Source organism: Conger conger, chromosome 7 (assembly GCF_963514075.1).
Source record: "Conger conger chromosome 7, fConCon1.1, whole genome shotgun sequence".
NCBI classification, from domain to species: domain Eukaryota; kingdom Metazoa; phylum Chordata; class Actinopteri; order Anguilliformes; family Congridae; genus Conger; species Conger conger.
Window position 1 is genome coordinate 58,879,502 of NC_083766.1, and position 265,879 is coordinate 59,145,380.

Below are 265,879 nucleotides of genomic sequence, written 5' to 3' on the forward strand. Positions count from 1 at the left end.
CATCCATTTAATTAAATAAACGTTTGCAGGATCCCTAAAAACAATGTAAACACTCTGTCAGTAGCATGTAAACACTCTGTCAGTAGCATGTTAAAGCTTAGTTCTTGATCGTGAGATTTCTGTTGAGGAAGACGAGCTGGTCTACATGCCCAGCTTTCAGGACACTTCTCTGTGCTGTAACAATGTCTCCTGTGGTGGAAAACACCCTCTCAGAGGACACACTTGTACCAGGAATACACAGGAAACGCTTTGCTACTGAGATGGGATAGCGTACCGTGGCTCCAGGGTCATAATCATGTTTCAGAAACCCTCGTTCTCCACAACACTAAGAGGGCGGAGGTCTTTGCAAATAAACTGAATTATAGACAGCATTATTTTGTTCGCACGTGTTGAGGTTGGTGGTAACTTTGCTGCGTAAACTTGACCCAGCGTTCGCTGGGAAGAATCCACTCATTTTGCGTTAGCCGGACACCAGCTGCCTTCTTTCTCCTCGTGGAACCCAAAATGAGTCCACACGTCAGCTTTGAATGCTGCGGGAGCCGGTTTGATTTGCTGAGCTTCAGCCATAGCATAGTTTCAGCAACAAAATGGCGAGACGCATGAGTTTCAAACAGTCACGACGAGGCCTGTGCGCTCACGAGATCTTAAAAAAGCATAGTCTAATGGCTAACCGAAATGCCATCAGTAGCGGCCACATTAAATATTATGAAAAAAAAAAAATATATATATATATATATATATATATATATTTATTATTATTTTTTTTTTAATTAATAAAATATCGATATTGCACTTTAGAGGATCGATTTAAAATCACGGCACGAAGTATCGCGATATTGAGGTGAATCGATTTTTTCTAACACCCCTACTGTATACGGGTGTGGGATAGACGCAGTACCTTCCCTTGATAGAGAAGTAGGTGAATGTTCCCATTTCACTTGCATTTTAGTTATACAAACGTTATACAAAAATGAAAACACGGGGGTAACAACAACTTTCTCTCGGTAACTACACTACACTTCAACCGGAAGTGCAATACCCACCGAGGCCCGAATGCGGAAATACACCGGAAATGCTCCGGAAACTTGTCTATACAGTAGCAGCAAAACGGTCTTTGTAAAAGCAGACTGACAACCTGTGGGGTGGCGCTGGGGTGGCCAATCAGATGTTAGGGGAGCCACCCCGTTATGAAGCAATGAGTGTTACCATTGCATCATGGTTGATATTTTGGTTGTCAGTTTTATTCCCCTCATGAGTTGACACTACACAGCATAAAAACTACAGGATATGAGTCTTTTTCCCAGTACATTCCAAAATCAAGTCAAGAGACATACATCTATTAAGGAAAAATACTGTATGCATTAGTTTCCTAACTATAGAGAAATATTCTTCCAGTTGACTTTTCTAGATACATAAACTGATAACATTTGTGGTCTGGACTGTTCGCCTACAATTATTGGTAAGTATTAGCAACACCTTTATGTATTTCTTTATTCATATAATCTAATTAATCACAAAAAAACGATGTTTTAAGTGAAATGTCTGCATTTGCTGATAGTCTCAAAAGACAAGAAATTGATCGGTCTTAACGCTAACATCAGCCTGCTCTCCATCAAGGTATGCGCACAGATCAAATATTTTGCATTTTTCTAAAGCATGCTTCATTTCAAATGTCCATGTGTCCTATTTCAGACCACATATCACTCTTTCAACATAGCTTGCATTGGTATGTAGCATAGACATTTTTAAACTGGTGTGATTAATTGAGAGATCCTGCTTTAAAGTGTATATTGTATAGAGTGTATATTGCTATGATCTCATTCACATATCCCTACTCTATATCATTCTGGCTAAAAGTGTAGAAAAAAAGGGGTATAGCCTGCACTGTGTACGTATATGGGCCTATAAATAATTGTTCGTATTTGTCCAAAAGTAATTGACCGATTAAACAAAGTGATGGCTAACTACTGCACATTCACGGTCGCTCAATGATAGTGTCACCCACCATAGTAGAGATAAGTTATAATGATGTTTGTTTTACAATCAATTTACTAGCATGTTGTCAAAGATCTGTGCTGATACCTTGATGGAGAGCAGGCTGATGTTAGCAGTAGAGCTAATCAATTTAATTTAATTTCTTGTCTTTCAGCAAATGCACTTAAATGAACATTTCACTTAAAACATTGTTTGTTGTGATTCACTCAGTGATTCTGTGCAACTGGTTTTACACCGGGAGGTTTGATTAATTGTTGATGGGTAAATTGTAAATATGCATAAAAAATAAAACCCTTGACTGTGAACTTAATGACAGTGGGCATTCCAGGAGATTGGATATGTTGTGCCTGCTATTTCAACTGCACATTTAATGACATTCGGACAGTGACATATAGAAGAAATACGCCTAACATTTCCATAATAATGACATTATAAATTCCATAATATTAGTCATTCTAATACAAAATACGAAGGAATCCTGTTTAATCCCTTTAACCAGCCAGAGTCCATTCATTTTAATTCAGTTATTTTTAACAATGAAATTTATAAAACTAACGGTTCTATTTGTATTAATTATTTTACGATACTGCTGTTTTAGCAACAACGGTTCCTTATTTTATGTGTGGTGACAAAACAAGCATGGGGGGACCTGAACTTCTATGCATTTTAGAACTTCACAGACAACATGAATCAGGCTAAAATTGGTATTCTTTTCACTGTGTTACTTTTTCCTGCTTCTGTCACCGACCCGTAGTTGGGAGACACAGCGGAACCAAGCCACTATTTCTTTTCGATTCCAGGGCCGAAGCTGCTATTTATAGCTAGTTAGCTGTAGCTGCACCGTTCACTCGTCAGCAACTTTGGAGTAACACCCAACTTAGCTGGTTTCTGCTGGAAAAATGAGGAGTCCTACGGAATGTAAAACTGAGTTAGATCATTAGTTAGGCTAAGTTAGATCATGAGCATACAACAGAATATGGTGTGTAATAGGGTGTTAGCATGTAAACTGTCTGTATAGTGTATGTAACATTAGAGCTAAGTTAAACATCATACATTTTGATAACTTAGCTAGCGAACTTAGGTAATATAGGTAGAATAGCTGTTATTATATTATTATTATTTTTTAATTCCAGAGAGTCTATGAACTGTATATTGTTGATCATTGTTTTTTGTTTAATCTTTCTGATAGAATACTTTACTGCTGACAAATGCAACTGAAAGACAATTGGTATTTTTTTGTAATATTAAATATTATATACATATTGCTGCGGGAGCTGTATTCATAGGAGACATGAATTAAACTGTAAAAATAGTTCCTGGTTTCATGACATTGAATGAATTGTGCCTTCTTTGAGACATACAAAGTCCACTAATTTAATAATGATTAGTAATTAAGCAATAAATCTGAGCTTGTATCGTATCGTTTCTTTATAGTGTTTTGAGGAATTCATTACCGTGTGTTACTGTAACATATTATTTTATTTTCAGGTTCTAAAGGGCTCTTTTTTTAGAAGGTGAGAAACAGTGAAGAGCAAACAAACCTGAGATGAGCCCCCTGAATTCAGTCTACTTTAGAAACGCCACTATTGTGCATCCCGACTTCTTTTTCATTAGTGGTTTTGCGGGTATTCCTCACACAAAATACTACTATGTCTTCTTGTGCTTTGTTTATGCTCTGACTCTACTGGGGAACACTTTTGTCATGGTTATAATTTACACTGACCACTGTCTTCACAGTCCAAAGTACATTGTAGTTTTTAATTTGGCTGTGTCTGATTTGTGTGTAAGCACGGCACTTGTTCCTCCGTTGATTGACACCTTCCTGTTTAAATCACACTTAATCTCCTTCGAGGCCTGCTTGACAAACATGTTTTTTGTTTTTTTGTTTCTCATTATGCAGTCTTTCACTCTAACTGTCCTTTCCTATGACAGATATGTTGCTATATGCTTTCCACTGAGATACAATGAGATTGTGACGAATAAATCGATGTCGGTGATCACAACAGTAACATGGATTATCGCAGGACTAGCGATGCTGATAGCCCTGATTTTCATGAACAAGCTGTCCTTCTGCAAATCCGCCGTGATAAACAGTTATTTCTGTGATCACGGACCCATGTTCCGTTTGGCGTGCAATGACAACACTCCAAATTATGCGATTAGTCATTCACATCCAGCTCTGATTTCCTGGCTTCCATTACTGTTTATCACAGGCACGTACATTTGTATAGGCAGAGCGTTATTAAAAATTGCAGGTGCCTCAGAGCGCCTCAAAGCCCTGAAAACCTGCACCTCTCATTTGATCTTGGTGTGTGTGTTTTACCTTCCTTTATGTATCACCTTTGCAATGGGTGCCACCATTCACCAGAATGCCAGGATTATTAATACATCTCTGGCGACCGTTTTGCCGTCTATGCTGAATCCAATCATTTACTCCCTGATGACAGAAGAATTCAAAGAATCCATTAAAAAGTTCTACAGAAGAAAGAAGATACACATCACTGGAAGGAATACATGAATACATGTTTTAATAAAAAATTATTGCCTGGCAAGTCTAGCCATGTTCATTTTTCCAAATCCTCCACTTAACTGTCAACTAAGAACAATTAGAAAGTTTGGTCACACCAAATACACTTTAAAGGCACTGGCCAATATTTTCAATGGGTTTGAAGTGTTTTCTGTTGTTTTCCTTTTTCTTTTTTTCCCCTTGTGTTTTTTAACTGATAAATGCGCTTTATCTATATAGCTATACATTTTTTAATAATAATTTGGGTTTGAAGCGTTTTCCGCTGTTTTGGGCACCAGGCGGCTTGTGTTTATCAACCCCGACTTCCTCGATTTTATTTAGGTGCGCACCTAGCTGCAAATCGATCCAGTCGGCAAGAGCTGACATGCCCACAAAAACTGTCTCTCCAGGCTCAATATCATAAAATAACTTTTCCCATTCTCCTAAGCTAAATAAGTCACGCATAACAACATATACGCGTATATACTCCACTGTGTTCAAATTGGATTTAGCAGTTTCCAGTTTGAGTTGTCAACGACTTGACGTCACACCTTCGGCAAGTATTTGGCAATTATGTCTGCTCAAGTGTTACGGGACCGACGTAGTCCGATAAAATAAATGAAATGTGTCGTTATGCGTGATTTATTTAGCTTACGAAAATGGGAAAAGTTATTTTTGTGATATATTGAACTATAACTGATATATCGATATAGCCATATGCTCGTTTTCGGTACGGGTACCCTTTAAATTAGCACAAAATGTAGTCAAATATTAAAATGATTGTGATTAAAATGAGGAAGTATTTCCCTCCTTCGTGATTTCCTCTATTAGTGCACTTTTGTCACACTGAATGGTTTCAGATCTTTAGGCAAAATGTTATATTAGACAAATTACATTAGTAAAAGGGAATCTGGTTAAAATACAAACCAAATTTTTCAATTGACTATTCAATTTATTTAATAAAAAACCTATCAAACACACACATCACCTCTGAGAAAATAGATGGCCCCCTTAATCCTAATAATCTTTAGCAAGTAGTAACTACAATCAAACACTTGAATCAAACCTATAATTTTATATTAATCTTTCACATTGTTGTGGAGGAATTTTAGCCCACTTTTATTTGCAGAACTGCTTTAATTCAGATTCAGGTTGCAAATACAGCATTTCACAGTAAGAACATCGAACCAAAAGTCGAAGGGTCTCATTCATGATACATGAGCAGAACGAATTTGTGTGTAGAATGTGAGTAGAGGGAAATTTACGGGTTTTTGGCATTCATCAATATTTTAGTAGCTCCGATTTTTCGTAGCTACTAACAAAATCACACATTTAGTTAAATTAGTTGGCAATTAGCAGGTTTAAGATCCAGATTAGGTTCATGATTGTGAATTATCTATGTAAATCGACTCAATAGATTACACATTCTTTCTACATGTTGAATGATAATAAAAAAAATATATATATATAAGAATATAGGCCAATAATAGGCTAAAATCACAAAAAGGATGTAAACAATTACCATATCTGGGTCACTCCGGTGGTGTCAATTCTAATTAAACTTCCCACAATATAAAAGGCCTTCAGTCTTAGTTAATGGTAACAATGGCTGACCTTGCGCTCTTGCATGATTTGGCGCAATTAAGATGCTGGAGAGAGAGGTATTTCAGGGATCGGTCAGATATGTTGGATGAGAGTGATGAATGGTTGATTAGTCATTTCCGACTACCAATACCAATTCTGTTGCATTTATGCAACATTTTGGAGCCTAATCTGACAAGGCCAACAAGACGCAGCCATGCCATCCCTGCACATCTACAGGTACTATCTGTGCTTGGTTTTCTAGCCACAGGGACCTTCCAGCGCGAGATAGGTGACAGGTCCGGCATTTCGCAACCAACTATGAGCCACATCCTCCCTGCTGTGCTCAATGGTATTTTAAAACTAGTGCCAGAGTACATCAAATTTCCCTATGACGCACAACGGCAGGTAGAAGTGATGCAGGGATTCAGTGCAATTGCAAACATGCCAGGTGTCATTGGTGCCATAGACTGCACACACGTACGCATCATGGCTCCATCTGGTGATGCATTTGCTTACATAAACCGGAAAAACTTTCATTCCGTTAATGTGCAACTGATCTGTGATGCAAAGTGTGTGCTGTTAAACGTTGTGGCACGGTGGCCTGTGTAATAGCGCAGTTGGCACGTGTTTGGAGGATGGAGCTGTGAGGAACGGCTGGCTCATTGGTAAGAATATAGCCTGCCTATACAATTGCACTCGCCAGCTATAAATATGAGACAACATTTGGTTTTTTTCGTTTTATGTGTGGCTCTTTTTTCATTTGAAAGAAACCTTTAATAAATCTTATTTGAAAAATGTTTAATCTACGTTGGCTGCAGTTGGAGCTGTACAGTATAAAACAGAGCTTTAGGCTATTAAGATTCAAATAATTTGAAGATGATGCATACACAACTGCAGTGGGCTATATGTTATCCATATCCTTTCTTGAAATGAATGTTAAATAGCTCTACATTCCGACACTGATATCGATTACGCACCATTACGCACAATATAACATTACTGGTTTCCCGTTTCCACTTCATTCAATCCGAAGAGAAACCCCCACAAATGTTCTGTTTGTTTGGTGGGACTGTACGACCTAGGTTAAACTATACTAACCACTAAGCTATCACTGATGGTTTTCAGAATGTATTATGATTCAACAATTATCACCTTACCATCTGGGTTTGATGTTGTCTCCAGTGGAGGCATGTCGGTGTCTCCGTCAGGTATAATTCCTGACAGAGAGGTCTCCCCAATAATGCCAGTGATGCGCTCGTCAGCAGGTGATATTTGTGCCTGTGAGCCTCCTCCTCCTGTGGCTGATGCATGTTTTTTGTGTGCGCTTATGCGTTTCTTTGCCTCCAGTTTCATGTCAAACCATTTACGTTTCACCTCAGATATGGTTCTATTGTCTACAGAGGCAACATTAACAGCATCTGTCACATCCTTCCAGGCCTTCGCTTTGCCTGTCCCTGTCACAACACCACTACTGATAGAAGAAAAGAAAATATTTTTTCTTGACTCCACTTCACCCAAAGTGATTTCGATCTCCGCTTCGGAAAAGTTTATTTTCTTTCTCTCTCTTTGTTTGCCCTTGATGACTGACAGGTCAACTGGATGCGTCTACACCTCCTTATATGGTAATCATTGTCTATTCATGGGCGGGGATTTATGCTAATTGCTGATTACCGGGAGCGCGCTTTCACTTTACGATGGATTGGCATTCATGATCATACACACGAGTTTACGATCGGATCTGAGTTTCCCGCGGCGTTCATGAATCCGGAGTAGGTCTTTAGTAGCGTGGACGTTTATGTGCAAATCTGCACATGGATTTATGAACGTTTCATGAATGAGACCCAAAGACTGTGGCGGCGGTGTGATGCTGCTGGGAATGCTTTGCTGCCTTGGGCCCCGAACAGCTTGCCATTATTGAAGGAACGGCGAATTCTGCTCTGCACCGGAAAATTATTTAGGAGAATGTCTGGTCGTCTGTCCATAAGCTGAAGCTGAAGCGTAACTGGATTACGTAGCAAGACAATGATCCACCTGACAAAGGGGCAAGTCCACAACTGACTGACTGTAACTAATCCCAATGATAATTCGTGCAGTCACAGTCATGACATGAATCCACTAGAGATGCTGTCAAAGACCCTGAAAGGAGCAGTCAATGTTCAAATATCTGCGTACTGTCTTTATTAAAGCCAAAGAGCAAAATTCCTCAACAGAGACGCGACTGACTGATATCAAATCATAGGAAGTCTTTGGTTGCAGTTATTGCTGCTGATGGCGATGAAACCAGCTACTATTCTTAAAGGGGGGAAATCCCTTTTTTTGTTTGATAATTTTCTCCATAAAATGAATGAAGTAATAATTTTAAAGAATTGCTGTCCTTACTCAGGTTCCCCCTCTGTCTAATATTACATTTTGTATGCGAGATCTGAAACCATTCAGTGTGACAGAATTTTCCTCAGTTATTGCATATTTGTTTCATTACACTGTACAGTCGAGTTAAGGAACATTCTAATCACATATTTGTGAGTGATCATGCACCTTAAAGGGATAAAACGCTGACAAAAAAAAACAAACATAAAAAAAAAACTATTGTTATGATTGCATCATGGCTCATTAGTTTTAATTGATCTTTCGCCTGTCAGTTCTATTCCCCTGATGAGTTGACACGACACAGTATAAAAATGACAAGATCTTTTTTCCCCAGTACATTCCAAAATCGAGTCAAGAGACATACCTCTACTAATGATAAATACTGTAATGCATTAGTTTCCAAAATACAGAGAAATATTCTTCCATATCACATTTCTAGATACATAAACTGGTAACATTTGTGGTCTGGACTGTCTCCAATTATTGGTAAGTATTATCAACACCTTAATGTATTCCTTTATTCGTGTAATCTAATGAGATGCCATTGAAGAGATGCCACCGCTTAGCTTGAGGTGCAGAGCAATAGAAACACTTCGGAAATTGATTTTAAAAGAGTTATACTCTATATGAAAATGAATAGAGAAATTTTGACATTTAAAAATATATATATATTGCTGATCGTTGCTTTTTTGTTTAATCTTTCTGATCTGAATCTACTGCTGCTGGGTGGAACTGAAAGACAATTGATATTTCATTGTAATATTAAACTTTATATACATATTGCCATGGGAGCTGTATTTATTGGGGACTAGTACCTAGTTCTTGGTATTCAAAGACAAGAGGATGGGTTTGGAATGTACCTTGATTTTTAATATTTTTATGTCACAAATCAAATTAATTATGCCTTGTTTGTGACACACAAGGTCCACTAATTTAATAATGAATCATAACTAAGCAATAAATCTGAGCTTGTATAGTTTCTGTTGCTACATATTTGTTAAGCACATTGTTAATTTTATAGTTTTTTGAGGAAATCATTACTGTAGGTTACTGTAACCTGTTATTTTATTTTCAGGTCTGAGAGGACAGTTTTTTCAGAAGGTGAGGAGCAAACAAACCTGCCATGAGTCCCCTGAATTCAGCCTACTTTATAAACACCAGTATTGTCCAGCCTGACTTCTTTGTCATAAGTGGTTTTGCTGGTATTCCTCATACAAAATACTACTATGTGTTCTTGTGCTTTGTTTACGCTGTGTCTGTACTGGGGAACTCTTTTGTCATGTTCATGATTTACACTGACCACTGTCTCCACAGTCCAAAATACATTGTAGTTTTTAATTTGGCTGTGTCTGACTTGTGTGTAAGTACGGCACTTGTTCCCACAATGATTGACACCTTCCTTTTTAAATCACAGTTAATCTCCTTTGAGGCGTGCTTGACTAATATGTTTTTTGTTTTTTGGTTTCTCATTATGCAGTCTTTCACTCTCACTGTTCTGTCTTATGATCGATGTGTTGCTATATGCTTGCCACTGAGATACAATGAGATTGTGACAAATAAATCCATGTCGGTGATCACAACAATAACATGGATTATTGCAGCACTGGCCATTCTCGTTGCTGTGATTTTCATGAACAGATTGTCATTCTGCAAATCCACTGTGATAAACAGTTATTTCTGTGATCATGGACCCACATTTCGTTTGGCGTGCAATGACAACACTCCAAATTATGTGATTAGTCATTCGCATCCTGTTCTGATTTTCTGGCTTCCACTGCTGTTTATAACAGGCACGTACATTTGTATAGCCAGAGCGTTATTAAAAATTGCAGGAGCCTCAGAGCGCCTCAAAGCCATGAAAACCTGCACCGCTCATTTGATCCTGGTGAGTGTGTTTTATTTTCCTATTTGTATTACTTATGCCATGGGTGCCACCATTCACCAGAATGCCAGGATTATTAATACATCTCTGGCGACCGTTTTGCCCTCCATGCTGAATCCAATCATTTACTCACTGAAGACAGAAGAATTCACAGAATCCATTAAAAAGTTCTACAGAAGAAAGAAGATACACATCACTGGAAGGAATACATGAATACATGTTTTAATAAAAAAATTATTGACTGGCAAGTTTAATAACTTTTCATTTTTCCAAATCCTCAACTTAACTGTCAACTAAGAGCAATTAGGGGTGGATCACACCAAATGCACTTTAAAGGCACTGGCCATTATTTTCAATGGGTTTGAAGTGTTTTCCGCTGTTTTTATTTTTCCCCTTGTGTTTTTTTTTTAGGTGTTATTAATTTCTTTACTGTGCAATCGCATGGAAATAATGGCAGGGTTTTATTTAAAATTTTAGGTTTCATCATGAAAACAAATATGTACGATAAATTGGTTACCACAGTTGACACCGTTTTGGCTCATCCACAAACGATTGTGGATGAGCCAAACTCATTTAGGCTTGTCTCTCACTTATACCCTCTGTTTAAAATAAATAAATAAATAAATAACAACACACCAAACATTCCAGTTGACTAATGCCGTTAAAATCATTATAGCAGGATTGACAGGTCTGGAGCACACGTGCATAGTTGTAGAGTGCGGTTGTCTCAGTTACGCATCCAGCACTTTTTACAGAGTACAAAAAAACCAACTCAAGCTAAGTTTTTGATGCAGCTGGTAATTTAGCGAGCTGGTTGACCAAGTCAGACCAGCTGCCAGTTTGACGTGGTTTAGCTGGTAGACCAGTTCAGACCAACTCTCAGCTTGACGTAGTTTGACCAGCGAGCAGCTCAGACAAGCAGCTCTAGCTGGCTGACCAGCCGGCATAGCTTGATTTTGCAGCAGGGTAGGAATCATAAAATCATGCATGTGACGGGTTTTCAAGCTGTTAACGCGCATGTGGTGTGTATCATTTTAATCAAAACATTTTCAAACGTTAGCTACTGTATTAAAGTTATATCCATGTAAGGGAGACCGGGGCACAAATGAACACGGGGCATGCTGAAACACGGGGATTTTGCATAGTTTTAGCATTTAACAATGTTACCGATGGTCTATAGTTATAGCAAAGACACGAATCTTCTTTCTGGATGAAAAATATTTGCTCAAATTTGTGTGTTTTTTATTTTTTTATTTGGCGAAAATCTGAAAGTGTTTGGTTGTTGCAATTAATATCCCTTTTATGATAAGCCATGCCCACTTCAAATTCATTGCATCATCATTCTATCTTCAGCCATAGCCATGAGAAAATGGATGCCTGCAGTTGAGATGAGCCAAAATTCCAAAATTCCAAATGATAGAAAATCCAATGAATTTGAAGTGGCCATTTGAAGCCATTTCACCTAAAGCACAGGTGTCAAACTCCAGTCCTGGAGGGCCGCAGTGTCTGCCGGTTTTCGGGTTGTTCCCGGCACCTGTAGTTCATTAATTGGCTGAAGAATCCACACACCTTGTTCTCAAGGCCTTAATTGACAGCGGATTGAAAGGCAACCACAAGAACCCGCAGACACTGTGGCCCCCTGGGAATTCAGTTTGACACCCCTGACCTAAAGTAATGCAACTTGATATTTGCATTGCCAGTATAGGATCAGCACTGTATTCTTAAAGGCTAAGCCCAAACCAGCCTGATGGTGGCGCTATAGATATCAAAATATGAAAACATATTAAAAAAAGGATAAAAGGTCACTGCAGCATCAGACAAGTCCAAAAGTTGATGTGATTTGTGTGATGCCATGCCCACTGCAAATTCAATAGACCATCATTTGGACATTTTTCATGTAACCATGTGATAATGAATGCCTATGTAAAGGTACTTCAGATAAGACAACATTCTGAAATTCAAAATGGCAGAATCCAATAGGAATGACAATATGGGTCAATGAGGGAAATTTGTTCCTCATGAGGAAGGGTCACGGTTTTGTGACTCTAGGGCAAACGGGGCACGAGTGCTCGACCCGTGAATTCAGAAGTACTGTCAGGTGCGCCACAGTGTCAGCAGGTGATTGATCTGCACCGTAATCTAAACAGGGGTCAATGATCCAATCGAGCCAACCAGGTTTGGTGATTCTGAAACATAGCACAGTTATTTCACGTGAAAGGGGAAAACATTTTTCTTCAAAGAAAAAAGGCGCAGGGCTTTGAGCCCCTAAATAAATCAATAAAAATCCCAGACGAGGAACAGAAAAACAACCGTTATCATTGCGTCATGTTGCTTTAATTTCACCTGAGCGTTTCTCTGGTGTCCTGTTACCTTGGTGTGCTGTGTCCACACTCTGGGATATAAAAACCACACTGAACACTCTGGCGCACCACAATCTTTTACAACTGACCAATCATCAACTTCAAGGACATACATCTACTAAAAAAGCAGAATTGAAAGACATTGGTTTCCTAACAATAGAAAACAATTTCTTCCACATGGGTCATTTATAACATACTTGTTTTGTGCAAGTTTGCCTATAGTTCTTGGTAAGTATTAGGCACACCTTCATTAATTCCGTCATTTATTTATTTGAAAGTGTTGCAACTGGAAACACATAGTAGTTATTCTAATTGAGAATTAAATCCAAAATTACTGTACCGTTTTAAAAATAAGTAACACAAAATGTATTGCATCGAAAAACTGACCTGGCCTATCCAACCTTTCCCTTTTTAGATTTCTGGGAGAAAATGTGAAATATTTCAGTGTACATATGTTTATTGATAGTGTTCATCATTAAGCTCACTTTGGTTTCATCTCTCTGAGTTTCTGATCTACAAACGGTCAGGTTTATTTAGCAATTAAACAATCAGCCTTCTTTTTAGACTGAAAGGTACAGTGACACAAATGTAATACAAACAGATGGAATGAGTGTGTGACAGGACAGCCATGTGTTCTGCAGGGCCATGCAGAGATTCACAAAATGTTTTTCAGTTACAGATTAATAGGCTGAGGGAAGCCTTGGAATTCTTGATTTAGATTTTTGGTTGAGACACATTAAGATTGAGATCTATTAAGACAAAAATGTACAGTTCAATTTATTTTATAGCTTGTGTTGTTTCTGTTGCTCAATATTTAATAAACCACTTTGTCATGTTGGAGGATATCATTACTGTAGATTAATCAAATTCGTTTTTTTCTGGTCCGAAGGGTCTGTTTTTTCACAAGGTGGGAAACAAACTGGCGATGAGCCCCCTGAATTCAGCTGACTTTACAAACGACAGTATTGTGCATCCTGACTTCTTTTTCATAAGTGGATTTGCTGGTATTCCCCACACAAACTACTACTATGTCTTCATGGGCTTTGTTTATGCTCTGACTGTAGTGGGAAACACCTTTGTCATGTTTATGATTTACACTGACCACTGTCTTCACAGTCCAAAATACATTGTAGTTTTTAATTTGGCTCTGTGTGACTTGGGTGTAAGTACTGCACTCATTCCTCCATTGATTGACACCTTCCTTTTTAAATCACAGTTAATCACCTTCAAGGCCTGCTTGACTAATATGTTTTTTGTTTTTGGGTTTCTAAATATGCAGTCTTTCACTCTAACTTTTCTTTCCTATGATAGATGTGTTGCTATATGCTTTCCACTGCGATACTACGAGATAGTTACAAATAAATCAATGTTGGTCATCACAGCCACATTGTGGATCATTGCAGGACTAGCCATTCTCATAGCTGTGATTTTTATGAGCAGATTGTCATTCTGCAAATCCACTGTGATAAACAGTTATTTCTGTGATCACGGACCCACATTTCGTTTGGCATGCAATGACAACACTCCCAATTATGTGATTAGTCATTCACATCCTGTTCTGATTTTCTGGCTTCCGCTACTGTTCATCACGGTCACCTATATCTGTATAGGCAGAGCGTTATTAAAAATAGCAGCAGCCTCAGAGCGCCTCAAAGCTATGCAAACCTGCACCTCTCATTTGATCTTGGTGAGTGTGTTTTATCTTCCCATTTGTATCACCTTTGCAATGGGTGCCTCCATCCACCAGAACGCCAGGATTATTAACACATCTCTGGGGACTGTTTTGCCACCTATGCTGAATCCAATCATCTACTCACTGAAGACAGAAGAATTCAGAGAATCCATTAAAAAGCTGTACAGAAGAAAGAACATAAGCGTCACTGTATGGAATAAATGAAAATATTTTCACCACAAATTATTTAGTTTAACCATGTTAATTTTTCCAGATCCTCAATTTACAGTAACTGTCAACAGTAAGAGAAATTAGCTAATATAATCCAGTGAATGGGAATACAGTATCATCCAGCTTAGTTTAAGCACTGTAATTGCAGTTGAAATTAGTACAAATAAAAATAATAATTAGTATGAGTAGGCATCTGTATATTTAGAAAGTGGTCCACCTTACCTCTGCTGAAAACACATTTTTTCCTATTTGAAATCGGCTTTTACACATGTATTTTACTGCAAAGAAAACAAATAAAACCCTTTGTTACGTTTGCCTTTTCCACTTTTATAAGTGCCTGTGTATATTCCCCAGCCAGTCTCAAACCTGCAAGCCTTGATATCGATGCAGGAGCGCACAGAGATCCACATTTTCTCCTCTACCCATGTCAACCCACTGCTGACTTCCACGCTGCGGTCCTCAAACTCAGCTCACAGACAGGAGCTGCGGAGACTCATTGTTTGGCTCTTAGGAAGCAGATTGTGAGCACCTGATTGGCCAGCAGGGGTCACTGATGAGCTTTGAGTGAGTGAGTCTTCACTGACACTGTCCGCATATAGTACCAGACTATAGGGCCAATCCACACACCTGAACAGTGCTACCAACCAGCGGGTTAATTGGACGGGGGTGACCAGTAGTACAGTCAGAGACCGTTCCACACTGATGTCAGTGCAGTGATGAACTGTTGCTTCTGCACACAAACAGCAGGTGGAATGTGCGTCCATTCCATCTGGCCTAACTCTTCATTTTGACACGTTTGTCAGTACAGTGTTTCAAGCTCCCAAATACACACGCAAAGCTGAAATGGCAACAGTAATGCCACAACCATGGTTGTGAGAGAGAGGTTCCAACACATAAATATACAAATACAAACACATACAAATAAATATATCTGGTTCATTAATTTGCCCAGATTGTACACTGATGGGGGTTTTGGATCCTCTTGTTAGATACAGTGCAGTATTTGCACAGTGGTAGAATGAATATGAGGTTAAAGTGCAGACTGTCATCTTTAATTTCAGATTTGTGTAGGAATTACATCCCTATTTATACATATTCCTCCAATTTAGGGGACCAAAAGTAATTGGACAGTTTCTCAACAGTTTCTGATTAGTCAGGTGTATTCAATTGCTTCCTTAGTGCATGTATGCAAGTTCCACATCTAATCTTGATTCAGGGCTTTTGATTGCCTTTGGAGTCTGTTATTGTCATTTGTCAACATGAGGACCAGAGTTGGAATGACTATCAAGGAAGCCATTATGAGGTTGAGAAATAAGAATAAAAAACAAATGAAAGTATTCCTACATCGATCACCCAATGTGGATGTAGGAATACTTTCATTTGTTTTGTTTTTTCTTATTTCTCAGCCTAATGGCTTCCTTGAATGTGCTAGAGTACAACGCTTCTGCAACTACAACGATAGGAAGGGATTTGCAATGGTCTTGTAACAATGTTTCAACACAAAAACCTTTAAAGTACCTCAGTTCTCAAGTTAATTGATTGACATCTTGGATTTATACATACAGTAAATCCTCAAATTGTATCCAGGATTCTATTTGAAGCCGGGCCTCGGGTAATAGCCGGGGGCGTGGCCGATTCGGACAAATAAAAGCCGGCCCCCAAATACAAGCCGGGGTAATATTGCCTACCAGTTGGGCTATCAGTCCATGAGCACTAGAAGACATTGTTATGGTTTAACTCAATGAAATAAAAGAGCTCTTCTTAATATTTTATATTGTTGGTTGGTTTAATACTGTTGCCAATGAAAAGTCGTTGTCCTACACCATGGGTCTCCAACACGTTGCTCTCAAGCTACCAGTCGCTTGCCGCCCCCTTCTAAGTAGCTTGCCAAAGGCTGAAGCAGTATACATTAAACACAATTGTTGCCGCGAGGCATTCCAGCCTACGAATTTAATAAAAAGTAAATCAGGCAAAATTAACAATTAACTCAATTTAGGCTACTTGGCTACGCAATAAGGTTTCCATGTATTTACAGCACAGCGCACGTTCAATGAATGAATGAAAGCGGCTGCCTTGGCTCGCAATAAACAGACGGGTGGAAATCCCGACACTCTTTCAACTACATAAAACTTAACAGTGAACCATCAAATACCCCCCAGATTTCAGTGCCCATCAGTCCCAACATTTAGCAATAGAATCAAACAGTCCAAAAGTAAATTAAATCCCAAACCAAAGCGAAAATCTTTTGATAGCCTACCGGTATGCTGCTCCAAACAAAACGCATGTCTCACAATAAAACGCACTTTAGGAAAAAAAGATCCTTAACTTGCTGTTATCTACGCTAATTTGTTATTGTTCATGAAGGCGTGTCTGGCAAGTTGTTATTTTATGGATTCTGGACTTGCATGTGATTTATTGTGTTTGAGAATATTTGCAATAAACTAAGTTTGTTAAGACTGAGACTATGACTTACCAAACGGTGTTTCCTGATTAGCCTACACTAATTGATTTCTGAACAGTTACAGGAAGTGTTGAACAGTGTTGGCCCACTTTAAGTGTAGCCTTTTACTTTATTTCTAAGAATAAAATTCTACAACAGAAGCCTAATAAGAAATAAAGGCCTGCCTCGAATACAAGCCTGCCCCAAATAAAGGCCTGTGCTTTATGCAGCCTAAGTAAATAAAAGACCCCGGACACAATTTGAGGATTTACGGTACACAAAACTGAAATAGTAACAGTCTGAGGTAAGGGTCTAAACACGTTCAGATAAATATAGCTGCAAGCAGGGATTCCCGGAGTCCAAGCAGCATAAGCAATAGTTTGTAAACACAGAGACATAGACGTTACATACATGCATTTACTGTGTGTTCTAATTGAGATTGTGGCCTAGGCCATTAACCATTGGACCTGGCTGCTGCTGCAGTGATCTTTAAATATACAAATATTAGAATTTTTAAATATATATATATATTATATTTTTTATTTAAGAAAATCATTCAAAATCACTGCAGCATCAGCAGGCAGTCCCCCAGCACATCACAGTTTGAGCCCAGCCTGCAGCCAACACATTATATCCACACTGCCATTAAAGTTTTCAATGTCAATTAAAAATAAAATATAAGTGCTTCAACCTACGCCTCACAGCAAGGAGGTCCTGGGTTCGAATCCCCGTCGGCCGGGGCCTCTCTGTGCGGAGTTTGCATGTTCTCCCCGTGTCTGCGTGGGTTTCCTCCGGGTACTCCAGGTACTCCGGTTTCCTCCCACAGTCCAAAGACATGCAGGTTAGGCTGATTGGAGAGTCTAAATTGCCCATAGGTATGAATGTGTGAGTGAATGGTGTGTGTGCCCTGCGATGGACTGGCGACCTGTCCAGGGTGTATTCCTGCCTTTCGCCCAATGTATGCTGGAATAGGCACCAGCCCCCCTGCGACCCGATTCAGGATAAGCGTGTTAAGATAATGGATGGATGGATGGATGCTTCAACCTAGCCACTAATGGAATTGATATTAGCTAACCTATTCACATAGACTACAGTAATAGCCTACTCAGTGCCACCAGATATAGCCCCAATTCTCTTCAAGTAGTCTAAAAAATAAAATAATAGTAATCTGGATCACAATACCATGCACATTTTATAGACGTTATTTAAAAGTGTGTGATGCAGCCTGACAGTAATAAATGAAATACAGTTCAAGGAGGCCAATAAAAGCAATACAATCAATAGAATCACTTGAAGCCTACTGGATACTTCAGTATCTGTGTTAATGGGAAAAAGAGAATTCCCCATTCATGTCACATGAGCATTTATTTTGTGTCCATGGTGTGTTGACACTCCAGGATATAAGGAGGAATGCACATGCTTTGCCTCACCACCTTCTTTCCCAGCTCATCTATCACCAAGTTCAAGGCGATCTACTTCAATCTACCTCAATCTCCTTCTATTTCTTCCTTATGAGAGATCGATACATAAATTGACAACATCTTTGGCCTGTGTAAGTTTGCCAATAGTCATTGGTAAGTATTATGCACACTTAAATTTATTCCTTCATTTATTTATTTCAACAAGCTTAGCTTGAAGTGTTTAGCAATTAATCTAATTGAGAATTCAATCTAAATCTGTGTTTTCAAAAAGTAACAAAATATATTGTACTGAAAAACTGTGACCTGACCTATCAAATAAATCTGAGCTTGTGTAGTTTCTGCTGCTCAATATTTGATGAACTGTCCATTGTTAACTTTGTCATGTTTCAGGAATCGATTACTGAAAGTCAACCAATTTCTTATTTTTCGGTCCTATTTTTTCAGGTTTTTCAAGTTAGAAACGGTGAGGAGCAAACTAACCTGCCATGAGCCCCCTGAACTCAACCTTCTTTAGAAACACCAGTATTGTGCGTCCTGACTTCTTTTTCATTAGTGGCCTTGCGGTTATTCCTCACATAAAATTCTACTATGTCTTCTTATGCTTTGTATATGCTCTGACTCTACTGGGAAACACCTTTGTCATGTTTATGATTTACACTGACCACTGTCTTCACAGTCCAAAGTACATTGCAGTTTTTAATTTGGCTCTGTGTGACTTGTGTGGAAGCACTGCATGCATTCCTCAGATGATTGACACCTTCCTGTTTAAATCACAGTTAATCTCTTTTGAGGCCTGCTTGACTAATCTGTATTTTGTTTTCTTTTTTATCGCTCTACAATCTTTCACTCTCACTGTTTTATCCTATGATAGATGTGTTGCTATATGTGTTCCACTGAGATACAATGACATTGTGACTAGTAGGTCAATATTGGTCATCATAGCCATATTATGGATTTTTGCAGGAGTGATCATTCTCGTAGCTGTGGTATTCATCACCACACTGTCATTCTGCAAATCCACTGTGATAGACAGCTATATCTGTGACCATGGACCCATTTGGCGGTTGGCGTGCAATGACAACACTCCAAGTAGGATGATTAATTGGACACATTCTTTTGTGATTCTGTGGTGTCCAGTGCTTTTTATCACAGGTACATACATTTGTATAGGTGTGGCATTATTAAAAATCGCAGTGGCCTCAGAGCGCCTCAAAGCCATGCAAACCTGCACCTCTCATTTGATCTTGGTGAGTGTGTTTTACCTTCCTATCTGCATCAATGGAGCAATGGGCTCAAGCATGCACCAGCACAAAAGGATCATTAACATGTCACTGACGACTGTCTTGCCGCCTGTGCTGAATCCAATCATTTACACACTGAAGACAGAAGAATTCAGAGAATCCATTAAAAAGCTGTACAGAAGAAACAAGATAAATGTCACTGTAAGAAATAAATGAATAAATGTTTCAATGACGATGAATTGGCTGGCAGGTTTAACCACGTGTATTTTTCCAAGTCCTCCACTTAACTGTCAACTGAAAGAGCAACCGTGAAATGGTAAATATGCGCTGTCTCTACTTTGTGGCACTTTGGGGACAATTGCTTGACGCCTGACGTTGGTAATCGCTATGAGGCTAAGCTTGTAATGGATGAACAATAGACTATCTGGAAGTAGTTAGCTAAGATTGCCCAACACTGTTCCAAAAAAGTGGAACAGCAACATTTGAGGAGCTACAAGTCCGTACCCCTCCAGTGCTGCCATTGTATTGGCTGATGGTGGGATATATAGGGTGGGACCCCGGGTCCAATTGTGGCAGTGAAGGCAGTTGCCCCCTGGTTGGACGGCGTAGTCAGAGATGTCATTAACCAGCCAGATGTGTATTCAATACAGCAAACATTTGTGGTGAACTATGTTTTCAGCAAACAGTTACCAATGAACGATTTTAATTGAGCATTCCATTTAGTTTGACACTAATGCCTTTTTAATACAAATGGATGTGACTTAGGACTAACAATGTCAGCTAGCTGATTCATTACATACCTGTGATTTATTTTTAAAGGTTAGAACTAATATTACATTGATTAAAGTGTATTGTAACAGCCAAATAATTGTCAACTTTTGTTCCTTTTTGTTGTTTATGTTCGCTATGCACTACCTTTTCAAACTCTTCTCTAACATTAGCTAACATTCTTGGTGAACAGAAAAAAGTTGTTCTATTTGCGAATGTCCGTTAATGTTTGCCGCCTTGAACACAAGTCAGGTCTCAGTAAAACTGAGGATACAGGATCCCATTGTGTAGACAGCCTCGCCTTTAGATCATCTATTTTATTGTCCAGCGATTGTACGTTGGCAAGGAGTATGCTAAGCAGTGGTAGTTTGTATCCCCATCGCTGTCATCCAAGTACACCCGCCCAATCTCCTTTCTTTCTTCACTGAATCAAGAAAATAGTTTTGTCATATCTCGGAGTCAACACAGGTAAGTCCAAGTCAAAGGCGGCTGTAACCTACCATCTGATGTCAAAGAGTGTCTGTCTGTTGTAGCCTATTGTCGCAAACCATCGTGGTTGTGTTTGTAGTAAGTAGTAGTAAAAAACATGTAAAATAACGACTAACAAATAAAACAAGTAAAAAAAAGTAACAATATAAGCACACATAAATAGTAAAGTAGGTGCACCTAAATAACAAGCAATAAAATAGTGCATAAAAAGTGTAGTCAAGGAGCTGCTTGCAATATAATTGAGCCATCCTCAATTTTATGATGATCGGATAAAGCATTAACAAGCTATAGCCATATTAGCTGGCGCCCTGCCTCAATTCAAAACCTGGAATTCCAAATCCACCTAATCATCCCCTGATTTATCCCCAGGCCTGTTTTCAGTATTCTTAAATAAAGCTGGGGCACATGTGTACCATCAATACAAAAGTATAAAAACCAAAGAAACACACAAGAAAGTATGTTTGGTACACAAAATCATACATTTACATGTTCTAATATGTATTGCACCAAATCTAAATCTACTATGGACAAAATGATTGTGTACAGTTCCTCCACAACATGTTGTTCTCCACTAGAAAGTAGCAGTGACATTCGGCAAGTGCTTTTCTAAGATGAGGCACAAGTGTCCTTTTGGTGTGCCAAAACCTCTCCAAATGGTAAAACAAGTTTTATTCACTCAAAATGACCAATCTTGAATAGATAACAGAAGAAAATCAATTCTAATATATTTAGTGGGTCTGGCTGAGGTGCGGCACAACCTTGGATGAGAGGCAATCTGCCGGATGTCACGCAAACTGTGACAGACATTTAATTTGGCGCGGCTTGAGTAACAGGATAGTATGGTAAGCAATGTTAATGTTAATTAGCTAAAAAAATCCTGTTTGAAGGAGACATATCTAATGATGAATGATATACGATTTTCCATTAACCATAGCCAGTGATACACTCTTTGTAAATGAGAAATTAATTCAAGCTCAATTTGGTAGGTTTTCTTAAGCTAAATTTTAACCTGTTGGTCAAACGATTGAAGGGATATAAGCATTTAGACATGTTTACTTCTTTAGGGCCACCTAGTACTGGAGTGGTGCCAACATTTGCATAGTGTGCCACATTTGGTCAGGATTGGACAAAGCGTTAATGAGTTACTGCTCTTTTCGGAAAAATCACCACTCCCACAAAATGGCCACGCCTAGCTGCTTCAAAACCATAGCTTGAGCTGTTTTTTTTCTTTCTTTTCTGTAGGGAACCCACTCCTTACTTTCACACTGCAGTTCACAATTTCAGCTCATAAAGAGGAGCGCACCCATGCAGGGTTCACCGGTGAGCTTTGAGGCACAGTTGTCCTGGCTACCGACTCAATCCCTCCCTCCGTGAGGCCTCACCCTGTTGGCCACAGTCTTGACTGACATAGTCTGGGTACAATACCAGACCACGGGGCCAATCCACACACTAGTGATGGGCAGTTCGCGAACGAACAAATCTTTTCGAATGAATCTTTTCGAATGAATCTTTTCGAACGAAGGAATCTTTCAAATGAACGAACTGAGCCAAGGCTTCTTCATGAAAGATTTGTTTGTTTACCTCGCTCCCCAAGCGCTGAGATCTGCCCATGTAATTTTACTATGTCTTAACACCTCCAAAGGAGGAACAGATCAAAGGGCACAAAAGTGGCCCAAAGCTGTTGAAGAGAGAGAGTGGGAAACAGTCAACAACGACCCGACAAAGATCTCGGAGCAACAAGTGGGCACAGCAGAGAAAAAGCTGGAAAGGATGGGAAACATCATCTACCATTACGGAGAAGAGCGCTTTGGAGTGAACATAAGGAGAAGTGACAAAGCAACACCAGCACCAGCCAAATCCAGGAGGCAGCAAGAGATCGAAAGACTGGTCGAGAAGACCAGTCGAGAGAGAAGGCAGCTGAGAAAGCAGTGGAAGAAGGTCTCTGATGCAGAGAGAGATGGTCTCATGCTACTCCAGGGGGACATCAAATGCCGGTTGGCAACCTTGCGAAGAGCAGAGAACTTGAGGAAACTTCGCAAGAGGAAGGAACACACAAGAACATGGTTCTATAAAAACCCCTTCAAGTTCGTCAAAGACCTTTTCACTAAGGAAAAAAGCGGAACCCTGAAAATTCCAAAGCAGGAACTGGAAGAGCATCTGCAAAAGGTGTATTCCTGCCTTTGGCCCAATGTATGCTGGGATAGGCTCCAGCCCCCCTGCGACCCGATTCAGGATAAGTGTGTTAAGATAATGGATGGATGGATGGATGCTTCAACCTAGCCAGTTATGGAATTGATATTTGCTAGCCTATTCACATAGACTACAGTAATAGCCTGCTCAGTGCCACCAGATATAGCCCCAATTCTCTCAAGTAGTCTAAAATATAAAATAATAGTAATCTGGATCACAATACCATGCACATTTTATAGACGTTATTTAAAAGTGTGTGATGCAGCCTGACAGTAATAAATGAAATACAGTTCAAGGAGGCCAATAAAAGCAATGCAATCAATAGAATCACTTATAGCCTACTGGATACTTCAGTATCTGTTTTAATGGGAAAAAGAGAATTCCCCATTCATGTCACATGAGCATTTATTTTGTGTCCATGGTGTGCTGACACTCCAGGATATAAGGAGGAATGCACATGCTTTGCCTCACCACCTTCTTTCCCAACTCATCTATCACCAAGTTCAAGGCGATCTACTTCAATCTACCTCAATCTCCTTCTATTTCTTCCTTATGAGAGATCGATACATACATTGACAACATCTTTGGCCTGTGTAAGTTTGCCAATAGTCATTGGTAAGTATTATGCACACTTAAATTTATTCCTTCATTTATTTATTTCAACGAGCTTAGCTTGAAGTGTATAGCAATTCATCTAATTGAGAATTAAATCTAAATCTGTGTTTTCAAAAAGTAACAAAATATATTGTCCTGAAAAACTGTGACCTGACCTATCAAACTTCTGAGAAAATGTGAAAATTTTCCAGTGTGCATAAAATGAAGTGATAGTGCACATCATTAAGCTACCTGGTTTCATCTTTCATCTTGAGTACATCAACTGTCAGGTTTCTTTTTCAATTAAACGATCAGCCTTGTATTTTGAAACTGAGGTACAGAAATACAAAAATATGAAATATAAGTTCTGCAGGGCCATGCAAAGATTCATGAAATGTTTTTTCAGTCACAGATTAATGGGCTCAGGGAAGCCTTGGAATTCTGGCTTTTGTTTTTTTGTTTGAGAGACAAACGATCTATTAATAGAACAATGTTTTTCACAAAAATTCAATAATACATCTGAGCTTGTGTAGTTTCTGCCGCTCAAGATTTGATGAACTGTCCATTGTTAACTTTGTCATGTTTCAGGAATCGATTACTGAAAGTCAACCAATTTCTTATTTTTCGGTCCTATTTTTTCAGGTTTTTCAAGTTAGAAACGGTGAGGAGCAAACTAACCTGCCATGAGCCCCCTGAACTCACAAAATGTTTTTCAGTTACAGATTAATAGGCTGAGGGAAGCCTTGGAATTCTTGATTTAGATTTTTGGTTGAGACACATTAAGATTGAGATCTATTAAGACAAAAATGTACAGATCAATTTATTTTATAGCTTGTGTTGTTTCTGTTGCTCAATATTTAATAAACCACTTTGTCATGTTGGAGGATATCATTACTGTAGATTAATCCAATTTGTTTTTTTCTGGTCCGAAGGGTCTGTTTTTTCACAAGGTTGGAAACAAACCGGCGATGAGCCCCCTGAATTCAGCTGACTTTACAAACAACAGTATTGTGCGTCCTGACTTCTTTTTCATTAGTGGCCTTGCTGTTATTCCTCACATAAAATTCTACTATTTCTTCTTGTGCTTTGTATATGCTCTGACTCTACTGGGAAACACCTTTGTCATGTTTATGATTTACACTGACCACTGTCTTCACAGTCCAAAGAACATTGCAGTTTTTAATTTGGCTCTGTGTGACTTGTGTGGAAGCACTGCATGCATTCCTCAGATGATTGACACCTTCCTGTTTAAATCACAGTTAATCTCTTTTGAGGCCTGCTTGACTAATCTGTATTTTGTTTTCTTTTTTATCTCTCTACAATCTTTCACTCTCACTGTTTTATCCTATGATAGATGTGTTGCTATATGTGTTCCACTGAGATACAATGACATTGTGACTAGTAGGTCAATATTGGTCATCATAGCCATATTATGGATTTTTGCAGGAGTGATCATTCTCATAGGTGTGGTATTCATCACCACACTGTCATTCTGCAAATCCAATGTGATAGACAGCTATATCTGTGACCATGGACCCATTTGGCGTTTGGCGTGCAATGACAACACTCCAAGTAGGATGATTAGTTGGACACATTCTTTTGTGATTCTGTGGTGTCCAGTACTTTTTATCACAGGTACATACATTTGTATAGGTACGGCATTATTAAAAATCGCAGTGGCCTCAGAGCGCCTCAAAGCCATGCAAACCTGCACCTCTCATTTGATCTTGGTGAGTGTGTTTTACCTTCCTATCTGTATCAATGGAGCAATGGGCTCAAGCATGCACCAGCACAAAAGGATCATTAACATGTCACTGACAACTGTCTTGCCGCCTGTGCTGAATCCAATCATTTACACACTGAAGACAGAAGAATTCAGAGAATCCATTAAAAAGCTGTACAGAAGAAACAAGATAAATGTCACTGTAAGAAATAAATGAATAAATGTTTCAATGACAGTGAATTGGCTGGCAGGTTTAACCATGTGTATTTTTCCAAGTCCTCCACTTAACTGTCACCTGAAAGAGCAACCGTGAAATGGTAAATATGCGCTGTCTCTACTTTGTGGCACTTTGGGGACAATTGCTTGACGCCTGACATTGGTAATCGCTATGAGGCTAAGCTTGTAATGGATGAACAATAGACTATCTGGAAGTAGTTAGCTAAGATTTCCCAACACTGTTCCAAAATTGGAACAGCAACATTTGAGGAGCTACAAGTCCGTACCCCTCCAGTGCTGCCATTGTATTGGCTGATGGTGGGATATATAGGGTGGGACCCCGGGTAAGGAAAAACAAGCAACAGCCATATTAGCTGGCATCTCAATTCAAAACCTGGAATTCCAAATCCACCTAATCATCCCCTGATTTATCCCTGTACCCCCAGGCCTGTTTTCAGTATTCTTAAATGAAGCTGGGGCACATGTGTACCATCAATACAAAAGTATAAAAACCAAAGAAACACACAAGAAAGTATGTTTGGTACACAAAATCGTACATTTACATGTTCTAATATGTATTGCACCAAATCTAAATCTACTATGGACAAAATGATTGTGTACAGTTCCTCCACAACATGTTGTCCTCCACTAGAAAGTAGCAGTGACATTCGGCAAGTGCTTTTCTAAGATGAGGCACAGGTGTCCTTTTGGTGTGCCAAAACCTCTCCAAATGGTAAAACAAGTTTTATTCACTCAAAATGACCAATCTTGAATAGATAACAGAAGAAAATCAATTCTAATATATTTAGTGGGTCTTGCTCAGGTGCGGCACAACCTTGGATGCGCCATCACGCAAGCTATGACAGACATTTAATTTGGCGCGGCTTGGGTAACAGGATAGTATGGTAAGCAATGTTAATGTTAATTAGCTCAAAAAATCCTCTCATATAACTAAAAAACCAGAATCATAATTTATATTTCTGTGACATTGCAGACAAATAAATATTACTATCACCTCTATCATTTCTAGCTAATGTTGAAAATGATGGAAAGTCTAATTGGCTGCCAAGGTTGGTTCTTGAGGCAAAGATGTTTGAAGGAGACAGATCTAATGATGAATGATATACGATTTTCCATTAACCATAGCCAGTGATACACTCTTTGTAAATGAGAAATTAATTCAAGCTCAAATTGGTAGGTTAAGCTAAATTTTAACCTGTTGGTCAAACGATTGAAGGGATATAAGCATTTAGACATGTTTGCTTCTTTAGGGCCACCTAGTACTGGAGTGGTGCCAACATTTGCATAGTGTGCCACATTTGGTCAGGATTGGACAAAGCATTAATGAGTTACAGCTCTTTTAGGAAAAATCACCGCTCCCACAAATGGCCACAATTTCAGCTCATAAAGAGGAGCGCACCCATGCAGGGTTCACCGGTGAGCTTTGAGGCACGGTTGTCCTGGCTACCGACTCAATCCCTCCCTCCGTGAGTAACAAAACCGCCAATAACGCCTCACACTGTTGGCCACAGTCTTGACTGACATAGTCTGGGTACAATACCAGACCACAGGGCCAATCCACACACTAGTGATGGGCAGTTCGCGAACGACAAATCTTTTCGAATGAATCTTTTCGAATGAATCTTTTCGAATGAATCTTTTCGAATGAATCTTTCAAATGAACGAACTGAGCCAAGGCTTCTTCATGAAAGATTTGTTTGTTTACCTCGCTCCCCAAGCGCTGAGATCTGCCCATGTAATTTTAGTATTTCTCAAAGATCAAAGGGCACAGACCGAGTGTGAAGTGGCCCAAAGCTGTTGAAAAGAGAGAGTGGGAAACAGTCAACAACGACCTGACAAAGATCCTGGAGCAACAAGTTGGCACAGCAGAGAAAAAGCTGGAAAGGATGGGCGACATCATCTACCATTACGGAGAAGAGCATTTTGGAGTGAACATAAGGAGAAGTGACAAAGCAACACCAGCACCAGCCAAATCCAGGAGGCAGCAAGAGATCGAAGGACTGGTCGAGAAGACCAGTCGAGAGAGAAGGCAGCTGAGAAAGCAGTGGAAGAAGGTCTCTGATGCAGAGAGAGATGGTCTCATGCTACTCCAGGGGGACATCAAATGCCGGTTGGCAACCTTGTGAAGAGCAGAGAACTTGAGGAAACTCTGCAAGAGGAAGGAACACACAAGAACATGGTTCTATAAAAACCCCTTCAAGTTCGTCATATATTTGGAGGCTCATGAGGATAGTGTGGCAGAAGGGAATAATACCTAAGGCGTGGTGAAGGGCTAGAGGTGTGCTAATTCCCAAGGAGAAGGATGCGACAGACATCAGTCAATTCCGGCCAATCTGCCTTCTCAACGTTGAGGGGAAAATCTTTTTCAGCATGATAGCACAGAGGCTGCCCACCTACCTGGAGAAGAACAAGTACGTCCATACATCCGTACAGAAGGCTGGCATTCCTGGGTTCTCTGGTTGCTTGGAGCATACCAGTATGATCTGGCACCAGATCCAAGCGGCGAAAAAGGACAAAAGAGACCTCCATGTCATCTTCCTTGACCTGGCCAATGCCTTTGGATCAGTTCCCCATAACCTCCTCTGGGAATCCTTCAACTTCTTCCACGTTCCATCATCCGTCACTACTCCCGTAAAAGCCTACTTCGAAGACCTGCAACTGTGCTTTACAACAGCCGACTTTGCAACATCATGGCACTGCGTAGAAGTAGGCATCATGGCAGGCTGTACAATCTCACCCCTGGCCTTCACAATGGCCATGGAGGTCATCATCAGGGCCTCAAGATTGGTGGTGCGTGGTGAGCGAACTAAGAACGGGATCCGCCTTCCACCTATCCGAGCATACATGGATGACATGACCACTCTGACCACTACTGCAGCATGCACCAGGCGGCTACTTGCAAAACTGCAGGAGAACATCAAGTGGGCCCAATACCAAGGTTTGTTCCGAGCAACCTGTCAAAAGCCTGGGCAGATGGTACAACGCAAGCCTCAGGGACAAAGACCAAGTGCAGCAACTAAGGCAGGACAGTCTCAAGCTCAAGCTCTGGTGCCTGCAATTCTCCCTCGGGTAATGTGGCCACTCACTATCTCCAATAACAACTGTGGAGAACATGGAGCGAACCATGACCATGGCTCGGGGTCCCACGCTGTCTGACTAACATCAGCCTCTACGGCAAAGGGGTCCTTGAACTGCCATTCACGAGCCTCACCAAAGAGTACAAGTGCTCTAAAGTAAGACTCCAGATGACTTTGAAGGACTCCAGAGACCAGAACATCAGCAATGCTGCACCACCCCTGTTAACTGGACGGAAATGGACACCATCCGATGCGGTGCAGCATGCTACATTAGCCCTGAGGCACAACAACATCGTGGGGTATGTCCAGCTGGGAAGAGGAGGCTTTGGCTTTGCAGCAAGTAAACCAACTTGGCGTAACGCCTCAACATCAGAGAGGAGGAAAATGGTGGTCGAGGAAGTGCGCCGTCGGGAGGAGGCTGAAAGAAGCGCAAAGGCCGTCTCTCTTGCCAAGCAGGGACAATGGATGAGGTGGGAAGGCCTGGAGAGGGGAAAGTTCAGCTGGAGGGAGCTCTGGGAAATGGAGGCAAGCAACATCAGCTTCATCATCAGAGCTACCTATGATGTGCTCCCATCTCCAAAAAACCTCCACCAGTGGTATGGCGAGGACTCAACCTCTGACTCTCAAACACATCTTGACCGGTTGTAAGACCAGCCTCACACAAGGCCGCTACACCTGGAGGCACAACCAGGTCCTTAAGAGTCTGGCAGCAGCTCTTGACAGCAAGAGGAATACGACCAACTCCTTGCCCCTGAGAGCAACCAATTCCATCACGGCACCATCATTCATCCGAGAGGGACAGAAAAAGCCCAACCATCCCCCTACCAAACCAGAAGCTGGACAGCTAGCCATGGCCCGGGATTGGAAGATGCTAGTCGATATTGGCCAGCAACTGATCTTTCCACCTGAGATTGCAGCCACCACCCTTAGGCCAGACTTGGTACTCTGGTCCCCTTCACTGAAGTCTGTTTACATCACAGAGCTCACAGTCCCATGGGAGAATTCAACCGAAGAGGCCTATGAGTGCAAGAAACTGCGCTACACAGAACTGGCAGCGGACGCTCAACAACGAGGATGGAATGCGAAAGTCTATCCGGTTGAAGTGGGATGCAGAGGTTTTGTGGCTGCTTCCACCATCAGGCTGCTGAAGGACCTTGGAATCCATGGACAGGCTCTGCGACAGACAATTAGATCAGTCTCTGAAGCGGCCGAAAGAAGCAGCCAGTGGATATGGATCAAGCGGAAGGACCCTTGCTGGGCTCAAAGACACCAACAAAAAACACCAACATGATCTGCTCACTAACCCCCCCACCCCACCCCACCCCCCACTTGAGAACCCAGGTCAGAACCCTCCAGGAGGAGGGTGAACAAGGTATGCGGTCAGCTTTAGGCTTGACTCAGGGAAGAGGACGCCCCCTGCCCTGCATAGTCCCGTGGGCTGCGCCATTTAAACAACCAGGCAATTCTCATGATTGGGCATGGGACACAAGCTCAGGCTTGATCATCCTGTAGCTGGCCACCTTTGATGAGGGTGTCTAGTGTTGAAAGGCCGAAACACCCCCTGATTCAAAGGTACACTACTGATGATGTGTCCCAAAATTTACATCCTTCCCATGTCTGAGATACACGCCATCTCAACATCAAGGCAAACCTCATGTGAATACCATCAATTGGCACAACGAACAGTTTACCATCACGTCCCGTGTTTCATGATTCTTTTGACAACAATGTCTCATAGCTTACAATTGCTTAAGAAACCTGAAATTAAGCAGTGGAAGATTATTTTTGAGACGGGTGTGTGGGGGTTGGACCCAAAATGCACAACTCAGAAATAATAGTAAAATAAATGTCAGGGCTTTATTCGGGACGAATCCCAGGAGCGTAGTCACAACAAGCAAAGTCCATACACGTAGATCCAGCCAATAAAACAATAAATAATCAGAAAACACGGTGCCGAGGGAAGAGGCAAACTCGTAGTCGGTAGACGTGCAGGGCGGTCCGGTAGCAGGAGAGCTGTCAGCGGGGCAGAAGCACAGGCGAGCGGCAGGCAGGGTCGTAGTCGAGGGCGATGCGGAAGTCGAAACCATAAAACAAACAGCGAGGCAAAGGTACAAAAAAAGTAGGTGAGGACGTGGTCAAAAACAAGCGATGGTCAATGAAACAGAAATCAATAAACGGTGGTCGATAAACAGGCTTGGATCTTAACATGAAACCAATGGTCATAATGCTCAAGCGTTGCTTTGATGGACAGGAGGCAGACAATTTCGCAACGAACAGAAGTGCTAGTGGGCTATAAATGCAGGTGTAGACAGGTGTAGACAATTAGTTAGAGAGCAGCAAGGGAATGGAAAACAGGTGCGATGGATGACAAGTTTAACAAGGTAATTAGTAATCGTTAGTAATAAACCTATCCTGCCCTAGCATTAGTAAATTAGTAAATGACATGCACGAGAAACGTAAGGTAACATGAACACATGATTAGTCTGTTAGTATTACCCAATCCTGATCTAGCATTAGTATTTTTAGTAAATAGACAAAACAGAAACAATTAGGGTGTGAGTGACAGAAAGGGAGAGAGGGAAAGTAAGCGACCAGTAAGCATAACAATAAACATAAATCAAAACATAACATTAAACAAACTAAGACGATAACAACTCAACATAACAAGGTAAAATAATCGTAACGAAAACATAACTAGGCATGACAAGAAAATTAATCGTAACAAGAAATAAACTAAACAATATGATGAACCTAGACAACATAATACATGATAAGACAATACGTGACTAAGACAAATGATAAAACATAAAACAAGGCATGACAGACCTGAAACGTGACAATTTTATTGATGTTATTCATAACTGATGTATTATTTAGGCTACTAAGCAGATGGCTTTTATGCAGTATCATCCATACTGCAAAGTAAATAAATAATTAAATAAATAAATATGAATCCCAAACAACGAACAAAAAATCAAGCGTTATCATTGCATCATGTTGCATTCATTTCACATGAGCATTTCTGTCATTTTCCCATGGTGGAATGCTCTGTGTCAACAAACCAGGATATAAAAATGACAGTGAACACTTTGATTACCACATTGTCTTACAACTAATCCATCATCAAGTTCAAAGACATACTACTGAAAGAGAAATATTGAAAGACGTTGGTTTCCGAACAATAGAAGACAATTTCCATAGGAGAGATTGATACATATTGACAGCATATCTGGACTGCACACATTTTCCTCAAGTTATTGGTAAGTATGAGGCACACCTGAATTTATTTATTTGAAAGAACTCAAATTCTTTGCTTAGCTTGAAAAGACATCTATAATGAATCTGTGACCAAAAATTCTGTATCTTTCAATCTGTTCCCTTTCTAGATTTGGTAGAGAAAATATAAAATGTGAAATATTATAGGGAACATTTATTGATAGGGTTCATCATCCACTCCCTCTGGTTTCATATTTCTGAGTACATCTACAACTGTCAGGTTGATTTTGCAATTAAACTATCAGCTGTTTCTTTTGAAACTGAAAGATACAATGATACAAAAGTAATACAAACAGATGGACTGAGTGTGTAACTGGACTGCTATGTGTTCTGCAGGGCCATGCAGAGATTCATGAAATGTTTTTCAGTCACAGATTAATAGGCTCAGGGAAGCTTTGGAATTCTGGCTTTTATTTTTTTGTTTGAGACACAAAACATCTATTAATAGAACAATGTAAAAAAAAAAAAAGTATCTGAATGTATGTAGTTTCTGTTGCTCAATATTTGATAAACCGCCCAATTAATTACTGAAGGCTAAACCAACTGTACTGGTTTTACAGGTGGTGAGAAACAGCAAACAAGGAGCAAACAAACCTGCAATGAGCCCCCTGAATTCAATTTTCTTTAGAAATGCCAGTGTTGTGCACCCTGACTACTTTTTCATAAGTGGTTTTGCTGATATTCCCCACGTAAAATACTATTATGTCTTCTCGTGCTTTGTGTATGCTGTGACTCTACTGGGGAACACTTTTGTCATGTTTATGATTTACACTGACCACTGCCTTCACAGTCCAAAGTACATTGCAGTTTTTAATTTGGCTCTGTCCGACTTGTGTGGAAGCACTGCATGCATTCCTCCGATGATTGACACCTTCCTGTTTAAATCACATTTAATCTCTTTTGATGCCTGCTTGGCCAATATGTTTTTTGTTTTTTTCTTTATCTCTCTACAATCCTTCACTCTCGCTGTTTTGTCCTATGACAGATGTGTTGCTATATGTTTTCCTCTGAGATACAATGAGATTGTGACTAGTAAATCAATATTGGTGATCACAAGCATATTATGGATTCTTGCAGGAATGGGCGTTCTCATAGGTGTGCTTTTAATCACCAGACTGTCATTCTGCAAATCCAATGTGATACACAGTCATTTCTGTGATCAAGGACCCTTACACCGTTTGGCATGCAATGATAACACTCCAAGTGTGGTGATTAACTGGGTAAATCCACTTGTGATTCTCTGGTTCCCAGTGCTTTTTATCACAGGTACATACATTTGCATAGCTGGAGCATTATTAAAAATCTCAGAAGTCTCAGAGCGTATCAAAGCCATGAAAACCTGCACCTCTCATTTGATCTTGGTGAGCGTGTTTTATCTTCCTATCCTTATCACTGAAGGAATGGGCCCCGCCATTGACCTGAATGCCAGGATTATTAACATGTCTCTGACGACCATCTTGCCTCCTATGCTGAATCCAATCATTTACACGTTGAAGACAGAAGAATTCAGAGAATCTATTAAGAAGCTGTACAGAAGAAACAAGATACACCTCACTGTTCAGAATAAATGAATACAATGTACAAATAACTGATTGACAAGTTTAAGTATATGACAAACTAATTTGTGAACTGTAAGATACATTTGCATATTTACATTCAGTGACCTCTTTATTTGATATTTATTTGACTTATTGCTCTTCTTCTGCTGCAAGCCATCCACTTCAGAGTTCCACATGTTGTCTGTTCAGAGATGCTGATTGTGGTTATTGGAGTTACTGTGACCTTCGTGTCAGCTTGAACCAGTGTGGCAATTCTCCCCTGACGTCTCTCATTAACAAGGCATTTTAGCCCACAGAAATATAAGAAATGTGTTTGAGGCACTGTTTTTGAAAAGCATTTTGTAAGTTTTAAATAAATCTGTGTGAGAATACTAAGAATACCCCCTTGACTGCATATCACCCTGAGGATGTTAACTCCTCAGGCTACTGATCCTCAGTTCTGTTTCTAGATGTCTGCAGGGTCTGCTGGCTTTCTTTTCCACCTTAAAATCAACAACCAGTTTTCATCTAAGAAACCAAGTGGTGTGATTTACCTGGGCAAGCAACTGCTTCACGTGATCTATTAAGTGAGTGGCAATGAATAGTCATGTTAAGATCCATAGTCATGGCTGTCATGGCCCTGAGGTGGTGCAGGACGTGTTCTGTTTCAAACTCACACATACGCATGCAGAGCTGAAATAATAACAGTCCTAGTCGTGAGAGTGAGGTCACAAACACAAATAAATATAGTTGCAAGAAGTGGTTACCGGGGTCCATCATAAGCAGTAGTTTGCAAACACAGAGACTCTATGTCTGAAAAGGCCCAATGGAGGAAAGGCATAGAGCAAGCCAGAAGGCCAGAAGACTTGTAATATGTGACGCCACATGGTCAAGGGGGTAAAATTGCACAGTTTTCAGTTTCACAGAATACTTATCTAAAAAATTAAGCACATATTTGGGATCTTCAAATACTCGGCTATCATTCAACTATAAATCCACTACGCTTCACAATGAGAAAATATTTAAAAAATGCAAAAATATTACGTCTACTTGAGTCGAACGAGAGATCCACTGAGCCAGTGAACTAGTGAACTAGCCAGTGAACAAGTGAGAAGAAGCCATTTAACGAGTGAGCCAAAGGAGCCATTTAACGAGTGAGCAAAATGAGTCATTTAGCGAGTGAACCAAAGGAGCCATTCAACGAGTGAGCCAAACAAGCCATTTAACGAGTGAGCAAAATGAGTCATTGAACTACTGAACGACCTAGCCATGAGCTGGTGTTGAACTGAAAGTACAGCGCAGTTCAGCCATAAGGCGTAAACCGTAATGCCGTCAGCAGGCAGTGCATGTATATTTCGTGGACCAGCTGAATAGTTAGGATATCACAGATAATATTTAGCTAAATCATGTTGTCTTTTAATTTTAAGAAATGTAGTCAGCTTGGTTATGCAATAAAAGTGATGAATGGTTTTGCAAAGACCAAAACGTACATTGTGTCTTTTTTTTTTTTGAGGTTGTATTTTGAAATGTAGAGGCTGCAATAATATATTTCAGGTATTGTCTTGGTTGCATTAATGTTTAATTTTATATCATGTTACATTATATACAATGTAATTGAAGCCTATATAATTTTACTATGTCTTTGACAACAAAGTCTCACAGCTTACAATTTTTTAAGAATCCCAAACTAGACACACAAAATGAAGTTTTATCATTGCATCATGTTGCATTCATTTCACATGAGCATTTCTGTCATTTTCCCTTGGGGGAATGCTCTGTGTCAATAATCCGGGATATAAAAATGACAGTGAACACTTTGATTACCACAGTTTCTTACAACTAATTCATCATCAAGTTCAAAGACATACTACTGAAAGAGAAATATTGAAAGACGTTGGAAGACAATTTCTTCCATAGGAGAGATAGTTACATACTGACAGCATATCTGGACTGTGCACATTTGCCTAAAGTTATTGGTAAGTATGAGGCACACCTTCATTTATTTTTTAATTTATTTATTTGAAAGAGCTCAAATTTTTTTGCTTAGCTTGAAGTGTATCGGAATGTTTATAATTGAGAATTAAATGTAAAATTACTTTAATGTGTTTGAAAAAAAACTAACAAAATATATTGAATCGAAAATCTGTGAACAAACATACTGTATCTTTCAATCTGTCCCCTTTATAGATTTCGGAGAGAAAATAGAAAATGTGAAATATTATAGGGAACATTTATTGATAGTGTTCATCATCAACAGCCTCTGGTTTCATATTTATGAGTACATCTACAACTGTCAGGTTGATTTTGCGATTAAACTATCAGCTGTTTCTTTTGAAACTGAAAGATACAGTCATACAAAAGTAATACAAACAGATAAAATGAGTGTGTAACAGGACTGGTATGTGTTCTGCAGGGCCATGCAGAGATTCACAAAATGGTTTTCAGTTACAGATTAATGAACTGAGCGGATGGGTTTTTTTTTTTTGAGGCACAAAAGATCTATTAATAGAGAATTCATAGATTTATCTGAACTTATGTCGTTTCTGTTGCTCAATATTTGATAAAGCACTCATTGGTAACTATGTCTGAGGAATTAATTAATTACTGAAGGTTAACCAATTGTACTTTTTTTCAGATCCTAAAGCACTGGTTTTGCAGGTGGTGAGAAACAGTAAGGAGCACACAAACCTGCAATGAGCCCCCTGAATTCAATTTTCTTTAGAAATGCTAGTATTGTGCATCCTGACTTCTTTTTCATAAGTGGTTTTGCCGGTATTCCCCATGTAGAATACTATTATGTCTTCTCGTGCTTTGTGTATGCTGTGACTCTACTGGGGAACACTTTTGTCATGTTTATGATTTGCACTGACCACGGTCTTCACAGTCCAAAGTACATAGCAGTTTTTAATCTGGCTCTGTGCGACTTGTGTGGAAGCACTGCATGCATTCCTCAGATGATTGACACCTTCCTGTTTAAATCACAGTTAATCTCCTTCGATGCCTGCATGGCCAATATGTTTTTTGTTTATTTCTTTATCGCTCTACAATCTTTCACTCTCGCTGTTTTGTCCTATGACAGATGTGTTGCTATATGCTTTCCACTGAGATACAATGAGATTGTGACTAGTAAATCAATATTGGTGATCACAAGCATATTATGGACTTTTGCAGGAATAAGTATTCTTACAGGTGTGCTTTTGATCAGCTCACTATCATTCTGCAAATCCACTGTGATACACAGTCATTTCTGTGATCAAGGACCCATATACCGTTTGGCGTGCAATGATAACACTCCTAGTTCAGTGATTAATTGGACACATCCTATTATGTTGCTCTGGTTTCCAATACTTTTTATTGTGGGCACGTACATTTGCATAGCCAGAGCATTATTAAAAATTGCAGCAGCCTCAGAGCGCCTCAAAGCCATGAAAACCTGCACCTCTCATTTGATCTTGGTGAGCATGTTTTATATTCCTATATGCATCACCGAAGGAATGGGCCCCGTCATTGACATGAACAGCAGGATTATTAACATGTCTCTGACGACCATCTTGCCTCCTATGCTGAATCCAATCATTTACACATTGAAGACAGAAGAATTCAGAGAATCTATTAAGAAGCTGTACAGAAAAAACAAGATACCCATCACTGTTCGGAATAAATGAATACAATGTACAAATAACTGATTTAAATATATAATTTGTGAACTGTAAGATTTGCAAATTTACATTCAGTGGCCTCTTTGTTTGATATTTATTTGTGTTCAGAGAGGCTGATCGTGGTTATTGGAGTTACTGTGACCTCCGTGTCAGCTTGAACCACTGTGGCAATTCTCCACTGAAGAGGCGTTTTTGCCCACAGAACTGCTGCTCACTGGATGCTCTTTGTTTTTCCGCACCATTCTCTGTGAACTGTCGAGACAGTTTTGTGTGAAAATACCAGGAGATCAGCTGTTTCTGAGATAATCAAACAATGCCAATTATACACCAATAATAATTTCACGTTCAAAGTCACTTGGATCACATGTCTTCCTCATTTTGATGTTTGGTCTGAACAACAAGCGACATGCTTTTATGTATTTAATTGCTGCCACATGATTGGCTGATTAGATATTTGATGAGCTGGTGTACAGGTCTTCCGAATGAAGTGGTCACTGAGTGTATTCTAATGAATAGAAATACAATGATAGATAGTATATATAGACAAAACTAGCAGAGTTGGACTTCAATAAGTACAAGTAAAAGGACCTTTTCTTTAAAAGAAAAGTGAAATATAACAAATATGATTGAGGCACTGTTTGTGAAAGTCTTAAGTCTTTTGTAAGTCTTCAATAAATCTGTGTGACAATACTAAGAATACACCCTTGACTGCATATCACCCTGAGGATGTTAACTCCTCAGGCTACTGATCCTCAGTTCTGTTTCTAGATTTCTGCAGGGTCTGCTGGCTTTCTTTTCCACCTTAAAATCAACAACAATGAGTTTTCATCTAAGAAACCAAGTGATGTGATTTACTTGGGCAAGCAACTGCTTTACTTGATCTATTAAGTGAGTGGCAATGAATAGTCATGTTAAGATCCATAGTCGTGGCTATCATGGCCCTGAGGTGTTCTGTTTCAAACTCACACATACGCATGTAGAGCTGAAATAATAACAGTCCTAGTCGTGAGAGTGAGGTTACAAACACAAATAAATATAATTGCAAGAAGTGGTTACCGGGGTCCATCATAAGCAGTAGTTTGCAAACACAGAGGCTCTATGTCTGAAAAGGCCCAATGGAGGAAAGGCATAGAGCAGGCCAGAAGGCCAGAAGGCTTGTAATATGTGACGCCACATGGCCAAGGGGGTAACATTGCACAGTTTTCAGTTTCACAGAATACTTATCTAAAAAATTAGATAAGCACATATTTGGGATCTTCAAATACTCGGCTATCATTCAACTATAAATCCACTACGCTTCACAATGAGAAAATATTTAAAAAATGCAAAAATATTACGTCTACTTGAGTCGAACGTGAGATCCACTGAGCCAGTGAACTAGTGAACTAGCCAGTGAACAAGTGAGAAGAAGCCATTTAACGAGTGAGCCAAAGGAGCCATTCAACGAGTGAGCAAAATGAGTCATTGAACTACTGAACGACCTAGCCATGAGCTGGTGTTGAACTGAAAGTACAGCGCAGTTCAGCCATAAGGCGTAAACCGTAATGCCGTCAGCAGGCAGTGCATGTATATTTCGTGGACAAGCTGAATAGTTAGGATATCACAGATAACATTTAGCTAAATCATGTTGTCTTTTAATTTTAAGAAATGTAGTCAGCTTGGTTATGCAATAAAAGTGATGAATGGTTTTGCAAAGACCAAAACGTACATTGTGTCTTTTTCTTTTTTGAGGTTGTATATTGAAATGTAGAGGCTGCAATAATATATTTCAGGTATTGTCTTGATTGCATTAATGTTCAATTTTATATAATGTTACATTATATATAATTTTACTATGTCTTAACTTTGACAACAAAGTCTCATAGCTTACAATTTTTTAAGAATCCCAAACTAGGCACACAAAATGAAGTTTTATCATTGCATCATGTTGCATTCATTTCACATGAGCATTTCTGTCATTTTCCCTTGGGGGAATGCTCTGTGTCAATAATCCGGGATATAAAAATGACAGTGAACACTTTGATTACCACAGTTTCTTACAACTAATTCATCATCAAGTTCAAAGACATACTACTGAAAGAGAAATATTGAAAGACGTTGGAAGACAATTTCTTCCATAGGAGAGATAGTTACATATTGACAGCATATCTGGACTGTGCACATTTGCCTAAAGTTATTGGTAAGTATGAGGCACACCTTAATTTATTTTTTAATTTATTTATTTGAAAGAGCTCAAATTTTTTTGCTTAGCTTGAAGTGTATCGGAATGTTTATAATTGAGAATTAAATGTAAAATTACTTTAATGTGTTTGAAAAAAACCAACAAAATATATTGAATCGAAAATCTGTGAACAAACATACTGTATCTTTCAATCTGTCCCCTTTATAGATTTCGGAGAGAAAATAGAAAATGTGAAATATTATAGGGAACATTTATTGATAGTGTTCATCATCAACTCCCTCTGGTTTCATATTTCTGAGTACATCTACAACTGTCAGGTTGATTTTGCGATTAAACTATCAGCTGTTTCTTTTGAAACTGAAAGATACAGTCATACAAAAGTAATACAAACAGATAAAATGAGTGTGTAACAGGACTGGTATGTGTTCTGCAGGGCCATGCAGAGATTCACAAAATGGTTTTCAGTTACAGATTAATGAACTGAGCGGATGGGTTTTTTTTTTTTTGAGGCACAAAAGATCTATTAATAGAGAATTCATAGATTTATCTGAACTTATGTAGTTTCTGTTGCTCAATATTTGATAAAGCACCCATTGGTAACTATGTCTACCATTTGTACTTTTTTCAGATCCTAAAGGACTGGTTTTGCAGGTGGTGAGAAACAGTGAGGAGCAACCAAACCTGCAATGAGCCCCCTGAATTCAATTTTCTTTAGAAATGCCAGTATTGTGCATCCTGACTTCTTTTTCATAAGTGGTTTTGCCGGTATTCCCCATGTAAAATACTATTATGTCTTCTCGTGCTTTGTGTATGCTGTGACTCTAATGGGGAATACTTTTGTCATGTTTATGATTTGCACTGACCACGGTCTTCACAGTCCAAAGTACATAGCAGTTTTTAATTTGGCTCTGTGTGACTTATGTGGAAGTACAGCATGCATTCCTCAGATGATTGACACCTTCCTGTTTAAATCACAGTTAATCTCCTTCGATGCCTGCTTGGCCAATATGTTTTTTGTTTATTTCTTTATCGCTCTACAATCTTTCACTCTCGCTGTTTTGTCCTATGATAGATGTGTTGCTATATGCTTTCCACTGAGATACAATGAGATTGTGACTAGTAAATCAATATTGGTGATCACAACCATATTGTGGATTCTTGCAGGAATGGCCGTTCTCATAGGTGTGCTTTTCATCACCACACTGTCATTCTGCAAATCCAATGTGATACACAGTCACTTCTGTGATCAAGGACCCGTACACCGTTTGGCGTGCAATGATAACACTCCTAGTTCAGTGATTAATTGGACACATCCTGTTATGATTCTCTGGTTTCCCATACTTTTTATTGTGGGCACGTACATTTGCATAACCAGAGCGTTATTAAAAATCACAGCCTCAGAGCGCCTCAAAGCCATGAAAACCTGCACCTCTCATTTGATCTTGGTGAGTGTGTTTTATCTTCCTATATGTTTCGTCGAAGGAATGGGCCCCGCCATTGACATGAACGGCAGGATTATTAACATGTCTCTGACGACCATCTTGCCTCCTATGCTGAATCCAATCATTTACACATTGAAGACAGAAGAATTCAGAGAATCTATTAAGAAGCTGTACAGAAGAAAGAAGATACACATCACTTTGTAATAAATAAATACAATGTACAAATAACTTTTTGAAGTATATAACATATATAACAACTCATTTGTGAGCTGTAAGATTTGCATATTTACATTCAGTGGCCTTGTCACAACAAATTCTATCCCCCTTACAAAACTTATCCCCTCCAGGGTCACGTTTCCGGTTCCGTCTCTGCAATGACGTCAATCATATTTGTTTAATGCTGTGTGTAATAGGTTCTGCGTTGGCAAGCTAGCGATGCTTTTGTGAATATGTAGTGCTTCATATGCAATATCTCGATTATTTATTTACATTGAACCATGATATAGGCTACATCTAGCTAGCTAGATAGAAAGATCCCTAGCTAGCTAGGAATAAAAAACAGCTATGGCTTATCTTCCTAGTTAGCGAGCGATCTGTCCATCTGGCTGTCTTGCTAGCTAGATATTTCTTATTTTGCTTATTCTAGCTAGGGAGCTAACTTAAATATATATACCTATGTCATGCTCATCTACTTCTCTACATATATTTCTTGACGAATGGTTTCACTAACTAGCTAGCGGTACTGATATTAGTCTCTATCGCTATCTTAAACTGTAGGGAAATTGGCAATTTATATTTTCGGTAACCTACATACACCGGACTAAATAAATGCCGTTCACAAAAAGACATGCTAGCCAATTGATGCTACCGTACACATCAGTGGAATGTATCATAGCAACCAACAGATAAAGCTTGGCAACCACGCTGTCGGCTTGACGCTAACTCATGACGCTAACTTACGCATGAGGGGAACGTAACCAGAAACCGGAAACGTGACCCCGGAAGGGATACGTTTTGTAAGGGGGATAGAATTTGTTGTGACAGCCTCTTTATTTTATATTTATTTGACTTATTGCTCTTATTTCTTCTGCTGTAACCCATCCACTTCAGGGTTCCACATGTTGTGTGTTCAGAGATGCTGATCGTGGTTATTGGAGTTACTGTGACCTTTGTGTCAGCTTGAACCAGTGTGGCAATTCTCCTCTGATGTCTCTCATTAATAAAGCATTTTAGCCCACAGAACTTGGATCACATGTCTTCCTCATTTTGATGTTTGGTCTGAACAACAAGCGAACTCCTTGACCATGTCAACATGCTTTTATTTATTTAATTGCTGCCACATGATTGGCTGATTAGATGTTTGATGAGCTGGTGTACAGATTTTCCTAATAAAGTGGTCACTGAGTGTATTCTTATGAATAGAAATACAATGATAGGTATTCAAAACAAGCGGAGTTCAATAAGTACAATTAAAATGGAAATATAACGTGTTTGAGGCACTGTTTGTGAAAAGCATTTTGTAAGTCTTAAATAAATCTGTGTGACAATACTAAGAATACACCCACCCTTGACTGCATATCACCCTGAGGATGTTAACTCCTCAGGCTACTGATCCTCAGTTCTGTTTCTAGATGTCTGCAGGGTCTGCTGGCTTTCTTTTCCACCTTAAAATCAACAACCAGTTTTCATCTAAGAAACCAAGTGATGTGATTTACCTGGGCAAGCAACTGCTTCACTTGATCTATTAAGTGCGTGGCAATGAATAGTCATGTTAAGATCCATAGTCATGGCTGTCATGGCCCTGAGGTGGTGCAGGACGTGTTATGTTTCAAACTCACACATACGCATGCAGAGCTGAAATAATAACAGTCGTAGTCTTGAGAGTTTGCAAACACAGAGACTCTATGATACCAGACAGCTACTCCTTCAAGTGCGGCAACGCAGCTGTGAGCAAGAAACGCACCGGGAACAATACACAGGTGAGCACAAAATGTGAGGATGTCTATGGTATCATGAGCAGTACAATGACAGCTGCCCAGCAGGCCTACATGTTACCCTGGTTTGACCGCTTCGCGCCTAGCGGCTTGACACCAGGACAGCAACATGGCTACCCTTGCATGCGCTAATTACACAACTGTAAGCAATACATGCCTGCAGGAAAATACTTGTGGAAAACTACGCTATCGCAGGAAGTACATCCAACGATGACTGCCCTGTAGGCTCCCGTAAATGATGTCCTGGACAGACCGCCTCACGGCTCACCACTCACCCCTTCTAACACCCCGTTTTGTGCTGAGTGACGAGGTACCTCGACATCCCCAACGACTGTGGGAACCCAGTCACCTCCCGTGACGGAGGAAGAGTGTGGCCAGCTGTAAGATAGGGACAGAGGAAGAGTGTGGCAGGCTGTAAGATAGTGACAGAGGAAGAGTGTGGCAGGCTGTAAGATAGTGACAGAGGAAGAGTGTGGCAGGCTGTAAGATAGGGACAGAGGAAGAGTGTGGCAGGCTGTAAGATAGGGACAGAGGAAGAGTGTGGCTGTAAGTAAGATAATGACAGAGGAAGAGTGTGGCTGTAAGTAAGATAGGGACAGAGGAAGAGTGTGGCTGTAAGTAAGATAGGGACAGAGGAAGAGTGTGGCTGTAAGTAAGATAGGGACAGAGGAAGAGTGTGGATGTAAGTAAGATAGTGACAGAGGAAGAGTGTGGCAGGCTGTAAGATAGTGACAGAGGAAGAGTGTGGCAGGCTGTAAGATAGTGACAGAGGAAGAGTGTGGCAGGCTGTAAGATAGGGACAAAGGAAGAGTGTGGCTGTAAGTAAGATAGGGACAGAGGAAGAGTGTGGCAGGCTGTAAGATAGTGACAGAGGAAGAGTGTGGCTGTAAGTAAGATAGTGACAGAGGAAGAGTGTGGCTGTAAGTAAGATAGTGACAGAGGAAGAGTGTGGTTGTAAGTAAGATAGTGACAGAGGAAGAGTGTGGCAGGCTGTAAGTAAGATAGTGACAGAGGAAGAGTGTGGCTGTAAGTAAGATAGTGACAGAGGAAGAGTGTGGCAGGCTGTAAGTAAGATAGTGACAGAGGAAGAGTGTGACACAGTAAGATCCAGACAGCCGCTGGGCCCTTGAGCAAGGCCCTTAACCCTGCACTGCTCCAGGGGAGGATTGCCTCCTGCTTAGTCTAATCAACTGTATGTCGCTCTGGATAAGAGCGTCTGCCAAATGGCAATAATGTTAATGTAATGTAAACCTACATCAACAAAAGGACTCAATTGGAGGTCGTAGGTCCCTGGACAGTTTTCATTTTTTCTATCTCACATTCAGGAACGCAGGCTGGAGATAAAATGATCAGTGGTACCACGTCAGCACGGGTGCTTTGAAGAGCCCTAATCAGGGTGTGGCTGGCACCGTCAGTGTGTCTTAAAGACTATCCACGTGAAAGGACCAGGGGGGATCCTTCCCTGTTCAGATGGAATATGTGAGGCCTCGGTACAAAAGGGAACAAGACTTCGAAGATCCAACCAAGCCAACCAAGTTTGTTCATTCTACTTTAGGTGAAAGGGGAGAACAAGAAACCTCGAGAGTGCCCATAAATAAATAAAAAGACAAACAAATAAATGTCTAACCCCCCCCCCCCCCCCCAAAAAAAAAAAAAAAAAAAAATTCTGATGACAACTATGTTTAGAACAGCATTTCCTGTGTATTTTGCTAGTTTCTGGATGTGATGCTCTGACTTATGGTAGAACCTATGCACTTGTAAGTCGCTTTGGATTAAAAGCGTCTGCCAAATCACTAAAATGTAAATGTAAACGTAAATAAATAAATACGTGAATGCAAATCCTGAACTAGGAAGATGAAATGAACTGGTATCATCACATCATGTTGCATTAATTATACATGAGCAATTCTTCTGTGTCCTGTTCCCTTGGTGAAATGCTCTGTGTCAAAACAGTGGGCTATAAGAAGGACGTTGAACACTTTGGCTCACCACAGTCTGTTCCATATGACCGATCATCAAGTTCAAGGACATACATCCACTCAAAGAGAAATATCGTAAGACAATGAATTCCGTAAAATATAACACACTTTATTCATTATGAGAGATAGATATATTGACAACGGATTTGGTCTATGCAGGTTTACCTGAAGTTATTGGTAAGTATTAGGCTAACAAAATGTATTCCTTCATTTATTTATTTGAAAGAGCTGGAATTTACAACAAATGTTGTATCTATAATTGCAATCTAAAATTATTGTACTGTAACGAAATACAGTGCAGTGGCACAATTTCTGTTCTTTTAGCTCTGTGCTCCAGCACATTAGATTTGAATGAAACAATGACAATTCTTTAAATGCAGACTGTCAGGAATTACATCCCTTTTTATACACAGTCCCTCTATTTTAGGGGACAAAACGTGCAGGTATAACAAATCTTTCAGTATCTAATCTTGATTCTAGGATTTTGATTGCCTTTTGAGTCTGTTATTGACATTTGTCAACATGAGGACAACAGTTGGCTTCAAGGAAGCAATTATGAGGCTGAGAAACAAGAAAAAAACTGACATTTGGGCTTCCAAAACCAACAGTTTGGAATATCATTAAGAAGAAAAAGAGCATTGGTAAGCTCAGCCATCACAATGGGACTGGTTGGCCAAGGAAGACCTCTCATGTTGATCACACAAGGATTCTCATCATAATAAAAGAAAGCCCAGAAACACTCTTCAGGAGGGAGTCTTCTCCAGAAGACTTCACAAACACATCTACAGGTGCTACACTGCAAGATGCAAACCACTATTTGGCTGGGTAAAATGTATGGTCAGGTTACATTTTGATAAGTAGTGCCGAAATAAGCCTGCAGGTTTCTGGATAAAGGTTTTGTGTACAGATGAACCCAAGGTTGACTTGTATCTGAGTGATGAGAAGAGCAACATGTGGAGGTGAAAAGGAACAGCCCAAGAAATGAGCCTGGCGCTGGCTCATTTGCTTTCATTGATAATGTAACTGTTGATAGAAGCAGAAGAATTAATTCTGAAATGTAGAGAAGCATCTGATCTACCCAAATGCTTCCAAACTCATTGCTTCATCCAACAGCAAGGCAGAGATCAAAAACATTGGAACAACTTGGATCCTCATGTTGACAAATGCCAATAACAGACACAAAAGCCAAGAATCATAAGATACAGATACTGAAAGCTTGTACTGAAAACTTTCTATAACTTGCTCAAAGGAAGTGATTGAAGACACCTGACGAATCAGATATACTTTTGGTCCCCTAAAATTGGCGGAATATGTATAAGAAGGGTAATTCCTACACGGATCACCCAATATGGACGTACATACCCTCAAATTGTAGGTAACAGTCTGAACCAAAATCTTATTATTTATTGTTTCATTTCGAATACAATGCACTCAAGTATAAAGCAAAAGGAACATAAATTATACCACTGTACAAATATTTACACACTGTATATTGAATCTAAAAAAAGGATTTCAAACTGTTTGCTTTCTATATTTCAGAGAGAAAATATGAAATGCTAAATATTTCAGTGTACATGCAATTAATTGATGATTTTCATCATTACGCTGACTTTGGTTTCTCTGAGTACTTTGAGTACGTACTGTATATTACGATCAGGGTTCTTTTGCAATTTCTTTTGAATCTGAAAGGTACAATGACACAAAAGTAATACAAACATAAGTGTGTAACAGCATATGAGTGTGTAACAGCATGTAACAGGACTGCAATGTGTTCTGCAGGGTCATGCAGAGATTCACAAAATGTTTTTCAGTCACAGAATAATGGGCTCAGGGAAGCCTTGGAATTCTGGATTTTGTGTTTTTGTTTGAGACACATGAGATCTATTAACCTGCAGCAATGTACAAAAAATAAAAAATACATTGTTGCTCAATGTTTGATAAACTGCCAATTGTAAACTTTTTGACAGTTGAGGAAATAATTACTGAAGGTTAACCTACCTTTTATTTTCAGATCCTAAAGGACTGGTTTTTCAGAAGGTGCGAAACAGTGAAGAGCAAATAAACCGGCGATGAGCCCCCTGAATTCAGCCGACTTTACAAACGACAGTATTGTGCATCCTGACTTCTTTTACATAAGTGGACTTGCCGGTATTCCCCACATAGAATACTACTATATTTTTACGTGCTTTGTTTATGCTCTGACTCTACTGGGGAACACATTTGTCATGTTTATGATTTACACTGACCGCTGTCTTCACAGTCCAAAATACATTGCAGTTTTTAATTTGGCTCTGTGCGACTTGTGTGGAAGCACTGCATTCATACCTCCGTTAATTGACACCGTCATGTTTAATTCACACTTAATTTCCTTTGAGGCCTGCTTGGCTAATATGTATTTTGTTATTTGTTTTATCTCTCTACAATCTTTCACTCTGGCTGTTTTGTCCTATGATAGATGTGTTGCGATATGTGTTCCACTGAGATACAATGAGATTGTGACTAATAAATCAATATTGGTGATAACAGCCACATTATGGATTTTTGCAGGAATGGCCATTCTTATGGCTGTGATGTTCATCAACACACTGTCATTCTGCAAATCCACTGTGATAAACAGCTTTTACTGTGATCACGGACCCATACACCGTTTGGCATGCAATGACTATACTCCAAGCAAGGTAATTAATTGGACACATCCTATTATGATTCTCTGGTTTCCATTACTGTTTATCGTCGTCACGTACATTTGTATAGCCAGAGCGTTATTAAAAATTGCGGCAGCCTCAGAGCGCCTCAAAGCCATGCAAACCTGCACCTCTCATTTAATCTTGGTGAGTGTGTTTTATCTTCCTATCTGTATCACTGAAGCAATGGGCTCCTCCATGCACCAGAACACCAGGATGATTAACTATTCTCTGTCTACCTTTTTGCCGCCTGTGCTGAATCCAATCATTTACACACTGAAGACAGAAGAATTCAGAGAATCCATTAAAAAGCTGTACATAAGAAACAAGATACACATCACTGTGAGAAATGAGTGAACACCTGTTTTGAATACAAATAACTGATTGACAAGTTGAATTATCAAACATTTTTCTGAATCCTCCACTTAATTGTGAACTGGAAGAGAAATTTGCACATTTAGATGCTCCATTGCATACTACTGATGTAACACATGGTTATTTGAGTTATCATTGCCTTCCTGTAAGTTAACCACTCTGGCCATTGCTGCTCACTGGATGTTCTTGGACAGGGCTTCATCCCACAGCAAGACAATGATCCCAAAAATACACCAGTCCTCTCATTCTTCTTAATTATATTCCAACAAGTTTGTGTCTGTAAGCCTATTGTTTTCTCTATGTCTCAGACTATGTTTTTCTTATTTCTCTGCCCCATTATAGCTTCCTTGACTTTCATTGGTACCACTCTGGCCATCATATTGACAAACACCAATAATACACTCCAAAATAACAATACAACACTCCAAACTCTAAATCCTAGAATCAAGACTATATACTAAAAGCTTTCTTATTCCTTTATGGCAGAAGTGATTGAATACAACTGACTAATCAGAAACAGCTAAAAAGGCACCTGGTAAATTACCTTTGGTCCCCTAAAATGGGGGTACTTTGTATGAAAAGGGATCCCTATGCGGATCAGTCAATATGGATGTACTGTATGTACCTCAAATTAAAGGTAACAGACTGCACATTAACCTCAGCTTTATTGTTTAATCGAATGTGCTGAAGTATTGAGCCAAAATAAGAGAAATTGTACCACTGTCTAAATACTTATGCACTGTATTTAAATCCAGGGTGAGCCTAATAATTGTTGAGATTATGTGGTTTGTCTCAGTAGAGGCAGACAGGTGGGTGTCAGTAGAGTCAGACAGGTGGGCCTCAGTAAGATCAGACAGGTGGGCCTCAGTAAGATCAGACAGGTGGGTCTCAGTAAGATCAGACAGATGGGTCTCAGTAAGATCAGACAGGTGGGTCTCAGTAGAGTCAGACAGGTGGGTGTCAGTAGAGGCAGACAGGTGGGTCTCTGAAGTGTCAGACAGGTGGGTCTCAGTAGAGTCAAACAGGTGGGTCTCAGTAAAATCAGACAGGTGGTCAAATTTTTTTTTGGAAGAAGATTTTTTTTTCTAGGAACCAAGACCCCCCCCTCCCCCCTCAGTAGGGGTGGTTCATGAAAACAATAGAGTTCCAAAAATTTGCTGTGCATGGGCCCCTAAATAAATGAACTCATAAACAGACAAATAAATAAATAGCAACATGAAATCTACTGGTGTCATCGCATCATGTTGCATTAATTATACATGAGCATTTCTTCTGTGTCCTGTTCCCTTGGTGAAATGCTCTGTGTCAAAACGGTGGGCTATAAGAAGGACGTTGAACACATTGGCTCACCACAGTCTGTTCCATATGACCGATCATCAAGTTCAAGGACATACATCCACTCAAAGAGAAATATCGTAAGACAATGAATTACTTAAAATATAAAACAATTTATTTGATATGAGAGATAGATATATTGGCAACATATTTGGTGTGTGCAGTTTTCCATACAGTTATTGGTAAGTATTAAGCTCATTTTAAATTATTAATTTATTTATTTATCTGAAAGAGCTGGAATTTTTTGTTTAGCTTGAAGTCAATATGAATTATTATAATTTAGAAAAAACTGTACTGCTTTTAAAAAAAGGTACAAAATACAGTGGGGAGGTACAATTTCAGTTATTTGGGCAATGCACATTAGATTTTAAATGAAACAACGACAATTTACACCCATGTCGGCTGATTTGTGTAGGAATTACATACATTTTTAAACACTTTAAATTTTAGGGGACCAAATGTAAATGTACAATGCAGTTATAAGACACTGTAGGTATCTAATCTTGATTCCAGGCTTTTGATTGCTTTTGAAGTCTGTTATTGACATTTGTCAATATGAGGACAACAGCTGTGCCAATGACAGTCAAGCAAGTAATTATGAAGCTGAGAAATAAGAGAAAACAGACAAAGGCAAAATAACAGACTTCCAAAATCAACTGTTTGGAACATCATTAAGAAGAAATTAATTACTGAAGGTTAACCTATTTGTTTTGTTTTCAGGTCCTAAAGGACTGGTTTTTCAGAAGGTGAGAAACAGTGAAAATCAAACACACCTGCGATGAGTCCCCTGAATTCAGCCTACTTTACAAACGGCAGTATTGTGCATCCTGACTTCTTTTACATAAGTGGTTTTGCCGGTATTCCCCACATAGAATACTACTATATTTTCACCTGCTTTGTTTATGCTCTGACTCTACTGGGAAACACTTTTGTCATGTTCATGATTTACACGGACCGCTGTCTTCACAGTCCAAAATACATTGCAGTTTTTAATTTGGCTCTGTGCGACTTGTGTGGAAGCACTGCATTCATTCCTCCGTTAATTGACACCGTCATGTTTAATTCACACTTAATTTCCTTCGAGGCCTGCTTGGCTAATATGTATTTTGTTATTTGTTTTATCTCTCTACAATCTTTCACTCTGGCTGTTTTGTCCTATGATAGATGTGTTGCGATATGTGTTCCACTGAGATACAATGAGATTGTGACTAGTAAATCAATATTGGTGATAACAGTCACATTATGGATTTTTGCAGGAATGGCCATTCTCATGGCTGTGATGTTCATCACCACACTGTCATTCTGCAAATCCACTGTGATAAACAGCTTTTACTGTGATCACGGACCGATACACCTTTTGGCATGCAATGACAACACTCCAAGTGCGGTGATTAATTGGACACATCCTGTAATGATTCTCTGGTGTCCAGTAGTTTTTATCATCTGCACATACATTTGTATAGCCAGAGCCTTATTAAAAATTGCAGCAGCCTCAGAACGTCTCAAAGCCATGAAAACCTGCACCTCTCATTTGATCTTGGTGAGTGTGTTTTACCTTCCTATCTGTATCACCAAAGCAATGGGCTCAAGCATGCACCAGAACACCAGGATCATTAACATGTCTCTGGCGACCTTCTTGCCCCCTGTGCTGAATCCAATCATTTACACACTGAAGACAGAAGAATTCAGACAAGCCATTAAAAAGCTGTACAGAAGAAACAAGATACAAATCACTGTAAGGAATAAATGAATAAATGTTTTAATGAGAAATAACTGATTGACAAGTTGAAGTATACAACATTTCTTCGAACCCCCCACTCAGTTGTGAACTATAAGAAAAATCTGCTAAATTTAGATGCTCTTCTGCATACCACTGATGTAACACATGGTTATTTGAGTTATCGTAGTCAGTCTGGCCATTGCTGCTCACTGGATGTTCCTTGTTTTTCATTACATTACATTATTGGCATTTGGCAGATGCTCTTATCCAGAGCAACGTACAGTTGATTAGACTAAGCAGGAGACAATCCTCCCCTGGAGCAATGCAGGGCCTTGCTCAAGGGCCCAATGGCTACACTGGGATTAGAACCACCAACCTTGCGTATCCCAGTCATTTACCTTAACCACTACGCTACAGGCTGCCCCCTTTTCACACCATTCTCTGCAAACTCTGGAGACTGTTGTGTGAAAATACTAGGAGATTAGCAGTTTTTGAGAAACTCAAACCATCCCGTTTGGCACCTATAATCATTCCATATTCAAAGTCACTTAGATCACATTTGTTTCTCATTTGGATTTTTGTTCTGAATAACAAGCGAACCTCTTGAACATGTCTACATGTTTTCACACATTGAGTTGCTGCCACATGATTGGCTGATTAGATATGTGGTGTGCAGGTCTTCCTAATGAAGTAGTCACTGAGTGTATTATAATGAATGGGAATACAATGTTAGATAAACAAAACAAGCAGACTTCAATTAGAACAATTAAAGCATTCCAAGGGACCAAAATTAATTGGACAGTTGGCTTCTGGACTGTTTCTGATTGGTCAGCTGCATTCAATCGCTTACAGGGATAAGAAAACTTTCAGTATCTAGTTGTGATTCTAGGCTTTTAATCTGTTATTGGCATTTATCAACATGAGGACCAGAGTTATGCCACCAACAGTCAAGGAAGCCATCATGAGGCTAAGAAATGAGAAGAAAACAGTAGGAGACATACACCAAACATTATGATCACCAATATGAATGGTTTGGAACATCATTAAGAAGAATGAGTGTACAGACATGTGTGCAAATGGTAGCTAATGCTATCTAACGCTCGGCAACATATTCAAACCTTTCTGTTCGCCATGAACATTAGCTGACGTTAGCTAACAGTTTGAAAAAGTAGTGCCACCACCGAACCACCGACCTTGCGGGTCCTAGTCATACACCTTAACCACTGCGCTGCAGGCCACACCTACAGGCTACTTTACAGGATGCAAACCACTTGTTTGCCGCAAAAACACGATGGCTAGGTTACAGGTTGCTAAGAACCTGCAGAGTTCTGCCCTGCTGAAAAGAAACATTAAAAGCTTGGTTTCGAAACAGCTGGTAGCTGGTTGATGAGCTCAGACAAGGGAGCAGAACTAGCTGGTTGACAAGTCCATACCTAGCTAGACCAGCTTTATGACCAGCTTGCCCAAACTGATTGACTAGTTCATACCCAGCTAGACGAATTAGCTCAATTTTCAAGCCAGTCAAGCTGGCATAGCTGGATTGTACAGCAGGATGGGAAAAGATCTTGTGGACAGATGAAACCAAGATTGACTCGTATCAGAGTGATGGCAAGAGCAAAGTGCGGAGGCTAAACGGAACTGCTAAAAGTACCAAAGCTCATCTGTGAAGCATGAGGCTAAGGGTGTTATAAGTTGGGCATGTATGGCTGCAACAGGTGCTAGCTCACTTGCCTTCATTGTTCATACAACTGTTGATAGCTGCAGCAGAATAGATTTTGAAATGTACAAAAGCAATTTATCAGCTCAAGTTAAATCAAATGCCCCCAAGGTCAGTGCTTCATCCCACAGCAAGGCAATGATCCCAAACATACACCAGTCCTCTCTTTCTTCTTAATCATATTCCAAACACTTTGTTTTTGTAAGCCTATTATTTGGTGTATATCTCTGACAATTCTTTCATTTTTCTCTGCCCCATAATGGCTTCCTTGACTTGTACCACTCTGGCCATCATATTGACAAACACCAATAACATACTCCAACATCCAAACTCTAAATCCTAGAATCAAGTCTATATACTAAAAGCTTTCTTATTCCTTTATGGCAGAAGTGATTGAATACAACTGACTAATCAGAAACAGCTAAAAAGGCACCTGGTAAATTACTTTTGGTCCCCTAAAATGGGGGTACTTTGTATGAAAAGGGATGTAATCCCTACGCGGATCACCCAATATGGATGTACTGTATGTACCTCAAATTAAAGGTAACAGACTGCATATTAACCTCAGCTTCATTGTTTAATCGAATGTGCTGAAGTATTGAGCCAAAAGAACATACATTTTACCACTGTCCAAATACTTATGCACTGTATTTAAATCCAGGGTGAGCCTTATAATTTTTGAGATTATGTGGTTTGTCTCAGTAGAGTCAGACAGGTGGGTCTCAGTAAGATCAGACAGGTTAGTCTCAGTAGAGTCAGACAGGTGGGTCTCAGTAGAGTCAGACAGGTGGGTCTCAGTAGAGTCAAACAGGTGGGCTTCAGTAGAGTCAGACAGGTGGTTAAAGATTTATTTTTTGGAAGAAGATATTTGTTTTCTAGGAACCAAGACCCCCCCCCCTCATGAAACGTTATGGAAACGATAAAGTTCCAAAAATTGCAGTGCTAGGCCCCTAAATGAATGAACTCATAAACAGACAAATAAATAAAGAAATAAATAGGAACATGAGATCTACTGGTGTCACTGCATCATGTTGCATTAATTATACATGAGCATTTCTTCTGTGTCCTGTTCCCTTGGTGAAATGCTCTGTGTCAAAACTGTGGGATATAAGAAGGACGTTGAACACATTGGCTCACCACAGTCTGTTCCATATGACCGATCATCAAGTTCAAGGACATACATCCACTCAAAGAGAAATATCGTAAGACAATGAATTACTTAAAATATAAAACAATTTATTTCGTATGAAAGATAGATATATTGGCAACATATTTGGTTCGTGCAAGTTTTTGCATAAAGTTATTGGTAAGTATTAGGCACACCTTTATTTATTCCTTCATTTATTTATTTGAAAGAGGTTTGGATTTTCTGCTTAGCTTGATGCGTATGTTTTATGTGAATTGAGAAAAAAACTGTGCTTTGTTTTGAAAAAGTAACAAAATACAGTGCATATTTGGCTGATTTGTGTAGAAATTGTATCAATGTTTATACACAGTCCCTCTATTTTAGGGGACCAAATGTAACTTAGAGCAGGTATAAGAACGCTTTATGTATCTAGTCTTGATTCTAGGCTTTTTATTGCCTTTGGAGTCTGTTTTTGGTATTTGTCAACATGAGGACAACAGCTGTGCCAATGGCAGTCAAGCAAGCAATTATGAGGCTGAGAAAAAAACAGACATAGGCCAAGGAACAGGTTTCCAAAATCAACTGAAAGAGAGCACTGGTGAGCTCAGAAATCACAAAGGGGCTGCAACACCAAGGAAGATCTCTCATGTTGATGACAAAAGGATTCTCATCGTGAAAAAGAAAAACCCTAAAACGGATGTCCGAAGGATCAGAAACAGTCTTCAGGAGGCAGACGTGGATGTGTCAGTGACTACTCTCCGCAGAATACTTCACAAACACATCTACAGGGGCTACACTGCAAGATGCAAAGCACTAGTTAGCTGCATGAAATGGATGGTCTGGTTACAGTTTTTTAAGTACTACCAAAAAAAGTAATACAAGCAGAGTTTAAAGGTCTTGTGTACTGATGAGGTTGACTTGTTTCAGAGTGATGGCAAGAGAAAGGTCTGGAGGCTAAAAGGAACTCCCCAAGTCAAAAGGACCCCCTCTCATCTCTGAAACATGGTGGTGGGGGTGTCATAGTCTCAGCATGTGTGGTTGCCACAGTATGTAACTGTTCAATGAAGCAGTGGACTGAAGTTCAATCGAATGCTTCCAAACTCATGGGATGGTGCTTCATCCTACAGCAAGGCAGTGATTAGAAATATACACCAATGCTATCTGTCTTGCCAATGATGTTCCAAACTGTTTTTTTTGGTAAGGCTATTGTTTGTTTTGTCTAATTGTTTGACTGTTTTCTTCATATTTCTCTGCCTCATGATGACTTCCTTGACTTTCATTGGCACAAACTTGGTCCTCATGTTGAGAAATGTCAATAACAGACTCCAAAGGTAATCAAAAGCCTAGAATCTAGATAGTAGATACTGAAAGCTTGTACTGAAAGGTTTCTTATAGTATAGTAGATAGTAGATACTGAAAGCTTGTACTGAAAGGTTTCTTATAAGTGCACTAAGGAAGCGATTTAATATACCTGACTAATCTGATGTACACTCACTGAGCACTTTATTAGATATTTATTATACTCTTTATTTTTTTATTTTATTTTTTATTTTTTTTGGTCTTATGCTGCTGCAGTAGATCAGCAGTTTCTGAGATAATCAAACCACCAAGTCTGGCACCATCATTCCAAGGTCAAAGTCACTAAGATCACATTTCTTCCCCATTCTGAAAAACAGCTGAACCTCTTGACCATGTCAGCATACATTTATGCATTTAGTGGCTGCCAAATGATTGGCTGATGAAATATTTGCATCAACATGCTGATGTACAGGTCTACCTAATAAAGTGCTCACAGTGTACTTTTGGTCCCCTAAAATGGGGGAGTATGTATAAAAAGGGATAGAATTCCTACATGTATCTAATGTGGATGTAAATATCCTCAAATTAAAGATGACAGTCAGAACCAAACCTCATTATTAATTTTTCCATTTCAAATCCAATGTGCTGGAGTACAGAGCGCAAAAAAAAACTGCAATTGTACCACTGTCCAAATACTTACGGACTACACTGTATATTGAATCAATAAAGGTCTTCAAACTGTTTGCTTTGTATATTTCTGAGAGAAGATATGAATTGTGAAATATTTCAGTGTATATACAATTTATTGATGATGTTCATCATTACCTTCACTTTGGTTGCATAATGTATGTTACAGTCACAGTTCTTTTGCAATTAAACTGTCAGCTGAAACTGAAAGGTACAGTGACACAAATGTAATACAAACAGATTAAATGAGTGTGTAACAGGACTTCTGTGTGTTCTGCAGGGCCATGCAGAGATTCATGAAATGTTTTTCAGTCACAGATTAATGAACTGAGTGAAACCTTGGAATTCTAGCTATTGTTTTTTTTTTTCCGTTTTGTTCGAAACACATGAGATCTATTAATCCACAGCAATGTACAAAAAATATATATATTAATCTGAACTTCTGCAGTTTCTGTTGCTTAATGTTTGATAAACTGCCAATTGTTAACTTTTTGACAGTTGAGGAATTAATTACTGAAGATTAACCTTTTTTTTTATTCTCAGGTCCTAAAGGGCTGTTTTTTCAGAAGGTGAGAAACAGTAAGGGGCCAAAAAACCTGCCATGAGCCCCCTGAATTCAGTCGACTTTACAAATGGCAGTATTGTGCATCCTGACTTATTTTACATAAGTGGTTTTGCCGGTATTCCCCACATAAAATACTACTATATCTTCACATGCTTTGTTTATGTACTGACTCTACTAGGAAACACTTTTGTCATGTTTATGATTTACACTGACCACTGTCTTCACAGTCCAAAATACATTGCAGTTTTTAATTTGGCTCTGTGTGATTTGTGTGGAAGCACTGCATTCATTCCTCCGTTGATTGACACCTTCATGTTTAAATCACATTTCATCTCCTTCAAGGCCTGCATGGCTAGCATGTTTTTTGCATTTTGTTTTATTTCTCTACAATCTTTCACTCTGGCTGTTTTGTCCTATGATAGATGTGTTGCTATCTGCTTTCCACTGAGATACAACGAGATTGTGACTAATAAATCGATATTGGTGATTACAGCCACATTATGGATTTTTGCAGGAATGGCCATTCTTATGGCTGTGATGTACCTCACCACACTGTCCTTCTGCAAATCCGCTGTGATAAACAGCTATTTCTGTGATCATGGACCCATATACCGTTTGGCATGCAATGACTACACTCCAAGTATGCTAATTAATTGGACACATCCTGTAATGATTCTCTGGTTTCCAGTGCTTTTTATCACAGGTACATACATTTGTATCGGCAGAGCATTAATGAGAATTGCAGCAGCCTCAGAGCGCCTGAAAGCCATGCAAACCTGCACCTCTCATTTGATCTTAGTGAGTGTGTTTTATCTTCCTATCTGTATCACTGAAGCAATGGGCTCCGCCATGGACCAGAACACCAGGATGATTAACATGTCACTGACGACCGTCTTGCCACCTGTGCTGAATCCAATCATCTACACACTGAAGACAGAAGAATTCAGAGAATCCATTAAAAAGCTGTACAGAAGAAACAAAATACACTGTAAGAAATAAATGAATAAATGTTTTAATCACAAATAACTGCCTGACAAGTTTAAGGAAATACAATTTTTTAACCCCCCACTAAATTCTGAACTGTAAGTGAAATGAGCAAATTTACACTCAGTGACTTCTTAATAGGGTATTTATAAGACTTTACTGACTTTACAGTTGTGGAGATTATTGATGGGAAAGGGGGGGGTGGGGGGGGGTGGGTAATGGGGTTTCCTTACAGTCACAGAGGTTCAACGCTGACAATAACGGGGGTACCAGCAATTGTGCCTGGAGGGCAAAGCACCACCAAGATCTGGCCCCGCTGGTCCTTTGTTTATAGATGTCGAATTTGAAATGAAAAAAATTAAATTAAATTCACCTTGATTATTTGAAAAATCCAATGTGACAACTTACTCCACATAATGTGTAATGAGGAAAATTGTCACAGGTGGGTCTCAGTAAGATCAGACAGGTGGGTCTCAGTAGAGTCAGACAGGTGGGTCTCAGTAAGATTAGACAGGTGGGCTTCAGTAGAGACAGACAGGTGGGTCTCAGTAAAGTCAGAAATGTGGGTCTCAGTAGAGTCAGAAATGTGGGTCTCAGTAAGATTAGACAGGTGGGTCTCAGTAAAGTCAGAAATGTGGGTCTCAGTAGAGTCAGACAAGTGGGTCTCAGTAAGATCAGACAGGTGGGTCTCAGTAGAGACAGAGAGGTGGGTCTCAGTAGAGTCAGACAGGTGGGTCTCAGTAGAGTCAGAGAGGTGGGTCTCAGTAAGATTAGACAGGTGGGTCTCAGTAGAGTCAGACAGGTGGGCTTCAGTAGAGTCAGACAGGTGGGTCTCAGTAGAGTCAAACAGGTGGGCTTCAGTAGTCAGACAGGTGGTTAAAGATTTATTTTTTGGAAGAAGATATTCGTTTTCTAGGAACCAAGACCCCCCCCCCCCCCTCCCCTGCTAGGGCTGGTAGTTATATGTCCTCATGAAACGTCATGGAAACGATAAAGATCCAAAAATTGCAGTGCTAGGGTTCCTAAATAAATGAACTCATAAACAGACAAATAAATAAAGAAATAAATAGGAACATGAAATCTACTGGTGTCACTGCATCATGTTGCATTAATTATACATGAGCATTTCTTCTGTGTCCTGTTCCCTTGGTGAAATGCTCTGTGTCAAAACGGTGGGCTATAAGAAGGACGTTGAACACTTTGGCTCACCACAGTCTGTTCCATATGACCGATCATCAAGTTCAAGGACATACATCCACTCAAAGAGAAATATCGTAAGATAATGAATTACTTAAAATATGAAACAATTTATTTCGTATGAAAGATAGATATATTGGCAACATATTTGGTTCGTGCAAGCTTGCATAAAGTTATTGGTAAGTATTAGGCACACCTTTATTTATTCCTTCATTTATTTATTTGAAAGAGTTTGGATTTTCTGCTTAGCTTGATGCGTATGATTCATGTGAATTGAGAAAAAAACTGCTTTGTTTTGAAAAAGTAACAAAATACAGTGCATATTTGGCTGATTTGTGTAGAAATTGTATCAATGTTTATACATAGTCCCTCTATTTTAGGGGACCAAATGTAACTTAGAGCAGGTATAAGAACGCTTTATGTATCTAGTCTTGATTCTAGGCTTTGTATTGCCTTTGGGGTCTGTTTTTGGTATTTGTCAACATGAGGACAACAGCTGTGCCAATGGCAGTCAAGTAAGCAATTATGAGGCTGAGAAAAAAAGAGACATAGGCCAAGGAACAGGTTTCCAAAATCAACTGAAAGAGAGCACTGGTGAGCTCAGCAATCACAAAGGGGCTGCAACACCAAGGAAGATCTCTCATGTTGATGACAAAAGGATTCTCATCGTGAAAAAGAAAAACCCTGAAACGGATGTCCGAAGGATCAGAAACAGTCTTCAGGAGGCAGACGTGGATGTGTCAGTGACTACTCTCCGCAGAATACTTCACAAACACATCTACAGGGGCTACACTGCAAGATGCAAAGCACTAGTTAGCTGCATGAAATGGATGGTCAGGTTACAGTTTTTTAAGGAGTACCAAAAAAAGCAATCCAAGCAGAGTTCTGCATAAAGGTCTTGTGTACAGATGAGGTTGACTTGTTTCAGAGTGATGGCAAGAGAAAAGTCTGGAGGCTAAAAGGAACTCCCCAAGTCAAAAGGACCCCCTCTCATCTCTGAAACATGGTGGTGGGGGTGTCATAGTATAAGCACGTATGGTTGCCACAGTATGTAACTGTTGAAGCAGTGGACTGATGTTCAATCGAATGCTTCCAAACTCATGGGACGGTGCTTCATCCTACAGGAAGGCAGTGATCAGAAATATACACCAATGCTATCTGTCTTCCCAATGATGTTCCAAACAGGTTTTTTTTGGCAAGCCTATTGTTTGTTCTGTCTGATTGTTTGACTGTTTTCTTCTTATTTCTCTGCCTCATGATGACTTCCTTGACGTTCATTGGCACAAACCTGGTCCTCATGTTGAGAAATGTCAATAACAGACTCCAAAGGTAATCAAAAGCCTAGAATCTAGATAGTAGATACTGAAAGCTTGTACTGAAAGGTTTCTTATAAGTGCACGAAGGAAGCGATTGAATACACCTGACTAATCTGATGTACACTCACTGAGCACTTTATTAGGTATTTATTATACCCTTTATTTATTTTTTATTTTTTTAACTTATTGGTCTTATGCTGCTGCAGGAGATCAGCAGTTTCTGAGATAGTCAAACCACCCAGTCTGGCACCATCATTCCACGGTCAAAGTCACTAAGATCACATTTCTTCCCCATTCTGAAAAACAGCTGAACCTCTTGACCATGTCAGCATACTTTTATGCATTTAGTGGCTGCCAAATGATTGGCTGATGAAATATTTGCATCAACATGCTGATGTACAGTTCTACCTAATGAAGTGCTCACAGTGTACTTTTGGTATGTATGTATAAAAAGGGATAGAATTCCTACATGTATGTGGATGTAAATACCCTCAAATTAAAGATGACAGTCAGAACCAAACCTAAAAACCTAATTTTTCCATTTCAAATCCAATGTGCTGGAGTACAGAGCAAAAAAAAAAACTGAAATTGTACCACTGTCCAAATACTACACTGTATATTGACTCAATAAAGGTCTTCAAACTGTTTGCTTTGCATATTTCTGAGAGAAGACATTAATTGTGAAATATTTCAGTGTATATACAATTTATCGATGATGTTCCTCGTTACCTTCACTTTGGTTGCATAATGTATGTTACAGTCACAGTTCTTTTGCAATTAAACTGTCAGCTGAAACTGAAAGGTACAGTGACACAAAAGTAATACAAACAGATGGAATGAGTGTGCAACAGGACTTCTCTGTGTTCTGGGCCATGCAGAGATTCATGATATGTTTTTCAGTCACAGATGAATGAATTGAGCGAAACCTTGGAATTCTGGCTATTGTTTATTTATTGTTAAATAATTAATAATTAATAATTAATCTTCTGCAGTTTCTGTTGCTCAATGTTTGATAAACTACCAATTGTTAACTTTTTAACAGTTCATTACTGAACATTAACCTATTTTTTTATTTTCAGGTCCTAAAGGGCTGGTTTTTCAGAAGGTGAGAAACAGTAAAGAGCCAAAAAACCTGCCATGAGCCCCCTGAATTCAGTCAACTTTACAAATGGCAGTATTGTGCATCCTGACTTCTTTTACATAAGTGGTTTTGCCGGTATTCCCCACATAGAATACTACTATATCTTCACATGCTTTGTTTATGTACTGACTCTACTGGGAAACACTTTTGTCATGTTCATGATTTACACTGACCAGTGTCTTCACAGACCAAAATACATTGCAGTTTTTAATTTGGCTCTGTGTGACTTGTGCACAAGCACTTCATTCATTCCTCCGTTGATTGACACCTTCATGTTTAAATCACATTTCATCTCCTTCAAGGCCTGCATGGCTAGTATGTATTTTTCATTTTGTTTTCTCGCTCTACAATCTTTCACTCTGGCTGTTTTGTCCTATGATAGATGTGTTGCTATCTGCTTTCCACTGAGATACAACGAGATTGTGACTAATAAATCGATATTGGTGATTACAGCCACATTATGGATTTTTTCAGGAATGGCCATTCTTATGGCTGTGATGTACCTCACCACACTGTCCTTCTGCAAATCCCTTGTGATAAACAGCTATTTCTGTGATCATGGACCCATATTCCGTTTGGCATGCAATGACTACACTCCAAGTATGCTAATTAATTGGACACATCCTGTAATGATTCTCTGGTTTCCAGTGCTTTTTATCACAGGTACATACATTTGTATAGGCAGAGCATTACTGAGAATTGCAGCAGCCTCAGAGCGCCTGAAAGCCATGCAAACCTGCACCTCTCATTTGATCTTAGTGAGTGTGTTTTACCTTCCTATCTGTATCACTGAAGCAATGGGCTCCGCCATGGACCAGAACAGCAGGATGATTAACATGTCACTGACGACCGTCTTGCCACCTGTGCTGAATCCAATCATCTACACACTGAAGACAGAAGAATTCAGAGAATCCATTAAAAAGCTGTACAGAAGAAACAAAATACACTGTAAGAAATAAATGAATAAATGTTTTAATCACAAATAACTGCCTGACAAGTTTAAGGAAATACAATTTTTTAACCCCCCACTAAATTCTGAACTGTAAGTGAAATGAGCAAATTTACACTCAGTGACTTCTTAATAGGGTATTTATAAGACTTTACTAACTTTACAGTTGTGGAGATTATTGATGGGAAAGAGGGGGGGGGGGGTAATGGGGTTTCCTTACAGTCACAGAGATTCAACGCTGACAATAACGGGGGTACCAGCAATTGTGCCTGGAGGGCAAAGCACCACCAAGATCTGGCCCCGCTGGTCCTTTGTTTATAGATGTCAAATTTGAAATGAAAAAAATTAAATTAAATTCACCTTGATTATTTGAAAAATCCAATGTGACAAATTACTCCACATAATGTGTAATGAGGCAAATTGTCACAGGTGGGTCTCAGTAAGATCAGACAGGTGGGTCTCAGTAGAGTCAGAAATTTGGGTCTCAGTAGAGTTAGGTGGGTCTCAGTAGAGTCAGAAATTTGGGTCTCAGTAGAGACAGACAGGTGGGTCTCAGTAAGATTAGACAGGTGGGCTTCAGGAGAGTCAGACAGGTGGGTCTCAGTAAGATCAGACAGGTGGGCTTCAGGAGAGTCAGACAGGTGGGTCTCAGTAAGATCAGACGGGTGGGCTTCAATAGAGTCAGAAATGTTGGTCTCAGTAGAGTCAAACAGGTGGGTCTCAGTAGAGTCAAACAGGTGGGCTTCAGTAGTCAGACAGGTGGTTAAAGATTTATTTTTTGGAAGAAGATATTCGTTTTCTAGGAACCAAGACCCCCCCCCCCCCCCCTCCCCTGGTAGGGCTGGTAGTTATATGTCCTCATGAAACGTTATGGAAACGATAAAGTTCCAAAAATTGCAGTGCTAGGGTTCCTAAATAAATGAACTCATAAACAGACAAATAAATAAAGAAATAAATAGGAACATGAGATCTACTGGTGTCACTGCATCATGTTGCATTAATTATACATGAGCATTTCTTCTGTGTCCTGTTCCCTTGGTGAAATGCTCTGTGTCAAAACGGTGGGCTATAAGAAGGACGTTGAACACTTTGGCTCACCACAGTCTGTTCCATATGACCGATCATCAAGTTCAAGGACATACATCCACTCAAAGAGAAATATCGTAAGATAATGAATTACTTAAAATATGAAACAATTTATTTCGTATGAAAGATAGATATATTGGCAACATATTTGGTTCGTGCAAGCTTGCATTAAGTTATTGGTAAGTATTAGGCACACCTTTATTTATTCCTTCATTTATTTATTTGAAAGAGTTTGGATTTTCTGCTTAGCTTGATGCGTATGATTCATGTGAATTGAGAAAAAAACTGCTTTGTTTTGAAAAAGTAACAAAATACAGTGCATATTTGGCTGATTTGTGTAGAAATTGTATCAATGTTTATACATAGTCCCTCTATTTTAGGGGACCAAATGTAACTTAGAGCAGGTATAAGAACGCTTTATGTATCTAGTCTTGATTCTAGGCTTTGTATTGCCTTTGGGGTCTGTTTTTGGTATTTGTCAACATGAGGACAACAGCTGTGCCAATGGCAGTCAAGTAAGCAATTATGAGGCTGAGAAAAAAAGAGACATAGGCCAAGGAACAGGTTTCCAAAATCAACTGAAAGAGAGCACTGGTGAGCTCAGCAATCACAAAGGGGCTGCAACACCAAGGAAGATCTCTCATGTTGATGACAAAAGGATTCTCATCGTGAAAAAGAAAAACCCTGAAACGGATGTCCGAAGGATCAGAAACAGTCTTCAGGAGGCAGACGTGGATGTGTCAGTGACTACTCTCCGCAGAATACTTCACAAACACATCTACAGGGGCTACACTGCAAGATGCAAAGCACTAGTTAGCTGCATGAAATGGATGGTCAGGTTACAGTTTTTTAAGGAGTACCAAAAAAAGCAATCCAAGCAGAGTTCTGCATAAAGGTCTTGTGTACAGATGAGGTTGACTTGTTTCAGAGTGATGGCAAGAGAAAAGTCTGGAGGCTAAAAGGAACTCCCCAAGTCAAAAGGACCCCCTCTCATCTCTGAAACATGGTGGTGGGGGTGTCATAGTATAAGCACGTATGGTTGCCACAGTATGTAACTGTTGAAGCAGTGGATTGATGTTCAATCGAATGCTTCCAAACTCATGGGACGGTGCTTCATCCTACAGGAAGGCAGTGATCAGAAATATACACCAATGCTATCTGTCTTCCCAATGATGTTCCAAACAGGTTTTTTTTGGCAAGCCTATTGTTTGTTCTGTCTGATTGTTTGACTGTTTTCTTCTTATTTCTCTGCCTCATGATGACTTCCTTGACGTTCATTGGCACAAACCTGGTCCTCATGTTGAGAAATGTCAATAACAGACTCCAAAGGTAATCAAAAGCCTAGAATCTAGATAGTAGATACTGAAAGCTTGTACTGAAAGGTTTCTTATAAGTGCACGAAGGAAGCGATTGAATACACCTGACTAATCTGATGTACACTCACTGAGCACTTTATTAGGTATTTATTATACCCTTTATTTATTTTTTATTTTTTTAACTTATTGGTCTTATGCTGCTGCAGGAGATCAGCAGTTTCTGAGATAGTCAAACCACCCAGTCTGGCACCATCATTCCACGGTCAAAGTCACTAAGATCACATTTCTTCCCCATTCTGAAAAACAGCTGAACCTCTTGACCATGTCAGCATACTTTTATGCATTTAGTGGCTGCCAAATGATTGGCTGATGAAATATTTGCATCAACATGCTGATGTACAGTTCTACCTAATGAAGTGCTCACAGTGTACTTTTGGTATGTATGTATAAAAAGGGATAGAATTCCTACATGTATGTGGATGTAAATACCCTCAAATTAAAGATGACAGTCAGAACCAAACCTAAAAGCCTAATTTTTCCATTTCAAATCCAATGTGCTGGAGTACAGAGCAAAAAAAAAAACTGAAATTGTACCACTGTCCAAATACTACACTGTATATTGACTCAATAAAGGTCTTCAAACTGTTTGCTTTGTATATTTCTGAGAGAAGACATTAATTGTGAAATATTTCAGTGTATATACAATTTATCGATGATGTTCCTCGTTACCTTCACTTTGGTTGCATAATGTATGTTACAGTCACAGTTCTTTTGCAATTAAACTGTCAGCTGAAACTGAAAGGTACAGTGACACAAAAGTAATACAAACAGATGGAATGAGTGTGCAACAGGACTTCTCTGTGTTCTGGGCCGTGCAGAGATTCATGATATGTTTTTCAGTCACAGATGAATGAACTGAGCGAAACCTTGGAATTCTGGCTATTGTTTATTTATTGTTAAATAATGAATAATTAATAATTAATCTTCTGCAGTTTCTGTTGCTCAATGTTTGATAAACTGCCAATTGTTAACTTTTTAACAGTTGAGGAATTCATTACTGAACATTAACCTATTTTTTTTTTTTCAGGTCCTAAAGGGCTGGTTTTTCAGAAGGTGAGAAACAGTAAAGAGCCAAAAAACCTGCCATGAGCCCCCTGAATTCAGTCAACTTTACAAATGGCAGTATTGTGCATCCTGACTTCTTTTACATAAGTGGTTTTGCCGGTATTCCCAACATAGAATACTATTATATCTTCACATGCTTTGTTTATGTACTGACTCTACTGGGAAACACTTTTGTCATGTTTATGATTTACACTGACCAGTGTCTTCACAGACCAAAATACATTGCAGTTTTTAATTTGGCTCTGTGTGACTTGTGTGCAAGCACTTCATTCATTCCTCCGTTGATTGACACCTTCATGTTTAAATCACATTTCATCTCCTTCAAGGCCTGCATGGCTAGTATGTATTTTTCATTTTGTTTTCTCGCTCTACAATCTTTCACTCTGGCTGTTTTGTCCTATGATAGATGTGTTGCTATCTGCTTTCCACTGAGATACAACGAGATTGTGACTAATAAATCGATATTGGTGATTACAGCCACATTATGGATTTTTGCAGGAATGGCCATTCTTATGGCTGTGATGTACCTCACCACACTGTCCTTCTGCAAATCCCTTGTGATAAACAGCTATTTCTGTGATCACGGACCCATATTCCGTTTGGCATGCAATGACTACACTCCAAGTATGCTAATTAATTGGACACATCCTGCAATGATTCTCTGGTGTCCAGTACTATTTATCACAGGTACATACATTTGTATAGGCAGAGCATTACTGAGAATTGCAGCAGCCTCAGAGCGCCTGAAAGCCATGCAAACCTGCACCTCTCATTTGATCTTAGTGAGTGTGTTTTACCTTCCTATCTGTATCACTGAAGCAATGGGCTCCGCCATGGACCAGAACACCAGGATGATTAACATGTCACTGACGACCGTCTTGCCACCTGTGCTGAATCCAATCATCTACACACTGAAGACAGAAGAATTCAGAGAATCCATTAAAAAGTTGTACAGAAGAAACAAAATACACTGAAAGAAATAAATGAATAAATGTTTTAATCACAAAAAACTGCCTGACAAGTTTAAGGAAATACAATTTTTTAACCCCCCACTAAATTCTGAACTGTAAGTGAAATGAGCAAATTTACACTCAGTGACTTCTTAATAGGGTATTTATAAGACTTTACTGACTTTACAGTTGTGGAGATTATTGATGGGAAAGGGGGGGGTGGGGTGGGGGGTGGGTAATGGGGTTTCCTTACAGTCACAGAGGTTCAACGCTGACAATAACGGGGGTACCAGCAATTGTGCCTGGAGGGCAAAGCACCACCAAGATCTGGCCCCGCTGGTCCTTTGTTTATAGATGTCGAATTTGAAATGAAAAAAATTTAATTAAATTTACCTTGATTATTTGAAAAATCCAATGTGACAACTTACTCCACATAATGTGTAATGAGGAAAATTGTCACAGGTGGGTCTCAGTAAGATCAGACAGGTGGGTCTCAGTAGAGTCAGACAGGTGGGTCTCAGTAAGATTAGACAGGTGGGTCTCAGTAGAGTCAGACAGGTGGGTCTCAGTAGAGTCAGGTGGGTCTCAGTAAGATTAGACAGATGGGCTTCAGTAGAGACAGACAGGTGGGTCTCAGTAAAGTCAGAAATGTGGGTCTCAGTAAGATTAGACAGGTGGGTCTCAGTAAGATCAGACAGGTGGGTCTCAGTGGAGTCAGACAGGTGGGTCTCAGTAAGATTAGACAGGTGGGTCTCAGTAAGATCAGACAGGTGGGTCTCAGTAGAGTCAGACAGGTGGGTCTCAGTAGAGTCAGACAGGTGGGTCTCAGTAGAGTCAGACAGGTGGGTCTCAGTAAGATTAGACAGATGGGCTTCAGTAGAGTCAGACAGTTGGGTCTCAGTAGAGTCAGACAGGTGGGTCTCAGTAGAGTCAGACAGGTGGGTCTCAGTAAGATTAGACAGGTGGGTCTCAGTAAGATCAGACAGGTGGGTCTCAGTAGAGTCAGACAGGTGGGTCTCAGTAGAGTCAGGTGGGTCTCAGTAAGATTAGACAGATGGGCTTCAGTAGAGACAGACAGGTGGGTCTCAGTAAAGTCAGAAATGTGGGTCTCAGTAAGATTAGACAGGTGGGTCTCAGTAAGATCAGACAGGTGGGTCTCAGTGGAGTCAGACAGGTGGGTCTCAGTAAGATTAGACAGGTGGGTCTCAGTAAGATCAGACAGGTGGGTCTCAGTAGAGTCAGACAGGTGGGTCTCAGTAGAGTCAGACAGGTGGGTCTCAGTAGAGTCAGACAGTTGGGTCTCAGTAGAGTCAGACAGGTGGGTCTCAGTAGAGTCAAACAGGTGGGCTTCAGTAGTCAGACAGGTGGTTAAAGATTTATTTTTTGGAAGAAGATATTCGTTTTCTAGGAACCAAGACCCCCCCCCCCCCCTCCCCTGGTAGGGCTGGTAGTTATATGTCCTCATGAAACGTTATGGAAACGATAAAGTTCCAAAAATTGCAGTGCTAGGGTTCCTAAATAAATGAACTCATAAACAGACAAATAAATAAAGAAATAAATAGGAACATGAGATCTACTGGTGTCACTGCATCATGTTGCATTAATTATACATGAGCATTTCTTCTGTGTCCTGTTCCCTTGGTGAAATGCTCTGTGTCAAAACGGTGGGCTATAAGAAGGACGTTGAACACTTTGGCTCACCACAGTCTGTTCCATATGACCGATCATCAAGTTCAAGGACATACATCCACTCAAAGAGAAATATCGTAAGATAATGAATTACTTAAAATATGAAACAATTTATTTCGTATGAAAGATAGATATATTGGCAACATATTTGGTTCGTGCAAGCTTGCATTAAGTTATTGGTAAGTATTAGGCACACCTTTATTTATTCCTTCATTTATTTATTTGAAAGAGTTTGGATTTTCTGCTTAGCTTGATGCGTATGATTCATGTGAATTGAGAAAAAAACTGCTTTGTTTTGAAAAAGTAACAAAATACAGTGCATATTTGGCTGATTTGTGTAGAAATTGTATCAATGTTTATACATAGTCCCTCTATTTTAGGGGACCAAATGTAACTTAGAGCAGGTATAAGAACGCTTTATGTATCTAGTCTTGATTCTAGGCTTTTTATTGCCTTTGGAGTCTGTTTTTGGTATTTGTCAACATGAGGACAACAGCTGTGCCAATGGCAGTCAAGTAAGCAATTATGAGGCTGAGAAAAAAAGAGACATAGGCCAAGGAACAGGTTTCCAAAATCAACTGAAAGAGAGCACTGGTGAGCTCAGCAATCACAAAGGGACTGCAACACCAAGGAAGATCTCTCATGTTGATGACAAAAGGATTCTCATCGTGAAAAAGAAAAACCCTGAAACGGATGTCCGAATGATCAGAAACAGTCTTCAGGAGGCAGACGTGGATGTGTCAGTGACTACTCTCCGCAGAATACTTCACAAACACATCTACAGGGGCTACACTGCAAGATGCAAAGCACTAGTTAGCTGCATGAAATGGATGGTCAGGTTACAGTTTTTTAAGTAGTACCAAAAAAAGCAATCCAAGCAGAGTTCTGCATAAAGGTCTTGTGTACAGATGAGGTTGACTTGTTTCAGAGTGATGGCAAGAGAAAAGTCTGGAGGCTAAAAGGAACTCCCCAAGTCAAAAGGACCCCCTCTCATCTCTGAAACATGGTGGTGGGGGTGTCATAGTATAAGCATGTATGGTTGCCACAGTATGTAACTGTTGAAGCAGTGGACTGATGTTCAATCGAATGCTTCCAAACTCATGGGACGGTGCTTCATCCTACAGGAAGGCAGTGATCAGAAATATACACCAATGCTATCTGTCTTCCCAATGATGTTCCAAACAGGTTTTTTTTGGCAAGCCTATTGTTTGTTCTGTCTGATTGTTTGACTGTTTTCTTCTTATTTCTCTGCCTCATGATGACTTCCTTGACGTTCATTGGCACAAACCTGGTCCTCATGTTGAGAAATGTCAATAACAGACTCCAAAGGTAATCAAAAGCCTAGAATCTAGATAGTAGATACTGAAAGCTTGTACTGAAAGGTTTCTTATAAGTGCACGAAGGAAGCGATTGAATACACCTGACTAATCTGATGTACACTCACTGAGCACTTTATTAGGTATTTATTATACCCTTTATTTATTTCTTATTTTTTTAACTTATTGGTCTTATGCTGATGCTGGAGATCAGCAGTTTCTGAGATAGTCAAACCACCCAGTCTGGCACCATCATTCCACGGTCAAAGTCACTAAGATCACATTTCCTCCCCATTCTGAAAAACAGCTGAACCTCTTGACCATGTCAGCATACTTTTATGCATTTAGTGGCTGCCAAATGATTGGCTGATGAAATATTTGCATCAACATGCTGATGTACAGGTCTACCTAATAAAGTGCTCACAGTGTACTTTTGGTCCCCTAAAATGGGGGAGTATGTACAAAAAGGGACAGAATTCCTACATGTATGTGGATGTAAATATCCTCAAATTAAAGATGACAGTCAGAACCAAACCTAAAAACCTAATTTTTCCATTTCAAATCCAATGTGCTAGAGTACAGAGCAAAAAAAAAACTGAAATTGTACCACTGTCCAAATACTACACTGTATATTGACTCAATAAAGGTCTTCAAACTGTTTGCTTTGCATATTTCTGAGAGAAGACATTAATTGTGAAATATTTCAGTGTATATACAATTTATCGATGATGTTCCTCGTTACCTTCACTTTGGTTGCATAATGTATGTTACAGTCACAGTTCTTTTGCAATTAAACTGTCAGCTGAAACTGAAAGGTACAGTGACACAAAAGTAATACAAACAGATGGAATGAGTGTGCAACAGGACTTCTCTGTGTTCTGGGCCGTGCAGAGATTCATGATATGTTTTTCAGTCACAGATGAATGAACTGAGCGAAACCTTGGAATTCTGGCTATTGTTTATTTATTGTTAAATAATGAATAATTAATAATTAATCTTCTGCAGTTTCTGTTGCTCAATGTTTGATAAACTGCCAATTGTTAACTTTTTAACAGTTGAGGAATTCATTACTGAACATTAACCTATTTTTTTATTTTCAGGTCCTAAAGGGCTGGTTTTTCAGAAGGTGAGAAACAGTAAAGAGCCAAAAAACCTGCCATGAGCCCCCTGAATTCAGTCAACTTTACAAATGGCAGTATTGTGCATCCTGACTTCTTTTACATAAGTGGTTTTGCCGGTATTCCCAACATAGAATACTATTATATCTTCACATGCTTTGTTTATGTACTGACTCTACTGGGAAACACTTTTGTCATGTTTATGATTTACACTGACCAGTGTCTTCACAGACCAAAATACATTGCAGTTTTTAATTTGGCTCTGTGTGACTTGTGTGCAAGCACTTCATTCATTCCTCCGTTGATTGACACCTTCATGTTTAAATCACATTTCATCTCCTTCAAGGCCTGCATGGCTAGTATGTATTTTTCATTTTGTTTTCTCGCTCTACAATCTTTCACTCTGGCTGTTTTGTCCTATGATAGATGTGTTGCTATCTGCTTTCCACTGAGATACAACGAGATTGTGACTAATAAATCGATATTGGTGATTACAGCCACATTATGGATTTTTGCAGGAATGGCCATTCTTATGGCTGTGATGTACCTCACCACACTGTCCTTCTGCAAATCCCTTGTGATAAACAGCTATTTCTGTGATCACGGACCCATATTCCGTTTGGCATGCAATGACTACACTCCAAGTATGCTAATTAATTGGACACATCCTGCAATGATTCTCTGGTGTCCAGTACTATTTATCACAGGTACATACATTTGTATAGGCAGAGCATTACTGAGAATTGCAGCAGCCTCAGAGCGCCTGAAAGCCATGCAAACCTGCACCTCTCATTTGATCTTAGTGAGTGTGTTTTACCTTCCTATCTGTATCACTGAAGCAATGGGCTCCGCCATGGACCAGAACACCAGGATGATTAACATGTCACTGACGACCGTCTTGCCACCTGTGCTGAATCCAATCATCTACACACTGAAGACAGAAGAATTCAGAGAATCCATTAAAAAGTTGTACAGAAGAAACAAAATACACTGAAAGAAATAAATGAATAAATGTTTTAATCACAAAAAACTGCCTGACAAGTTTAAGGAAATACAATTTTTTAACCCCCCACTAAATTCTGAACTGTAAGTGAAATGAGCAAATTTACACTCAGTGACTTCTTAATAGGGTATTTATAAGACTTTACTGACTTTACAGTTGTGGAGATTATTGATGGGAAAGGGGGGGGTGGGGTGGGGGGTGGGTAATGGGGTTTCCTTACAGTCACAGAGGTTCAACGCTGACAATAACGGGGGTACCAGCAATTGTGTCTGGAGGGCAAAGCACCACCAAGATCTGGCCCCGCTGGTCCTTTGTTTATAGATGTCGAATTTGAAATGAAAAAAATTTAATTAAATTTACCTTGATTATTTGAAAAATCCAATGTGACAACTTACTCCACATAATGTGTAATGAGGAAAATTGTCACAGGTGGGTCTCAGTAAGATCAGACAGGTGGGTCTCAGTAGAGTCAGACAGGTGGGTCTCAGTAAGATTAGACAGGTGGGTCTCAGTAGAGTCAGACAGGTGGGTCTCAGTAGAGTCAGGTGGGTCTCAGTAAGATTAGACAGATGGGCTTCAGTAGAGACAGACAGGTGGGTCTCAGTAAAGTCAGAAATGTGGGTCTCAGTAAGATTAGACAGGTGGGTCTCAGTAAGATCAGACAGGTGGGTCTCAGTGGAGTCAGACAGGTGGGTCTCAGTAAGATTAGACAGGTGGGTCTCAGTAAGATCAGACAGGTGGGTCTCAGTAGAGTCAGACAGGTGGGTCTCAGTAGAGTCAGACAGGTGGGTCTCAGTAGAGTCAGACAGTTGGGTCTCAGTAGAGTCAGACAGGTGGGTCTCAGTAGAGTCAAACAGGTGGGCTTCAGTAGTCAGACAGGTGGTTAAAGATTTATTTTTTGGAAGAAGATATTCGTTTTCTAGGAACCAAGACCCCCCCCCCCCCCTCCCCTGGTAGGGCTGGTAGTTATATGTCCTCATGAAACGTCATGGAAACGATAAAGTTCCAAAAATTGCAGTGCTAGGGTTCCTAAATAAATGAACTCATAAACAGACAAATAAATAAAGAAATAAATAGGAACATGAGATCTACTGGTGTCACTGCATCATGTTGCATTAATTATACATGAGCATTTCTTCTGTGTCCTGTTCCCTTGGTGAAATGCTCTGTGTCAAAACGGTGGGCTATAAGAAGGACGTTGAACACTTTGGCTCACCACAGTCTGTTCCATATGACCGATCATCAAGTTCAAGGACATACATCCACTCAAAGAGAAATATCGTAAGATAATGAATTACTTAAAATATGAAACAATTTATTTCGTATGAAAGATAGATATATTGGCAACATATTTGGTTCGTGCAAGCTTGCATTAAGTTATTGGTAAGTATTAGGCACACCTTTATTTATTCCTTCATTTATTTATTTGAAAGAGTTTGGATTTTCTGCTTAGCTTGATGCGTATGATTCATGTGAATTGAGAAAAAAACTGCTTTGTTTTGAAAAAGTAACAAAATACAGTGCATATTTGGCTGATTTGTGTAGAAATTGTATCAATGTTTATACATAGTCCCTCTATTTTAGGGGACCAAATGTAACTTAGAGCAGGTATAAGAACGCTTTATGTATCTAGTCTTGATTCTAGGCTTTTTATTGCCTTTGGAGTCTGTTTTTGGTATTTGTCAACATGAGGACAACAGCTGTGCCAATGGCAGTCAAGTAAGCAATTATGAGGCTGAGAAAAAAAGAGACATAGGCCAAGGAACAGGTTTCCAAAATCAACTGAAAGAGAGCACTGGTGAGCTCAGCAATCACAAAGGGACTGCAACACCAAGGAAGATCTCTCATGTTGATGACAAAAGGATTCTCATCGTGAAAAAGAAAAACCCTGAAACGGATGTCCGAATGATCAGAAACAGTCTTCAGGAGGCAGACGTGGATGTGTCAGTGACTACTCTCCGCAGAATACTTCACAAACACATCTACAGGGGCTACACTGCAAGATGCAAAGCACTAGTTAGCTGCATGAAATGGATGGTCAGGTTACAGTTTTTTAAGTAGTACCAAAAAAAGCAATCCAAGCAGAGTTCTGCATAAAGGTCTTGTGTACAGATGAGGTTGACTTGTTTCAGAGTGATGGCAAGAGAAAAGTCTGGAGGCTAAAAGGAACTCCCCAAGTCAAAAGGACCCCCTCTCATCTCTGAAACATGGTGGTGGGGGTGTCATAGTATAAGCATGTATGGTTGCCACAGTATGTAACTGTTGAAGCAGTGGACTGATGTTCAATCGAATGCTTCCAAACTCATGGGACGGTGCTTCATCCTACAGGAAGGCAGTGATCAGAAATATACACCAATGCTATCTGTCTTCCCAATGATGTTCCAAACAGGTTTTTTTTGGCAAGCCTATTGTTTGTTCTGTCTGATTGTTTGACTGTTTTCTTCTTATTTCTCTGCCTCATGATGACTTCCTTGACGTTCATTGGCACAAACCTGGTCCTCATGTTGAGAAATGTCAATAACAGACTCCAAAGGTAATCAAAAGCCTAGAATCTAGATAGTAGATACTGAAAGCTTGTACTGAAAGGTTTCTTATAAGTGCACGAAGGAAGCGATTGAATACACCTGACTAATCTGATGTACACTCACTGAGCACTTTATTAGGTATTTATTATACCCTTTATTTATTTCTTATTTTTTTAACTTATTGGTCTTATGCTGATGCTGGAGATCAGCAGTTTCTGAGATAGTCAAACCACCCAGTCTGGCACCATCATTCCACGGTCAAAGTCACTAAGATCACATTTCCTCCCCATTCTGAAAAACAGCTGAACCTCTTGACCATGTCAGCATACTTTTATGCATTTAGTGGCTGCCAAATGATTGGCTGATGAAATATTTGCATCAACATGCTGATGTACAGGTCTACCTAATAAAGTGCTCACAGTGTACTTTTGGTCCCCTAAAATGGGGGAGTATGTACAAAAAGGGACAGAATTCCTACATGTATGTGGATGTAAATATCCTCAAATTAAAGATGACAGTCAGAACCAAACCTAAAAACCTAATTTTTCCATTTCAAATCCAATGTGCTAGAGTACAGAGCAAAAAAAAAACTGAAATTGTACCACTGTCCAAATACTACACTGTATATTGACTCAATAAAGGTCTTCAAACTGTTTGCTTTGTATATTTCTGAGAGAAGACATTAATTGTGAAATATTTCAGTGTATATACAATTTATCGATGATGTTCCTCGTTACCTTCACTTTGGTTGCATAATGTATGTTACAGTCACAGTTCTTTTGCAATTAAACTGTCAGCTGAAACTGAAAGGTACAGTGACACAAAAGTAATACAAACAGATGGAATGAGTGTGCAACAGGACTTCTCTGTGTTCTGGGCCGTGCAGAGATTCATGATATGTTTTTCAGTCACAGATGAATGAACTGAGCGAAACCTTGGAATTCTGGCTATTGTTTATTTATTGTTAAATAATGAATAATTAATAATTAATCTTCTGCAGTTTCTGTTGCTCAATGTTTGATAAACTGCCAATTGTTAACTTTTTAACAGTTGAGGAATTCATTACTGAACATTAACCTATTTTTTTTTTTTCAGGTCCTAAAGGGCTGGTTTTTCAGAAGGTGAGAAACAGTAAAGAGCCAAAAAACCTGCCATGAGCCCCCTGAATTCAGTCAACTTTACAAATGGCAGTATTGTGCATCCTGACTTCTTTTACATAAGTGGTTTTGCCGGTATTCCCAACATAGAATACTATTATATCTTCACATGCTTTGTTTATGTACTGACTCTACTGGGAAACACTTTTGTCATGTTTATGATTTACACTGACCAGTGTCTTCACAGACCAAAATACATTGCAGTTTTTAATTTGGCTCTGTGTGACTTGTGTGCAAGCACTTCATTCATTCCTCCGTTGATTGACACCTTCATGTTTAAATCACATTTCATCTCCTTCAAGGCCTGCATGGCTAGTATGTATTTTTCATTTTGTTTTCTCGCTCTACAATCTTTCACTCTGGCTGTTTTGTCCTATGATAGATGTGTTGCTATCTGCTTTCCACTGAGATACAACGAGATTGTGACTAATAAATCGATATTGGTGATTACAGCCACATTATGGATTTTTGCAGGAATGGCCATTCTTATGGCTGTGATGTACCTCACCACACTGTCCTTCTGCAAATCCCTTGTGATAAACAGCTATTTCTGTGATCACGGACCCATATTCCGTTTGGCATGCAATGACTACACTCCAAGTATGCTAATTAATTGGACACATCCTGCAATGATTCTCTGGTGTCCAGTACTATTTATCACAGGTACATACATTTGTATAGGCAGAGCATTACTGAGAATTGCAGCAGCCTCAGAGCGCCTGAAAGCCATGCAAACCTGCACCTCTCATTTGATCTTAGTGAGTGTGTTTTACCTTCCTATCTGTATCACTGAAGCAATGGGCTCCGCCATGGACCAGAACACCAGGATGATTAACATGTCACTGACGACCGTCTTGCCACCTGTGCTGAATCCAATCATCTACACACTGAAGACAGAAGAATTCAGAGAATCCATTAAAAAGCTGTACAGAAGAAACAAAATACACTGAAAGAAATAAATGAATAAATGTTTTAATCACAAAAAACTGCCTGACAAGTTTAAGGAAATACAATTTTTTAACCCCCCACTAAATTCTGAACTGTAAGTGAAATGAGCAAATTTACACTCAGTGACTTCTTAATAGGGTATTTATAAGACTTTACTAACTTTACAGTTGTGGAGATTATTGATGGGAAAGAGGGGGGGGGGGGTAATGGGGTTTCCTTACAGTCACAGAGATTCAACGCTGACAATAACAGGGGTACCAGCAATTGTGCCTGGAGGGCAAAGCACCACCAAGATCTGGCCCCGCTGGTCCTTTGTTTATAGATGTCAAATTTGAAATGAAAAAAATGAAATTAAATTCACCTTGATTATTTGAAAAATCCAATGTGACAAATTACTCCACATAATGTGTAATGAGGCAAATTGTCACAGGTGGGTCTCAGTAAGATCAGACAGGTGGGTCTCAGTAGAGTCAGAAATGTGGGTCTCAGTAGAGTTAGGTGGGTTTCAATAAGATTAGACAGATGGGTCTCAGTAAGATTAGACAGATGGGCTTCAGGAGAGTCAGACAGGTGGATCTCAGTAGAGTCAGGTGGGTCTCAGTAAGATTAGACAGATGGGTCTCAGTAGAGTCAGAAATGTGGGTCTCAGTAAGATCAGACAGGTGGGTCTCAGTAGAGTCAGAAATGTGGGTCTCAGTAGAGTCAGAGAGGTGGGTCTCAGTAGAGTCAGGTGGGTCTCAGTAAGATTAGACAGGTGGGTCTCAGTAGAGTCAGACAGGTGGGCTTCAGTAGAGTCAGACAGGTGGGTCTCAGTAGAGTCAAACAGGTGGGCTTCAGTAGTCAGACAGGTGGTTAAAGATTTATTTTTTGGAAGAAGATATTCGTTTTCTAGGAACCAAGACCCCCCCCCCCTCCCCTGGTAGGGCTGGTAGTTATATGTCCTCATGAAACGTCATGGAAACGATAAAGATCCAAAAATTGCAGTGCTAGGGTTCCGAAATAAATGAACTCATAAACAGACAAATAAATAAATAAATAAATAGGAACATGAAATCTACTGGTGTCACTGCATCATGTTGCATTAATTATACATGAGCATTTCTTCTGTGTCCTGTTCCCTTGGTGAAATGCTCTGTGTCAAAACGGTGGGCTATAAGAAGGACGTTGAACACTTTGGCTCACCACAGTCTGTTCCATATGACCGATCATCAAGTTCAAGGACATACATCCACTCAAAGAGAAATATCGTAAGATAATGAATTACTTAAAATATGAAACAATTTATTTCGTATGAAAGATAGATATATTGGCAACATATTTGGTTCGTGCAAGCTTGCATAAAGTTATTGGTAAGTATTAGGCACACCTTTATTTATTCCTTCATTTATTTATTTGAAAGAGTTTGGATTTTCTGCTTAGCTTGATGCGTATGATTCATGTGAATTGAGAAAAAAACTGCTTTGTTTTGAAAAAGTAACAAAATACAGTGCATATTTGGCTGATTTGTGTAGAAATTGTATCAATGTTTATACATAGTCCCTCTATTTTAGGGGACCAAATGTAACTTAGAGCAGGTATAAGAACGCTTTATGTATCTAGTCTTGATTCTAGGCTTTGTATTGCCTTTGGGGTCTGTTTTTGGTATTTGTCAACATGAGGACAACAGCTGTGCCAATGGCAGTCAAGTAAGCAATTATGAGGCTGAGAAAAAAAGAGACATAGGCCAAGGAACAGGTTTCCAAAATCAACTGAAAGAGAGCACTGGTGAGCTCAGCAATCACAAAGGGGCTGCAACACCAAGGAAGATCTCTCATGTTGATGACAAAAGGATTCTCATCGTGAAAAAGAAAAACCCTGAAACGGATGTCCGAAGGATCAGAAACAGTCTTCAGGAGGCAGACGTGGATGTGTCAGTGACTACTCTCCGCAGAATACTTCACAAACACATCTACAGGGGCTACACTGCAAGATGCAAAGCACTAGTTAGCTGCATGAAATGGATGGTCAGGTTACAGTTTTTTAAGGAGTACCAAAAAAAGCAATCCAAGCAGAGTTCTGCATAAAGGTCTTGTGTACAGATGAGGTTGACTTGTTTCAGAGTGATGGCAAGAGAAAAGTCTGGAGGCTAAAAGGAACTCCCCAAGTCAAAAGGACCCCCTCTCATCTCTGAAACATGGTGGTGGGGGTGTCATAGTATAAGCACGTATGGTTGCCACAGTATGTAACTGTTGAAGCAGTGGACTGATGTTCAATCGAATGCTTCCAAACTCATGGGACGGTGCTTCATCCTACAGGAAGGCAGTGATCAGAAATATACACCAATGCTATCTGTCTTCCCAATGATGTTCCAAACAGGTTTTTTTTGGCAAGCCTATTGTTTGTTCTGTCTGATTGTTTGACTGTTTTCTTCTTATTTCTCTGCCTCATGATGACTTCCTTGACGTTCATTGGCACAAACCTGGTCCTCATGTTGAGAAATGTCAATAACAGACTCCAAAGGTAATCAAAAGCCTAGAATCTAGATAGTAGATACTGAAAGCTTGTACTGAAAGGTTTCTTATAAGTGCACGAAGGAAGCGATTGAATACACCTGACTAATCTGATGTACACTCACTGAGCACTTTATTAGGTATTTATTATACCCTTTATTTATTTTTATTTTTTTTAACTTATTGGTCTTATGCTGATGCTGGAGATCAGCAGTTTCTGAGATAGTCAAACCACCCAGTCTGGCACCATCATTCCACGGTCAAAGTCACTAAGATCACATTTCCTCCCCATTCTGAAAAACAGCTGAACCTCTTGACCATGTCAGCATACTTTTATGCATTTAGTGGCTGCCAAATGATTGGCTGATGAAATATTTGCATCAACATGCTGATGTAAAGGTCGACCTAATAAAGTGCTCACACTGTACTTTTGGTCCCCTAAAATGGGGGAGTATGTATAAAAAGGGACAGAATTCCTACATGTATGTGGATGTAAACACCCTCAAATTAAAGATGACAGTCAGAACCAAACCTAAAAACCTAATTTTTCCATTTCAAATCCAATGTGCTGGAGTACAGAGCAAAAAAAAAAACTGAAATTGTACCACTGTCCAAATACTACACTGTATATTGACTCAATAAAGGTCTTCAAACTGTTTGCTTTGCATATTTCTGAGAGAAGACATTAATTGTGAAATATTTCAGTGTATATACAATTTATTGCTGATGTTCCTCGTTACCTTCACTTTGGTTGCATAATGTATGTTACAGTCACAGTTCTTTTGCAATTAAACTGTCAGCTGAAACTGAAAGGTACAGTGACACAAAAGTAATACAAACAGATGGAATGAGTGTGCAACAGGACTTCTCTGTGTTCTGGGCCGTGCAGAGATTCATGATATGTTTTTCAGTCACAGATGAATGAACTGAGCGAAACCTTGGAATTCTGGCTATTGTTTATTTATTGTTAAATAATGAATAATTAATAATTAATCTTCTGCAGTTTCTGTTGCTCAATGTTTGATAAACTTCCAATTGTTAACTTTTTAACAGTTGAGGAATTCATTACTGAACATTAACCTATTTTTTTATTTTCAGGTCCTAAAGGGCTGGTTTTTCAGAAGGTGAGAAACAGTAAAGAGCCAAAAAACCTGCCATGAGCCCCTTGAATTCAGTCAACTTTACAAATGGCAGTATTGTGCATCCTGACTTCTTTTACATAAGTGGTTTTGCCGGTATTCCCAACATAGAATACTATTATATCTTCACATGCTTTGTTTATGTACTGACTCTACTGGGAAACACTTTTGTCATGTTCATGATTTACACTGACCAGTGTCTTCACAGACCAAAATACATTGCAGTTTTTAATTTGGCTCTGTGTGACTTGTGTGCAAGCACTTCATTCATTCCTCCGTTGATTGACACCTTCATGTTTAAATCACATTTCATCTCCTTCAAGGCCTGCATGGCTAGTATGTATTTTTCATTTTGTTTTCTCGCTCTACAATCTTTCACTCTGGCTGTTTTGTCCTATGATAGATGTGTTGCTATCTGCTTTCCACTGAGATACAACGAGATTGTGACTAATAAATCGATATTGGTGATTACAGCCACATTATGGATTTTTGCAGGAATGGCCATTCTTATGGCTGTGATGTACCTCACCACACTGTCCTTCTGCAAATCCCTTGTGATAAACAGCTATTTCTGTGATCACGGACCCATATTCCGTTTGGCATGCAATGACTACACTCCAAGTATGCTAATTAATTGGACACATCCTGCAATGATTCTCTGGTGTCCAGTACTTTTTATCACAGGTACATACATTTGTATAGGCAGAGCATTACTGAGAATTGCAGCAGCCTCAGAGCGCCTGAAAGCCATGCAAACCTGCACCTCTCATTTGATCTTAGTGAGTGTGTTTTACCTTCCTATCTGTATCACTGAAGCAATGGGCTCCGCCATGGACCAGAACACCAGGATGATTAACATGTCACTGACGACCGTCTTGCCACCTGTGCTGAATCCAATCATCTACACACTGAAGACAGAAGAATTCAGAGAATCCATTAAAAAGCTGTACAGAAGAAACAAAATACACTGAAAGAAATAAATGAATAAATGTTTTAATCACAAATAACTGCCTGACAAGTTTAAGGAAATACAATTTTTTTTTAACCCCCCACTAAATTCTGAACTGTAAGTGAAATTAGCAAATTTACACTCAGTGGCCTCTTAATAGGGTATTAATAAGACTTTACTAACTTTACAGTTGTGGAGATTATTGATGGGAAAGGGAGGGGGGGGGGGGGGTAATGAGGTTCCACGCTGACAATAACGGGGGTACCAGCAATTGTACTTGGAGGGCGAAGCACCACCAAGATCTGGCCCCGCTGGTCCTTAGATGTCGAATTTGAAATGAAAAAAATTAAATTAAATTCACCTTGATTATTTGAATCCAATGTGACAATTTACCCCTGTGGGAGAAAAATATAATGTCGTACAATGTAACCTAGGATATATGTATCCAGATATGTACAATGAATATACAGTGGTGTGAAAAAGTGTTTGCCCCGGCCCTTCCTGATTTCTTATTTTTTTGCATGTTTGTCACACTTGAATGTTTCAGATCATCAAACAAATTTAAATATTAGTCAAAGACAACACAAGTAAACACAAAATGCAGTTTTTAAATGAAGGTTTTTATTATTAAGGGAGAAAAGAAATCCAAACCTACATGGCCCTGTGTGAAAAAGTGATTGCCCCCCCTGTTAAAACATAACTGTGATTTATCAAACCTGAGTTCAATTTCTCTAGCCACACCCAGGCCTGATTACTGCCATACCTGTTCTCAATCAAGAAATCACTTAAATAGGACCTGCCTGACAAAGTAAAGTAGACCAAATGATCCTTCAAAGCTAGACATCATGCCGAGATCTAAAGAAATTCAGGAACAAATGAGAAAGAAAGTAATTGAGATCTATCAGTCTGGAAAAAGTTATAAAGCCATTTCTAAAGTTTTGGGACTCCAGCGAACCACAGTGAGAGCCATTATCCACAAATGGCGAAAACATGGAACAGTGGTGAACCTTCCCAGGAGTGGCCGGCCGACCAAAATTACCCCAAGAGCGCAGCGACGACTCATCCAAGAGGTCACAAAAGACCCCACAACAACATCCAAAGAACTGCAGGCCTCACTTGCCTCAGTTAAGGTCAGTGTTCATGACTCCACCATAAGAAAGAGACTGGGCAAAAATGGCCTGCATGGCAGAGTTCCAAGACGAAAACCACTGCTGAGCAAAAAGAACATTAAGGCTCGTCTCAATTTTGCCAGAAAACATCTTGATGATCCCCAAGACTTTTGGGAAAATACTCTGTGGTCTGACGAGACAAAAGTTGAACTTTTTGGAAGGTGTGTGTCCCATTACATCTGGCGTAAAAGTAACACCGCATTTCAGAAAAAGAACATCATACCAACAGTAAAATATGGTGGTGGTAGTGTGATGGTCTGGGGCTGTTTTGCTGCTTCACGACCTGGAAGACTTGCTGTGATAAATGGAACCATGAAGTCTACCAAAAAATCCTGAAGGAGAATGTCCGGCCATCTGTTCGTGACCTCAAGCTGAAACGAACTTGGGTTCTGCCACAGGACAATGATCCAAAACACACCAGCAAGTCCACCTCTGAATGGCTGAAGAAAAACAAAATGAAGACTTTGGAGTGGCTTAGTCAAAGTCCTGACCTGAATCCTATTGAGATGCTGTGGCATGACCTTAAAAAGGCGGTTCATGCTCGAAAACCCTCCAATGTGGCTGAATTACAACAATTCTGCAAAGATGAGTGGGCCAAAATTCCTCCACAGCGCTGTAAGAGACTCATTGCAAGTTATCGCAAACGCTTGATTGCAGTTGTTGCTGCTAAGGGTGGCCCAACCAGTTATTAGGTTTAGGGGGCAATCACTTTTTCACACAGGGCCATGTAGGTTTGGATTTTTTTTCTCCCTTAATAATAAAAACCTTCATTTAAAAACTGCATTTTGTGTTTACTTGTGTTGTCTTTGACTAATATTTAAATTAGTTTGATGATCTGAAACATTTAAGTGTGACAAACATGCAAAGAAATAAGAAATCAGGAAGGGGGCGAACACTTTTTCACACCACTGTAGTTAGAAAACTGCTTAAAACAATAAATTGTGCTTGTGACAGATTACCAGCAAAAATGTAAGGGAGGGGTCAGTGGTCTGCCACAGTCATATAGGCATACATGCAGGAGATAAAGCAGAACACTGTCCCATTGTTGGGTGCGCTCATGTGCTTGTTATGATAAAAAATAATGAGGAGGAATCGCACCCAAGGTCAGTTCCTCCTTAACCAGCCCAAGGAGGAAAGACGGATGATGAATGTAAGCTTTGAGTCAACTTCCTCCTTCTTACAGACAAGGTATCCATTGTGTTTCTGCTTGGTGAACCCTAACGGATTAGCAATGAAAGCCACTCACTTGCTAGCCCTTTCCCTCTGCTACCTCATGTGTTTTTAGCCTCCACACCGGGTTGGGAGCCTCTGCTTGAACATGAGACGGGGCTCTAGCAGAGGTGCTCGTAGTTCTGTACTTGCCACCTTATGCTGTTTCTTCAGGACTTTCAGCTCCTTCCTGACATTCTGAATCTTTGCTGCCCTCTGGTTCTTCGTATAGGACAGGAGTTCCCCCGGGCTCAATCCTTGGTCCCCTTCTTTTGTCCCTTTACACTAGATCCCTTGGCCCTGTTATTACCACTCATAGCTTGTCATACCAATGCTATGCTGATGACACCCAACGCTTTTTCTCATTCTCACCTACTGACACACAGGTTTCAGCCTGCATCTCAGCTTGCCTGAGGGACATCCAGAGCTGGATGGACAGCCACCATCTAAAGCTTACACCAGGTAGGACTGAAATGATCATCATTCCTGCTCTAACCTCTCCCCTTCTGGATTTCTCAATTTCCCTCGGGGACACCTCATTGACGCCATGGTCCTGCTCAAGGAACCTCAGCGTGGAGATGGACTGTCCCTCTCAAAGAACATTGTGGCGGTGAACCACTCATGCAGATTCCTCCTCTACAACATCAGAAGAATCCGCCCCTTTCTCACCCCCTACTCGACCCAGCTCCTGGTTCAAGCGATGGTTTGGACCCGCCTGGACTACTGCAACACTCTCCTGGCTGGCCTTCCAGCATCTACCATCAGACCCCTCAAACTCATCCAGAATGCAGCAGCTCATCTGATCTTCAACCTTCCCAGACACTCCCACATCACACCCTGCTTACTTCCCTCCACTGGCTGCCTGTCATGGCCCGCATCTAATTCAAAACATTGGTGCTAGCTTTCCAAGCAGTTAAGGGCTCAGCCCCAGCTTACCTCAAAAAGATCATCAGACCCTACACACCAGCCAGACCTCTTTGTTCAGCCACCACAGGCCGCCTGGTGCCTCCCCCTCTCCACACTTCCACCTCCCGCTCACGACTACTGACTGTTCTGGTTCCACGGTGGTGGAACTAACTCCCTGTGGAGGAGGAGGTCAGAGGAGGTCAGAACAGCAGAATCTTTGACCACCTTCAAGCACAGACTGAAGACTGTTAACTGTTAGCACTTGAAATTTTACATCCCTAGGGTCTTTCAGTGCACTTGGTTATGGGTATGCACTTTGCACTTTGTTGTATGTCACTCTGGATAAGAGCGTCGGCCAAATTCCAAGAATGTAATGTAATGTAATGTAATAATGAGGGACATCCACCTATCCTCTAAACTCTCACCATCCCAAGCACTAAACCTGACCATATAATGTATATATACCTACAATTCCATTCCATTATCCTAATCCAATCCATTAAACATTTTACAAATTTCACTAAACCATGCTATCCATCCATTAAACTTACAAATATTCAAAACTTCCCAAACTTAGAGGGTCGGGCTCATCTTAAAGCAAGCAAATCAAAATCATTACAGCTGATCCTAACCTAGTTTTTGCAAAACAGTCTTATCAGCTATATCCATCCCTCGTCTCCTGCCCTCACCTTCCCAGCCCTAACCAGCTGTAGAGCAGAACCTGACTCCCAGCCCCAAGTCCAGGACAGGCTGATCCAGGTACTGCAGGCATCCCCAGAGCACCAATCAGGCCCATCCGGAGACGGGGCAAAATTCTGTGGTCAGTGGCTGAATGGCAAAAAACTCAATATGATGTTTTGTTCCTTATGAGGAGGGAAGCACCTGCTCCCAACTTTGTGACTCTAGAGTGCATGGGGACTCATGCATGGGGGCTAGATGTATTGTTAGGTGCCCAACAGCACCAGCCAGTTGTTCAATCTGCACTGAAATGCAAACAGAACAAGAGTTCAAAGACCCAAACAAGCCAACTTAGTTTGGTGATTAGGACACAGTAGTTCACATTTATTTGAGGTGAAAGAGGAAAATATTTTTCTCAAAAGAAACCTCATAAAACAAGCAGGTTGCAGAACATGCAGTGCTTGGGCTCTAAATAATAAATAAATTACTTAATAAATAAAAATCCCAAACTAAGATCACAAAATCTACCATTATCATTGCATCATGTTGCATTAAATTCACGTGAGCATTTCATTTGTGTCCTGTTCCCTTGGTACAATGTTCTGTGTCAAGTCCAGGATATAAGAAGGAAAGCACACACTTGGACTCATCACAGTCTTTTCCAATTTATCTATCATCAAGTTCAAGGACAAACATCTACTGAAGAGAAATTTTGAAAGACATTGGTTACTAAACTAACAATAGAAAAATAGTTATATATGAAAGACGGAGACATTGACAACATTTGTGCAAGCTTGCCTATAGTCATTAGTAAGTATAATGCATGCCTTCATTTTATTCCTTCATTTATTTATTTCAAACAGCTACAATTCTCTGCTTAGTGTGATGTGTATAGGTATTACTATAATTGAAAATTAAATTAAAAAAATGACTGTACTGTGTTTTTAAAATTTTAAATATACTGCGATCAAAACATCATGACCGGACCTATCAGACCTTTCCCATATTGATTTCTAAAAGAAAAATATTTCAGTGGACATAAAATGTATTGATATTACTCATCATTAAGCTCCCTTTGATTTAATATTTCTACAACTGTCAGGTTTCTTTTGCAATGAAACTATCAGCTGTTTCTTTAGAAACTGAAAGGTACAGTGATACAAAAGTAATACAAACAGATGAAATGAGTGTGTTCTGCAGAGCCATGCAGAGATTCATGAAATGTTTTTCAGTCACAGATTAATGGGCTGAGGGAATCCTTGGATTATTAATACAACAACATACAACAATTATATGTAATTTGTACTATTTAGCTGGTGATTTTATGCAAAGCAACTTACAGTTCATTAGACAAAGCAGGGGACAATCCCCCCATGGAGGAAAGCACAGTTAATGGCCTTGCTCAAGGGCCCAACAGCTGTGCAGATCTATCATGGCTTCACTGGGGCTTGGACCATCAATTATCCAGATCCCGGTCATATACCTTAGCCATAAGGCTACAGGCTTTGGTTAATCTATTTCTTTTATTTTCAGGTTCTAAAGAACTGTTTTTTCAGAAGGTGAGAAACAGTGAACAGCAAATAAACCTGTGATGAGCCCCCTGAATTCAATTGTCTTTCACAATACCAGTATTGTGCATCCTGACTTCTTTTTCATTAGTGGTTTTGCCGGTATTCCCCACATAGAATACTACTATATCTTCACATGCTTTGTTTATGCTGTGACTCTACTGGGGAATGCTTTTGTCATGTTCATGATTTACACTGACCACTGTCTTCACAGTCCAAAATACATTGCAGTTTTTAATTTGGCTCTGTGCGATTTGTGTGGAAGCACTGCATTCATTCCTCCGATGATTGACACCTTCCTGTTTAAATCACATTTAATCTCCTTTGAGGCCTGCTTGGCTAACATGTTTTTTGTTTTTTTGTTTATCTCTCTACAATCTTCCACTCTTGCTGTTTTATCCTATGATAGATGTGTTGCTATCTGCTTTCCACTGAGATACAATGAGATTGTGACTAGTAAATCAATATTGGTGATAACAGCCACATTATGGATTTTGGCAGGAACAGCCATCTATATAGGTGTGATTTTTATCAACAAACTGTCGTTCTGCAAATCCACTGTGATAAACAGTTATTTCTGTGATTACGGACCCACAGCCCGTTTGGCGTGCAATGACAACACTGCAACTACAGTCATTAATTGGACACATCCTATTATGATTCTCTGGTGTCCAGTACTTTTTATCGTGGGCACATACATTTGTATAGCCAGAGCGTTATTAAAAATCGCAGCAGCCTCAGAGCGCCTGAAAGCCATGCAAACCTGCACCTCTCATTTGATCTTGGTGAGTGTGTTTTACCTTCCTATCTGTATCACTGAAGCAATGGGCTCTGCCATGCACCAGAATGCGAGGATTTTTAACTTGTCTCTGACGACTGTCTTGCCACCTTTACTGAATCCAATCATTTACACACTGAAGACAGAAGAATTCAGACAAGCCATTAAAAAGCTGTACAGAAGAAACAAAATACAAATAATTGCAAGGAATGAATGAATACATGTTATGAATACAAATAACTGCCAGACAAGTTTCAGTACATAACAATTTTTAACCCCCAAACTCAATTGTGAATTGCAAGAGAAATATGCAAATGTACCCTGACCTGTTTATTTTGTATTTATTAGACATACTGGTATTCTGCTGCTGTAACCTATCCAGTCCATTCGATGTGTTGTGTGTTCAGCGATGCTGTTTTGCATACCACAGTTTTTTGAGTACCACCTTCCTGTCATCCCTAATTGTTTGGGGTGCCAATGATATGAACCTATGGCTTTTAGAAAAAAATTGGATTCCTCAATAAAAATGTAAAAAAATTAAACATGAGAATAAATCTATTGAAATGCAATGATACAGTTTTTCTACAGTATATGCTTGAACATAGTTTGTCATAGAGATTAGTGACAGGGAATGTGGGATTGACAAAGCTGTAGACAGCACAGTCTGTGTTTGTGAAAAGGAATCTTGCATGATGTGTTGCCTGCCTGGTGCCTAGGCAGGAGATCTCAGGAGCAAGCAGACAAGCTCCTGGTCAGATCAGGGAGGGATCCAATGGTCTTGGACCGAGTAATGTAGACTGAGGGGCAAGTTCTGGATTGCAGGACTGTGACTGAAAAGTGGGGTAAAAAAGGTTATACTTGATGTGCAGTGTAAATTCATTCTAAAGGTGTGGAAAAGTCTCCACAGTGGATGAATAAAGCTATACCTAAGTGTTTGCGAAAATGGATAAGATAATAAATAGAACAGTACTGAGACTAATAATGCTGAATATTGTAATATAAAAAAATAAATCAAGTTAACTAAAAGTCTATTTTAAAGGCAAATTGCACAAGTTGCTGAATGTTATCCAAAGCATTTCTTTCAATACTATAGTTGGAAATGGAAAGTAAAAAGTGAAGGTTGCATGCATTAAGATTAACAAAGGAGAACTGCTCTATAAGAATAAACATATTGCTGATGCCTTAAATGGCTACTTTGTAGAGAGTTTTACCAGGGAGGAGGTTACTAATAGGCCGGAAGTCATATTTGAATGTCAGTCGATATTGAGATTGGGGATAGAGAAGTACTAGATAAATTGCATGAAGTAAAGAAAAATAAGGCAGCAGGCCCCAATGCCATATTCCCAAGGGTACTCAAAGAGTTAAGTGAAATAAGTTTTAAACCACTGGCAAGTATCAAGTTTTTAGAAAGAGAAATACCGGATGACTGAGAACAATTTAAGATCTGGCTTATTAAAATATGTGTGTCTGACAGAAATGGTTTTGTAAGATCAACCTTCAAAAATTGTCACAGTTTGACCTAGGTGTAAAAACTGGCCCCTCAGCCACTGGTTTGGAGGGTCTGGAAAGTTTGGGGGCAGAACATAGGTCTGGGAGAGTCAACGAGTTGCATAATGTGGGCATGAGCTGAGAAGCATAATACTTGAAAGGCAGCATTTTTAAATAATAATTTTAAGCTTTATTTATATAGTACCTTTATATAGCACATTTAATGCATAAAATATCGCTCAAAGTGCTTTAAATTCAGCACAAAAATGACAGCATTCTGGTTTCTGCACACATAACAAGTTATAACAAAGATAATGAAATCGTAAGCTATGCTACATTCTCATTTTTTAAATATTGCGTTTTTGTTAGATACAAATGAAAGGACAGAAGCGGAATTTGCGGGGGTGCTGTGGGTGATTGGTCTAAGCATACACATTTCTAAATATTGCATTGTCAGCTTGTTATCCATGAATGACTGTACAGCAGCTAATCATAGTTTGATTTAGTGTTGCCAGCAGTCCTGTAAAATGTGAAATCATCCCATTACTTTAAAGTAAAAGACGCATTCTACCTAGCTAGCCTATTAATTCACATTGACACCATTGATTCTGTAGCTTATCTTTGAAAATGATTCGCTAGGTTTTAGTCCCTGTTTTCAGTAGACAATGAGTGTTACTGTGTTGCGTATTGGCATCTCTATATGAAACGTGATCACATTTTAACGTCCCCCAAGTTTTTTGACTAGGCGAAGGAGGAGTCTCCAGTGTTGCCATGTCTATGGTTTTCACGCCAAATTTGGATAATTTGAAAGTCCAGTCACGGTTGAAAAATTCATAGGCTGAAAATGGGAGTGAAAATTAAGAAAACTTCATCTAAGAGTATTTGAAGACAGTTTTTAAAATTTGTTTAAACACCTAAATGGAACATTATATTTTGAGATTTTGGGATGGAAATTTGGCAAGACCTGGCAACCCTGGGAGCCTCTTTTTTTGGCGATGTACGAAGACCAACGCCATTGATTAAAAGCAGGCAAATAGATAGCGCAATCTTGAAGGAATGTTTGGACCATGGTCACTAGAGTGGGCAGGGCTTAGGAAGGGTCAATTACCATAAATGTAATTTTTGCCACCACTTTATTTGCACAGTTACAGCTGATGCACCTGCAAAGAAGAATGTGGAGGACAACAGGAAATGCGACCAAACTCCGGTAGACTTTATTTGTTTATTTTGGGTCATATTTTCTCATTGTAACGAGTAATGGAATTATAGCTGAATGACAGACAAGTATTTGAAGATTCCAACTCTATGCTTATGTAATTTTTGACCAAAATCGAATCAGATTTTTTTAGTATTCTGTAAAACTGAGAACTGTGCGATGTTACCCCCTTTGCCACGCTGCGTCACAAAACATTTTTCACAGTTATTTTAAGTGAGAGTGGATAATATTTTGCTTAAAAGAAACAAGTTGCAGAACATGCAGTGCTTGGGCCCTAAATAATAAATAATGAACTCACTAATTAAAAATCCCAAACGAATATCTAAAAATCAACCGTTATCATTGCATCATGTTGCATTCATTTCACATGAGCATTTAATCTGTGTCATGTTCCCTTGGTGCAATGTTCTGTGTCAACAGTCCAGGATATAAGAAGGAAAGCACACACTTTGACTCATCACAGTCTTTTTCAACCAATCTATCATCAAGTTCAAGGACATACATCTGCTAAAGAGAAATATTGAAAGACATTGGTTTACTAACAGATCGAACTAGACATTGGTTTAATGTTTATTTGGTTTAAATTCACCTTGATTTTTTGAAAAATAATGTGTTATGGGACAAATTGTCACACGTGCTCACAGTCTACTGAACTCTCAATTGTAAGGATACATCTTCTGATATTACACAAGGGAATATCAGTGATGTAACCTGGGGTCATCGGGTGATTTGAGTCAACTTCCTCCTTCTTACAGACAAGTGTATCCATTGTGTTTCTGCTTGGTGAACCCTAACGGATTATCAATGAAAGCCACTCACTTGCTGGCCCTTTCCCTCTGCTACCTCATGTGTTTTTAGCCTCTACACTGGGTTGGGAGCCTCTGCTTGAACATGAGACGGAGCTCTAGCAGAGGTGCTCGTAGTTCTGTACTTGCCACCTTATGCTGTGTCTTCAGGACTTTCAGCTCCTTCCTGACATTGTGAATCTTTGCTGCCCTCTGGTTCTTCGTATAGGACAGGAGTTCCCCCGGGCTCAATCCTTGGCCCCCATCTTTTGTCCCTTTACACTAGATCTCTTGGCCCTGTTATTACCACTCATAGCTCTTCATACCACTGCTATGCTGATGACACCCAACGCTTTTTCTCATTCTCACCTACTGACACACAGGTTTCAGCCTGCATCTCAGCTTGCCTGAGGGACATCCAGAGCTGGATGGACAACCACCATCTAAAGCTTACACCAGGTAGGACTGAAATGATCATCATTCCTGCTCTAACCTCTCCCCTTCTGGATTTCTCAATTTCCCTTGGGGATACCTCATTGACGCCATGGTCCTGTTCAAGGAACCTCAGCGTGGAGATGGACTGTCCCTCTCAAAGAACATTGTGGCGGTGAACCACTCATGCAGATTCCTCCTATACAACATCAGAAGAATCCGCCCCTTTCTCACCCCCTACTCGACCCAGCTCCTGGTCCAAGCGATGGTTTTGACCCGCCTGGACTACTGCAACACTCCAAGCAGTTAAGGGGTCAGCCCCAGCTTACCTCAAAAAGATCATCAGACCCTACACACCAGCCAGACCTCTTTGTTCAGCCACCACAGGACGCCTGGTGCCTCCCCCTCTCCACACTTCCACCTCCCGCTCACGACTACTGACTGTTCTGGTTCCACGGTGGTGGAACTAACTCCCTGTGGAGGAGGAGGTCAGAGGAGGTCAGAAGAGCAGAATCTTTGACCACCTTCAAGCACAGACTGAAGACTGTTAACTGTTAGCACTTGACATTTTACATCCCTAGGGTCTTTCAGTGCACTTGGTTATGGGTATGCACTTTGCACTTTGTTGTATGTCACTCTGGATAAGAGTGTCGGCCAAATTCCAAGAATGTAATGAAATGTAATAATGAGGGACATCCACCTATACTCTAAACTCTCACCATCCCAAGCATTAAACCTGACCATATAATGTATACATACCTACAATTCCATTCCATTATCCTAATCCAATCTATTAAACATTTTACAAATTTCACTAAACCATGCTATCCATCCATTAAACTTACAAATATTCAAAACTTCCCAAACTATTCAAACTTTTGGAGGGGAGGGCTCATCTTAAAGCAAGCAAATCAAAATCATTACAGCTAATCCTAACCTAGTTTTTGCAAAACAGTCTTATCAGCTATATCCATCCCTCATCTCCTGCCCTCGCCTTCCCAGCCCTAACCAGCTGTACAGCAGAACCTGACTCCCGGCCCCAAGTCCAGGACAGGCTGATCCAGGTACTGCAGGCATCCCCAGAGCACCAATCAGGCCCATCCGGAGACAGGGGAGAATTCTGTGGTCAGTGGCTGAATGGCAAAAAACTCAATATGATGAACAATGGTGGACTAGCCATTTTGTTCCTTATGAGGAGGGAAGCACCTGCTCCCAACTTTGTGACTCTAGAGTGCATGGGGACTCATGCATGGGGGCTAGATGTATTGTTAGGTGCCCAACAGCACCAGCCAGTTGTTCAATCTGCACTGAAATGTAAACAGAACAAGAGTTCAAAGACCCAAACAAGCCAACTTAGTTTGGTGATTAGGACAAAGTAGTTCACATTTATTTGAGATGAAAGGGGAAAATATTTTTCTCAAAAGAAACCTCATAAAACAAGCAGGTTGCAGAACATGCAGTGCTTGGGCTCTAAATAATGAATAAATTACTTAATAAATAAAAATCCCAAACTAAGATCACAAAATCTACCATTATCATTGCATCATGTTGCATTAATTTCACGTGAGCATTTCATCTGTGTCCTGTTCCCTTGGTACAATGTTCTGTGTCAAGTCCAGGATATAAGAAGGAAAGCACACACTTGGACTCATCACAGTCTTTTCCAATTTATCTATCATCAAGTTCAAGGACAAACATCTACTGAAGAGAAATTTTGAAAGACATTGGTTTACTAACAATAGAAAAATAGTTATATATGAAAGACGGAGACATTGACAACATATGTGCAAGCTTGCCTATAGTCATTAGTAAGTATAATGCATGCCCTCATTTTATTCCTTCATTTATTCAAACAGCTACAATTCTCTGCTTAGTTTGATGTGTATAGGTATTACTATAATTGAAAATTAAGTTTTAAAAATGACTGTACTGTGTTTTTAAAATTTTAAATATACTGCGATCAAAACATCATGACCGGACCTATCAGACCTTTACCATATTGATTTCTAAAAGAAAAATATTTCAGTGGACATAAAATGTATTGATAGTACTCATCATTAAGCTCCCTTTGATTTAATATTTCTACAACTGTCAGGTTTCTTTTGCAATGAAACTATCAGCTGTTTCTTTAGAAACTGAAAGGTACAGTGATACAAAAGTAATACAAACAGATGAAATGAGTGTGTTCTGCAGAGCCATGCAGAGATTCATGAAATGTTTTTCAGTCACAGATTAATGGGCTGAGGGAATCCTTGGATTATTAATACAACAACATACAACAATTATATGTAATTTGTACTATTTAGCTGGTGATTTTATGCAAAGCAACTTACAGTTCATTAGACAAAGCAGGGGACAATCCCCCCATGGAGGAAAGCAGAGTTAATGGCCTTGCTCAAGGGCCCAACAGCTGTGCAGATCTATCATGGCTTCACTGGGGCTTGGACCATCAATTATCCTGATCATGTACCATAGCCACTAGGCTATAGGCTTTGGTTAATCTATTTGTTTTATTTTCAGGTTCTAAAAAACTGTTCAGAAGGTGAGAAACTGTGAACAGCAAATAAACCTGTGATGAGCCCCCTGAATTCAATTGTCTTTCACAATACCAGTATTGTGCATCCTGACTTCTTTTTCATAAGTGGTTTTGCCGGTATTCCCCACATAGAATACTACTATATCTTCACATGCTTTGTTTATGCTCAGACTCTACTGGGGAACGCTTTTGTCATGTTCATGATTTACACTGACCACTGTCTTCACAGTCCAAAATACATTGCAGTTTTTAATTTGGCTCTGTGCGATTTGTGTGGAAGCACTGCATTCATTCCTCCGATGATTGACACCTTCCTGTTTAAATCACATTTAATCTCCTTCAAGGCCTGCATGGCTAATATGTATTTTGCATTTTCTTTTATCTCTCTACAATCTTTCACTCTGGCTGTTTTGTCCTATGATAGATGTGTTGCTATCTGCTTTCCACTGAGATACAATGAGATTGTGACTAGTAAATCAATATTGGTGATAACAGTCACATTATGGATTTTGGCAGGAACAGCCAACTTCATAGGTGTGATTTCTATGAACAAACTGTCGTTCTGCAAATCCACTGTGATAAACAGTTATTTCTGTGATTACGGACCCACAGCCCGTTTGGCGTGCAATGACAACACTGCAACTACAGTCATTAATTGGACACATCCTATTATGATTCTCTGGTGTCCAGTACTTTTTATCGTGGGCACATACATTTGTATAGCCAGAGCGTTATTAAAAATCGCAGCAGCCTCAGAGCGCCTCAAAGCCATGCAAACCTGCACCTCTCATTTGATCTTGGTGAGTGTGTTTTACTTTCCTATCTGTATCACTGAAGCAATGGGCTCTGCCATGGACCAGAATGCGAGGATTTTTAACTTGTCTCTGACGACTGTCTTGCCAGCTTTACTGAATCCAATCATTTACTCATTGAAAACGGAAGAATTCAGACAAGCCATTAAAAAGCTGTACAGAAGAAACAAGATACACATAATTGCAAGGAATGAATGAATACATGTTATGAATACAAATAACTGCCAGACAAGTTTCAGTACATAACAATTTTTAACCCCCAAACTTAATCGTGAATTGTAAGAGAAATGTGCAAATGTACCCTGACCTGTTTATTATGTATTCATTAGACATACTGGTCTTCTGCTGCTGTAGCCTATCCAGTCCATTCGATGTGTTGTGTGTTCAGAGAGGCTGTTTTGCATATCACAGTTTTTTGAGTACCATCTTCCTGTCATCCCTAATTGTTTGGGGTGCCAATAAAATGAACCTATGGCTTTTAGAAAAAAATTGGATTCCTCAATAAAAATGTAAAAAAATGTAAAATGAGAATAAATCTATTGAAATGCAATGATATAGTTTTTCTACAGTATATGCTTGAACATAGTTTGTCATAGAGATTAGTGACAGGGAATGTGGGATTGACAAAGCTGTAGACAGCATAGTCTGTGTTCGTGAAAAGGAATCTTGCATGATGTGTTGCCTGCCTGGTGCCTAGACAGGAGATCTCAGGAGCAAGCAGACAAGCTCCTGGTCAGATCAGGGAGGGATCCAGTGGTCTTGGACCGAGTAATGTAGACTGGGGGGCAAGTTCTGGATTGCAGGACTGTGACTGAGAAGTGGGGCAGGGTCAAAATTATACTTGATGTGCAGTGTAAATTCATTCTAAAGGTGTGGAAAAGTTTCCACAGTGGATGAATAAAGCTATACCTAAGTGTTTGCGAAACTGTATAAGATAATAAAAAGGACAGTACTGAGACTAATAATGCTGAAAATTGTAATACTAAAAAGGGTTCAAAAAGAACTCAAGTTAACTAAAAGTCTATTTTAAAGGCAAATTGCACAAGTTGCTGAATGTTATCCAAAGCATTTCTTTCTATACTATAGTGGGAAAAGGAAAGTAAAAAGTGAAGGTTGAGTGCATTAAGATTAACAAAGGAGAACTGCTGTATAAGAATAAACATATTGCTGATGCCTTAAATGGCTACTTTGTAGAGAGTTTTACCAGGGAGGAGGTTACTAATAGGCTGGAAGTCATATTTGAATGTCAGTCGATATTGAGATTGGGGATAGAGAAGTACTAGATAAATTATATGAAGTAAAGAAAAATAAGGCAGCAGGCCCCAATGCCATATTCCCAAGGGTACTCAAAGAGTTAAGTGAAATAAGTTTTAAACCACTGGCAAGTATTTAGTATTAAGTTTTTAGAAACTGGAGAAATACCGGATGACTGAGAACAATTTAAGATATGGCTTATTAAAATATGTGTGTCTGACAGAAACGGTTTTGTAAGATCAACCTTCAAAGATTGTCACAGTTTCTCACCTACAAGTGACCTAGGTGTAAAAACTGGCCCCTCAGCCACTGGTTTGGAGGGTCTGGAAAGTTTGGGGGCAGAACATAGGTCTGGGGGAGTCAACGAGTTGCATAATGTGGGCATGAGCCGAGAGGCATAATACTTGAAAGGCAGATTTTTTAAATAATAATTTTAAGCTTTATTTATATAGTACCTTTATATAGCAATGTATATATGTAATGTAATGTAATGTAATATAGCACATTTAATGCATAAGATATCGCTAAAAGTGCTTTAAATTCAGCACAAAATTCTGGTTTCTGCGCACATAAGTTATAACAAAGATTACATTCTCATTTTTTTAATATTGCATTTTTGTTATATACAAATGAAAGGACAGAAGTGGAATTTGCGGGGGTGCAGTGGGTTATTGGTCTAAGCATACACATTTCTAAATATTGCATTGTCAGCTTGTTATCCATGAATGACTGTACAGCAGCTAATCATAGTTTGATTTAATGTTGCCAGCAGTTCTCTGAAATGTGAAATCATCCCATTATTTTAAAGTAAAAGACGCATTCTACCTAGCTAGCCTATTAATTCACATTGACACCATTGATTCTGTAGCTTATCTTTGAAAATGATTCGCTAGGTTTTAGTCCCTGTTTTCAGTAGACAATGAGTGTTACTGTGTTGCGTATTGGCATCTCTATATGAAACGTGATCACATTTTAACATCCCCCAAGTTTTTTGACTAGGCGAAGGAGGAGTCTCCAGTGTTGCCATGTCTATGGTTTTCACGCCAAATTTGGATAATTTGAAAGTCCAGTCACAGTTGAAAAATTCATAGCCTGAAAATGGGAGTGAAAATTAAGAAAACTTCATCTGAGAGTATTTGAAGACATTTTTTTTTATTCGTTTAAACACCTAAATGGAACATTATATTTTGAGATTTTGGGATGGAAATTTGGCAAGACCTGGCAACCCTGGGAGCCTCTTTTTTTGGCGATGTACGAAGACCAACGCAATTGATTAAAAGCAGACAAATAGATAGCGCAATCTTGAAGGAATGTTTGGACCATGGTCACTAGAGTGGGCAGGGCTTAGGAAGGGTCAATTACCATAAATGTAATTTTTGCCACCACTTTATTTGCAAAGATACAGCTGATGCACCTGCAAATAAGAATGTGGAGGACAACAGGAAATGCGACCAAACTCCGGTAGACTTTATCTGTTTATTTTGGGTCATATCTTCTCATTGTAACGAGTAATGGAATTATAGCTGAATGACAGACAAGTATTTGAAGATTCCAACTCTATGCTTATGTAATTTTTGACCAAAATCGAATCAGATTTTTTTAGTATTCTGTAAAACTGAGAACTGTGCGATGTTACCCCCTTTGCCACGCTGCGTCACAAAACATTTTTCACAGTTATTTTAAGTGAAAGTGGATAATATTTTGCTTAAAAGAAACAAGTTGCAGAACATGCAGTGCTTGGGCCCTAAATAATAAATAATGAACTCACTAATTAAAAATCCCAAACGAAGATCTAAAAATCAACCGTATCATTGCATCATGTTGCATTCATTTCACATGAGCATTTCATCTGTATCATGTTCCCTTGGTGCAATGTTCTGTGTCAACAGTCCAGGATATAAGGAAAGCACACACTTTGACTCATCACAGTCTTTTTCAACCAATCTATCATCAAGTTCAAGGACATATATCTGCTAAAGAGAAATATTGAAAGACATTGGTTTACTAACAGATCGAACTAGACATTGGTTTAATGTTTATTTGGTTTAAATTCACCTTGATTTTTTGAAAAATCCAATGTGACAACTTACTCCACATAATGTGTTATGGGACAAATTGTCACACGTGCTCACCGTCTACTGAACTCTCAATTGTAAGGATACATCTTCTGATATTACACAAGGGAATATCAGTGATGTAACCTGGGGTCATCGGGTGATTTGAGTCAACTTCCTCCTTCTTACAGACAAGGGTATCCATTGTGTTTCTGCTTGGTGAACCCTAACGGATTATCAATGAAAGCCACTCACTTGCTGGCCCTTTCCCTCTGCTACCTCATGCGTTTTTAGCCTCTACACTGGGTTGGGAGCCTCTGCTTGAACATGAGACGGAGCTCTAGCAGAGGTGCTCGTAGTTCTGTACTTGCCACCTTATGCTGTGTCTTCAGCACTTTCAGCTCCTTCCTGACATTGTGAATCTTTGCTGCCCTCTGGTTCTTCGTATAGGACAGGAGTTCCCCCGGGCTCAATCCTTGGCCCCCATCTTTTGTCCCTTTACACTAGATCTCTTGGCCCTGTTATTACCACTCATAGCTCTTCATACCACTGCTATGCTGATGACACCCAACGCTTTTTCTCATTCTCACCTACTGACACACAGGTTTCAGCCTGCATCTCAGCTTGCCTGAGGGACATCCAGAGCTGGATGGACAACCACCATCTAAAGCTTACACCAGGTAGGACTGAAATGATCATCATTCCTGCTCTAACCTCTCCCCTTCTGGATTTCTCAATTTCCCTTGGGGATACCTCATTGACGCCATGGTCCTGTTCAAGGAACCTCAGCGTGGAGATGGACTGTCCCTCTCAAAGAACATTGTGGCGGTGAACCACTCATGCAGATTCCTCCTATACAACATCAGAAGAATCCGCCCCTTTCTCACCCCCTACTCGACCCAGCTCCTGGTCCAAGCGATGGTTTTGACCCGCCTGGACTACTGCAACACTCTCCTGGCTGGCCTTCCAGCATCTACCATCAGACCCCTCAAACTCATCCAGAATGCAGCAGCTCATCTGATCTTCAACCTTCCCAGACACTCCCACATCACCCCCTGCTTACTTCCCTCCACTGGCTGCCTGTCATGGCCTGCATCTAATTCAAAACATTGGTGCTAGCTTTCCAAGCAGTTAAGGGGTCAGCCCCAGCTTACCTCAAAAAGATCATCAGACCCTACACACCAGCCAGACCTCTTTGTTCAGCCACCACAGGACGCCTGGTGCCTCCCCCTCTCCACACTTCCACCTCCCGCTCACGACTACTGACTGTTCTGGTTCCACGGTGGTGGAACTAACTCCCTGTGGAGGAGGAGGTCAGAGGAGGTCAGAACAGCAGAATCTTTGACCACCTTCAAGCACAGACTGAAGACTGTTAACTGTTAGCACTTGAAATTTTACATCCCTAGGGTCTTTCAGTGCACTTGGTTATGGGTATGCACTTTGCACTTTGTTGTATGTCACTCTGGATAAGAGTGTCGGCCAAATTCCAAGAATGTAATGAAATTTAATAATGAGGGACATCCACCTATACTCTAAACTCTCACCATCCCAAGCATTAAACCTGACCATATAATGTATACATACCTACAATTCCATTCCATTATCCTAATCCAATCTATTAAACATTTTACAAATTTCACTAAACCATGCTATCCATCCATTAAACTTACAAATATTCAAAACTTCCCAAACTATTCAAACTTTTGGAGGGGAGGGCTCATCTTAAAGCAAGCAAATCAAAATCATTACAGCTAATCCTAACCTAGTTTTTGCAAAACAGTCTTATCAGCTATATCCATCCCTCATCTCCTGCCCTCGCCTTCCCAGCCCTAACCAGCTGTAGAGCAGAACCTGACTCCCGGCCCCAAGTCCAGGACAGGCTGATCCTGGTACTGCAGGCATCCCCAGAGCACCAATCAGGCCCATCCGGAGACAGGGGAGAATTCTGTGGTCAGTGGCTGAATGGCAAAAAACTCAATATGATGAACAATGGTGGACTAGCCATTTTGTTCCTTATGAGGAGGGAAGCACCTGCTCCCAACTTTGTGACTCTAGAGTGCATGGGGACTCATGCATGGGGGCTAGATGTATTGTTAGGTGCCCAACAGCACCAGCCAGTTGTTCAATCTGCACTGAAATGTAAACAGAACAAGAGTTCAAAGACCCAAACAAGCCAACTTAGTTTGGTGATTAGGACAAAGTAGTTCACATTTATTTGAGATGAAAGGGGAAAATATTTTTCTCAAAAGAAACCTCATAAAACAAGCAGGTTGCAGAACATGCAGTGCTTGGGCTCTAAATAATGAATAAATTACTTAATAAATAAAAATCCCAAACTAAGATCACAAAATCTACCATTATCATTGCATCATGTTGCATTAATTTCACGTGAGCATTTTATTTGTGTCCTGTTCCCTTGGTACAATGCTCTGTGTCAAGTCCAGGATATAAGAAGGAAAGCAAACACTTGGACTCACCACAGTCTTTTCCAATTTATCTATCATCAAGTTCAAGGACAAACATCTACTGAAGAGAAATTCTGAAAGACATTGGTTTACTAACAATAGAAAAATAGTTATATATGAAAGACGGAGACATTGACAACATATGTGCAAGCTTGCCTATAGTCATTAGTAAGTATAATGCATGCCCTCATTTTATTCCTTCATTTATTCAAACAGCTACAATTCTCTGCTTAGTTTGATGTGTATAGGTATTACTATAATTGAAAATTAAATTTTAAAAATGACTGTACTGTGTTTTTAAAATTTTAAATATACTGCGATCAAAACATCATGACCGGACCTATCAGACCTTTCCCATATTGATTTCTAAAAGAAAAATATTTCAGTGGACATAAAATGTATTGATAGTACTCATCATTAAGCTCCCTTTGATTTAATATTTCTACAACTGTCAGGTTTCTTTTGCAATGAAACTATCAGCTGTTTCTTTAGAAACTGAAAGGTACAGTGATACAAAAGTAATACAAACAGATGAAATGAGTGTGTTCTGCAGAGCCATGCAGAGATTCATGAAATGGTTTTCAGTCACAGATTAATGGGCTGAGGGAATCCTTGGATTATTAATACAACAACATACAACAATTATATGTAATTTGTACTATTTAGCTGGTGATTTTATGCAAAGCAACTTACAGTTCATTAGACAAAGCAGGGGACAATCCCCCCATGGAGGAAAACAGAGTTAATGGCCTTGCTCAAGGGCCCAACAGCTGTGCAGATCTATCATGGCTTCACTGGGGCTTGGACCATCAATTATCCTGATCATGTACCATAGCCACTAGGCTATAGGCTTTGGTTAATCTATTTGTTTTATTTTCAGGTTCTAAAAAACTGTTCAGAAGGTGAGAAACTGTGAACAGCAAATAAACCTGTGATGAGCCCCCTGAATTCAATTGTCTTTCACAATACCAGTATTGTGCATCCTGACTTCTTTTTCATAAGTGGTTTTGCCGGTATTCCCCACATAGAATACTACTATATCTTCACATGCTTTGTTTATGCTCAGACTCTACTGGGGAACGCTTTTGTCATGTTCATGATTTACACTGACCACTGTCTTCACAGTCCAAAATACATTGCAGTTTTTAATTTGGCTCTGTGCGATTTGTGTGGAAGCACTGCATTCATTCCTCCGATGATTGACACCTTCCTGTTTAAATCACATTTAATCTCCTTCAAGGCCTGCATGGCTAATATGTATTTTGCATTTTCTTTTATCTCTCTACAATCTTTCACTCTGGCTGTTTTGTCCTATGATAGATGTGTTGCTATCTGCTTTCCACTGAGATACAATGAGATTGTGACTAGTAAATCAATATTGGTGATAACAGTCACATTATGGATTTTGGCAGGAACAGCCATCTTCATAGGTGTGAGTTCTATCAACAGACTGTCGTTCTGCAAATCCACTGTGATAAACAGTTATTTCTGTGATTACGGACCCACAGCCCGTTTGGCGTGCAATGACAACACTGCAACTACAGTCATTAATTGGACACATCCTATTATGATTCTCTGGTGTCCAGTACTTTTTATCGTGGGCACATACATTTGTATAGCCAGAGCGTTATTAAAAATCGCAGCAGCCTCAGAGCGCCTGAAAGCCATGCAAACCTGCACCTCTCATTTGATCTTGGTGAGTGTGTTTTACCTTCCTATCTGTATCACTGAAGCAATGGGCTCCGCCATGCACCAGAACACCAGGATTTTTAACTTGTCTCTGACGACTGTCTTGCCACCTTTACTGAATCCAATCATTTACACACTGAAGACAGAAGAATTCAGACAAGCCATTAAAAAGCTGTACAGAAGAAACAAGATACAAATAATTGCAAGGAATGAATGAATACATGTTATGAATACAAATAACTGCCAGACAAGTTTCAGTACATAACAATTTTTAACCCCCAAACTTAATCGTGAATTGTAAGAGAAATGTGCAAATGTACCCTGACCTGTTTATTATGTATTCATTAGACATACTGGTCTTTTGCTGCTGTAGCCTATCCAGTCCATTCGATGTGTTGTGTGTTCAGAGATGCTGTTTTGCATATCACAGTTTTTTGAGTACCATCTTCCTGTCATCCCTAATTGTTTGGGGTGCCAATAAAATGAACCTATGGCTTTTAGAAAAAAATTGGATTCCTCAATAAAAATGTAAAAAAATTTAACATGAGAATAAATCTATTGAAATGCAATAATATAGTTTTTCTACAGTATATGCTTGAACATAGTTTGTTCTAGAGATTAGTGACAGGGAATGTGGGATTGACAAAGCTGTAGACAGCATAGTCTGTGTTCGTGAAAAGGAATCTTGCATGATGTGTTGCCTGCCTGGTGCCTAGACAGGAGATCTCAGGAGCAAGCAGACAAGCTCCTGGTCAGATCAGGGAGGGATCCAGTGGTCTTGGACCGAGTAATGTAGACTGGGGGGCAAGTTCTGGATTGCAGGACTGTGACTGAGAAGTGGGGCAGGGTCAAAATTATACTTGATGTCCAGTGTAAATTCATGCTAAAGGTGTGGAAAAGTCTCCACAGTGGATGAATAAAGCTATACCTAAGTGTTTGCGAAACTGAATAAGATAATAAAAAGGACAGTACTGAGACTAATAATGCTGAAAATTGTAATACTAAAAAGGGTTCAAAAAGAACTCAAGTTAACTAAAAGTCTATTTTAAAGGCAAATTGCACAAGTTGCTGAATGTTATCCAAAGCATTTCTTTCAATACTATAGTAGGAAAAGGAAACTAAAAAGTGAAGGTTGAGTGCATTAAGATTAACAAAGGAGAACTGCTGTATAATAATAAACATATTGCTGATGCCTTAAATGGCTACTTTGTAGAGAGTTTTACCAGGGAGGAGGTTACTAATAGGCTGGAAGTCATATTTGAATGTCAGTCGATATTGAGATTGGGGATAGAGAAGTACTAGATAAATTATATGAAGTAAAGAAAAATAAGGCAGCAGGCCCCAATGCCATATTCCCAAGGGTACTCAAAGAGTTAAGTGAAATAAGTTTTAAACCACTGGCAAGTATTTAGTATTAAGTTTTTAGAAACTGGAGAAATACCGGATGACTGAGAACAATTTAAGATATGGCTTATTAAAATATGTGTGTCTGACAGAAACGGTTTTGTAAGATCAACCTTCAAAGATTGTCACAGTTTCTCACCTACAAGTGACCTAGGTGTAAAAACTGGCCCCTCAGCCACTGGTTTGGAGGGTCTGGAAAGTTTGGGGGCAGAACATAGGTCTGGGGGAGTCAACGAGTTACATAATGTGGGCATGAGCCGAGAGGCATAATACTTGAAAGGCAGAATTTGTAAATAATAATTTTAAGCTTTATTTATATAGTACCTTTATATAGCACATTTAATGCATAAAATATCGCTGAAAGTGCTTTAAATTCAGCACAAAATTCTGGTTTCTGCGCACATAACAAGTTATAACAAAGATTACATTCTCATTTTTTTAATATTGCATTTTTGTTATATACAAATGAAAGGACAGAAGCGGAATTTGCGGGGGTGCTGTGGGTTATTGGTCTAAGCATACACATTTCTAAATATTGCATTGTCAGCTTGTTATCCATGAATGACTGTACAGCAGCTAATCATAGTTTGATTTAGTGTTGCCAGCAGTTCTCTAAAATGTGAAATCATCCCATTATTTTAAAGTAAAAGACGCATTCTACCTAGCTAGCCTATTAATTCACATTGACACCATTGATTCTGTAGCTTATCTTTGAAAATTATTAGCTAGGTTTTAGTCCCTGTTTTCAGTAGACAATGAGTGTTACTGTGTTGCGTATTGGCATCTCTATATGAAACGTGATCACATTTTAACGTCTCCCAAGTTTTTTGACTAGGCGAAGGAGGAGTCTCCAGTGTTGCCATGTCTATGGTTTTCACGCCAAATTTGGATAATTCGAAAGTCCAGTCACGGTTGAAAAATTCACAGCCTGAAAATGGGAGTGAAAATGAAGAAAACTTCATCTAAGAGTATTTGAAGAAAAATATTTTTCATTTGTTTAAACACCTAAATGGAACATTATATTTTGAGATTTTGGGATGGAAATTTGGCAAGACCTGGCAACCCTGGGAGCCTCTCTTTTTGGCGATGTACAATGACCAACGCAATTGTTTAAAAGCAGGCAAATAGATAGCGCCATCTTGAAGGAATGTTTGGACCATGGTCACTAGAGTGGGCGGGGCTTAGGAACGGTCAATTAACATAAACGTAATTTTCGCCACCACTTCATTTGCAAAGTTACAGCTGATGCACCCGCGAAGAAGAATGTGGAGGACAACAGGAAATGCGACTAGACTCCAGGCTGAATGATAGACAAGTATTTGAAGATTCCAACTCTATGCTTATCTAATTTTTGACCAAAATCGAATCAGATTTTTTTAGTATTCTGTAAAACTGTGCGATTTTTTTGTGACTCTAGGGCAAACAGTGCATGGGGGCTAGGCCCAATTGTCAGGTGCCCAACAGCACCAGCAGTTCTTCAATCTGCATAGTTCACAGTTATTTTAAGTGAAAGTGGATAATATTTTACTTAAAAGAAACAAGAGGGTTGCAGAACATGCAGTGCTTGGGCCCTACATAGGAAATAAATTACTTAAATAAAATACAAATCCGAAACTAAGATCTCAAAATCAACCGTTATCATTGCATCATGTTGCATTCATTTCACATGAGCATTTCATCTGTGTCCTGTTCCCTTGGTGCAATGTTCTGTGTCAACAGTCCAGGATATAAGAAGGAAAGCACACACTTTGACTCATCACAGTCTTTTTCAACCAATCTATCATCAAGTTCAAGGACATACATCTGCTAAAGAGAAATATTGAAAGACATTGGTTTACAAACAGATCGAACTAGAAAAATAGTTATATATGAGAGACTGATACATTGACAACATATGAGCAACCTTGCCTATAGTTATTGGTAAGTATTATGCATGCCTTCATTTTATTCCTTCATTTATTTATTTCAAACAGCTGCAATTTTCTGCTTAGCTTGAATTATATAGGTGTTATTTTTATTGAAAATTTAATTTGAAAAATGACTGTACTGTTACTTAAAGAAGTAAAATATATTGTGATCAAAACATTGTGACCTGACCTGTCAAACCTTTCCCTTATTGATTTCTGAGATACAAATATTTCAGTGTATATAACATGTAGTTATAGTGTTCTTCCTTAAGCTCCCTTTGATTTTGAAAACTGCCAGGTTTCTTTTGCAATTAAACTATCAGCTGTTTCTTTTCAAAATGAAAAGTACAGTGAAACAAAAGTTATACAAACAGATGAAATGAGTGTGTAACATGACTGTTCTGCAGGGCCATGCAGAGATTCATGAAATATTTTTCAGTCACAGAGTAATGGGCTAAGAGACCTTCCAGGTCCCTGTCATGTACCTTAACCACTCGGCTACAGGCTGCCCCTATTAAAGAATAACTTTCTGTTGCTCAATATTTAATAAACTACCCATTGTTAACTTTGGGTTTGAGGAATTCATTTATGTTATGGTTAACCTATTTGTTTTATTTTCAGGTTCTAAATGACTGGTTTTTCAGAAGGTGAGAAACAGTGAAGAGCAAATAAACCTGCAATGAGCCCCCTGAATTCAATTTTCCTTCAAAATGCCAGTATTGTGCGTCCTGACTTCTTTTTCATAAGTGGTTTTGCTGGTATTCCCCACATAGAATACTACTATATCTTCACATGCTTTGTTTATGTACTGACTCTACTGGGGAACGCTTTTGTCATGTTCATGATTTACACTGACCACTGTCTTCACAGTCCAAAATACATTGCAGTTTTTAATTTGGCTCTGTGCGATTTGTGTGGTAGCACTGCATTCATTCCTCCATTGATTGACACCTTCCTATTTAATTCAAATTTAATCTCCTTCGAGGCCTGCTTGGCTGATATGTTTTTTGTTTTTTTGTTTATCGCTCTACAATCTTGCACTCTCGCTCTTTTATCCTATGATAGATGTGTTGCTATCTGCTTTCCACTGAGATACAATGAGATTGTGACTAGTAAATCAATATTGGTGATAACAGCCACATTATGGATTTTTGCTGCAATAGCCATTTTCATAGGTGTGATTTTTATCACCACACTGTCCTTCTGCAAATCCACTGTGATAAACAGTTATTTCTGTGATTACGGGCCCACAGCCCTTTTGGCGTGCAATGACAACACACCAATTATGGTGATTAATTGGACACATCCAATTATTATTCTCTGGTGTCCCGTACTTTTTATCACAGGTACGTATATTTGTATAGGCAGAGCATTATTAAAAATTGCAGCAGCCTCAGAGCGCCTCAAAGCCATGCAAACCTGCACCTCTCATTTGATCTTGGTGTGTGTATTTTATCTTCCTATGTGTATCAGCAAAGCAATGGGCCCCTCTATGCACCAGAACACCAGGATCATTAACTATTCTCTGTCTACCTTCTTGCCCCCTGTGCTCAATCCAATCATTTACACACTGAAGACAGAAGAATTCAGACAAGCCATTAAAAAGCTGTACAGAAGAGAAAAGATGCACATCACTGTAAAAATGAATGAATAAATGTTTTAATCACAAATACCTGCCAGACAAGTTTCAGTACGGAACATTTCTTAACCCCCAAACTCAATCGTGAACTGTAAGAGAAATTTGCAAATTTACCCTAAGTGACCTGTTTTTTAGGTATTCATTAGACATACTGGTCTTCTGTTGCTTTCGCCCATTCACTTCAGGGTTTGATGTGTTGCGTGTTCAGAGATGCTGTTTTGCATACCACTGTTGTGACTTGGTTGTAACTTGGTTTTTGTTGTAAATTCAGTTAAGTTACTATACCTTCCTGTCAGCCCTAATTGTTTGATTTTATTTACAATAATTGTTTGGGGTGCCAATAATAGGAACACCTATGGTCTTTAGAAAAAAAAAAGATTACTCAATTAAAAAGAAAAAATTTAAACATAAGAATAAAGTTCATGTACTTTGTCAGGAGAATCGATGACTATTCCCTCCATTGATACAAGAATTATAGTCCCGACCATGATTGTTGAATGTATTTTACCTTGCAAATTTAAAATGTTATCCAATATACTTTTGAAAAAAACTTAATTGGGTTATCTTAATTGGGTCCATAGATGTTATTTGGTCTATGAGAGATAAGAAATAAAAAAAAAATCATTTCATATAAATTATGATATTTGGATGTTTTTTCTATATTAAAAATTAATGCTTTTCATCCAATTTCTATTGTCGAAAAAATCTGTGTACATTTAAAAAGCAAATTGCTACGGCTAAATTGTTAGCAACTCGTCGCACAATAACAACATCACGCACGGTGCTGTGCCAGGCTGTATTTTTGGTTACCATTCACGCGCGTTGCCGATGAATATTATTCGCTCGTTTTTTTGGGGATTTTTTAATACGGTTGTATATATCGCTGTAAGTGTCTTTATTCTTGTCATCGTTGGTGTTCTCCTGAGTAATTTCCTTAAGTTAGTTGAGTCGTTGCTTTAAATATCTTTGCTGGCTAAAACAAGATAGCACTGACCAGCCTGGGAACCCTTTCTCACGGAACCGCAAGCTGTGGCGCATGAAAAACGTGCTATCCTATGGTTTTAGCATTTGCCTAACAAAATAGTTATTTCGGTTGGAAGGCAGCACCCGAATTCAGTGGACCCAGTTCCGCTTAAGATGAAAATGAGTCTGGATAAAAACGCACAAATATTAGAATGGCTAATTCACAGGATAAATCTAATTTCGTTTTGGCATTTATCCCAACGGCATCTTAAATCACAGACTGTGACAGAGACGCTTATGCGACAAGCGGCCATTATTTTTTCCCATAGAGAAAGTGCTTTGATCTGGAAATCTATAACGTTATGGGCAACGGTTCTGCTATGGGTTACGTCAGACTTCCAAAGCCTATGGATTAAGTACTCAATCCGAAATAAATCGCATTCTTATCGTGAGATGCACTACAAAAAATCACAATGCAACGATATGAGTCTCAAGTGAAGCACATGGTATTAATGGACCGTAGTGCTGAGCGACTGACCTTCATTTCAGTGTTTTTCTGGTGCTTAAATTATTAATTGACCGAAGTCCGTTTCGATATTTGAATTTTATAAATTTGATGTATAACTTCAGTTTCTCAGCTAATTTTAGTTGTAGTTTTTAAAAGTCAGCTCCTCAACCCGGTTAGAACAGAAATAAGCATTGGTATAACTACAATAACCATGATCCTTTGCACCTACAGATGAGAACGTAAGTTTTAAACAAGTTTTGAACACGGAACCCAGTATTCATGACACGAACGATATTGGACCTGTACCAAAGAGGTATACAGTACATAGTCTACTGCATGGCTGTAGGCCTACCAAACAACATATACATGACATAACAGCACGGCTAACAAATTGGTTGTTTTTAATAAGCAGAATGTCTTGTCCTCGAAATTGGTGTGATGATTTTGTCAACGTTGCTAGTTACCTTGGTAACGTTGCGTAGGGAACACTGAAAACAGTAGGTTGGTAGCGTTTTATCGTGATGGCTGGCTCGTTGCTGCCTGCCAAAGAGAAAATCGCTTTACTTCCACGGCCAATCGTTGCCTTTATCATAATGGAGATAAATTATGAAGTCAACAATTAAAAAAATTAAATATACACACCTGAAATTCATATATATTTTTGATGACCAAATTGATACTTTATGCAAGTGATTTGCTGTCATATGCAGACACAACATTGGAACCTTTGAAATAGCCTAGATATAAAGTTGTAAAGCTCTTTTCAAGAAAGTTAAAGTTTTTCACATTTCAATAAAAATTGTTTCATGGCACAGTCAATAATAATAATAATAATAATAATAATAATAATAAAAAACAAATCAATGTGATTATATGTGATTATATTCCAAAACCGAATCAAAATCCAACTCAACTGAAAAAAACATGAATCACTCAGGACTAATGGTTGGCAGGCACAGCTGATGTGGGTAATCATTTACTGAATCCAAAGAAATGGTCAAAGCTCCACACAATTACTCGTATTATATCAAAGTGAAATATCCCTTTTAAAGAAAACCCGAAAAAAATGAGTTTCCAGGACCTGCAGCGCTTGGGTAACTAACTAACTAAACTAAACAAAGAACACGAAAACAACCGCTATCATTGCATCGTGTTGCATTCATTTCACATGAGCGTTTATTTCTGTCTTCTGTTCCCCTGGTGTGTGCTCAGTGCCGACACTCCGGGATATAAGAAGGAATGCACAAGCTTTCCTCACCACAGTCTTTCCCAACTGATCTATCACCAAGTTCAAGGCGATCTACTAAGAATAAATATTGACAGACGATGGTTTTCTATAAACAGAAAACAATTTCTTCCATATGAAAGATAGATACTGACAACGTATTTGGTCTACGTAAGTTTGCCTAGTTATTGGTAAGTAATAGCACACCTCAATTTATTCCCTCATTTATTTATTTCAAAGAGCTATTTTCTGCTTAGCTTGAAGTGCATAGCAATAATTCTAATTGAGAAATAAATTTAAAAATTACTGTACTGTGTTATAAAACCAGTGATTTTGTGATAAAAAAAACTGTGACATGACCTATGAAACCTTTGCCTTTTTAGAGAGAAAATGTGAAATATTTCATATTTCATGTACAGAAAGTGTATTCATCATAAAGCCCCCAGTGGTTTCATTTTTCTGAGTACATCTACGACTGTCAGCTTTATTTTCACAAAAAGATGGAATGATTGTGTAGCATGACTGCTATGTGTTTCGCATGACCATGCAGAGACTAATGAAATGTGTTTCACACAGATTAATTGGCTGAGTGACTTTTGTTATTTGTTATTTGTTTGCGACAGATACAATATATTAATACAACAATGTACAGAAATTCTATCATTCTGAGCTTGGCTAGTTTCTGTTGCTCAATATTTTATATGCCACCCATTGTTAACATGTTTGAGGGTCAACCTATTTATTTTTTATTTTTAGGTCCTCAAAGACTGTTTTCTCTGAAGGTGAGAAACAGTGAATATCAAACAAACCTGCGATGAGCCCCCTGAATTCAATTTTCTTTAGAAACGGCACTGTCGTACATCCTGACTATTTTTTCATAAGTGGTTTTGCCGGTATTCCCTACATAACATACTACTATGTCTTCACATGCTTTGTGTACGCTGTGACTGTACTGGGAAACACTTTTGTCATGTTTATGATTTACACTGACCACTGTCTTCACAGTCCAAAATACATAGCAGTTTTTAATTTGGCTCTGTGTGACTTGTGTGGAAGTACAGCATGCATTCCTCAGTTTATTGACACCTTACTGTTTAAATCACAGTTAATCTCTTTTGAGGCCTGCTTGACTAATCTGTATTTTGTTTTCTTTTTTATTGCTCTACAATCTTTCACTCTCACCGTCCTGTCCTATGACAGATGCGTTGCTATCTGCTTTCCACTGAGATACAATGAGATTGTGACTAGTAAACTAGTATTGGTCATCATAGCCATATTATGGATTTTTGCAGGAATGGCCATTTTCATAGGTGTGATTTTTATCAACACACTGTCTTTCTGCAAATCCAATGTGATACACAGTTATTTCTGTGATCATGGACCCACATTTCGTTTGGCATGCAATGATAACACTCCAAGTATGGTGATTAATTGGTCACATCCTCTTGTGATTCTCTGGTTTCCAGTACTTTTTATCACAGGTACATACATTTGTATAGGCAGAGCATTAATGAGAATTGCGGCAGCCTCAGAGCGCCTCAAAGCCATGAAAACCTGCACCTCTCATTTAATCTTGGTGAGCGTGTTTTATCTTCCTATCTGTATCACTGAAGCAATGGGCCCCTCCATGCACCACAACACCAGAATTATTAACATGTCTCTGACGACCATCTTGCCACCTGTGCTGAATCCAATCATTTACACACTGAAGACAGAAGAATTCAGAGAATCCATTAAAAAGCTGTACAGAAGAAAGAAGATACACGTCACTGTAAGAAATAAATAAATAAATGTTACACCGCAGATGATTGACTGGCAAGTTTAACCGTGTTAATTTTTCAAAAACGTTCACTTAACTGTAACTGTAAGAGCAATTATCAAATGGTAAACATGTTGTCCCCCACCCCTATGCACTGCCACCACCTGCATGGGGGACAAGTGCGTGATGCCCGATGTTGGTAATAGCTATGAAGCGAAGCTTTTAAAGGCTAAACGGCAGACTAACTTGAAGTAGTTAGCTAAAATTGCCCCAACACTAATCCAGTGTGATTTACAACACAACAATGTACAATCCAACTAGTTCTGGATAGGGCATCTAATCCATTTGCCAATGAAATTGTCCAATTTCGCCAGATTAATATGAGCAATATAGTAGCTTACTAATAACATTCCCAGACTCATTCTGGTGTGTTAGGAAGCTAGGAGTAGCCTAATGTTAAAACACAGGACGAGTACAAAATAGGTGGAAATTGCCCTCTGGGGGGAAAAGTGGAAAGGGTTATTTGGATCGGGGTGACCAGTCGTACAATCAGGGACAGGTCCATACTGATGTCAGTGCAGACTTTTGCTGCTGCATCCAAACAGCAGGCGGAATGTGTGCCCAATGTATCTGTGCTAACTTTATTATTTTTACACATTTACCAGTACAGTGTTTCAAGCTCGTACATACAGCGTACAAACACAAAGCTGAAATAGTAACAGTTACATATGCCACAGCAACGGATTTGAGAGTGAGGTTCAAAACACATACAACACATAAATATTACGAAATAGTTTGTAAACATAGACTGTAGAATAGTGGACAGCAATTTTACATACTGTGTCTATGTTCAAACTGCAATTTTATACCATGCCATCAACATTGGGACCAGCCTAAAGCAGCCAGCGATTTTTAGTAAATATAAAAAAAAACAAACATATTAGGACCTCTATAGCACCACCATGTTGCAGGCTTGGGCTAAGCTGGCAATGCAAATATTAAGTTTCACGACTTTGGGTCAAATGGCTGTGTAATTATGAACATTTTTTGTGGTAAGCCACGCCCACGGCAAATTCAATTCATTTCAATTGACTCATTCCACATGAGAAGGGGGGGGGGGGGGGGGCAATTTTATGACTGTAAGGCAAACAGGGTATGGGGAATAGGCTCTTTCATTTCAAAGTATTTTCAGATCCACTATAGCACCAGCATGTGGTCAATCCATGCCATACTTTGAATAGAACAAGATTTCAAAGACCCAAACAAGCCAACCACATTTGTTAATTCAAGGACATGCTAGTTCACAGTTATTTGAAGTGAAAGGGGACAAGATTTATTTTTAAAGAAATCTCATAAAAACAAAAGGGTTCCAGAATGTGCAATGATCAGCCTCCTAATCCAGTAAATAAGTAAGTAAATGAATAAATACAAACATAGGATCATGAAATGAACTGGTATCATTACGTCATGTTGCATTAATTATACATGAGCATTTCTTCTGCTTCTGTTCCCTTGGTGAAATGCTCAAAACGGTGGGCTATAAGAACGACAGTGACCACTTCCACTCACCAAAGTCTGTTCCAAATGATCGATTATCAAGTTCTAGGACATACATCGACTAAAAGAGAAAAATTGAAAGACATTGTTTTCCGAACAATATAAAGCATTTTTTTTCATATTTCATATATATATATATATTTATTGACAACATCTGGTCTGTTTAAGTTTGCGTGAAGTAATTGGTGAGTATTAATCACACCTCAATTTATTCCTTCAAAAAGCTGCAATTTTCTGCAAAGCTTAAAATGTATAGGAATGAAATCTAGAATGTAGAATTAAATTTAAAAAAGAAACTTTATTGCAGAAAAAATTAGCCTGATATATATTTCAAACCTTTCCCTTTTTAGATTTCTGAGGGCAAAATGTCAAAAATTTCAGTGTACATACAATTTATTGATAGTGTTCATCATTAAGCTCCCTTTGGTTTCATCTCTCTGAGTACATCTACTGTCAGGTTGATTTCACAATTAAACTATCAGCTGTTTCTATTGAAACTGAAAGGTACATTGATGCAGAAGTAATACAAACAGATGAAATGAGTGTGTTCTGCAGGACCATGCAGAGATTCATGAAATGTTTTTCAGTCACAGATTAATGGGCTCAGGGAAGGCTTGGCATTCTGGATTTTGTGTTTTTGTTTGAGACACAGTTGATCTATTATACAACAATGTAAAAAAAAAAAAAGAAATCTGACATTTCATTTCTGTTGCTCAGTACATGCTAACTTTGTCAGGTCTGAGGAATGAATGACTGAAGGTTAACCTTTTTTATTTTCAGTTAAGAACTAGTTTGTCAGAAGTTGAGAAACAGTGAAGACAAAAGAAATCTGCGATGAGTCTCCTGAACTCAACCTCCTTCAGAGACGCCCCTATTGTGCATCCTGACTTTTTTTACATTGATGGTTTTGCCGGTATTCCCCACATAGAATACTACTATATCTTCACATGCTTTGTATATGTTCTGACTCTACTGGGAAACATTTTCGTCATGTTCATGATTTACACTGACCAATGTCTTCACAGTCCAAAATACATTGCTGTTTTTAATTTGGCTCTGTGCGATTTGTGTGGAAGCACTGCATTCATTCCTCCGTTGATTGACACCTTCCTGTTTAAATCACATTTAATCTCCTTCGAGGCCTGCTTGACTAATATGTATTTTGTTTTTTTGTTTATCTCTCTACAATCTTTCACTCTCGCTGTTTTGTCCTACGATAGATGTGTTGCTATCTGCTTTCCACTGAGATACAATGAGATTGTGACTAATAAATCAATATTGGTGATCACAGCCGTATTATGGATTTTTGCAGGGATGGCTATTCTCATTACTGCGATTTTTATCAGCAAACTGTCCTTCTGCAGATCCAATGTGATAAACAGTTATTTCTGTGATCACGGACCCATATACCGTTTGGCCTGCAATGACAACACTCCAAGTTCCGTGATTAATTGGACACATCCTATTATGATTCTCTGGGTTCCATTACTTTTTATCATCGGCACATACATTTGTATAGGCAGGGCATTGTTAAAAATCGCAGCCTCAGAGCGCCTCAAAGCCATGAAAACCTGCACCTCCCATTTGATCTTGGTGAGCATATTTTATCTTCCTATAAGTATCACCGAAGCAATGGGCACCGCTTTGCATCAGAACACCAGGATTATTAACTTGTCTCTGGCGACCGCCTTGCCCCCTGTGCTGAATCCAATAATTTATACACTGAAGACAGAAGAATTCAGAGAATCCATTAAAAAGCTGTACAGAAGATACAAGATACACCTCACTGTAAGCAATACATGAATAAATGTTTCAATCACAAATGGCTGACTGACAAGTTTAACTATATACCATGTGAACTGTAAGATACATTTTCAAATTGACCTTCAGTGACCTCTTCATTAGGTATTTATTAGACTTATTTGTCATCTGCTGCTATAAGCCATTCACAGAGAACTGCTGCTCACTCAACCTTTGTTTTTTGCACCATGCTCTGTAAACTCTAGAGACTGCTGTGCATGAAAGGCCCAGAAGATCAGCAGTTTCTGCCCGTCGAGTCACTTAGGTCACCTTTCTTCCCAATGCTGATGTTTGATCTGAACAACAGCTGAACCTCATGACTGTATATTTTATGCATTGAGTCGCTGCTTAGATATTTGCATTAACAAGCTGGTGTACAGGTCTACTTAATAAAGTGATCACTGAGTGTATTCAAATGAATGGGAATGCAATGATAGATATACAAAACAAGCAGACTTGGACTGCAGTGGCTTTTAAAAAAAAAGAAGTAAAATATGAGAAATGTGTTTGAAGGACTCTTTCTGAAAGGATTTTACAAGTCTTAAATTACTATGGGTGTGAATAGTAAGAATACACTTTTGACCGCATTGCACCCTGAGTGTATTAACTCCACAGGCTTGTGGTCCTGAGTTATGTTTCTGTCTTTTTTTTTCTTTTCTTTTTTTTCAGCACAAGCTTTCCAGTTTTCACCTAAGAAACCAAATGAAATCTCAGGGAGTTTTTCCTTGCCACTGTGGCCCTTGGCTTGCTCTGAGGAGGTCTCAGGCCTGGGGTCTATGTAAAGCTGCTTTGCGACAATCTTGTGCTGCTAAAAGCTTCATACAAATAAACTTGAACTGAATTGCAGTTGAATTGGTGGACACAGCTTGAGAAAGTTTGGGTATGTCGTCAAATTAACTGCCCAATCTGACCATATATCGGAGAGAATAAGTTCTGGATGTTGTAATGAATCAGCCTTTTTTAATCAGGAGCGCAAAACAAAATGTGTCTTCATTTAACACTGGCTTTTCCACTTCACCAAGCTTAAGCATTTTGATTACATATTTTGCAAGCAAACAACACTTGATATACACAAACAAATATAATGATTAATGTATCATAGTTCTATTATACTTATAACTGATATGAGATTTGGGTAACTTTAGAAAAAGAGTTTGGTGGGAGTCAGATGCAAGGGAAATAGATAATTAGTAAAGAATGTGGGTTGGATTTAGGGATGGGAGCATTTTTTAAATATAGTAACAAATAACAAAAGAGGATTATGTAATACATTCACTAGGTGGCAGAAATGCACAAAACATACAGCAGTTTGCCTACTGCCATAAAAATGAAAGATGTGTCGAAAGCTGATTGGTGCCTTGCACTTGGCGTGTGAGTGTAAGTGTGTGTGTGTGTGTGAATAATGCAGTCTATTTACCATCCAACATTTAGTTAGTGTAGTACATGTCTAGTTCAGATGTATTTAAAGTGTACTTAGTAAATGTATACCTAAATAAAATCCCAAACTAAGGACACAAAACCAACCATTATCATTGCATCATGTTGCATTCATTTCACATGAGCTTTTCTTGGTGTAATGGTGTCGTTTCAAATGTTCTCTTGGGGGTAATGCTCTGTGTCAAAACCTTTCCCAATAGAAAAAGAGATATTCTATGCGAGAGACAGATATATTTGGTCTGTGGAAGTTATTCGTAAGTATTAGGCACACCTTCATTCGGTAGCTCGGCAGTTCGGTAACTTTGCCCCTTGTATTCCTTGTATATACAGCCCTCATATTCTCTTTTTGCTTAGTTGCTCCCAGCGCTGCCTTCCTCACCACCCGAGAGCCCTGCCTGCCACTGCTGGAGTGGTTTGATGGTGATGCTTGAGGATGCAAGGGATTCCGTACACAGTGTAATCTGGATTTTTTGATCTCCAACCATCCTGTTTCCCCACTGAGCAATCCAAGATGGCACACATCGTCACCCTCCTCTAATTTATGATGCCATCTCCTGGGCCTCGGCCGTGTTGGAGCAGCGATCTCCTTTCTGTTCCAGTTGGTCCCGGTTCATTCAGGAGCTCCAGAAGATGTTCGAGGAGCCTGGGGCTTCTCAGGAGGCATGATGCCATTTCCTGTCAAACAAAAAAGTCCCTCGCACTGTCAGGGACTATACAATCGGTTTCCTGGGGGGCAGGATGCTTTTTTTGCCAAGGCTTGTCTGACAACTTAAATGATGAGCTCGCTACCAAGAACATTCCTTCTGAACTGGCTCAGCTCATCGCTATGGCCTTGGCATCATCATTGGAACCCATGCAGCTTGACTGTTCCCGACTTCCTCCCACTGATACCGCTTTCAGACAGACGCAGTTCTGGTCTGACTAGGAGCTGGGTGGCTTTCTCTGTCAGGAGATGACGGATACGGCATATATTGTAGAGGAAGAACCCGTAGGTTCTGGCAGCGGAGGATACATGTGGAGTGAGGGTGAGTCACCGCAAGATTCTTGGTCGTATGGGAGGAGGATACTACAAAGTCCTCAACAATCAGTGAGAGGTCGATTGTCGGATAAGACTTAGCAGGGATGTAGAGAAGCTTGGTCTTGGCATGGTTAAGCTTCAGGTGGTGGGAAGTCATCCACGTAGAGATATCACCTAAGCAGGCAGAGACAGGGCGGTAGTTGTTCAGAACAGAGGGGTCGAGGGAGGGAGGTGTTGATTCGAGGTAAGAGGGAAAGGAGAATGTCATTAGAGATGGATTGTAGAAGGGGAGAGGGGATGGGGTCAAGAGGACAGGTGGTTGGGCGGTGGGATGTGAGGAGTTTCAAAGTGTCGGAGTCAGAGAGGGGAGAAAAGGAGGATAGGGAGTTGGGGAAGGTAGAAGGGTCAGCAGGGGGAGAGGGTGGGGAGAAGGAATTGCGAACGGCATCTGCCTTCTTTTCAAAGAATAAGACAAAGTCATCAGGTGTGAGGGAGGTGGGGGGGACCATTACATATTTTGTCCCCCTCTCCAACCTTCCCTTTGAAACCACTAAACGAATTGTCCCTCGCGCCTTGCACATTCAGGGTCTCCCCGACGACATAGTCTCTGACAGAGGTCCTCAGGTCATCTCCTCATGTCCTGATTCTGGAAGGCTTTCTGTGGCTTCAGTGAGCCCATCATGTGGGTACCATCCCCAGTCCAGTTTGGTTTCCAGCCACCTCTTGGGGGGAGGGGGGGGGGGGGGTGTTCTGTTCTGTGTCTTGTTTTCCCTGATTATTTTATTGGGCTTTTGGTTTTCCTTCTCCTCGTTTATTCTCCATCATTTCTTGGTAGTTCTTTGCTTGGTCCTTGGTTATGACTTCACTAAGTACTTTAGTTACATCACCTGCATCTTGTGAGTTCTGTTACTTTGCCTCTAGTGTTCCTTGTATATTTATCCCTCTTGTTCTCTCGTTCTTGTGTTTAGTGTGTGTTTCACACCAGCTCGGGTTGCCACTTGTATCTAGCCCTGTTTTGCTTTGTGGTAATAACTATGGGCCAACATTGACTGATTGTCTGGCAGCCAGATAGTTGCCGGTTCGATCCTGCCCTGGAGCAAGACACCTAACCCCCAATTGTTCCTGAGCTGGTTGATGTCTTGCATGCCCGCCAATAGGTGTTGGTTTATAAGAATGTGTGTGTGTGTGTGTGTGTGTGTGTGTGACTGGGTTTCAACCAGTGTTTATGCAACAATTAAAATACAAGTGTGTGCCTTCTTGCAAACCTTCCGTTCTACCAGTTTGTTTTAAGAAAAGTGCCATAAATTGCTAAATAGAATTATTGTTAATAAATAAATAAATACAAATCCCAAACAAGGAGCACAAAATCAGTCATCAAACTTGCATAATCATGTATTAATTTCACAAGAGCATTTAATTTGTGTGTCTTGTTGCCATGGTGGAATGCTCTGTGTCAGCACTCGAGGATATAAGAGCAACAGTGAACACTTTGACCCTCCACAATCTTTCACGACTGACCTATCATCAAGTTCATGGACGTACAACGAATGAAAGAGAAATATTTAAAGACATTGGTTTACTAAAGACTTCTATTTGAGAGATAGATTGACAACATATCTGGTCTGTGCAAGTTTGCCGAAAGTTATTGGTAAGTATTAGGCACAACTTTAATGTATTCCTTACCTTGTTTATGTCAAAGAGGCAAAATGTTCTGCTTAGCTTGAAGTGCATAGCAATTATTCTGAATGAAAACCAAATCTAAAATATTCTCACTGTTTCAAGAAAGGTGTTTTCATAAAAGCATCTTTAAGAAGGACAAAACAACCAAATATATTTCATCCAAAAACCTCAACCTGACTTAGTACCTTTCAAACATTTCCTCTCGAGATTTGTAAGAGAAAGTGTGAAATATGTCTGTGCATATTCACTATATTGATTTTGCTCATTATTAGGCTCTTTGGTTTGAGTGCATCTGCAATTTTAATTTGTTATTTGTTTGTAAACTGCTAGCCTTACAAAAGCAATACAAAAACAGGAGTATGTGATGAGTAATGAGTGTGTAACATGATTACTATTTTTTCTTCAGGGCCATCCATGCAGAGACCTTTTGAGTGTCAAACATTTCACCAGGTAAAACTGATTTGGACATCCAATTATTGTACAGAATATAATTTACCAAAATGAATGAATGAAAAAATAACAAATGTGAATGTTTTATTAATTAAAAGGGGCACTTTGGGGTAAAGGTAGCAGATGCTCAGGCATCCTTGCACATGCCTGGTGTTATATGATGACAAACTAGAATTCATGAAAAAAATGTTCAGGTTAGAGACTAATGGGTTGAGTGATGCCTGGGGATTCTGTCTTGTTTTTCAGGTTTCAGGCATAAGGACACACAAACTTCAACTAACATGCGATTTACAATAATTAAATACGAAATCTGAGTTTGTGTAGTTTCGTAGCTCCACACACCTGTTTGAATTCCCAAGTGAACTTATTTTTTCAGGTCCTAAAGGACTGGTTGTTCATGGGGTGAGAAATCACAAAGAGCAAACAAACCTGCAATGAGCCCCCTGAATTCAACCATCCTTACAAACGGTGCTATTGTGCATCCTGACTTCTTTTACATTAGTGGTTTTGCTGGTATTCCCCACACAAAATACTACTATATCTTCTTATGCTTTGTCTACATTGTGACTGTACTGGGAAACACCTTCATCATGTTTATGATTTACACTGATCACTGTCTCCACAGTCCAAAATATATTGCAGTTTTTAATTTGGCTCTGTGCGACTTGTGTGGAAGCACGGCACTCATTCCTCAGATGATTGACACCTTCCTGTTTAAATCACATTTAATCTCCTTTGAGGCCTGCTTGACTAATATTCTTTTTGTCTTTTGGATTATCTCTATGCAATCTCTTACTCTCACTATCCTGTCCTATGATAGATTTATTGCTATATGCTTTCCACTGAGATACAATGAGATTGTGACAATTAAATCAATATTGGTGATCACAGCCATATTATGGATTTTTTCAGGAATGGCCACTCTCATAGCTGTGATTTTTATCAACAGACTGTCATTCTGCAAATCCACGGAGATAGACAGCTATTTCTGTGATCATGGACCCATTTGGCGTTTGGCATGCAATGACAACACACCAAGTTCTGTGATTCATTGGACACACCCTATTATGATTCTCTGGTTTCCAGTACTTTTTATTTCTGGCACATACATTTGTATAGCCAGAGCATTATTAAAAATTGCAGAAGCCTCAGAGCGCCTCAAAGCTATGAAAACCTGCACCTCTCATTTGATCTTGGTGAGTGTGTTTTACCTTCCGATTTGTTTCACATATGCACTGGGCTCCACCATTCACCAGAACACCAGGATCATTAATATGTCAATGTCAACTGTCTTGCCACCTATGCTGAATCCAATTATTTACTCACTGAAGACAGAAGAATTCACAGAATCCATTAAGAAGCTGTACAGAAGAAACCGGATACACATCACTGGAAGGAAAAAAATTAATAAATGATTTATTCACAATTGATTGACCTGCAAGTTGTGTTTTTTCATATTTTAATCTCTATAACAAGACCACCATGTTGCTGCCTCATGCTCAGATTTTAATGCTAGAGTGTTCATCCTACTAGCAATGCAAATACCAAGTTTAAGTGAAATGGTTTTGGAATTATTAGTTTTTTTGTGATAAGCTATGTCCAACTCAACTGAATCATCTTTTGGCCATTCTTTGACATAAGTGATAGAAAATGAATGCCTGTATAATGGTACTTGAAATGCAAACTATAGGCAAATCTGAGAGGCAAAAAACAAAATGTGTGATTTGGTAGGAGGAGAAGCATTTTAACTATTTTCCCAAAAATGTTAATTGTCATCAATTTAAAAAAAAAACTTGATAAGCACTTGAGATAAATTTGTTCCTGGTGTGGTGGGGAAATCCACAGCTGACAGGAATCAGGAATAAATTATTGGTTGGGTTCTAAAACAAACTTTTAGTTTTCATAGTTAGTACACAACGATGGATTATTTAAAAGCATACTTAGCATCAGTGTTTTCCAGTTCAAAGATAACATTTCAGATCTTAAGGAGATGCTAGTTATTTGCCATAAACATGGCATTTGCATATTGCATGTTTTCATGTCATGTGTAATGAGAAATATCCTATATCAGCTAGCTAGCAAGGTAGCTTGCAAACTACTTTTATAAGCCTAACTATATATAGTGTAATGTAATGAAACTAGTATTAGCTAACACTAATATGGCTATCCATTTTTATGTGTGGCTAACCGAGAGAACACTCTTTCTTGGTGTTTATGATGAGACTAATAAACTAACATAGCTGGCGTTTTCACAAATTGAGTGCTTGCTTGCCACTTTGAACAGTGAGTGAGACTGGCTGTTGCTAATGTCGGCGTGCTATGGAATGACATCTGGCTACTAATGTTACCTGCATAATGTAAGACATGACATGAACATGCAGGTGTAGACAGGTGCAGACAATTAGCTTGAGAGCAGAATGTGAATGGAAATCAGGTGTGGAAGATTGACAAGTTAACAAGATAATTAGAAATTGTTAGTAATAAACCTATCCTGTCCTAAATTAGTAAATGACATACACAAGAAACGTAAGGTAAACATGAACACATGGTTAGAATGTTAGTATTACCCAATCCTGATCTAATGTTAGTAGATTAGTAAGTAGACACGGGAAAAATTAAACAATTAGGGAAGCATGAGCGACAGCAAGTGAGAGAGAAAGCATGAATGCAAGGTTTGCAGAAAGACACAAAGTGTATGCTAAACAATGAACGGAACAACACAACATGAAACAAACATAAATCGTGACATAACAAGTTTGCAAAACTGTGAAATGAATAAACTACATAACATGACATGACTAGAAAATTCATCGTAACAAGGACTAAACATGAAATGTAACAAGAAATAAAACATAAAAACTTGGCGTGACAATAAAATAACTTAGACAATAACTAAACATGAGACATGACAAGCATAAAACCTGCCAAGCACACTTTTAAATCCTGGACATACAGTATTTGTAATGCATTCCAAGTGTGTGTGCCTATTTAACCAGTTGGCCTGGTCCTCGGATTGCCTGGCTCATTCTTGCCACACATTGCTTTAAGAAAAGTGTTTTAAAGTGCTAAATTAAATTATTGTTATAATTATAATAATAAATAAATAAATAAATAAATACCAATCCCAAAAAAGGAACACAACATATTTTTTTATCATTGCATCATATTGCATTAATTACACATGAGCTTTTCTCGTGTGTATGGTTCCCTTGGTGGAATGCTCTGTGACAACATATGGGGATATAAAGAGAACAGGGCATGCTTTGACCCACCACAATCTTTTACAATGGACCTATCATCAAATTCAAGGACTTACACTCAGTGAGCACTTTATTATTTAGGTATTTATTAGACTTATTAAGTCTTCTGCGGCTGTAGCCTATCCCCTTACAGGTTTGATGTGTTGTGTGTTCAGAGATGCTCTTTTGTGTACCACTGCTGTAATGTGTGGTTATTTGTGTTTCTGTCACCTTCCTGACAGCTTTGACCAGTCTGGCCATTCTCCTTTGACCTCTCTCATTACAAGGCATTTCTGCCCACAGAACTGCTGCTCAGTTCATGTTTTTTGTTTTTCACACCATTTTTTAGAAACTCTTGAGACTAGTGTGTGTGAATATCCGAGGGGAAAAGCAGTTACTGAGATACTCAAACCACCCTGTCTGGCACCAACAATCATTCCATGGTCAAAGTCATTCAGATCACATTTTTTCCCAATTCTGATGGTTGATGTGAACATTAACTGAAGCTCCTGACCTGTTTCTGCATGACCTTATGCATTGCACTGCTGCCACATAATTATATGATGAGATAATCGCATGAATAAGTAGGTAGTATTCCTAATAAAGTAGTCACTGAGTGTACAAAGCGAAATGTTGAAAGGTAGTGGTTTCCTAACTATAGAAAAAGAGTAATTCTATATGACAGAGAGAAATACATTGACAGCATATTTGTTCTGTGCATGTTTGCCTACTTATTGGTAAGTATAAGGCATACCTTAATTCATTCCATTTATTTATTTCAAAGTGCTGCAATTTTTTGCTTAACTTGAATTGCATAGAAATTATTCTACCTGAGAATTAAATCTAAAATTACTGTACTGTGTTTTAGAAAAAGTAACAAAGTAATAAAGATGACATTTAATAATAATTATGGTGACATAGCATTCAAAACCTTCCCTTTTTAGATTAGGAAATATTTCACTGCACATACAATGTATTGTTATCATTCATCATTAAGCATACATTTTTTCATCTTTCTGAGTACATCTGCAATTGTTTATTCAGAATGGTAATAAAGTAATAGAAACAGGTGGAATGTGTATATAACATGATTGTTATATCTTGTGCTGTGCTGAGATTCATCAAATGTTTTTCAGTCACAAATTAATCAGCTGAAGCATTGGAATTCTGTCTTGTTTTTTATTTTGTTTGCAACACACAATGACCATTAATACTACAATGTACAATACTTTGAGCTTATGTATTTTCTATAGCTGAATATTTGATAAACCACCTGTTGTTTTGGGAATTCATGACTGGTGGCTAACCTATTTATTCATTTTCAGGCTGTAAATGGAATGTTTTTTCAATGTTGAGAAACAGTGAGAAGCCAAGACACCTGCAATGAGCCCCCTGAATTCAAATGGCTTCATAAACACTACAATTGTGCATCCTGACTTCTTTTTCATAAGTGGCCTCATTGGTATTCCTCACACAAACTATTACTATATCTTCTTGGGCTTTGTTTATGCAGTGACTGTACTCGGAAACACTTTTGTCATGTTCATAATATACACTGACCACTGCCTTCACAGTCCAAAATACACTGTCATTTTAAATTTGGCTGTTTCTGACTTGTGTGTAAGCACTGCAGTCATTCCTCTGTTGATTGACACCTTGCTCTTTAAATCACATTTAATTTCCTTCAGGGCCTGCTTGACTGATATGTTTTTTGTTTATCTCTTTTACGCGATGCAGTCTCTTACTCTCACACTTCTGTCCTATGACAGATGTGCTGCTATATGCTTTCCCTTAAGATACAATGAGATTGTGACTAATAAATCAATGTTGTTGATTTTAACTGTAATATGGATGCTTGCAGGAAGTGCCGCTGTTGTAGCTGCAACTCTCCTCAGCAGACTGTCCTTCTGCAAGTCCACTGTGATAGATAGTTATTTCTGTGATCATGAACCCACATACCGGTTGGCGTGCAATGATAACAGTCCAAGTGTTGTGATTCGTTGGACATATCCTGTTTTAAGTCTCTGGTTTCCACTAGTTTTTATCACAGGCACGTACGTTTGTATAGCCAGAGCATTGTTAAAGATTGCAGCAGTTTCAGAGCGCCTCAAAGCCATGAAAACCTGCACCTCTCATTTGATCTTGGTGAGTGTGTTTTACCTTCCTTTGTGCTTCTCCTTTGCACTGGGCCCATCCATTCACCAGAACGCCAGGATTATTAATGTGTCACTGGCGACTGTCTTGCCACCTGCGCTGAATCCGATCATCTATACACTCAAGACAGAGGAATTCACAGAATCCATTAGAAAGCTGTACAGGAGAAAGAAGATGCGCACCATTGTCAGGAAAAAATAAATAAATGTTTAAATCCCAAATGACTGACCGGCAAGTTTTTGACCGAAGGAACCAAGTGATGTGATTTATCTGTGCAATCAACTGCTTTAACTGATGTACTTAAGTGAGTTACAATGACAATTGATGATTTAGAGTTTAATTAATACTGGACATTTTAGCTGCTGCAGTTAATCTGGAGTGGCGTTTCAACAGTATAGCAGTGCACTGCGCTCAAGCACAAGAGTCAACATTCTCATTTTAGCAGCGATATTAATTTGGGAAATTCCAATGTAAAATTAAGTATTCCTTGTAGAAGAGTAGCCATCAGATTAAAACAAGCTATCATTAGCGAATGCAGATACCGATGGCTCTAAACTACTTTGTAGGGACCTGCTTTACTGAAGACTATAATGGGAGGTTACGAATGAAGGGACAGGGCACCACTACATGGCTGGAGAGGAGGACGCTAACAACCTAGCCACTAAAGAAGGTTTATGTGTTCATGGTTAGAGTATGTATTCAGTTTATGTGTTCAGTTCTGTATTGCTAAAGTTCAAATATAAAGTCTTGTAAATCGCTTTGGATTAAAAGCATCTGCTAAATGACTAAAATGTGAATGTAACTGGTCACCCCCAGACTTTTTACCCTGCTGTGTCGTCATGCAACAGGGTGTGTCTGTGCAACCTTCTCAGGTACCTCCCAGGCTCTGCCTCGGATTGGGTACACCCTCAGCCATGACCATGGCTTGTTCCATGCCCCACCAGTAAAAGAAAATATAAAATCCAGTCTCTCGGGGCAACTGGTCACCTGTGGACATTTTACCAATACTCCCATGCTCCTGTGCTACAAACTACTCTGCTGTCTCAAATGCTCTCCCTTGATCCTTGAGAGCATTGGAGACAGCAGAGTAGTTTATAGCAAAGGAGCATGGGAGTATTGGTAAAATGTCCACAGGTGACCAGTTGCCCAGAGAGACTGGATTTTAGAAGGTTGCACAGATGCACATTGTTGGGGAGTATGGGAGTATGGGAGTATTAGTAAAATGTCCACAGGTGACCAGTTGCTCAGAGAGACTGGATTTTAGAAGGTTGCATAGATGCACATTGTTGCATGGTGACACAGCAGGGCAAAAAGTCTGGGGGTGACCAGTAACATTTACATTTAGATGTGCACGTCAGTATTCTGGTAATGTTGACCCCAACACTGTGGAGAAGTAAACATTATCATTAACATCAACAAAGGTCAGTCCAAACCAAGTGGCTAGCTTTCAAGCTGTTTTTTGCCAATTGAAATGAAGTCACCCACTAGTGATACCTATATTTCCACTCAGAAACCTTATTTTCCATTGGACATGCATTCTGGATTAAAATGTCTATACTATTGATGTCATTTGTCAGGATTAAACTAAAGCATGCTTTTTATTCATATAGTGACACTGAGCTGGGGAACGAACGAACGAACAAATTGGCCTATTTTATAGCCCAATAACGAGGTTATTGGCCACAGCTACGGTGATTACAATCAATCACAGCCGTGGCCATACCTGTCTGTAGGGCTCATGCTGCCACCTGGTGGACAGCACCTTAATATTCCCATCCTGGCACCATAGTATGCTACAATATATATCTACGTGAATTAAGTTAACATAGACTTTAACTAGTAGTATGCTATCCAGTGATGAAAATAGAACATACTTTTGTTAAGTATAAGCACGGTTTAAGTATCCTAAAATACCACAATAATTGCATGCAATTCAGAATCTTTATTTGATGTAGATGAACTTAAACCACAGTTTACTTTCACTAAAGTAATAAAAATAACATTGTATGCATATGTGATTTAGTATACTTTTTTGAAGTACACTCAAATACAACTTAAACCGAAGTATACTTTTTAAAGTATCATTCATTGCATCATGTTGCATTGATTATACATGAGCATTTCTTTTGTGGCCAGGTCCCTTGGTGTAATGCTCTGTGTCCACACTTCAGGATATAAGAACAAGAGCACATGCTTTGACGCACCATAGTCTTCTACAAGTGAATGAAGGACTTACATCTACGAAGAGAAGTAGTGAATGACATTGACTTACTAACAACAGAAAAAACGTTATTCTATATGAGTGATCAATATATTGACAACATATTTGGTCTGAGCAACTTTGCCTGAAATTACTGGTAAGTATTAGGCATACCTTCCTTTTTTCCATCATTGATTTATTTCAAACAGCTGTGATTTACATAGGAATTATTCTCATAGAATATTGAATCTAAAATAATTTCATTCATGAAACAAAAGTATATTATAATTCAACCGAATATATTTATATAGTACAATTTTCTGTTATTATTAGCATTTAAACTGCCAGTCTCTTATCTTAATACTGTAAGGAACAGTAACACTAAATAATGTGCGGTAAGGGCTGTGCTATGGGGACCCTGAGGGTCACATGCTCCAGCTGAGAAAGGGACAGCCCAGGTAACACTGTATTAGGATACCCAGTTATTGTACTGTATATAATTGTACAGAATATTAATATATACAGTACTTTGCAAAGTCTTAGGCACCCTAGATTTTCTAATATATGAGTCCTAGATGTTTATGTTCTTCTGCAAAAGCAGTGTGTCATTAGAAAAGAGCAGTTTTGGGATTTCCAAGCATTCATTTTCCCCCAAAAATGAAATGTTGTCTTGTATTTCATTAAAACCTTCACTGAAGTACAGTAAAGGAACATCTTTCCGATAAGAACCTGATTGCGGCTGTCTGGGAATACCTGGAGAGTTAAAAGAAAGTGAGTCAGCCAAAGTCTAGAGAAGAGGCGTGCCAAGTTCACCAATATGTTACATATGCAACAATCTAGGGTGCCAAATACTTTTGCGCAGTACTGTATATATATACACCAAATTTAACAAATTTATCAGATTTACTCAAATGAATGAATGAACATTAAGGGCAGGATAAATAATAATAAAAATACTAATATATTTTTAGCAAATGAAAGAGGCATAGTGGGTACTTGGGGCAAAGGCAAAATTGTCAATTGAAATGTATGTATGACAAGTAAGTAATTCTTATACTGTTTTTTGAGGCACACAAGATCCAATTATTCAATAATTAAAAATTGAATGATAAATCTGAGCTTATGTGATTTGTGCAGCTAAATATTTCATAGTAATCATTGACTTTTTAGTGTTTGAGGAATTTGTTACTGCAGGTTAACCTGTTGTTTACTTTCAGGTCCAAAAGGACAGGTTTTTCACAGGGGGAGAAACAGGGAGGAACAAACAATCCTGCCATGAGCCCCGTGAATTCAGCCTTCTTTATAAATGGCACTGTTACTAGTATTCTGCGTCCTGACTTCTTTTATGTTAATGGTTTTGCCGGCATTCCCAACGCAAAATACTATTATATCTTCTTCTGCTTTGTTTATGCTCTGACTCTAGTGGGAAACACTTTTGTCATGTTTGTGATTTACACTGACCAGTGTCTCCACAGTCCAAAATACGTTGCAGTTTTTAATTTGGCTCTGTCTGATATATGTGGAAGCACGGCTGTCATCCCACAGATGATTGACACCTTCCTGTTTAAATCACATTTAATTCCCTTTGAGGCCTGCTTGACTAATATGTTTTTTGTTTTTTGGTTTCTCCATATGCAGTCTTTCACAATAACTCTTCTGTCCTATGATAGATTTGTTGCTATATGCTTGCCACTGAGATACAATGAGATTGTGACAAATAAATCAATGTTGGTGATCACAGCCATATTGTGGATGCTTGCAGGAGCGGTCATTCTCATTGCTGTGGGTTTTCTCACCACACTGTCATTCTGCGACTCCAATGTGATAGAAAGCTATTTCTGTGATCATGGACCCGTTGTACGTTTGGCGTGCAATGACAACACTCCAAGTATTATGATGAATTGGACATGTCCTGTTCTGATTCTCTGGTTTCCAGTACTTTTTATCATGGGCACATACATTTGCATAACCAGAGCGTTATTCAAAATTGCAGCCTCAGAGCGCCTCAAAGCCATGAAAACCTGCACCTCTCATTTGATCTTGGTGAGCGTGTTTTATCTTCCTTTATGCTTCTCCTTTGCACTGGCCACTATCATCCACCAGAATGCCAGGATCCTTAACATGTTATTGGCAAATGCCTTGCCGCCTATGCTGAATCCAATCATCTACTCACTGAAGACAGAAGAATTCAGAGAATCCATTAAAAAACTGTACAGAAGAAAGAAGATGCACATCACTGCCAGTAATAAATGAATAAATGTTTTATTCACAAATTTCTGACGAGCAAGTCTGACTGTGTTTTATATTTCATAACTCTCCAATCAACTGAGAACTGTAAGACAATGAACAATTGAAATCAAATCAATTGGATGTTTTGGATGCAGTCAGAGATGTGAAAAATCTGAAGACTTGCACGTCAATATGTACAGTTATTGTGGCTTTTGTCATAAAGAATATGCAAAACAGGTTTGAGGCACTTTTTAAAAAGCAGTTCATGAGCCCTAAATAAATATAGCTTTGAATAGTGAATACACATTTTACAGCATATTTACTGATCTAAGTTATTATAAACTTTACATGTTGGTGTCAAGTCAAGACATTCACATACGCATCAAGATTCATAATGACTGGACATGGATAAGCATGCCAAATGGCTGCTCATAGGGGATTGGCTGATGGTGGCCTTGTTTTTTAATATAACTTTTGATCTATGATCTAAGTCCTTTGATCTATGAGACTTGCACAGTATTGATGATACCAACCTTATTGGTCTAAAGTTTGAAGATTTATAAGCATTTAAACTTATTTTCTTCTTATAGTGCCACCTATTGGCCGAAAGGCACCAATGGGCTAAATATGCGTACCGAGTTTGGTGACATAGGAATCATGAATTACAGCTGTTTTACAAAACATTTCCAGGCCTAGCATGTCATGGATGAACGGTTTGTAACATCAAAAACAAAAGACATAACTTTTATTTGGGTTACTCCTAGCATACTCTATGTAAGATTTGCTGAAGATTAGATTAAATTTGTAGAAGAAGAAGCAAAAAATGTGTTTTAGAAAAAAATCTAAACGCTCGAAAAATTTGGCAGATGCTAAATAAATTGGGAATATACAGCACATATGGGGAAAATTCTGGGATTTTGATTCTAGACCAAATGGTTCAGGAGTTATGGGCTAAAACGTAAATGACTGAGTGGCAGCAGCAATATGGGGCTGATTGGCATCATTGTGATATCCTGATTAGCTGTGGAGTAACTGCACCTACCTGCCAAGCTTTTGCTGCCCATTCAGTTTTAGCAAGGACAATGATAACAAATTATTAGCATGTTTTGTGAAAAGCCATGCTTACTCCAAATTAATTTTATCATCATTCAACCATTTTTTTTACATACCTACGAGAAACATTTTGTCTGTACGAAGGTATTTGTACTCAGGTACAATTTTGTGAAAATCTGTAAATTTTTCAAGGTGTGCAAGCATTTTAAGTGTTTTCCAAAGAATTTATCGAAATGGCGGAAAATGCAATACGGCAGGAATAGTTCCTTGAGAAAAATGTGGTCCTTATGAGGCCCTAACATCCAATTGTGTAACTCTTGGGCAAATGGGGTGCCGGGGATGGGCTTGTGAATATCAAACATTTGTCATGTTCACTACAGCACCATCAGGAGTTCAAACTGCATTAAATTTAAACAGTTCAATAGTTCAGAGAGCCTATCACGTTTGATGATTCTCGCATATATTTGCTCACCATTATTTAAGATAGTGTCACGTTTCAGGTCTGTCTCGCCATGTTTTATGTTTATTCATGTTGTCTTAGTCACGTAGTGTCTTATCATGTATTATGTTAGTCTAGGTTCGTCATGAGACAAAATGGCCGCTGAAGGCAGGTGTGGTATTTTGTGGAGCTCCACAACTATCCTCTTACTTAACAATTTATCACAGTTTTTACCACAGTTTTTATTTGACATTTTATCACAGTTTTTACCAGCTTCAGTGAATACTTTTCAGCAAAAACGCTTCAACCCAAGACAAAATTCAACCAAAGGGTACAGTGAAAACCTAAATGTTTGGTCACCTTGGCTACTCTGCTTGTGCTTGTTGGTTGTTCCACCTGCTCATGGCCTCTGCAGTAGCAGGCAAGATACCTCCATCCCAGGCCCAGGCTCCAGCAGTAGCAGGCTAGCTACCACCATCCCAGGCCCAGGCTCCAGCAGTAGCAGGCTAGCTACCACCATCCCAGGTCCAGGCTACAGCAGTAGCAGACCAGCTACCACCAACCCAGGCCCAGGCTCCAGCAGTAGCAGGCTAGCTACCACCATCCCAGGCTCCAGCAGTAGCAGCCTAGCTACCACCATCCCAGGCTCCAGCAGTAGCAGGCTAGCTACCACCAGCCCAGGCTCCAGCAGTAGCAGGCTAGCTACCAACAACCCAGGCCCAGGCTCCAGCAGTAGCAGGCTAGCTACCACCAGCCCAGGCTCCAGCAGGAGCAGGCTAGCTTCCACCATCCCAGGCCCAGGCTCCAGCAGTAGCAGGCTAGCTACCACCAGCCCAGGCTCCAGCAGTAGCAGGCTACCTACCAACAACCCAGGTCCAGGCTACAGCAGTAGCAGGCTAGCTACCAACAACCCAGGCTCCAGCAGTAGCAGGCTAGCTACCACCAGCCCAGGCTCCAGCAGTAGCTAGCTAGCTACCACCAGCCCAGGCTCCAGCAGTAGCAGGCTAGCTACCAACAACCCAGGCTCCAGTAGTAGCAGGCTAGCTACCACCAGCCCAGGCTCCAGCAGTAGCAGGCTAGCTACCACCAGCCCAGGCTCCAGCAGTAGCAGGCTAGCTACCAACAACCCAGGTCCAGGCTCCAGCAGTAGCAGACCAGCTACCACCAGCCCTGTCTTTCATGAGCCTCACACTGACGTCACTAGTGTGCCCGAACCCAAGATGGAGCTGTCATCTGCATTCCCTCCCCCATCCACAAACCTGCCCGTTTGTGACTATGATCCACCATCGGGGGTGAGTGTTCCTGGCAAAGGCTCCAGTGAGACAGTCAATCACTTTAGTTTTATTGTATTCCCTGTTTTGATGAACTCATTTAATCTCCCTTGTAATCCTGCTTGTTTTGCACAGCTCTCTGCTATCATGCTCTTACAGGACTGTTTTTTAAACCCTGTTAATCCAAAACTAGTCTCACCTTCTGTGAGTAATGATCCTGTCTGTGCTTACAATAAGAAAAAATGTCTCATTCTCTTGCTCTTATTGTTATCCGGTAACGTTAAAACTAACCCTGGTCCAGTGGCAGTCTCACCGACCGAACCCACATCTCTCTCATTAATGCATCTATGCAAGCCATTTGTTGACAAGGGCCTACATTTCTTACATCTTAATGTTAGGAGCCTGCTGCCAAAGATTGATGAGATCCGAGCACTAGCTGCTTCAGCCAAAGTGGGCATTTTTTGTCTGTCAGAGACATGGCTAGATGCCAGCATCAGTGATTCTGAAATTTGTATTGACAACTACTCCCTTATCAGAAAGGACCGCAATCGGTGCGGGGGTGGTGTGTGCGCTTTTATCAGAGCCGACCTTGATTTTAATGTAAGGCAGGACCTAGATATCTGCTCAGCTGAAATTTAAATGTTTGATATCTGCCTTCCCAAAACCAAACCCATTCTGTGTGGCATATGTTATCGCCCTCCGCAGCAAAACACCTTCTACGACTTGCTTGAACAGGTCTTATTGAAATGTCAGGATTTGCTAAAAACAGAATGCATTTTGATGGGTGATTTTAACACAGATGTTGCCAACAAATCCTGTCCCACTTTCAGTGGCCTGGACAGATGTAGCAGGATTTTTGGTTTCACTCAACTGATCTGTGAACCTACCAGAATCTGTGGTACAACTAGCAGTATTATTGACCTGATTTTAGTATCTGATGCTAAGTCCATTTCTCAGAGTGGTGTGTTAATTTATGGGATTAGCGACCATTTCCTCACTTTTTGTTCGAGGAGAGCTCATCGCATTACTTTTAACTGTCATAAATCCATCTCAGCTAGATCCCTCAAGCGATACTCTGTGGCCAGGCTCATAGAGGAGACTCAGATGTTAGATTGGGCATCTGTGTTAGACTCGGATAACGTTAACCAGGCTTGGGGTAACTTCAAAAGGCTATTTTCCTCTGCCATTGATAGTGTAGCCCCAGCCAGAACAGTCAGAATTAAGCAGAGATCAAATCCGTGGTTCACACAGGAGATCCTTGAAGCCATTGGCGCCAGAGAAAATGCCCTCTCTCTGTTTAAAAAGTCGGGCAATCAAGTTGACCTCCTGTTGTTCAGAGGTCTTAGAAACGCTGTCCAAGTCAGAGAAGCTAAATCAAACTATTTTTCTGATCAGATCAGAGAAAATAAAGACGATCCTCAAACTCTCTGGAAAACGCTTAAAAATCTGGGCTGCACTTCAAAACCCCTTAAAGACTCAAGTCTCTGTATCTCCTTAGACATCGATGGTGAAAAAATCACAAATAAGAACCAGATTGCCAACCATTTTAATTCCTTCTTTACCTCCATTGCTAAGAAACTAGTGGACTGTCTACCGGCAGGCCCTGCGATCTTTGGCAAGAGCCATCTCCTTGACTTCTATGCTCGTTTGGGGGCTTCTCCAAACAGCTTTTCGTTCAAACCAGTTTCAGTGGCAACAATTGTCAACCTGTTAAAGAGCCTTAAATGTGCTAAAGCCACCGGTTTAGACAATATTTCTGCCAGGTTTCTAAAAGACGCTGCAGACATTATAGCACCTTCTGTGACCCACATTGTTAATTTGTCCCTTGAGCATGGAATTGTTCCGCTCGATATGAAGCATGCCAAAACAATACCTCTCTTTAAAAAAGGTAATAAGTCAGACCCAGGTAATTATCGACCAATCTCTATTCTCAGCGTCACTTCTAAAGTTCTTGAGAAAGTAGTCCACGAGCAGCTTTATGATTTTATAAACGAGTCCAAACTTCTGTACACTTTTCAATCTGGTTTCAGGAAGTCCCATTCAACTGACTCCTGTCTTCTTTTCCTCACTGATTTTATTCGATCAGAGATGGATGCCGGTAAAATTTGTGGCTTGATTTTAATTGACCTTCAGAAGGCCTTTGACACAGTCGACCATAACCTGCTTTTTGACAAGCTTACGGCTCTTGGCCTGAGCTCCTTAGGCCTTCAATGGTTTGTCTCCTATCTGTCAGACAGGGACCAAAAGACTGAATGTCTCGGCCATCTTTCTAGACCACTGCCTGTGACGTGTGGGGTCCCAGAAGGAAGTGTCCTAGGCCCTTTGCTGTTTTTAATATTTATAAACGATCTACAAGCTGCTTGTAATTCAAATTTGTTCCTTTACGCAGACGACTCAGCCATTTTGGCTTCCGATAAGAATGTGTCCAATCTTCAGGCCACTTTATCTGCAGAATTTGATAATATCAACTCATGGCTCACTGATAACAAGCTGTCCCTCCACATGGCAAAAACTGAGTATATTTTATTTGGCTCTAAACCCAGGTTGAGCCGTTTATCATCACCTGATATTGTCCTTGGAGGCCAGATCTTCCCTGCTAAAAACTCAGTGAGCTATCTGGGTTGTATCTTGGACAGCAGCCTGGGTGGTGAAACCATGGCTCTCAAGACCATTAGTAAGGTCAATGGTAGAACCAAATTTTTAGCCAGAAAAGCTCCTTTCCTAGATGCAGCTAGCCTGTATTTGTTGGCTAGTTCTCTAGTTTTATGCTGTTTTGACTATGCCATCAGCTCGTGGTATGGAGGCCTGTCAAAAGCCCTCAAAGACAAACTTCAAGTTTCACAAAACAAACTAATTAGGCTAGTCCTGGGTCTATCTCCTAGAGACCATATAGGGAAAGAGCACTTTAAGCAGCTTGGCTGGCTCCCCATAGATGCCAGGGCAGTCCAGTTGCAGCTTAGCATGGTCCACAACATATGTAACAACAGGGCCCCCATGTATCTTAAGGATTATCTTAAGAGATGTGGTGACACTCATGATCACCATACAAGAGCCATTGTTGCTGATCTTTGCCTGCCCAGGTTTAAAACCAACATGGGCAAAAACTCGTTCAGGTTTAGTGGAACTGTCAACTGGAACATGCTGCCCCTCGAGATCAAAAGTGTATCCAGTGTGCACTCCTTTAAGACCAAAGTAAAGTCCTGGCTCAGAGAAAATGTCTCTTAGTAACATGGTGTTTTAGTCTTATCTTCCTTTGTGCCTATTGTGCCTGTTCCTTGTTGTCTTGTTTGTCTGTCCTTGACCACAATGGAAACAAGTCTGTGACTTTATTGTGTTTTTATCCTTGATGAATTTTGAGATGCATGTCCTCTGTTCCATGTATTCTTGGAACTATACATTGAATAAAATCAATCAATCAATCAATGTTGTTTAGTTTATTTCTTGTTACGAACGAACGAACGAACGAGCGAGCGAGCGAGCGAGCGAGCTGGCCATACCTGCCTGTAGGGCTCATGCTGCCATTTGGTGGACAGCACCTTAATATTCCCATCCTGGTACCATAGTATGCTACAATATATATCTACGTGAATTAAGTTAACATAGACTTTAACTAGTAGTATGCTATCCAGTGATGAAAATAGAACATACTTTTGTGAAGTATAAGCACGGTTTAAGTATTCTAAAATACCACTATAATTGCATGCAATTCAGAATCTTTATTTGATGTAGATGAACTTAAACCACAGTTTACTTTCACTCAAGTAAAAATAACATTGTATGCATATGTTATTTAGTATACTTTTTTGAAGTACACTCAAGTACAACTTAAACCGAAGTATACTTTTTAAAGTATCATTCATTGCATCATGTTGCATTGATTATACATGAGCATTTCTTTTGTGGCCAGGTCCCTTGGTGTAATGCTCTGTGTCCACACTTCAGGATATAAGAACAAGAGCACATGCTTTGACGCACCATAGTCTTCTACAAGTGAATGAAGGACTTACATCTACGAAGAGAAGTAGTGAATGACATTGACTTACTAACAACAGAAAAAACGTTATTCTATATGAGTGATCAATATATTGACAGCTTATTTGGTCTGAGCAACTTTGCCTGAAATTACTGGTAAGTATTAGGCATACCTTCCTTTTTTCCATCATTGATTTATTTCAAACAGCTGCGATTTACATAGGAATTATTCTCATAGAATATTGAATCTAAAATAATTTCATTCATGAAACAAAAGTATATTATAATTCAACCGAATATATTTATATAGTACAATTTTCTGTTATTAGCATTTAAACTGCCAGTCTCTTATCTTAATACTGTAAGGAACAGTAACGCTAAATAATGTGCGGTAAGGGCTGTGCTATGGGGACCCAGAGGGTCACATGCTCCAGCTGAGAAAGAGACAGCCCAGGTAACACTGTATTAGGACACCCAGTTATTGTACTGTATATAATTGTACAGAATATTAATATATACAGTACTTTGCAAAGTCTTAGGCACCCTAGATTTTCTAATATATGAGTCCTAGATGTTTATGTTCTTCTGCATAAGCAGTGTGTCAGTAGAAAAGAGCAGTTTTGGGATTTCCAAGCATTCATTTTCCCCCAAAAATGAAATGCTGTCTTGTATTTCATTAAGACCTTCACTGAAGTACAGTAAAGGAACATCTTTCCGATAAAAACCTGATTGCGGCTGTCTGGGAATACCTGGAGAAAGTGAGTCAGCCAAAGTCTAGAGAAGAGGCGTGCCAAGTTCACCAATATGTTACATATGCAACAATCTAGGGTGCCAAATACTTTTGCGCAGTACTGTGTATATATATACACCAAATTTAACAAATTTATCAGATTTACTCAAATGAATTAATGAACATTAAGGGCAGGAGAAATAATAATAAAAATATATTTAATATTTATAATATATAATATAATATATTTTTAGCAAATGAAAGAGGCATAGTGGGTACTTGGGGCAAAGGCAAAATTGTCAATTGAAATGTATGTATGACAAGTAAGTAATTCATATACTGTTTTTTGAGGCACACAAGATCCAATTATTCAATAATTAATAATTGAATGATAAATCTGAGCTTATGTGATTTCTGCAGCTAAATATTTCATAGTAAGCACACATCATTGACTGTTTAGTGTTTGAGGAATTTGTTACTGCAGGTTAACCTGTTGTTTACTTTCAGGTCCAAAAGGACAGGTTTTTCACAGGGGGAGAAACAGGGAGGAACAAACAATCCTGCCATGAGCCCTGTGAATTCAGCCTTCTTTATAAATGGCACTGTTACTAATATTCTGCGTCCTGACTTCTTTTATGTTAATGGTTTTGCCGGTATTCCCCATGCAAAATACTATTATATCTTCTTGTGCTTTGTTTATGTTGTGACTCTAGTGGGAAACACTTTTGTCATGTTTGTGATTTACACTGACCAGTGTCTCCACAGTCCAAAATACGTTGCAGTTTTTAATTTGGCTCTGTCTGATATATGTGGAAGCACGGCTGTCGTCCCACAGATGATTGACACCTTCCTGTTTAAATCACATTTAATCTCCTTTGAGGCCTGCTTGACTAATATGTTCTTTGTTTTTTGGTTTCTCCATATGCAGTCTTTCACTATAACTCTTCTGTCCTATGATAGATTTGTTGCTATATGCTTGCCACTGAGATACAATGAGATTGTGACAAATAAATCAATGTTGGTGATCTCAGCCATATTGTGGACATTTGCAGGTGCGGCCATTCTCCTTGCTGTGGGTTTTCTCACCACACTGTCATTCTGCGACTCCAATGTGATAGAAAGCTATTTCTGTGATCATGGACCCGTTGCACGTTTGGCGTGCAATGATAACACAATAAGTACTATAATTAATTTAATAAATCCTGTTTATATTCTCTGGTTTCCTGTATGTTTTATCACAGGCACATACATTTGTATAACCAGAGCGTTATTAAAAATCGCAGCCTCAGAGCGCCTCAAAGCCATGAAAACCTGCACCTCTCATTTGATCTTGGTGAGCGTGTTTTATCTTCCTTTATGCTTCTCCTTTGCAATGGCCTCTGTCATTCACCAGAACGCCAGGATTATTAACATTTCTCTGTCGACTGTCTTGCCGCCTATGCTGAATCCAATCATCTACTCACTGAAGACAGAAGAATTCAGAGAATCCATTAAAAAGCTGTACAGAAGAAACAAGATACACTTCACTGTAAGGAATAAATGAATAAATGTTTTATCACAAATAACTGGCAAGTTTGATGATGTTAATGTTTTTGGGCCCACTCCACTGTAAACAATAAGAGCAATTCACAGATTTAATCCAATGGATGGGAAACAAACAAATTCTGACTGTAATTAGTACAGTTTTTTCATTAAAATATACAAAACATGTTAGAGGCACAATTTTTCAAGAGCAGTTCATTAAAAACATCTTTTGATATCACCCTGAGGATGTTAACTCCTCAGGCTACTGATCCTCAGTTCTCTTTCCAGATGTCTGCAGGTTCTGCTGGTTTTCCTTTCCACCTTAAAATACAGAACCAGAACCAGTTTCGTACTACAAACAAACAACTGAGTGACAGATTCTGTCACTTTTTGTCTTTTTGGCCATTTCTATTATTTCCTCCGATTTTAGTGCTTTCTGTGATATGAAAGAAATTGGGGATGCCAACTATAAACCTTCATGCAGCTTGCAGTGTTATTTACACAATATACAGTCACTGAGCACTATTAGGTATTTGTTAAACTTATTGTTTATACTTAAGTCTTCTGCTGCTGTAGTCTATGCACTTTAATAAATTAAAGATCTATCTGCGTTGTGTGTTCAGATGCTCTTCTGCATACCACTGTTGTAATGTGTGGTTATATGCGTGACTGTCACCTTCCTGTCAGCTTTGACCAGTCTGGCCCTTCTCCTCTGACCTCTCTCATTAACAAGGCATTTCTGCCCACAGAACTGCTGTTCAGTTGATGTTTTTTGCACCATTCTCTTTAAATTCTAGAAAATGCATGAAAATCCCAGGATAATTATTATTTTTTTTAATATTAACATTTATATTTCACCAATATAACGGTTACATAATTGTTGGCATCCCTAGTTTAGTACTTGGGGCATCCGCCTCTGGCATAGATAACATCATGGAGTTTTTTCCTGTAATGCTTGACAAGGTTAAGGAACATACTTAGAGGGATTTTGGATCATACATCCATGCAGTAATTACAACAACCTTCAAATTTTTTTGTTTGCGTTATCGACTGCCCAGCCAGATCCAATCGAAAACCTGTGGATCCAGTGCCCGAGTTAGCCACTGCATAACTTTGATTTTGTCAAGGAGCCATTTATGTGTGGATTTTGAGGTATGCTTTGGGTCATTGTCTTGCAAAATTACCTGGAATCCGTTATACCGTTAATTCCAGTTGACCACTGGAATTAAAACAGCCCCAAAACATTACTGACTATCAAATTTCAATGTGGATATGATACACATTTAAACACAGATACCAACGCCGTATCAGACCAAAATCTTCAATTTGATCTCATCTGACCACAGCACCTTTGCTCATGCATATTCTAATTGACCAAATGAGACCAAATGCACAAAAATTGAATGTTTTGCTCATATACAGAATCGGCATGTTTGACATTAAAGCAAATATATTTTACAGCTCTCCAACTGCCACTGTCTGAGCTAATTAATGCCTCGTTCCGATGCCATGGCAGAGCCAGGCCTAACTCACGTGGCAATGTTTACCTTTCCCTAATGAAGCCCGGCAGTAGCAAGGAAGATTGAAACAATTGAGGACAGTGTGTGCTCTTGCCACACTGTCGACGAAGATGCATCTGCAGAAGTCATTCATTTCATATCCCAAAATGTAACACTTACTAAACTAAACTGTTGCCGTGGAAATGATGATTGACTTTACTAGCAAGATTGGTTTTGAAACGGGTGAGATATTGAGGTATTGAGGTTCAATTTGCGCATTTCTGAATGGAGAATGGAGACCAATGCAAATATATAGGGAGCGCTACAGCACTGGGTCTAGCTAAATCGGCAGCTGATCTGCAAAAGTCACAATTGTGGTCAGTTATATTTCTGAATGTTTTCACATAATTCTAGGCATTTTTTACATTTTCCCAAATACATTTTATGCACATAACTTCCAAAGATAATTTGCCCTGACCAGCTTACTAATAACATTGGTCACATGGTTTGACAACCATTTACATGCAGAACAGATACCACAGGATAGGTCCCTGAATCATTAATTCATTTTTTATTAAAATTCTGTTACACTGGTAAAAAAAAAAGAAGGGGGCCATTAGACCCAATTTTGTGACTCCAAGGCAAACAGGGTGCGGAGGCAGGGCTTGGGAATGTCAAAAATGTGTCACGTGCACTACGGCACCACCAGGTTTTCAAAACACACCATCATTGAAACAATCTAAGCGTTCAGAGATCCAAACAAGCCAACCAAGATTGGTGATTCCACGAAATATCTATAGCTCACTCATAGTTATTAAACAAATAATCCAAAACCTGCAGTGCTTGAACCCCTAAATAAATAAATAAATAACGATCCCAAACAAGGAACACCTAATCAATCCTTATCATTGCGTCATGTAGTATTAATTATACATGAGCATTTCTTTTGTGGCTTGTTCCCTTGGTGTAACACTTCCCTGTGTCAACACTAGATATAAAAACAACAGTGAACGCTTTGACTCACCACATGCTTGTACAGCTAATCTATTATCAAGTTCTACTTAATAGAAACATTTAAAGACATTTGACTTCCGAACACCAGAGAAAAGAGTACTACTGTATGAGAGATAAATAAATTGACAACATATGGTCTGCCAAAGTTTGCTGAGTTATTGGTAAGTATTAGGCACACTTTAATTCACCTTCATTTATTTTCAGTTTTCTGCTTGGCTTGAACTGCATAGAAATTATTATAATTGAAAATTGAATCTAAAGTAATTTAAATGTGTCTTACATAAGTAACAATTCTCTTTCAGAAGAATAATGCTTACACAGAACCAAATACAATCAGTAAGTACTTTATTATGTACACCTGTACACCAGCCCAGTCATGCAAATATCTAATCAGCCAATCATGTAGCATAAATGCATGCAGACATGGTCAAGTGGTTCAGTTGTTGTTTAGACCAAACAGAATGGGAAAGATATGTGATCTACTGTAAGTGACTTACACTGTGGAATGATCGTTGGTGCTAGACAGTGTGGTTTGAGTATCTCATCAGCAGCAGAAGACCTATAATTAGAAATACAGTAAGTCTAATAAGTACATAATTAAGTGGTTTCTCTGCATACAATATCTATAGATTATCTTCATCATTGAATACTGAAAGCTCCAGTACTTTATTGTTATCACATAACATGATTCTTAGGTGCTCTGCAGGGCTGTGCTGCAGAGACCCTGTGAGGGTCAGATGTTCAAAGGCAAGGGCACACCAAGCAGGTAAAGCTGATTTAGGACACCCCCTTATTGCACAGAATATCATTTACCCAAATGAATTAATGAAAATGAATGAGAGGAAGAATAATATAATTAATAACTACACTATATTAACTACGCTAGTATACTGGAATTAAAAACAAGAATTTGTATTTTTATTCAATCAAAGGGTTACATTGGGCATGGATGTGTCTGGTGTAATGTGTTTTTCAATGTGTTGTATGAAGTAACACAATTATTAATGTGTTCCACAAAATTCTTTGGACATATGCTGAGTTCCAATTTATAAAATGTCTTTCAGTCACTCATTAACAGGTGAACTGAAGCCTTTGTTATTTATTTTTTATTGTTAGATTGTTTATTTGAGACACACATTTGTTTAAAATTGAATAATTAAATAATAGGTGAACCTAACCTTTTCATGTCTTAAAGGATTGTTTTTTCACAGGGTGAGAAACAGTGAGGAGCAAACAAACCTGTGATGAGTCCCCTGAATTCAGTCTTTTTTATAAACGTCACTATGTCCAGTATTGTGCATCCTGACTACTTTTTCATAAGTGGTTTTGCCGGTATTCCCCATACAAAATACTATTATGGGTTCTTATGCTTTGTCTACGCTGTGACTGTAGTGGGAAACATTTTTGTCATGTTTATGATTTACTCTGACCGCTGTCTTCACAGTCCAAAATACATTGCAGTTTTTAATTTGGCTCTGTCTGACTTGTGTGGAAGCACTGCTCTCGTTCCTCAGGTGATTGACACATTCCTATTTAAAGCACATTTAATCTCCTTCCAGGCCTGCTTGACAAATATGTTTTTTGTTTTTTGGTTTCTCCATCTGCAGTCTTTCACTCTAACACTTTTGTCCTATGATCGATGTGTTGCTATATGCTTTCCACTGAGATACAATGAGATTGTGACTAAGAAATCAATGTTGGTGATCACAGCCGTATTATGGATCATTGGAGCACTGGCCATTCTACTTGCTCTGAGTTTTATCACCAAACTGTCATTCTGCAAATCCACTGTGATAAACAGTTATTTCTGTGATCATGGACCTTTACATCGTTTGGCATGCAATGACAACACTCCAAGTATTATGATGAATTGGACATGTCCTGTTGTGATTCTCTGGCTTCCTGTACTTTTTATCATGGGCACATACATTTGCATAGCCAGAGCATTATTAAAAATTGCGGCAGCCTCAGAGCGTTTCAAAGCCATGCAAACCTGCACCTCTCATTTGATCTTGGTGAGCGTGTTTTATTTTCCTTTATGCTTCACCTTTTTACTGGGCTCCTCCATCCACCAGAACGCCAGGATCCTTAACATGTTATTGGCAAATGCCTTGCCGCCTATGCTGAATCCAATCATTTACTCACTGAAGACAGAAGAATTCAGAGAATCCATTAAAAAGCTGTACAGAAGAAAGAAGATGCACATCACTATCAGGAAGAAATGAATAAATGTTTTATTCACAAATTTCTGACTAGCAAGTTTGGTTGTGTTTTAAATTGGATGTTCTGGACACAGTCATAGATATGAAAAATCTCAAGACTTGCATTTCAATATGTACAGTTATAGTGGCTTTTTCATAAAGAAGGTGAAATATACAAAACAGGTTTGAGGCACTTTTTAAAAAGCAGTTCATGAGCCCTCAATAAATATAGCTTTGAATAGTGAATACACATTTGACGGCATATTTACTGATCTAAGTTATTATAAACTTTACATGTTGGTATCAAGTCAAGACATTCACATACGCATCAAGATTCATAATGACTGGACAGGGATAAGCATGCCAAATGGCTGCTCATAGGGGATTGGCTGATGGTGGCCTTGTTTTTTAATATAACTTTTGATCTATGAAGTCTGTTGGAGACTTGGACGGTATTGATGATACCAAATTTCTAATTTCTAATGTTTGAAGAGTTATAAGCATTTAAACTTATTTGCTTCTTATAGTGCCACCTATTGGCCGAAAGGCACCAATGGGCTAAATATGCGTACCGAGTTTGGTGACATAGAAATCATGAATTACAGCTGTTTTACAAAACATTTCCAGGCCTAACATGTCACGGATGAACGGTTTGTTACATCAAAAGCAAAAGACATAACTTTTATTTGGGTTACTCCTAGCATACTCTATGTCAGATTTGCTGAAGATTAGATTAAATTTGTAGAAGAAGAAGCAAAAAATGTGTTTTAGAAAAAAATCTAAACGCTCGAAAAATTTGGCAGATGCTAAATAAATTGGGAATATACAGCACATATAGGGAAAATTCTGGGATTTTGATTCTAGACCAAATGGTTCAGGAGTTATGGGCTAAAACGTAAATGACTGCATGGCAGCAGCAATATGGGGCTGATTGGCATCATTGTGATATCCTGATTAGCTGTGGAGTAACTGCACCTACCTGCCAAGCTTTTGCTGCCCATTCAGTTTTAGCAAGGACAATGATAACAAATTATTAGCATGTTTTGTGAAAAGCCATGCTTACTCCAAATTCATTTTATCATCATTCAACCATTTTTTTTACATAAGTACAAGAAAAATGATGTCGATATAAAGGTATTTGTACTCAGGTATAATTTTGTGAAAATCTGTACATTTTTCAAGGTGTGCAAGCATTTTAAGTGTTTTCCAAAAAAATTCTCAAAATGGCGGAAAATGCAATACGGCAGGAATAGTTCCTTGAGAAAAATGTGGTCCTTATGAGGAGGGCCCTAACATCCAATTGTGTAACTCTTGGGCAAATGGGGTGCCGGGGATGGGCTTGTGAATATCAAACATTTGTAATGTTCACTACAGCACCATCAGGAGTTCAAACTGCATTAAATTTAAACAGTCCAATAGTTCAGAGATCCAAACAAGCCTATCACGTTTGATGATTCTCGTATATATTAGCTCACCATTATTTAAGATAGACTAAAATCCTGCAGTGATTGAGGTCTTAAATAAATAAATAAACATCCCAAACAACAAACACAAAATCAGTCTTTATAATTGCATCATGTTGCTTTAATTGCGTATGAACTTTTTTTTTTGTGTCCCTTGGTGTTTTGCTCTGCGTCAACACTCCAGCATATAAGAACAACAGTGAACGCTTTGACTCACCACAATCCTTTCCAACTGATCTATAATCAGGTTCAAGGACATTTGTGTTCATGATAAATATTGAAAGACATTTGACTTAGGAACACCAGAAAAAAAGAATAATTCTGTATGAGCGATAGATTAAATTGACAATATATCGTCTGCCAAATTTTGCTGATTTGCTGAGTTATTGGTAAGTATTCGGCACACTGTAATTTATTATTTCATTTATTTACTTCTAAAATCTGGAGCTTTCTGCTTAGCTTGAAGTGAAAATTGAATCTCAGGTAATTTCAAAGTGTCTTAAATAAGTAACACAATTATCTTAAAGAAGAATAATGCTTACACAGAACCAAATACAATCAGTGAGTACTTTATTATGTACACATGTATACCAGCTCCGTAATGCAAATTTCTAGCATGCAGACAAGAGGTGATCATTTAGGCCAAACAGAATTGGAAAGATATGTGATCTTCTGTAAGAGGCTGATGGAATGATTGTTGGTGCCAGCCAAGCAACAATTAATAAAATCTATTTCAGTCACTCATTAACAGGTTGACTGAACCATTATAATTGATGATTTATTGTGTTCATTTGAGAAACACAAGATGATGAATAATGAAATAATATGTTAACCCTTCATTTATTTTCAGGTCTTAAAATACTTTTTTCTGAGGGGTAGGAAACAGTGAGGAGCAAACAAAGCTGTGATGAGTCCCCTGAATTCAGTCTTTTTTATAAACATCACAGTATCCAATATTGTGCATCCTGACTACTTTTTCATTAGTGGCTTTGCTGGTATTCCCCACACAAACTACTACTATGTCTTCTTGTGCTTTGTTTATGCTGTGACTGTAGTGGGAAACATTTTTGTCATGTTTGTGATTTACACTGACCAGAGTCTTCACAGTCCAAAATACATTGCAGTTTTTAATTTGGCCGTGTCTGACTTGTGTGGAAGCACTGCTCTCGTTCCTCAGGTGATTGACACATTCCTATTTAAATCACATTTAATCTCTTTTGAGGACTGCTTGACTAATATGTTTTTTGTTTTTTGGTTCATCCATCTGCAGTCTTTCACTCTAACACTGCTGTCCTATGATCGATGTGTTGCTATATGCTTTCCACTGAGATACAATGAGATTGTGACAAATAAGTCAATGTTGGTCATCACAGTGGCATTATGGATCATTGGAGCACTGGCCATTCTAATAGCTGTGAGTTTTATCACCAAACTGTCATTTTGCAAATCCGCTGTGATAAACAGTTATTTCTGTGATCATGGACCCTTATACCGTTTGGCGTGCAATGACAACACTCCAAGTTCCGTGATTGATTGGATAAATCCTGTTCTGATTCTCTGGCTTCCTGTACTTTTCATCATCAGCACATATATTTGCATAACCAGAGCCTTATTGAAAATTGCAGCAGCCTCAGAGCGCCTCAAAGCCATGAAAACCTGCACCTCTCATTTGATCTTGGTGAGCGTGTTTTATTTTCCTTTATGCTTCACCTTTGTACTGGGCTCCTCCATCCACCAGAACGCTAGGATTATTAACATGTCACTGGCGAATGCCTTGCCGCCTATGCTGAATCCAATCATTTACTCTCTTAAAACAGAAGAATTCAGAGAATCCATTAAAAAGCTGTACAGAAGAAAGAAGACGCACATCACTGTAAGGAATAAATGAATATGTTTTATTTACAAATGACTGATGAGCTAGTTTGACTGTGTTTTATAATTCATAACACTCCGATCAACTGAGAACTGTAAGACAATTAGCAATTTCAATCAAATCAATTGAAAGTTCTGGACACAGTGATATATATAAAAAATCTGAAGACTTGAAATTCAATATGTACAGTTATAGTGGCTTATTCATAAAAAGATTATATATACAAAACTGGTTCGAATAACTTTTTAAAGAGCAGTTCATGAGCCTTAAATAAATATTGCTGTAAATAATGAATATACATTTGACTCCATATTTACTGATCCAAGTTATAAGATTTTTCATTAACCATCGTCAAAGATAAACTCATTGAGATCCTGCATTATTGCAATTGCTGCTATAGCACCACCTAATGGTTTACTGATACCAAATTTTACATGGTGGTATCAAGTCAAGACCTCAACATACCCACCAAGTTTCATAATGACTGGCCATGGTTAAGCCTGTCAAATGGCTGCTCATATGTGATTGGCTGATTGGTTTTTGTGATTAGCGGATGCCGGCCATGTTTTTTTAATATATCTTTTGATCTTTGTAACTCCTGTTGGAGACTTACACAGATATAGATGATACCAAATTTCAACCTCATTGGTGAAATGGTAGAAGAGTTATAGGCATTTAAACTTATTTGCTTCTTATGGCGCCACCTATTGGCTGAGAGGCACCAACATCGACAGGATAGTGGGCTAAATATGTTTGGCAACATAAGAATCATGAGTTACACCTGTTTTAGAAAAAATGGCCAGACCCAACAATTAATTGACGTCATGGACAAACGGTTTGTAACATCAAAAACAAAAGTCATAACTTATATTGGGGTTACTCCCAGCATACGCTCTGTCAGATTTGCTGAAGATTAGATTAAATTTGTGGAAGAAGCAAAAAATGTGGGGGTTTTTTAATGTAAAGGCTGGAAAAATTTGGCAGATGCTAAATAAATTGGGATTATACAGTACATTTGGGAGAAATTGGGGGATTTTGATTCTAGACCAAATGGTTCAGGAGTTATGGGCTAAAACGTAAATGACTGCGTGGCAGCAGCAACATGCTGCTGATTGGCATCCTTGCGATATATTTGATTAGCTGTGGAGTAACTGCACCTACCCGCTACGCTTTTGCTGCCCATTCAGTTTTAGCAAGGACAACTATTAAGAATTATTAGCATTTTTGGCGAAAAAGCCATGCTCACTCCAAATAAATTTTATCATCATCATTCACCAATTTATTTACATAACTACAAGAAACATTTTGTCTGTACGAAGGTATTTGTACTCAGGTACAATTTTGTGAAAATCTGTACATTTTTCTAGGTTTGTAAGCATTTTAAGTGTTTTCCAAAAAATAAATCAAAATGGTGGAAAATCCAATATGGCAGGAATAGTTCCTTGAGAAAAATGTGGTCCTTATGAGGAGGGCCCTTACACCCAATTGTGTAACTCTTGGGCAAATGGGGTGCCAGGGATGGGCTTGTGAATATCAAACATTTGTAATGTTCACTCCAGCACCGCCAGGTGTTCAAACTGCATTATAATTGCAACAATCCCAAGAGTTCAGAGATCCAAACGAACCTATCACGTTTCATGATTCTCTGACATATCAGCTCGCCAATTTTTGAGATAGGCGAGAATCCTGCAGTGATTGAGCCCTTAAATAAATAAATGAACATCCCAAACAAGGAACACAAAATCGGTCTTTATAATTGCATCATGTTGCTTTAATTGCACATGACCACATTTTTTTGTGTCCCTTGGTGTTTTGCTCTGGGTCAACACTCCGGGATATAAGAAGGACAGTGAACACTTTGACTCACCACAATCCTTTCCAACTGATCTATCATCAGGTTCAAGGACATACATGTACATGATCAATATTGAAAGACATTTGACTTAGAAACACCAGAAAAAAAGAGTTCTTCTGTATGAGCGATAGATAAATTGATAACATATAGTCTACCAAATTTTGCTGAAAGTTATTGGTAAGTATTAGGCACACACATTTATTGTTTAATTAATTATTTTCTAAAATCTACAGATTTCTGCTTAGCTTGAAGTGCATGGGAATTATTGTAATTGAAAATTGAATCTAAAGTACTTTTAATGTGTCATAAATAAGTAACGCAAGTATCTTTAAGAAGAATAATGCTTAGACACAACCAAATACAATCAGTGAGTACTTTATTATGTACACCTGAACACCAGCTCATGCAAATATCTAGCATGCAGACTAGAGGTTCAGTTGTTGTTTAGACCAAACAGAATGGGAAAGATGTGATCTATGGTAAGTGACTGATGGAATGATTGTTGGTGCCAGCCAATTTATAAAATGTCTTTCAGTCACTTATTAACAGGTTGACTGAACCCTTAGAAATTATTTCTTTTATTATTTATTATTTATTTTGCTTATTTCAGACACACAAGATGATGAATAATGAACTAATAGGTTAATCCATGTTTATTTTCAGGTTTTAAAGGACAGTTTTTTCTGAGGGGTAAGAAACAGTGTGGAGCAAACAAACCTGTGATGAGTCCCCTGAATTCAGTCTTGTTTATAAATGTCACAATTGCCAATATTGTGCATCCTGACTACTTTTCAATAAGTGGCTTTGCTGGTATTCCCCATACAAAATACTATTATGGGTTCTTGTGCTTTGTTTATGTTGTGACTGTAGTGGGAAACATTTTTGTCATGTTTGTGATTTACACTGACCACTGTCTTCACAGTCCAAAATACATTGCAGTTTTTAATTTGGCTGTGTCAGACTTGTGTGGAAGCACTGCTCTCGTTCCTCAGTTGATTGCCACCTTCCTATTTAAATCACATTTAATCTCTTTTGAGGGCTGCTTGACTAATATGTTTTTTGTTTTTTGGTTTATCCATCTGCAGTCTTTCACTCTAACACTTCTGTCCTATGATAGATGTGTTGCTATATGCTTTCCACTGAGATACAATGAGATTGTGACTAAGAAATCAATGTTGATGATCACAGCCATGTTATGGATCATTGGGGCACTGGGCATTCTATTAGCTGTGTGTTTTATCACCAAACTGTCATTCTGCAAATCCACTGTGATAAATAGTTATTTCTGTGATCATGGACCCTTACACCGTTTGGCCTGCAATGACAACACTCCAAGTTCCGTGATTAATTGGATAAATCCTGTTGTGATTCTCTGGCTTCCTGTACTTTTTATCATCAGCACATATATTTGCATAACCAGAGCATTATTAAAAATTGCAGCAGCCTCAGAGCGCCTCAAAGCCATGAAAACCTGCACCTCTCATTTGATCTTGGTGAGCGTGTTTTATCTTCCTTTATGCTTCACCTTTGTACTGAGCTCCTCCATCCACCAGAACGCCAGGATTATTAACATGTCACTGGCGAATGCCTTGCCGCCTTTGCTGAATCCAATCATTTACTCTCTGAAGACAGAAGAATTCAAAGAATCCATTAAAAAGCTGTACAGAAGAAAGAAGATACACATCACTGTAAGGAATAAATGAATAAATGTTTAATTCACAAAGGACTGTCTGGCAAGTTTTACTATGTTATATATATTATAACTCTCCAATTAACTGAGAAATATAAGACAATTACCATATTCAATGAAATTAATTGGATGTTCTGAACACCGTGATAGATATGAAAAACCAGAAGACTTTTGTTCAGTTAAAGTGTTTTTTATTTTATAAAAATGATTACATATAGGTTTGAGCTACTGTTTTTCAATAACAGTTCATGAGCCTTAAATAAATAAGCATAACTCCTCAGGCTACTGATCCTCAGTTTTGATTGTAAATGTCTGCAGGGTCTGCTGGTTTTCCTTTCCACCTTAAAATCAGCAGTCAGTGTTGAACTAATAATCCAAATGATGTGATTTACCTGGGTAATCAACTGGTTTACTTGATCTATTACGTGAGTGGTAAAGAAGACGAGCAGATGAACGTGTCTCTCTCAGACCAGAGGTAAAGATCCATGGCTGTCATGGCCCTGAGGTGGTGCAGAATAGTGTTATGATTCATTGCATTCTAAAACAGTAAATTAAAACTCAATTCCTCTCTGGCCATGAAGCTGGAAGGTTTTCAGTGAGTAAAACTACTTCTTAATTTCCAGTTCTTAATTTAACTGACTGATACCTTGGTATCCTGATATCCTAAACCTGAGTTGGCTGACTTTGAATAAAGCCACACAGTAAAATGTTCAGTATAAATTCCACTCTCACATAATGTATAAGAGTCCACTTGGACCAGAGTGTATTCACATACAGTAAACAAAATTTCAGTGGCATTAACCCTGGACAATTTAACTGCACAGAAAATCTCAGCAGATGCTACAGGTAATCTGGACTGGAGTTTTTGATTCCTCACCTCAACAGGAAAGATGAAATGAGGTCAGTCGAGCAACTCTCGTTCTCATTTTAGCAGCCATATTAATGGGGAATTCAAGCCTTTCTTGTAGAAGAGGTGCTGTCCTCCAGATCACTATGAGTTTTCAGCCTGTGTAACATGGTTAGCTCAGCTAGTTCGCTAGTAAGCATGGATCGTGCAGTGAAAGCGAAGGCTGGTAGCAGGTTACCGTGACAACACTCCCCGATGACGTAACCCTCAAATTCAAAAGAACGTTGTTGCCCTTGGCTAGAGGCGAGTTCGTCTTTAGCTGACTGGTAACGCGTTCGTTCAACAAATAATTTGGTACAAGTGAGAGGCCGGGGTTCAAATCCCACCTCGGACTCAGGCAATTTTCTCACCTGTTACACCTGCTCTGCCTGCAGTGAGTGCAGTGATATAGCCCCAAAGGTCTGTGGATACTCCAGGTACCTGCTTTACAAAGACTGTACTACTTACAGTCCATGGGCAAGCACCAGACAATGCCAGTCACAGGTAGCCATCCAAATAGAGATACAGAATACAGATGCAGCGGCTGGGCATTCCTACTTCACTGGAAAGAGGGAGAGTAATGTTACTCATGGGGAAGATAGCCACTAAAAAAAGAACATCTATGTTTATATGCTCAGGTTCCATTACAGCTACAGTTCAAACAGAAAGAACATTCCATTTCATTGGGTCAAATTTAATGGGTCTAACGTAAGTACATTTTGAACAACTGTAATTTCCCAGACTAAACAATACATTTTATATTTTGAGTATAACTTAAAATAATGTATGACAAGGTACATTTTCTATTGGCTGCACTTTAATATCCCAACAACCATCAATGACCACCCCCCACCCCCCCCCCCCCCCAAAAAAGAAGAAAAGTTTCACTTTGATTGGTATTGGAATTGAGGAGTTTAGAGCCATTTAATGTATATTACTGTTACAGTGCTACCTATTAGTGAAACTACATAGAAATTGGCCGGCTGCCCCAGATACCACTATTGTACAGGCTTGCCAAGTTCCGTAATAATCAGATAGACCAGTCAAAGGTTACAGTTTTTTCAGGAAAACACCCACAATAATGAACTGACATGCCATGGAGAAATGATTTGAAGGATCAGAAAAAGTTATAACTTGTTTTGGGGTAATCCCTGGCATGCACTGTTTTTAATTTAGTGAAGATTAGATGAACTTTTTAGACAAAGAAGCAAAAAAATGTGTTTTCTAAAAAATGAAAATGGATGAAAATCAAAATAGCTGCTTATGTTATTACTTGAGGTCAAGTTATTCATTGGACAGAGTAAGATGCCAAAGATATACCCTTTCAAACCTGCATATTTGCTATAGCACCCCCTAAAGGCTGACTGATCCAAAATATCATAGGCCACATTAAGGCTGCAAGATACTCACCAAGTTGTGTGATAAGTTACAGCTATTTTAGTAAAAATGGCCACACCCATAGCAATTGATTGACATGTCATGGATAAATTGTTTGCTGTATCACAAAAAAATAGATAAAAAGCAACTTTACAATAGGCATGCTCTTTATCAATTTTGGTGAAGATTCAATCGATTTTGTAGAAGAAGAATAATATGAGTTTTTCATCTGAAGGGGTAGGATCTACTGATCTAAGTAATACGATTTTTCATTAACCATAGCCAAAGATAAACTCATTGAGATCCTGCATATTTGCAATAGCTGCTATAGTGAGCCCTAATAGATGACTAATACCAAATTGTGAATGGTGGTATCAAGACAAGACATTAACATATCCATTAAGTTTCATGAGGACAGGACATTGCTAAGCCTGTCAAATGACTGCTCATATGTGATTGGCTGATTGGTTTTTAATATAGCTTTTGATCTTTGAAAGCCCTGTTGGAGACTTGCACAGATAGGGTCCTCTTCACACTTTTTCCTGTGTTCAATCTATACTTCATTGTACGTCACTCTGGATAAGTCTGCTAAATTTGCAATGTAATGTAATGTAATATGGATGCTACCAAATTTCAGCCTCATTGGTGAAATGGTTGAAGAGTTATAGACATTTAAACTTATTTGCTTATTTGGATTGTGGGAGAAATATGTGTTCCAAAAAATGGCCACACCCAACAATTAATTGATATTTCATGAACTAACAGTTTATAACATCAAAAAGAAAAGTGATAACCCTTATTTGGGTTATATCCAGCATACTTGATGTCAAATTTGCTGAAGATTACATTAAATTTGTCGAAGAAGAAGCACATTTTTTAATTTTTTCTTTTTTGTCTCAGTTCAACATTATTTGTGATAGGTGAGAATCCTTAATTAAGTAAATAAATAAATAAACATCCCAAACAATTAACACAAAATCAGTCTTTATAATTGCATCATGTTGCTTTAAGGTCACATGAGCACATTTGTTGTGTCCCTTGGTGTAATGCTCTGCGACAACAGTCCGGGATATAAGAACTACAGTGAATACTTTGACTCCACACAATCTTTTCCAACTGATCTATCATCAAGTTCAAGGACTTATCTCATCTACGAAAATATCAATATTGAAAGACATCGTTATTTATATATATAAAAAAAAATATAGAAAAAATTATATTGTTAATGACAAAAAATATTTGGTCTATGCAACTTGCCTAGTTATTGGTAAGTATTAGGCACACCTTCATTTATTCCTTCTTTTATATATTTCAAAGAGTGGCAATTTTCTGCTTAGCTTGACGTGCATACCAATTATTCTACTTGAATTTATAATAATTTCATTGTGTTTACAAAAATAAAATACATGAACCTTTAAGAGGAATAATACTTGTTCAGAAGACCTGACATATTTTTCAAACCTTTCACTTTCAAAATTTCTGAGGTAAAAAGTGTAAAATGTCAAATATTTCTGTGCATTTACTATATAATGGGCCTCATGCAATAACAACTTGTTCGCACAGATTTGTTCTTCAATTGCTTTAAATAAGTGATTTAAGACAACTTTTATCTTATTTAGAATTTTTGCTTAGGTAGGAATGACATTTACGAGAGGTCCCGACCTGTCTTCTGAGTCATGTAAACAAGAGCCTTACTGTGAATGTCAGTGCAGCTCACCTAGCAAACACAACTGTTTAGGCGATAAACGAAGAGAGTTTATCAACGGTCCGCCATATTATTTTGTTTTGGGAAAAACAAATGAACCGCACTCTTCCCAATCAGGTATCAGTCATCCCTTGTTCTTGTTAATCCCATTGGCAATCTATCCACAGAACTAATCTACAGTGCTGCACAGTATATACACTGTGTTATAATGGACATCATCATTTAGGACGTTCTCTTAAGTTAGGTTTGTTGAATCCGATGTGGAATCCACTTGTGTAAGCCCTTTGCACCAAAAAAATAAGCTGAATTAATGGAAAGAATATGAAAATGTTCTTGCTTGAGGCCCATTGATTTTGCACATGATTTGGTTTTTGGTCTCATTTTTTTGAGCATTTGACCAGTGTTATTTACTTTTAAACTGTTAGCCTTTCATTTTAAAACTGAAAGGTATTGTTATGTGTCTGCAGGACTGTGCTGCAGAGAGCCTTTTAGGGACACACACCAGCAAGGTTATTTTTTTTCAATAATGAACAATTAAATCTGAGCTTCTGTGCTTTGTGTAATAAAACAAAATCAAAATAACCACACATTGTTAACTTGGTACTGTTTGTGGAGTTAATTGCTGCAGGTTAACCTATTGTCTATTTTCAGGTCCTAAAGGACTGGTTTTCCAGAACGTGAGAAACAGTGAGGAGAAAAAAAACGTGTGATGAGCCCCGTGAATTCTGTCTTTTTTATAAACGCCACTATTGACAATATTGTGCATCCTGACTACTTTTATGTAAGTGGTTTTGCCGGTATTCCCCACACAAAATACTACTATGTATTCTTGTGCTTTGTTTATGCTCTGACTGTACTGGGAAACACCTTTGTCATGTTTGTGATTTACAGTGATCACTGTCTTCACAGTCCAAAATACATTGCAGTTTTTAATTTGGCTCTGTCTGATATATGTGGAAGCACTGCTCTCGTTCCTCAGTTGATTGACACCATCTTCTTTAAATCACATTTAATCTCCTTCCAGGCCTGCTTGACTAATATGTTTTTTGTCTTTTGGTTTATCCATATGCAGTCTTTCACTCTCACTCTTCTGTCCTATGATCGATGTGTTGCGATATGCTTTCCACTGAGATACAATGAGATTGTGACTAAGAAATCAATGTTGGTCATCACAACCGTATTATGGGTCATTGGAGCAGTGGCCATTCTCATAGCTGTGATTTTTATGACCACACTGTCATTCTGCAAATCCACTGTGATAAATAACTATTTCTGTGATCATGGAACTGTCGCACGTTTGGCCTGCAATGACAACACTCCAAGTACTGTGATGGACTGGACACATCCTATTATGATTCTCTGGCTACCAGCACTTTTTATCACAGGTACATACATTTGCATAACCAGAGCATTATTAAAAATTGCAGCAGCCTCAGAGCGTTTCAAAGCCATGCAAACCTGCACGTCTCATTTGATCTTGGTGAGCGTGTTTTATTTTCCTTTATGCTTATGCTTTGCACTGGGCTCCGCCATGCCCCCGAACGCCACAATTATCAACATGTCTCTGGGGACTGTCTTGCCGCCTATGCTGAATCCAATCATTTACTCACTGAAGACAGATGAATTCAGAGAATCCATTAAAAAGCTGTACAGAAGAAAGAACATACGCATCAATGTAAGTAATAAATGAGTAAATGTTTTAATCACAAATGACAGACTGGCAAGTTTGATAATGTTATTTTTTCAACCCTCCACTCAACTGTGCAATATAAGAGCAATGTGTGCTTAATTCAATGAATGGGTGATATACAGTGAGACATTTAAAAATTAAGTTAACCAGAGCCCTGCTACAGAATGTACAGAATGTTAGCCATTACAATTACAGATTTATTTATAGCAAGTCCAAACTCTGGAATTACGCATGTCTGTATATTCATTCTGCTATGCGAACACAGCGATGACACATTATACAGTCGCCTGAATATGACACATTATACATTGTTGGAAAGGATAGGATACCCCGTACAAGAAGCGTACCATGTTTTCTATTAGTTCAGTATTGACCTAGCAATGCATATACGCAACTATAACCAGTAGTTCAATATATTATTTACTAAGATATAGTCCTGGAAAAACCATAGTTCTCGAAAATGGCTGTACGGAATACAAAATAAACTTCAAGTCAGACAACAGTCATAGCTTCATAACCAAGTGGGATATTTGGTTCCATAAATACAGTACTGTGCAGAAGTCTTAGGCACCCTAGACTTTCTTATATATATGTTTCTTTTTTTGTGATTTTTGACATTTGAGATTTCCAAATATTCATTTTCCAAAAGATTTAATTTTACAGAGACATTTTTGTATTTAATTTTAAAATGTAACATATTACTGTAAGCAATTGATTACTTTTTACATAAAAACTTGATCAAGGCTGTCTGATATCAGAAGCAAGGAGCCAACCAAAGTCTGCAGAAGAACTGTGGCAAGTTCTCCAACATGCTTGGAACAACCTCCCTGCTGGTTGTCTTATAGAACTGCAGGACAGCATTGGCTATCTCTGAGAAGTGATACAGTTTTAACACCAAAGGGTGGTCACCAAAAATATAGATTTGATTCAGTTTTTAACTATTCTGCCAAATTACTAAAATGTAATGTAAAATGTATAGTACGTCTATTTAGGACCTTTCATTGAATTATTTTTTAAAGAATCTACAGAATGTACAGAATGTTATACAGGTGCCTAAGACTTTTGCACATTACTGTATGTCTGTATCGAATAATTAGCTAAATAAACTTGCATTTTTATCAAACTGGAAATATGTCGGCTGGACGTTGCATATGTTTATTCATGCAACTTCTGGGGAGTTCTATACTGATGGCATTCTACTGCACACATACAGCAGTCAGGACTTGTGCCCATTTTATCTGCGCTAAATTTACCCTCATGACACATTTCTCAGCACAGTATTTCAACCTAACACATGAGTACATAAAGCTGAAATAATATATCATGTAGCAGCCCCAGCTGTGTGAGAGAGAGGCTCCAGAAAGATACAATAAATAATTAAACCTGCAAGCAGGGTTGAGGCGACCAAGCAGTCCAGCAGGGCAGGGTCGCCATGACAACTGGATCAGATAATGTTAAAAGTCTGGCTGTGAGCCCTGATAGCAAGTTTTATGTCAATTGACCAAAGACTGGGTGTAACTGAGATATGAGCTCACGTCCTGTTTAGGTCATTTGCCTTTGATTTGGCTGTAATGGATGAATATTTTGAATGAAAATCAAAAATGCATCTGAAAACTTTTGTGAAACTTGGTCCAAAGATCATCCATGCCTAATCTCATCTTTGGGATGTCCCGAAGTATCACCTCGCACAAGAATTTCAGGTAAAGACATCAACACTTATGAGGCAAAAAGTTGTTTTTGCTTATTGCAACGCCCCTTAGTGGTCAAATGACGCCAACACAACACATCAAAGCGTTGCTGAGATATGCCCTCACCTCCTGTTTGGTGGCTTCACTGCCACTTTCGATTGGCTGTACTGAACAAACAATTGTGAAAATCAATGATCCATCTCATAAATTTTGTTAGGCTTGGTCTGAAGATCATCTGTGCTAAATTTGGGGCAAACTTTGCGGCCTGTGAATATTTTTTAAACCTTTCATTAAAATCCAATATGGCAGCCGCATCAATTAGGTTGATCAAAAAAGTTGTCATGTCTCAGCCTTGGGACTTCTCACAGTATCACCAGACATAATTATTTTTTTAAGCATACAGATCACCAGTAATTAGTCAAAATGCATTTTGCTAATCGCAGTGCCCCCAGTGGTGAAATTACTCACCTTTTTCTGCACGTCCTCAGGAAGGGGTACTATGTACGTAAGTTTGGTGTCAATCCATTAAAGCATTGCTGAAATATGAGCTCACTTCCTGTTGACAGTCCCTCTGTTAACTTTTGAGACTAGGTCTGCCTCACAAAATCTGTGCCAAATTTGGTGAGGATTAGCCAACAATTGTGGCCTGTGAAGCTTTTTATAGCCTATAAACTGGGCTTAAAAATGGCATCCACTGTGGAATACTACTTTTAGACAAGTGGTGGCACCTGGGTGAGACGGGTACGTGGGGGTTGGACCCAAAATGCACGACTCAGAAACAATAATGGAATAAAGTCCCGTCAGGGCCTTATTTGGGACGAATCCCAGGAGCGTAGTCACAACAAGCAAAGTCCATACACGTAGATCCAGCCAAACAAACGATAAACAAACAAACCGCACGGTGCCGAGGGGAGAGGCAAACTCGTAGTCGGTAAACGTGCAGGGAGGTCCGGTAGCAGGAGAGCTGTCAGCGGGGCAGATGTACAGGCGGACGGCAGGCAGAGTTGTAGTCGAGGGCGATGCGGAAGTCGAAACCATAAAACAATCAGCGAGGCAAAAGTACAAAGACGGTAGGCGAGGACGTGGTCAAAAAACAAAACGAAGGTAAACGAAACAGAAGTCAATAAACAATAGTCGGTAAACAGGCTTGGATCTTAACGTGAATCAATCAGAAATAATGCTCAAGAGTTGCGTAGTAAGACTAGAGGCAGACAATTTCGGCAAGAACAGTTGCGCGACTGGGCTATAAATGCGGGTGTAGACAGGTGTAGACAATTAGTTAGAGCGTAGCAAGGAAATGGAAAACAGGTGCGATGGATGACAAGTTTAACAAGGAGATTAGTAATCGTTAGTAATAAACCTATCCTGCCCTAGCATTAGTAAATGACATGCACGAGAAACGTAAGGTAACATGAACACATGATTAGTCTTGTTAGTTTCTACCCAATCCTGATCTAGCGTTAGTCATTTTAGTAAATAGACAAATGGAAACAATTAGGGAGTGAATGACAGAAGGAGCGAGAGAGAAAAGGCGGAACGCAAGGTTTGCGGAAAGACATGTAAAAGTGTATGCATAAACAACGACCAGTTAACGTAACAATAAACATAAATCAAAACATAATACAAAACGAAACTAAGACGATAACCATTCAACATAACAAGGTAATATAATCGTAACGAAACATAACTAGACATGACGAGAAAATAAATCGTAACAAGAAATAAACTAAACAACATGACGAACCTAGACTAACATAATACATGATAAGACACTACGTGACTAAGACAACATGAATAAACATAAAACATGGCGAGACAGACCTGAAACGTGACACTGGGGTCAATATTTTGTCATATGCACTACGGCACCACCAAGTCTTAATCTGCGGCATAATTTTAAACAATCCAAGAGTTCAGAGATCCAAACAAGCCACCAAAGTTTGGTGATTCTCGAAAATATCAGCTCATGCGACTTGAAAAAGAATCCCAAACCTGCACTGCTTGCACCCACAGATACACAAATAAATAAATAAAAATCCCAAACAAGGAGCGCAAAATCATTGCGTCATGTTGCATTAATTATAGATGATCATTTCCGTTGTGTCCTGTTCCCTTGGTGTAATGCTCTGTGTCAACACTCGGGATATAAGAATGAAAGCACATGCTTGACTCATCACAGTCTTTTACAACTCACCTGTCATCGAGTTCAATGACATATATCTACTAAAAGAGAAATATTAAATGACACTGACTTACTAACAACAGACAAATAATTATTCTGTATGAGAGGTGCATTGACAATATATTTTGCCTGTGCAAGTTTGCTGAAAGTCAAGATCGGTAAGTTATAGACATGCCTTAATGTTTTCCTTCATTTATTTATTTCAAAGATTTGGAATTATCTGCTTAATTTAAGTATAACATAGTAATTGTTCTCATTGAAAATTTTATATAAAATAGTTTCAATGTGTCTTGAAAAAGTAATGGAAGTATATTTAAAGAAATAATACTTACACAGAACCACATATATTTCACAGAAAAAAACTTCACCTGACATCTTTTCATTTTCTACTGTAGTTTTCTGAGAGAAAATGTGTAAATGTGACATATTTCTGTGCATACACTACTCATAATTTCATAGCGAAAGTTAGAGTTATACAAAAGTCTTTGATAAAGATGCAATCATATGTAACATGATTCTTATGTGTTCTGCAGAGCTGTGCTACAGAGACCTTTGTATCAAAGTAAGAAGAGGGCTCGCCACTCAGGTAAAACTGATTTAGGACACCCTGTTATTGTACAGAATATAAATTACCAAAATTAATGACTGGAAGAACAGTAAAAAAAAAAATCATATTTCTTTATGAGATCAAAGGGCCACATTTAAGCGAAAGACACAGGCGCTCGGACATCCAGAGAGCCCCCCATCCCCTGGACGTGCCTCGTGTAATATCATTTTCTAACGTGTTACATGTGTATGAAGTTGACAAGATTTTTCATTGAAAGTATGACAGGGTCGAATTCATAAAATTAATGTTTTTCAGTCACTCATTAAAAGTTTGATTGAAGCCTTTTTTGAGACACACAAGAGCGATTTATTCATGAATGAATAAATAAATAATAAATCTGAGCTTCTGTGGTTTCTAGCCTAATGTTGCATGATAACCACACATTGTAGTGTTTGAGGAATTCATTGCTGCAGCTTAACGTTGTCTATTTTCAGGTCCTAAAGGACTGGTTTTTCACAGAGTGAGAAACAGTGAGGAGCAAACAAACCAGCCATGAGCCCCCTGAATTCAGCCTACTTTAAAAACACCACTGTTGACAATATTGTGAAACCTGACTTCTTTTTCATTACTGGTTTTGCTGGTATTCCCCACACAAAATACTACTATGTCTTCTTGTGTTTTGTTTATGCTCTGACTATACTGGGGAACTCTTTTATCATGTTTGTGATTTACATTGACCACTGTCTTCACAGTCCAAAATATATTGCAGTTTTTAATTTGGCTGTAGCCGACTTAGGTGAAAGCACTGCATTCATTCCTCAGATGATTGACACCTTCCTGTTCAAATCACACTTAATCTCCTTTGAGGCCTGCTTGACGAATATGTTTTTTGTTTTTTGGTTTATCCATATGCAGTCTTTCACTCTAACTCTTCTGTCCTATGATCGATGTGTTGCTATATGCTTTCCACTGAGATACAATGAGATTGTGACTAAGAAATCAATGTTGCTCATCACAGCCATATTATGGATTATTGGAGCAGTGACCATTCTTGTAGTTGTGATTTTTTTCACCAGACTGTCATACTGCAAATCCAATGTGATACACAGTTATTTCTGTGATCCTGGACCCTTGCCACAATTAGCGTGCAATGACAACACAAGAAGTATTCGGATTAATTGGATAAATCCTGTTATAATTCTCTGGATTCCAGTACTTTTTATCATCGGCACATACATCTGTATAGCCAGAGCATTATTAAAAATCGCAACAGCCTCTGACCGTTTCAAAGCCATGAAAACCTGCAGCTCTCATTTGATCTTGGTGAGTGTGTTTTATCTTCCTTTGTGCTTCTCCTTTGCACTGTTCTCAATCACTCACCCAAACGCCAGGATCATTAACATGTGTTTGGCGACTGCCCTGCCACCTATGCTGAATCCAATCATCTACTCACTGATGACAGAAGAATTCAGACAATCTATTAAAAAGCTGTACAGACGAAATAAGATACACATTACTGGATGGAATAAATGAATAAATGTTTCATCACAAATGACTGACGAGCAAGTTTGGCGACGCAATTTTTTTCACCCCTCCACTCAACTGATGATAGATAGAAAGAGAAACAGGCTTGGACTCCAATAAAAAGTTACTACATTTATAGTTATAGCGGCTTTTTCATAGAAATGGCGAAATATACAGAAAATGTTTGAGGAACTGTTTTCCAATACCACTTTATAAGCCTTAAATAAATCTGGCTGAGAGTAGTAAGAATAGTAAGAATGGATCTCTGAGAGTAGTAAGAATGGACCTTTGACTGCATATCACCCTGAGGATGATAGTAGTATCAATAAAAGTGAGCTAAGAAAAAAAAACTATGTCTTTATTCATGCAACTTCTGGGGAGTTCTTTACTGATGTGACTGATGTCATTGCAATAATAAGTTATTTCTACTGCACACAAACAGCAGTCAGGACTTGTGCCCATTTTATCAGTGCTAAATTTACCCTCATGACAAATTTCTCAGCGCAGTATTTCAACCCAACACGGGAATACATAAAGCTGAAATAATATATCATGTAGTGGCCCCAGTTACATTACATTATTGGCATTTCACAGACACTCTTATCCAGAGTGACGTACAGTTGATCAGACTAAGCAGGAGACAATACTCCCCTGGAGCAATGCAGGGTTAAGGGCCTTGCTCAAGGGCCCAACGGCTGTGCAGATCTTATCGTGGCTACACCGGGATTAGAACCACAGATCTTGCGTGTCCCAGTCATTTACCTTAACCACTACGCTACAGGCCGCTCCAGTTGTGAGAGAGAGAGGCTCCAGAGAGATTACATTACATTACATTACAGGGCATTCATCAGACACTCTTATCCAGAGTGACATACAATGAAGTGCACATTGAACACAGGAACAATGGTGAAGAGGACCTGGGAGGACAGTATGGTTCTGCGTTCTAGCGTGACCTCACAGATACAATCAGAACCCTTGTACAATACATCAACTTACAAACTAGCATACCACGGGTGGCAGCTAGAATACCCCGAGTACAACAATACAATAGCTAATACAAAACACAACAATATCTATATATAACTATATAAGTGCCATTTTAGTCTATGGCATACGCAAGGCTAATCATGTTGGTGAGGTAGGGAGAGAAAGGTACAGCCTGAAGAGATGAGTCTTCAGTTTGCGTTTGAAAGAGGTCAGAGACGCTGACATCCACAGGGAGGTCATTCCACCACCATGGGGCCAGGACAGACAGCAGTCGTGAGCGAGAAGTGCAGGTGTGGCGAGGGGGAGGTGCCAGACGGCACAAAGTGGCAGAATGGAGGGGTCTTGCTGGTGTATATGTCTTGATAAGCAATTGAGTATATCCAGGGGCTGATCCCTTAACTGCCTGGTACGCAAGCACCAAAGTTTTAAATTTCATGCGAGCCATAACAGGCAGCCAGTGGAGGTTGCTGAGCAGGAGAGTGACATGTGAATGTCTGGGAATATTGAGTACCAGACGGGCTGCGGCATTCTGGATCAGTTGCAGGGGTCTGATGGCAGATGCTGGAAGGCTAGCCAGCAGAGAATTGGAATAGTCCAGGCAGGACAGGACCATTGCTTGGACAAGGAGCTGAGTGGAGTAGGTGGTGAGGAAGGGTCGGATTCTCCGGATGTTGTACAGGAAGAACCTGCATGCCCGGGTCACCATAGCGATGTTCTCGGAGAAGGACAGCCTGTTGTCTATCACCTCTCCAAGGTTTCTGGCACTAGTGGATGAAGTCACTGTGGTGTCCCCTAGTGAGATGGAAAAATTGGAGAAGGGAAAGTTTAGAGCAGGGATCAAGATTACCTCCGTCTTACCTGGGTTGAGCTTTAGATGGTGGTTGTTCATCCAGCTCTGGATGTCTCTCAGACTGGCGGAGATACTGGTGGAGACCTGTTTGTCCAATGGGGGGAAGGAGAGAAAGAGTTGGGTGTCATCGGCATAGCAATGATATGAGATGAGCAGAGATAACAGGGCCAAGGTGGCCGAAGACTGAGCCCTGGGGGACTCCTGTAACAAGGGGGCGAGGGGTTGACACTCTTCCAGCTCAGGTCACCTGGGAGGACCAGTCAGAGAGATAGGAGGATGGAGTGGTTGACCGAGTCGAAGGCTGCAGAGAGGTCAAGGAGGATACAATAAATAATTAAACCTGCAAGCAGGGTTGAGGCGGCCAAGCAGTCCAGCAGGGCAGGGTCGCCATGGCAACTCAGATAATGTTAAAAGTCTGGCTGTAAGCACTGATAGCAAGTTTTATGTCAATTGACCAAAGACTGGGTGTAACTGAGATATGAGCTCACATCCTGTTTAGGTCATTTGCTTTTGATTTGGCTGGAATCGATGAATATTTTTTTAAAGAAAAAATGCATCTGATAACTTCTGTGAAGCTTGGTCCAAAGATCATCCATGCCTAATTTCATCTTTGGGATGTACCGAAGTATCCCCTCGCACAAGAATCACTTTTTTTAAGGTAAACACATCAACACTTATGAGGAAAAAAGTTGTTTTTGCTCATTGCAGCTTCCCTTAGTGATCAAATTACGATTTTTTCCACATCCTAAGGAGGGAGCCCTGAGGCCATATACCAAGTTTGGTATCAACACATCAAAGCGTTGCTGAGATATGTCCTCACTTCCTGTTTGGTGGCTTCACTGCCGATTTCGATTGGCTGTACTGAACAAACAATTTCGAAAATCAAAGATCCATCTAATACATTTTGTTAGGCTTGGTCTGAAGATCATCTGTGTTAAATTTGGTGAGGATTGAGCAAACTTTGCAGCCTGTGAATATTTTTTAAACTTTCCTTAAAATCCTATATGGCAGCCGCATCAATTAGGTTGATCAAAAAAGTTGCCATGTCTCAGCCTTGGGATCTCTCACAGTATCACCAGACCTGAGAATGATTTTTTTATAGTAATTAGCTAAAATGCATTTTGCTTATTGTAGTGCCCCCAGTGGTCAAATGACAAAGCTTTTTCTGCACGTCCTCAGCAAGGGGTACTATGTACCAAGTTTGGTGTCAATCCATCAAAGCGTTGCTGAAATATGAGCTCACTTCCTATTTGGCAACTTCGGAAAAAAACGCTTTTGAAAATCAAAAATCCCTCTGATAACTTTTGTGAGACTAGGTCTGCCTCACAAAATCTGTGCCAAATTTGGTGAGGATTAGACAACATTTGTGACCTGTGAAGCTTTTTATAGCCACTGTGGACTATTACACTTTTTAAACTGGGCTCAAAAATGGCATCCACTCTGGAATACTACTTTCAGACAAGTGGTGGCACCCGGGGCCAATATTTTGTCATGTGCACTAGGGCACCAGGTGCCAATCTGTGCCATAATTTTAATCAATCTAAGAGTTCAGAGATCCAAACAAGCCACCCAAGTTTGGTGATTCTCGAAAATATCAGCTCATGCCAACTTGAAAAATGATCCCAAACCTGCAATGCTTGCACCTATAGACACACAAATAAATCAATACAAATCCCAAACAAGGAGCACAAAATCATTGCGTCATGTTGCATTAATTATAGATGATCATTTCTGTTGTGTTGTGTTCCCTTGGTGTAATGCTCTGTGTCAACACTCGGGATATAAGAATGAAAGCACATGCTTGACTCATCACAGTCTTTTACAACGAACCTGTCATCGAGTTCAATGACATACATCTACTAAAAGAGAAATATTGAATGACACTGACTTACTAACAACAGACAAAGAGTTCTTCTGTATGAGAGATAGGTGCATTGACAATATATTTTGTCTGTGCAAGTTTGCTGAAAGTTATCGGTAAGTTATTGACATACCTTGATGTATTCCTTCATTTATTTATTTCAAAGAGTTGGAAATCTCTGCTTAATTTAAGTATGACATAGTAATTGTTCTAATTGAAAATTTAATCTGAAATAGTTTCAATGTGTCTTGAAAAAGTAACGGAAGTATATTTAAAGAAATAATACTTACACAGAACCACATATATTTCACAGAAAATCTTTTCATTTTCTACTGTAGTTTTCTGAGAGTTTTCTGTGAATGTGTAAATGTGACATATTTCTGTGCATACACTACTGATAATTTCATAGTGAAAGTTAGAGTTATACAAAAGTCTTCGATAAAGATGCAATCATGATTAACATGATTGTTAATAATAGTAACATGATTCTTATGCGTTCTGCAGGGCTGTGCCACAGAGACCTTTGTATCAAAGTAAGAAGAGGGCTCGCCACTCAGGTAAAACTGATTTAGGACACCCTGTTATTGTACAGAATATAAATTACCAAAATTAATGACTGGAAGAACAGTAAAAAAAAAAATCATATTTCTTTATAAGATCAAAGGGCCACATTTAAGCGAAAGACACAGGCGCTCGGACATCCAGAGAGCCCCCCATCCCCTGGACGTGCCTCGTGTAATATCATTTTCTAACGTGTTACATGTGTATGACGTTGAAAAGATTTTTAATTGAAAGTATGACAGGGTCGAATTCATAATTGTTTTTCATTCACTCATTAAAGGTTTGATTGAAGCCTTTTTTGAGACATACAAGATCAATTTATTCAAGAATTAATAATTAATAATAAATCTGAGCGTTTGTGGTTTGTGCAGCCAATTGTTCCATGATAACCACACATTATCCCTGGTTATGGGTATGCACTTTGTTGTACGTCGCTCTGGATAAGAGCGTCTGCCAAATGCCAATAATGTAAAAATGTAATTGTTAACCTGGTAGTGTTTGAGGAGGTAATTGCTGCAGGTTAACCTATTGTTTACTTTCAGGTCCTAAAGGGCAGGTTTTTCACAGGGGAGAGACAGTGTGGAGCAAACAAACCTGTGATGAGCCCCTTGAATTCACTCTTTTTTATAAATGCCACTATTGACAATATTGTGCATCCTGACTTCTTTTATGTAAGTGGTTTTGCTGGTATTCCCCACACAAACTACTACTATGTCTTCTTGTGCTTTGTGTATGCTGTGACTGTAGTGGGAAACACTTTTGTCATGTTTGTGATTTACACTGACCACTGTCTCCACAGTCCAAAATACATTGCAGTTTTTAATTTAGCTGTGTCTGACTTATGTGGAAGCACTGCACTTGTTCCACAGATGATTGACACCTTCCTGTTTAAATCAAATTTAATCTCTTTTGAAGCCTGCTTGACTAATACGTTTTTTGTTTTTTGGTTTCTCCATCTGCAGTCTTTCACTATAACTCTTCTGTCCTATGATAGATGTATTGCTATATGCTTTCCACTGAGATACAATGAGATTGTGACCAAAAAATCGATGCTGTTAATTACGATCACATTATGGATAATTGGAGGACTGGTCATTTTCATAGCTCTGTTTTTTATGAACACACTGTCATTCTGCAAATCCTCTGTAATAAACAGTTATTTCTGTGATCACGGAACCATAGTACGTTTGGCCTGCAATGACAACACTCCAAGCACTGTGATGGATTATACATGTCCTGTTCTGATTCTCTGGTTTCCAGTACTCTTTATCATGTTCACATATATTTGTATAGCCAGAGCGTTATCAAAAACCGCAGCAGCCTCAGACCGCCTCAAAGCCATGAAAACTTGCAGCTCTCATTTGATCTTGGTGAGCGTGTTTTATTTTCCTTTATGCTTTTGCTTCGCACTGGGATCCTCCATGGACTCAAACACCAGGATCATTAACATGTCTCTGGCAACTGTCATGCCGCCTATGCTGAATCCAATCATTTACACACTGAAGACAGAAGAATTCAGAGAATCCGTTAAAAAGCTGTACAGAAGAAACAAGATGCACGTCACTGTAAGGCATACATGAATAAACGTTCAAATCACAAATGACTACCTGCCAAGTTTGACAACTTCATTTTTTTAAATCCCTTTTTTAACCACTCAACTGCGAACTATAAGAGCAATGTGCCGACTTAATTTAATGAATGGGAGTAGAGTAACGTATTTGAAGAGCATGCTGACTTGAACTGCAATATTTACAGTTATAGTGGCCTTTTCATAAAAAGGGCTAAATATATTACAAATATCAAATTGCGGAATACAAGGTATGCAAATAAATAAATGATGGATCTTTATGCCAAACATTATGGAAGGCACTGTATCTAGCGTGTATGGGGACTTTTAAGCGTGCTAGTTTCTTAAACATTATATACACTTTGGACACAGTTTAGTAAGATTTAGTGAAACAATTTTATTTTTTAAACTTTTGTAATGCTGTTTAATTTCTTTTTGGGAAGGCTAGCTTATAGCATCAATCCTGGGTCCTATTTCATGTATGTGGCCAACTAATTATTCTGTTGTCATTTTCTGCAAACTCCCATGTTTAAAGGTACAATAGGTAAGATTTTTGTATTAAAACATTGTCACAAAACCATTGTAAATCCCTTTCTATCATTGAAAAAGGCTCACTGACATGTTGACTCACCCTCTGCCTGTGTTTATAGTCCTTAAATTTGGGTTAAAAAATATACCCTTGAGGCCTGACACTCTGTACCAAAACATTGTATAGTAGAGTTTCAACATCAGCACATTTACAGAGAAGGGGGAGGGTTAAACGTTGTTGTGGCTTGAAGGTGTTTGTTGCTGCTATTCCTCTCTTGACCGTTAGAAGTCCGAAATGACCTATTGTACCTTTAAGCTGCAGTTAGCAGGATAACATGCACATAGCCTATGTAAACAACCTGGTGAAACCACTCTCAACAGAAATGTGCTCACCTTTTTGTGCTCAAATTTTTATATTCTTTTGGTAAATAAAATCAAATAATAAACTCGAACACTCTAACTCTAAACTCTGCCCATCAACGCAGTAATCTAAAGGTGTTTTTTTTATATTTTTGACATCAGACCCGAACAGTTAAACATAACTTGTGTTTAAGCATACTTTTTTGAACACTACTGGTGAGATAAAATGCCACATAATATCATGAAAAAAACAGGCTATTCAGCCCAGCAATACTAGCTTTTTCCTACCACTAAAGTGTACCTAATGCTTTGTTAGCCAAAAAGCGAAATAGTATCTAGCAATTCTTGTCTTGAAAGATCCATTACATATAAGGGGCAAGAGGCAAGCTTTTCCACACAGTGACCATTCTCTGTGTGAAAGAAATACTTCCTAATGTCTGTGTATAATTTATCCTTTGCTAATTTCATCCTGTTGGCCGGTTTTTTATTGCTGAAGCACATTGACTTGTTAAACTAGTAGCCCAAAGTCTTTTTCAACTTCAGCACATTCCAATTTTGTACCACCCATAATAATCCATTTCCCATTTGTACGTATAACGTTACATTTAGTTTTATTTTATTTAATTTGCCAGGTTTCCACTCACTTCTGTTTAAATCTTCCTGGATTACTTTAGTAATTCCAAACTGTTAGCTAAACCTCCCAGTTTGGTTACATCAAAACACTTCGGCTGTCCTCAAAGAATGCTAATGATCTACCCTTTCTGAAAAACATGTTGGCTGCCCCTCAGAATGTTATTATTTTCAAGAAATAATTCCAGTTTTTCTCTCATGATAGATTCCAGTATTTTGCATGTGGTGCAAGTTAAAGTGACAGGCCTGTAATTTTCTGGCTCAGTGTGGTTTTTGTTCTTATATATTGGTATTATATTACCTTGTTTCCAGTCGTCTGGTATATCTCCATTGCCTAGTTTTTTTCCACTAGAAATTGGCTTCAGCTAATCACTGCTAACATTGCTGCCAGGCTTTTCGCCATTTTCTAAGGGGATAGTGTTGTACAGCACATGGTCAGATAAAGTTCACTGTGGCCACATCTGCCTAATTTATTCCACCAAGCTCAGAAGGGAATAGGTTACCATAATTGTCATAGGCATTCTCTGATCCTCGTATTCGGAACTGATGATCTTGGAATTCAAGATTTTCCATAATAAAATTGAATAGGTTTAGGGATTGGTCAGGATAACTTGCTTTCTGGACCAGAACCCTTGCAATGGGTGTGTTGTTTTGGGAAATTCTAAGAAGTGGAGTTGCCTTGGAATTACTCTGAGTAATGGTGGAGTGGCATTCACTCTGCAATACTACTGTTAGACAGGTGGTGGCGCCCCATGGGGTGTGTGGGCCAGGCTGGTGAATGTCAAAATTTTGTCACGTGCACTACAGCACCACCAGGTGTTCAAACTGCATCATTTAAACAATCTAACCAAGTTTGATGATTCTAAGAAATATCAGTTCACAGCAATTTCAGAAGGGAGAGAAAGCAAAAAAGATGGCAGCGGTTAGTCGAATAAATAAATACATAAAAATGCCAAACAAGGAGACAAAGTCAGCTGTTGCCATTGCATCATGTTGAATTAATTATACATGAGCATTTTGGTTGTGTCCTGTTCCCTTGGGGTAATGCTCTGTGTCCACACTCCGGGATATAAGAACAACTTTGAACACTTTGGCTCACTACAGTCTTTTCCAAATGATGTATCGTCAAGTTCAAGGACATACGTCTACTAAAAGAGAAATACTGAATGATGCTGACTTACTAACAACGGACAAAGAGTTCTTCTGTATGAGAGATAGGTGCATTGACAATATCTCTGGTCTGTGCAAGTTTTCATGAAGTTATTGGTAAGTTTTAGACTTCATTTATTCCTTTATTTAGGGCTGAAATTGTATACTTAGCATGAACTGCTATTGAATCTATTGAATCTAAAATAATTTCATTGCATTTAAAAAAAGTAAAGAAGAACCAAATATGTCTGAGAAAAAACATAAGACCTGCCATATTTTTCAAACCTTTCCCTTTCTAGATTTTTGAAGGAAAATGAATTTGCATTTATAATTTTTAAATTTTGCTAATCATGAACCTCTTAAAATGGAAAAGTACAGTCATTCAAAGTAATTGAAATTGAATGAAATGTTTTACATGATTCTTATGTGTTCTGCTGCAGAGACCATTTGAGGGGTTAAAAGTGAGAAAACCACAACCAACCAGGTAAAACTGACCCAGTATTGTGCGTAATATAATTTGCCAAAATGAATGAAAGAACATTAAAGATCCCATATTGTGTATTTTCCATGATTTATTTCAGGCCCTGATATCCATAAAAAAGCGTTTTTGTGCACTTAAGTAACAAAAACGATATCTATCCTGTTTCAAATGTCCATTCTCCAGTGCCTCTCATGAGTTTTTACAAAAAACAGGGGCTGTGACTTTAAGGCTCATTGATATCAATGAACTTCTGTTCTGATGGGCTGGCTAACTCCAACGAGCTGAAAGCCATCTGTGCTGATCATTTGGATTTGTTCTGGCTACAGTGTTGGCCGTGCTGATGCAAATGACTGGAACAATAATAATTGAAATAGATGGCCAAAGATGCAGGGGCTTGGAGAGACTCCCTAGACGTGCCTATTAACTATTTAATGCCTATTAATTTATTTAAATGTAAATGTTTTAGTTTAAAGTATGACAAGGCAGATTTGATCAAATCTCGTTCAGTAACTCATGAACAGGTTGACTGAATTATATATGAAATCTATATATTTTTATTGAAATAATCTGTGGTTTGTGCAACCACATATTACATAATAACCACTTTGTAGTGTTTGAGGAATTCATTGCTGCAGATTAACGTTGTCTATTTTCAGGTCCTAAAGGACAGGTTTTTCAGAGTGAGAAACAGTGAGGAGCAAACAAACCTGTCATGAGCCCCCCGAATTCAGCCTTCTTTAAAAACACCACGGTTGACAATATTGTGAAACCTGACTTTTTTTTCATCACTGGTTTTGCTGGTATTCCCCACACAAAATACTATTATGTCTTCTTGTGTTTCGTTTATGCTCTGACTCTACTGGGAAACACTTTTATCATGTTTGTGATTTACACTGACCAGTGTCTTCACAGTCCAAAATATATAGCAGTTTTTAATTTGGCTGTAGCCGATTTATGTGAAAGCACTGCATTCATTCCTCAGTTGATTGACACCTTCCTGTTTAAATCACACTTAATCTCCTTTGAGGCCTGCTTGACAAATATGTTTTTTGTTTTTTGGTTTCTCCATATGCAGTCTTTCACTCTAACTCTTCTGTCCTATGATCGATGTGTTGCAATATGCTTTCCACTGAGATACAATGAGATTGTGACTAAGAAATCAATGTTGGTCATCACAGTCATATTATGGATTATTGGAGCACTGGGCATTCTTTTAGCTCTGATTTTTTTCACCAGACTGTCATTCTGCAAGTCCAATGTGATACACAGTTATTTCTGTGATCCCGGACCCTTGCCACATTTAGCGTGCAATGATAACAGTATAAGTATTCTGATTAATTGGATAAATCCTGTTATAATTCTTTGGATTCCAGTACTTTTTATCATCGGCACATACACCTGTATAGCCAGAGCATTATTGAAAATCGCAACAGCCTCTGACCGTTTCAAAGCCATGAAAACCTGCAGCTCTCATTTGATCTTGGTGAGTGTGTTTTATCTTCCTTTGTGCTTCTCCTTTGCACTGTTCTCAATCACTCACCCAAACGCCAGGATCATTAACATGTCTCTGGCGACTGCCCTGCCACCTATGCTGAATCCAATCATCTACTCACTGATGACAGAAGAATTCAGAGAATCCATTAAAAAGCTGTACAGACGAAATAAGATACACATTACTGTATGGAATAAATGAATAAATGTTTCATCGCAAATGACTGAAGAGCAAGTTTGGCGATGTTATTTTTTTCACCCCTCCACTCAACTGATGATAGATCAGACTTGGACTCCAATAAAAGGTTACTACATTTATAGTTATAGTGGCTTTTTCATAAAAATAGCTATATATACAAAACATGTTTGAGGCAATGTTTATTACGAACACAGACATCCAAAAGTGTTCCTTGTAAAATTGTTATTAATTAATGTAAAGATTAACGAGAGAAAGACTTTGTGGATATTTACCTGCATAACAGAGTGCAAAACTATAGTAGTTGTGCTTCAGGTGAAAGTCTTGGTTTAAATTTACTGCAAATAATAATGTAGTACGGGGGACTGTTTAAACAGCACCACTCCCGGGTTACGTCACGCCCACTTCCGAGTACGAGTGGCCAACGGATATGGATACGGATAATGCAGTACTCACTCAACCCTATTAATGTCAGTTTCCTTTTCACAATAAGTGTCCAGCGGACCAAATGCATAACAGTCTCTCAGAAGTTTCCAAAAATGTGCAACCTCATAGAAAGAATATCCATTGTTTACTTGTTCTGGAGTGTGGAAGTTTAATGTCTTAAGAAGAAATTTGTATTAGTTATTCACCAAAAATACAGCCTAAATTTCAGCTGTTTGCTGTGAATATTTTCAGATGTATCTCTGTTCTTTCCTGTGTAAAGAGAGCCAGATGTGGGAGTAGGGTAAAAATGTGAGGTTAGTCTAATCATGATAAGAACACTGTCACTTATTCAATTACTGTGATCAAACCAAGTCCAGTGGTCACTCATACAATAAGATTATCGTCATCTAACAAATGTATCACCAGTGACCACTTAATGTAATATATTATCAGCGCCAACAGAGGCAGAGGGAAGTGAACACTTGTTTTTTCGTAATAAGGGAAGAAGATTTTGAGCAGATGCAGACAGCATTTGTTTGGGGAAGGGCTTAGTCTGTCTTGGGAATACATGAGAAACTGTTTGTATGTAATTGTTCTGTGCAGAACAGCTCGGGTTCTTGTCTGTTACTCTTGAGTCATATGCAATAAACCCAATCGCATCAGACTCTGTTCCAATTGTGTCTACTTTAGATTTTCAGCAAGTGTGTAGAGAACCCCCAGGACATCATGCCCTGACAGGGGTAGTTAATTAATCAAGAGCAATTACCTTTGTTGTCTATTTTGCCTTCTACAATAGTACTTGGACATATAAATGCTAATGTCTATGTTAAGTTTTGTATGGGCTCTCTCGAACATAGCCAAAGTGCAGCTGTTTCTGACCAGTAGTTACCATTAATGTAGTTGCAGAGAAAATGCAGTACCCCCATCCGTGCATCAGAAAATTCAGTATTACTTCAACTCATCAAAGAACTGACTACGGGAATGCTATAGAAGTGACGCCTAAAAAACATTTGACCTAATCACATTACGTTTCCAACAATGTAATCGGTTAGGCACACAGAGCATGTTGCACATCGGCAAGAACAGTTCTTGAGATTTTATGCCAAACAAGGTTGATGTTTTACAACAAAAATATGTTTGTGATGCTTACATATAAATAGAGAACTTCCTTTGGAGAAGTCCCAAGGGATCTCTCATCTGAGTGAATATTTCTGAGGAAGACAGGGGAAACACCGTTGACAACACAACAGAGGGTGTGGAGAGGGAGTTTGGGGTGGGTGACAGGTGAAGGGGAAGTTTTTTTCAGGATAATGGGATAGGGATAATGGGATAAAATTGTTTATAAATGACAATTGCCGAAAAATAATAGGTCAAGGTTAAACTTGACAAAAGTAATTGTAGAATTGATGTTATGGTCAAATGGAACAACAAAAAAAAAAAACACACGGAAGTTGATTTTTTGCCATTTCATAATGTGTACCAAAAGGGTACTTTTTAGAAACGTTCTATGTATGTTTAATACATACTTTATGTACTCCATTATCTGCACTTTAAGTGTACTGAACATAACTATACGACAATATACTTTTAGATACATAAAGTTAATGTCGGCAAACTAGTAGTATGCTATCCAAGGATGGAAATAAAAAATATTATCACATATCATATCATATTTCGGGATCTCACATACCTACATGAAGCTAAAATAATAGCTGTGATGCACAGTTGCAGCCTCCAGACACATAGAGTAAATAATTATAGCTGCAAGCAGTGATTCCCAGGGGCCCAGCAGCATAAGCAATAGTGGGAAAACACACTCTATGATAATTGGCACCCTTAATGAAAATGAAGAAAAACGGCTGCATATAATAAAAACACAGATATTAATCTATATATTATGTTCAAACATCTGGGAAAACTAACACCCTGAACAATTATTGTAAATAAAATCAAACTAATTAAACGAAATTGTGAATAACATTTTACATCAGAGCTCTCTTTCTTCTTAATGATGTTCCAAAATGTTTATTTTGGAAAGCCTATTGTTTAGCCTATGTCATTGGCACAACTCTGGGCCTCGTGTTAACCCCTGCCAGGCCTGGTGGTCCCGGTTTTTTAACAGGTTCCACTTCAACCTCACCTACCAGCCTGGCTCCAGGAACGTCAAGGCTGACGCACTTTCCCAAAAAAGTGCTTTTCTGCAATCAACCTTCACCTCTTTTACCCGCCTGAAAGTCAATAAAGACTTTGATTGGAATCTCTGGTTTCGCCTATGTCTCTGTCGTTGGCACTCGGGCTCTACAGAGCCAAAAGAACAGAAATGGTATGAACTATGGAAATACCCACACAAAGACAGCACTGTAACTCATCTCACAGGCCAAAGCGTGAAACTCTCTTAAACTTATGTTAATCATAGACCATGGGAATAGGTATTCGGAACATTGTGAGCTGACACGGCCTTCCAAATAATTGACATGAATCCAAGGGTTTTTTTTTGTTTCTGGGATCACCAGTAAGCAACCCATCCATCCATCCATTATCTGATCCCGCTTATCCTGAACAGGGTCGCAGGGGGGCTGGAGCCTATCCCAGCATACATTGGGCGAAAGGCAGAAATACACCCTGGACAGGTCGCCAGTCCATCGCAGGGCACACACACCATTCACTCACACACTCATACCTACGGGCAATTTAGACTCTCCAATCAGCCTAACCTGCATGTCTTTGGACTGTGGGAGGAAACCGGAGTACCCGGAGGAAACCCACGCAGACACGGGGAGAACATGCAAACTCCGCACAGAGAGGCCCCGGTCGACGGGGATTCGAACCCAGGACCTCCTTGCTGTGAGGCGACAGTGCTACCCACTGCACCATCCGTGCCGCCCCAGTAAGCAACCATAATCATAAATTACATTCCACAGGAGAAAAACTACCATTGAATGGATGTTAACTTCAAGTGGAAATGATCGCTTCCCTGTGTTCTGTTCGGAACACAGTGAGTCTACATTAGTCTAGCTAAGTTAACTAACTTCGCTTCAAAGTAAACCAACTTGGCTAGCTGATCTTTTAGCTATGTTTTACCTTGAAGTGCCACCTAAAATGCAACTGACAACCGAAAGTAAAGCATATTTTTATTTTAGGCTACAATCACACCATATAATTTGGCAGCCTGAGCCAACTAGCTAGCTAAAGCTAAAAGAACCATTTTGACATAAACAAGCTAACCTATAACCCAATACCCCAATATAGCTCACAGTTTGCCAGGATATAGCTGGGAAAAGCTTTACTTTTCAACCAAATGCAGATTTCGCCTGAAAAACATCTCCAGAGGAATGTTTAGTGGCTAACGTTAGCTATAGTTGTACCATAATGTTACATGGTTTACTTTGTATTTCTCCCACGTTGTTATTTTTATTCACAATTGAAATGTATGTTGCCATTATCAAAGCACATTATCAAAGCCTAATGGTAACGTGAACTCACCAAGTTAGCTCACTATGTGCCAAACAGTGCAACTTTCATGAAAAAAAAGAAAAGAAAAAACACTTCCAGATCAGCGTCGGTTGTTCTGTGTGTGTGTAAAGTCTAATTCCTTCCATATTCGTGAAAACTTACCCAATCCCGGGTCAGCATACTGTGACATGCTAATGGTGATCCACTGTGACATTGTGGTGGGGATGCTGTTGCTAACCACAGACTACGAACCAAACTGGATAACAGAGTGAATAGGTGTTCGGACCATCGTGAGCAAACACGGCCTTCCCAACATCGGGATGGTGTGCAGTTATTTGTCGTTTTTTCTCCATAAATATTGGTCCAACTCACATCAATCAGTGTTTTAGTGTCTGTGATAGCCAATAAGCAACCATAACGATAAACCACATTTCTCGGGAGAAAAACGACCATTGAACGGACTTCTGTTCTTCTGTTCTTCAGTTCGGAACACAATTAGTTTACATTATGGGTAGCGGCATCTTGAAGGAATGTTCTGACCGTGGTCGCTAGAGTGGTGAGTGCTAGGGAACGGTCAACAGACACAAACGTCATTTTCGCCACCACTTCATTTGCGAAGTTACAGCTGATGCACCCGCAAAGAAGAATGCAGCGGACCAACAGGAAGTACGACCAGACTGGATTTTATCTGCACCTAATTTTTGACCAAAGTATTCTGTAAAACTGAGCTGCGTGATGTTACCCCCAGGCCACGCTGCATCACATATTCGTCAGAAATCAAATTCCCTATGGGAAAAAAGCATGAAGGAATCTACCAAGGAAACCCGTGGCTCAAAATGCTAACTGTTTTCCGAGTTTTAGGACTACAAACTGTAGCACTCCATCATGACCGGAAGAGAGTGCTACGGTCAGATGTGACAAAAATGTAATGTTTTGGCCATACACCAAATCAACATGTTTGATGGCAAAATAGGCATGGTTACAATGAAAAGCACCTAATTTCTACTGTCAAATATGGAGGGGGGTCATTAATGATGTGGAGATATTTTGTTGCAGTGGTCCAGGGGCACTATGTAAGACCAATGGCACGATGAATTCAGCCAAGTATCAGGAAATTTTGTCCGAAAATCTGCCAGGATGATGAGACTTGAGTCCAACAATGACTCCAAACACACATCAACATCCACACAGAAATCGTGACGTGAAAATAACATCCATGCTCTATAATGGACATCTCAATGTCCAGAGTAAAATTCCATCAAAAACCGATGGTCTGAACTAAAGAGGGGGGGCCCATAAGTTATAGGAAAACAAATCATGGTTATCATCTTTGCCAGGTGTGCACAAAGTATTAAACCAGGGGTGCCAATAATTAAATGTTTTTTTGGGGAAATATATTTTTTACATTTATAATAATTGTGGAGCTCACTGAAGATGATGGACCCCAACTGTGGGACCTGTCTGATGCAGCCAATGATTTTCAGTGAATTTTTCAAAAATGTTTTACTGGGCTTAGATTTTAAGAACAGCTGTTGATCATACTGGCAATGAAAATATCAAGGGAATAACTTTTTGGAAATCATTTTTTTGTGGTAAGCCATGCCCACTGCGGATTCATTGGATCATCGTTTGCCCATTATTTGGAAATAATAATTAGAAAAGTGATGTACTTCAACTAAAGCAAAAAAAAAAAAGTCAACATTTCAAGGAGGAGAAGTATTTTACAATAAGTGTTTTAAAAAATTGGAACTGGTAGAAAATCCAATATGGCAGGCATATGGTTCCACGGGCCTAATGTGTTTCTCACAAAAAGGAGGGCCCTTACACCACATTTTCTGACATTAGGGTTTGCTTGTGAATGTTGAATTTTGTCACATGCACAACGGTGATTCCAGGTGTTCAAGCACAATCCAGAGACCCAAACAAACCAACCAAGTTTGGTCATTCTTGGACATACTATATTAGCTCACTGTTTTTTGAAAAAGGTGAGAAAAAAAGATTTTTAAATCCTGCTGTGCGGAGTCCCATAAATAAATAATGAAATAAATTAATACAAATCCAAAACAAGGGACAGAAAATCAATTATAGCATGTTGTATTAATTATACATGAGCATTTCTTTTGTTTTCTGTTTCCTTGGTGTTTTCCTCTGTGCCAACACTCCGGGATATAAGAAGGACAGTGAATGCTTTGACTCACCACAGTCTCTTCCAACTGATCTGTCATCAAGATAAAGGACATTCATCTACCATCTACCAAAATAAAACAATCAAAAGACAGTGGCTTCCAAACAATAGAAAATGAGTTATCCTACATGAGAGATACTGAGAACTATTTGGTCTATGCAAGTTAGCCTTGGTAAGTATTAGACACACTTTAATGTATTCCTTTGTTTATTTATATGAAAGAGCTGCAATTTTCAACTTAACCCGATGTGCATAGCAATTATTCCAATTTAAATTTGAATATAAGATAAGTTAAAAATGCAACAAAAATGTCTTTAGTTAGAATAATACTTCTATTTCTATAGAAAAACATTTAATAGCAAAAACATGGACCTGACATGCATATATCTTTTAAACCTTTCTGTTTCCTTCTTGTAAAACAAAGAGAAAAGGGCTCTCCAGCTAGGTACAAACGTTATAGGACACCTGTTTATTGTAGAGAATATAATTTTCAAAAATGACTGAATGAACAATAATGAAAGGAACAGTAATAATGGAAATATTAATCCTTTTACAATATGAAATCAAACGGGACTTGAGTACTCGGCACTATGTATTATTATTATTATTATTGTTTTATTTTTTGTTGTTGAGACACACAAGATCAATTAATTTAATAATGAAGAATTAATTAATCTGAGCATCTGTGGTTTTTGTACCAAAATATTTGTTAACTTTGTAGTATTTGAGGAATCAATTACTGCATGGTAATCTGTTGCTTATTTTTAGGTCCTAAAGGGCTGATTGAGAAAACTGGTGAGAAACTGTGAGGAGCAAACAAACGTGCCATGAGCCTCCTGAAATCAGCCTACTTTACGAATGCCACTATTGTGCATCCTGATTTCTTTTATATAAGTGGTTTTGCTGGTATTCCACACATAGAATACTACTATGGCTTCCTTTGCTTTGTTTATGCTCTGACTGTAGTGGTAAACACTTTTGTCTTGTTTATGATTTACACTGACCACTGTCTCCACAGTCCAAAATATATTGCAGTTTTTAATTTGGCTTTGTCTGACTTGTGTGGAAGCACTGCAGTCATTCCTCAGATGATTGACACCTTCCTGCTTAAATCACATTTAATCCCCTTTGACGCCTGCTTGACTAACATGTTTTTTGTTTTTTTGTTTATCTCTATGCAGTCTTTCACTCTAACTGTCCTTTCCTATGACAGATATGTTGCTATATGCTTTCCACTGAGATACAATGAGATTGTGACTAGTAAATCAATATTGATGATCACAGCCACATTATGGATTTTTTCAGGAATGGCCACTCTCATAGCTGTGAGTTTTATCAACACACTGTCATTCTGCAAATCCACTGTGGTAAACAGTTATTTCTGTGATCACGGGCCCATGCACTGCCTGGCATGCAATGACAACTTTCCAAGTGAAGTGATTCACTGGGTACATCCTATTATGACTCTATGGCTTCCAGGACTTTTTATCATCGGTACGTACATTTGTATAGGCAGAGCGTTGTCAAAAATCGCAGAAGCCACAGAGCGCCTCAAAGCCATGAAAACCTGCACCTCTCATTTGATCCTGGTGAGTGTGTTTTACCTTCCCATTTGTATCACTTATGCAATGTGTGAGTTCATTGAGCAGAATGTCCGGATTATTAACATGTCTCTGGCGACCATCTTGCCGCCTGTGCTGAATCCAATAATTTACTCTCTGAAGACAGAGGAATTCACAGAAACCATTAAAAAGTTTTACAGAAGAAAGAAGATACACAGTACAGAAAAAATAAAAAAATCTTTTCATCATTCAACAGAAGGCAAAACAATAAAACAATGACAAGTAATACACAATAAAACTTAGATTAAAACTTTAAGATGTTAAAATGAAGAATGCTAAAATAAATAAAGATTAAATACATTGAAAAATAAAATAGAAGCTCACAATTAAAATCGGGGAATAAAACCCAAAATGGTAAAACAATAAAAAATAAAATGATTATCATGAAACAACGACATGCTAAATAAAAGCCGGTTTTGAGCTCACGTTTAAAAGTGTTAAGATTTTCGGTTGCCCTCCGATTCTCAGGGAGGTTGTTCCAATGACTAGGCACATAAATGACGTGAAGCCTGCAGAGCTAGTTCAGGGCAGGCAACTCGATGCGCTTACATCTAATGGGAGGGGAAATATAAAGCACTATCCTTACCTGTTCAGGCCCTTGCTCCTATCGCACTGCGCTGCCACACTGCTAACTGCATTTCTGAATTACCCAGCTCTGGAAATCATGCAAAAGCTGCCCTGCTGCCTGGCTCATTCTGCATGCTAAAGCCATAGCGCTGCCTGGCTCATTCTGCATGCTAAAGCCATAGCGCTGCCTGGCTCATTCTGCATGCTAAAGCCATAGCGCTGCCTGGCTCTTTCTCCATACTAAAGCCATAGCACTGCCTGGCTCATTCTGCATGCTAAAGCCATAGCACTGCCTGGCTCATTCTGCATGCTAAAGCCATAGCGCTGCCTGGCTCATTCTGCATGCTAAAGCCATCGCACTGCCTGGCTCATTCTGCATGCTAAAGCCATTGCACTACCTGGCTCATTCTGCATGCTAAAGCCATAGCACTGCCTGGCTCATTCTGCATGCTAAAGCCATCGCACTGCCTGGCTCATTCTCCATACTAAAGCCATAGCTCTTTCTGCTGCATTTGGTGGAGTTATCCTGCTAATTCCTAAATCATGCCTTCAGAAATATTTCGCTCCCTGTTTTATATGGAGACAGTGAGTGATATGAGACAGAGCTTTGACTCTAAAGTTTGCATTTAAATTAAAACTGAATAAATATTGTTTAATTAATCGTGAGTTGTCAGACTGAACAGCTAAATGCTCCCTTGCCGAAGGTTTTTGTTCAACTTTTAGGGCCTATTAAGAGGTTACTCTGAGAGGATGTGAGGGCCTGTCGTGGTTCACCTTTGCCTGTTGCCACCATGTTATCTGCCAGAGTAGACATCTCGAATATTGAAAACCAAATACGACTCCAGGAGACCAAATATATTTCTCATTTACAGCCTGTTGATGTAATGTTGAAGTTAAAGCATCAATGGGTACTTATCCAGTATGCAAGAATTATGATAAGACTGACAGTAATCTGTCATTTACTGTTATATTTTATTATGCCATATGCTTGTGCTTTAACCATGTACCGATCAGACATAGTAAGTCATAAGTAACAAAGTAAAATTTTATTTATATATTACTTTTCAAAACATGGAATTTACAAAGTGGTTCACATAATGACATGCATGCACATACATACACACATAACAAATAAAGTGGTTATTATGTGTATTCATATAGTTAAGCTAGTTGTACATTGTTTATTCGATATATATTGTTTTATACTTGACACAGTTTTGTTCTACAATTTGGGTCTGCTTATAATTATATGAATATTTTACGTTTTCTGTGATGTCCGATATTGTTTTTTTGATTGGCTTCTCTTGCCAAGACCTTGGGGAGACAGAAAGATGAATAAAAAGCCTTGGGAACCATCTGTCGGCTTTGTGTTATGTTTTTCTCAGCCAAATCAGCCAACATATGGTAGCAGAGAGCTGCCTTGATATTGGCTTTATCATTTAATTTGGGGTGAAAATAAAAAGGTGGGATGACTAACTGTCTAGCATGGAACTCAAATTAGTAGTAACCACACTCCTTCGTGGTCTGAGACCCCGCTATCCTCTTCACACTCCTTTTTTTATCTTTTTCCTACCTGTTGTTACCCAATGATACCCCTGGGCGTGTTTCCAATTACACTGCTGTCCTCCCACTCAGACAACCACACTCAGAGAACAGGGGATACCTTACTACTACTAACTACTGGAAATAAATGAATAAATAAAGAAACTACCCCACTGTGGAAGACCATTACCAATGGGCATAGCAGTTACGGGAGCACTGTCACGCTCGTTTCAGTTGAGCTTATTTGCATGAAATGCTTGGCATTTATATAGTGTCTTTATCCAAAGCGCTGTACAATTGATGCTTCTCATTCACCCATTCATACACACACTCACACACACCAACGGCGATTGGCTGCCATGCAAGGTACCGACCAGCTCATCAGGAGCATTTAGGGGTTAGGTGTCTTGCTCAGGGACACTTCAACACAGCCCGGGCGGGGGATCAAACCGGCAACCCTCCGACTGCCAGACGACTGCTCTTACTGCCTGAGCCATGTCGCCCCTGCTTAAACATCTGGGGTCTGAGGGTAAAATGAGGATAACTGGTGACTGTGCCATAGTTTTCAGGGATGGAAACAGATTGCTAGTAATAGACTTACTGAAACTATATTGAATTAATTATACGTGTACCTTACTATCCTCTTCAATCAATCCACAGTCAAAGTGACTTAAATCAAATGTTTTCCACATTTTGATGTTTGATTTGAAGATTAACTGAAGCTCCTGGCCTGTATCTACATGATTGTATGCATTGCACTGCTGTCACACAATTGGCTGGTTAGATGATTTCATGAATGAGTACATTATCCTAGTAAAATATTACTAATAAAGTGCTTGGTGAGTGTATATCTCATAATTTAGTTTCCCGTATTGTTTACTTGTTACATGTTTATCAAAGGTGCCAATAACTGTGCAGCTCACTGAAGATGATGGACCCCAACTGTGGGACCTGTCTGATGCAGCCAGTGATTTTCAGTTAATTTTTGAATGTGCTGTTGTGGGCTGAGACTTTAATAATGGAGCGTTGATCTTACAGGCAATTCAAATATGAAGTCTAATAACATTAGAATTGTTTGCATTTTTGTGGAAACCATGCTCACTGCAAATTCATTGGATCATCAATTGCCAATTATTTTGACATAACCACAAGATTGATGTGGCCATCACAGCCTTTTGTGGAAATCAGTCAATCTTTCTATGAGGAGAAGAATATTACAGTTAGTGTTTTCCCAAAGAAATGTAATTGGCAGAAAATCCAATCTAACAGGCATATGGTTCCATGAGGCAAATTTGTTCCTCACAAGGAGGAGGGCCTGACATTAGGGTGCTGGTGGTTAGGCTTGTGAATGTCACGTGAACAACACTGATTCCAGATGTTCAATCTGCCACAATTTAAACAATCCAAGAGTCCAGAGATCCAAACAACCCAACCAAGAAGTTAGGACATATGGTATCGCAGCTCGCAGTTATTTGAAAAATGTGAGAACAAATATTTTACAATCCTGCAGTGCTAGGTAAATAAATAATGAACAAAATTAATACATATCACAAACAAAGGACACAAAATAAATCACAATCAATGGAGGGGCAGCCTTTAGGATAGTGTTTAGGGTACATGACGGGAACCCACAAGGTCAGTGGTTCGAACTGCACAGCTGTTGGGCCCTTGAGCAAGGCCCAGGACCACACAGGAACCCACAAGGTCAGTGGTTCGAACTGCACAGCTGTTGGGCCCTTGAGCAAGGCCCAGGACCACACAGGAACCCACAAGGTCAGTGGTTCGATCTGCACAGCTGTTGGGCCCTTGAGCAAGGCCCGGGACCACACATTGCTCCGGGGGGGGATTGTCTCCTGCTTAGTCTAATCAACTGTATGTCGCTTTGGATGAAAAGCATCAGCAAATATAATGTAATCATGTTGCATTAATTATACATGAGCATTTATTTTGTTTTCTGTTCCCTTGGTGTTTTGCTCTGTGTCAACACACCGGCATATAAGAAGGACTGTGAATGCTTTGACTCACCACAATCTTTTCCACCTCATCTATCATCAAGATAAAGGACATACATCTACTAAAAGAGCAAAAGACAGTGGCGTCCAAACAATAGAAAATGAGTTATTCTATACTGCATGAGAGATATTGACAGCTATTTGGTCTATGCAAGTTTGCCTAGTTATTGGTAAGTATTATACCTTAATTTATTAATTAATTTATTCATTTCAAAGAGCTGCAATTTTCTGCATAGCTTGACGTGCACAGCAATTCAACCTCTCCCTTTCTCGAGAGAAAATGTTAAATAATCAGAAAAGGGCTCACGAGCCAGGTAAAACTGTTTTAAGACACCTGGTTACTGGAGAGAATATAATTTACAAAAATGACTAAATGAACAATAATGACAGGTAATGACAGGAACAGTAATAATGGAAATATTAATCATTTTACTACATGAAATCAAAGGAGAGTTGATTACTCTATGTATTTTATGAAATACAAAAGTGATCATTAAAATAATGACAAAGTATAATTCCTAAAGTGATAGCCCTGGACATTTCTTTCATAAGTTTATTTGAAACACACAAAATCCACTAATTCCATAATTAATAATGAATTACTTAATCTGAGTTTCTGTGGTTTTTATAACTAAATATTTGATGAACCAAAAGTCATTACTGCATGTTAACCTGTTCTTTCAGGTCTAAAAGGACTGCTTTTTCAGAAGGAAAGAAACGGTGAGGAGAAACAAAATCTACCATGACCCTCCTAAGAGCAGCATTCTTTCCAAACGCCACTTTTGTGCGTCCTAAGTTCTTTTTCATAAGTGGCTTTGCCGGTCTTTTAAACGCAAACTACTACTATGGCTTCTTGTGCTGTATTTATGCTGTGACTGTACTGGTAAATACTTTTGTCATGTTTATGATTTACACTGAACACTCTCTTCACAGTGCAAAGTACATTGCAGTTTTTAATTTGGCTGTGTCTGACTTGTGTGGAAGCACTGCAGTCATTCCTCAGACGATTGACACTTTCCTGCTTAAATCACAGTTAATCCCCTTTGACGCCTGCTTGACTAATATGTATTTTGTTATTTGTTTTGTCTCTCTACAATCTTTCACTCTCGCTGTTTTGTCCTATGATAGATGTGTTGCAATATGTGTTCCACTGAGATACAATGAGATTGTGACTAATAAATCAATATTGGTGATCACCACCATGTTATGGATTTTTGCAGGAATGATCACTCTCGTAGCAGTGGGCTTTGTCAACACACTGTCATTCTGCCAATCCACTGTGGTAGACAGTTTTTTCTGTGATCATGGGCCTATACACTATATGGCCTGCAATGACAACACTCCAAGTGTGGTGATTAATTGGGCACATCCTATTATGACTCTCTGGATTCCAGGAATTTTTATTGTACTCACATACATTTGTATAGCCAGAGCATTATACAAAATTTCTGAAGCCACAGAACGCCTCAAAGCCATGAAAACCTGCACCTCTCATTTGATCTTGGTGAGTGTGTTTTACTTTCCTATTTGTTTCACCTATGCAATGTGCCCTATTATTAACCCGTATGCCAGGATTGTTAACATGTCTCTGACGACCATGTTGCCTCCTATGCTGAATCCAATCATTTACTCACTGAAGACAGAGGAATTCAGAGAAACCATTAGAAAGCTTTACAGAAGAAAGAAGATTGACTGTGCAGAAAAAACAGTCCATACCAAGATATAGATCAAAACTTAAAGATGTAAAAATAAAGAATGCTAGAATAAATAAAGATGTATTAAATACATAAATAAATAAAGTTCACAACTAAAATCAGGGAATAAAACGATAAAATAAAAATCATAAAACAACGACATCCGAAATGAAAGCCAGACTAAAATGAAAAATTTCGAGTTTACATTTAAAAGTGTCAGGATTTTCCGTTGCCCTCCGATCCTCAGGGAGGTTGTTCCAATGACTAGGCACATACATGATGCGGAGCTAGTTCGGGCAGACAACTCGAGAATTCTGCTGCAGCTTGTTTTTGCATGCTGTCACTCCTATGCTGCCATTGCTCATATTGCATGCTTTTGCCTATTTGCTAGCTGCCTTGGTTCGAATTGTCCTGTTATTCCTAAATTGTGCCTTCATAAATGTGTCACTCCCTGTTTCGCCCCGCTTACAACAGGGAGCCCATGAAGCAGTGCTTTGATGCCAAAGTTTGCATTGAAATGAAACCTGAATACATATTGTTCAATTAATTGTGAGCTGTCTGACTGAACTGCTAAATGCTGCTTTGTCGAAGGTTTTTGTTCTACTTTTAGGGACCATTCAGAAGTAACTCAGAGAGGTCTTGAGGGCCTGTCCTGGTTCATACTGTAAAAACATTTCAGACATGTAGCCTGGTGCAAGGCCTGTCAGCGGTTTAAAAACTAGTAAAATAACTTCAACACAAAAACTGTTAACCACTGTATGCACTTTAGAATCAGTGTAATATGTGCTCTTCTTCTGGTCCTTGTCAGCACTCGAGCAGCAGAGTTCTGATTTAGTTCTCGTATGTTCATTAAAAAAGGGTTACATATACAAAACAGGTTTGAGACACTGTTTTTTAATAGCAGTTCATAAGCCTTAAAATAAAATTTACACTCAGTGAGCACTTTATTAGGTTTTTGAAAAAAAATTATTAAGTCTTCTGCTGCTGTAGCCGGCCAACTGCGGTTTGACACATTGGGTGTTCAGAGATGCTCTTCTGCATACCACTTTCGTTCATTGCTGTCACCTTCCTGTCAGCTTTGACCAGTCAGGCCCTTCTCCTCTGACCTCTCTCATTAACAAGGCGTTTCTGCCCCCAGAAATGCTGCTCACTGGATTTTTTTGGTTTTTGTCACCATTCTTTGCAAACTCTAGAGACTAGTATGTGTGAAAATCCCAGGAGAACAACAGTTTTTGGGATACTCAAACCACCCTGTCTGGCGCCAGCAAGCATTCCACAGTCAAAGTCACTTAGATCAAATTTCTTCCCCCATTTCCCCCATTCTGATGGTTGATGTGAACATTAACTCAAGCTCCAGGCCCGAATCTGCACAATTATATGCATTGCACTGCTGCCAGACAATTGGCTGATTAGATTATCACATGATTAAGCTGGTGTTGCTCATAAAGTGCTCAGTGAGTGTATGTATTCATATAGTTAAGCGAGTTGTATGTACATTTTTGTTATACAATTAGGTTCTGCTTATATTCATATAAACATTTTATCTTTTTTGTGATGTGTGATTTAGTTTTTTGGTTGTTTTCTCATTCCAAGACCTTGGAGAGAGAAATATGAATAAAAAGCCTTGGAACACATTATGTGTTGGCTGTGTGTGTTAAAATACAGTAATTAAATGTTTTTTCACTTTTTATAACTGCAGTTCACAAACACATAATATCATTAATCACCAAAAATGATGTTCTAAGTGAAATGTTTGCATTTGATCAAAGCCTCAAAAGACATTAAATAAATTAAATTGATCAGCTCTAACATTAACATCAGCCTACTCTTCATCAACGTATCAGCACAGATCTCTGCCAACATGCTATAGCCATGTACAATGTCTACACTGCGTCAAACAACATGTGCTCACTACTGCAGATTGTTTAAGATTCAAACCTCTCAAAGAATTCATAATCTAAGAGTACTGCACTATAAAGGTTATATGCAATTGTGCATATTAAAGTTAGAGAGGCAATGTACTTTCGCACTTTTCTAAAGCATGATTTATTTACATCATGTCCAATGTGTCCTCTTTGGGACAGAGATGGGGACTCGACTCAGTGACTCGGATTCGATTGGATCTTATTTTGTTGACTGCCAAGTTGTATTGATGTTGGCTAGCATTTCAAATGGTTGATCTTGAAAAGCTATGCAAGCTAGAGAACCATGAGCATAAGGTACAGTGACGTTAAAACAAACTTCTTCAGGTTGGCTTGAAAAGCCCCGTACATTTTCATATAGTTTTCCTCTTCACACTCCTTTTTTATCTTTTTCCTACCTTTTGTTACCCAATGAAACCCCTGGGCGTGCTTCCAATTACACTTCGGTCCTCCCACTCAGACAACCACACTCAGAGAACAGGGGATACCTTACTACTACTAACTACTGGAAATAAATGAATAAATAAAGAAACTACCCCACTGTGGAAGACCATTACCATGGGCATAGCAGTTACGGGAGCACTGTCACGCTCGTTTCAGTTGAGCTTATTTGCATGAAATGCTTAAATGGTTGGCATTTATATAGTGCCTTTATCCAAAGCGCTGTACAATTGATGCTTCTCATTCACCCATTCATACACACACTCACACACACCAACGTGATTGGCTGCCATGAAAGGCACCGACCAGCTCGTCAGGAGCATTTAGGGGTTAGGTGTCTTGCTCAGGGACTGCTCTTACTGCCTGAGCCATGTCGCCCCTGCTTAAACATCTGGGGTCTGAGGGCAAAATGAGGATAACTGGTGACTGTGCCATGCTTTGACGTTTGTGTCATTTTTATCAACTTTAAATACAGTGATTCCAAAGTGTTTCATATCTTTGTTTCATATCAGCACAAACTCAGCTACAATAATATAACAACAGTAAGTAGGTCAGAATCATATGTTAGTTGTAAATTGCTGTAGAAATAAATTGTCAATTGTAAACAGTAGTTTTGAACACAACAGGAATGCTGTAAAAACACGCACTAACCAACTGTAACAACATTTTTGGATAATATTTTTTAATCTAGGTCTTGTGTGCCATTACAAGTAGGATAAATGCACAACTTTATTCTGCTTGAATGAATAACTTCAAGAATATACATATTTTAAACATATGTACTAAAAATGAAATACATAAAACCATGATTGACAATTACATGCAAAATAACATTTCAATTATTCAAACAAAAAGAACAAATAGACATGGCAGCAGGGCTAGTATAGTAATGTTATAATAGTAGTATAGTTTTCAGGGATGGAAACAGAGTGCTAGTAATAGACTTACTGAAACTATATTGAATTAATTATACGTGTACCTTACTATCCTCTTCAATCAATCCACAGTCAAAGTGACTTAAATCAAATTTTTTCCACATTCTGATGTTCGATTTGAAGATTAACTGAAGCTCCTGGCCTGTATCTACATGATTGTATGCATTGCACGAATGAGTACATTATCCTAGTAAAATATTACTAATAAAGTGCTTGGTGAGTAATTGGTGGTAATTTAGTTTCCCGTATTGTTTACTTGTTACATGTTTATCAAAGGTGCCAATAACTGTGCAGCTCACTGAAGATGATGGACCCCAACTGTGGGACCTGTCAGATGCAGCCAATGATTTTCAGTGAATTTTTGAAAATGCTGTTGTGGGCTGAGACTTGGAGCTGAGATAATGGAGCGTTGATCTTACAGGCAATTCAAATATGAAGTCTAATAACATTAGAATTGTTTGCATTTCTGTGGAAACCATGCTCACTGCAAATTCATTGGATCATCATTTGCCAATTATTTTACCAACCACAAGATTGATGTGGCCAACACAGCCATTTGTGGAAATCAGTCTTTCTATGAGGAGAAGAATATTACAGTTAGTGTTTTCCCAAAGAAATGGAATTGGCAGAAAATCCAATCTAACAGGCATATGGTTCCATGAGGCAAATTTGTTCCTCACAAGGAGGAGGGCCTGACATTAGGGTGCCGGTGGTTAGGCTTGTGAATGTCACGTGACCAACACTGATTCCAGATGTTCAATCTGCCACAATTTAAACAATCCAAGAGTCCAGAGATCCAAACAAGGTCCGGGACCACACATTGCTCCAGGGGGGGATTGTCTCCGGCTTAGTCTAATCAACTGTATGTCGCTTTGGATGAAAAGCATCAGCAAATGTAATGTAATCATGTTGCATTAATTATACATGAGCATTTATTTTGTTTTCTGTTCCCTTGGTTTTGCTCTGTGTCAACACACCGGCATATAAGAAGGACAGTGAATGCTTTGACTCACCACAATCTTTTCCACCTCATCTATCATCAAGATAAAGGACATACATCTACTAAAAGAGCAAAAGACAGTGGCTTCCAAACAATAGAAAATGAGTTATTCTATACTGCATGAGAGATATTGACAACTATTTGGTCTATGCAAGTTTGCCTAGTTATTGGTAAGTATTATACCTTAATTTATTAATTAATTTATTAATTTCAAAGAGCTGCAATTTTCTGCATAGCTTGACGTGCACAGCAATTCAACCTCTCCCTTTCTCGAGAGAAAATGTTAAATAATGAGAAAAGGGCTCACGAACCAGGTAAAACTGTTTTAGGACACCTGGTTATTGGAGAGAATATAATTTACAAAAATGACTAAATGAACAATAATGACAGGTAATGACAGGAACAGTAATAATGGAAATATTAATCATTTTACTACATGAAATCAAAGGAGAGTTGATTACTCCATGTATTTTATGAAATACAAAAGTGATCATTAAAATAATGACAAAGTATAATTCCTAAAGTGATAGCCCTGGACATTTCTTTCATAAGTTTATTTGAAACACACAAAATCCACTAATTCCATAATTAATAATGAATTACTTAATCTGAGTTTCTGTGGTTTTTATAACTAAATATTTGATGAACCCAAAGTCATTACTGCATGTTAACCTGTTTTCTTTCAGGTCTAAAAGGACTGCTTTTTCAGAAGGAAAGAAACGGTGAGGAGAAACAAAATCTACCATGACCCTCCTGAAAGCAGCATTCTTTCCAAACGCCACTTTTGTGCGTCCTAAGTTCTTTTTCATAAGTGGCTTTGCCGGTCTTTTACACGCAAACTACTACTATGGCTTCTTGTGCTGTGTTTATGCTGTGACTGTACTGGTAAATACTTTTGTCATGTTTATGATTTACACTGAACACTCTCTTCACACTGCAAAGTACATTGCAGTTTTTAATTTGGCTCTGTGCGACTTGTTTGGAAGCACTGCAGTCATTCCTCAGACGATTGACACTTTCCTGTTTAATTCACAGTTAATCACCTTTGACGCCTGCTTGACTAACATGTTTTTTGTTATTTGTTTTGTCTCTCTACAATCTTTCACTCTCGCTGTTTTGTCCTATGATAGATGTGTTGCAATATGTGTTCCACTGAGATACAATGAGATAGTGACTAATAAATCAATATTGGTGATCACCACCATGTTATGGATTTTTGCAGGAATGCTCACTCTTGTAGCGGTGAGTTTTGTCAACACACTGTCATTCTGCCAATCAACTGTGGTAAACAGTTTTTTCTGTGATCACGGGCCTATACACTATATGGCCTGCAATGACAACACTCCAAGTGTGGTGATGAATTGGGCACATCCTATTATGACTCTCTGGATTCCAGGAATTTTTATCATAGTCACATACATTTGTATAGCCAGAGCATTATACAAAATTTCTGAAGCCACAGAACGCCTCAAAGCCATGAAAACCTGCACCTCTCATTTGATCTTGGTGAGTGTGTTTTACTTTCCTATTTGTTTCACCTATGCAATGTGCCCTATCATTAAACCATTTGCCAGGATAATTAACATGTCTGTGACGACCATTTTGCCTCCTATGCTGAATCCAATCATTTACTCACTGAAGACAGAGGAATTCAGAGAAACCATTAGAAAGCTTTACAGAAGAAAGAAGATTGACTGTGTATAAAAAACGAATAAATAACAGTCCATACCAAGATATAGATCAAAACTTTAAGATGTAAAAATAAAGAATGCTAGAATAAATAAAGATGTATTAAATACATAAATAAATAAAGTTCAGAACTAAAATCAGGGAATAAAACGATAAAATAAAAATCATAAAACAACAACATCCGAAATGAAAGCCAGACTAAAATGAAAAATTTGTAGTTTATGTTTAAAAGTGTCAGGATTTTCCGTTGCCCTCCGATCCTCAGGGAGGTTGTTCTAATGACTAGGCACATACATGATGCGGAGCTAGTTCGGGCAGACAACTCGAGAATTCTGCTGCAGCTTGTTTTGGCATGCTGTCACTCCTATGCTGCCATTGCCCATATTGCATGCTTTTGCCTATTTGCTAGCTGCCTTGGTTCGAATTGTCCTGTTATTCCTAAATTGTGCCTTCATAAATGTGTCACTCCCTGTTTCGCCCCGCTTACAACAGGGAGCCCATGAAGCAGTGCTTTGATGCCAAAGTTTGCATTGAAATGAAACCTGAATACATATTGCTTAATTAATTGTGAGCTGTCTGACTGAACTGTTAAATGCTGCCTTGTCGAAGGTTTTTCTACTTTTAGGGACCATTCAGAAGTAACTCAGAGAGGTCTTGAGGGCCTGTCCTAGTTCATACTGTAAAAACATTTCAGACATGTAGCCTGGTGCAAGGCCTGTCAGCGGTTTAAAAACTAGTAAAATAACTTCAATACAAAAACTGTTAACCACTGTATGCACTTTAGAATCAGTGTAATATGTGCTCTTCTTCTGGTCCTTGTCAGCACTCGAGCAGCAGAGTTCTGATTTAGTTCTCGTATGTTCATTAAAAAAGGGTTACATATACAAAACAGGTTTGAGACACTGTTTTTTAATAGCAGTTCATAAGCCTTAAAATAAAATTTACACTCAGTGAGCACTTTATTAGGTTTTTGAAAAAAAATTATTAAGTCTTCTGCTGCTGTAGCCTATCAACTGAGGTTTGACACATTGTATGTTCAGAGATGCTCTTCTCCTCTTCTCCTCTTCTCGCCCTTCTCCTCTGACAAGGCGTTTCTGCCCCCAGAAATGCTGCTCACTGGATTTTTTTGGTTTTTGTCACCATTCTTTGCAAACTCTAGAGACTAGTGTGCGTGAAAATCCCAGGAGAACAGCAGTTTCTGGGATACTCAAACCACCCTGTCTGGCACCAACAAGCATTCCACAGTCAAAGTCTTAGATCAAATTTCTTCCCCCATTTCCCCCATTCTGATGGTTGATGTGAACATTAACTCAAGCTCCAGGCCTGTATCTGCACAATTATATGCATTGCACTGCTGCCAGACAATTGGCTGATTAGATTATCACATGATTAAACAGGTGTTACTCATAAAGTGCTCAGTGAGTGTATGTATTCATATAGTTAAGCGAGTTGTATGTACATTTTTCTTATACAATTAGGTTCTGCTTATATTTATATAAACATTTTATCTTTTTTGTGATGTGTTTTTTGGTTGTTTTCTCATTCCAAGACCTTGGAGAGAGAAATATGAATAAAAAGCCTTGGAACACATTGTGTGTTGGCTGTGTGTATTAAAATACAATAATTCAATGTTTTTCTCACTTTTTATAACTGCAGTTCACAAACACATAATATCATTAATCACCAAAAATGATGTTCTCAGTGAAATGTTTGCATTTGATCAAAGCCTCAAAAGACATTAAATAACATTAACATCAGCCTACTCTTCATCAAGGTATCAGCACAGATCTCTGCCAACATGCTATAGCCATGTACAATGTCTACACTGCGTCAAACAACATGTGCTCACTACTGCAGATTGTTTAAGATTCAAACCTCTCAAAGAATTCATAATCTAAGAGTACTGCACAATAAAGGTTATATGCAATTGTGCATATTAAAGTTAGAGAGGCAATGTACTTTTGCACTTTTCTAAAGCATGATTTATTTACATCATGTCCAATGTGTCCTCTTTGGGACAGAGATGGGGACTCGACTCAGTGACTCGGATTCGATTGGATTTTCTTATTTTGTTGACTGCAAAGTTGTAGTGATGTTGGCTAACATTTCAAATGGTTGATCTTGAAAAGCTATGCAAGCTAGAGAACCATGAACATAAGGTACAGTGATGTTAAAACAAACTTCTTCAGCTTGGCTTGAAAAGCCCCGTACATTTTCATTGTCAACGTATTTTGATCTGGAGCTTCATCAAGGGTTGCACTATTTTAAAAACCTTCCAGTATGATCTTTAAGATCGATAGACAAGCAGGACAGAGGATGATTTTGACTGTCTTGTTAGGTGATGTTATGTACTAGTTGCGTGGACATTGTTTGGTTCCAGTGTGATACAAATATGAACTGTATTGTTGTATATTTGATTTCAAATGAAAAAGTATGAGTATATTAATGAACCAATACTGCAACGTGCTTCAAATTTCAACACTTTGTAACTTTGTTTACAAATAAAGTCACAATTAGTCGCAGATGCATATTAAGCCTAGTCCTAGACTAAAATTAATTGGAGATTATCCATACAAAGCTGCATTTAGTCCAGGATTAACTGGCCCCTATTTTATTATTGACCATCATCTTATGTTACAGCCCATGGTAATGCTTACATTATGAGTCACATGAGTCACACAGAGTTCTTAAAAAATAGGCTCAGGTGTGGTAGTTCATTGATGTATGAATATATCACACACTTCATGTCATATACAAATATATATATATATATATATATATATATATATATATATATATATGCACACACATACACACACACACACACACACACACACACACACACAATATATATATATGTCTTCTATACTTCTGGTTTCTATATCTTCAATTGGCATAGGAATCATGATAAATTTCTAAATTTCTATAGCCATACTGTTTTTTAGGCTGCACCATTCTGGAGACTTGAGACTTGACTCGGACTCTAGTTCAGAGACTTGAGACCTGACTTGGACTGTAGCTCAGAGACTTGAGACCTGACTTGGACTGTAGCTCAGAGACTTGAGACTTGACTTGAACTCATTACATTACATTAATGGCATTTGGCAGACGCTCTTATCCAGAGTGACGTACAACAAAGTGCCTACCCATAACCAGGGATAAGTGCGCTGAAAGACCCTAGAGGGAAGTACAATTTCAACTACTACCTACACAACAAAGATAAGGACCAGGGCCTATTTCATTATTATTATTATTATTTTTTTTAACCGCAACACGCAAAAGTATGAACAAACCCCTTACCTAGCCAAACACTGCTTACCTAGCCGAACAAAAACATCCTGATACACAAGTAAATCACAGAAAGAAATCAAGGGAGGTAGGGAGGGACAGGGAGAGGTGCTGCTTGAAGAGGTGCGTCTTCAGTTTGCGCTTGAAGATGAGGAGAGATTCTACAGTTCTGACCTCAACGGGGAGTTTGTTCCACCATGGTGGAGCCAGAACAGACAGTAGTCGTGAGCGTGAGGCGGAAGTTTGGAGAGGGGGAGGTGCCAAGCAGCCTGTGGAGGCTGAACGAAGAGGTCTGGCAGGGGTGAAAGGTCTGATGATTTTTTGGAGGTAAGCTGGGGCAGACCCCTTAACTGCTTGGAAGGCTAGCATCAATGTTTTGAATTTGATGAGAGCCATGACAGGCAGCCAGTGGAGGAAGTGAGCAGGGGGTTGAAGACCAGTAGAGCTGCTGCATTCTGAATATGTTGGAGGGGTACATGACGTACATGACGTTGGAAAACACACTCAATGATGGTGGACACCAACCTTTGGTATATAAAAATTAAGATAAAAGGCTGCATATAATGAACAACACAGATAATGATCTATATGTTATGTTAAAAAAGGACATACTTTTATTTCAATGCATTTTCAATTCATTATTGGCACCCTTACCAACACAGTGAAATTGTAAATAACATTACATCTCTTTCTTCTGAATGACAATCCAAGCTGTTTATGGGACACCTATTGTTTAGCTTATGTCTATGTCATTGGCACAACTCTCATGATGACCAATGCCAATAGCTCTGACTGCAAATGCAATCAAAAGCCCAACATCAAGACTAGATACTGAGAGCTTTCTTATTCCTGCACTAAGGACGCGATTGAATACACTTGACTATTCTGAAGCAGCTGAGAAACCAACTGTCCAATTATTTTTGGTCCTACAAAATGGGGGTAGAAAAAGGGATGTGATTCCTACATGCATCTTCCAATATGGATGTACAATGGGTGAAATAAGTATTGAACACATCAACAATTTGTCCAGTAAATGTATTTCCAATGAGGCCATTCAAGGGAAATTTGCACCAGTATTAATTGTATTAACTCAAGAAATCCAGACAAAAAAATCTAAACATTAAAGTCCATATGTAAATAAAGTTATGTGTAATAAAGTGGAAGGACATAGGGAAAAAGTATTGAACACACTAACTGAAATTAATTCAATACTTAATGGAGAAGCCTTTGTTTGTAATGACAGCTTCAAGGCGCTTTCTGTATGAAGTAACTAATCGCCCGCAGTATTCAGGTGTGATTTTGGCCCATTCCTCTCCACAGATTGTCTTTAAATCTTTAAGATGGCGGGAGGCCCTCTTATGAATCTGGGTCTTCAGATGCTTCCACAAATGTTCAATTGGGTTTAAGTCAGGTGATTGACTGGGCCATTCCAACAAGTTGATTTTCTTTCTCTGAAACCAATTGTGAGTTTCCTTTGCTGTATGCTTTGAATCGTTGTCCTGCTGGAAGGTCCACTCACGTCTCATCCTCAGCATCCTGGTGGATGGCGGCAGGTTCATCTCAAGAATCACTCTGTACATGGCTCCATTCATTGTTCCTTCAATGATATGAAGTCTGCCAGTACCACGAGAAGAGAAACAGCCCCACACCATGATACTTCCACCTCCAAACTTCACTGTTGGTATAGTGTTATTCGGGTGATGTGCAGTGCCATTTCTCCTCCAAACATGGTGTGTTGTGGGACAGCCAAAAAGTTAAATTTTCATCTGACCAGAGTACATGCTCCCAGTAGTTCACTGGCTTGTCCAAATGTTGTTTGGCAAACTTTAAACGAGCTTCAACATTTCTTTTTTCCAGTAGTGGAGTCTTGCGGGCTGAGCGTGCACAGAGGCCATGGCGGTGGAGTGCATTGCCTACTGTCCTTTCTGTCACAGTTGTACCTGCTGCCTCCAAGTCTTTCTGGAGCTCTTTCCTAGTGGTCCTTGTGTCCTTCTGACTCCCTGATCAGAAATCTTGCGAGGAGCTCCTGTGCATGGCCGGTTGATGGTGGAGTGATGTTGCTTCCACTTACGGATAATGCTTACTGGAAATTTAAAACTTTGGTGCTCGCATACCAGGCAGTTAAAGGATCAGCCCCTGTGTATATTCAATCCCTTATCAAGACCTATACACCAACAAGACCCCTCCGTTCTGCAACTTCGTGCCGTCTGGCGCCTCCCCCTCGCCACACCTGCACTTCACGCTCACGACTGCTGTCTGTCCTGGTCCCACGGTGGTGGAATGACCTCCCGGTGAATGTCAGAACGGCAGAGTCTCTGACCTCCTTCAAGCGCAGACTGAAGACCCATCTCTTCAGGCTACACCTTTCCCTCCCCAACTCACACAATCACTGTGATTAGCCTTAGACCGTAATGGCAGTTATGTATAGATATCGTTACTTGTATAGGTATTGTTGTTTTTATTGGCTGTTGTTGTATTCTAGCTGCCAACAGTGGTATGTTAGTTTGAAAGCTGATTGTGCTCTTCAAGGGTTCTGAATTTCTGTATGTTTACACTAGGACTCGGAACTGTACTGTCCTCTCAGGTCTACTTTTGCAGTTGTTCTTGTGATTGATTTGCACTTTGTTGTACGTCGCTCTGGATAAGAGTGTCTGCTAAATGCCACGTAATGTAATGTAATGTAATGATTCAGAAGTTGTGAAATACGCCTGTAGCCAATTCCATTTTCATGTTTTGCAACAATCTGGTTGCGAAGGTCTCGAGAGAGCTCTTTACTTTTACCCATCATTAGATGTTTCTTGTGTGGCACCTTGGTAACAAAAAAAAAACCTTTTATAGCCCATCAATATATTCTAACCCAGCTGACATTAATTAGCACAGACTGGAGGCTGATTCTTAGTGTCTTCAAGACTTTTTTCCTGTTTCATTCCACTTTATTACACATCACTTTATTTACATATGGACTTTAATGTTTAGATTTTTTGTCTGGATTTTTTGAGTGACTACCAAAGTCTGGTGCAAATTTCACTTGAATAGGCTCATTGGAAATACATTTACTGGACAAAATGTTGATGTGTTCAATACTTATTTCCCCCATTGTAAATACCCTCAAAAGGGTAAAGTGGACAGTCTGCACTTCATCCTCATATTCATTGTTTCATTTCAAATCCAATGTGCTGGAGTACAGAGCCAAAAGAGCAGAAATTGTATGAACTGTCCAAATACATATGGACTACACTGCAAGTTATCTCATAGAACAAAATGTGAGTCTTTTTAACTTATGTGAAGTACAGACCTTATATTTGGCAGAAATCAAAATGGAAAAAAGCAGGACGAATCTGCCGAGGGAACCCAAGGCTCAAATTTGAACTATTTTCTGGATTTTAGGATTACAAACTGTATTATTATTATGTATCAAACTACATAATGACTGGAAGAGAGTTGACACCAAAATGTAATGTTTTGGCCATACACACCATCAACAAGGTTGGTGGCAAAAGAGGAATGCTTACAATGAGAAGCACCTCATACGTCCTGTGAAATATGGAGGTGGGTCATTGATGATTTGGAGATATTTTGCTGCCAGTGGTCCAGACCGCCCCATTATAGCTGATAATATATGTACTATTATGGATTTATAAAAACCTCATATTGTGTTAGATCTTTTTATCTATTATTGTTCTATTTGCTATTTATGGCCTGTAGGCCTCATTGACCTGACCTCATACAATAACTGTGCAGCTCAATGAAGATGATGGACCCCAACTGTGGGACTTGTCTGATGCAGCCAGTGATTTTCAGTTAATTTTTTAATGTGCTGTTGTGGACTGAGACTTTAAGAATGGAGTGTTGATCTTACAGGCAATTAAAATATGAAGTCTAATAACATTCAGGACATTGTTAGCATTTTTGTGGAAACCATGCTCGCTGCGAATTCATTGGATCATCATTTGCCAATTATTTTGACAACCACAAGATTGATGTGGCCAACACAGCCTTTTGTGGAAATCAGTCTTTCTATGAGGAGAATATTACAGTTAGTGTTTTCCAAAAAAAATTGAAATGGCAGAAAGGAGGAGGGCCTGACACTAGGGTGCCGGTGGTTAGGCTTGTGAATGTCACGTGAACAACACTGATTCCAGATGTTCAATCTGCCACAATTTAAACAATCCAAGAGTCCAGAGATCCAAACAAGGTCCGGGACCACACATTGCTCCAGGGGGGGATCGTCTCCGGCTTAGTCTAATCAACTGTATGTCGCTTTGGATGAAAAGCATCAGCAAATGTAATGTAATCATGTTGCATTAATTATACATGAGCATTTATTTTGTTTTCTGTTCCCTTGGTTTTGCTCTGTGTCAACACACCGGCATATAAGAAGGACAGTGAATGCTTTGACTCACCACAATCTTTTCCACCTCATCTATCATCAAGATAAAGGACATACATCTACTAAAAGAGCAAAAGACAGTGGCTTCCAAACAATAGAAAATGAGTTATTCTATACTGCATGAGAGATAATGACAACTATTTGGTGTATGCCTTTGCCTAGTTATTGGTAAGTATTATACCTTAATTTATTAATTAATGTATTGATTTCAAAGAGCTGCATTTTTCTCCATAGCTTGACCTGTATAGCAATTCAACCTCTCCCTTTCTTGAGAGAAAATGTAACAAAATTAGAAAAGGGCTCACGAACCAGGTAAAACTGTTTTAGGACACCCGGTTATTGGAGAGAATATAATTTACAAAAATGAGTAAATGAACAATAATGACAGGGACAGTAATAATGGAAATATTTATCATTTCACAATATGAAATCAAAGGAGAATTGAATACTCTATGTATTTTATGAAATACAAAAGTGATCATTAAAATAATGACAAGGTATAATTCATGAAGTGATAGCCCTGGACATTTTTTTCATGAGTTTATTTGGAACACACAAGATCCACTAATTCCATAATTAATAATTAATTAATCTGAGCTTCTGTGGTTTTTATAGCTAAATATTTGATGAAACAAAATTAATTACTGCATGTTAACCTGTTCTTTCAGGTCTAAAAGGACTGCTTTTTCAGAAAGAGAGAAACGGTGAGGAGAAAAAAAACCTACCATGACCCTCCTGAAAGCAGGATTCTTTCCAAACGCCACTTTTGTGCGTCCTAAGTTCTTTTTCATAAGTGGCTTTGCCAGTCTTTCAAACGCAAACTACTACTATGGCTTCTTGTGCTTTGTTTATGCTGTGACTGTAGTGGTAAATACTTTTGTCATGTTTATGATTTACACTGAACACTCTCTTCACACTGCAAAGTACATTGCAGTTTTTAATTTGGCTCTGTGCGACTTGTGTGGAAGCACTGCAGTCATTCCTCAGACGATTGACACTTTCCTGTTTAATTCACAGTTAATCACCTTTGACGCCTGCTTGACTAACATGTTTTTTGTTATTTGTTTTGTCTCTCTACAATCTTTCACTCTCGCTGTTTTGTCCTATGATAGATGTGTTGCAATATGTGTTCCACTGAGATACAATGAGATTGTGACTAATAAATCAATATTGGTGATCACCACCATGTTATGGATTTTTGCAGGAATGCTCACTCTCGTAGCAGTGGGCTTTGTCAACACACTGTCATTCTGCCAATCAACTGTGGTAAGCAGTTTTTTCTGTGATCACGGGCCTATACACTATATGGCCTGCAATGACAACACTCCAAGTGTGGTGATGAATTGGGCACATCCTATTATGACTCTCTGGATTCCAGGAATTTTTATCATAGTCACATACATTTGTATAGCCAGAGCATTATACAAAATTTCTGAAGCCACAGAACGCCTCAAAGCCATGAAAACCTGCACCTCTCATTTGATCTTGGTGAGTGTGTTTTACTTTCCTATTTGTTTCACCTATGCAATGTGCCCTATCATTAAACCGTTTGCCAGGATAATTAACATGTCTGTGACGACCGTTTTGCCTCCTATGCTGAATCCAATCATTTACTCACTGAAGACAGAGGAATTCAGAGAAACCATTAGAAAGCTTTACAGAAAAAAAGCTCTGCAGAAAAAATTTATTAATAACAGTCCACACCAAAATATGGATCAAAACTTTAAGTAAAGAATGCTAGAATAAATAAAGATGTATTAAATACATAAATAAATCAGGGAATAAAACGATAAAATAAAAATCAGAAAACAACGACATCTGAAATGAAAGCCAGACTAAAATGGTAAATTTTGAGTTTACATTTAAAAGTGTCAGGATTTTCAGTTGCCCTCCGATCCTCAGGGAGGTTGTTCCAATGACTAGGCACATCCATGATGCGGAGCTAGTTCGGGCAGACAACTCGAGAATTCTGCTGCAACTTGTTTTGGCATGCTGTCACTCCTATGCTGCCATTGCTCATATTGCATGCTATTGCCTCATTTGTTAGCTTCCTTTGTTCGAATTGTCCTGTTATTCCTAAATTGTGCCTTCATAAATGTGTCACTCCCTGTTTCACCTCGCTTACAACAGGGAGCCTATGAGGCAGTGCTTTGATGCCAAAGTTTGCATTGAAATGAAACTTGAATACATATTGCTTAATTAATTGTGAGCTGTCTGACTGAACTGCTAAATGCTGCCTTGTCAAAGGTTTTTGTTCTACTTTTAGGGACCATTCAGAGGTAACTCAGATAGGCCTTGAGGGCCTGTCCTGGTTCATACTGTGAAAACATTTCAGACATGTAGCCTGGTGCAAGTCCTTTCAGCGCTTTAAAAACTAGTAAAATAACTTCAATACAAAAACTGTTAACCACTGTATGCACTTTAGAATCAGTGTAATATGTGCTCTTCTTCTGGTCCTTGTCAGCACTCGGGCAGCAGAGTTCTGATAAGTTTAGTAAGTTAAAAAAAGGGTTACATATACGAGGCACTGTTTTTCAAAAGCAGTTCATAAGCTTGAAATAATATATACTCAGTGAGCACTTTATTAGGCATTTATTATACTTAAAAATTAAAAAGAATTATTCTGCTGCTGTAGCCTATCAACGTTGACGCATTGTGTGTTCAGAGATGCTCTTCTGCATATCACTGTTGTAATGTGTGGTTATTTGCGTTGCTGTCATCTTCCTGTCAGGCCCTTCTCCTCAGACCTCTCTCATTAACAAGGCATTTCTGCCCTCAGAACTGCTGCTCACAGGATCTTTTTTGTTTTTCGCACCATTCTCTGCAAACTCTAGAGACTGTTGTGTGTGAAAATCCCAGGAGATCAGCAGTTTCTGAGATACCCTATCGTACACCAACAATCATTCCTCGGTCAAAGTCAGTTAGATCACATCTTTTCCACATTCTGATGGTTGATGTGAACATTAACTAAAGCTCCAGACCCGTATCTGCACAATTATATTCACTGCAGACTGATTAAATTATCTCATGATTAAGTAGATGTTGCTAATAAAGTGCTCAGTGAGTGTATGTATTTAAATAGTTTAGCAAGTTGTATGTACAGTTTTGCTATACAATTAGGTTCTGCTTATATTTATATAAACATTTTATGTTTTTGTGATGAGTGTTGTTTTCTCATTCCAAGACCTTGGAGATAGAAATATGAATAAAAAGCCCTGGAACACATTATGTGTTGGCTGTGTGTATTAAAATACAATAATTAAATGTTTTTCTCACTTTTTATAACTGCAGTTCACAAACACATAATATAATTAATCACCAAAAATGATGTTTTAAGTGAAATGTTTGCATTTGATCAAAGCCTCAAAAGACATTAAATAAATTAAATTGATCAGCTCTAACACAAACATCAGCCTACTCTCCATCAAGGTATCAGCACAGATCTCTGCCAACATGCTATACCATGTACAATGTCTACACTGCGTCGAACAGCATGTGCTCACCACAGCATATTGTTTAAGATTCAAACCTCTCAAAGAATTCATAATCTAAGAGTACGGCACAATGAAGGTTATATGCAATTGTGCATATTAAAGTTAGAGGCAATGTACTTTTGCACTTTTCTAAAGCATGATTTATTTACATCATGTCCAATGTGTCCTCTTTGGGACAGAGATGGGGACTCGACTCGGATTCGAGTCACTGTTGAGTCGCATATACATGGTCTCCAGACTCGACTCGGACTCAATAAGGACTCGTGAAAGTGTCTGCCAAATGGCATCGCGAAAATGATAGAGTGAATAATGTCACAACCGATTATTATTTTTCAGTTATTCATCTGAAAGATATTCCTTAGTTAAAACACACCAAACGCCATTCTACGCGCCACACCATGCGCCTTTTACTAGTAACCATAACAACACCCTATGCTACATTTCTTGCAGCATAGCTCGCTAAGATTACAGTTCCACATGTTGTGGCCTGGCCTTTGAGTTTAAATAATTCAGGCTCACCCAGCCAAACAAAATGATTGCAACGAGCAAAATGTGGAGAATTAAAATAAAAGATGCAGGAGCAACCATGTCAAATTTTAACAGACATTTTGAAAACTCATATGGAAAGGAAGGTGGCACGGATGGTGCAGTGGGTAGCACTGCTGCCTCACAGCAAGGAGGTCCTGGGTTCTAATCCCTGTCGGCCGGGGTCTCTCTGTGCGGAGTTTGCATGTTTCCTCCCGTGTGTGTGTGTGTGTGTGTGTGTGTGTGTGTGTGTGTGTGTGTGTGTGTGTGTGCGCCCTGCGATGGACTGGCGACCTGTCGAGGGTGTATTCCTGCCTTTCGCCCAATGTATGCTGGGATAGGCTCCAGCCCCCCTGCGACCCTGTTCAGGATAAGCGGGTAAAGATAATGGATGGATGGATATGGAAAGGAAAGTCAGTTTACCAGCACTGGAGGTGATCCCACCGCTGCTCACTGTTGCGTTAACATAACTCATGTTTCAGACTCAGTGCAGCTAATGTTTGTGTCATCGTTTAATCAGCATCACAGCAGCACATATTTTCTTCTTTTGTTGACTGCCAAGTTGTAGCGATGTTGGCTTGCATTTCAAATGGTTGATCTTGAAAAGCTATGCAAGCTAGAGAACCATGAGCGTAAGGTACAGTGATTTTAAAACAAACTTCTTCAGGTTGGCTTGAATTTCATTTAAAATGAGAAAGTATGAGTATATTAATGAACCAATACTGCAACATGCTTCAAATTTCAACACTTTGTAACTTTGTTTGCAAATAAAGTCATAATTAGTCACAGATGCATATTAAGCCTAGTCCTAGAATAAATTTAATTGGATATTATCCATACAAAGCTGCATTTAGTCCAGGATTAACCGGCCCTTATTTTGTTATTGACCATCATCTTATATTACAGCCCATGGTAATGCTTACATTATGAGTCACATGAGTCACACAGAGTTCTTAAAAAATAGAATGGTTATTTATTTCATATTACTTATTCATGCATCAATTACCTACCACAGCAGACCTGAGGTTTCTCCAGCCATCTTGAGAAAGGCTTGGCTCAGGTGTGGTAGTTCATTGATGTATGAATATATCACACACTTCATGTCATATACAAATATACATATACATATATACAAATACATATATATACAGTCAGGTCCATAAATATTGGGACATCGACACAATTCTCCTCTTTTTGGCTCTGTACACCACTGCAATGGATTTGAAATGAAATGAACAAGATATGCTTTAACTGCAGACTTGCAGCTTTAATTTGAGGGTATTTACATCCAAATCAGATGAACGGTGTAGGAATTACAACAGTTTCTATATGTGCCTCCCACTTTTTAAGGGACCAAAAGTAATGGGACAAACTAACAATCATAAATCAAACTTTCACTTTTTAATACTTGGTTGGTTGCAAATCCTTTGCAGTCAATTACAGCCTGAAGTCTGGAATGCATAGACATCACCAGCCGCTGGGTTTCATCCCTGGTGATGCTCTGCCAGGCCTCTACTGCAACTGTCTTCAGTTCCTGCTTGTTCTTGGGGCATTTTCCCTTCAGTTTTGTCTTCAGCAAGTGAAATGCATGTTCAATCAGATTCAGGTCAGGTGATTGACTTGGCCATTGCATAACATTCCACTTCTTTGCCTTAAAAAACTCTTTGGTTGCTTTCGCAGTATGCTTCGGGTCATTGTCCATCTGCACTGTGAAGCACCGTCCAATGAGTTCTGAAGCTGAATATGAGCAGATAATATTGCCCGAAACACTTCAGAATTCATCCTGCTGCAACATCATCAATAAATACAAGGGAACCAGTTCAATTGGCAGCCATACATGCCCACGCCATGACACTACCACCACCATGCTTCACTGATGAGGTGGTATGTTTTGGATCATGAGCAGTTCCTTTCCTTCTCCAGTTGATCTTTGTCTCATCTGTCCATAGGATGTTGTTCCAGAACTGTAAAGGCTTTTTTAGATGTTGTTTGGCAAAATCTAATCTGGTCTTCCTGTTTTTGAGGCTCACCAATGGTTTACATCTTGTAGTGAACCCTCTGTATTCACTCTGGTGAAGTCTTCTCTTGATTGTTGACTTTGACACACATACACCTATCTCCTGGAGAGTGTTCTTGATCTGGCCAACTGTTGTGAAGGGGTTTTTCTTCACCAGGGAAACAATTCTTCTGCCATCCACCACAGTTGTTTTCCGTGGTCTTCCGGGTCTTTTGGTGTTGCTGAGCTCGCCGGTGCGTTCTTTCTTTTTAAGAATGTTCCAAACAGTTGATTTGGCCACACCTAATGTTTTTGCTATCTCTCTGATGGGTTTGTTTTGATTTTTCTGCCTAATGATGGCTTGCTTCACTGATAGTGACAGCTCTTTGGATCTCATATTGAGAGTTGACAGCAACAGATTCCAAATGCAAATAGCACACTTGAAATTAACTCTAGACCTTTTATCTGCTCCTTGTAAATGAGATAATGAGGGAATAACACACACCTGGCCATGGAACAGCTGAGAAGCCAATTGTCCCATTACTTTTGGTCCCTTAAAAAGTGGGAGGCACATATAGAAACTGTTGTAATTCCTACACCGTAAATACCCTCAAATTAAAGCTGAAAGTCTGTAGTTAAAGCATATCTTGTTCGTTTCATTTCAAATCCATTGTGGTGGTGTATAGAGCCAAAAAGAGGAGAATTGTGTCGATGTCCCAATATTTATGGGCCTGATTGTATATATATATATATATATATACACAATATATATGTCTTCTATACTTCAGGTTTCTATATCTTCAATTGGCATCGGAATCTTGATGAATTTCTAAATTTCTCTAGCCATACTGTTGTTTAGGCTGCACCATTCTGGAGACTTGAGACTTGACTCGGACTCTAGTTCAGAGACTTGAGACTTGACTTGGACTCATTACATTACATTACATTAATGGCATTTGGCAGATGCTCTGATCCAGAGCGACGTACAACAAAGTGTTTGATACAAGCCATGACAGGCAGCCAGTGGAGGGAAGTAAGCAGGGGGGTGACATGTGAGTTTTTGAGAAGGTTGAAGAACAGACGAGCTGCTGCATTTTTGATAAGTTGGAGGGGTCTGCTGGCGGATGCTGGGAGGCCAGCCAAGAGAGATTTGTAGTAGTCCAGGCAGGACAAATCCATTGCTTGGACCAGGTGCTGGGTCGAGTTGGGGGTGAGAAAGGGGCGGATTCTCCATATGTTGTTTAGGAAGAACCTGCATGACCGGGTCACCGCCGCAATGTTCTTGGAGAGGGACAGTCTGCTGTCCATCACCACGCCGAGGTTCCTTGCACAAGGTGATGGCATCAGTGTGGTATCCCCTAGGGAAATGGAGAGATCCAGATGGGGAGAGGTAATGGCAGGGATGAATATCATTTCATTCTTTTTTTTTCTTTCAGATTTTTCTTTTTCTCCCAATTTGTTAGCCAATTATACCCCGTCTGATTCAATTAGAGCTAGTATTAGATACACCGCCCACACCCCGTCCCTTGGCAGCCCGAAGGAGAATGACACGCTTTCTTCAAGCCGTCTTGTCTCATGCCCGTGACCGTGATTCCGAGGCGCCCAAGGTGCTTATTGTGCAGCAATCTACGAACCCTGCCAAGTCCCTCCCTCTGGAGCAGCGAGCCAATTATGCTGCTCCACGTAAGCCGGCCAAACTTGGCTTTTGGCAGGAGCGGGAATCGAACCCCGGTCCCCGGTGTGCAACTGCAGTAAACTGCAAACACAAGTCTGCTGCATCTTAGCCTGTTGCGCCACCGCAGCCCCCGAATATCATTTAATTCTTACCTGGGTTGAGCTTTAGATGGTGGTTGTCCATCCAGCTTGGGATGTCACTCAGGCAAGCAGAGATACGGGCAGAAACCTGTGTATCAGATGGTGGGAATGAGATGATGAGTTGGGTATAGTCCGCATAGCAGTGGTAGGATAGACCATGTGCAGTGATAACAGGGCCAAGGGAATGAAAGTAAAGAGAAAAAAGAAGCGGGCCTAGGACTGAGCCCTGGGGAACTCCTGTGGCAAGGGGCCGAGGTGTCGATACCGTATCAGCCCAGGCAACCTGGATGGAGCAACCAGAGAGCTAGGACTCAATCCAGTCCAGGGCTGTGCCACAGATCCCTGTTGCTGACAGGGAGGACAGGAGGATGGAGTGATCCAGAGTGTCAAAGGCAGCAGAGATATCTAGAAGAATGAGGACAGAGGAGAGGAAGGCTGCTTGTGCGGCATGGAGTGATTCACTGATGGAGAGGAGCGCGGTCTCTGTCGAGTGGCCAGATCTGAAGCCAGACTGATGGGGGTCAGGTTGTTGTTAGAAAAGAAAGAAGAAAGTTGACTAGAAGCGGCTCGTTCTATGGTTTTAGATCGAAACTTTTCTAAAACATGAATTTACTTAGTTGTAGCTATGTGTACTAAATTGGGACACTGTTTTGTCCAGGCATGTTGATTGATGCTGGGGTGCACCCTGGGTGAGATGCCAGTTCAATTGGGGCACACAGAGCTGGGTTTTTAAACTTGCACCTTGTGACAGGTGACAAACAGCAGGGCTAGTATAGCAATGTAATAATAGTAGTATATTATGCTAATAATATACTTACTGAAACTGTACTTCGATTTCATTTATTGTAAGAGTACATTTCTATCCGGTAAAAGTATACTTTAAAATTGATTAAACATATTGCTAAAATATTAAAGTACACTTACAATGTTACATTACATTTTTCATGGGTATACTTCAATACACTTTTAGGTACATTGACATTACATTAAGGTACACTTTGCGAAGGTACACTGGTGTGTATGCTATCCAGGGATGGAAATAAAATATATTATAAAATAATAAAAAATTTCGCTCAATATTTCAGGCTCTCACATGCATTCATGAAGCTAAAATAGTAGCTGTGATACACAGTTGCAGCCCCAGTTGGGAGAGAGAGGCTCCAGACAGATTCAGTGAATAATTATAGCTGCAAGCAGTGATTCCCGGGGGCCCAGCAGCATAAGCAACAGTTGGAAAACACACTCAATGATGGTGGACACAAACCTTAGGTATATAAAAATTCAGATAAAAGGCTGAATATAATAAACAACACAGATAATGATCTATATGTTATGTTAAAAAAGGACATACTTTTATTTCAATGCATTTTCAAGCATTGGCACCCCTACCAATTATTGTAAATAATATCAAACACAGTGAAATTGTAAATAACATTACCTCAGTGCTCTCTTTCTTCTGAATGACAATCCAAACTGTTCATGGAACACCTATTGTTTAGCTTATGTCTATGTCATTGGCACAACTCTCAGAAGCGATTGAATACACTTGACCATTCTGAAGCAGCTGAGAAGCCAACTGTCCAATTATTTTTGGTCCTACAGAATGGGGGTAGTGTAGGAAAAATTCACAGAGCAAGATGTTCTGGCCTCATGTTAAGACAATCAATGACCTGTTTTAAAACAATCAATCACAAATCAAAATCAGACTAAACCATCAAATTGCTAAAGTTGAGCAAGCTGGTTCCTTCAAAACTCTTAAAGCTTCATGTCAAAAAGTATACCAATATGTATGCAGTCTATAATCAATGTATATCACCTGTGTGCTGCCTAATTACTCATATAATCAAAATATAATCCAATTAACCTATATCATTAATTACAGATGAGCTTATGGAAACGCAAGAAACCACCATTAATCAAATGTTAAAGTACGATTAAGTATGCCTATATATTTTCAAGCTGATTAACTGCTAATTTGGGCAAGAAGTATAGTGACCCATATGTAACCTGAATTGAATAAAATAATGTGTATGAAAGGAAAGTTGGAAAAGCAGAGAATAGCACCATGTTTTGCATAATTCATCTTTTTATGATTCCTCTTTGTTAGAAAACAGCTTACAGGGCAGGAAGTTTGGCGTTGTGGGGGTCAGCTATCGTTGTCAAGGACAGTTCGCGTATAAGCCATGCAGGGCAGGAAGTCTTAAGTGGTGGGGGTGGGCTGTCTTTGGCAAGGACAGTTTGCAGAACAGCTGTATGCCTGTACAATGCGATAAGAACATTTATTTTTAAGAAAAGCCTATGATTCAAAACGTCATTAATTTTTGAGCCTTTGATGTAAAATTTCATTTAAGTCATTTCGGACAAGAGAACATTTAAGAACAGCTGACAAAACAAACGTCATGTTTAAAGAAAACATTTATTTTTAGAGAATAGCATACAAAGCGAAATTATAATTTGGGCGATTGCCACACTGATGAATCATGTCATGTCAGAGATCAGCAGGTATTTTATAGGAGGAGTTATGTTGAAAGAAGTGTATAAAATGCGGCTTTGTGCACTTGTGCTAATAAAGCTTGCTGCCGTGTCTTTTCCCTCGTGAAGTTGTTTTTCGACAAATTAGAGATTGGACTTAGAATTCTGTCATTTCCTAGACACGACAGTAGAAAAAGGGATGTGATTCCTACACGCATCTTCCAATATGGATGTAAATACCCTCAAGAGGGTAAAGTGGACAGTCTGCACTTCATCCTGATATTCATTGTTTCATTTCAAACCCAATGTGCTGGAGTACAGAGCCAAAAGAACAGAAATTGTTATCTCATAGAACAAAACGTGAAAGTCTTTTAAACTTATGTTAACTACAGAAATCAGAAATCAAAATCCCCATGGAAAAAAGCATGACGAATCTGCTGAGGGAACCCAACTGTTTTCTGGATTTTAGGAATACAAACTGTATTATTATTATTATGTATCAAACTATATTATGACTGGAAGAGAGTTGACACCAAAATGTAATGTTTTCGCCATACACACCATCAACAAGGTTGGTGGCAAAAGAGGAATGCTTACAATGAGAAGCACCTCATACGTCCTGTGAAATATGGAGGAGGGTCATTAATGATTTGGAGATATTTTGCTGCCAGTGGTCCAGACCGCCCCATTATAGCTGATAATATATGTACTATTATGGATTCATAAAAACCTCATATTGTGTTAGATCTTTTCATCAACTTAAGTTTTGAACTTCTATTTGCTATTTATGGCCTGTAGGCCTCATTGACCTGACCTCTTACAATAACTGTGCAGCTCACTGAGGATGATGGACCCCAACTGTGGGACCTGTCTGATGGAGCCAGAGATTTTCAGTTAATTTTTGAATGGAGCGTTACTGGCAATTAAAATATGAAGTTTAATAACATTAGAATTGTTAGCCTTTTTGTGGAAACCATGCTCACTGCAAATTCATTGGATCATCAATTGCCAATTATTTTGACATAACCACAAGATTGATGTGGCCAACACAGCCTTTTGTGGAAATCAATCAGTTCTATGAGGAGAAGAATATTACAGTTAGTGTTTTCCCCCAAAAAATGTAATTGGCAGAAAATCAGAAAACAGGCATATGGTTCCATGAGGCAAATTTGTTCCTCACAAGGAGGAGGGCCTGACATTAGGGTGCCAGTGGTTAGGCTTGTGAATGTCACGTGAACAACACTGATTCCAGATCTGCCACAATTTAAACAATCCGAGAGTCCAGAGATCCAAACAACCCAACCAAGACAAAAAGCTTGGACATACTGTATCACCTCGCAGTTATTTTAAAAATGTGAGAACAAATATTTAACAATCCTGCAGTGCTTGGTAAATAAATAATGAACTAAATGAATAAATATCACAAAGGACACAAAATAAATCACAATCAATGGAGGGGCAGCCTTTCGGATAGTGTTTAGGGTACATGACTGGAACCCGCAAGGTCAGTGGTTCGATCTGCACAGCTGTTAGGCCCTTGAGCAAGGCCCGGGACCACACAGTGCTCCAGGGGGCGATTGCCTCCGGCTTAGTCTAATCAACTGTATGTTGCTTTGGATGAAAAGCATCAGAAAATGTCATGTAATCATGTTGCATTAATTATACATGAGCATTTGCTTTTTTTCTGTTTCCTTGGTGTTTTGCTCTGCGTCAACACACCGGCATATAAGAAGGACAGTGAATGCTTTGACTCACTACAGTCTCTTCCAACTGATCTGTCATCAAGTTCAAGGCCACACGTCTACTCACAAGAGAAAGATTTTATGACAGTGGCTTCCAACCAATAGATTATTAGTGAGACCATTAGTTATTCTATATGAGAGATATCGACTATTAACTATTAACTATTTGGTCTATGCACGTTCTTATTGGTAAGTATTAAGCCTTCATTTATTTAAGAGCTACAGTTTTCTGTTTAGCTTGACGTGCATAGTAATTATTCTGATAGAACTTGAATCTAAACTCTGTCTTCAAGGAGAATAATACTTACACAGAACCAGAAATGTTGCATAGAAAATTACCTGACATACCTTTTAAACCTTTCCCTTTCTCGGGAGAAATTATAAAATGTAAAATATGTATGCGCGTAAGTGAGAAAAGGGCACTCCGACCAGGCAAAACTGTTTCAGGACACCTGCTTATTATAGAGAATATAGTTTGCAAAGATTGCTGACTGAACACCAATGACAGGAATAAAACTGGAAGTATGAATCCTTTCATATGAAATCAAAGGGGCTTATTGGGCACTTGGAGCAAAATGCACAGGAACTCGGGTACCCAATTCTACCCCGGATGTGTCTGTATTTTATGAAGTTGTTAAAAGTACGACAAACTAGAATTCATAATGTGAATTTAGCCCTGGAATTATTAATAATTATTATTTGAGTCACACAAGATCCATTAATTGAAGAAAGAAGAATGAATGAATCTGAGCTTCTGTGATTTTTGAAGATAATTACTTGATGAATTGTTAACTTTGTAGTGCTTGAGGGATTCATTATTGCAGGTTAACCTGTTGCTTATTTCCAGGTCCTGAAGGACTGGCTTTTCAGAAGGTGGGAAACAGGGAGGAGCAAACAAACCTGCCATGAGCCCCCTGAATTCAGCCTACTTTACAAACGACAGTATTGTGCATCCAAAGTTCTTTTTCATAAGTGGTTTTACTGGGATTCCCCACACAAACTATTACTATGTCTTCTTGATCTTTGTTTATGCTCTGACTGTAGTGGTAAACACCTTTGTCATGTTTATGATTTACACTGACCACTGTCTTCACAGTCCAAAGTACATTGCAGTTTTTAATTTGGCTGTTTGTGACTTGGGTGGAAGCACCACAATCATTCCTCAGATGATTGACACCTTCCTGTTTAGATCACACTTAATCTCCTTCAATGCCTGCATGCTAAATATGTTTTTTGTTTATTTCTTTATCTATATACAATCTTTCACTCTCACTATTTTGTCTTATGATAGATGTGTTGCTATATGCTTTCCACTGCGATACAATGAGATTGTGACTAGTAAATCAATATTGGTGATGACAGCCACATTATGGATTCTTGCAGCATTGGGCGTTCTCATAGGTGTGCTTTTCTTCAGCAGACTGTCATTCTGCAGATCCACTGTAATAGACAGTTATTTCTGTGATCACGCACCTATGCATCTCTTGGCATGCAATGATAACACTCCAAGTGTGGTGATTAATTGGTCACATCCTATTGTGCTTCTCTGGATTCCATTGCTTTTTATCACAGGTACATACATTTGTATAGCAAGAGCCTTATTAAAAATTGCAGCAACCTCAGAGCGTCTCAAAGCCATGAAAACCTGCACCTCTCATTTGATCTTGGTGAGTGTGTTTTACTTTCCTTTTATTATCACATATGGATTGGGCTCTAACATTCACCAGAATGCCAGGATTGTTAACATGTCTCTGACGACCATCTTGCCGCCTGCGTTGAATCCAATCATTTACTCTCTGAAGACAGAAGAATTCACAGAATCCATTAAAAGGCTTTACAGAAGAAAGAAGATACACTATAGAGAAAAAATTAATAAATGTTTCCATCACAAATGAATGGCTATCAATTAATCAATCAATCAAACTTTATTTGTATAGTACTTTTCATTGAAGTAAATGGGGTTCAACGTGCTTTTCATTCAAAGGCAATGTGATTGAACAGAAGGTTAAAACAATAAAACAACGACAACTAATACACCCAAACATTTACATTAAAACTTGAAAATGTTAAAATAAAGAATGCTAAAATAAATTAAGATGGATTAAATACATAAATAACTAACTAAATAAAACTGAAGTTCATAAATAAAATCAGTAAAACAATAAAAAATGAAATTATAATTATAAAACAATGACACCCTAAAAAAGGCCAGACTGAAGGTACATTTCGAGTTTACGTTTAAAAGATTTTCGGTTGCCCTCCGATCCTCAGGGAGGTTGTGCCAATGACTCATGAAGCCTGGGGCCGCCCCCTCACATGATGCTTACATCGAATAGGAGGAGCAATACCAACCTTACCTGTTTAGGCCCTTGCTCACTTAGCTCTACCACGCTGCACTGCTGTCTGGCTCTTTCTGCATGCTAAAGCCATAGCGCTACCTAGCTCATTCTGCATACTGAAGCCATAGCGCTGCCTAGATCATTCTGCATCCTGAAGCCATAGCGCTGCCTAGATCATTCTGCATGCTAAAGTCATAGCGCTGCCTAGCTCATTCTGCATGCTAAAGCCATAGCGCTGCCTGGCTCATTCTGCATGCTAAAGCCATAGCGCTGCCTAGCTCATTCTGCATGCTAAAGCCATAGCGCTGCCTGGCTCATTCTGCATGCTAAAGCCATAGCGCTGCCTAGCTCATTCTGCATGCTAAAGCCATAGCGCTGCCTGACTCATTCTACATGCTAAAGCCATAGCGCTGCCTGGCTCATTCTGCATGCTAAAGCCATAGCGCTGCCTGGCTCATTCTGCATGCTAAAGCCATAGCGCTGCCTGGCTCATTCTGCATGCTAAAGCCATAGCGCTGCCTAGCTCATTCTGCATGCTAAAGCCATAGCGCTGCCTGGCTCATTCTGCATACTAAAGCCATAGCGCTGCCTGACTCATTCTACATGCTAAAGCCGTAGCACTGCCTGGCTCATTCTGCATGCTAAAGCCATAGCGCTGCCTGGCTCATTCTGCATACTAAAGCCATAGCGCTGCCTGGCTCATTCTGCATGCTAAAGCCATAGCACTGCCTGGTTCTTTCTGCTGCATTTGGTGGAGTTATCCTGCTAATTCCTAAATCATGCCTTCAGAAATATCTCGCTCCCTGTTTTATATGGAGACAGTGAGTGATATGAGACAGAGCTTTGACACTAAATTTGGGTTTAAATTAAAACTGAATAAATATTGTTTAATTCATCATAAGTTGTCAAACTGAACTGCTAAATGCTCCCTCGCCGAAGGTTTTTGTTCAACTTTTAGGGCCTATTAAGAGGTTACTCTGAGAGGATGTGAGGGCCTGTCGTGGTTCTCCTTTGCCTGTTGCCACCATGTTATCTGCCAGAGTAGACACTTCATCTCGAATATTGAAAACCAAATACGACTCCAGGAGACCAAATATATTTCTCATTTACAGCATGTTGATGTAATGTTGAAGTTAAAGCATCAATGGGTACTTATCTAGGATGCAAGAATTTGGATTAGACCGACAGTAATCTGTCATTTACTGTTATATTTTATTATGCCATATGCTTGTGCTTTAACCATGTACCGTCAGACATAGTAAGTCAGTAAGTAACAAAGTAAAATTTTATTTATATATTACTTTTCAAAACATGGAGTTTACAAGTGGTTCCCATAATGACATGCATGCACATACATACACACATAACAAATAAAGTGGTTCACATAATGATGTTTATTGAATTAATATGTGTATTCATATAGTTAAGCTAGTTGTACCTTGTTTATTTGATATATATTGTTTTATACTTGACACAGTTTTGTTCTACAATTTGGGTCTGCTTATAATTATATTAATATTTTATGTTTTCTGTGATGTCCAATATTGTTATTTTGGTTGGTGTCTCGTGCCAAGACCTTTGGGACACAGAAAGATGAATAAAAAGCCTTGGAAAACATCTGTTGGCTTTGTGTTATGTTTTTCTCAGCCAAATCAGCCAACATATGCTTGACGTGCATAGCGATTCAACCTCTCCCTTTCTTGAGAGAAAATGTAAAAAAATGAGAAAATGGCTCACCAACCATGTAAAACTGTTTTAGGACACCTGGTTATTGGAGAGAATATAATTTAGATAAATGACTAAATGAACAATAATGACAGGAACAGTAATAATGGAAATATTAATAATTTCACTTTATGAAATCATTTTTTTCATGAGTTTATTTGAAACACACAAGATCCACTAATTCAATAATTAATAATTAATTAATTAATCTGAGCTTCTGTGGTTTTTAAAGCTAAATATTTGATGAACCGAAATTCATAACTGCATGTTAACCTGTTCTTTCAGGTCTTAAAGGACTCTTAAAGGTGAGAAATGGTGAGGAGAAAAAACCTACCAGGACCCTCCTAAAACAGCATTCTTTACAAACGGCACTGTTGTCCGTCCTAAGTTCTTTTTCATAAGTCTTCACAACGCAAACTACTACTATGGCTTCTTGTGCTTTGTTTATGCTGTGACTGTACTGGTAAATACTTTTGTCAAGTTTAAGATTTACACTGACACTCTCTTCACAGTACAAATTACATTGCAGTTTTTAATTTGGCTCTGTGCGACTTGTGTGGAAGCACTGCAGTCATTCCTCAGACGATTGACATTTTCCTGCTTAAATCACAGTTAATCCCCTTTGACACATGCTTGACTAATATGTATTTCGTTATTTATTTTGTCTCTCTACAATCTTTCACTCTCGCTGTTTTGTCCTGTGATAGATGTGTTGCAATATGTGCTCCACTAAGATACAATGAGATTGTGACTAATAAATCAATATTGGTGATCACCACCATGTTATGGATTTGTGCAGGAATGATCACTCTGACAGTTTTTTCTGTGCTCATGGGCTTATACACTATATGGCCTGCAATGACAACACTCCAAGTGTGGTGATTAATTGGGCACATCCTATTATGACTCTCTGGATTCCAGGAATTTTTTATCATAGTCACATATATTTGTATAGCCAGAGCATTATACAAAATTTCTTTTTTTTTTTAGTTTATGTTTAAAAGTGTCAGGATTTTCCGTTTCCCTCCATCAAAGCACATGAAGCAGTGCTTTGATGCCAAAGTTTGCATTGAAATGAAACCTGAGTAAATATTTCTGAATTAATTGTGAGCTGTCTGAATGAACTGCTAAATGCTGCCTTGTCGAAGGTTTTGGTTCTAATTTTAGGGTCCATTCAGAGTAACTCAGAGAGGTCTTGAGGGCCTGTCCTGGTTCATACTGTAAAAACATTTCAGACATGTAGCCTGGTGCAAGTCCTTTCAGCGCTTTAAAAACTAGTAAAATAACTTCAATACAAAAACTGTTAACCACTGTATGCACTTTAGAATCAGTGTAATATGTGCTCTTCTTCTGGTCCTTGTCAGCACTCGGGCAGCAGAGTTCTGATTTAGTTCTCGTATGTTCATTAAAAAAGGGTTACGTATACAAAACAAGTTTGAGGCACTGTTTTTCATAAGCCTTAAAAAATATACACTCAGTGAGCACTTTATTAGGTTTTTGAAAAAAAATGATTAAGTCTTCTGCTGCTGTAGCCTATCAACTGAGGTGTGACACATTGTGTGTTCAGAGATGCTCTTCTGCATACCACTTTTGTTATGTGTATTATTTGCATTGCTGTCACCTTCCTGTCAGCTTTGACCAGTCAGACCCTTCTCCTCTGACCTCTCTCATTAACAAGGTGTTTCTACCCTCAGAAATGCTGCTCACTGGATTGCTTTTGTTTTTGTCACCATTCTTTGCAAACTCTAGAGACTAGTGTGCGTGAAAATCCCAGGAGAACAGCAGTTTCTGGGATACTCAAACCACCCTGTCTGGCACCAGCAAGCATTCCACAGTCAAAGTCACTTAGATCAAATTTCTTCCCCCATTTCCCCCATTCTGATGGTTGATGTGAACATTAACTCAAGCTCCAGGCCCGAATCTGCACAATTATATGCATTGCACTGCTGCCAGACAATTGGCTGATTAGATTATCACATGATTAAGCAGGTGTTGCTCATAAAGTGCTCAGTGAGTGTATGTATTCATATAGTTAAGCGAGTTGTATGTACATTTTTGTTATACAATTAGGTTCTGCTTATATTTATATAAACATCTTTTTTGTGATGTGTTTTTTGGTTGTTTTCTCATTCCAAGACCTTGGAGAGAGAAATATGAATAAAAAGCCTTGGAACACATTATATGTTGGCTGTGTGTATTAAAATACAATAATTAAATGTTTTTCTCACTTTTTATAACTGCAGTTCACAAACACATAATATCATTAATCACCAAAAATGATCTTCTAAGTGAAATGTTTGCATTTGATCAAAGCCTCAAAAGACATTAAAGAACATTGATCAGCTCTAACACTAACATCAGCCTACTCTTCATCAAGGTATCAGCACAGATCTCTGCCAACATACTATATAGCCATGTACAATGTCTACACTGCGTCAAACAGCATGTGGTCACCACAGCAGATTGTTTAAGATTCAAACCTCTCAAATAATTCATAATCTAAGAGTACTGCTTGTACTACTCTTAGATTACTTTTGTACTTTGCTAAAGCATGATTTATTTACATCATGTCCAATTTGTCCTCTTTGGGACAGAGATGGGGACTCGACTCAGTGACTCAGACTCGAGTCAGAGTTGAGTCGCATATACATGGTCTCCACACTCGACTCGGACTCGTCCAAAAATGACTTGAGACTTTCTTGTTAGGTGACGTTATATACTAGTTGCGTGGACATTGTTTGGTTCCAGTGTTATACAAATATGAACTGTATTTTGGAGAGACCGTGTAATTGACATATCATTTCAAATTAAAAAGTATGAGTATATTAATGAACCAATACTGCAACATGCTTCAAATTTCAACACTTTGTAACTTTGTTTACAAATAAAGTCTTAATTAGTCACAGATGCAAATTAAGACTAGTCCTAGACTAAATTTAATTGGAGATTATCCATAAAAAACTGCATTTAGTCCAGGATTAACTGGCCCCTATTTTGTTATTGACCATCATCTTATATTACAGCCCATGGTAATGCTTACATTATGAGTGACATGAGTCACACAGAGTTCTTAAAAAATAGAATGGTTATTTATTTTATATTACTTATTCATGTATGAATTACCTACCACAGCAGACCTGAGGTTTCTCCAGACATCTTGAGAAAGGCTTGGCTCAGGTGTGGTAGTTCATGTATGAATATATCACACACTTCATGTCAAATACTTATAATATACAATATACTTATAATATATATACATATATATATATATATATATCAGTGGAGGCTCCTCCATAGAGGTGGAGGAGGCCTGGCCTCCCCAATAATTTGAGAGAAGAGAGAGATTTAAAAAAAACAATAAATATATTTATTTTATTTATTTATTTTAACAAAAAACATATTTTTTATTTTTTATATTCATATTATTTTAGTTTTGTTCATAAATCTAAATTTTCCCATGGCTAAAACCCAATATTGCAATTGTAAAGCAACAGGCCAGATTTTCCTATCAGTTTGTATTAAGGGAGGCCAGGCCTCCCCTAGGAAATTAGCTTTTCATAGAAGTCAATGTAATGCATTTTTTTTCATGCCAATATGTGATTGGCCAGATCACTGAAAATGGGTGGGCAACGGAGGCCTGGCCTCACCATGCATTGTGTCCAGGGCTGAAAGATTGACATTTTGTTCGTCCAATCACATGCTACTGGTTCATTTGGAATCAACTATCCTTTCCTTTCCTATTCAACACAGAAGCCATTTTGAGAATTCGCTAGTCACTTCAGTCAAACAAACACTCGCCATAGTGGCTACGAGTGTCCTATCAACTTGTGCTTTTCAGGAAATTTAGAGAACACCCCTGGCTATCATCCCTGGAGTTTATAGCTCATTTGGCCAAACACTTTTGCTTAAAACTACCTCGGAAGTCGGCGAGATTCTAGCGCAATTTGAGCTCTTGGGCTGGAGATATGCAGATTCCAGATACTAGGGAGTGAGAATGACATTCAATAGGTCATGTTAGACACCATTTGGGATTTATTGAACAGTTTTATTTTTAATGTAGTCCATTTCGTTTTATTACAAGTCAATTTAATAATCTTCCATATCAAATTACCGAATTGTTGCTCTGTGAGGAAATTCACTCTAAATACGAATAGAGTGCTGCCCTCTAGTGGATAACGTTAACGTTAGATAAAGCCAACTGGAACCATATTTTTACATATTTTATATTAAATATATTGAATAAAACTACATATGATAAAGAAAGTGTTATCTTATCTTTTTTATATGCTAAACTTGATTAAATTGGTGATTACATGTTGAAGCTGTAGAAGAATGAAAAATGTAAGCTAAACAAAATTGTTTTTAACTACATAATTAAAATTCCTGCCTTTTACACATGTTCACTTGGCATTTATATTACATCCAAATGTCATTTCTCAGCTTAATTATCAGGCAGGCTCATAGACTTACAGCAATGTCATTTCTTCAGGAAGGCACAAGGCTAAGTTCTGCACAATGAATTTCATCAGCCAGAACTTTCTGACTGTAGCTTACACTCCAAATAGTATGCCTTTGGCCAGCACAAAGACAGATAAGAGAACAGGGAACATTCCATCGCGAGTGAAGTGAGCAAGCGGAAAAAAATGGCCTCCTCAATTCTGGAAGTCACCAGCCTCCACTGATATATATATATATATATATATATATATATATATACAGAGGGTGCAATAATTATTTGATCCCTTGCTAATTTTGTAGGTTTGCCCACTTACAAAGAATGGAACTGTGTAGAATTTTAATCATAGGTACATTTTAACAATGAGAGACAGAATATCACAAAATAATCCACAATAACAACATCATATCTATTTTATAAATTTAATATCATATTTTTACATGAAATAAGTATTTGATCCATAGAATAATAGGACTTAATACTTGGTGGAGAAACCTTTGTTGGCAAGCACAGAGGTCAGATGTTTGTTGTAGTTTTTCACCAGGTTTGCACAGATCTTGGGAGGGATTTTGGTCCACTCCTCTTTGCAGATCCTCTCCAAAGGTTCCGAGGCTGCCGCTTGGCAACTCGAAGCTTCAGCTCCCTCCACAGATTTTCGATGGGATTTAGGTCTGGAGACTGGCTAGGCCACTCCAGGACCTTAATATGCTTCTTTTTGAGCCACTCCTTTGTTGCCTTGGCTGTATGTTTTGGGTCATTGTCATGTTGGAAGACCCATCCATAACCCATTTTCAGTGCTCTCACTGAGGGAAGGAGGTTGTCGCCCAAAATTTCCTGGTACATGGCCCCATTCATCCTCCCCTCGATACGGTGAAGTCGTCCTGTCCCCTTAGCTGAGAAACACCCCCAAAGCATAAGGTTTCCACCTCCATGCTTCACAGTGGGGATGGTGTTCTTGGGGTTGTACTCAGCATTTCTCTTCCTCCAAACACGGCGAGTCGAGTTGATGGCAAATAGCTCTATTTTGGTCTCATCTGACCACATCACCTTCTCCCAAGCCTCCTCTGGATCATCCAGGTGTTCTTTGGCAAACTTCAGACGGGCCTGTACATGTGCCTTCTTCAGCAGAGGAACCTTGCGCGTGCAGCAGGATTTTAATCCTTCACGGTGTAGTGTTTTACTGATGGTTCTCTTCGTGACTGTGGTCCCAACTGCGTTCAGGTCATTAACAAGCTCCTCCTATGTAGTACTGGGCTGATCCCTGACCTTTCTCATGATCATTGATATCCCACAAGGCGTGGAGCCCCAGACCGAAGGAGATTGGCGGTGACTTTGTGTTTCTTCCATTTTCTAATAATTGCTCCAACAGTTGTTAACTTCTCACCAAGCTGCTTGCTTATTTTCTTGTAGCCCAACCCAGCCTTGTGCAGGTCTACAATTTTGTCCCTGATGTCCTGAGACAGCTCCTTTGTCTTGCCCATGGTGGAAACATTGGAATCTGATTGATTGTGTGGACAGGTGTCTTTTATACAGCTACATAACGATGTAACGAGTTGACACAGGTTTTTTGGGTCATGAGTTGAGATTAGGAGTGCTTCTTAATGGAAAACTAACTGGTCTGTGGGAGCCAGAATTATTGCTGATTGGGAGGGATCAAATACTTATTTCATGCAAAAACAATGTATCAGATGGTGGGAATGAGATGAAGAGTTGGGTATCGTCCGCATAGCAGTGGTAGGATAGACCATGTGCAGTGATAACAGGGCCAAGGGAACGAAAAAAGAAGCGGGCCTAAGACTGAGCCCTGGGGAACTCCTGTGGCAAGGGGCCGAGGTGTCGATACCGTACCAGCCCAGGCAACCTGGAAGGAGCGACCAGAGAGGTAGGACTCAATCCAGTCCAGGGCTGTGCAACAGATCCCCGTTGCTGACAGGGAGGACAGGAGGATGGAGTGATTCACAGTGTCAAAGGCAGCAGAGAGATGTAGAAGAATGAGGACAGAGGAGAGGGAGGCTGCTCGTGCGACATGGAGTGATTCACTGACGGAGAGGAGCGCGGTCTCTGTCGAGTGGCCAGATCTGAAGCCAGACTAATGGGGGTCTAGCAGGTTGTTCTTAGAAAAGAAAGAAGAAAGTTGACTAGAAGCGGCTCGTTCTACGGTTTTAGATCAAAACCTTTCTAAAACATGAATTTACTTAGTTGTAGCTATGTGTCCTAAATGTCCTATGTGTCCTGGGATGCTGGGGTGCACCCTGGGTGAGATGCCAGTTCAATTGGGGCACACATAGCTGGGTTTTGAAACTTGCACCTTGTGACAGGTACACACAAAATAACTTATTATTGTTCAAACAAACAAACAACAGGGCTAGTATAGCAATGTAATAAAGCATAAAGCTAAAATAGTAGCTGTGATGGACAGTTACAGCCCCAGCTGTGAGAGAGAGGCTCCGGACAGATTCAGTGAATAAATATAGCTGCAAGCAGTCATTCCCAGCAGCAAAAGCAACAGTTGGAAAACACACTCAATGATGGTGGACACCAACCTTCGGTATATAAAAATTAAGATAAAAGGCTGCATATAATAAACAACACAGATAATGATCTATATGTTATGTTAAAAAAGGACGTACTTTTATTTCAATGCATTTTCAATTAATTATTGGCACCCCTACCAATTATTGTAAATAATATCAAACACAGTGAAATTGTAAATAACATTACATCTCTTTCTTCTGAATGACAATCCAAGCTGTTTATGGGACACCTATTGTTTAGCTTATGTCTATGTCATTGGCACAACTCTCATGATGACCAATGCCAATAGCTCTGACTGCAAATGCAATCAAAAGCCCAACATCAAGACTAGATACTGAAAGCTTTTTTATTCCTGCACTGAGGACGCGATTGAATACACTTGACTATTCTGAAGCAGCTGAGAAACCAACTGTCCAATTACTTTCGGTCCTATAAAATGGGGGTAGAAAAAGGGATGTGATTCCTACACGCATCTTCCAATATGGATGTAAATACCCTCAAAAGGGTAAAGTGGACAGTTTCATATTCATTGTTTAATTTAAAATCCAATGTGCTGGAGTACAGAGCCAAAAGAACAGAAATTGTATGAACTGTCCAAATTCATATGGACTGCATTGTAAGTTATCTCATAGAACAAAACGTGAAAGTCTTTAAACTTATGTTAACTACAGACCTTATATTTGGCAGAAATCAAAATGGAAAAAAGCATAACGAATCTGCCGAGGGAAACCAAGGCTCAAATTTGAACTATTTTCTGGATTTTAGGAATACAAACTGTATTACTATTATGTATCAAACTATATTATGACTGGAAGAGAGTTGACACCAAAATGTAATGTTTTGGCCATACACACCATCAACAAGTTTGGTGGCAAAAGAGGAATGCTTACAATGAGAAGCACCTCATACGTCCTGTGAAATATGAAGGTGGGTCATTGATAATTTGGAGATATTTTGCTGCCAGTGGTCAAGAGGCACTATTTAACCCTCTTGCTGTATTGTTTCATGTTCATTAATTTGGTGTTCCGGTCAAAAATGACTACCCCATTATAGCTGATAATATATGAACTATTATGGATTTATAAAAACCTCATATTGTGTTAGATTTTTTCATCAACTTAAGTTTTGAACTTCTATTTGCTATTTATGGCCTGTAGGCCTCATTGACCTGACCTCATACAATAACTCTGCAGCTCACTCAAGATGATGGACCCCAACTGTGGGACTTGTCTGATGCAGCCAATGATTTTCAGTGAATTGTTTAATGTGCTGTTGTGGGCTGAGACTTTAAGAATGGAGCGTTGATCTTACAGGCAATTATAATATGAAGTCTAATAACATTAGAATTGTTTGCATTTTTGTGGAAACCATGCTCACTGCGAATTCATTGGATCATCAATTGCCAATTATTTTGACATAACCACAAGATTGATGTGGCCATCACTGCCTTTTGTGGAAATCAGTCAATCTTTCTATGAGGAGAAGAATATTCCAATTAGTGTTTTCCCAAAAAAATGTCATTGGCAGAAAATCCAATCTAACAGGCATATGGTTCCATGAGGCAAATTTGTTCCTCACAAGGAGGAGGGCCTGACATTAGGGTGCCGGTGGTTAGGCTTGTGAATGTCACGTGAACAACACTGATTCCAGATGTTCAATCTGCCACAATTTAAACAATCCAAGAGTCCAGAGATCCAAAGAACCCAACCAAGAACAAAAAGTTAGGACATATGGTATCAGCTCGCAGTTATTTGAAAAATGTGAGAACAAATATTTTACCATCCTGAAGTGCGAGGTAAATAAATAATGAACTAAATGAATACATATCACAAAGGACACAAAATAAATCACAATCAATGGAGGGGCAGCCTTTAGGATAGTGTTTACGGTACATGACGGCAACCCACAAGGTCAGTGGTTCGATCTGCACAGCTGTTGGGCCTTTGAGCAAGGCCCGCGACCACACATTGCTCCAGGGGGGGATTGTCTCCGGCTTAGTCTAATCAACTGTATGTCGCTTTGGATGAAAAGTATCAGAAAATGTAATGTAATCATGTTGCATTAATTATACATGAGCGTTTATTTTGTTTTCTGTTCCCTTGGTGTTTTGCTCTGTGTCAACACACCGGCATATAAGAAGGACAGTGAATGCTTTGACTCACCACAATCTTTTCCACCTGATCTATCATCAAGATAAAGGACATACATCTACTGAAAGAGCAAGTGGCTTCCAAACAATAGAAAATGAGTTATTCTATACTGCATGAGAGATATTGACAACTATTTGGTCTATGCAAGTTTGCCTAGTTATTGGTAAGTATTATAATTTATTCCTTAATTCATTCCTTAATTTATTCATTTCAAAGAGCTCCAATTTCAACCTCTCCCTTGTAGAAATAGGAAAAAGGCTCACCAACCAGGTAAAACTGTTATAGCACAGAATGGTTATTGTCGAGAATATAATTTACAAAAATGACTAAATGAACAATACTGACAGGAACAGTAATAATGGAAATATGAATAATTTTACTATATGAAATCAAAGGGGAGGTGAGTACTCGGCACATTGTATTTGAAGTACAAAAGTGATCATTAAAAGATTGAAAATAGAATTCATAATGTGAAAGCCCTGGAATTTTTTTTTGTTTTGTTTAATTGAAAAGCATGATCTATTCATTCCATAATTAATAATTCATTAATAATGAGCTTCTGTGGCTTTCATAGCTAAATATTTGATGAACTGGGAAGTTTGTGTTTGAGGAATTAATTACTGCATGTTAACCTGTTCTTTCAGGTCTAAAAGGACTGCTTTTTCAGAAGGTGCGAAACGGTGAGGAGAAAAGAAATCTACCATGACTCTCCTAAAAGCAGCATTCTTTACAAACGCCACTGTTGTGCGTCCTAAGTACTTTTTCATAAGTGGTTTTGCCGGTCTTTTCAACACAAACTACTACTATGGCTTCTTGTGCTTTGTATATGCTGTGACTGTACTGGTAAATACTTTTGTCATGTTTGTGATTTACAGTGAACACTCTCTTCACAGTGCAAAATATATTGCAGTTTTTAATTTGGCTGTGTCTGACTTGTGTGGAAGCACTGCAGTCATTCCTCAGATGATTGACACTTTCCTGCTTAAATCACATTTAATCTCCTTTGAGGCCTGCTTGACTAACATGTTTTTTGTTTTTTTGTTTATTGCTATGCAGTCGTTCACTCTAACTGTTCTTTCATACGACAGGTTTGTTGCTATATGCTTTCCACTGAGATACAATGAGATTGTGACTAATAAATCAATATTGGTGATCACAACCATATTATGGATTTGTGCAGTAATGCTCACTCTCACAGCTGTGAGTTTTATCAACACACTGTCATTCTGCAAATCAACTGTGATAGACAGTTTTTTCTGTGATCACGGGCCTATACACTATTTGGCCTGCAATGACAACACTCCAAGTGTGGTGATTAATTGGGCACATCCAATTATAACTCTCTGGATTCCAGGAGTTTTTATTGTACTCACATACATTTGTATAGCCAGAGCGTTATACAAAATTGCAGAAGCCACAGAACGCCTCAAAGCCATGAAAACCTGCACCTCTCATTTGATCTTGGTGAGTGTGTTTTACCTTCCTATTTGTTTCACATATGCAATGTGCTCTACCATTCACCCGCATGCCAGGATTGTTAACATGTCTCTGACGACCATCTTGCCGCCTGTGCTGAATCCAATCATTTACTCTCTGAAGACAGAGGAATTCACAGAAACCATTAAAAAGCTTTACAGAAGAAAGAAGATTGACTGTTCAGAAAAAAATTTTCATCACAAATGAATGACTATCAATCAGTCAAAAACCGTTATATGTATCGCACTCTACAAGTAAATGCAGTTCAAAGTGCTTTCCATGCAAATGCAATATGATTGAACAGAAGGTAATGATACAGTAAAACAATACATACCAAAATATAGATCAAAACTTTAAGATGTAAAAATAAAGAATGCTAAAATCAGTAAAGATGTATTTCATACATAAATAAATGAAATTGAAGTTAAAACTAAAATCAGGGAATAAAACACAAAATGGTAAAACAATAAAATAATAATCACCCGAAATAAAAGCCAGACTAAAATGGTAAATTTTGAGTTTACATTTAAAAGTGTCAGGATTTTCCGTTGCCCTCCGATCCTCAGGGAGGTTGTTCCAATGACTAGGCACATCCATGATGCGGAGCTAGTTCGGGCAGACAACTCGAGAATTCTGCTGCAGCTTGTTTTGGCATGCTGTCACTCCTATGCTGCCATTGCTCATATTGCATGCTATTGCCTCATTTTCTAGCTGCCTTGGTTCAAATTGTCCTGTTATTCCTAAATTGTGCCTTCATAAATGTGTCACTCCCTGTTTCACCTCGCTTACAACAGGGAGCCCATAAAGCAGTGCTTTGATGCCAAAGTTTGCATTGAAATGAAACTTGAATACATATTGCTTAATAAATTGTGAGCTGTCTGACTGAACTGCTAAATGCTGCCTTGTCAAAGGTTTTTGTTCTACTTTTAGGGTCCATTCAGAGGTAACTCAGAGAGGCCTTGAGGGCCTGTCCTGGTTCATACTGTGAAAACATTTCAGACATGTAGCCTGGTGCAAGTCCTTGCAGCGCTTTAAAAACTAGTAAAATAACTTCAATACAAAAACTGTTAACCACTGTATGCACTTTAGAATCAGTGTAATATGTGCTCTTCTTCTGGTCCTTGTCAGCACTCGGGCGGCAGAGTTCTGATAAGTTTTAGTAAGTTCATTAAAAAAAGGGTTACATATACGAGGCACTGTTTTTCAATAGCAGTTCATAAGCCTGAAATAATATATACTCAGTGAGCACTTTATTAGGTATTTAGTATACTTAAAAATAAAAATAAATTATTCTGCTGCTGTAGCCTATCAACGTTGACGCATTGTGTGTTCAGAGATGCTCTTCTGCATATCACTGTTGTAATGTGTGGTTATTTGCGTTGCTGTCACCTTCCTGTCAGGCCGTTCTCCTGTCAGACCTCTTTCATTAACAAGGCGTTTCTGCCCTCAGAACTGCTGCTCACTGGATCTTTTTTGTTTTTCGCACCATTCTCTGCAAACTCTAGAGACTGTTGTGTGTGAAAATCCCAGGAGATCAGCAGTTTCTGAGATACCCTATCTGACACCAACAATCATTCCTCGGTCAAAGTCAGTTAGATCACATCTTTTCCACATTCTGATGGTTGATGCGAACATTAACTAAAGCTCCAGGCCCGTATCTGCACAATTATATTCACTGCAGACTGATTAAATTATCTCATGATTAAGTAGATGTTGCTAATAAAGTGCTCAGTGAGTGTATGTATTCATATAGTTAAGCTAGTTGTATGTACAGTTTTGTCATACAATTAGGTTCTGCTTATATTTATACAAACATTTAATCTTTTTTGTGATGTCTGATTTCGTTTTTTGGTTGTTTTCTCATGCCAAGACCTTGGAGAGAGAAATATGAATAAAAAGCCTTGATGCAGTTAACAAACACATAGAACATTTTTTTTTGTGATTAATTGTATTAAGTGAAATGTTTGCATTTGATCAAAGCCTCAAAATAAATTAATTGATCAGCTCTAATGCTAACATCAGCTTACTCTCCATCAAGGTATCAGTACAGATCAGCCTGGTCTTTGAGTTTAAATAATTCAGGCTCACCCAGCCAAACAAAATGATTGCAACTAGCAAAATGTGAAGAATTAAAACAAAAGATGCAGGAGCAAGTGAAATGTTTCTGCTAAATTACATTGAGTTGGTCTTGAAATGGGTGGGATATTGAGGTTCAAAATTAGCCATTTTGAATGGAAGTGCCAGCCAACACAAACATATAGCTACCACGCTCGCAATCATGAAATGACTGATCCTGGTTTGTTAATGTTGCTGAGACTGTTCAAAATATTCTCGAGTTAGAGGTACAATAGGTAAGATTTTTGTGTTAAAACATTGTTACATGACCATTGTAAATCCCTTCCTATCATTGAAAAAGGCTCACTGCCATGTTGACTCACCCTCTGGTTATGTTTATAGTCCTTAAATTCAGGTTTAAAAATATACAGTTGACGGCCTGACACTCTGTACCAGAACATTGTATAACTGCAATAATTCAAGGTCATTGGTTGAAAATTGGTTCTAATTGCCACAGCCTGTTCACAGAGAAGGGGTGGGACAAACAGTGTTGCGGTTTGAAGGTGTTTGTTTTGTTGCTGCTATTCCACTCTTGACCGTTAGAAGTCCGAAATTACCTATTGTACCTTTAAATATACTATGCTCCATTGGATAACTTCTGGCTTACTAACTTTGCATGTGACCACGACCATCCCTTTGCTAACCCTCGTTGTAACCGTCTGCCGGTGATTGAAATCTGCCTGTCTGGACTACGAAATAAAACTTCCGTTTCCTCGACTTCTGGTTTGCGCTTGGTTTTTCTGTCCGGATACCTGACACAGGCGTTTTGATTGGGATGCTGGGGTGCACCCTGGGTGAGATGCCAGTCCAATGTGGGGCACGCATGCCTGGGTTTTGAAACTTGTACCTCTTGTGAGACCTTCTTGCTGCTGGTCTATTGCTATGGTTCTGACCACTACAGCATCATACCACCACCGCCTCCTCACGTGCCAGACTTCATTGTCAAGCACCATTTAGTGTACTCAAAGTATTTTGTATTTTACAAGTAGAAGAAATTCACAACTTTATTCTGCTTGAATGAATACCTTAAAGAATATACATATATTTAAAAACATATACTAAAAATTAATTGCATAAAACCACAATTGACAGGTACACACAAAATAACATTACAATTATTCAAACAAAAAAAAACAAGTAAAAATGGCAACAGGGCTAGTATAGCAATGTAATAATAGTAGTATACTTTCCAGGGATGGAAACAAAATCCTAATAATATACTGACTGAAATTGTACTTAAGTTTCATTAATTGTAAGTGTACATTTCTATCCTTTAAAAGTATACTTTAAAATTGATTAAACAGAATGCTAAAATATTAAAGTACACTTACAATGAATTAACTTAGAGTACACTTTTAGACAGTAGGCCTATACTATGAATATAATTTTCCAGGACTAACATAAAGCACATTTTTCATGGGTATTCTTCAGTACACTTTTAGGTACATGAAGTTAAGGTACACTTTGCAAAGGTACACTGGTTGTATGCTATCCAGAGAAAATGGAAATAAAATATATTATATATATTTTTTAGCTCAATATTTCAGGCTCTCACATGCATTCATGAAGCTAAAATAGTAGCTGTGATGCAGTTGCAGCCCCAGTAGAGAGAGAGAGGCTCCGGACAGATTCAGTGAATAATTATAGCTGCAAGCAGTGATTCCCGGGGGCCCAGCAGCATAAGCAACAGTTGGAAAACACACTCAATGATGGTGGACACCAACCTTAGATATACAGTGAGCAACCTTAATAAAAAATAAGAAAAAAGGCTGCATATAATGAACAACACAGATAATAATCTTATTGTATTTAATGTTAAGTTAAAAAAGGACATTTTTATTTCAATGCATTTTCAGTAAATTATTGACACCCCTAACAATTACTACAAATAACATCAAACACAGTGAAATTGTAAATAATATTACATCAGTGCTCTCTTTCTTCTGAATGGCAATCCAAACTGTTCATGGAACACCTATTGTTTACCTTATGTCTATGTCATTGGCACAACTCTCGTGGTGACCAACATCAATAACTGACTGCAAAGGCAATCAAAAGCCCAACATCAATTCCAGATACTGAAAGCTTTCTTATTCCTGCACTAAGGAAGCGATTGAATACACTTGACTATTCTGAAGCAGTTGAGAAACCAACTGTCCAATTACTTTTGGTCCTCCGAAATGGGGGTAGAAAAAGGGATGTGATTCCTACATGCATCTTCCAATATGGATGTAAATACCCTCAAAATGGTAATACGGACAGTCTGCACTTTAACCTCATATTCATTGTTTCATTTCAAATCCAATGTGCTGGAGCACAGAGCCAAAAGAACAGACATTGTATGAATTGTCCAAATACATATGGACTGCACTGTAAGTTATCTCATAGAACAAAACTTATGTTAACCACAGACCTTATATTTGGCGGAAATCAAAATCCCCGCGGGAAAAAGCATAACAGATCTGCCGAGGGAACCAAAGGCTCAAATTGTAACTATTTTCCGGGTTTTGGGAATACAAACTGTAGCACTCTATTATGACTGGAAGAGAGTTGACACTAAAATGCAATGTTTGGGACATACACACCATCAACATGTTTGGCAGCAGAAGAGGAATGCTTACAATGAAAAGCACCTCATATTGAGGGTCATTGATGATGTCAAGATATATGGCTGTGGTGGTCCAGGGGCACTATTTATGGCACGATTAATTCAGTAAAGTATCAGGAAATTTTGTCAGAAAATCTGCCAGGATAATGAGAGTCCAGCACAACAATGACTCCAAACATACATCAACATCCACACATAAATGGTCATCTCAATTTCCAGACTTAAATGCCACCAAAAACAGGTAGTCTGAACTGAAGAGGAGGGGTCCATAAGTAACTTATCAGTAAGTACAGGAAAAGTCTCACGGCTATCATCTTTGCTAGGGATGTTTGCACAAAGTATCAAACCAGGGGTGCCAAAAAACCTGCTTTTTGGGGGAAATATATTTTTTACATTTATAATAATTGTGGAGCTCACTGTAGATGATGGGCTCCAACTGTGGGGCGAGAACATATATTTTAAAGTCCTGCCGTACTGAGACCTGTAAATAAATAATGAAATAAATCAATAAAAATCCCAAACAAGGGACAGAAAATCAATCATTCTATCATGTTGCATTAATTATACATGAGCATTTCTTTTGTTTTCTGTTTCCTTGGTGTTTTCCTCTGTGCCAACACTCCGGGATATAAGAAGGTCAGTGAATGCTTTGACTCACTACAGTCTCTTCCAACTGATCTATCATCAAGTTCAAGGCCATACATCTACTCACAAGAGAAAAATCGAAAGACAGTGGCTTCCAAACAACAGAAAATGAATTATTCTATACTGCATGAGAGATATTGACTATTTGGTCTATGCAAGTTTGCCTAGTTATTGGTAAGTATTAGATACACTTTACTTTATTCCTTCATTTATTTATTTCAAAGAGCTGCAATTTTGTGCTTAGCTTGACATGCAGAGCAATTATTGTGATTGACATATGAATCTCAAATAGTTTTACACCTGAGGTACGTATCTTTTAAACCTTTCCCTTTCTCGAGAGAAAATGTGAAATGTAAAAAAGTAAGAAAAGGGCTCATCAACCAGGTAAATCTGTTTTAGGACACCAGGTTATTGGAGAGAATATAATCAACAAAAATCACCGAATGAACAATAATGAAAGGAACAGTAATAATGGATATATTAATCCTTTTACGATATGAAATCAAAGGACCGTATTGGGCACTTGTGTACACGGCACTATATATTTTAAGAAGGACAAAATGATCATTTAAGGAATGACAAAGTAGAATTCATACTGTGATTTTATTCCTGGATTTACTTTTTTATTTTAATTTTAATGGAGACACAAGATCCATTAATTCAATAATTAATAATTAATAAATCTGTTTTTTTGTAGCTAAATATTTGAAGAACTGCTAATTTTGTAATGTTTCAGGAATTCATTACTGCATGTTAACCTGTTGTCTATTTCCAGGTCCTAAAGGGCTGGTTTTTCAGAGCAAGAGAAACAGTGAGGAGCAAACAAACCTGTCATGAACCACATGAATTCAGCCTATTTTACAAACAACACTATTGTGCATCCAAAATTCTTTTTCATAAGTGGTTTTAATGGTATTCCCTACACAGACTACTACTATGTCTTCTTGTGTTTTGTTTATTCTGCGACTGTACTGGTAAACACTTTTGTCATGTTTACGATTTACACTGACCACTGTCTTCACAGTCCAAAATATATTGCAGTTTTTAATTTGGCTGTGTCTGACTTGTGTGCTAGCACTGCACTCATTCCTCAGATGATTGACACCTTCCTGCTTAAATCACACTTAATCTCCTTTGAGGCCTGCTTGACAAACTTGTTTTTTGTTTTTTCATTTATCGCTATGCAGTCTTTCACTCTAACTGTTCTGTCCTACGACAGATATGTTGCTATATGCTTTCCACTGAGATACAATGAGATTGTGACTAATAAATCAATATTGGTCATCACAGCCATGTTATGGATTTTTGCAGTAATGGCTAATCTCATATCTGTGATGTTCATTAACACACTGTCATTCTGCAGATCCACTGTGATAACCAGTTATTTCTGTGATCATGGGCCCATACATCATTTAGCGTGCAATGACAACACTCCAAGTGCTGTGATTAATTGGACACATCCTGTTATAACTCTTTGGTTTCCCGTACTTTTTATCACAGGTACATACATTTGTATAGGCAGAGCATTGTTAAAAATTTCAGAAGCCTCAGACCGCCTCAAAGCCATGAAAACCTGCACCTCCCATTTGATCCTGGTGAGTGTGTTTTACCTTCCTATATGTATCACATATGGAATGTGCTCTTTCATTGAGCTGAACGCAAGGATTATTAGCATGTCTCTGGCAACCATCTTGCCGCCTGTGCTGAATCCAATCATTTACTCTCTGAAGACAGAAGAATTCAGAGAATCCATTAAAAAGCTTTACAGAAGAAGATGCACTGCACAGAAAAAATGAAGATATCTTTTCATCACAAATGAATGAATATCAATCAATCTTTATTTGTGTAGCACTTTTTATACAAGGAAATGCACTTCAGGGCGCTCTCCATGCAAAGGCAATGTGATTGAACAGGAGGCAAAACAATAAAACAATGACAACTAATTTACACCAAAATTTTGATTAAAACATTAAGATGTTAAAATAAAGAATGCTAAAATGAATGAAGATGGATTAAATACATAAATAAATAAAATTGAAGTTCACAGGTAAAATCAGGGAATAAAAACCAAAATGCTAAAACAATAAACAATAAAATAATAATCATAAAACAATGACACCCTAAAAAAAAGCCAGACTGAGGGTACATTTCAAGTTGAACTTTAAAAGTGTCAAGATTTTTGCCCTCAGATCCTCAGGGAGGTTGTTCCCATGACTAGGCACTTACATGACGCACAGCCTGCAGAGCTTGTTCAGGGCAGACAACTGGCTTTGACACCAATGTTGACATCAATGAAATGAAACCTGAATACATATTGCTGAATTAATTGTGAGCTGTCTGATCAAACTGCTAAATGCTACCTTGTCAAAGGTTTTTGTTCTACTTTTTTGGACCATTAAGAGGTTACTCTGAGAGGATCTGAGCTTTAAAAACTAAAGCTTTTACTGGTTACGTTTACAATCGGTGTAATTTGTGCTCTCATTCTGGTCCTTGCCAGCACTCAGGCAGTTCTGAATTAGTTCTAATAAGTTTTACTAAGTTAATTTAAAAAAAGGGTTACGTAAGCAAAAACAGGTTTGAGGCACTGTTTTTCAATAGCATTTCATAAAGCTTAAATAAATATAGGTGTGATTAATAAGAACTTTTGATTGGATACCACCTTTAGGGCTCTATCTTGAACTTGGTGCAATGTGGCGGTAACTCAAACGCAAGTGTTTTTGTTACCTTCAGAGAGTTGCAGTTGTGAGAGTTGACAGTTACAAATGTTTTTCTGAATTTCAAGCATTTCCACTGTGATTTTCTCATGCATAAAAACGGTGAAACCCCACAAGAGATGTAGAAAAGCAGAGGCAGCTCATACCCATGGTGAAATTTGATGGTGGGTCAGTGATGTTTTGGGGCTATTTTAATTCCAGCCGTCCAGGGGCACTGGTGAAGATGACTGGTATAATTGATACCATCAAGTATCAGGTCATTTTGGTTGCCTCTACTACAATGCTGAGACTTGGGTGTAGGTTGACTTTCCACCAAGACAATTACTGTACCCAAAGCATACATCAAAATACACACAGAAATGGTTCTGTGACAGCAAAATATGTCAATCCAATCAAAAAACTGTGGGCTGAACTGAAGAGGGCAGTTCATAAGCACAAACCCAAGAATGTCAAGGATATTGCAAGGATCTGCATAGAGGAATGGTCCAAATATGTTATCATGAAATCTATTTTATTAATGTTTAATTTTGGCTGGTTCCACTGACATAATAAAGTACAGTATTTTTCACAGGTAATTTTGAGGTAATCTCAATAATTATATATTATGTATATTTTTAACAAATAAACTTTTAACAAATATTTGTTTTGTCCAATACATTTTTTGTGCATTGCCAGCCAATTAATATGTAGCCCACTGTATATCTCAGGAAACCCATGCAGACCTAAATGAACAACAGAAGGGCATATGAAAACCACTGACTGATTAACCAATTAACAATTCACCATTAAACAATTAAACAAATTAGGAAATCAGACGACCCCTTGTGGTCGCCACGGGCATTGGTGACAAAATCTCTCTGTTGGGCGTCTTGCTAAATCTACCATCATATTAGCAGTCTGCCAAGGGCCAAACACAGTTGGATCTAAAGCAGGGATGGGCAAGGTTTAATTAGTTTAATTATTTAGTTAGCCCAATCATTTACATGATCTGTCATTTTTTGCCACATTCCGTCATATTGTTGATAAATGTTGATAAATGTTCTTGTCTTGCAGCATTTTATTGTGGTCTAATTTACGAGTGAATTGGTCATGGTGCATACAGCTAATTAGCTGATTGAGCCTGGGTAACTAGTGACAGCAAAATCCTGCATGCACACCGGCCCATCCCTGATCTCAAGGGAATGGAAGATGACATTCTGATTCTGTTCAGGCGGCCTGTAGCATAGTGGTTAAGGTAAATGACTGCGACACGCAAGGTGGGTGGTTCTAATCCCGGTGTAGCCACAATAAGATCCGCACAGCTGTTGGGCCCTTGAGCAAGGCTCTTAACCCTGCATTGCTCCAGGGGAGGATTGTCTCCTGCTTAGTCTAATCAACTCAACAGCATTGTATAAATGACTGGTGACTTGAGGTATTCCTTTTAGCTCCCATATCAAGTTGCATTTGACAATATGGGAGGAGACAAGATGACTGGATTTGATTATTTTGTGTGCTCTCTTAGTTAAATAAAGCAGCATACTAGAAATATTCATCTAATATATACATTCAGTGAGCACTTTATTAGGTATTTATGAGGACTTTTTTAAAAGTCTTCTGCTACTGAAGCCTTTCCACTTAAAGGTTTTACACATTCAGAGATGCTGTTCTGCATACCACGGATGTAATGCATGGTTATTTGAATTAGTTTGACCTTCCTGTCAACTTCAACCAGTCTGGCCATTCTCTGACCGCTTTCATTAACAACTTGTTTCTGCCCACAGAACTGCTGCTCACTGGATGTTTTTTGTTTTTTTCACCATTCTCTGCGAACTCAAGAAACTGTTGTGTGTGAAAATCCAAGGAGATCAGCAGTTTCTGCGATACTCAAACCACCCTGTCTGACATCAACAATCACCCCACGGTTAAAGTCACTTAGATCACATTTCTTCCCCATTCTGACATTTTGGCCGAAAAACAGCTGAACCTCTTGACCACGTCTGCATGCTTTTATGCTTTTAGTTGCTGGCACATGAATGGCTGATTAAATCTTTGCATTAACAAGTTGGTGTACAAGTGTCACATCACCCCACTGCTCAGCGACCTCCAGTGGCTGCCTGTTATGGATTGCATCATTTAACACATTGGTGCTTGCATACCAGGTAGTTAAGGGATCAGACCCAGCATATATCCAAACTCTAATAAGATCCTATAAACTGGCCAGACCTCTCTGTTCCACTACTACTGGATGCCGGGCTCCCCCCCATTGCACCTCGTCTGTTATGGTTCCACGGTGGTGGAATGACCTTCCTGAACAACAGGAGTCTTTGACAACTTTCAAGCGCAGGCTGAATATTAACCTGTTCAGGCTGCACCTTTCCCTCCCTACCTCACTACTATAATTAGCCGTGTAAGCTATGTGTATTCTATAGGTTATACTTACACTTGTGTATAATATTTTTCATATTCAGGGTATTCTAGAGGCCAACCATGGTATGGAAAGCTGATTTCAGGGGTTCAAGTTTTGTCTATGTGATCACTCGAGGACTTGCAACTGTACTTTCCTCTTGGGTCTTCAGCTGGTTGTTCTTTACAGGGTTCATTTTTCCCTCAGGTGATATGGTTTAGACTTGTCTTTTTTTAGTTCTTTTGGGGTAACTTTGTATTTTGGTTTACTTCGTTTGACACGTCCAGGCACCCCTTTACCTTACCTACTGATTTTCTCAGGCTGTAATTTATGTTTGTATGTTTTATGTATTAGTTAATTAAATACTTTTGTTGTGCCTATTCCTGCATTTGCCTCCCCTTCATTTGCCTGAGCAATAATAAATAACGTAACTATATGAATACATATAACAGTACAATAAACATCATTATTTTAACCACTTTATTCTTGCTATTTATTATATGTCAGAATGGGGAAGAAATGTGATCTAAGTGACTTTGACCATGGAATGATTGTTGGTGCCAGACAGGGTTGTTTGAGTGTTCACAAACACCAATAACAGACTCCAAAGGCAATCAAAAGCCCACCCACAACACAAGATACTGAAAGCTTTCTTATACCTGCACTAAGCCATTGAAAACACCAGACTATTCAGAAGCAGCTGAGAAGCCAACTGTCCAATTACTTTTGGTACTCTAAAGTGGGGGGTGGGGGATGCTATGTATAAAAAATGGATGTGATTCCTACACGCATCTTGCAATATTGATGTACATACCCCCAAAAGGGTAATGGGGACAGTTCGCATTCTAACTTCAAATTCATTGTTTAATTTCGAATCCAATGTGTTGGACAATAGAGCCAAAAGAACAAAATTGTACAAACTGCGCAAATACATATGGACTACACTGTAACTTATCTCATAGGGCAAAAATACGAAACTCTCTTAAACGTATGTTACACTCAAGTGGCTCTCTGCCTCCAAGGACAGAGACTGGGCCAGCATGAATCGGAGATTCGCTCCCTGAACCAGTGTATGGAGATGCCGGAATATCTGGCTGACCGACCTCTCGGATTCGCTGGCAAATGCCCAAGCCACTCGTCCTCCTGCGGTCGCTGTTCCCGAGGCTGCCCGTGCTCATCCAGAACCCTGTCTGCCTCCACCAGAGCGCTACGCTGGAGAACCACATTCGTGCTGGTCGTTCGTTTGTCAGTGCTTCCTGAACTTCGAACTGCAGCCGTCCTCCTTCCCAAATGAGTGCTCCACGGTCACCTGTGTGATCACCCTGCTATCTGGGAGAGCACGGGAGTGGGGCATGGTGGTCTGGGAGTCGGACGCCCTGTTGTCAGAAGCCATGAAGAGTGTCTTTGACCCCGTTGCTGCCGGACCAGCCGCTACTCGCCAACTGAAGACCCGTGGATCCTCCAAGACAAGCGCTCTGTCTCGGATTACGCCATTGTAAGGCCAGCATGAGAGTCCACTCAAAACTACTCAAGACCCGTGGTCACCCCACGTCCCAGCACTCAGCCCCTGGCAGAGAATCCTGATCCAGAACCCATGCAGATCAGCCATACCAGACTTTCCTCAAAAGAGAGAGAGGTGGATTATGGAACGACTACCTCTACTGCACCAGGCCGGTTAAACTGTCTGGTAAAAGGAAACGCCCGCTAGTAAGTGAGGGGGTTCTGATGGGCGCCACAATCAATCCAACCCCCTCTACCTCCCAATCCACCTGTTCGCCACTATTTCCTGGAAAGGGGTACAAGATCAAGTGCAGGTTCTGATCGATTCGGGAGCTGGCGCCATTTTCACGTGCCCTACCCCGGTCAGCCGACTAAGAGTCCCCACATCAAATTTGACTACCTCTCTTCAGACTAACGCACTAACGGGAGTTCCCCTGGCCGATCTTGAAACCGGTACTGACCCGGTTAGTCTCCTGATCTTGGGAAACCACCTGGAAGAAATCTCCTTCTACGTGATGAAGTCACCCCACATTCCCGTGGTTTTGGGCAGACCATGGCTATTACGCCACAACCCGCAAATAAACTGGGTCCAAGGGACTATCATGGGGCTGGAGCCCTGGCTGTCATATTTCCTGCCTCCAGTCTGCCTTTGGTCCTTCTTTGCCAGCTCTGCCGACTGGCGAGTGAAAGACAGCATATGGAGCAGTACTCTCCCAAAGAGCTCCAAATAGCAAGCTGGAGTATCTGAGGTCCGCTAAGAGTCTTAACCCCTCACAAGCCCGCTGGTCCTTATTCTTTAACCAGCTCAACTTCACCCTTACCCACCAGCTCAGTTCAAAGAAAGTCAAGCCAGATGCATTCTCTCGTCTATACTCACCTCCTCTAGTCAATGAATGCCCAGCTTCCATTCTGCCTTGCAGTACCCTGTGCGCCGTCATTAAGTTGGATATTATCAGCACAGTGGAGGAAGTCCTGAGATGCTTTCCGGCCCCTGAGGAAACCTATCGTTCCCGAATCGGTCTGGCCTCAGGTTCTCCAGTGGGCGCACTCCTCTTCTCTTGCTTGTCACCTAGGGGTCAGTCGCATGCTAGCACTCCTGGACCACTGGTTCTGGTAGCCTTCTGCGAAGCAAGATACAGCAGAATTTGTCACTGCCTGCCCTGAGTGTACACAAGGGAAATCATGTTACCAAGGGCCTCAAAAGTCTCATGTTGCCGTGGGTTTTGTCACTGGGTTACCAGTCTCCAAGGTGATGTCAGTGACCCCGTGCATCTACTGATTTTCTACGATTGTCCACTTCGTGGTGCTTCCCTAGTTACCCTCATCTGAAGAGACGGCTGAGCCTCTCTTCCTCAAAGTCTTCCAATTGCGGGGTCTGCCCCTGGAAGTCACCACAGTCTGTGGTATGCAATTCTCATGTCGGTTTTGGAAAAACTCTGCTGACTGATTGGAGCCAAGGCTCAGTTGTCGTCAGGCTTTCACCCTCAGACTAACAAACAGAGCATGAATCAAGAGAAAAGACTACACTGTTTTCGGGAGAAGTTTCCCACTTCCTGGGTTCCTAGGTTCCTAGGAAACACTATTTCCAGACAGGTCACCCCTTCTGCCATCCGTCTCTGCAGCATGTATTCCATCTGCTTTGCCTGTGTTCTGACTTATTTTGCATTCCGCAACCTTACCTGTTTGCTTTTAACCCCCTGTGTATGGACTTTGATTGGACTTTTGGTTTGTGATTTTTGTATTTCGTTTTGTTCATCTGCCTGTTCTGACATCTGCCTGTTCTGATTGCCATTCTGACTACAAACTATCACCTGTGACCTCGACTACAATTTGGATTATCCTTGCTGTGTCTGTTCGCCCTGATTACATTATTGGCATTTGGCAGATGCTCTTATCCAGAGCAGATTACGAACTGCTGCCTGCATTATTGATCACGAACTGGCTTACCTCTGATTTTCCAGTCTACCTGTGTTTGACCATTGCCTGCCCAAGCTGTTAATCTTCTAATGACCCTCATTTGGATTATAGGTTTGGTACTGGTTGCCACTATGTTCTGAAGCGTGACACACAGTTATTTGAAAAAGGTGAGGAAAAATATTTTTTAATCCTGCAGTGCATAGACCCATAAATAAATAATTAAATAAATTAATGAAAAAAAGGGGACACAAAATCATGATCATTCTATCGCGTTTCATTAATTATACATGAGCATTTATTTTGTTTTCAGTCCCCTTGGTGTTTTCCTCTGGGTCAACATATAAGGACAGTGAATGCTGTGACTCACCACAGTCTTTTTCAACTGATCTATCATCAACTTCAAGGCCACACATCTACTCACAAGAGAAAAATGGAAAGATAGTGGCTCCCAAACAAAAGAAAATTAGTTTTTCTATATATAGAGATATTGACTATTATTTGGTCTGTGCAAGTTGTTATTGGTAAGTGTTAGACCTCAATTCATTCATTTATTTATTTCAAAGAGCTGCAGTTTTCTGTTTAGGTTGACGAGCATTGCAATTATTCTAATAGAAATTAGAATCTAAAATATGTTTACTGTGTTTTAAAAAAGTAACAAATGTTTCTTAAAGAAGAAGAATGCTTACACAGAACCAGAAATATTTCATAGAAAAATAGACATGACATATCTGTTAAACCTTTCCCTTTCTCGGGAGAAAATATGCAATGTAAAATATCTATGTGCGTAAGTGAGAAAGGCACACAACACCAGGTAAAACTGTTTTAGGACACCTGCTCATTATAGAGAATATAGTTTGCAAAGATTGCCGACTGAAAGGGGCGTATTGGGCACTCAGATCAAAATGCACAGGTGGTCGGGTACCCAGTCCTACCCCCGGATGTGTCTGTAACATGATTTTCATGTATTTTATATATAAGTCACAAAAGGGACCGTTAAAAGAATGACAAACTAAAATTAATACTGTGATTTTAGCCCTGGAATTATGTGGTTTTTGAGTGTTTGAGGAATCTGTTTCTGCATGTTAACCCGTTGCTTATTTTCAGGTTCTAAAGGACTGGCTGTGCAAAACAGTGAAGAGCAAACAAACCTGCGATGAGACCCCTGAATTCGGCTGACTTTACAAACACCACTATTGTACATCCAAAGTTCTTTTTCATAAGTGGTTTTGCCAGTATTCCCCACACAAACTATTACTATGTCTTCTTGTGCTCTGTTTATGCTATGACTGTACTGGTAAACACTTTCATCATGTTTATGATTTACACTGACCACTGTCTTCACAATCCAAAATACATTCCAGTTTTTAATTTGGCTGTGTCCGACTTGTGCGGAAGCACCGCAATCATTCCTCAGATGATTGACACCTTCCTGTTCAAATCACACTTAATCTCGTTTGAGGCCTGCTTGACAAACTTTTTTTTTGTTTTTTTATTTATCAATATGCAGTCTTTCACTCTAACTGTCCTTTCCTATGACAGATATGTGGCTATATGCTTTCCACTGAGATACAATGAGATTGTGACTAATAAATCAACATTGGTGATCACAGCCGTCTTATGGGTTTTTGCAGGAACGGCCAATGTCATAGCTGTAATTTTTATCAACAGACTATCCTTCTGCAAATCCAATGTGATAGACAGTTATTTCTGTGATCCCGGACCCATACACCTTTTGGCATGTAATGATAACACTCCAAGTTCTGTGATTAATTGGACACATCCACTTCTGATTTTGTGGTTTCCAGTACTTTTTATCACAGGTACATACATTTTGATAGCCAAAGCATTGTTAAAAATTGCAGAAACCTCTGAGCGCCTCAAAGCCATGAAAACCTGCACCTCTCATTTGATCTTGGTGAGTGTGTTTTACCTTCCTATATGTATCACATATGCAATGGGCTCCACCATTCACCAGAACGCCAGGATGATTAACATGTCTCTGACGACCATCTTGCCGCCTCTGCTAAATCCAATCATTTACTCTCTGAAGACAGAGGAATTCACCGAATCCATTAAAAAGCTGTACAGAAGAAAGAAGATACACTGTAGATAAAAAAGAAAATACATGATTTAATTCATAGGTGTGATTGATGAGAATTAACTTTTGATTGGATTTCACCTTTAGGGCTCTATCTTGGACAGTTTTTTCTCTGTTACTTTCCAAGAGTTGCAGTGGTCATCTCGTTACATGGTCTTTGAAAATAGCAAGCGACAATGCACCTATCAGGGCCAGTTGGTCTTTATGTGAGGTGTGGTTATGGTACCTGTAGGGGTGTTGCTTTTTTGATGCTGTCCTTTACAAATGCTGCAACAAATAAACAAGCATATTCCACCATGGCATGTAGTGCCTCATGCTAGCTCCCAATCCCGGTCAAGGTAGGGAGGGGACCACCGAAAAATGTATTTCCGGAAATCAACATGAATATTATGAATAAAATTAAAATGAATTAATTAAAAAGCAAATTGTACGGGTTTGTGCTATTCGTTTATGCTAGCTACATCATACTAAGCTCATACAGGGACCGCTTCTGTGAGAAATGTATTGGCGAGCTCACATGCACCTACATTACATGACATACATACAGCGGTCTACATTCTCAAGCTCCACTTTGCCCTCCCTAGTCAAGGGCCAGTCTGCTACTTTGTCCCTGATCCCGCTTCCAGTAACACACTCAAGCCTCCCATGCCAGATCCACGCCCCGCCTGAGACCCCAGGCTAGCCTGTGTTCCCCTGAAGGCCCACGGCTGTCTGAAGCTTCAGTTTCCTCAAGCCTCGTGTGCATCTGACGCTAGTTCCATAAACATGCTTGTATTGATTAATTTGCCTACCAAACTTGTATTACTACCAAACTGGAAATATGTTGGTCGGACATGGAATAGAAGTAAGCTCAGAAAAAAACAAAAAACAATGTGCTTATTCATGCAACTTCTCAATTGTATATTTTTGTTCTTATAATGGAACACATTTTTAAAAACTTTTTTAAATTCATTTTTGTAGAGAAATGGTATCAAGGATTGTGAGAATATGCCGGTTATTGTCTCAGTCTCTTACTTGTAAGCCGTTCATATGGCATTGGGGACCCTGCTGTTTTATTGCCCTGCTTTGCAGATAAGAGGTATATACAAGTGCTGTTCTGACAAGCGGAGAGTCTGTTCAACAAGGCTGATGTTTTATTATGTCGCTGTGTTTATTATCTTGCAAATGTGAACGTAACTCTAATTTGAGACGTCGATTGTCTCAACAGCGTGGATGGGGTTCAAATCCTGCAGTGCTTTGAGCCATAAATAAACAATAAAAGAAATTAATAAAAATCACAGACAATCATGTTGCATTAATTATACATGAGCATTTCTTTTATTTTCTGCTCCCTTGGTGTTTTGCTCTCAGTCAACATTCCGGGATATAAGAAGGACAGTGAATGCTTTGACTCACTACAGTCTCTTCCAACTGATCTGTCATCAAGTTCAGGCCACACGTCTACTCACAAGAGAAAGATTTTAAGACAGTGGCTTCCAACCAATAGATTATTAGTTAGACCATTAGTTATTCTATATGAGAGATATCGACTATTAACTATTAACTATTTGGTCTATGCACGTTCTTATTGGTAAGTATTAAGCCTTAATTAATTTAAGAGCTACAGTTGTCTGTTTAGCTTGACGTGCATAGTAATTATTCTAATAGAACTTTGAATCTAAACTAAGTACTGTGTTTCCCTTTCTCGAGAAAAAATATGAAATGTAAAATATGTATGGTTGTAAGTGAGAAAAGGGCACTCCGACCAGGCAAAACTGTGTCAGGACCCCTGCTTATTACAGAGAATATAGTTTGCCAAGATTGCTGACTGAACACCAATGACAGGAATAAAACTGGAAGTATGAATCCTTTCATATGAAATCAAAGGGGCGTATTGGGCACTTGGAGCAAAATGCACAGGTACCTGGGTATCCAGTTCTACCCCGGATGTGTCTGTATGTTATGAAGTCGTTAAAAGTATGACAAACTAGAATTCATAATGTGATCTTAGCCCTGGAATTATTTATAATTATTATTTGAGACACACAAGATCCATTAACTCAAGAAAGAAGAATGAATGAATCTGAGCTTCTGTGATTTTTGAAGATAATTACTTGATGAATTGTTAACTTTGTAGTGCTTGAGGGATTCATTATTGCAGGTTAACCAGTTGCTTATTTCCAGGTCCTGAAAGACTGGCTTTTCAGAAGGTGAGAAACAGTGAGGAGCAAACAAACCTGCCATGAGCCCCCTGAATTCAGTCCACTTTACAAACACCAGTATTGTGCATCCTGACTTCTTTTTCATAAGTGGTTTTGCTGGTATTCCCCACACAAACTACTACTATGTCTTCATGTGCTTTGTTTATGTTCTCACAGTAGTGGTAAACACTTTTGTCATGTTTATGATTTACACTGACCACTGTCTCCACAGTCCAAAATACATAGCAGTATTTAATTTGGCTCTGTGTGACTTGGGTGGAAGCACTGCAATCATTCCTAAAATGATTGACACCTTCCTGTTTAAATCACACTTAATCTCCTTCAATGCCTGCTTGACAAATATGTTTTTTATTTTTTTCTTTATCTGTATACAATCTTTCACTCTCGCTATTTTGTCTTATGATAGATGTGTTGCTATATGCTTTCCACTGAGATACAATGAGATTGTGACTAGTAAATCAATATTGGTGATAACAGCCACATTATGGATTCTTGCAGGACTGGGCGTTCTCATAGGTGTGATTTTTATCAGCAGACTCTCATTCTGCAAATCCACTGTGATAGACAGTTATTTCTGTGATCACGCCCCCATGCTTCTTTTGGCGTGCAATGATAACACTCCAAGTATGGTGATTAATTGGTCACATCCTATTGTGCTTCTCTGGATTCCATTGCTTTTTATCACAGGTACATACATTTGTATAGCAAGAGCCTTATTAAAAATTGCAGCAACCTCAGAGCGTCTCAAAGCCATGAAAACCTGCACCGCTCATTTGATCTTGGTGAGTGTGTTTTACTTTCCTTTTATTATCACATATGGAATGGGCTCTAACATTCACCAGAACGCCAGGATTATTAACATGTCTCTGACGACCATCTTGCCGCCTGCATTGAATCCAATCATTTACTCTCTGAAGACAGAGGAATTCACAGCATCTATTAAAAAGCTTTACAGAAGAAAGAAGATACACTATAGAGAAAAAATTAATAAATATTTTCATCACAAATGAATGGCTACCAATCAATCAAGCTTTATTTGTGTAGTACTTTTCATTCAAGTAAATGCAGTTCAAAGTGCTTTTCATTCAAAGGCAATGTGATTGAACAGAAGGTTAAAACAATAAAACAATGACAACTAATACACCCAAACATTTACATTAAAACTTGAAAATATAAAAATAAAGAATGCTAAAATAATAAAATTTATTTTAAATTTATTTAATTTAAAAATAAAATTGAAGTCCAGAAATAAAATCAGGGAATAAAACCCAAAATGGTAAAACAATAAAAAATGAAATTATAATTATAAAACAATGACACCCTAAAAAAAAGTTTCCGTTTAAAAGATTTTCGGTTGCCCTCCGATCCTCAGGGAGGTTGTGCCAATGAAGCCTGGGGCCGCCCCCTCACCTGTTTAGGCCCTTGCTCACTTAGCGCTGCGCTGCCACACTGCACTGCCAGCTGCATTGCTCGAATTTCCCAGCTCTGGAAATCATACAAAAGCTGCCCTGCTGTCTGGTCCTTCTCCATACTAAAGCCATAGCGCTGCCTGGCTCATTCTGCATGCTAAAGCCATAGCGCTGCCTAGCTCATTCTGCATGCTGAAGCCATAGCGCTGCCAGGCTCATTCTGCATGCTAAAGCCATAGCGCTGCCTGGCTCATTCTGCATGCTAAAGCCATAGCGCTGCCTGGCTCATTCTGCATGCTAAAGCCATAGCACTGCCTGGCTCATTCTGCATGCTAAAGCATAGTGCTGACTGGCTCTTTCTGCTGCATTGCTCGTTTTTGGTATGCTGTCACTCCTGTGCTGCCCTTGCTCATACGGCATGCTATTGCCTCATTTGCTAGCTGCATTTGCTCAAATGATCCTGCTTATTACTAAATCATGCCACATACCCGCCAATACCCCAGCATCCACCTGTGAGCTCTGCTTCTCAAAACCCACATTGTTTTTGTTACTTTTCAAGAGTTGCAGTGGTCATCTCAGGTTCCGTTACATACTCTTTGAATGTAACAAGTGACAATACACCTATCTGGGCCAGTTGGTCTTTACGTGAGGTGTGGTTATGGTACCTGTCGGCATGTCGCTATTTTGATGCTGTTCGTTACAAATGCCGCAACACAAATAAACATGCATATTTCACCGTGGTTATGCAGTGCCTCTCCTTTTATGCATCACTGTTGTGATGTCAAACATGCCGATGCTGTATCTTACAACTAACTTTTCCTCCTCAGCCAAGTGGGAAATTTCGGTGTTTTTCCAAATTTCAAGCATTCCCACTGTGATTTTCCTTAGTGCAAATTCAAAGTTTGCAGAGATACACAGGAGAGGCACCTCATGCCTACGGTGAAATATGATGGTTGGTCAGTGATGTTTTCCAGGAGATTTTGATTCCAGCGGTCCAGGGACAATGGTTAAGGTCAATGGTATCATGGATTCCATCAAGTATCAGGTCATTTTGGCTGACGATCAGTTTGCCTCTACCACAAGGCTGAGAATTAGCTGTAGGTGGACTTTCCAGAAAGACAATTACTGTACCCAAATCACAATACACACACAAATGGTTCTGCGACAGCAAAATATATGTTCTGCAATGGCCATCTCAGAAGTTGGATTTCAATCCAATCGAAAACCTGTGGGCTCAACTGAAGAGGGCAGTTCATAAACACACACCCAAGAATGTGAAGGATATTGCAAGGATCTGCATAGAGGAATGGTCCAAATATGTTATCATGAAATCTATTTTTTATTAAATTAATGTTTCATTTTGGCTGGTTCCACTGACACAATTAATAAAGTACAGTATTTTTCATATGATATGCGGTCATATCAATAATTATATTGTTTATTTTTATTTGGGCATTGACAGTCATGTGTGCCAATAATTATGGAGCCCCCTGTATATCCCAGGAAACCAATGCAGACCTATATGAAGAAGACAAGGGCATATGAAAACCACTGACTGAATAACCAATGAACAATTAACCATTAAACAATTAAAACAATTACAGACGAGTGAAAACATGAGAGGGGAAATCAGACGACCCCTTGTGGCCACCAGGGGCATTGCATTAATGGCATTGGTTGTGCTAGACGAACGAGTCCAAATAACAGAAATGAAATGAATGTATGAACTGTGCCATACATAAGCATGATGTAACTTACATCAAAGGACAAAATACAAAACTCTCTTAAACTTATGTTAAACACAGACCTTATATTCGTTAGAAATCAAAATGCCTATGGGAAAAAAGCATGAGGAATCTGCAGAGGGAACACATGGCTCAAAATGCTAACTCTTTTCCGGGATTTTTCATCATTACATTACATTACATTATTGGCATTTGGCAGACGCTCTTATCCAGAGCGACGTACAGTTGATTAGACTAAGCAGGAGACAATCCTCCCCTGGAGCAATGCAGGGTTAAGGGCCTTGCTCAAGGGCCCAACGGCTGTGGGGATCTTATTGTGGCTGCAGCGGGATTAGAACCACCGACCTTGCGTGTCCCAGTCCTTTACCTTAACCACTACGCTACAGGCCGCCCTATGGAATTAGGACTACAAACTGTAGCACTCCATTATGACTGGAAGAGAGTGCTAGAGTCAGATGAGATCAACATTAAATGTGTTTGGCAGCAAAAGAGGAATACAAGGAGAAGCACCTCCTAATTTACCCATTTCCACCCCCCCCCCCCCCCCGATATCTGTGTGTAAGTGTCAATATCTCAAAAATGTTTTATTGCACACGCATGGTTGGGGACTTAAATGAAAGAAGAGAGTTCTGACATTCCGAAACCTGAGACAGCACAAATTCATGTCAGAGCATGTACACACAGGGTATCCAAAAGTACACTAAAACACAAAAAAAGCCTTGTGTTTTTATAGTTTAGCAATGAATATCTCAATTTCTAAGTCAAGGACCAACCCTAAACTATGTTACATTGTGCACAAACTCGATGTCAACTTGTGTACAAAATATAGTAAAGATATTTACAGGTATTAAAATTTCAGATGAGGTTTCTCAAAACTGCACCCAGATGGCGTCAAATGTCCCCAAATATATCCAATTATGAAACATCTGCAGATCTTTCTGTCCAGACACATGAATGATCGGAAAAGCTTATTGTTCTATTAAAGCCGTGTGTGTGTTTTATTCGCATAACTGAGAGTATGTTTGTATAAAGCTCCCCAAAAAGGATTACTCAACCTAATGCTTTCTTACAAATCCGCATTACATTTAAAATGGAACTTTATTTCAAAATTAGGTTAGCCAGAGTCCTGACAGCTCTGTTTGCCACTATAATTACAAATTTACAAAAAAGGTAGGAAACCCCCCTACAAGAAGTGTGCCATGTTTGTTCAGTATTGAAATGACCTAGCAATGAAATTCTGCAATGTACGCAAGTACTTCAAGATGGAATTTTCATCGGTTTTCTCTTCTTTCCTTTCAACTTTCCTTTCTATTTGGAAAATTAACTTTGTGAGATACCATACAGATGCAACAAACATATTGACAGAAACCTTTGAATTTTGCCTTCGCAATGCACCTATTAACATATAATAATAATAGTTTTAAAACTCTTTAAATTAGATGAATAAGGCAAATTCGGCCCATTTCATTCAAAATGAAACAAGGTGCTAATTATTCTCTAGAAAGGGAGGGGCGATGCCATGTGCGAGAACGCCAACTGTAAACCATGATAAAATGACATACAAAAGCTAGGCTATTTGCTTCTTTTGAGGTAAACATTTTTCATCACGGAACACATTTCATTACGGAAAATGGCACAGTGGACTGGACATCATGAGTAAGTGCACTTCTTACGTGCATACTGAAACTTAGTTTAAATATTCAGTAATATGCACATTTTTTAATTCCCACCCTCTAACCATTGCATCTCAAAATAATACATACGTGATGTGTAGGGGCATAGCCAGGACTCTAAAACTGGGTATCCTCACACAATTGGTATTAGCATACTGTATCTAGGTTTGAGGAAAAAGCAGAAATAACTTAGCTAAACATTACATTACATTACATTACAGGCATTTGGCAGACGCTCTCATCAAGAGTGACGTACAGTCGATTAGACTGAGCAGGAGACAATCCTCCCCTGGTGCAATGCAGGGTTAAGGGTCTTGCTCAAGGGCCCAACGGCTGTGCGGATCTTATTGTGGCTACACCGGGGATCGAACCACCGACCGCCGACCTTGGGGGTCCCAGTCAAGTACCTTAACCACTACCCTACAGGCTGCCCCTAAACAGACCAACTCCAAGAACAAGTGTATTCTTACGATCATATTGGTAAATGCGTGTGCTGTATTGCAACTTCTCTCTGTGTTCGTCTGAATATTCAGTAATGTGCGTTTGTAAATTACCATTACAATAACTTGCATACTCTGTACTTCCACAGTGTTGTTTTTCCCATGTCCATCCTGCGAAGAGTGTGATGCCCCTTTGTGCTTGCAGCTAAACATGAACTGTTTTGAAAAATGACACGCACGTGTTTGTGAATGGCATCTTCGTTGTATGTAGTTTGTGTGGTGATTGTAAAATGTATTTGTTTCTATCTTCTAAATGGCTCACTGAGTATTGCTTTTTTCTTAGAGGTAGGGAGGGGTCAGGCCAGGTATGAAAAGCCTACTTATCTGGCAGGACCGCATGCCACATTAATATTCATTGCAGAAAGGCCATTAGCCCTCCCATTGTCAACTGGTGCTGAAAAATAGTAGTGATAACACTATGTTTTTGTAATTTATTTTATATTCATAATTGGATTTGCTCAAATATTTTGTCATCTTTTGATGCCTAGATGAACAAATTTCAGTGATCCAAAAATGTTGTTACAATTGATTAGTATGTGTTTTTACAGCATTCATGTTTTCAAAACTACTATTTACAATTTGTATGATTCTAGAGCAATTTACAACCAACATATGATTCTGACCTACTCTTGTGAAAACAAAGGCATAAAACGCTTTGGAATCACTGTATTTAAAGTTGATGAAAATGACAAAAATCAGAGCATGGCACAGTCACCACTTTTCCTCATTTTGCCCTCAGGCCCCAGAGGATTAACCAGGCTGAGGTTTTATTATGCGGTTTTTATTATCTTGTAAATATGAACGCAACCATAATTTGAGATGTTGATGTCTCAACAGCGTGGATGGGGTTCAAATCCTGCAGTGCTTTGAGCCATAAATAAACAATAAAAGAAATTAATAAAAATCACAGACAATCATGTTGCATTAATTATACATGAGCATTTCTTTTATTTTCTGCTCCCTTGGTGTTTTGCTCTCAGTCAACATTCCGGGATATAAGAAGGACAGTGAATGCTTTGACTCACTACAGTCTCTTCCAACTGATCTATCATCAAGTTCAAGGCCACACGTCTACTCACAAGAGAAAGATTTTATGACAGTGGCTTCCAACCAATAGATTATTAGTTAGACCATTAGTTATTCTATATGAGAGATATCGACTATTAACTATTAACTATTTGGTCTATGCACGTTCTTATTGGTAAGTATTAAGCCTTAATTAATTTAAGAGCTACAGTTTTCTGTTTAGCTTGACGTGCATAGTAATTATTCTAATAGAACTTTGAATCTAAACTAAGTACTGTGTTTCCCTTTCTCGAGAGAAAATATGAAATGTAAAATATGTATGCGCGTAAGTGAGAAAAGGGCACTCTGACCAGGCAAAACTGTTTCAGGACACCTGCTTATTATAGAGAATAGAGTTTGCAAAGATTGCTGACTGAACACCAATGACAGGAATAAAACTGGAAGTATGAATCCTTTCATATGAAATCAAAGGGGGGTATTGGGCACTTGGAGCAAAATGCACAGGTACTCAGGTACCCAGTTCTACCCCGGATGTGTCTGTATTTTATGAAGTCGTTAAACGTATGACAAACTAGAATTCATAATGTGATCTTAGCCCTGGAATTATTCAAAATTATTATTTGAGACACACAAGATCCATTAACTCAAGAAAGAAGAATGAATGAATCTGAGCTTCTGTGATTTTTGAAGATAATTACTTGATGAATTGTTAACTTTGTCACGCTTGAGGGATTCATTATTGCAGGTTAACCTGTTGCTTATTTCCAGGTCCTGAAGGACTGGCTTTTCAGAAGGTGAGAAACAGTGAGGAGCAAACAAACCTGCCATGAGCCCCCTGAATTCAGTCCACTTTACAAACACCAGTATTGTGCATCCTGACTTCTTTTTCATAAGTGGTTTTGCTGGTATTCCCCACACAAACTACTACTATGTCTTCATGTGCTTTGTTTATGTTCTCACAGTAGTGGTAAACACTTTTGTCATGTTTATGATTTACACTGACCACTGTCTCCACAGTCCAAAGTACATAGCAGTTTTTAATTTGGCTCTGTGTGACTTGGGTGGAAGCACTGCAATCATTCCTAAAATGATTGACACCTTCCTGTTTAAATCACACTTAATCTCCTTTAATGCCTGCTTGACAAATATGTTTTTTATTTTTTTCTTTATGTGCATACAATCTTTCACTCTCGCTATTTTGTCTTATGATAGATGTGTTGCTATATGCTTTCCACTGAGATACAATGAGATTGTGACTAGTAAATCAATATTGGTGATAACAGCCACATTATGGATTCTTGCAGGAGTGGGCGTTCTCATAGGTGTGATTTTTATCAGCAGACTCTCATTCTGCAAATCCACTGTGATAGACAGTTATTTCTGTGATCACGCCCCCATGCTTCTTTTGGCGTGCAATGATAACACTCCAAGTGTGGTGATTAATTGGACACATCCTATTGTGCTTCTCTGGCTTCCATTACTGTTTATCACAGGTACATACATTTGTATAGCAAGAGCCTTATTAAAAATTGCAGCAACCTCAGAGCGTCTCAAAGCCATGAAAACCTGCACCTCTCATTTGATCTTGGTGAGTGTGTTTTACTTTCCTTTTATTATCACATATGGATTGGGCTCTAACATTCACCAGAATGCCAGGATTATTAACATGTCTCTGACGACCATCTTGCCGCCTGCGTTGAATCCAATCATTTACTCTCTGAAGACAGAGGAATTCACAGCATCTATTAAAAAGCTTTACAGAAGAAAGAAGATACACTATAGAGAAACAATTAATAAATATTTTCATCACAAATGAATGGATATCAATCAATCAATCAATCAATCAAACTTTATTTGTATAGTACTTTTCATTCAAGTAAATGCAGTTCAAAGTGCTTTTCATTCAAAGGCAATGTGATTGAACAGAAGGTTAAAACAATAAAACAATGACAACTAATACACCCAAGCATTTACATTAAAACTTGAAAATATAAAAATAAAGAATGCTAAAATAAATTAAGATGGATTAAATCTGAAGGTACATTTCGAGTTTACGTTTAAAAGATTTTCTGTTGCCCTCCGATCCTCAGGGAGGTTGTGCCAATGAAGTTTGGGGCCGCCCCCTCACCTGTTTAGGCCCTTGCTCACTTAGCGCTGCTCTACCACGCTGCGCTGCCAGACTGCCAGCTGCATTGCTCGAATTTCCCAGCTCTGGAAATCATACAAAAGCTGCCCTGCTGTCTGGCTCATTCTGCCTGCTAAACCCATAGCGCTGCCTAGCTCATTCTGCATGGTAAACCCATAGCACTGCCTGGCTCATTCTGCATGCTAAAGCCATAGCGCTGCCTGGCTCATTCTCCATACTAAAGCCATAGCGCTGCCTGGCTCATTCTGCATGCTAAAGCCATAGCGCTGCCTGGCTCATTCTCCATGCTAAAGCCATAGCGCTGCCTGGCTCATTCTGCATGCTAAAGCCATAGCGCTGCCTGGCTCATTCTCCATATTAAAGCCATAGCGCTGCCTGGCTCATTATGCATGCTAAACCCATAGCGCTGCCTGGCTCATTCTGCATGCTAAAGCCATAGCGCTGCCTGGCTCATTCTGCATGCTAAAGCCATAGCGCTGCCTAGCTCATTCTGCATACTGAAGCCATAGCGCTGCCTGGCTCATTCTGCAAGCTACAGCCATAGCGCTGCCTAGCTCATTCTGCATACTGAAGCCATAGCACTGCCAGGCTCATTCTGCATGCTAAAGTCATAGCGCTGCCTGGCTCATTCTGCATGCTAAAGCCATAGTGCTGACTGGCTCTTTCTGCTGCATTGCTCGTTTTTGGTATGCTGTCACTCCTGTGCTGCCCTTGCTCATATGGCATGCTATTGCCTCATTTGCTAGCTGCATTTGCTCAAATGATCCTGCTTATTACTAAATCATGCCACATACCCGCCAATACCCCAGCATCCACCTGTGAGCTCTGCTTCTCAAAACCCACATTGTTTTTGTTACTTTTCAAGAGTTGCAGTGGTCATCTCAGGTTCCGTTACATACTCTTTGAATGTAACAAGTGACAATACACCTATCTGGGCCAGTTGGTCTTTACGTGAGGTGTGGTTATGGTACCTGTCGGCATGTCGCTATTTTGATGCTGTTCGTTACAAATGCCGCAACACAAATAAACATGCATATTTCACCGTGGTTATGCAGTGCCTCTCCTTTTATGCATCACTGTTGTGATGTCAAACATGCCGATGCTGTATCTTACAACTAACTTTTCCTCCTCAGCCAAGTGGGAAATTTCGGTGTTTTTCCAAATTTCAAGCATTCCCACTGTGATTTTCCTTAGTGCAAATTCAAAGTTTGCAGAGATACACAGGAGAGGCACCTCATGCCTACGGTGAAATATGATGGTTGGTCAGTGATGTTTTCCAGGAGATTTTGATTCCAGCGGTCCAGGGACAATGGTTAAGGTCAATGGTATCATGGATTCCATGTATCAGGTCATTTTGGCTGACGATCAGTTTGCCTCTACCACAAGGCTGAGAATTAGCTGTAGGTGGACTTTCCAGAAAGACAATTACTGTACCCAAATCACAATACACACACAAATGGTTCTGCGACAGCAAAATATATGTTCTGCAATGGCCATCTCAGAAGTTGGATTTCAATCCAATCGAAAACCTGTGGGCTCAACTGAAGAGGGCAGTTCATAAACACACACCCAAGAATGTGAAGGATATTGCAAGGATCTGCATAGAGGAATGGTCCAAATATGTTATCATGAAATCTATTTTTTTATTAAATTAATGTTTCATTTTGGCTGGTTCCACTGACACAATTAATAAAGTACAGTATTTTTCATATGATATGCGGTCATATCAATAATTATATTGTTTATTTTTATTTGGGCATTGACAGTCATGTGTGCCAATAATTATGGAGCCCCCTGTATATCCCAGGAAACCCATGCAGACCTATATGAAGAAGACAAGGGCATATGAAAACCACTGACTGAATAACCAATGAACAATTAACCATTAAACAATTAAACAATTACATACATTGAGACGAGTGAAAACATTAGAGGGGAAATCAGACGACCCCTTGTGGCCACCAGGGGCATTGCATTAATGGCATTGGTTGTGCTAGACGATAGAGTCCAAATAACAGAAATGAAATGAATGTATGAACTGTGCCATACATAAGCATGATGTAACTTACATCAGAGGACAAAATACAAAACTCTCTTAAACTTATGTTAAACACAGACCTTATATTCGTTAGAAATCAAAATGCCTATGGGAAAAAAGCATGAGGAATCTGCAGAGGGAACACATGGCTCAAAATGCTAACTCTTTTCCTGGATTTTTCATCATGGAATTAGGACTACGAACTGTAGCACTCCATTATGACTGGAAGAGAGTGCTAGAGTCAGATGAGATCAACATTAAATGTGTTTGGCAGCAAAAGAGGAATACAAGGAGAAGCACCTCCTAATTTACCCATTTCCACCCCCCCCCCGATATCTGTGTGTAAGTGTCAATATCTCAAAAAATCTTTATTGCACACGCATGGTTGAAGACTTAAATGAAAGAAGAGACTTCTGACATTCCGAAACCTGAGACAGCACAAATTCATGTCAGAGCATGTACACACAGGGTATCCAAAAGTACACTAAAACACAAAAAAAGCCTTGTGTTTTTATAGTTTAGCAATGAATATCTCAATTTCTAAGTCAATGACCAACCCTAAACTATGTTACATTGTGCACAAACTCGATGTCAACTTGTGTACAAAATATAGTAAAGATATTTACAGGTATTAAAATTTCAGATGAGGTTTCCCAAAACTGCACCCAGATGGCGTCAAATATCCCCAAATATATCCAATTATGAAACATCTGCAGATCTTTCTGTCCAGACACATGAATGATCGGAAAAGCTTATTGTTCTATTAAAGCCGTGTGTGTGTTTTATTCGCATAACTGAGAGTATGTTTGTATAAAGCTCTCCAAAAAGGATTACTCAACCTAATGCTTTCTTACAAATCTGCATTACATTTAAAATGGAACTTTATTTCAAAATTAGGTTAGCCAGAGTCCTGACAGCTCTGTTTGCCACTATAATTACAGATTTACAAAAAAGGTAGGAAACCCCCCTACAAGAAGCGTGCCATGTTTGTTCAGTATTAAAATGACCTAGCAATGAAAACCTAGCAATGAAGTACTTCAAGATGGAATTTTCATCGGTTTTCTCGAAAATCGATTATGAAATAAAACAGTCAGAAAATAGTCGTGGCTTCATAACCAGGTATGATATTTGGTTCGATAAATTTGGTTCCATAAATATTTGCAAATAAGAGGTAGATACGAATCTTAAGTGCTGTTCTCGCTTCAGTCTGTTTAACCCTCTGGGGTCGGTGGTGTCGACTCCAACACGATAAGATCAACTTTCCTTTCTATTTGGAAAATTAACTTTGTGAGATACCATACAGATGCAACAAACATATTGACAGAAACCTTTGAATTTTGCCCTCGCAATGCACCTATTAACATATAATAGTGTAGGAACTACAACTTCCACATTCCCACATGAAAATTCTGCGACGTCCACCACGAATGACGTCTAACTTGGTTCAGCCAATCCCGTAATGGCGGGAGCAATAAACGGTCCCGTATAAGAGCAAGACATGTTCTTGGGATCTCTCTTCTGCTTTTTCTGCCTCTTCTGCTTCTTCTCTTCGACGCACCCTTTTTGGCCATTCGCTTCAGCTCATCTGCTCCGAGACTCGGACAGAGGCTGAATGCTGCACAGCGCACTACCAGGCCTACGGACACACCCCGTTACCTCGCGGTAACTTCGTGGCCTATAGCGAGTGGAAACTGGTGTACGCGGAACGCTACATCAGTTTACTCCTGCAAAGCTCACAACAACGAAACAGCAACAAACTTTTACACCTGGAAAAGGACCAGCGGATCAGACGACAACGCGCTGCTAAGACGGGAACACCCCAGCCTGCGCATCTCTCCCGGACACCATTCACAGCACCATCGCCGCTTCTACAAGGACAGCATGTCTTTTGGACCCAGCAATGCGTATGGACTCAGTAAGAAAACAAACATTCAGGCATAGCCAGTGTTTAGTTTAGTCTTAACTGTTTTTGTGAATCTGTGTTTCAATATTTACCATCCAACCATTGTAATGTGTTTGGTTAGCTACATATATATGTACGTGAATTGATTCGCCGTCTTTTGCGCATATATAGAGTAAAACTACGCAAGTAGTCCCTTCTCACAGCTAACCCCAACTCATTACCACACCCAGAACTCTAGCGACACGCGCGCTTGCGCGCGCCACACACACGCACACACACATACCCAACTAAATTTCCTTACTAACTTCCCGTTAGTTTATCTGTTATGTGTTTGTATGTTTGTTTAATAAATATATTTTATTAAACCCCGGTGTCCGTTTTGGAATCGCATAGACATGAGAGCCGAGTTAAAGCAGTCTTTCGAAGAACTTCCAACCTTCAGGTTATCGGTATGTTTAATCATTAATATTGGTTATTTTAATTATTAATTAAAATACTAAATTTGTGGTTAGATATTCTGATAATAGTAATTTTATGAGACTGATTACTTTTTGCAGTTATACTGCTACACAACGTTTAACTGGCGCCCCGGTTTCGTAGAGAGTAAAATCCCTGCGTTATTTGGCGGCCCGTGCGAGGACCCTACATAATTTGGAGTCCCGTGCGAGGACCCCTACATATTTTGGAGCCCCGTGTGAGGAAGACTAGCTTTGGCTCAAATTTCATGTCTTGTGACTTCATAACGAATTCCCCTTCCGAATTTGGAGCTCTGCGTGAGAAAGACGAGCTTTGGCTCATGTCACGTGACTCCAGAACGAATTCTCGGCTTTCTTTCTCAGCTAAATTGCCACCAGTGCAATTTTTTGAAAATACCGCTAGATGTCACCCTTGTACCATTTTTGAAAGCCTGCATGAGCCGCTTTCTCAATATACTGCCCCCTCGTGTAACATTGTGGCATTACATTCGTAATCTTACACGGTAGTTTGTTGATTGGCATTTATCTTCCGGTATAATACGTATTATCAATAATAGTATTATTAGCCGCACTGTATTATTAATTATAATTACTTTGTCAAAGTAATTTTAATAATTAATTGAATTTTACATTTAAATCCAAATTTAATTGTAATTTCAACCAATCACATTCTGGTATTTAGGATTAATGTGATCAGCATCACAGTTCCTATTTTACGGTCTGAATATCCGCCATATGTTCGGTCATTTTGCTGTTGTTGCATTGCAGTACCGCTAGTGCAACTCGAGTCCCTGTGTGATGCTATAGCTACCTTGTACTATAGTTAGAGAATATTCAAAGAGCCTTTTAAATTCTTTATCCTTCATCACAACTTGTATGTTGGATTGTGATATTGGGAAACAATTCATTGCCAACTGTTAGGAGCTCAAGGCCCTTGTCAAATTGTTAACTTCAAGAGTACCCTCTTAAGTTACTGATTTTAGCTTTTAGCTTTATTTGGCTTGAGATATGGAACCCATATCTATTGATGAGTACCTTTCCTTTTTAGCCCAAGGTTTAGCACCTGGCTACATAGCTTTCCTGAATCAGATGAACCTCACTGATTGTAGGAAAGAAATGTTCTCATTAATCAACGAGAAAGGTCACTCCCCCAACCATTCAAAAGACCCAATTCTAAGTTGTCTGGTCTTGAATTTTGCCAGACAGATTAGTCTTGCTCTTCAGAGCAACAAAAACTTAGAATCAGAGATGGCATACCTCAGAGGACAACACACCAGTGTTTTACTTGAGCTTCAAACTGTTGGCAAGAAAGCAGTACAATACTTGCGTGATCTGCATTCAGCCGAATCAGATCTTTGTTCCTACAGAGAGGAATTATTTCAGTTGAAGAGTAGATGCCACAAGCTACTGCATCCACTCTCTTCTGTAAGCCTGCTTTCTCAGGCTTGCCCAACTCCAGCTTCTCCTGCTTCCTCCTTACACCACAAGGCAGGGGAAGGGGGGTCACAAATTGATTCGGGTTTGTCAGATCCCGGTTCCACAACTTGCTCTGATGGACACTCGTCAGTCTCCTCTGATTGCAGTGCTGTTGACCACCCATGCAATGGTTTGCCCACCTCTTCCCTGGAGAGGGAAAGGGGGGACTCCATCCCAACGGTGGTCCATCTCCGCAAGGGAGAAACAGTCAGGCAAGTACAGGACTGCACCTTCCATGCCCACCCCTCTCATGAGGAGGTCAGGGAACCCTCCCGTGGACACGGTAGAGGAGATCTAACGTTATTAATTGGGCACACAAAAAGCAACGCTAATCCCGCTAGCTTTCCCTTTATAACTGAGAGGATAGGTGACAGCTCTGTACAGTACACTGACAGCGACAATTCATCTTCTGCCAACCATTGTGAGAATGACTGTTTTGTAGCTCCGCCCCCTAAACCAAACCGAGGACGTCGAGCTCCGCATGAAACGCATTCACATTCAAATGTGATTTCAGTCTCTCCTTCTCCAAACAGGCAAACTAGTGCAACTTCACATGGTCTTCGCTTTGAGGAGCTAGAGGCCATGGCGAAGTATGTCCACACATTTGACCCCAAGGACTCCAAATTTAACATTCAGAGTTACTTGAGAGAAGTTGACTACTGTCTCTCGGATCTGCCCAGGGCAACCGATCGAGAAAAGGTACGACTTGTATGGAAAACCTCTACCAGAGAGATCCATACATTTATGGAACAACTTCCACCACAGGTTCGTTCCAGCTATCCCAAGGTTTGTGAAGCGTTGGTAGCTGAGTACCTGCCACGGTTTGATCAGGCCACAGCTATGATCAAATCTGTGGAGGTTAAACATAGCCGTACAGAACGACCAAAAGACTTTTACCAACGACTTAAACATGCTTTTTTCCAGGGCAGAAACGGACCAGGCTTAGATGAAGATCAAGCCTTCAAATCCCTTTTTGTGCACAACCTGCACCCCTGTGTCCGAACTCATGTTTCACTGTTTTCAAGGGGCCAACACTCAGCCCTTGAATTAAGAAATTAAGCCCAAATGGTCTGGGACACTTTAAGGATTGTGCCCAGGAACGAGGTATTGGAAACAGCTAAGCACGTTGTTCCAACCAAGCCCGCCGGCACTTCCCAAGTTGCCCCATTAAAATCTAATGGCTCAAAACAACGGCATGTGAGTAAGTTCCCGGTTAAGAGCCACCGTGGTCGCTTCTCACACTCTGATTCCAGCCGGAATTGGAGAGAAGACCGACCCGGTAGGCCCAAGCCTCAGAGTCACCAGCATGACTCTGATAGGGAAGATACCTTGTCTGTAGAGAGCTTCTTCAGTTCCTCTGAGGACAACTAAAGCCTCTAACCTTTGTTCAGTAGTGTGTATGCCTTGAGTAACCACTCCAAAGAGCTATCTGGTCTTGTTCAACCTCCATCAAAAGACGTTGAATAAGACTGATCTATAGCCGTGCTCTCCTCACAGGCAGACTCCCAGCTGATGCTTTGACCACTTTCTTTTGCACACCTTTCCTACCAAAGGGGGGTGGCAAAATAAACTGGTAGTTTATAGCAGCCACTTAGATTTGCATGTAGCAGCAGCAAACGCAGATCGTAAGTAGGTACTGTAGAGTTAAATCCGACACCTGCTATAACTCATAAACGTTCATTGCTTCTTTCTATACCTACTGAACCATCGTAAAGTATTGCATGTAGAAACTACAGTGTAATCTTTACAAGTATATTGCCACACCCCAGTGTGCCTTACTCCACCTCTTCCCCAAGCAAGACAAGACCACTTGTGAGCTTACCACATCATTTAGAAATGAGACCACCTCTCCATTTCCTTCCTGATGACACAGCCATAAGGTTAAGCTTGGATACAGAAAGCTGCCCTAATTTGAAAATGTCCCCACATATTTCAGATGACAACCCTCGTCAGCAACCTGACTGTAGGGACTAGAACAATTGGTCAGTCTGAACAAGACTTCCAAAAAGGCTACAGCCTCTCCATCCTAGACCCCTACATCATCTGAACATTTTCATGGCTGGGTCATTCCTGTTGGTGCTCCACCTTCTGGACACCATCCAATAACTAACAAAACACCTGAACTAACAAAACGACTAACCCTTTCACCAAGGTTTCTCATGTTTTGTGACAATGTATTCACTGTTCGACCTTAGTGTTTCACATTGTTTGTATCATGTGTTTTAGACCAGTTTAGTTAATTGTTGATAAATGCCTGGATGTTTGTCAGTCAATTGTGAACTGTGTTACCGACCCAATGTACTTGACCTGTGGACTGTGAACTGACTTTTGTGCTCTCGAGGAACACTGGCTTCAGCCGCATCCTGAGACCACAGGGGGGATGTAGGAACTACAACTTCCACATTCCCACAGGAAAATTCTGCGACGTCCACCACGAATGACGTCTAACTTGGTTCAGCCAATCCCGTAATGGCGGGAGCAATAAACGGTCCCGTATAAGAGCAAGACACGTTCTTGGGATCTCTCTTCTGCTTTTTCTGCCTCTTCTGCTTCTTCTCTTCGACGCACCCTTTTTGGCCATTCGCTTCAGCTCATCTGCTCCGAGACTCGGACAGAGGCTGAATGCTGCACAGCGCACTACCAGGCCTACGGACACACCCCGTTACCTTGCGGTAACTTCGTGGCCTATAGCGAGTGGAAACTGGTGTACGCGGAACGCTACATCAGTTTACTCCTGCAAAGCTCACAACAACGAAACAGCAACGAACTTTTACACCTGGAAAAGGACCAGCGGATCAGACGACAACGCGCTGCTAAGACGGGAACACCCCAGCCTGCGCATCTCTCCCGGACACCATTCACAGCACCATCGCCGCTTCTACAAGGACAGCATGTCTTTTGGACCCAGCAATGCGTATGGACTCAGTAAGAAAACAAACATTCAGGCATAGCCAGTGTTTAGTTTAGTCTTAACTGTTTTTGTGAATCTGTGTTTCAATATTTACCATCCAACCATTGTAATGTGTTTGGTTAGCTACATATATATGTACGTGAATTGATTCGCCGTCTTTTGCGCATATATAGAGTAAAACTACGCAAGTAGTCCCTTCTCACAGCTAACCCCAACTCATTACCACACCCAGAACTCTAGCGACACACGCGCTTGCGCGCGCCACACACACATACCCAACTAAATTTCCTTACTAACTTCCCGTTAGTTTATCTGTTATGTGTTTGTATGTTTGTTTAATAAATATATTTTATTAAACCCCGGTGTCCGTTTTGGAATCGCATAGACATGAGAGCCGAGTTAAAGCAGTCTTTCGAAGAACTTCCAACCTTCAGGTTATCGGTATGTTTAATCATTAATATTGGTTATTTTAATTATTAATTAAAATACTAAATTTGTGGTTAGATATTCTGATAATAGTAATTTTATGAGACTGATTACTTTTTGCAGTTATACTGCTACACAACGTTTAACTGGCGCCCCGGTTTCGTAGAGAGTAAAATCCCTGCGTTATTTGGCGGCCCGTGCGAGGACCCTACATAATTTGGAGTCCCGTGCGAGGACCCCTACAATAGTAATAGTTTTAAAACTCTTTAAATTAGATGAATAAGGCAAATTCGGCCCATTTCATTCAAAATGAAACAAGGTGCTAATTATTCTCTAGAAAGGGAGGGGCGATGCCATGTGCGAGAATGCCAACTGTAAACCACGATAAAATGACATACAAAAGCTAGGCTATTCGCTTCTTTTGAGGTAAACATTTTTCATCACGGAACACATTTCATTACGGAAAATGGCACAGTGGACTGGACATCATGAGTAAGTGCATTTCTTACATGTGTACTGAAACTTAGTTTAAATATTCAGTAATATGCGCATTTTTTAATTCCCACCCTCTACCATTGCATCTCAAAATAATACATACGTGATGTGTAGGGGCATAGCCAGGACTCTAAAACTGGGTATCCTCACACAATTGGTATTAGCATACTGTATCTAGGTTTGAGGAAAAAGCAGAAATAACTTAGCTAAACATTACATTACATTACATTACAGGCATTTGGCAGACGCTCTCATCCAGAGTGACGTACAGTCGATTAGACTGAGCAGGAGACAATCCTCCCCTGGTGCAATGCAGGGTTAAGGGTCTTGCTCAAGGGCCCAACGGCTGTGCGGATCTTATTGTGGCTACACCGGGGATCAAGTACCTTAACCACTACCCTACAGGCTGCCCCTAAACAGACCAACTCCAAGAACAAGTGTATTCTTACGATCATATTGGTAAATGCGTGTGCTGTATTGCAACTTCTCTCTGTGTTCGTCTGAATATTCAGTAATGTGCTTTGTAAGTTACCATTACAATAACTTGCATACTCTATACTTCCACAGTGTTGTTTTTCCCATGTCCATCCTGCGAAGAGTGTGATGCCCCCTTGTGCTTGCAGCTAAACATGAACTGTTTTGAAAAATGACACGCACGTGTTTGTGAATGGTATCTTCATTGTATGTAGTTTGTGTGGTGATCGTAAAATGTATTTGTTTCTATCTTCTAGATGACTCACTGAGTATTGTTTTTTTCATAGAGGTAGGGAGGGGTCAGGCCAGGTATGAAAAGCCTACTTATCTGGCAGGACCGCATGCCAGAGATGCTCACAAGTCTTTGGTCATGAGTCCAAGTCAAGTCTCAAGTCTTTGGTCACAAATCCAAGTCAAGTCTCAAGTCTTTGGTCACGAGTCCAAGTCAAGTCTCTTATGGTTGTAATGAGCGTTCTATCATCTGCTGCATGCCATCCGGACTGCTTAGAACACTGCATAGCTATATCTAAGGAATTCAAAGCATGTAATCTATTATCATCACTCCTTTATCTATTAGCATACGTTATCAGCATTGATTTTTTGTTAGGTATAACGAGCGTGCGTCTACGTTTAAGTAGCAAATAACCGTGTTGTCTCCTTCTCACGTAATTTACATAGCAACTGAACTGTCTGATCACGCCGAATCACTGATAGCGCCAAGAGAAATTCAGAAAATGTGTAACTTTTAAAAGTTTAAAACAATCCAATGGTGGGACTTTTGCCATTTATGGACGGTGCGACAGAAACTTTCGGTGCCGTTGAACTTAATCGAATGCTTTCGTTCGAATGACAAAGTGCCGTTAAAAAGCAAATTGTATGGCTTTGTACTATTCGCGTATGCTAGCTACATCATGCTAACATCGTACAGGGACCAGTAAAGGCTTAGAACATGCTAGCACTTAGTTATTGTAAGTTTGATCACCTCTACTGTGAAGTAAAAAAGTGGACAAATTACGTTTTCTGTGAGAAATGTATTGGCGAACTCACGTGCACACAGCGGTCTACATTCTGAAGCTCCACTTTTCCCTCCCTATTTCAAAATGTCAAGTCCGGTAGGTATCTAACTGGCAAGCATGCTGTTAGAGCTAAATGTATTAAAGGGGACCTATGCTCATTTCCACTCTCTATATTCATATTCATTCTGGGACTTCACTAGAGTAGCTTTTCATGATTCACAGATTTAAAAAAACCTCTTTATTTATCCGTACAGAGCTCGAAATTGCGACCATTTCGCATAAACTCCCGAAATGTAATCTGTGTGACCTCGAAATATATCAGACTGTGTCGAGTAGAAAAAACCTTTCGAAACCGAGCGTTCAGAGCTGGAGCTTTTTTTTTAATCACAATAAAGTTAACTATCCGTTAAGTATCATTAGTGTACCAAATTTTTTGAAATTATATATTATTTTTGAATTATACCGCACATATTACATATAATCGCTTAAAGAACCCCAAGATATCAATGAGCACAAAAAAGACGTTAATTGTTGCTTAGTAACGTTAGCCTCTTAGCAGTTTAGCACGCTCAACATTCCACCAATGTTAAGTCAATGGAGGTCGTTTTTTAAAGCTTTATAGTTTAAAATGTATAAATCTAGAAAAAGCAACCTGACCAGAATATTTTATGGTGGCCACATGTCTAGCTTAAAAACTGTATGAGATACGTCCGGAAGAACCAGGAATAATAATGATAAGTAAAGAAGAACAGTTTGCATCTTTGGCAAGCAAACTAAGATCTGGATGATATAACGTTAACTACCACTTTTTATGTGTAGCAACTAGCAAAATCCATCTGGAACCACCGGGTTCTGAGAGAAGAACTGGTTCTTCTAATAATGTTGCAGGCTATATCAACAATATTTCTTTCTGAATATAGAGGGTGGCTAAAAATGGATATGGACTAACGGACGCTAATCTAATCACGTTAACCTCCCAGCTACTCTAATATCTTACGTTAGCGTACTACTGGCTTTGTAGCTAGCTATTGAGGTTAACGTGATTAGATTGGCGTTCGTTAGTCCATTTCTAAGATAGCTGATGCTGAGCTAAACATGTTTGCTAACCGTCAGGCGCTAACGTTAACTTCATTACCAAGTGACTGACCTATCTGGGTGCGTTTTCAGGTGCCTGATAAACTTGGATGTGGTCGATCCAGCATCATTTATGTAGATCCCGCAGACTTTGCATTTCAAATTAGTATAGCCAAAGGCTATAACAAATGGCACGGCAGTAGCAGGTGTGCTCGCCATGGTGTCTTACAGTTATCTGTGGCCGAAGCGGCGCGCGCCAGATGCGTAAGGTAGGTTACGTATGATGGAGGGAATGACATTCAGCTCGCCAGACATTTCCCTAATGCGCCAAAAAAGATTGTTCACGAGTCGCAAACCTCGAGTCCGAGTCAAGTCTCAAGTCTTTTGAGGACGAGACTCGACTCAAGTCTCTAGTCCAAGTCCAAGTCGCAGACTCGAGTCCCCATCTCTGCCGCATGCCAGATGAATATTCATTGAAGAAAGGCCATTAGCCCTCCCATTGTCAACTGGTGCTGAAAAATAGTAGTGACAACACTATGTTTTTGTAATTTATTTTATATTTATAATTGGAATTGCTAAAATATTTTGTCATCTTTTGATGCCTAGATGAACAAATTTCAGTGATCCAGAAATGTCCAGAAATCCAGAAATTTACAGCATTCATGTTTTCAAAACTACTATTTACAATTTGTATGATTCTAGAGCAATTTACAACCAACATATGATTCTGACCTACTCTTGTGAAAACAAAGGCATAAAACGCTTTGGAATCACTGTATTTAAAGTTGATGAAAATAACAAAAATTTCAGAGCATGGCACAGTCACCACTTTTCCTCATTTTTCCTCAGTTAACAAGGCCGAGGTTTTATTATGCGGTTTTTATTATCTTGTAAATATGAACGCAACCCTAATTTGAGATGTTGATGTCTCAAGAGCGTGGATGGGGTTCAAATCCTGCAGTGCCTTGAGCCATAAATAAACAATAAAAGAAATGAATAAAAATCCCAGACAATCATGTTGCATTAATTATACATGAGCATTTGTTTTATTTTCTGTTCCCTTGGTGTTTTGCTCTCAGTCAACATTCCGGGATATAAGAAGGACAGTGAATGCTTTGACTCACTACAGTCTCTTCCAACTGATCTATCATCAAGTTCAAGGCCATACATCTACTCACAAGAGATCGAAAAGAAATCGAAAGACAGTGGCTTCCA

At 39.2% G+C, this 265,879-nt stretch overlaps 38 protein-coding genes and 2 pseudogenes across 38 annotated transcripts; all 40 read left to right on the plus strand.

Annotated features, from left to right (window-relative positions):
- Window positions 1-3,541: 3,541 nt before the first annotated feature.
- Window positions 3,542-4,513, plus strand: LOC133133378 (olfactory receptor 1F1-like). The gene has a single exon (XM_061249476.1). The coding sequence runs from the start codon at window positions 3,542-3,544 to the stop codon at window positions 4,511-4,513; it is 972 nt and encodes a 323-aa protein (XP_061105460.1).
- A 5,062-nt stretch (window positions 4,514-9,575) lies between these two features.
- On the plus strand, window positions 9,576-10,547 carry LOC133133379 (olfactory receptor 1F1-like). The gene has a single exon (XM_061249477.1). It carries the CDS (start codon window positions 9,576-9,578, stop codon window positions 10,545-10,547), a length of 972 nt encoding a protein of 323 aa, XP_061105461.1.
- A 3,072-nt stretch (window positions 10,548-13,619) lies between these two features.
- On the plus strand, window positions 13,620-14,591 carry LOC133133987 (olfactory receptor 1F1-like). The gene has a single exon (XM_061250330.1). It carries the CDS (start codon window positions 13,620-13,622, stop codon window positions 14,589-14,591), a length of 972 nt encoding a protein of 323 aa, XP_061106314.1.
- Window positions 14,592-18,943: 4,352 nt separating this feature from the next.
- LOC133133380 (olfactory receptor 1F1-like) lies at window positions 18,944-23,591 on the plus strand. The gene is made up of 5 exons (XM_061249478.1): window positions 18,944-19,900; window positions 21,532-21,589; window positions 22,199-22,276; window positions 22,599-23,040; window positions 23,585-23,591. The coding sequence occupies exons 1-5, from the start codon at window positions 18,944-18,946 to the stop codon at window positions 23,589-23,591; spliced, it is 1,542 nt and encodes a 513-aa protein (XP_061105462.1).
- Window positions 23,592-24,708: 1,117 nt separating this feature from the next.
- Window positions 24,709-27,826, plus strand: LOC133133382 (olfactory receptor 1F1-like). Its single transcript, XM_061249479.1, has 2 exons — window positions 24,709-25,665; window positions 27,446-27,826. Exons 1-2 carry the CDS (start codon window positions 24,709-24,711, stop codon window positions 27,824-27,826), a joined length of 1,338 nt encoding a protein of 445 aa, XP_061105463.1.
- A 4,826-nt stretch (window positions 27,827-32,652) lies between these two features.
- Window positions 32,653-33,624, plus strand: LOC133133383 (olfactory receptor 1E16-like). The gene has a single exon (XM_061249480.1). It carries the CDS (start codon window positions 32,653-32,655, stop codon window positions 33,622-33,624), a length of 972 nt encoding a protein of 323 aa, XP_061105464.1.
- A 2,660-nt stretch (window positions 33,625-36,284) lies between these two features.
- On the plus strand, window positions 36,285-37,256 carry LOC133133384 (olfactory receptor 1F1-like). The gene has a single exon (XM_061249481.1). The coding sequence runs from the start codon at window positions 36,285-36,287 to the stop codon at window positions 37,254-37,256; it is 972 nt and encodes a 323-aa protein (XP_061105465.1).
- Window positions 37,257-40,118: 2,862 nt separating this feature from the next.
- Window positions 40,119-41,078, plus strand: LOC133133385 (olfactory receptor 1F1-like). The gene has a single exon (XM_061249483.1). It carries the CDS (start codon window positions 40,119-40,121, stop codon window positions 41,076-41,078), a length of 960 nt encoding a protein of 319 aa, XP_061105467.1.
- Window positions 41,079-46,916: 5,838 nt separating this feature from the next.
- On the plus strand, window positions 46,917-47,888 carry LOC133133386 (olfactory receptor 1F1-like). The gene has a single exon (XM_061249484.1). The coding sequence runs from the start codon at window positions 46,917-46,919 to the stop codon at window positions 47,886-47,888; it is 972 nt and encodes a 323-aa protein (XP_061105468.1).
- A 2,131-nt stretch (window positions 47,889-50,019) lies between these two features.
- On the plus strand, window positions 50,020-50,991 carry LOC133133387 (olfactory receptor 1F1-like). The gene has a single exon (XM_061249485.1). It carries the CDS (start codon window positions 50,020-50,022, stop codon window positions 50,989-50,991), a length of 972 nt encoding a protein of 323 aa, XP_061105469.1.
- Window positions 50,992-56,391: 5,400 nt separating this feature from the next.
- On the plus strand, window positions 56,392-57,354 carry LOC133133388 (olfactory receptor 1F1-like). The gene has a single exon (XM_061249486.1). The coding sequence runs from the start codon at window positions 56,392-56,394 to the stop codon at window positions 57,352-57,354; it is 963 nt and encodes a 320-aa protein (XP_061105470.1).
- Window positions 57,355-65,489: 8,135 nt separating this feature from the next.
- Window positions 65,490-66,443, plus strand: LOC133133389 (olfactory receptor 1F1-like). Its single transcript, XM_061249487.1, has one exon. It carries the CDS (start codon window positions 65,490-65,492, stop codon window positions 66,441-66,443), a length of 954 nt encoding a protein of 317 aa, XP_061105471.1.
- Window positions 66,444-70,582: 4,139 nt separating this feature from the next.
- LOC133133390 (olfactory receptor 1F1-like) lies at window positions 70,583-71,536 on the plus strand. The gene has a single exon (XM_061249488.1). The coding sequence runs from the start codon at window positions 70,583-70,585 to the stop codon at window positions 71,534-71,536; it is 954 nt and encodes a 317-aa protein (XP_061105472.1).
- Window positions 71,537-75,223: 3,687 nt separating this feature from the next.
- LOC133133391 (olfactory receptor 1F1-like) lies at window positions 75,224-76,177 on the plus strand. The gene has a single exon (XM_061249489.1). The coding sequence runs from the start codon at window positions 75,224-75,226 to the stop codon at window positions 76,175-76,177; it is 954 nt and encodes a 317-aa protein (XP_061105473.1).
- A 3,643-nt stretch (window positions 76,178-79,820) lies between these two features.
- Window positions 79,821-80,774, plus strand: LOC133133393 (olfactory receptor 1F1-like). The gene has a single exon (XM_061249490.1). The coding sequence runs from the start codon at window positions 79,821-79,823 to the stop codon at window positions 80,772-80,774; it is 954 nt and encodes a 317-aa protein (XP_061105474.1).
- Window positions 80,775-86,305: 5,531 nt separating this feature from the next.
- LOC133133394 (olfactory receptor 1F1-like) lies at window positions 86,306-87,277 on the plus strand. Its single transcript, XM_061249491.1, has one exon. The coding sequence runs from the start codon at window positions 86,306-86,308 to the stop codon at window positions 87,275-87,277; it is 972 nt and encodes a 323-aa protein (XP_061105475.1).
- Window positions 87,278-93,555: 6,278 nt separating this feature from the next.
- On the plus strand, window positions 93,556-94,527 carry LOC133133395 (olfactory receptor 1F1-like). The gene has a single exon (XM_061249492.1). The coding sequence runs from the start codon at window positions 93,556-93,558 to the stop codon at window positions 94,525-94,527; it is 972 nt and encodes a 323-aa protein (XP_061105476.1).
- Window positions 94,528-101,036: 6,509 nt separating this feature from the next.
- LOC133133396 (olfactory receptor 6F1-like) lies at window positions 101,037-102,008 on the plus strand. Its single transcript, XM_061249494.1, has one exon. It carries the CDS (start codon window positions 101,037-101,039, stop codon window positions 102,006-102,008), a length of 972 nt encoding a protein of 323 aa, XP_061105478.1.
- A 3,773-nt stretch (window positions 102,009-105,781) lies between these two features.
- Window positions 105,782-106,756, plus strand: LOC133133397 (olfactory receptor 6F1-like). Its single transcript, XM_061249495.1, has one exon. The coding sequence runs from the start codon at window positions 105,782-105,784 to the stop codon at window positions 106,754-106,756; it is 975 nt and encodes a 324-aa protein (XP_061105479.1).
- Window positions 106,757-110,251: 3,495 nt separating this feature from the next.
- LOC133133398 (olfactory receptor 1F1-like) lies at window positions 110,252-111,223 on the plus strand. Its single transcript, XM_061249496.1, has one exon. The coding sequence runs from the start codon at window positions 110,252-110,254 to the stop codon at window positions 111,221-111,223; it is 972 nt and encodes a 323-aa protein (XP_061105480.1).
- A 2,364-nt stretch (window positions 111,224-113,587) lies between these two features.
- LOC133133399 (olfactory receptor 1F1-like) lies at window positions 113,588-114,556 on the plus strand. The gene has a single exon (XM_061249497.1). The coding sequence runs from the start codon at window positions 113,588-113,590 to the stop codon at window positions 114,554-114,556; it is 969 nt and encodes a 322-aa protein (XP_061105481.1).
- Window positions 114,557-119,572: 5,016 nt separating this feature from the next.
- LOC133133400 (olfactory receptor 1F1-like) lies at window positions 119,573-120,553 on the plus strand. The gene has a single exon (XM_061249498.1). It carries the CDS (start codon window positions 119,573-119,575, stop codon window positions 120,551-120,553), a length of 981 nt encoding a protein of 326 aa, XP_061105482.1.
- A 3,207-nt stretch (window positions 120,554-123,760) lies between these two features.
- On the plus strand, window positions 123,761-124,732 carry LOC133133401 (olfactory receptor 52E4-like). Its single transcript, XM_061249499.1, has one exon. The coding sequence runs from the start codon at window positions 123,761-123,763 to the stop codon at window positions 124,730-124,732; it is 972 nt and encodes a 323-aa protein (XP_061105483.1).
- A 3,274-nt stretch (window positions 124,733-128,006) lies between these two features.
- Window positions 128,007-128,984, plus strand: LOC133132117 (olfactory receptor 52E4-like). The gene has a single exon (XM_061247293.1). The coding sequence runs from the start codon at window positions 128,007-128,009 to the stop codon at window positions 128,982-128,984; it is 978 nt and encodes a 325-aa protein (XP_061103277.1).
- Window positions 128,985-136,990: 8,006 nt separating this feature from the next.
- On the plus strand, window positions 136,991-137,968 carry LOC133133402 (olfactory receptor 52E4-like). The gene has a single exon (XM_061249500.1). It carries the CDS (start codon window positions 136,991-136,993, stop codon window positions 137,966-137,968), a length of 978 nt encoding a protein of 325 aa, XP_061105484.1.
- A 3,738-nt stretch (window positions 137,969-141,706) lies between these two features.
- On the plus strand, window positions 141,707-142,687 carry LOC133133404 (olfactory receptor 1E16-like). Its single transcript, XM_061249501.1, has one exon. The coding sequence runs from the start codon at window positions 141,707-141,709 to the stop codon at window positions 142,685-142,687; it is 981 nt and encodes a 326-aa protein (XP_061105485.1).
- Window positions 142,688-145,033: 2,346 nt separating this feature from the next.
- On the plus strand, window positions 145,034-146,014 carry LOC133133405 (olfactory receptor 1-like). Its single transcript, XM_061249502.1, has one exon. The coding sequence runs from the start codon at window positions 145,034-145,036 to the stop codon at window positions 146,012-146,014; it is 981 nt and encodes a 326-aa protein (XP_061105486.1).
- Window positions 146,015-148,576: 2,562 nt separating this feature from the next.
- On the plus strand, window positions 148,577-149,557 carry LOC133133406 (olfactory receptor 1F1-like). Its single transcript, XM_061249503.1, has one exon. The coding sequence runs from the start codon at window positions 148,577-148,579 to the stop codon at window positions 149,555-149,557; it is 981 nt and encodes a 326-aa protein (XP_061105487.1).
- A 4,664-nt stretch (window positions 149,558-154,221) lies between these two features.
- Window positions 154,222-155,202, plus strand: LOC133133407 (olfactory receptor 1F1-like). Its single transcript, XM_061249505.1, has one exon. It carries the CDS (start codon window positions 154,222-154,224, stop codon window positions 155,200-155,202), a length of 981 nt encoding a protein of 326 aa, XP_061105489.1.
- Window positions 155,203-160,171: 4,969 nt separating this feature from the next.
- LOC133133408 (olfactory receptor 1F1-like) lies at window positions 160,172-161,152 on the plus strand. The gene has a single exon (XM_061249506.1). The coding sequence runs from the start codon at window positions 160,172-160,174 to the stop codon at window positions 161,150-161,152; it is 981 nt and encodes a 326-aa protein (XP_061105490.1).
- Window positions 161,153-166,001: 4,849 nt separating this feature from the next.
- LOC133133409 (olfactory receptor 1-like) lies at window positions 166,002-167,039 on the plus strand (annotated as a pseudogene).
- A 3,790-nt stretch (window positions 167,040-170,829) lies between these two features.
- Window positions 170,830-172,965, plus strand: LOC133133410 (olfactory receptor 1468-like). Its single transcript, XM_061249507.1, has 3 exons — window positions 170,830-171,795; window positions 172,693-172,704; window positions 172,921-172,965. Exons 1-3 carry the CDS (start codon window positions 170,830-170,832, stop codon window positions 172,963-172,965), a joined length of 1,023 nt encoding a protein of 340 aa, XP_061105491.1.
- A 5,730-nt stretch (window positions 172,966-178,695) lies between these two features.
- LOC133133411 (olfactory receptor 1G1-like) lies at window positions 178,696-179,975 on the plus strand. The gene is made up of 2 exons (XM_061249508.1): window positions 178,696-179,647; window positions 179,959-179,975. The coding sequence occupies exons 1-2, from the start codon at window positions 178,696-178,698 to the stop codon at window positions 179,973-179,975; spliced, it is 969 nt and encodes a 322-aa protein (XP_061105492.1).
- A 10,372-nt stretch (window positions 179,976-190,347) lies between these two features.
- Window positions 190,348-191,307, plus strand: LOC133133412 (olfactory receptor 51E2-like). The gene has a single exon (XM_061249509.1). It carries the CDS (start codon window positions 190,348-190,350, stop codon window positions 191,305-191,307), a length of 960 nt encoding a protein of 319 aa, XP_061105493.1.
- Window positions 191,308-199,696: 8,389 nt separating this feature from the next.
- Window positions 199,697-200,701, plus strand: LOC133133413 (olfactory receptor 52E4-like). Its single transcript, XM_061249510.1, has one exon. It carries the CDS (start codon window positions 199,697-199,699, stop codon window positions 200,699-200,701), a length of 1,005 nt encoding a protein of 334 aa, XP_061105494.1.
- Window positions 200,702-221,752: 21,051 nt separating this feature from the next.
- On the plus strand, window positions 221,753-225,902 carry LOC133133414 (olfactory receptor 52E4-like; annotated as a pseudogene).
- Window positions 225,903-231,905: 6,003 nt separating this feature from the next.
- LOC133133415 (olfactory receptor 1F1-like) lies at window positions 231,906-232,859 on the plus strand. The gene has a single exon (XM_061249512.1). The coding sequence runs from the start codon at window positions 231,906-231,908 to the stop codon at window positions 232,857-232,859; it is 954 nt and encodes a 317-aa protein (XP_061105496.1).
- Window positions 232,860-240,730: 7,871 nt separating this feature from the next.
- On the plus strand, window positions 240,731-241,690 carry LOC133133416 (olfactory receptor 1F1-like). The gene has a single exon (XM_061249513.1). The coding sequence runs from the start codon at window positions 240,731-240,733 to the stop codon at window positions 241,688-241,690; it is 960 nt and encodes a 319-aa protein (XP_061105497.1).
- Window positions 241,691-243,896: 2,206 nt separating this feature from the next.
- On the plus strand, window positions 243,897-244,886 carry LOC133133417 (olfactory receptor 1F1-like). Its single transcript, XM_061249514.1, has one exon. The coding sequence runs from the start codon at window positions 243,897-243,899 to the stop codon at window positions 244,884-244,886; it is 990 nt and encodes a 329-aa protein (XP_061105498.1).
- A 6,169-nt stretch (window positions 244,887-251,055) lies between these two features.
- LOC133133418 (olfactory receptor 1F1-like) lies at window positions 251,056-252,045 on the plus strand. Its single transcript, XM_061249515.1, has one exon. The coding sequence runs from the start codon at window positions 251,056-251,058 to the stop codon at window positions 252,043-252,045; it is 990 nt and encodes a 329-aa protein (XP_061105499.1).
- The last annotated feature ends 13,834 nt before the right edge of the window (window positions 252,046-265,879 follow it).

What these genes read in the sequence shown, in the direction of transcription:
- LOC133133384 (XM_061249481.1), top strand. Translation starts at nt 36,285, where the DNA reads ATGAGCCCCCTGAATTCAATTTTCTTTAGAAATGCTAGTATTGTGCAT.
- LOC133133394 (XM_061249491.1), top strand. Translation starts at nt 86,306, where the DNA reads ATGAGCCCCCTGAATTCAATTGTCTTTCACAATACCAGTATTGTGCAT.
- LOC133133389 (XM_061249487.1), top strand. Translation starts at nt 65,490, where the DNA reads ATGAGCCCCCTGAATTCAGTCAACTTTACAAATGGCAGTATTGTGCAT.
- LOC133133402 (XM_061249500.1), top strand. Translation starts at nt 136,991, where the DNA reads ATGAGCCCTGTGAATTCAGCCTTCTTTATAAATGGCACTGTTACTAAT.
- LOC133133417 (XM_061249514.1), top strand. Translation starts at nt 243,897, where the DNA reads ATGAGCCCCCTGAATTCAGTCCACTTTACAAACACCAGTATTGTGCAT.
- LOC133133380 (XM_061249478.1), top strand. Translation starts at nt 18,944, where the DNA reads ATGAGCCCCCTGAACTCAACCTTCTTTAGAAACACCAGTATTGTGCGT. An exon ending in GAAACAAGATAAATGTCACT is followed by an intron (nt 19,901 to 21,531) that starts GTAAGAAATAAA and finishes GTTCTCCACTAG; the next exon opens with AAAGTAGCAGTGACATTCGG. An exon ending in CACCCATGCAGGGTTCACCG is followed by an intron (nt 22,277 to 22,598) that starts GTGAGCTTTGAG and finishes ACACCTCCAAAG; the next exon opens with GAGGAACAGATCAAAGGGCA.
- LOC133133408 (XM_061249506.1), top strand. Translation starts at nt 160,172, where the DNA reads ATGAGCCCCCTGAATTCAGCCTACTTTAAAAACACCACTGTTGACAAT.
- LOC133133418 (XM_061249515.1), top strand. Translation starts at nt 251,056, where the DNA reads ATGAGCCCCCTGAATTCAGTCCACTTTACAAACACCAGTATTGTGCAT.
- LOC133133398 (XM_061249496.1), top strand. Translation starts at nt 110,252, where the DNA reads ATGAGCCCCCTGAATTCAATTTTCTTTAGAAACGGCACTGTCGTACAT.
- LOC133133390 (XM_061249488.1), top strand. Translation starts at nt 70,583, where the DNA reads ATGAGCCCCCTGAATTCAGTCAACTTTACAAATGGCAGTATTGTGCAT.
- LOC133133396 (XM_061249494.1), top strand. Translation starts at nt 101,037, where the DNA reads ATGAGCCCCCTGAATTCAATTGTCTTTCACAATACCAGTATTGTGCAT.
- LOC133133388 (XM_061249486.1), top strand. Translation starts at nt 56,392, where the DNA reads ATGAGCCCCCTGAATTCAGTCGACTTTACAAATGGCAGTATTGTGCAT.
- LOC133133401 (XM_061249499.1), top strand. Translation starts at nt 123,761, where the DNA reads ATGAGCCCCCTGAATTCAAATGGCTTCATAAACACTACAATTGTGCAT.
- LOC133133383 (XM_061249480.1), top strand. Translation starts at nt 32,653, where the DNA reads ATGAGCCCCCTGAATTCAATTTTCTTTAGAAATGCCAGTGTTGTGCAC.
- LOC133133411 (XM_061249508.1), top strand. Translation starts at nt 178,696, where the DNA reads ATGAGCCTCCTGAAATCAGCCTACTTTACGAATGCCACTATTGTGCAT.
- LOC133133400 (XM_061249498.1), top strand. Translation starts at nt 119,573, where the DNA reads ATGAGCCCCCTGAATTCAACCATCCTTACAAACGGTGCTATTGTGCAT.
- LOC133133404 (XM_061249501.1), top strand. Translation starts at nt 141,707, where the DNA reads ATGAGTCCCCTGAATTCAGTCTTTTTTATAAACGTCACTATGTCCAGT.
- LOC133133382 (XM_061249479.1), top strand. Translation starts at nt 24,709, where the DNA reads ATGAGCCCCCTGAATTCAGCTGACTTTACAAACAACAGTATTGTGCGT. An exon ending in GAAACAAGATAAATGTCACT is followed by an intron (nt 25,666 to 27,445) that starts GTAAGAAATAAA and finishes ATGTAATTTTAG; the next exon opens with TATTTCTCAAAGATCAAAGG.
- LOC133133416 (XM_061249513.1), top strand. Translation starts at nt 240,731, where the DNA reads ATGAGACCCCTGAATTCGGCTGACTTTACAAACACCACTATTGTACAT.
- LOC133133397 (XM_061249495.1), top strand. Translation starts at nt 105,782, where the DNA reads ATGAGCCCCCTGAATTCAATTTTCCTTCAAAATGCCAGTATTGTGCGT.
- LOC133133406 (XM_061249503.1), top strand. Translation starts at nt 148,577, where the DNA reads ATGAGTCCCCTGAATTCAGTCTTGTTTATAAATGTCACAATTGCCAAT.
- LOC133133413 (XM_061249510.1), top strand. Translation starts at nt 199,697, where the DNA reads ATGACCCTCCTGAAAGCAGGATTCTTTCCAAACGCCACTTTTGTGCGT.
- LOC133133415 (XM_061249512.1), top strand. Translation starts at nt 231,906, where the DNA reads ATGAATTCAGCCTATTTTACAAACAACACTATTGTGCATCCAAAATTC.
- LOC133133391 (XM_061249489.1), top strand. Translation starts at nt 75,224, where the DNA reads ATGAGCCCCCTGAATTCAGTCAACTTTACAAATGGCAGTATTGTGCAT.
- LOC133133395 (XM_061249492.1), top strand. Translation starts at nt 93,556, where the DNA reads ATGAGCCCCCTGAATTCAATTGTCTTTCACAATACCAGTATTGTGCAT.
- LOC133133393 (XM_061249490.1), top strand. Translation starts at nt 79,821, where the DNA reads ATGAGCCCCTTGAATTCAGTCAACTTTACAAATGGCAGTATTGTGCAT.
- LOC133133386 (XM_061249484.1), top strand. Translation starts at nt 46,917, where the DNA reads ATGAGCCCCCTGAATTCAGCCGACTTTACAAACGACAGTATTGTGCAT.
- LOC133133399 (XM_061249497.1), top strand. Translation starts at nt 113,588, where the DNA reads ATGAGTCTCCTGAACTCAACCTCCTTCAGAGACGCCCCTATTGTGCAT.
- LOC133133378 (XM_061249476.1), top strand. Translation starts at nt 3,542, where the DNA reads ATGAGCCCCCTGAATTCAGTCTACTTTAGAAACGCCACTATTGTGCAT.
- LOC133133405 (XM_061249502.1), top strand. Translation starts at nt 145,034, where the DNA reads ATGAGTCCCCTGAATTCAGTCTTTTTTATAAACATCACAGTATCCAAT.
- LOC133133387 (XM_061249485.1), top strand. Translation starts at nt 50,020, where the DNA reads ATGAGTCCCCTGAATTCAGCCTACTTTACAAACGGCAGTATTGTGCAT.
- LOC133133379 (XM_061249477.1), top strand. Translation starts at nt 9,576, where the DNA reads ATGAGTCCCCTGAATTCAGCCTACTTTATAAACACCAGTATTGTCCAG.
- LOC133133407 (XM_061249505.1), top strand. Translation starts at nt 154,222, where the DNA reads ATGAGCCCCGTGAATTCTGTCTTTTTTATAAACGCCACTATTGACAAT.
- LOC133132117 (XM_061247293.1), top strand. Translation starts at nt 128,007, where the DNA reads ATGAGCCCCGTGAATTCAGCCTTCTTTATAAATGGCACTGTTACTAGT.
- LOC133133412 (XM_061249509.1), top strand. Translation starts at nt 190,348, where the DNA reads ATGACCCTCCTGAAAGCAGCATTCTTTCCAAACGCCACTTTTGTGCGT.
- LOC133133385 (XM_061249483.1), top strand. Translation starts at nt 40,119, where the DNA reads ATGAGCCCCCTGAATTCAATTTTCTTTAGAAATGCCAGTATTGTGCAT.
- LOC133133410 (XM_061249507.1), top strand. Translation starts at nt 170,830, where the DNA reads ATGAGCCCCCCGAATTCAGCCTTCTTTAAAAACACCACGGTTGACAAT.
- LOC133133987 (XM_061250330.1), top strand. Translation starts at nt 13,620, where the DNA reads ATGAGCCCCCTGAATTCAGCTGACTTTACAAACGACAGTATTGTGCAT.